The 232,500-nt window shown below is 34.7% G+C and overlaps 6 protein-coding genes across 10 annotated transcripts in view; all 6 read right to left on the bottom strand.

Moving 5' to 3' along the window:
* Nucleotides 1-35,586, bottom strand: part of ahdc1 (AT hook, DNA binding motif, containing 1) — a 74,145-nt gene extending 38,559 nt beyond the window's left edge. Inside the window, exons 1-2 of the mRNA XM_056480124.1 lie at nt 35,164-35,586; nt 16,617-16,702 (exon numbers count right to left, since the gene is read on the bottom strand). The gene's annotated coding sequence lies outside the window, so the exon portion shown is untranslated. The remainder of the gene's footprint in view (nt 1-16,616; nt 16,703-35,163) is intronic.
* Nucleotides 35,587-46,008: 10,422 nt separating this feature from the next.
* Nucleotides 46,009-116,855, bottom strand: yrk (Yes-related kinase). Of its 3 annotated transcripts, XM_056479310.1 has the most exons (14): nt 116,752-116,855; nt 83,503-83,539; nt 78,072-78,333; nt 75,117-75,219; nt 72,702-72,800; nt 72,515-72,618; nt 69,564-69,713; nt 62,917-63,081; nt 60,666-60,821; nt 56,935-57,114; nt 55,927-56,003; nt 54,180-54,333; nt 53,746-53,877; nt 46,009-48,235 (listed from the first exon to the last, which is right to left on the bottom strand). In XM_056479310.1, the coding sequence occupies exons 3-14, from the start codon at nt 78,283-78,285 to the stop codon at nt 48,027-48,029; spliced, it is 1,743 nt and encodes a 580-aa protein (XP_056335285.1). In that variant the 5' UTR covers nt 78,286-78,333; nt 83,503-83,539; nt 116,752-116,855; the 3' UTR covers nt 46,009-48,026. The 3 variants fall into 3 exon arrangements, with proteins under 3 accessions (XP_056335285.1, XP_056335283.1, XP_056335284.1); XM_056479308.1 differs by lacking the exon at nt 60,666-60,821; XM_056479309.1 differs by lacking the exon at nt 62,917-63,081.
* Nucleotides 116,856-118,647: 1,792 nt separating this feature from the next.
* sesn2 (sestrin 2) lies at nt 118,648-137,930 on the bottom strand. Its single transcript, XM_056480365.1, has 10 exons — nt 137,795-137,930; nt 136,464-136,529; nt 133,599-133,787; nt 131,572-131,754; nt 129,558-129,770; nt 127,577-127,718; nt 125,754-125,866; nt 124,120-124,310; nt 121,111-121,255; nt 118,648-119,154 (listed from the first exon to the last, which is right to left on the bottom strand). Exons 1-10 carry the CDS (start codon nt 137,798-137,800, stop codon nt 119,068-119,070), a joined length of 1,335 nt encoding a protein of 444 aa, XP_056336340.1. The 5' UTR covers nt 137,801-137,930; the 3' UTR covers nt 118,648-119,067.
* Nucleotides 137,931-142,378: 4,448 nt separating this feature from the next.
* matn1 (matrilin 1) lies at nt 142,379-164,097 on the bottom strand. Of its 2 annotated transcripts, XM_056480136.1 has the most exons (8): nt 163,923-164,095; nt 156,934-157,280; nt 154,915-155,137; nt 151,416-151,544; nt 148,438-148,842; nt 145,283-145,435; nt 145,122-145,202; nt 142,379-142,964 (listed from the first exon to the last, which is right to left on the bottom strand). In XM_056480136.1, exons 1-8 carry the CDS (start codon nt 164,002-164,004, stop codon nt 142,915-142,917), a joined length of 1,470 nt encoding a protein of 489 aa, XP_056336111.1. In that variant the 5' UTR covers nt 164,005-164,095; the 3' UTR covers nt 142,379-142,914. The 2 variants fall into 2 exon arrangements, with proteins under 2 accessions (XP_056336111.1, XP_056336112.1); XM_056480137.1 differs by lacking the exon at nt 151,416-151,544 and having other exon boundaries at nt 163,923-164,097.
* Nucleotides 164,098-170,543: 6,446 nt separating this feature from the next.
* LOC130246835 (lysosomal-associated transmembrane protein 4A) lies at nt 170,544-185,472 on the bottom strand. Of its 2 annotated transcripts, none has more exons than XM_056479986.1 (7): nt 185,304-185,472; nt 180,819-180,927; nt 177,331-177,407; nt 176,317-176,445; nt 175,394-175,489; nt 173,624-173,716; nt 170,544-170,751 (listed from the first exon to the last, which is right to left on the bottom strand). In XM_056479986.1, the coding sequence occupies exons 1-7, from the start codon at nt 185,370-185,372 to the stop codon at nt 170,677-170,679; spliced, it is 648 nt and encodes a 215-aa protein (XP_056335961.1). In that variant the 5' UTR covers nt 185,373-185,472; the 3' UTR covers nt 170,544-170,676. The 2 variants fall into 2 exon arrangements, with proteins under 2 accessions (XP_056335961.1, XP_056335962.1); XM_056479987.1 differs by having other exon boundaries at nt 180,852-180,927.
* Nucleotides 185,473-219,566: 34,094 nt separating this feature from the next.
* The window catches only part of sdc3 (syndecan 3), a 99,124-nt gene continuing 86,190 nt past the window's right edge, over nt 219,567-232,500 (bottom strand). The window contains exons 4-5 of the mRNA XM_056480332.1: nt 232,054-232,285; nt 219,567-227,812 (exon numbers count right to left, since the gene is read on the bottom strand). Coding sequence (XP_056336307.1) covers nt 227,646-227,812; nt 232,054-232,285 — 399 coding nt within the window. The 3' untranslated portion in view covers nt 219,567-227,645. The remainder of the gene's footprint in view (nt 227,813-232,053; nt 232,286-232,500) is intronic.

Below are 232,500 nucleotides of genomic sequence, written 5' to 3'. Positions count from 1 at the left end.
TGAGTGGGTGTGTGTTGTTTGCCTATATATATATATATATATATATATATATATATATATATATATATATATATATATATATATATATATATATATATATATATATTTGCATAGTGTGTGTGTATAAAGTGTCCTCATATGTTTGTATCTGCAGAGTCAGTGATTGTGAGTGAGTGTATGTGTGTGTGTAAAAGTGAATGAGTGTGTGTTGTTCGTCTATATATATATTTGCATAGTGTGTGAGTGTATAAAGTGTCCTCATATGTTTGTATCTGCAGAGTCGATGATTGTGAGTGAGTGTGTGTGCGTGTGTGTGTGCGCGTGTGTGTGCACGTGCGTGCGTGCGTGTGTTTGTGTGTGTGTGTGTGTGTGTGTATTGATGTGTCATTCACCTATGCAGTAGGCAGGGGCGGCTTGGTGGCTCAGTGGTTAGCACTGTTGCCTCAAAGCAAGAAGGTCACTGGTTCGAGTCCCGGCTGGGTCAGCTGGAGTTTCTGTGTGGAGTTTGCATGTTCTCTTTGCTCCGGGTGCTCCAGTTTCCCCCACAGTCCAAACACATGCTCTTTAGGTGAATTGGGTGAACTAAACTGGCCGTAGTGTGTATGGGTGTTTCCCAGAACTGGGTTGTTCTGAAATAGTTGATGGTTCATTCCACTGTGGTGACACCTGATAAATCAGGTACTAAGCCAAGGGAAAATGAATGAATGCACATGCAGATTTTCACAAAGCGTTCTCCACGTGTTCTCTCAGGCCACGTATACATTACTGCATTTGAAAATGATTGAGAAGACACAACTTGTGCTACAGCTACGTCTGGCATCCACACAACTGAGACTTTTGGAAACACTGCAGAGCCCGATTCAGATTAAAGTAAAGCTTGTGTTTTACTGTAACGCAGACTTTAGAGAACAAAGCCATGTTCACTCCCTCATTAGTTTCCATCCAAAGATGTGAATTCAACTTATGCGCAACACAGGAATATCACATAAAACATTTGCGAATAAAACACCGTTTCTATTCAGTGTCAAAAAGAATAAAATCATGACCTCCTGATCAGTGGTTAGCGCTGTAGGCAAGAAGGTCGCTGGTTCGAGTCCCAGCTGGACCAGTTTGCATTTCTGTGTGGAGTTTGCATGTTCTTCTCGTGTTGGCGTGGGTTTCCTCCGGGCGCTTCAGTTCCCCCACAGTCCAAACACAAGCGCTATAGACGAATTGCCAACCTAGGTCACACATGACGTCACACGGGTTCCCGATAGCAAATAGAGACTGGTTGCAATAGCAAGCATGTCATGTTGTGCGGTAGGATGCCCAATTCGACCCTTGGCTAAAAGGGAGCTGAATGAAGTGAGGACGTAATTAAAAATGCTGAGCTTTGCAGTTCTCATATCAGGTGAGTTCACGCTATGCTGAATCATACACATTACTCGTTTTTGATTGCAGCAATGATTTCAGCAAAAGCAGTTACATATGGTGAACTGCGGACACTGCATGCTTAGAATGAAACGTAAAAATGTAAGTTCACATACTCTGCCGTACAGGTGCAGTTCGCTGTCAGAATGCAGTTGTTTTGCTTGTTTATTATTACCCAGGCCTTGTATACCTCCGTTTTCTTTTCTTTTCTTTGGCTAGGCAGAACCTTGGTTTTTAGCACTACATAGTTTAAAATCTGGTAATCATGGAGCATTATTTCTTGCACATGACCACACAGAACAACATTGATAAATAAGGGACAAAGCCGAAGAAAAATGCATGAATGAAATTTGGCCTTAGTGCATGAGTGTGTGTGTATGAATGTGTGTGTTTTGGTATTTCGCAGTACGGGGTTGCGGCTGGAAGTGCATCCGCTGGATAAAACATATGCCGGAATAGTTGGCGATTCATTCTGCTGTGGCAACCCCTGATAAATCAGGGACTAAGCCAAAGGAAAATAAATAAATGAATGAATATTGTGACTGATAAATGTTTAAAATTGCATTGGGGGCCCCTAATACTAACTCTGGGGGCCCCAAAACGGCATGGGCCCTTAGAATCATCCAACCCCACTTCCTCTCTTTTAACGCGATGGTGTGTGTCCTCATATAACATGTCATATAATGAAAAAAAGGTAACATTGTAACTAAAGTTCTATTTAGTGTCAAAGTGTCTCTCTATCTCTCTCTCTCTCTCTCTTTCTTTCTCTTTCTCTCTCTCTCTCTCTCTCTCTCTCAGGGTCCTTATTCAAAAGCATCTGTTTCTTTTTAGCCCTCACAGCTCGTTCTCTCTCGCTCACTCACTGTCTCTCTGTTTCCATGGTCTAAATCTCTCCTTCTCCTTCAGGATGGGAGTGTGTGTATAGTGCACTCATCCATCTTTCTCCTGTACACTCCCTCTATCATCATATCCAGAAAATTCCACTCCCTCCTACTCTCTCTCTCTCTCTCTCTCTCTCTCTCTTTCTCTCTCTGTCTCTCTCTCTCTCCATGTTATCGGTCTTCTGTACCTCTGCTCTGCTCTTCCCCCACTCTCTCACTTTCTTGTTTCTTTATCTCTTTCTCCCTCGCTCTTTCTCCTTCCTCCCTTATCTCCCCATAGAACCCCTCCTCTTCCCCACCATCTCTCACTTTCTGCTACATCTCTCTCTCTCTCTCTCTCTCTCTCTCTCTCTCTCTCTCTCTCTCTCTCTCTCTCTCTGCACTGTGTAATCTCACTCGCTCGCTCTTCTGTCTCTGGCAGAGGAAGTGTGTGTTCCCCAGGGGGAGCTGGGCTCATTAACTTCCAGCAGACAGAGAGTGAGAGAGAGAGAGGGAGAGATAGAACAGGAAACAGAGAAACAGGAGGATGGTGAGAGAGAGAGAGAGAGAGAGAGAGAGAGAGAGAGAGAGAGAGTCTGCAACAGAGTCTGAAGGTGAGGAAAAGACAGGAGATGGAGAGATAGGAGAGAGAAAGATAATTAGACACAAGGAGAACGGTGAGATGGAGAGATAGACACCTGATCAATCACTCGGAAGAACATTCATATGCTGTTTTAAGGATTTTTTGATCACACTTCACACTTTTTTTTTACATTTGTATTAATTTTAAGTACACTTAAGAAAATTATTCATTGGATTTAGAAATTTTTCTTTTTTCTTTAAGGGTACCTCTTTTAACCCCCTTTACAAGATGTAAGATAAGCATTTGGTGTCTCCAGAATGTATCTGTAAAGTTTCAGCTCAAAATACCCATCAGATTATTAATTACAGCCTCCAGAATCTGCCCATGTTGGTGTCTGACTACAGTGTAGCTGTTTTTGTAGCCTGTGGCTTTAATTACAAATGAGCCACTCCTCCCCGCCCACCACTCCCACGTGCATGTCTGCTTCTCATCATGCATTACGTCAGATAAACAGCAGTCAGTGATAGACACGGATGAACCTGAAACACAGCTCATTTGTCAAAAATACCAAGCAAGTTTATTTTATGCATTTGTGGTGGAGTTTATTCAAGCCTTTCTGAAATGATGAGTTCCCAAGGGTTTGAATATTGCAGTCTATTCATTTCCAATTATTTACCATGTTATCTTACAGGGACATACATTTAAAAAAGTTACTGCCGAGTTAGGCAAGTTTATTTATATAGCACATTTCATACACAGTGGCAATTCAAAGTGCTTTACAAAGTGAGTTACTGATGTGCACTTATCTTATATTGCTAATGTTAAGTTATTATTATATTTATTTTATAGGTGGGGATAGATACATTTTTTAAATCTAGATTAATCTCGGAATTAATCTAGATTAAAATGGTTTAAATGAATTCTGCCGAAGGCATTCAGAAAATGTGTGCTACCCAAATATTAAGTCTTTGAGATTTCTCAATCTCAAAAGATTACCTTAATCCTTAATTTTCTAGAACTGCTCGATCTTGCAGATTCGCACTCTATAACATCAGAAAGGTCCGACCCTTCATATCTGAACATGCAGCTCAACTCATTGTTCAAGCTCTTGTTCTCTCCAAACTGGACTATTGCAACTCTCTACTAGCCGGGCTTCCAGCTAACTCTATCAAACCTCTTCAGCTGCTTCAGAACGCAGCAGCACGAGTGGTCTTTGATGAACCCAAAAGAGCACATGTCACTCCGCTACTCACCCGTTTGCACTGGCTGCCAGTTGCTGCTCGCATCAAATTCAAAGCTCTGATGTTTTCTTACAAAGCGACCTCTGGCTTTGCTCCTTCTTATCTGCTCCCACTTCTGCAGATTTATGTGCCCTCCAGAAACTTGCGTTCTGTGAATGAACGTCGCCTCGTGGTTCCATCCCGAAGAGGGAAGAAATCACTTTCCCGAACTCTCACATTCAATCTGCCCAGTTGGTGGAATGAACTCCCTAACTACATCAGAACAGCAGAGTCACTTGCTGTCTTCAAGAAACGACTAAAAACTCAACTGTTTAGTCTCCACTTTCCTTCCTAATCTGCAACTGCCTCTCTGGCTATACCACTAACTGTGCTCTCTCTCAAAAAAACATTACTAATGCTTTGCTTCTTAGACTTTACACACCTGAAACTTGCCTATAGCACTTATTCACTGCTGCTCTTATAGTTGTGTAAATTGCTTCCTTGTCCTCATTTGTAAGTCGCTTTGGATAAAAGCGTCTGCTAAATGACTAAATGTAAATGTAATCCGACTAAAGTCATAACTGAACTAAACAGAAATGGAATTAAGACGTAGAGTATGCAGATATTAGTGGCATTATTGGAGTAAACACCGCAATCAAACTATTACTGTCATGTAGGAATTTTCAACATATTTTCCAACAAGATCCACAAAAAATGCCGCCTGGGCTGTCAGTAAATGACCACACACACACACACGGCGAAATGCTGAAGTTTTTTTTTCTCTCCATTTGGCGTGCATTAGTAAATTCCATAACACTCTCACCAGTTCTTACTCCTTATTTGCGTCTAACACCCCAGGTTGTCACGGGGGCATGAATGAAATGTTCATGAGTTAAAGTGAAACTGCTGTACAGCCGTTAAAGTCAGGCATCCTGCTGATTTGATTCAGAAGGGCACTTTTTTGTCAGACGGCTCACCGGTCAGGTATACATCCACGCTAAAATATCAAGGTGAAAGTCACCATACCTTGCGTAGAATAGACCCAGCTCCCAACCCAACTTTGAGAATAGACTAACGGCGATATTTTTTTTATCACGTGATAAGAGTCTCGTGTTAACGCAGCACGTTAACGCCGATAACGGCCCACCACTAATTTATTTAATATTATATTTATATTAATTTTTATTTCTTTCTTTTTAAAAAAGCGAGAATCTCAACAGTACAAAACAGTATTGCTGCTTCAGAAAATTTCTGACATATGGACACTTATTGGATAAATGGAGCAAAGCCACACCACACGCAACAACTGGATCTTCCAATATTAAATTAATTTGATCGGCGCAATAGCCTAGTGGTTAGCGCGCTGATATATGGTGCAGTAGCACTTCAGGGCGTCTGAAGACATTTCCCGTCCCTACCCCCTCTCTCTCCCCCACTTTGCTTCCTGTCTCATTACTGTCCCATGCATTAATAAAGGCCAAAAATAAATCTTTAAATAAATTAATTTGATAAAAGGCGTGCAAAATTTTCACGCAAAGTGATTTGCTGATATGCTGCAACGGCTCCTTTCAATACAAGATCAATGTAGCGAATTTTGACACTCTCGTCGTTGAAGCTGTGATGGCAGACAGCGCTGTTGCCAGGGTGGCCAGAGCGAACTTTGACACTCTCGCCGCCTTCGGTGTGAACACACAGTTAGCGTTTACTGACACCATGCGGCCGTGGTGATTATATCGGTTAAGAATAACAGCGATTTTACTGTCTTTATTCCCAACATGCTCTGTTTTTAAACACGTTTTAAGCTTATAAAATCACAGACAGTTGGAAGAGATATTTTAATTGATCAGTTTATTTGCAAAACAAAAGTTCTGTGGACGTGTGTATACATGTTATTATAGAAACATGGCGCCTGTCAATTAATTGGTGGGTGGGGAAAACTATACTCTTACATCACGTTGCAGTGGGCCTCAAAATCACTGGAATTTGGGTCCTATTGTCTCTATCACTCCAATATGACTGTGGACACACTGTATACACACAGTGCTGTCCAAACAGCTTACAAATGTTGATTTTTATCATTGGTTGCAAACAATTTATACGGGCTCAATTTAAGCAAACAAATTAAGTTGAACATTAAAAATTGAATTTTTTTGTTTAAATTCAGCCCATATAAATTATTGCAACCACTTACCTTTAAAAATTATTAGTAAATGTGACGAATTATATATTTTTTCAGTGTCTCTTGTGTTCAAATTGGTTCATCTATCTTAACTATCTGCTTATTTATCATTATCTGTGAGGGCTGTGTGATTTTTATCATCTTTGACAATATCATAATTGCTGCTTTTAACAATGTATAAACAGATGCTGTCGAGAATGTCACTCACTTTGAATGAACCTATAATTCAACTTTTGAAAGCAAAGACATATCACTGTATAGGATCTTGTTAGGGCTGGGCAAACATATTTTATGATTAAAATTCACTCTGACTAAAATTATTCATATATTCAAGCTACTCATTGTATTAAATCTGCTGTATATGATCACTGAACAGTATCAGGAATTGAACTGAATCAAAAAGTGAGCTTCTCAATTGAAATTAAGTTTTTTATGAGGTAAAAATATATAGCTCAGTAATATCATCACACATATGTTGTTTTGGTGGATATGAGAGTGTGCATGAGTACTGAGTGAGTTATGTTTTGGACACAGTTTTTTTTTTGTGAATGAAAAAAGTTCCAAACAAATCTCGAGCAGTACATTTCTGCATCTCACAGCAACAGCAAGCGATTCAATGATCCATTCATAAAGAGAGCCATTTGCGTTTCAAAATGAGTCAGCCATTCTGACTCTTTGAATCAACGATTCACTTAATCTCTCATAAAACAGCCTCTATCTGTCTGTCTGTCTGTCTGTCTGTCTGTCTGTCTGTCTGTCTGTCTGTCTGTCTATCTATCTTTCTATCTATCTGTCTATTGATCGTTTAGTCCAACCATCGATGCAATAATTTATTTTCTCAGTCCGTCCATCCATCTATCCGTCTATCCATCTATTTATCCATCCATCATCCATCCAATAATTTATTTTCTCTGGCCATCCATCCATCTATGCAATAATTTATTTTCTCTGTCCATCCATTCATCTAGTCATCCATCTAGTCATTCATCCATCCATCCATCCAATAATTTATTTTCTCTGTCCATCCATCTATCTAGTCATCCATCTAGTCATCCATCCATCTATCCACCCATCCAATTATTTATTTTCTCTGTCCATTCATCCATCCAATAATTTATTTTTTCTGTCCATCCATCCATCCATCCATCCATCCATCCATCCAATAATTTATTTTTTCTGTCCATCCATCCATCCATCCATCTATCCAATAATTTATTTTCTCTGTCCATCCATCCATCCATCCATCCAATAATTTATTTTCTCTGTCCATCCATCCATCCATCCATCCATCCATCCAATAATTTATTTTTTCTGTCCATCCATCCATCCATCCATCCATCCATCCAATAATTTATTTTCTCTGTCCATCCATCCATCTAGTCATCCATCTAATCATCCATCCATCTATCCACCCATCCAATTATTTATTTTCTCTGTCTATCCATCCATCCATCCATCCAATAATTTATTTTCTCTGTCCATCCATCCATCCAATAATTTATTTTCTCTGTCCATCCATCCATCCAATAATTTATTTTCTCCATCCATCCATCCATCCATCCATCCAATAATTTATTTTTTCTGTCCATCCATCCATCCATCCATCCATCCAATAATTTATTTTCTCTGTCCATCCATCCATCCATCCATCCATCCAATAATTTATTTTCTCTGTCCATCCATCCATCCATCCATCCAATAATTTATTTTTTCTGTCCATCCATCCATCCATCCATCCATCCATCCATCCATCCATCCATCCATCCATCCATCCATCCATCCAATAATTTATTTTCTCTGTCCATCCATCCATCTAGTCATCCATCTAGTCATCCATCCATCTATCCACCCATCCAATTATTTATTTTCTCTGTCTATCCATCCATCCATCCATCCAATAATTTATTTTCTCTGTCCATCCATCCATCCAATAATTTATTTTCTCTGTCCATCCATCCATCCAATAATTTATTTTCTCCATCCATCCATCCATCCATCCATCCAATAATTTATTTTCTCTGTCAATCCATCCATCCATCCATCCAATAATTTATTTTCTCCATCCATCCATCCATCCATCCATCCAATAATTTATTTTCTCCATCCATCCATCCATCCATCCATCCATCCATCCATCCATCCAATAATTTATTTTCTCTGTCCATCCATCCATACAATAATTTATTTTCTCCATCCATCCATCCATCCATCCAATAATTTATTTTCTCTGTCAATCCATCCATCCATCCATCCATCCATCCATCCATCCAATAATTTATTTTCTCTGTCCATCCATCCAATATTTTATTTTCTGTCCATCCATCCATCCATCCATCCATCCAATAATTTATTTTCTCTGTCCATCCATCCATCCATCCAATAATTTATTTTCTCTGTCCATCCATCCATCCATCCATCCATTTATATTCTCCATCCATCAATCCATCCGTCCATCCATCCAATCATTTAATTTCTGTCCATCCATCCATTTATATTCTCCATCCATCAATCCATCCATCCATCCAATAATTTATTTTCTCTGTCCATCCATCCATCTAGTCATCCATCTAGTCATCCATCCATCTATCCACCCATCCAATTATTTATTTTCTCTGTCTATCCATCCATCCATCCATCCAATAATTTATTTTCTCTGTCCATCCATCCATCCAATAATTTATTTTCTCTGTCCATCCATCCATCCAATAATTTATTTTCTCCATCCATCCATCCATCCATCCATCCAATAATTTATTTTCTCTGTCAATCCATCCATCCATCCATCCAATAATTTATTTTCTCCATCCATCCATCCATCCATCCATCCAATAATTTATTTTCTCCATCCATCCATCCATCCATCCATCCATCCATCCATCCATCCATCCAATAATTTATTTTCTCTGTCCATCCATCCATACAATAATTTATTTTCTCCATCCATCCATCCATCCATCCAATAATTTATTTTCTCTGTCAATCCATCCATCCATCCATCCATCCATCCATCCATCCAATAATTTATTTTCTCTGTCCATCCATCCAATATTTTATTTTCTGTCCATCCATCCATCCATCCATCCATCCAATAATTTATTTTCTCTGTCCATCCATCCATCCATCCAATAATTTATTTTCTCTGTCCATCCATCCATCCATCCATCCATTTATATTCTCCATCCATCAATCCATCCGTCCATCCATCCAATCATTTAATTTCTGTCCATCCATCCATTTATATTCTCCATCCATCAATCCATCCATGCATCCAATCATTTATTTTCTCTGTGCATAATTAAATTAGGGTCAACAAATATAGTCTCTGGAGGTACAACAGTCTCCTGGGGAAGAAACAGGTGTTCTGAGCTCGCAGTTTGACACAACAACACCCAGAGTCCTGTCGTGTGTGTGTGTGTGTGTGTGTGTGTGTGTGTGTGTGTGTGTGTGTGTGTGTGTGTGTGTTTTACAGAGACAGAGGTCACGGATGTAAATTCAGCTCTGGGAACAATTTGATTATGATTACATTAATAGAGCAACATGTTGCCTTAATTGAGAAAGATGGAGAACTGATTGATGACCTGAGGAGCTTAGAGCAGGTGAAGGACAGTTTTCTGCCATCTTTGGACTCGTCTGATTTCCTAGAATGTTCTGTCCTGTACACTGTAAGGTTTTCTGTAAGGTTTTCTACACTGTAGATTGTATAACTTTAGAGGTGATTTTTATAATCAAAGTATCGACCGTAATTAAATTATGCTTGAAATCTGACACTTGAAACGTGTCCGTGTTGCTGTAAATACACGGATGATACATTTTAAAGGAACACTGCACTTTTTTGGGGTAATAAATTCATTTTATGACTCCTTTTAGAGTTAAAAAGTTTTGTTTTACCTTTTTTGAATCTCTGGGTCTGACAGGAGCACTTTTAGCTTAGCTTAGCATAGATCATTGAATCAGATTAGACCATTAGCATCTCACTCAAATTCGAAAAAAGTTTTCCTATTTAAAGCTTGACTCTTCTTTAATTACATGAAGAAAATGGAAAGTTATGGAACTATACTGTCATTGTGGCATAAGAATAATCAAGGAATTCTACTGTCATACCATGGCTGAAGGTACAATAATATTACACAGCACTGTTACCTAGATACCTAGCTGGGGACTATTTTTTGGTGCTGCATAATATATATTTTTCTGTGAACAGACAAATTACTTGTTACTGGAATCTTGTTGCATTTCATGTTGTTAGGGCAGGGTGTAAGACTGAAGGCCTTTATTCTCAAAAACAATCGGCTTGATGTACATTGTGCCACTTATTGCCACAAACTAAACAATTACACATAAAACATCGATCTGAGGGACGACACGGTGGCTCGGGTTTCCTCCAGTGTCCAAACACATGCGCTGCAGGAGAATTGGATTAACTAAATTTTCCGTAGTGTATGAGTGTGTGTGCAAATGAGTGTGTATGGGTGTTTCCCAGTATTGAGTTGTGGCTGGAAGACCATCCGCTGCATAAAACATATGCTGGGATAGTTGGCGGTTCATTCCGCTGTGGTGACCCCTAATACAGTTTTTCTCAATTGCTTTGGCACATTTTTGAAACAGACTTCACTGTGAGTGCAAATCTCATAACTGTTTGCTGGAACTTCAGAACTTTACAGCATGTCTGCAAAATGTAGTTACTCCCTCAAAACATTTCATTCATGCTTCATAACCTAGTTATCATGTCGGTAATTTGGCCAAGGCTACCAAAACATGAAGTGTATTTGTCATAGTGTGAGCCACACTGCTCAAAATGATGAGTGGTTTTTTCACCATGACAGTCGACCATGGAAATTAACATTTTAAAAAATGTGATATTTGTTGAGAGAAGAACATTTGTATTTATACAATACATTTATTTTTGTGAGAATGTATCACATGTGAAGTGCATGTGTCATGTCTTGCTTATCCAATTATTGTATTGTACATTTCATATTTCTTATGTTACCAGAAATGCACAAAAATACTACAAAATAAACAAAGAAAATATTCTTGGTGAACATTCTGTCACTATTGTTGGTCAGGCGAGAGATTACAAGTCTTCCAATTGCTCTTCCACAAGCATGATCCTGCAGTTTAGGATTGTGGACGTTCTCCATTCTCAAAAAAAATAGTAAAGGTAGTGATAGTGATTGTATCTTCATACAGTTGAAGTCAGAATTATTAGCCCCCCTGAATTATTAACCCCCTGTTTATTTTTTTTACCCAATTTCTGTTTAACGGAGAGAAGATTGTTTTCAACACATTTCTAAACTTAATAGTTTTAATAACACATTTCTAATAACGGATTTATTTTATCTTTGCCATGATGACAGTAAATATTATTTGACTAGATATTTTTCAAGACACTTCTATACAGCTTAAAGTGACATTTAAAGGCTTAACTAGGTTAATTAGGTTAACTAGACAGGTTAGGGTAAATAGGTTTGTTCTGTAGACTATTGGAAAAAAATATATAGCTTAAAGGGGCTAATAATTTTGACCTTAAAATGGCTTTTAAAAGATTAAAAACTGCTTTTATTCTTGCCGAAATAAAACAAAGAAGACTTTCTCCAGAAGAAAAAATATTATCAGACATACTGTCAAAATTTCCTTGCTCTGTTAAACATCATTTGAAAAATATTTGAAAAAAGAAAAAAAATTAAAAGGGGGGCTAATAATTATGACGTCAACTGTATACAGTAGTCAACATTTGAAGTGGATCAAAATTATCCTACTGTAAGACAAGACTGTAAGGGTGTTGCTGCATATTTTTTGGACAACGTTGATGAAACGTTTTGATACACTTCAAATGTTGACTACTATAATGTATATTCTCCCAGACTTGATTGGTTAAATAGCAGTGGTGTACAGTAACAAATTACAAACACTCAAATGACAGTAATTAAGTAGTTTTTCTCAGAAATTGTAATTTACTAAGTAGTTTTAAAAATATTTAGTCTCACTTGAGTACCTTTTTAGTGCAGTATCGATACTTTTATTCCACTACTTTCCTTCAACCTGCAGTCACTACTTCTTGTCTATGGGGATTAGAAAAATCAGTCCTGTGATTCCTGTCCAATCAAATCACACATAGAAGGTAAATCACATCATAATGAACTACCTCAAGACATGGGTGATTTATAATAGCAGCAAACTGTTTGAAAGTGGCCTTAAACACCCAGCAGGCACAAGATGTCAACATGATGTCGTATTGACGTTGTATCCCAACATTGGCTTGACCTCAGAACCCAAAGTCAGGCCGACGTCAATGTCCAATGTCCAACCTAAAATCAACAAATTATCAACGTCTAATAATGTTACAGCTTGACATTGTGTGGACGTTACCACTATGACGTTTATCAGATGTTGGATTTTGGTTGCCATACCTGATGAATAAATGTCAGTATTTGACATCAATATGACGTTGGTTTAAGATGTTGGCTTGACATTGCATTTTGGTCACTTTCTAACAACGTAAAATCAATCAAAATAACATTGTCCTTAGACGCTGGCTGGACTTGAATTTTGGTAACCTGACATCACAACCTAAATCTAACCTAATATTAACATCTTATGATGTTGTGTGCCTGCTGGGCAATGACTAAATGCACTACAGAATGTTATGTTTACACACATCCACAAATGACATGTATCACTACTCACTATTCCTGAGTGTTTTTGAAACTTTTTACTCATACTTTGAGTAATATTTACAACAGATACTTTTACTCTACTTGCACTACATCTTTAGGCAAGTAATGGCACTTTTACCTAAGTATGATTATTCAGTACTCTTTCCACCACTGTTAAATAGTTGCTTTAAATTGTATTGCAATCAGAGGTCATTTACCAATTTAGCAGACATTATAAACAATGTCAGTATCAGATTTTATGGTGTAAACGTGTGTATAGAAATGTTTGATAATTGAATAGACTCTTTTGATTGTGGTGGCTTACACAATGAAAAATGATTGAGAAGTTGTAAAGAGTTTGACAGTTTAAATGAGAATTATCTCATCAGTTTTGATCAGCAAGCCATATGCTATTAGTTTTTGTTCAGACTACAGAAATTTGTACTTATTGTTTGCACACATGTGCCAAAGCATTTACAATTTGCTTAAGTCAATAAGAAGTGCCACTCTGAAGTGAACAATGAGCTAATTGTTCAGAGATCTGAACATTAAAATTTCAATCGAGAATTGAGCCAAAGCGATTGAGTAAAACTGTAAAACAGAGACTAAGCCGAAGGAAAATGAATGAATGAAATTACTTGCTTGTTTTGTAAACTTTCATTCATTCATTTCATTTCATTCTTTTCTGCTTAGTCTCTTTATTAATCTGGGATCGCTACAGCGGAATGAACCGCCAGCTAATCCAGCATATGTTTTATGCTGCGGATGCCCTTTCAGCTGCAACCCATCACTGGGAAGCATCCATACACACTCATTCACACACATACACTAGGAACAATTTAGCTTACCCAATTCCCCTATAGCGCATGTGTTTGGACTGTGGGGGAAACCGGAGCACCCTGAGGAAACCCCCACCAACATGGGGAGAACATGCAAACTCCACACAGAAATGCCAACTGACCCAGCCGAGGCTCGAAATCAGCGACCTTCTTGCTGTGAGGTGATTGTGCTACCCACTGCGCCACCATGACGCCCCTGCTTTGTAAACTTAATATTAGAAAATATTAAAGAAAAAAAAAATCGATTTAAAAGTGCCATTTTAAAAAAAATAGCTACAATATATAGCAAAACAATTATATAGCAAAACAAATAAAATCTAAATACACTGATATATTCACCAGGGTTTCCGCAGAGTCTTAAAAAGTCTTAAATTTGCTGTTCTAGGTCTTAAATATTTTACCACAGGTCTTATTTTTCTGATGTCCATGTAACGCTACATTGAATGCTCATTTAATTTCTTTTTTTGTTGCTGTTGCTTGGTTTTCGTGGTTTTGTAGTTCTTTATTTCTCTAGTCCAAATGTAATTTGTAGCATTACAACTACAAATGAGACCAACATGTGCTAGCCAATCAGCTTTCTGTTACTGAACTCCTTGTGCACAGCGAATGTGACGTCATCACTGTGTTTGCGGAGGTTCCCTTTGGGTGCACGCGACATGATTTCAGCTGGCGGAGCTCATGAAATTTTTTGAGACTCGGTTGAACAGTTTGCGCTGCGCTACGTTTGATTTGAGTTAAATATGAAACACTTTGAATCGATTTTGTCTGAAACAGGTAACACTGTACAGACATCCTTATGATCTGTCCATGCGTGATCATAGAGATAACCAAATGAACAATTCTTGGCTATTAATTGCAACAGCCGTGGGAAAGGAGGAAAGTTCTTGTAAAAGTTTGGAAAAACCTGAGGGATAAGTTTGTTAAAACAAAAAAAGAGGCCATGCAAAAGTGGAGACCCAGGTGGTTTTAATATTTCAGAATATGTTTTTCCACCATTCACAGTTTTTACATTGATGTATTTATTATAATTTTGAATTTAAAACAATTTACAAGTTACAAACTAAAATTACGTAACACATTATGTCTTTGATAATTGAAAGGAATATATGAACCTATCAGTTTACAACATACTGATGGCCTGTTTTTAGGCTTTATTGGTGATAATGGTCAGGAATGTTGGATCATTATTGCCTTTTTAAGCTTAAGTATAGGACAGAAACTAGCCAGACAGTAATGTGTGAATTGTTGAGTGGGCAAAATAAAAAAAATAAATATATTTTTTGTAAGTTTTTGCTTTTATTTTTGCCATAATAAAAAATATAATTGTAGAGCAACACATGTTCTGTTGCCATTAATATTTATATTCAATAGGTAGAACTCTCTGAGATATGAACAAAAGCAAGTGATGCATCAAAGTTTGATTTAAAAAAATCTTGAATGGTTATAAAAACCTTTATAATCATTATAATAAATAATAAAAACAAGTTAGTTTAAAAATCTTCAATGATATTAATGATATGACCCAGTCCCAGAAACTTTCTACCTCTCTGTTTATCCGTCTGAATTTAGTGATGTTATATAAACAAATTTCGGGAGGAGCAGGCACAGAAGTTTCAGTATCAAATACGTCTTTGACAATTATTCTATTATCCACTCAGTTCTTGACCAAACCCCTATATATACCAAAGCTGTCTTACCTGCAGCATCTTACAACTTTAGCATCCCTCCACCACCCCGTCACCTCACCTCTTAAGCATTACAATCCCGGGGGGAGCGTTCTGGGGCCGGGCTAGATACTTCGCTCGAATCCCAATTCCTCTGTTTCCTGATAAGAGGAATAACTCGAGTTTGGGTGTCTTCCCCGAGCTCAGAGCCCTCTCCCCGGACAGCATGCCAAATACGCTTTATTCTGAAACTATTGCAAGTGTGAACTCGTGAACTGCCTGTTTCTTTAGACCGCCCCCTGTCATTTAAAAGAATATCTCAATGGCGAACACGTCAAGTATAAAAGCCTCGTCCGTTTCGAAGGTGTGCGAAGTATAAATCCAACAAGATGTTTGTTTGTTTGTTTTTTTCTGTAGTTCAATGGTGCATCTAACCTGTCTTTAGTACTGCTCAGTTTGAATACGTTTATTTTACCACTAAGTTTGCATTTTCTCTTCATGTGTATGTGTGTTTTCGATATTGTGATGTAGGTCTTAAATTTAATACTTAATGGTCTCAAAGAAGGTCTTTAAAAGTCTTAAATTTGACATTATGATATCTGCAGAAACCCTGATTCACAAACTGTAGTCTTTGTATTTGAACACTTCCGAATGCATTTACAAACCCCGTTCAGTCGTGCTCCTGAACTAGTGGGAACACTTCACGAATAATAATTCACAATTTGGACAAACGCATTTCATACTCCAGATGGAATACGCAGAATCTCCATTTGAATGACAACTGAAAGATTTTGCTCCCGTGATGCAAGACTTTTCACCATATTTCAGATAACACTGAAATAACCTCTTCTCCTCTCATTATACCATCACCATAATACATAATCAAATAATTTGCAATCAAACTAGAGCTAGAAACCCTAATATGAAACTAAATGCAATCATCAAAAATAGTTGAATTCCTACACAAAGAGAAAGAGCGCAAAGTTTGCATGACAACACGACAGATTCCGGTGTCAAACGTGCTTCATTTAAGTTTTGTGAATAAAAAAAGCAGATTAATAAAAGGCTGTGGTACATCATAACCTTCATTCTTGTTCTTGGAGACATAGGAGGCACTTCAGCTGCATATTTGAAAACAATGAGCGTGTTTGAACAGTCTGTCCTGTGTGACCTAAACGATGTATGCAATGAAAACCCACACTTACCTTAGACATTGATTCTCTCAATCATTTCTCATCTCACTCTCAAACTGCATGTTTCCATGGCAATCTTTAGCCAGGCAGTTTGTTACCTGAAAGAAAGAGAGAGCGAGAGACGGAGGGAGGAATAGAGATTGAGAGAGAGAGAGAGAGAGAGAGAGAGAAAGAGAGACATATGTCAGGGATGAATGCATACAAATCATCAGCATGTAATACAGTGTACTTGCAGTACAAATAAAGTACATGACATAAAGTAGCTTTCAGTAACTTCCCATAACAATCCATTCATATATCACAATGTGTATTATTTTAAATAAAACGCAAACAGAATCACTGAATCGAGTTATTAGCATGGAATTTGGCTATCTTAACATGAATAAATCAAAAGTAGGATTGTAAACTTGATCACATTGCGATATGGACTAATGTCTGTGCATATTAAATGCTAAAACACTATTTAAATATGCATGTTCTGGGTGTCTAGGTGTGAATGAATAAAACAGGTTATTTTCCATACATTCTCATGAAGTTTATCCAGAGATGCTTTTTAATAGTACTAATTAAAAATACAAAAAATTATTAAGTGAATAAATAAATAAGTAAATAATAATTTATTTACTAATAAAAATGTATGAATAATTTTTTACAAAGATTTTTAGGTTTTCACATTTCACATACATTCCTCCATCATAAAGCTATTTTACACTACAGGTAAAAATCATAATAATAATAAATTAGTCCCAACTGAAATATTTATAAAAATTTGGATTTATGTTTATCAGAACTAATTAAAAACTAATGAAAAAAAAATAATAAATCAATATTAATTTATAAAAATGTATTATGAATTTTAAAAAATATATATTTTTGGTTTTAACATTTCCCCCAATATTCCTCCTTCATAAATCTATTTTAGAATAGAGGTAAAAATTAATAATAAATTATTCCCAACTGAAATACATAAAAATGTTGCATTTATTTTTAATGAATAAGTAACTAACTAACTAACTAACTAACTAACTAACTAACTAACTAAATACATTTTAATAAAAAATTATTATTAAAATTGGTTAAAATATTTTTAGGTTTTAACATTTCATTCCTCATTCATAAAACTATTTTACATTTACAGGTAAATAAAATGAATTGGTTTCAGCTGAAATATGTAGTGCTAACTAAAAATAAATACAATAAAAAATATATATATATATTAAAAATAATAATTAATTAAAAATAAATGAATAATTAAATGAATATTTATTTATTTATTTATACAAATTTTTTTAATACATTTTTAAAAAAGATTTTGAGGTTTTAACATTACTAAATTCCTCCTTCATAAACCTATTTTACACTACAGGTAAAAAGAAAAATTAGTCCCAACTAAAATACATAAAAATTTTGGTTTATGTTTTAATAGTACTAATTAAAAATAAATGCAATTAAAAAAATTTATTGAAAAAAATAATAATAATTTTAAATAAATAAATTAATAAATTAAAAAAAATAAATAATTTATTTAATAATAAATATTTATGAATAAAAACTTTTAAAAAGATTTTTAGGTTTTAACATTTCACCCGACATTCCTCCTTCATAAACCTATTTTTACACTACAGGTAAAAAATAAATAAATAAATTAGTCCCAACTGAAATACATTTAAATTTTGGATTTATGTTTAATAGTTCTAACTAAAAATAAATTTCATTACATTTTTAAAAATAAATTACAAAATAAATAAGTGCATAAATGAATAAATATTTATCTAATAATAAACTTTTATTCATATTTTTTAAAAATTAAAATATTTCAAACATTTTAACAAATAAATTATAAATAAGTGAACGAATAAATAAATAAATAAAATATCAGAATAATTTAAATATATCATTTATGACATAAAAACGAATCGTTCTGTTAGTTTTGTTTTTTTTAGACAAGAACAACCGTTTGTAAACAAGTAACACATTACAGGGGTTAATGCATTTTAAGTGATTTTTTTTGGAAGATCAGTAAAACCTTTAATGCATGAAGGTTAAAAAAATAATCCAAGCAGTTTTGTTTCATTTATGTATTTCATGCGCACAAAATCAATGTGTGACTGCATTAGCTGTACAGTTGAATAAAGGTAATTCATTTTCTGTCAGCTCAGTCTCTTTATTAATCAGTGGTCGCCACAGTGGAATGAACCGTCAACTTATCCAGCATATGTTTTACACAGTAAATGCCCTTCCAGCTGCAACCCAGTACTGGGAAGCACCCATACACACTCATTCACACACACATACACTATGGACAATTTAGTTTATTCAATTCCCCTATAGCGCATATGTTTGGACTGTGGGGGAAACCGGAGCACCCGGAGGAAACACACCAACACGGGGAGAACATGCAGACTCCACACAGAAACGCCAACTGACCCAGCCGGGACTCAAACCAGAGATCTTCTTGATGTGAGGCGACTAACCCATTGCTAATTGATAATTCTGTAATCTAATTGAGTCTATCAGACAAACCTGCAGATTAAATTCACCCATGCAGCATAAGTTGTTTTAAAACGAGCAAACATGAAGCTTTTGCAGGCCTGTTTTCCAGCAGACTGTGTGTGTGTGTGTGTGTGTGTGTGTGTGTGTGTGTGTGTGATGGTCTCTGCATCTCCCAGCATGCATGAGCTGTTGTTTATGTGATGTATATGTGTTTCTCAGTCTACCGCTGCTTCTCTCTTGTTATTTTCTTCTTCTTCTTCTTCGTCTCCCCTCCCTTTCGTTCTCACTCTTTAATAATTGAGCTGGTTCTGTCTCTTGTTAGAGTCGGCTCGTTACTGAGAGACACAGAAAGCAGCCAGGTATAGCCAACCCCTGGATACACACTCTCACACCAGCTCCATCATCATCAGCTGCATCATCCCTGCTCACAAGTTCACTCTGTCTTCTTTCAGACACACACACACACACACTGAGAAATACACACTCACACACAAAAAAACTGACACACACACACACACACAACCTGATACACACACACACACACACACACACACTTGTACAGCTACCTTTATGGGGACTTCCTATAGACATAATGATGTTTCTGCTGTACAAACTGTATAATATATCCCCCAACCCCAACACGGCCCCTGAACCCAACACTCATGGAAAACAATGGGAATTTTTACTTTATTATACTTTATTATGAGGGATTTATGATATATTTTCCTCATGAGGACGAAAAAATGTCCCCACAAAGTCAAAATTTACCAGTATTGCTATAACTGTGAGGATATTTGGTCCCCACAATGTAAGAAATACAAGGTACACACAGGCACACTTGTACAGCCATCTTTATGAGGACTTCCCATAGACATAATGATGTTTCTGCTGTACAAACTGTAACCATTGTACTCCTAAACTCAACCCTCACAGGAAACAACCCGCATTTTACATTTTAAAAATACTTGAGTTTGAGTTTTATTATTTGTTTTCCTCATGGGGACCAAAAAATGTCCCCACAAAGTCAAAATGTACTGGTATTGCTATACTTGTGAGGACGTTTGGTCCCCACAATGTAAGGAATACAAGGTGCACACACAGACACTCTCTCACACACGCACACACACTTACATAGCTATCCTTGTGGGGACTTCTCATAGATATAATGATGTTTCTACTGTACAAACTGTATAATTTATACCCACCACCCCTAAAGTCAACGCTCACAGGAAACAATTATGCATTTTACAATAAAATAATACTTCATTTTGTATGGTTTATGAGTTTTATTATTTGTTTTCCTTATGGGGACCAAAAAATGTCCCTACAAAGTCTAAATTTACCAGTATTGCTATAACTGTGGGGATATTTGGTCCCCACAATGTATGAAATACAAGGTACATGCATTTATTGTCTGGAGAAGCGTCATATGAGCATACTGTAGGGTTGGCCATCATACACTTTACAGTGCTAGGCTCTGCTAGCGGAATTTAGTATTTAGAAAAGCAGAAAATGGGGCAGGTACAAAACTACTAATTGTGGATGGGTGGAAAACCAGTTTTTTCTTTCGGACCAGAACAGCCCAGTGTCCCATCACCTTTGGCCTACACTAGACTAAAGCAGTGATTGGTTAGAGATCAGTAGGCCCACACAGAATCTGCGTGCGCAGAATTCCGCAGATTTTTAGCCCATCATCGATTCTGTTTATTAACTTGAATTAATGTGTGTACATTTATATTTATTCAGTTTTTAAATTAACTTCAGTCATATTATTGTCTAATATGAAAATGTTCATACGATTCATTCACAATACAGTTTGTAAAGTAATATTTTCTGTCTTTCAGTAGAGATATTATATGAGAGATTTGCTTTGTTTACCAAATAAAGTGGATCTAATTGGATTTGCATTGTTAATATTAAATAAAAGCTAAAAAGGTATTACTTTTTACTTCATATATTCATTTTTCTGTTATGATACTCCCAAAATCATTCCACATAAATACGCAGATTTTTAACAAAATTCCAGCAGAAATGGCAAAAAAATGTCCGCAGATTCTGTTTGGCCCTAGTGATCAGTTAAGAGTTGAGTGTTTCCACATTTGAGGAGCGTGTGTGTGTGTGCGACGGGGTGAAAAAGGGTTGCATTTTGATTGGTTGTGTTTGGAAAAGGAAAGCAAGTGGCTTCCTGTTAGATTCATGTGTTTTAGGTAGAGAGTTGTGTGTAGAGTTAAAAAAAAAAAAAAGTGTTTTATGCAACTGAAAATTGAGTTCAAGGCTGAAGAACAGCTTCTAGTTTTGGAGATTTGAGGTGTAGTTTTGCATTTTAAGTGAGATGTTTCAGAAATCATGTGGCATGAAAAGATTTTGTGTGTGAGCAGTTGGAAAAAAACTGTAATATTGAAGAAGCTGGTCAATGCTTGGAGTATGGATGGGAATTATGCTTAAAGAAAGTAACAGACAAACGGCGAGGGTATATTCAGGAGTGAGTCAACAACCATTGAAAATTCAATTCACCATTATTTGTATAGCGCTTTTACAATGTGCACTGTAAAAAAAATATCGTAAAAAAAAAGGTCAAATGACTGGCAGCTACGCCTGCCAAACAAAAACCATAATATTACGGTAAAACTTCTTTGTTGAAATAAAGTGCAAAAAATAATAAATCTACAGATATTTTCATTAAAATTTTACAGAAAAACACTTATTTTAGAGACTTTTCCTAGATTGTACTTCAAAAAAACTGGAAAAAACACTGTGTAAATAATACAGCAATTGTATTGTATAAAACAGGAAAATTGCTGTAATTTGTCATTAATTATATAGTACATAAAATAACAGTCAAGCTGTTAATTTACAAATATTGTTTGTAATTTTGACGGACTTTTGAATATAATTTAAAATAACAGAAAAAATACTGTATAAATAATACTGTAATTTCCCTGTATAAAAAACAAAAATGTCAGTCATTTGTTTTTAATGATAAAGTACCTAAAATAATTATAATAATGTTCATTTAGAAAGATTGCTTGTCATTTTACTAAGTCTTGAATTTAATTTGAAATGACAAAAAATACTGTAAAAAATTTAGAGACATTTTTTGTAAAATTAGGGGTTTTTTTACAGTGTAGATTGTGTCAAAGCAGCTTCACATAAAAGATTATAGTAAATTGGAACAGTGTAGTTCAGCTTTCAGTTTTAAGTTCAGTTCAGTTCAGCTCAGTTCAGTGTGGGTTAATAATCACTACTGAGAGTCCAAACACTGAAGAGCAAATCCATCGATGCGCAGCTCCACAGATCCCGAACCATGCAAAACACTACTGCATAATGCTAAGACCAGAAATAAATAAATATATATATATATATATATATATATATATATATATATATATATATATATATATATATATATATATATATATATATATATATATATATATATATATATAATAGCTGTGTACAATTGTTGTGCACAATAAAGCGTCTTTGCTCAAGAAATGAGATGGAATAAAATCTCAGTGCTGAAGAACAGGATGAGAAGTCTTCAGCACATGATCAGACTCAGGGTTGCTGCTGGAAATGCAGAGCAACTTTAGTTTGTTTTTTAAGACAGTAAACTGAATCTCTTCCAGTTAAGAACAGACAGAAAAAATCTTGGGGGAATAAGTATACTGTACATCTAATGGATGGGTTGCTGATGTAGATGGCAAGAAAACAAGACAAACAACATTAAAATAAGTCCTATACTTCATTGACTGTTTTAAGTGAAGTTTCATAAACTAATTTCGAGAGGAGCACGTGATATGATTGAGCACGTCTGGCTACTCATCTGTAATCAGTAATAATCCAATCAGAGTGATCCTAGTCTACTATAAATGGATCATTTTCTCCCTACTGTTCTATCTTCGTTTGGAAGAATCCCCCCCTTCCACCCCATCTCCTCCTTTTCCTCCCTTTTCTAAAGGGGGAGCTCTCGAGACCTGCCTGATCTCGGATCTCCTGATATGCTTATCGACCGGGCGGGAGCCCTGGGCTCAAATATCTCCGAGCTCGGGGTTCTCTCCCGGGACAGCATGCCAAACCTGCTTTAAACGCCAAGCATATCTAAGTGGGAACTCTTGAAATGCCAGTAGCTGACCTGCAGGTGCACTGTATAGTTAATAAAGAGGAAAGATATCTGTCTAAAGATGTCAAAGTGGCACTATAGAGTATATGAGACACAAACATTTAACAATACTCTACACTGTAAAAAAATCTGTAATTTTACAGTTTATTTCTGGCAGCTGGGGTGCCGGGAAAAAAAGTAAAATAACGGGTGTTAAATTACAGAAATTTACTCTAAAATAACAGAGGTTGAATTACAGAAATTTACCAGATATTTAAATTCAAGATCATTTCTGTAATTTAATGTCCGATATTATACGGTAAACTTCTGTAATTTAACTTTCTGTAATTTAATTTATTTCCGTTATTTTACCGTAAACTTCTGTAATTTAACTTTCTGTAATTTAATTTCATTTCCGTTATTTTACCATAAACTTCAGTAATTTAACTTTCTGTAATTTAATTTCATTTCCGTTATTTTACCGTAAACTTCTGTAATTTAACTTTCTGTAATTGAATTTAATTTCCGTTATTTTACCGTAAACTTCTGTAATTTAACTTTCTGTAATTTAATTTAATTTCCGTTATTTTACCGTAAACTTCTGTAATTTAACTTTCTGTAATTTAATTTCATTTCCGTTATTTTACCGTAAACTTCAGTAATTTAACTTTCTGTAATTTAATTTCATTTCCGTTATTTTACCGTAAACTTCTGTAATTTAACTTTCTGTAATTGAATTTAATTTCCGTTATTTTACCGTAAACTTCTGTAATTTCCCTTTCTGTAATTTAATTTCCGTTATTTTACCGTAAACTTCTGTAATTTCACTTTCTGTAATTTAATTTCCGTTATTTTACCGTAAACTTCTGTAATTTAACTTTCTGTAATTTAATTTAATTTCCGTTATTTTACCGTAAACTTCTGTAATTTAACTTTCTGTAATTTAATTAAATTTCCGTTATTTTACCGTAAACTTCTGTAATTTAACTTTCTGTAATTTAATTTCATTTCCGTTATTTTACCGTAAACTTCAGTAATTTAACTTTCTGTAATTTAATTTCATTTCCGTTATTTTACCGTAAACTTCTGTAATTTAACTTTCTGTAATTGAATTTAATTTCCGTTATTTTACCGTAAACTTCTGTAATTTCACTTTCTGTAATTTAATTTCCGTTATTTTACCGTAAACTTCTGTAATTTAACTTTCTGTAATTTAATTTAATTTCCGTTATTTTACTGTAAACTTCTGTAATTTAACTTTCTGTAATTTAATTTAATTTCCATTATTTTACCGTAAACTTCTGTAATTTAACTTTCTGTAATTTAATTTAATTTCCGTTATTTTACTGTAAACTTCTGTAATTTAACTTTCTGTAATTGAATTTAATTTCCGTTATTATACCGTAAACTTCTGTAATTTAACTTTCTGTAATTTAATTTAATTTCCGTTATTTTACCGTAAACTTCTGTAATTTAACTTTCTGTAATTTAAATTCCGTTATTTTACCGTAAACTTCTGTAATTTAACTTTCTGTAATTGAATTTAATTTCCGTTATTATACCGTAAACTTCTGTAATTTAACTTTCTGTTATTTAATTTAATTTCCGTTATTTTACCGTAAACTTCTGTAATTTAACTTTCTGTAATTTAAATTCCGTTATTTTACCGTAAACTTCTGTAATTTAACTTTCTGTAATTTAATTTAATTTCCGTTATTATACCGTAAACTTCTGTAATTTAACTTTCTGTAATTTAATTTTATTTCCGTTATTTTACCGTAAACTTCTGTAATTTAACTTTCTGTAATTGAATTTAATTTCCGTTATTATACCGTGAACTTCTGTAATTTAACTTTCTGTTATTTAATTTAATTTCCGTTATTTTACCGTAAACTTCTATAATTTAACTTTCTGTAATTTAATTTAATGTCCGTTATTTTACCGTAAACTTCTGTAATTTAACTTTCTGTAATTTAATTTAATTTCCGTTATTTTACCGTAAACTTCAGTAATTTAACTTTCTGTTATTTAATTTAATTTCCGTTATTTTACCGTAAACTTCTGTAATTTAACTTTCTGTAATTTAATTTAATTTCTGTTATTTTACCGTAAAATTACAGATTTTTTTACGGTGTAGTCTATACTGACTGGTCAAACTCCAGACTTACATGGCAGCAGCAGGATATATATGAAGAATTTATTTGCAAAAACAGATATTTTTGTAATTTTGAGAAATCATATTTTTATGTTGTGCATTGAAAAGTGCAATAGCAAAAAACATGATTTATGGAAATGACAAACTTGAGTTTTTGGTAGTTTTCAGATCTCATGTTTTCACATTAAGTATTGAAGAGTTCCCTCCAAAAAAAAAACATTTTGATTTATGAAAAATTCTGTGTACCAGAAACAAACTGATCTTAGACCGCTCATAGGCCTCTCTAAGAAAATCTAAGATTGTTAATAGGTTGAATAATCTTTGAACAGAGATGATGGCTATTGTATTGGCCATAAAACACAATCAACAGATACAGTACTATGTTCTGACTCATTATCATTATCAATTGCTGCCAGGACCGCGAATTGAACCAGCAATCTTTGGGCTACCAGTCCAACTCACTAAATAGGCCTCAACTTCCCCCTGTAGGTGAACGAGGTGACAGGGAAACGCTGTTGTTTACTTCACTGAGTCAGTTTAATGGTGAAGGGACTAATGGAATAGGCCTATTGACGGAAGGTTTGCGAATAAATTTCATGCTTCCTTTTAAAAGTATTTTGTAGTATTTTTAAAATACAAAAATACAGCATTTTATTTTGATACATGTGTGGCTGCTTTATTTTGTAGTTTATTTCGATACACTGAAAACTGATGTATTTGGTATTTTATTTTAAAATTCATTTCTGCCCATCTCAACACACGCACACACACACTTGTACAGCTACCTTTATGGGGACTTCCCCGTAGACATAATGATGCTTCTACTGTACAAACTGTCTTATTTATCCCCCTGCCTTGACACAACCCCTAAACCCAACACTCACAAGTGACAATCTGCATTTTATATTAAAAAAATATTCCTCAGGGGGACCAAACAATGTCCCCACAAAGTCAAAATGTACTGGTATTGCTATACTTGTGAGAACATTTGGTCCCTACAACGTAAGAAATACAAGATGCACACACAGACGCTCTCTCTCTCTTACTCTCTCACACACACACATACACACACACTAACATAGCTATCCTTGTGGGGACTTCTCATAGATATAATGATATTTCTACTGTACAAACTGTATAATTTATACCCACCACCCCTAAACTCAACCCTCATAGGAAACAATCTGCATTTTACACTAAAATAATACTTTATTCTGTGTTTTATGAGTTTTATCATTTATTTTTCTCTTCATGGGGACCAACATGTCCCCACAAGTCTAAATTTACAGGTATTGCTATACGAGGACATTTGGTCCCCACAATGTAAGAAATACAAGGAACACACACACACACACACACACACTCTCTCTCTCTCTCTTTCTCACACACACACACACACACACGCACACTTGTAAAGCTATCTTTATGGGGACTTCCCATAGACTTAATGGTGTTTCTACTATACAAACTGTATATTTTATCCCCCCATCATGACACAGCCCCTAAACCATCACAAAAACTATCTGCATTTTACATTTAAAAATACTTTATTATGAGTTTTATCATTTATTTTCCTCATGAGGACCAAAAAATGTCCCTAACAAAGTCAAAATGTACTGATATTACTCTACTTTTGAGGACATTTGGCCCTCACAATGTAAAGAATACAAGCTACACACACAGACACACACACACACTCACTCACTCACACTTGCACACACACACTGATGCGGATAAACTTAGCAGCCTGCAACAGAAAGCAGCCTCCCCCCTTCCTCCCTACACTGAGGAACGGGAGGTCAGAGGTGAAAATCTCTCCAAAAACGCAGCTCCAGCCAGCCAGCGGGGACTGAGGGAGTGTGAGGAGTGAAGCGAGCGGAGATGTGCGTGTGTGTTTTTTTTCCTGCTAAGTGTGTGCAGTGTGTACGAGCTGTGGCCAAGGTCAGCTTCAGCCAATGCAGCGTCTCTCAGCTCTGCCAATCAGAGCTTTCCAGCTGTTGTGGCAAACCAAGCTTCCTTTACAGAATAAAGGTTGCCATGGAGACCGGTGCTATAAGACTAGCCAACACTCTCTGACAGGTGGACTCAGTAGCACATGCACAGACAATCCCTATTGAACCCGCTGTTCCCCTGTAGACACAATACTCACCAGCAGCACATATGACCTGCACCAGAGTCAAAGATGATGTTAAATTAAGTTTCTATCTGCATAATTGTAGATTTTTGTGATTGTTTATAGATTATAGTCACGGTGGAACCAAAAATAAGCATTTAAAAAACTCAACACTATATTGTGTGTAGTTGTATGTTAGGCTTATAGTACATCCATCTGTAAACATTACCCATTGTTGCTCTTATAACTTATACCTGTATATCCTGCACTGCTATTGCACTCCTGGTTAGACCCAACTGCATTTAGTTGCTTTGTACATGTGTAATGACAATAAAATAAGTCCAGATTAAGCAAGTTTTTAATGAAAACAAGCTAAATAATCTGCCATTATGACTAAATAATCTAAATTCAAACTGAAAACAAGCAATAGTAGGGCATTCACACTGAATAGTCTAAACAGAATTCACTTATTCAACTGATTAACAGAAGTGTGTGCTTAACCCAAGCCCTAACCTTAACCTGATTGAGAGATGAACACAGCTCTATACTAACTATAAATTTACTCAGGAGACAACAGGACAATGAAAACATCTAATCTAATCTAAGAAGGAATTTTATATGGAGTTCAAAATATGACAAAACAATCTAAGATTGAATTGTGTTCATTTTAATTATCGACAATTGTCATTTAAGAATAAAACAGAATATTATTTGCCCTTAAAAATAGTTTTACATTTGAATATTGAACATCTGAAATTTAAGAGATTTCAATTCAAAGCAATTTTAACAGCATATAATATTCAGTTTTATTATATTACAATTGTAACACGATTCAAATTCATATTATTTTGTAATATTATTAGCTCCATATTTTTAGAGCAGTAAAATATATTGTTTTCAGAGATATCTAAAACAAAATTAAGTAAATTTTTCCTTAAAACAAGCTAAATATTCTGAATTCAATCCGAAAACCAGCATAATGTGAGTAGTGCATTCACAATGAATAGTCTAAATAGAATAAGTGCACTTTAAATACCTGGATCATACACTTATTTAGCTGATTAACAGAAGTGTGTGGCTAACCCTAACCATAACCTGATTGAGAGATGAACACAGCTCAAATACTCAGAAGACAACAGGACACTGAAAGCACTGAATCTAATCTAATCTAAGAAGCAGTTTTATATGGATCTTAAAATATGGCAAAACAATCTGAATTTAAATGGTGTTCATTTTAATTATCGACAATTGTAATTGAATAAAACTGAATATTATATGTGGTTAAATAATGTTTTGAGCTTGAATATTAAACATCTAAAATTTAAGTTAATAATTTTCCATTCAAAACAATTTTTAACGCTATATAATAGTTTTATTATGTTACTATTGTCACACGATTCAAATTCAGATTGTTTTGTCATGTTTTTAGCTCCATAGTTTTAGAGCCTTAAAAATATATTGTTTTTAGAAATATTGTAAAAAATTAAGAGGATTTTTACTTAAAAGAAGCTAAATAATCTGAATTCAAACCGAAAACAAGTATAGTGTGAGTAGTGCATTCACAATGAACAGTCTAAATTGAATAAGTGCACTTTAGATACCTGGATGATACACTTATTTAGCTGATTAACAGAAGTGTGTGCCTAACCCTAACCTTAACCTGATTGAGAGACGAACACAGCTCTATACTAACCATAAAACCGCTCAGAAGACAACAGGATACTGGAAACACTGCATCTAATCTAATCTAAGAAGCAGTTTTATATGGAGCTTAAAATATGGCAAAACAATCTGAATTTAAATGGTGTTTATTTTAATTATCGACAATTGTAATTGAATAAAACTGAATATTATATGTGGTTAAATAATGTTTTGAGCTTGAATATTAAACATCTAAAATTTAAGTTAATAATTTCCCATTCAAAACCATTTTTAACGCTATATAATAGTTTTATTATATTACTATTGTTACACGATTCAAATTCAGATTGTTTTGTCATATTTTTAGCTCCATAGTTTTAGAGCCTTAAAAATATATTGTTTTCAGAAATATTAAGTCAAAATTTAGTGGATTTTTACTTAAAATAAGCTAAATAATCTGAATTCAAACCGAAAACGAGTATAGTGTGAGTAGTGCATTCACAGTGAATAGTCTAAATTGAACAAGTGCACTTTAGATACCTGGATGACATTATCTGTAGCTTATTTAGCTGATTAACAGAAGTGTGTGCCTAACCCTAACCATAACCCAATTGAGAGACGAACACAGCTCTATACTAACTATAAAAATGCTCAGAAGACAACAGGATACTGGAAACACTGCATCTAATCTAGTCTAATCTAATCTAATCTAAGAAGCAGTTTTATATTTTTGTTTAAAATTTGACAAAACAATCTGAATTTGATTAGTGTTAATTTTAATTATCGACAATTGTAATTGAATATAACGGAATATCATTTGCCGTTAAAAATAGTTTTACATTTCTTAACTTGAATATTGAATATCTGAAATTTAAGTTAAAACATTCTGTGGCAAATTTTAATGACATACATTATTCAGTTTTATTATATTACAATTGAAACACAATTCAAATTCAGATTGTTTTGTCATATTCTTGTCTCCATAGTTTTTGACCACTAAAAAATATTTTGTTTTAAGAAATAATAAATACAAATTAAGCAAGTTTTTCCTTAAAACAAGCTAAATAATCTGCTAACAAAGTAATCTGAATTCAAACAGAAAATAAGATTATTTTACTTACCCCATTGGCAGATCATTTTTGGCTTGTTTTAAGTAAGAAATCACTTAATTTTGACTTAATATTTCTGAAAACAGTATGTTTTTTTACTGGTAATAAAAAAAAGCATGAGTCACATGACTAGAAACAAGACAAAATTTGGTGTAGCAATATTTTAAGTAATTAATAATAAATAATTAAATTAAAATTAAAATAATAATTAATAATTAAAATAAATTCATTTTAAGATTTATGCAGATTTTTGAGCATTCAATCAGTTATTTCTTTGTTAATGTATGTAGATATATATTTATTCAGTTTTTATATTACTTTCAGGGATATTATTGACTAATATGCCAATGTTTAGATGATTTACATACAGTTTAAAAAGTCAGAAAAGTCTTTTAGTGGATGCATTATAGGAGAGAGTTGCTGTAGCGTTGTTTTAATTAGTAGTTCTATTTTGATTTACGTTGCCCTTCCAGCTGCAACCCATCACTGGGAAACACGCATACACTCTCATTCATTTGTTCATGGATTCATTGATAAACAAGGCACAAATTGATGCTGGATTTTCAGAAATGTAGTTTATAATGGATCTGACACTAATGCTGCACCACACAAGTGTAATTATTTGTAGTAGGAGTTGTTTATTTGTATTGTATATTTATGTTTTTTATCCTAAATCACAGCCCACATCTGTTTATCATCTGTCCTGTCAAACTTTGAAATCTAATCCTAGCATCAGCATATTTAAATATGCAAATATATCAGCCAATCATACACCGTAAATCCCGAAAAGTTAAGATAACGCAAACCGTTTGAGGAAACCGATTGCATCAAACCATTTAAGTTCAAGAACGAATCCTAATGAGTGCTGTGAACTTAATCTATTTGAGTAAAAGCAAATTAAGCACAGTAATACCCAATAAATGAAGAGAAGTCAAACCAACTGAGTACTGTAAAACCCAATAAGTTAAGTCAACTCAAACCACTTGAGGAAAACGATTGCAACAAACAATTTGAGTTAACCTAATCTATATAAGTACTGTGAACTTGCTCCATTTAAGTTGAAGTAAAGAGGTATTTAATTAACTCATTACCTTCAACACTGAGTTCAAAACTCTTTTTAAATGAGTAGAATTAACTTTCAGTCAATTAATTACACTCATTTCGTTTGATCAAGTTGACTGTTGGGTTTTACAGTGTATCAGTGGCATTAACTTCTGAGACTACAATCTGCCACGCCCATTCAAACCCTGCGTTCTGATGAGGAGGGTCAAAACAGGACAGAGAATAGTCTAATACTTCAAAATGACGTTCTTGATGTACAAATAACCATTAAAGAGAACAGTACAAAATAAAAAGGCAGATCATGATAATTTTGACAGTGCAGACAAAAAAACAACAACTAATTTTCATTTGAAATCTGTATACTTTGCTAGCATCTTCCAAAACCACTATGTTTTACCCATTTTCGATTTGTAATAGTTTAAAATATATTTAAAAATACAATAAAAATGTAAAAATTACATAATAAAATTTTATATGATTACACTTGCAATCAGAATTATTAGCCCCCCTTTAATTTTTTGTTCTTTTTAAAATATTTCCCAAATGATGTTTAACAGAGCAAGGAAATTTTCACAGTATGTCTGATAATATTTTTTCTTCTGGAGAAAGTCTTATTTGTTGTATTTCGGCAAGAATAAAATCAGTTTTCAATTTTTTAAAAACCATTTTAAGGTCAATATTATTAGCCCCTTTAAGCTATATTTGTTTTCGACTGTCTACAGAACAAACCATCATTAACAATAACTTGCCTATTTACCCTAACCTGCCTAGTTAACCTAATTAACCTAGTTAAGCTTTTAAACGTCACTTTAAGCTGAATAGTATCTTGAAAAATATCTAGTCAAATATTATTTTCTGTCATCATGGCAAAGAGAAAATAAATCAGTTATTAGAGATGAGTTATTAAAACTATTATATTTAGAAATGTGTTGAAAAAATCATCTCTCCGTTAAACAGAAATTGGGTAAAAAAATAAACAGGGACTAATAATTCAGGGGACTAATAATTCCTATTGCAACTGTATTTATTCCTTAATATATGTGACCCTGGACCACAAAACCAGTCTTATATTGTATTCAAAAATACATTGTATGGGTCAAGATTATTGGTTTTATTTTTAATGCCAAAAGTCATTAGAATATTAAGTAAAGATCATCGCCCATGAAGATATCTGGAAAATGTTTTCTATTAAACATATCAGAACTCAATTATCGATTAGTAATAAGCATTGCAAAGCACTTAGATTATACCAGGGGTGCCCAAACCTTTTCTCTTGAAGGACCAAAAACTAAACTTGATTGAGGGTGGTGGGCCGGAGGTAAATACTGTATACCAACCTGTAAAATTGTCAATGTAATTTTCTAATTTATTATTATAATTCATTATAATATATCATTTAATTAATATTTAATACTATAATTTATTACATTTAAAATACTTAAATTGTATTAATAATGGCAGCACGGTGGCGCAGTGGGTAGCACAATCGCCTCACAGCTAGAAGTTGCTGGTTCGAGCCCCGGCTGGGTCAGTTGGCATCTCGGAGTAATCGGAGTTTACATGTTCTCCCCATGTTGGCGTGGGTTTCCCCCGGGCGCTCCGGTTTTCCCATAAGTCCTTAAACATGTGGTATAGGTGAATTGGGTAGGCTAAATTGTCCGTTGTGTGTGTGAATGAGTTTGTATGGGTGTTTCCCAGTGACGGGTTGCAGCTGGAAGGGCATTCGCTGCGTAGAACATATGCTAAATAAGTTGGCGGTTCATTCCACTGTGGCGACCCCAGATTAATAAAGGGACTAAGCCGAAAAGAAAATGAATGAATGTATTAATAATTATACATTTTTGTACATAATAATGAATATCTTACGATACAAAACATGAACAATCCCATTTTTGACACAGAACAGAAATGCCAACTGACCAAGCTGGGACTCGAACCAGCGACCTTCTTGCTGTGAGGCGATTGTGGCACCCACTGCGCCACCATGCTGCCCAAATGTAATTTCATAATTTATTATTATAATTAATACTATAATTTATTACATTTAAAATAATAATTTTCAATAATATTAATAATTATACTTTTTTTTCAACATTTATTTAAACATTTTATTTCAGTTTGCTTTTTTTTGTTGCTGTTAAAACAAAAGTTAATTTAAAATTAAATTAAAAATTTAACATAAAAATTAAAATGTAAAGATGACAATCTCTGTTAAAAACATTCCCCCAATATTCCCCATCATTCTCCCTCTCTTCTCAGATGGGATGAAGGGCCAAATCATAGGTTATCATGGGCCAACTAGTTTGGGCATCACTAGTTTAGACCTCTTTAAACATGACTTTCTCAATATATAGATTAATTTGAATTCCAGATATCGAAATAATTGTATCTCATCCAAATATTGTTATATCCTAACAAATTATACATCAATGGTCAGCTCAATAATGCAGCTTTAAAATTACACTCATTACTTTCTTTGTGGTCTTGGTTCACATTTTAATAAGCACATGTCCTGGATCAGTCACTTTTGAATACATCTGTTACACTAAAAATACTATTTATTGGATTTGCTTTAAAAAAAGGTCATTTTTTAAAGAAATTCTATTTTTAAAACCCATTTTAACACATTTGAATCTGTTTTAACTCTTAATAATTTTGACTTTCTTGTTTCTTTTGTTCTTGTTTATGTAAAGCACTTTGGATTGCCATTGTGTATGAAATGTGCTATATAAATAAACCTGCCTTGTCTTAATTAAGTTGTTGCAAACGACCTGGATATAAACAAACAAATTAAATTTAATAATGTTCAGCTTATTTTATTTGTTTAAATTCAGCTGATATTGTTACTTTACCTTAAAAAATGTAAATCTAATGAATCATTTTTTTCAGTGTACGCTGAATTAACATTATTTCACCCACATCTTAAGTTATTTAAGCTTTCTTCTTACACAAAACCCCCAACATGCGACATTATGTGTTATTCCAATCCAATTTTAGCCTCCTCACTAGTCAGTTTACCTCTCTTTTACCTGTCAGTCTCCATGACAACCCAGTACAGCTATTGAAACTACGCGCTAATCAATCTCCCCTGCATGCTCTTAAAAGCGTCCGTGTTGCCGTAATGCCACCATGTGCGTGTTTCGGGCAGAGCAGCTCGCGTGTTTTTGTTAAAATCGCGCCTGTCACAACATAAACATCCGCGCGTCACCGTCGCCGAAGACTTGCGCCAACGCGCCACTGCATTGCTCATCAGTGCCCACTGTCAAACAGCAACTCTTAACGCATAAAACGCTGCATTACATCTGTATTTAAGCCAACAATATGACGACTCAAACGCGTATTTTGTCACTCAATCAGCAAATGCAATAAAAAAACCCCACTTAAACTGAATCTGATAAACATAATTAGACTAAATCAAGAAGTGCAGTCAGTGCACGATGCTGCTGTTGCTGCTGTCTGCCCATAATAATCACCCCGCGCATTATCAGACGCTCGTGCATGCCGTCAGTCAACATCCACTTATGATGATCACTCATCAGTATTCCACACTCAGAGCTTTAATGTTTGCCACACACACATGCATTACGCACAACTCAATTTACACTAATCAAAAATATTTTCAGCATGATGATTTCCTCCACTGCGTTATTCTAGCACGATTCAATAAGAATGACAGCTATAAATGTGTGTGATGTAGTAGGTGAGTGCGATATGGAGAGTGCGTGCGCGCGCTCGTGTGTGTGAATGCGAGTGACCTATCGCGAGCTCAATGAATGGCAGCGATGAGGTTAATAAAAATTCCTTCAATAGAAAACACAAACCCTCGTGAAATGCAGGGGGGAAGACTATGCAAATTTTTGGGCAGACGCGCGCCGCGCACTCACCGGGAGGCGCCGCCGGGGCTCCGCCGCTGCAGCTGCCGCGTTTCTCGCGCTCTCCTCAGGCTCCGAGCGGCTGCTGGATCACACACAGACCGCTGACATGCAACATCCTAAAAGCACAGAGGAGTGACAGTCTGTGTGAACAACAACAACTGCACACACAAAAAAAAACTATGAGTGAATGGTCATCTCAGTCCTCTTCTGTGTTGCGTCGGCTGTTCAGCATCTGGTTTTACGAAAAGAAAAAACAACTGGAACAAAAAAAATGCATGCAGGGAAAACTGTCGTGTTTCTGTCAGCGGTTTAAAGAAAGTGTGGTTGTAGTGAGAGAGTGCCGCAGTTTGCCACAGGAGCGCAGAAACTGTACTGAGCGCCGTTCTGCGCCGTTTCTCGCCCTCTGCAAACCAACTCGCAGGAATCCAGTCAGAGACGTGCCTTGTCGGCGGGGGCATCCGGGCCGCCGTAGATTCTTCTGTCTAGCTGTTTTTTCCCCTCACTCTTCTCTCGAGAACTCTGGGTACTGAAGTCCTGCTTGTCGTGACTTCATTCATTCATTTTCATTCTCTCTCTCTCCCTGCCCCCCCCCCCCACCCCCCCCCCTTCTCAATTACAAGTTCAAGTTGCTTTATTGGCATGTCATTTATACAGTATTGCCATAGCATTTTAAATATGTATAAGACATCTAATATATTAACATCATCAAATTAATAAAATATACAGTAAATAAGAAATAAATGACAGAACAGATAATACATTTGATTATTATAACAATTACAATAATAATAATAATAATAATAAAATAGTCTAGGTTATTTAAATAAGACACATGAATTTCCATTAAGTATTTCTTATGGTGTGTAGGGTGTATACATATTTTGCAGCTAGTTTAGACGTCAATTCATCCTCTCAGAGTACATGGTAAAGTAATTTAAATAAAAAAATGAATTAATTCATGTTTTAAATAGGAGGGAAAGTATTTCTCTAGTTGTGGTGTATTTGGGGCAGATCAGAAGGAAGTGTCTCATCCTCTATTTGATTTGTGTCACACTGTTTATATGTCCTCTGTTCTTTAGTAGTCCAGGATTTTTTAAGTCTGACCTTTTCTATTTCTAGGTCATGATCACTGAGGCTATCTATCTATCTATCTATCTATCTCTCTCTCTCTCTCTCTCTCTCTCTCTCTCTCTCTCTCTCTCTCTCTCTCTCTCTCTCTCTCTCTCTCTCTCTCTCCTCTCTCTCTCTCTCTATATATATATATATATATATATATATATATATATATATATATATATATATATATATATTACAACAACTTGCCTCCCTCTTGTTAAGGGACCAAAGGTAATTGGACAGAATCATATTCATAAATCAAACTTTCACTTTTTAATACTTGGTTGCAAATCCTTTGCAGTCAATTACAGCCTGAAGTCTGCACAGACATCACCAGACGCTGGGTTTCATTCCTGGTGGTGCTCTGCCAGGCCTTTACATGCTTACCTGCTTGTTCTTGGGGCATTTTCCCTTCAGTTTTTGTCACAGCAAGTGAAATGCAAGCTCAATCGGATTCAGTTCAGATGATTGACTTGGCCATTGCATAACATTCCACTTCTTTCCCTTTCAAAACATCTTTGGTTGCTTTTGCAGTGTGCTTTGGGTCATTCTCCATCTGCACTGTGAAGTGCTGTCCAATGAGTTCTGAAGCATTTGGCTAAACATGAGCAGACAATATTGCCTGAAACACTTCAGATTTCATCCTGTTGCTTTTGTCAGCAGGTCACATCATCAATAAATACAAGAAAACCAGTTCCATTGACAGCCATACATGCCCACATCATGCCACTACTACCACTATGCTTCACTGCTTAGGATCATGAGCAGTTCCTTTCCTTCTCCATACTCTTCTCTTCCCATCACACTGATACAAGTTGATCCTGATCTCACCTGTCCATAGGATGTTGTTCAAGCACTGTGAAGGCTTTTTAGAACTCTAATCTGGCCTTCCTGTTTTTGAGGCTCACCAATGGTTTACATCTTGTGTTGAACGCTCTGTGTTCACTCTGGTGAGGTCTTCTCTTGATTGTTGAGTTTGACACACACACACCTACCTTGTGGAGAGTGTTCTTGATCTGGTCAACAGTTGTGAAGAGTTTTTTCTTCACCAGGGAAAGACTTCTTCAGTCGTCCACCACAGTTGTTTCCATGGTCTTCCAGGTCTTTTGCTGTTGCTGAGCTCACTGGTGCGTTCTCTCATTTTAATAATGTTCCACACAGTTGTTTTGGCCACACCCGATGTTTTTGCTATCTCTCTGATGGGTTTGTTTTTGTTTTTTCAGCCTAATAATGGCTCGCTTGACTGATAGTGACAGCTCTATGGATCTCATCTTGGTCGTTTCATTTTAAATCGATTATGTTGGTGTACAGAGCCAAAAATGTTAGAATTGTGTCAATGTCCAAATATTTATGGACCTAACTGTATTTAGTAACTAGGGTGTAGATTTGCTCTTGACATTGATGGGGACCTATGAATCCCCCTAGCATTAACGTTACCAGTATTATGTTTCGGTATCATTCAGTTGAGAACTTGAGTTTATGTGACTTACACATTTATTAGATTTTTTTTCAATGTTCATATGTGTTTTGGGGCAGTAATACTCAAGTAGAGAATGTGCTTGAACCCTTTATGCATGTCTATGTCAGTGGTTCCCAAAGTGGGGTTCGTGGGACAATGATAGGGGGTCGCTTGGTGATTTTCAAAATCAAATAAATTTTATTAAACTATTAGAATTGCCATATTTATTTACCATATTTTCATAGGATTGGTGTGTTTATGTTAGATTAACAACACAGCAATAGCGTCAGCTGCAGCAGATTGATTTTCTAGCACCAGATTAAACTTTCTGACACCTTTATGGCAATCAAACACATTAAAGATAAATACAGGCCACAACTGAATATTGAGGATGATCTCTGATTAGTGGTCTCCAAATTTAAACCAAGAATAGACTTGTGCTGAAAACATTGTGTCCACCAGTCTCATCAGTTGAGGTTAATATGACTATAACAATGTTATGGTTGTTAGACTGTTGCACTTTCTTGTGTTGTCAATATGCTCCTGTTTATATAGGGCTGTTGTGTGCGCAACGTTTGTATATTTATAACCACCTCTGAGGCATTTGGGGGTCACGAGTCACTGGCATTGTTATTTTAGGGGTTGCAGGCTGAAAAGTTTAGGAACCCCTGGTTTAGGTTAATGTTGACAGTGTGATTTTTATTTAATTTTTTTACTCTTTACATTTTTTTTTTAAGAAGTTAATAAATTATTGGTGGGGACATTTCAATAGTCGGTGGACATTGGTGGGGACATGTCTCCTCCATCCAAGCTAATTCTACACCCCTGTATAGTAAACACAGTAAATAGTCGTAGTGAAAAATGTGAATTTAACAATAAACCTTTTAGGATAAATCAGTAATAATACATATTAGCAATCAGTATATTTACAATCATTCATTTATAACCATCTAGAAGTGTGTGTGTTTGCAAGCGCATCTCTCTCTCTCTCTCTCTCTCTCTCTCAGTTCAGTTTGCTTTATTGGCATGACTTTTTTTACGGTATTGCCAAAGCTTTTAAACTAACATTAACATTTAAATTAACATTGATGGTTCTTTATGATTGTACAGTATATAAATTATAGAGGTTACATTGCAATTAAAGTTCTATTTAAAGTCAAACACTCTCTCACTCTCAGTTCAGTTTAGTTTAGTATTGTCTTGTATTTTTACTATGTATAAAATATGGAATATACAGTATTTACATCATTAAATAATAAATTACACAACAAATTATGAATAAATGACAGAAAATCTAACAATATCTTTAATATAAATTCTAATAATTACAGTTTTAAATAGTGTATAATATTTATAATATAATTCCTTCATTTTTCTTCGACTTAGTCCCTCATTTGTCAGAGTTGACACAGTGGAATGAACCACCAACTACTTCAGCATATGTTTTACGCAGCGGATGCCCTTCCAGCTGCAACCCAGTATTGGGAAACACCCATTCACACACACGCACAGTCATGCATTACTGCCAACTTAGTTTATTCAATTACAGCGCATGTCTCCACACTCCACACAGAAATGCAACTGGCCCAGCTGGGACTCGAACCAGCGACTTTCTTGCTGTGACAGTGACGGTGACAGTGCTAACCACTAAGCTCTCATTATGAAGTAAATTCACTTTAGTAATAATAATAGTGATAACACACACACACACACTCACACACACACACATAATTAAACAATTAATTTGATCTCTCTCTCTCTCTCTCTCTCTCTCTCTCTCTCTCTCTCTATCTCTCTCTTATTGCGTTCAGTATAAAACAGTCAGACTTAAGAAATGAACTCAGATCTGCGTACATATTTCTTAGAGGTTCAGAGAAGCTCAGATTAGAGTTGTTTCTGATCAATCAGTTTCCATTACGCCAAGGTTTTCAACTGGGTTCCAGATGAGTGGGGGTCTGTGTGGAAATGTGGAGAAAGAGCATTTAAAAAGCACAAACAAAAGTTACATAAGTAATGTTCTGAATAATATGAATAATTAAACAACAATCTGAATAAATGAATAATAAAAGGAATAACACAAATTATTCCACTAAATTAATAATAAAAAATGTGAAAAAAATTAAAAACAAATACAAATAAATACAAATTAGATTATTAATAAAGAAATAAGTAAACAAATAAAATATTTAAATAATTAATTAATTAATAATGACTTAATAAAAAGGCAATAATGTAACAATAAAATAAAGTTGAAAAAATATTAACATTTTAATATTAAATACATTTTTTAAGAACTTTTCTTGTTTTATGTTTTTTTTTTCAGTACAACACCTTCTCCAACAATTTAACCCCTCACAGATAAGGGAATAAATAAAAAAATGATGATATAAAAACTGCCATTATTAATACACTGTAAAAAACTATATGATAAATTAGTCCTGACAGCATATGTTTTCGGTGATTGTAAGTTATTAATGTTCTATTCATGTTCAAAATTAATTGTATGTTTTAAGTCAGTTTAACATAATATAAGTTCAATGGACTCAGAAGGTTAATTTGATTCAACTTAAAAATTTAAGGCAACCAGGATTTTTTTTACAGTGTACTTTGTCAGGGAATACATTTGTAAATCAAGTTACATTGCGTTACCTCAGATTACATTGGTGATAAGTTAATTAACCTCTAAAGGTATATCTAGATATGTTGTACTATACTCTTCCACCTTTTCAGAAAAATATCCATCTTCATTTGTAGACATGCAGTCATTTTTTCCATTACATAGACCTGTTTACGCCCCTGAATCCACCGACTCATATAAAATATTCACATATAAAATGATGCATTTATATTTTACAATGAGGTCACTTTCCCTAAATTTGGTGGTCTTCTGCATCGATTGAAAGCCTCTGAAATATTAAATCTGCTTTTAATTAATAAAGAGACACAAAATATCATTATTTTGTCATTTATAAACCTGTAAGACTATCAATATCAGACTCCGACTCAACTTTGTTATCCCGTTTAGGGAAACTAAAATTGCAGCAAGGTGCCATAACACAGGTGAAGTTCCATGTACACATTACCAAATGATTACCACAAAACATACAATAGATCAATTTTTAGATGCATCTCCCTCCCAGCTGGATTTAATGACCTAATGGCCACCATAATGTCTAATTCTGTTTGTCCTGCATATAGGAACTCTAAAACAACGTCCTGATGGCAGCAGCCGAAACACAATATAAACAAATACATTCAGAAAAATGTTCATGTTCATATTATTTTTGGTTACCGTTGGCTTCTATTGTTCAAATGAGAAATTATGATGAATAAATGACGACAAAATGATATATATATATATATATATATATATATATATATATATATATATATATATATATATATATATATATATATATATATATATATATATATATATATATATATATATATACAAAATTATATTATATGTAAAACAAAATTGTTTTTTTTTTTAATTTCATTATGAATGGTCAGTACTCTTCCATATGATTCAAACAAGCTTTTCTGTAGAGTCTTAAAGGGCCAGTTCACCCAGAAAAAGGACATCAGCCTCAAACCTGTATGACTTTTTCCTCTTCCATGGGATATTAATTATTATTATTGTTATTACTATTATTATTATTATTGTTATTAATAATAAATAGATTATTAGATTTTTCGTTTTATTTTAAGTATAAAATTTGTAATATATTTACTTCATAAAATCATAAATTACACAATATATTGTAAATAAATGACAGAAAAAACAGACAATGTCTTTAAAATTAATTTTAATAATTAATAATTACAGTTATAAACAGTGTATATTATTTATGATATAATATTATTTAGAATATATATTTTCTCTCTCAATTAAAAAAAAAATTCCAAGTAAATTCACTTTAGTAATAATAATAATAGTGATATTAATGCCAACATGTAATAACAACAATACATCTTATATTTCTTTATCTTGGGGCATGGTGGCGCAGTAGGTAGTGCTGTCACCTCACAGCAAGAAGGTCGCTGGTTCGAGCCTCGGCTGGGTCAGCTGGCTTTCTGTGTGGAGTTTGCATGTTCTCCCCACGTTCGCCTGCATTTCCTCCGGGTGCTCCGGTTTCCCCTATAGTCCAAAGACGTGGTACAGGTGAATTGGGTAGGCTAAATTGTCCATAGTGTATGAGTGTGAATGAGTGTGTATGGATGTTTCCCAGAGATGGGTTGCAGCTGGAAGGGCATTCACTGCGTAAAACAAATGCTGGATAAGTTGGCGGTTCATTCCGCTGTGGCGACCCCAGATTAATAAAGGGAATAAGCCGAAAAGACAATGAATGAATGAATATATCTACCTATATATGAAGAATCCAGATGCAAAAAAAAAACCAAATTCCATCTGAAATTTTATTCTAAAATGAGCATTTTTCTGAGACTGCTATTGACTGTTGACTATTTTTCACATTCAAGGCAATGAAAATTAATTAATTAACATAAAAGGGAAATAACTCAACTTATACATAGTAGCCTGAAAAAAATGCTAATTTTAGGAGGAAAATTCAGAAGGCACTTAGAGGTTTTTGCATGTGAACTCTTCATATCTTTATCTATTTCTATACAAACAAGCTTTGATACAAATGATACAAACAAGCTTTTCTGTACAGTCTTAAAGGGCCATTAATCCGCCTCAAACCTGTATGACTTTTTCTATTCCATGGGGCATTAATGATTATTTTTATTATTAAATTAATACTTTGATTCTTTGTTTTATTTTAAGCAGCACTTCATGGTCCACCCTACACAAAATGACAAAGCAAAAAAAAGGAAGACTCATTGACTTTCACTGTAAACATTCATTAAATAGAGGAAACTGTTTCTTTTTAATGCACGTTTACAGTGACCGTCAATAAGACAGCATGCTGCATTATGCTCAGTGTGGTCTCAATTTGAAGAAAGTAACACAGGTGATTCTTTTTTGGGGGGTGTACTGTCTCTTTAAAAACTGTCTGATGTCCTGTAAAGACTGAACACAATTTATAATATCCCATGAGCCTCCAATAATATGATGGCTGTATCTGTTTGAGTTCCTGTGCTCTGACATACATTAATTACATTTATTTTCTAATTTTCCTCCACGGTTCAATCTTTATCGGCATTCCTTTACACAAAGAAAACCTGCATATCTTATTTATTTTTAGCTGCCTAACAGGCTACAAATTGCGTTCAGATCATACTGTGACTGATTGCAGTTTTATTTGATTGCATTGATGCATTCAGTTGTGCTTCTCCTTATTATTATGATTATCATATTTTATCAGTTCACAATTTCTACATATATTTCTACTACATATATACAATTTTAATATACCAAATGTCTCTCACATAAGCATAGATAGAAATTACTCACCAAATTGTTTAACATCTAGCTAAATAAAGAACAAAAACAGCCTGAAATCTAAAAACAAAGATTACAACCATCTAAATTCTTCTAGTTATATCAGATTTTTAGACAAAAGCTCATCATTCATCATCCACACACACACACCTCCAGGGCTGCAGAGGATCACGCTACACTGCTGCAGCAAATGTAGATGCAACAAGCTGTTTAATTTATAAATGTAGGAATCAAATCTGCAGCAAGAACAAAGTGCCAGCTCAGTGCAGGTACGGAATGTACCGTCATGACTACAAACCCCAGCAGGATAATTAATAAACCAATACAGCATACTAAAAACCCGCACAGCTCGCATACTGTGGCTCTTCTGCCATCTTGTGGACAGTAAAGTGGAGCGCTTACAAATTTAGCTGTGAACAGCTGGATTTTATGTCGAAATGTACAACTTTTATGAACAGAAAAGTGGTCTCATCCACCCATTTGTTTGTCAGAGTAGAAGAAGAACGCGAGTTGCAAGGTATCTACTAATCAGCGATTTCCGCCATTTTGTTTTTCTAATATTGCCGTTTTAATATATAAAAATGTTAGGAATAATAGGCTAAGAGAGAAATTATTTTCATCTGCGATGGGCATTTGTACGTTTGACATGACTTAAAAATCATATGTAAATAAAAAAGCGTTATGTTTCATTAAATACTAGGCTTTAAAGGGATTGTTAACACAAAATGATATCGTCATTCTGTCGACAAATTCTGTCGTCATTTAACGCTACGTTACCCACTCTTCACTGTTACCAAACCTGTTTCAGTTTCTTTCTGTTGAACACAAAATAAGATCATTTGAAAGGAAAAACAATTGTAAACCTGTAACGATGACTTTCATAGTATGTTTTCCTATGGAAGCGGTAACAGGTTTATTTCATTTTCTTTTCCTTCGGTTTAGTCTCATTTTAGAGGTTGCAACAGCAGAACAAACCGTCAATTAAGTTATTCCAGCATATGTTTTCACGCAGCGGATGCCCTGGGATGCAACCTGGATATTGGGAAACACACATACACTCTTACATTCACACACACTCACACACTGGGCAATTTAGTTTATTCAATTCACTAATAGCACATGTCTTTGGATAATGGGAGAAACCGGAGCACCTGGAGGAAATCCACACGAACATGGGGAGAACATGCAAACTCCACACAAAAGTGGCCTAGCCGGGACTCAAACTAGCGACCTTCTTGCTGTGAGGTTACAGTGCTAACCACTGAGCCACCATGCTGCTCAACAGTTTGAGCTTTCTTCTAAATATCTTCTTTTGTGTTCAACAGAAGAAACTCATAAAGGTTTGAAACCACTAGAAGGTGAGTAAAATAGTGAGTAAACGTTTATAGTTGTGACTGAGCTATCACTTTAATGGTTGGCTACTAGTGGTTATTCTTCAGGTAGGCCTATAGTGCTTATCATAGTTTTCAAATGATACAATTAGGCCTATTTATTTATTAGATACTAATTCAGATTATTAAAGACTCGGTTATTATATTACATAGGATATTAATTAATTTATTATTATATTTATTTATTAAATCTTATTTCAGTTGTAGTTTACCAACTATTTTATTGTTACTAATAGCAAATGTGTGTGTATATATATATATATATATATATATATATATATATATATATATATATATATATATATATATATATATATATATATATATATATATATATATATATATTTAAAATCTATTTAATGGAGAGATATTTTCAGCACATTTCTAAACATAATAGTTTTAATAACTCATTTCTAATAACTGATTTATTTTATCTTTGCCATGATGACAGTAAATAATATTTTACTAGATATTTTTCACAACACTTGTATACAGCTTAAAGTGACATTTGTTCTGTAGACTATCGAAAAAAAATTTGCATTAAGGGGCCAATAATTTTGACCTTAAAATGGCTTTAAAAAATTAAAAACGGTTTTAATGCTAGCTGAAATAAAATAAGACTTTCTCCAGAAGAAAAAATATTATCAGTCATACTGTGAAAATGTCCTTGCTCTGTTAAACATCATTTGGGAAATATTTAAAAAAGAAAAAAAAAAAATTCAAAGGGGGGATAATAATTTTGACTTCAACTATATATATATTCATAGGAATGGGTGGAGCTAAAGATATCTTTTTGCATACTTGCCAAGTCTGATTGGTTAATTTTCTACACAGCATCATGGGTAATGTAGTTTTTCTGCACCAAATCTGTTATCATATCCAACTTTTAAAAAATACTGAATATATGGAAACAGATAGTGCTTCACTGGTATAGTCAGAGCTAAAGATATCTTTTTGCATGCTTGCCAAGTCTGATTGGTTAATTTTCTGCACAGCAACATGGGTAATGTAGTTTTTTGCACACATTCTGTTATCAAATACAACTTTAGAAAAAATACTGAATGGAAACAGATGGTGCTTCATGGGAATGGGCGGAGCTGAATATACCTTTTGGCATACTTGCAAAGTCTGATTGGTTAATTTTCTGCACAGCATTATGGGCAATGTAGGTTTTCTGCACAAATTTCTTCAATACATTCTACTTAAAAAAAAAACCTAAATTAATGGCAAAAGCACAAACACAAGCAATCTTTACAGGTTTATCAGTTAAAATGGGCGAATGGAGTTTTGACTTCCAGAACATGATTGCTCAGGTCTGTCAATGTCTTCTGCAAATGTACGTATGCTCACCTTATTAAACTAGAAGCGATCCATTTTTACACAAGCGTATTTCCCATGATAACCCACATTGAGTTGTGAGCAGCTGATCTCTGTGACAGTGTAAAAGCTGAGTAAAAGACACATGTTAGACACACGGGTTCAGTTCAGTAAGCTCAGTGTAATAGATTGGCACAAACACATTGCATAACTGTATTACACATTCTCCAGTTCAGGGCTATAGTTTTCACTGTAAACCCCCAATTAAGGCACAGGTTTGATAGGTACTTAAATTATTGAGATATGACATAAAATGTAAAATAGAGTGTAGAAATGCTGGAGGAATTGCAGCAATGTTTCATTATAAAGGACAGCTCTGAAGAAAGTCTTTTTTGTTTGCTGACATCAGGTGCTCTGTTATATGACAGAGCTGCTTTCTAATAAGATAATATAAGACTGTTAGGTTCACAATTAAACAAAAAAGGTTATAAAGCTATAAGATGACTGGCATAAAAACAAAACAAAAGCATCTTCAAGTGTCTGGAGATGCTGATTTCTTCTGTAATTTTAAGATTGAATTTTTGGCTTCAGCTTTGGATTCAATATATATATATTTACCAGACAATAACAAACAAACACAAACAGAAATGCAAAATTGTTATTTGTAAAATGCACATTCTGAATAGCATGTGAAATAATAACCTTGAGTGCTCTCATTCTTGAGCTGTCTTCATGAATGGAGAACAGACCGGCACGTCACATTCAGCACTAAACAAACCACAGATAACAGACAGATCTATAAAAAAAATCTCAGACCCCGTGTACACAGTATTACGATGCGTTTTGTCAATTAATTCAATTGCTATATCTGATGACTCCAAACACAGGTGTAACTGGGTTTAAACTATTCGAGCTTCCAGAAATAGCTGACGATGCATTCGATCTGATTTCATTCAAATGACCACAAAAAAACACCAATTCACACATGTTGGTGTCTGAAATCTTAAGCAAAAAACATCATAACCTGAATCTAACACAAATCCAGAAAGTTGGGTTTAGTTTTGAGGCTTAATGGATAGTTTTCCATTGTCTTATTGAGTTTATTTAGCAATATTAGTTGGAAAAAAATCTGAAAAAATCCATCCATGCTCCTGGCCGAAAATCATGCTTTCGAAAGGAAATCATGAAAGTGGTCAAACATTGAAAACGAAACACCTAAATGCATCATTTCAGTTCACCCAAAACTGAAAATTCAGTCATTTCCTCACATTTCACTTGTTCAAAATCTGAGTTTCTTTGTGTTTAATGTTAAAAACCATGTTTAAAAATGTTTTTTTTTTACCTACTATTGAAGTCATTGGTTACCGGTTTTCAACATTCTTCAAAATACCTTCTTTTGTGTTCAACAGAAAAAAAGAAACTCGTAAAGTTTGAGGGTGAGCAAACTGTGTGTTAATTTTCATTTTTTGTTGAACTATCCCTTTAAGATCAGGTGTAAACAGGGCCTTAGTTGTCCAGGTAACCGTTAAACATCTAGCAGAGATTTCCTTTCAGTAGACTAAAATAACTCAACAAGAAACCACACATTAAAATGACTTGAGTCGTCAACATTCACACAGTTGGTGGATATAGAGAAACAAGCAGGTATTAATATGATTACATACAGTATGTGGTTAATTGCTTTAAGGGATAGTTCACTCAAAAATAAAAAATACTTAATATTTACTCCAAAAGAGGCTCCAAAACTACTAAACACAAAAGAAGATATTTTGAAGAATGTTGGAAACCGGTAACCATTGACTTCCATAGTAGGAAAAACACACACACAAAAAATACAATGGAAGTCAATGGCTACCAGCTTTCAGCATTCTCCTGAAGATAGAAACATGAAAATGTGAGTAAATGATCAGCCATTTTTTGAGCGAACTATCCCTTTAAACAGCAGACAGGCATATTAATGTGCTCAAGTTAAATAAAATGACATTTTAGACTATTTCTCAAAGTGACCCAAGCTTGCAAGTAAGTCTCAAGCCAAAGCACAAGATGAGCGATTGCACTGAAGCTTGTGATTGAGAGGCTGTGGATCGAAAATCAGTTTATGGAGGTACTGTGCTAGAAAGTAAAGGCGACGGCGTCTTTCCTGGAGGATATATTGAACTAATGAACGCGAGTGTGTCTATCACAGGTTCTCTCCGGGCTGGTACTGGGGCTCAGTGGCGGTAAAGTAATCCTCCAGGAAGCTCTGCAGATACTCGAACGTGTGCCTCTCGTCGGGGTCTTTCCTCCAGCACTGCAGCATGAGCTCGTGCAGAGACGCCGGCGAGCCCTGCGGACATGGCATACGGTACCCGCGCTCCACCTGCTCCAGCACCTCTCGGTTGTTCATTCCTGTGCACAAACATTACACACAGAGAAGAAGAAGTTTGAGGTCAGTGAGATGTTTCTGAAAAATGTTAATATTGCCATTGACTTCCATAGTATTTTTTTTATTAGTGTCAATGGCTACCTGCTTCTAGCATTCTTTAATCAAAAGCTCCATCCTAAATGGTGCACTATACACTATGCATTGATGCACTATGTATTTATGCACTTACACACTCAACAGCATAGTATATGTATGTAGAGTTGTCTCAAATGGAACACTAATGTTTTAAGAGGTCAGTGAGATGTTTTTGAAAAATTGTAATATTGCCATTGACTTCCATAGTACTTTTTTATTAATGTCAATGGCTACCTGTTTCCAGCATTCTTTAATAAGATATATTTTAAAATATATTTTAAGATATCAATATCTTTTCATTTTTGAGTGAACTGTCCCTTTAAGCAATTAAAAGCGTTCCCACCAAGCGGCAACCTCCTGCTCTCCCTCGGGAAGCCAATACGGAAGTAACTAAAACTGCAATTTCATCGCCTTTGGGGGCTGGCTCCAGGAAATCCAGGTGATTTCTGACTGCAATGGTAAATTGGCCAAATTTCAGTTGATAAAAGCATGTTTACAGCCTGGTACAAAAGATGGTTTGGGTGCATGAAGCCATGATTACCCTTCATGACAACTGTGAGGGGGGAGATTTTTTTTTTATAACTCATCCATTTTGTTTTTATTAAGTCTGCATAATTAAGGGCGTGGCCACTTGAGTGACAGCTAGGTCTCGCTGCTCGCTGTCTCGTCACCTCAGCTGATTCCGGCTGATTAGCCGCTGAACTCGGCATGCACATTGTATTTTTGTTTTGTTTAATGTTTACACAGTCAGTTGCCTTTTGGAATTATTTCCTGCATTTATCAGTTACTATAGCATGCTGTGTGCTCTTAATTGTGCTCACAAACCGTTCAAGTTGCCTCCATTTCCCAGGTGAGTGAAATGATATACTTATACACCATCTCTATAAATGTATTTGTTTTATTTCGGATCATTTATCATTAATATTTTTCTTTAGACCTGTAATGCACTTCAGAATCTGACAGATTGGTTAGCTGTAGGCTCTAGAACAGTCATCTGAAGCGTTATCATACAGAGTTATGCCTGGATTTCATCAATAGTCTTGCATTTACTAACACAGACTATATCTGAAGTGTTTGGAAGTAATTCGCGTTTTCCTGCTGTAGAAAAACATCTTAAGAACAATGCTAGTGGCTCAATGTATTACAGCAGTGTTTTTAAAAGACTAAACACTTTATTAATATAGAGTACAGCCAAGCACATGTGGTCAGAACAGAAACAAGTCACAGGTAATGAAGTATTAAGCGTTCTTCCAAAAAAAAGTCTGTCTCAGCAAAATGCCAGTATGTGTCTGTAGCTCTGCTCACGCTCCTCCTCTTTGCCCTTGTTTAGTATTCCGCGGTCAGTGCGATAACGTGCAACCAAAATGGCGACGGTTGGCCATGCCTACTGGTAGCTTCTTTTGCATTGTTCAGAAATCAATGGCTGACGTCACAGATACTATGTCCATATCTTTTACAGTCTATGGTTCCCACTCTTTCATAAAAGCAGATTCAAGCACTTTTTAAAGCGCCTTTTTAATTCACACTGCCAGCATATACAGCGCCATGAAAGTCCTTGCTGTACTTAACAATTCACTTACACTTAAAGGTGCTGTATGTAAGTTTGACACCCTGTGGTTAAACTAGCACTTCTGGATCAAAACACACACAGAAGCGCAGGTTGCCAGATTGACGAAATCAACAGTAGTGTGTCTGACTATTGAGCCTAAAGGCTGAAATAAGTCTGATTTAAGTCTTGTTCTAAGTAAAAGAAACAGCACCATTTAAATTGACCATATTAAAGGGAGTTTTTATCAATCAACACCTGAAATTAATATTTTAGAAACGGTTTCTAATTCTTGCAGCTGAACAACAGAAAACTTGATGACATGATCACCTCAGGTACACCTCATGTGCTTTATTCAGTGTTAAATGCTAACAATAGCTGCGTTTCCACTGTCGTGTCTAAAGCGAGTGTGCCAGGGCCAGTCACGTTTCTACAGTCACTTCCTGGGCCTGGTCGGACCAAAGCGGGGCTTACTCTGGGCCAGCGGCCGGACTTTATCGGCTTGCCGAATACCTTGGGCCAAAGCAGGCCAGCTGGGGCTTCCGGGCAGAGTGAAAGCAAATGTGGAGTTTGCCCAAGTCTTGTAAAGATGGTGTGCTGCCATTACACTAGTTTCCTAATAGCGCACAAGTACATGCGCCAATAAATAAATAAACTGGCAGTGGGTGGGTTAAAAGACCAAAACAAAGACAGCCGTTCGGACAACTCGCATTTTCAAAGCAGAATATCTGACTTCAGCATTGTTTTTCAGATAAACGAGAATGTTCACTTAGCATGTATCTTAAATATCTGCAAACATATTAAAGTATTTTTATGCTTTAGAGGAGTCAAAAACTTACATACAGCACCATTTACATTGAAATGAGCGATGATGATGATGTTTTGAATGTGTCATTTACCTAAAATGTTTAAAAAAGCTTAATAAAATTTGACGAATACAGTAATGGGGATATACCAATGCATGCGGTTTCTGAAATATTGATAAAATGTGCTTTATTTGTCAGTTCTTTTACAAGATATGAATTTAACTGTGTCTGAATGTTGACAACTCAAGACATTTTAATGTGTGGTTACTGGTAGAGTTATTTTCGTCTACAGAACAGAAAATCTCTGCTAGATGTTCAACGTTACCTGGACAACTATGGCCCTGTTTACACCTGATCTTAAAGGGATAGTTACAATTAACACAATTAATATTGTTTTGAAGTTTGAGGTCAGTGAGATGTTTCTTAAAGGTAATTAAAGGGATGGTTCGCTCAAAAATTAAAGTATGAAATTATTGACTTTCATAGTATTTTTTATTAATGTCAATGACTACCAGTATCCAGCAATCTTCAAAATATCTTCTTTTGTAATATCAGTTTCATTCTTGAGTGAACTATCCCTTTAGTTAATTACACACATACTGTATGTAATTATATTAATACCTAATCATATTAATGTCTGAATATAGACGCCTCAAGTCATTTTTAATGTGTGGTTTCTTTAGTTATTTTAGTCTACACAATATAAAATCTCTGCTAGATGTTCAGTGATTACCTGGACAAGTAAGGCCCTGTTTACACCTGATCTTAAAGGCATAGTTAAAATTAATACCAGTAATATTGTTTTGAAGTTTGAGTTCAGTGAGAGTTTCCAAAAGAACATTTAAGGGATGGTTCACCCAAAAATAAAAATATTGGCATCGAATTTTATAGTACTGTTAGTAGATTAAAACCATTTAGGCGTGAGTAAATTATTATTTTTGGGTGAACTATCCCTTTAATTCTGTTACTCAGCAAGGATGCATTAGATCAAGGGTGTCCAAACTGGTGTTCAGGAGAGTTTAGCTCCTACCCTATCAAACACAGCTGAACCAGCTAATCAAGCTCTTGCTAGATATACTACTAGATATACATCCTGGTAGACATGTTGAAGCAAGGTGGAGCTAAACTCTGCAGGACACCAGCCCTCCAGGACTGAGTCTGGGCACCTCTGCATTAGATTAATCAAACATACACTACAAAAATGCTTTTCTAACTAAGAGTTTTTACCTGGTTTCTAGTCTAAATTATCTAACGATTCTTAAATCAAGAAACATTTTCTACAAAAGCAAAAATTATTGTTTGGTTTTCAGTAATAGCAAGTCAAAATTAAGTGAGTTTTTCCTTGAAACAAGCTAAATTATCTGACAGTGTGGTAAGCTAAATAATCTTGTTTGAATTTGAATTCATATTATATTGTATCCTCTGGGTGCTCCGGTTTCCCCCACAGTCCAAAAACATGCACTATAAGTGAATTGGATGAACTAAATTGTCCGTAGTGTATGATATGTGTGTGTGAAAAAGTGTGGGTGTTTCCCAGTACTGGGTTGTGGCTGGAAGGGCATCTGCTACGTAAAACATATGCTGGAATAGTTGGCAGTTCATTCCACTGTGGCGACCCCTGATAAGCAAGGGACTAAGCTGAAGGAAAACGAATGAAGGTTTACCCAACTAGCAGATAATTGTGCTGTACAGGAATAACTTGTATTTTATAATAAGTTAAAAAAGCTAAAAATATGTATTTTAATTGTACTAACGTTTTAATATTGTAATAATATTGCTGTTTTATTTATTTAGTCATTTATTTTTTGCTTTACCCCAAACATTTCACAAGTAGTGTATTTCTTTGCCATTTTTACGTAGATTTTTTTATACAATATATTACTCAGGTTTTTAGTTTTGCTATTATTCATTCCTTCATTTTCTTTTCAGCTTAGCCCCTTTATTAATCAGGGGTCACCACAGCGGAATGAACCGCCAACTTATACAGCCTCTGTGTTTTACGCAGGGGAAGCCCTTCCAGCTGCAACCCATCTGGAAACACCCATACACTCTCATTCACACACACGCACACACACTACAGATGATGTAGCTTACCCAATTCACCTATACTAACGTCTTTGGACAGTGGGAGAAACCGGAGCACCCGGAGGAAACCCACACCAACACGGGGAGAACATGCAAACTCCACACAGAAATGTCAACTGACCCAGCCGGGGCTCGAACCAGTGACCTTCTTGCTGTAAGGCAACAGCGCTACCCATTGCGCCACCACGCCGCCCCCTAGTTTAACTATTATTACCTAAATAATAAATGAGCTGTTCTTTACACAGTATGTAGTTTTTGCGATCTGAACAGGCAAATTTGTGAATCAGAATACAATATTTGATGGCATGTGTTCATCTGTAAATGAAATGCAGTAAACCTAACACTCTTCAGTCAGTTTAAAGGTACAATTCACCCAAAAATGAACATCAACCATTTACACATACGTATGAGTTTCTTTTTTTCTGTTGAACACAAAAGAAGATCCATAGAGTTTGCATATTGCTGGCATGGGTTTCCTCCGGGTGCTCCAGTTTCCCCACGGTCTTAACACATGCACTATGGCCAATTTAGTTTGTCCAATTTATTCTATAGTGTTTGAATGTGAATGTGAGAGTGTATGGGTGTTTCCCAGTAATGGGTTGTGGCTGCAAGGGTATACGCTGCGTAAAACATATGCTGGAATAATTGGCGGTTCAATCCGCTGATAAACAAGAGACTGAGCTGAAGGAAAATGAATGAAAAAACCTCAATAGTAAAAAAAAAAAGGCCAACCATTTCCAACATTCTTCAAAATATCTGGTTTTGTGTTCAACAAAAGAAACTCAAACAAGTGAAGGGTGAGTAAACGATGACAGAACTCAATTTTTTAGGGTGAACTATCCCTTTTATTGCAGCAGCCATAATAGCCTCCTACAGGTAAATCTTTGGCCCCCTTATCTTGAATTCATGGTGCATTTTTACTCTGTTTCTTTCAACAAACCAACACATATTTGGGACGCACCTGGATACGGCACTCTGCCCTTGGTGATGAGCTCCGTCAACAGGATGCCGAAAGACCACACGTCTGATTTGATGGTGAATTTACCATAGAGAGCCGCCTCTGGTGCAGTCCACTTAATGGGAAACTTCGCTCCTACAACACCAGCATCGAGACAATCACTTCAGCACATTTCCTAATGATTTATGAAAATTGCAGATCAAATGAAAAGGCGCTGAACCGGAGGACTGAGATAAAGCATCCCAAAATAGAGCAATGAAAGATGGAAATTGAACCGCAGTTAAAGGAGAATTAGAAGAAAATGAGCTGGAATGAAATCGAATAGAGGCAGAGGAGGAGATAAATAACATCTGATAGTCTCAAATAAAGGAGGAGACTCAGGCAAATGGAAGAAATATGCTGAGTGGATTAAGATCAAGTTTGGAGCACAGATTGACCTTGTCTAGCTGTGTACTCGTTGTCCTCGATCAGTCTAGCCAGACCGAAATCTGCAATCTTACAGACCAGACCATCTCCGACCAGGATATTGGCAGCTCGCAGGTCTCTGTGGATGTAGTTCATCCGCTCGATGTAGGCCATGCCAGCAGCGATCTGAAACAATGAAGTCAGAATTATAAGCCCTCCTGAATTATTAGCCCCCCTGTATATATTTTTCCCCGATTTATGTTTAATGGAAAGTAACATAAAACCCAGCAGGCATTTTTTCTTTTTAAAGGATGTCTAAGAGATGTCTAATAGATGTCTAAACATAGTCGTCTTGGCTAAAACAAGGCTAAATTTAGGCTGTCAGTGAAAATCTAATGGACGTCTAAGAATAAGCCAAAACTAGACTAGTGATCAAATAAACAGGAATGAATGACTACACATATAAAGTCTGTCTAATCTTTCTACTTGACGAGTAGTCTAGTTTTGGGCTACTCTTAGATGTCCATTAGATTTTCACTGACAGCCCAAGTTTAGCCTTGTTTTAGCCAAGCTGTGGACGTTTAGAGTGCAAAGCGCAGGGCGCAAACGCATTAAGGGCGTGTCTGAATCCACTTTTGCTATTTTAAGGACGGAAAGATCCGCTTTGCGCTACAGCACATGGTCTAACAGTGTTGAGCTTATTCTCTTAATGAGTTATAGGTGTGTTTTGAGAATAAACCAATCAGAGTCTCATCTCCTATTCCCTTTAAGAGTCAGTTGCATCGCGCAATGGTGCATTTGCTATTTACATGGCGGACTTTGTAAGTGGAAAAACTGAACAATTCACTAGAGAAAAACAGTTAAACAGAGCATCTACAGCACAAGAATGAGAGATGAGCCTCCTCATTATTTACTTTCACGGGGGGACACGTGTTGTACGCACAGACATCTATTAGCCTATACATAATTATTTTCGTTTATTAAGCGCAAAGATTTGTTTCAAAACTATTTCTAAATTCAGTTCTAATTTCCAGCAAACGAATAAATGAACAATAATAACGACATGTGCTCAAAAAACTGAGTTATATGCTAATTTACATTTTGTGCCCCATATGGTCTAAAACCTGACAGGTGGGCAAATCTAAGCTTGTTTTTAATAAAACAAATATAAATATGCATATAATAAATAATACTACTACTAATGATGACATTATACAAAAGCAAATTGTCATGAATAAACTGAAAAGCCCCCCGAGATGAAGGCATGAAAGTATGGTTTTTATATTTACTTAGGCTAGAAAATAATATTTTTTGTAATATTTTAATCCTTTATATTTATATCCTATATCTATCCTTTTTATATTATATCCTATATATATATATATATATATCCTTAATATGTAAAAATTTTTTCATTTGTAAAGATATTTGCATATTGTTGTACACCCTGTGTATTAAGCAATGTGTAAGCGAGGCGCACAACTAACGTGCTCTGCGCTGGACTTTAGACTATTGAACCATCTATATAAGATCCGCAAAATAGCAACGTGCCAGCAATGCGCCTCAACACGCCTCCTTTTTTAGACCAGAACGCCTATGGGCGCACATATGAGCGCAAATGCATTTGTCTAAACAGCATGGCGCAAAATGTCAAAACGACCCTTGCGCCAAGCTGAAACTAGCAAACAACAATTGTGTCGCGCATTGCGCCGGCTGTATGATAGGGCCCAATATAATGAATAAACTGAATGGAAAAAGTATGATTTAAAGAAACATTACCTGGGCCGCCATGTCCACAAGTTGAGGCAATTTTAAATTTCTCCCATCACCATCTTTCAAAAAGTCCAATAAGCTTCCTAAAGCACACAAGCATATATCAAAAAATTATACCAAATTATAAGATAATATATATATATAAACGCACATACATCATCAAGCAAAAAAACGTTCTGACTAAAAAAATATTGAGCTTAAATCTAAAAACTGTTAAAGTGTTAAATGTAAAAACTGCTTTTATTCCAGTCAAACTAAAAGAAATAAGACTTTTAAATTAAAATGTGTCTATAAAAATATTACATGAAAACTGCCCTTGCTCTGTTAAACATTAATTGGGAAATATTTGAAAAATAAGTAAAATTTCACTGGAGAGCTAATCATTTTGCCCTCCACTGTATAACGCATTGGAATCATGTGCCATTGGATACAGTTTTGAGAACCAAGAAATATATACTGTACTGGGGTCTATGTCTTCCTGCAGTTTTTGCACTAGTGGGCGATGTGATCCACTGTGATCTGTTACACCCCTACCACATAACATTTGTATTACACACAAAATGCAGGCATTTGTACCCACAAGCACTTATTTCTCGGTTCTCAAAAATGTATCCCTGGGCACATTTTCCCAATAAACCTGTGTTGTTATCATAGTTTTGATCCATAACCCCCCTACCCCCCTTCATGTGTATAATCATATTCATTAAACATGAACACATAGACATTACCTATATACTGTACAACTGCAGGTTAATAATGTATATTATATATAATAACTTTAACTGTTAAAGCTTTTAGTAACTAGTTTATTAGTTATTAGATATTCATAGTTATTAGCATAGACTGTAAAATATTAGATATTAGTAACTAATAAAGTTATGGTAACTAATAACATTTACTTTTCAGAATCTAGCTATAATGAGCACTTTTGTAAAGCTTCTTTGAAACACTAATGTGAAAAGTGTTGTAGAAATAAACTTGAATGAATTGAATTGATATCACTTGACATCACACCTTGACTCATGAACTCAGTGATGATGTAGATGGGCTCCTCAGACACCACAGCATAAAGCTGAACCAGCTTATCATGACGGAGCCTCTTCATGATCTGCGCCTCATCCAGGAAGGCTTCAGGAGACATGGTGCCAGGCTTCAGCGTTTTCACAGCCACTTTAGTGGTGCCATTCCACATTCCTACACACAGAAACACCGTCACAAACAGCCTGAACACACCAGAGTTTAGAGGACGACAGAACAGCTAATGAAAAAGAAATAAAGCCACACACCAAAGCAACAGGAAGCTGGGATTTACTGCAGGCAACACCATATTCAGCATCTGGGAAAGAGCTGAACTTACTTTTTGGTCTGCGAATATGCTGTTGCATTTTTAATGTCACAATGAACATGGACTCAGCACTGAAATGCCATTGGGGTTTAGCTGACGTTGTGCGATTGGGAATAAGCTGACAGGTCAGAACCTCAGATTTGATGCTCGGCAAAGCAGGGTCAATCACAACATTCATGCATTATGCATTTCTGATGTGAACGACCCACAAAAGGACACTTTTTCATGTTCTCCTGACAAGCTGGAAATAATTGTGCATGGAAAGGTGCAAGGGAAGCCTGGTGCATCCAATAGGAACATTCCCAGAGAGCAGGCGTAGCATGAATTAGCATTGGATCAACAGTCGAAAGGTTGATTTTTAATCAGGTTTTTAATCAAATAATGTTTTTTGTCAATGATGGAAACAGATATAAAGTCCGTGTGAACTGGAAGTTGCAGAGACTTTTATTTTAGTGTTGATATACTTCTGACTGAATATTGAGTAGGGAGCGGGGCTTTTATTTTGCATAATCATCCCCTAAAGCACAAGCTAAAGTTAAGAGTGGGTTTCAATATGCAGTTTATATGGAAACCCTCAGTTAATGTCAATAGGGTATATGCCGAGCTAGTGTTTTTCCCATACTGATAAACTTCCGGTGACCTGTTATTGTGAGTTTTTTCCATTTTATACGGTTCTTTCTACAGCATCGATGTTGTAATGCAACTCGAACACAATCAGTTAAACAGATTTTGCCATTCATTTAGTTGCTCAAGCGTAAAATGAGACAAAAAGCCATTTACTCGCACGCGTCCGTCAGAATCGGCAGGCTAGCGCAGAACCTCCATTGAATATACTGGGGTAAAATAAATGCTAATCTAATAAAGACATGGGGGGGGGGTTGGGGGGGGGGGGGGGATCTGAGACCCACTTTATATCGGATATCATTCAGCCAGTGGAGATGGCTGATTTTTAAAGAAAACAGACCTTAAACGCGCCAATTTTGCATTGGCATACAATTCATCGGAAACGATTAACCCAGGTTACTGGCAAATTAAAAGTCCTATTAGCATGCTTCGGCATATACCCCATAGCAGGACCATTACAGGTTAGTTTAACTTGTATTGGATATGTGCAAGACATAATTTAAAACTGTAGAGTTTACAATAATTTGGATATAACCTACTCAAATAAATATATATTTTACCATTATTTTCCCACTCTTTTTACAAAGGTTGTGTTGACAGTGCTGCCATCTGACAGAAATTTAACATTATAATTTTATCATTTCAGTCAAAAACTTTATGTAAACATTATACAGTTCTGAGTGTACCTCACAGAGGTGAGTGGGCTTGACAAACCACCTGTAGAAACACTTTTCTCTCTTTAAAAACAACAACAAAAAAAATCCCTCCCCCTTCTTACACTAGCACACAATTCTCTGAGCACTAACAGTTCCTTTGTATAATTAGCACTTGTTGTATGTATTCCATGCAGGCACAGGACATCAACATGATGTCAGATTGACGTTGTACCCAAATGTCTTGTGGATGTTGCAGTTTGTTTGAAAATGAAAATTAGGCTGATGTCAGAACCCAACGTCAGGTCGACATCAATGTCCAACGTCCAACCTAATATCAACCAAATATCAATATCGAATGATGTTACAGCTTGATGTTGTGTGGCCTTTACTACTATGACGTCTATCAGATATTGGATTTTGGTTGCCATACTTGACGAATAAAAGTCAGTATTTGACGTCAATATGACGGTTTAAGATGTTGGCTCAACGTTGGATTTTGGTCACTTTCTAACACAACCTAAAATCAACCGAATATTAACGTCATTCGACGTCGTTTTTGGACTTCAAAATAACGTTGTTCTTAGACACAGAATTTTGGTCACCTGATGTCACGACCTAAATCTAACCTAACATTAATGTCTTATAACATTGTGTGCCTGCTGGGTTGCTTGTTGAATTGCCAAATCCCTCCCCAATTGTAAGTTGCTTTGGACAAAAGCGTCTGCTAAATGACTACATGTAAATCTAAATAAAACTAAAAATAAATAAATAAAACAAAACAAACATCTGAACCTGACATCTGTATTATTCCGTTGCTTATACATTTGTGCTTGTATATCTGATGGTCATATAGCCCACAACACATGCGCACTCATATCTATTATTATCTTTTATTTACATATGTGGTTTTAACAACTAGAAGCATTTAGAACTGTCCAGTTTCATTTGGAAGTCATCCCAGACCACCTTCTGAAGTGGTTTGAGTGACGAAAGAAACTTTTTATGTCCATCTCAAATGCATTTCGGGAGGCATTTACACCTGTCCATTTTACGATCAGACACGTCATGATTTTGTCAAGTATGATGCAATTCTGGATTAACATCTATGTCAGGGGTCGGGAACCTTTTTTGATTTTTATTTTTTTAATCAAATGCATTTTTTAAAGAGTCATTTGCGGTGTGTTTATATAACAAAACCTTTATTTATGTCCATGCACAACTTAAAAATCAACAAATACGACGCATCACAATGTATGAAGAAAAAACAATTTAGAAATTATTTTCTTTTTGCCATCGCCACTCATGAATGTTGTTTGAATTTATGTGTGTGAGGTTACCATAGAAATGTAAGTTGCTTGCCCTTTATTGGTATTGCGATTCAAGTTCAACCACATATGGGTATTGGTTAAAACGTCTTTTATTGTAAACTAAGTTCTTATTCATTTTGCTGTAGAAAATACAATATAAAGGGTATTGTAAATGTATTTTAAATAGGAAACTGATTTCTAGTGACACTTATAATTTTTTAAACTTTAAAATATAATTATAATTTATTATATTATCACAGCTGGAGAGCAAAATATTTTTGGTCAAAGAGCCACATGTGGCTCCCGAGCCATAGGTTCCCTACTCCTGATCTATGTCATTATTTATATCATTTTATATCAGTTTCAAAATGTGATCTATACTTATTCCCTACCCCTCCTTACCATAACTGTACATTATTCCCCAAATCAGAGGGGAATTATAGATGGATAACAATCATGGAGAAGTGCATAAACTTAGTAACCCTAAACTTAATATAAACGCTAAACCTTTCCCTTAATTCTGACTGACTGATTGAAATGTTGTTCCAGGAACAACATAGATGTTAATCCAGGACCATGTCCTACTTGATGAAATTATGTTAGTGGCCCCATTGTGTCTTTGAATCTGTTTCTATCATTAAAAAAATATATATTATTTGAGCTGGTAACATTATTCAAACCTGATGAAAAAATATGAATGTTGAAGTTGCAATCTGTTGATTCAATGTTAGTTCAATGTAGGTCTGCTATCTAGGTTAGCTTTAGCAAACGCTGGCACGATGACATCAACACTAGGGGTCGTATCCCTCTCACCCATCCAGACGTCTCCAAAACAGCCCTGACCCAACTTCCGGTTGAGCTTGAGCGTGTCACGAGCGATCTCCCAGGCGTCCCGGCCTAAGCCCATTGTTTGGGGTGTGGTATTGGGACAGGCTTTAGTCAAGTAGCAACATAAACCATCGTTACTTCCTGTTAAGAGTGTTGAAAGAGAGAAAAGAGGAGAAACAGGGTGGCATGCAATGTTAGAAGGGCCAGAAAGAGAGAACAAACACAACACAGCTTCGCGTTATTTCCCTGACCTCTGTTCATTCATCTGTTTCACACACACAGTGCCTTGGAAACTTTTTGGGACACATTTTACTCCAATGAATTGTGTGTGTGCATATTTTTTAAAGTCTACCAAAACATAATAATAAATAAAAAGACAAGTTCACCAAAAATCATTATTTTGTCACCCTCATGCCGTTCCAAACCCAAAATTAGAAACGAGACATTAAAATTATACCTTCAGGTGCAGTAGCACGTCAGAGCGTCACGAGTTCGAATCCCGGCTCGAGGACATTTCCCTACCCTACCCCCCTCTCTCTCTCCAACTTCGCTTCCTGTCCTAAATACTGTCCTATCTAATAAAGGCAAAATAGCCAAAAAATAAATCTTTTAAAAAATTATACCTTCATATTTTTGGGGAAGGCGTTGCTAACAGTAATAATTTGAAACAAGTGAGGGGTGTAATGAAAATGTAATGTAAGTATTTTTGGGTGATCTCTTTAAAAATGCATGCAGATGATAAACTTTTACTCCATTATGATTAAACTCTATATTAAACTATAATCCTAACACTGCAGATCATGCGATGTGACTATTGCGGAGGCACACATTGCGAAATCGATGCTGAAACGATCTATTGTGAAGCCCTAACTTGAATATACTGTAGGTTAGTTGTCTTAACTTCTTTTCTATCCTTGGCCAAAAACTTGCTTTCACATTGTTAGTGCTGTGTCAGCATTATCAAAATCAATTTTACATGGATATAAAAACAATTTAAACCAAATAGAGTGTTGCGTGTATTATGATGTGCTGTAATAAATTCGAACGTCATTGTTTTTCTTATTATTTACCATGTATATGTAGACATTACATGAAACATTACGTCATACTTGAAAGTTCTGGAAAAGTCTTGGAATTCTAGTAGTAAAGAACCCTGTGTATAGTCCCTCCAGAGATTTAAGAGTCCAAAAACTATTTTTTCCAGACCCTTTCAACTACAAGATATTATTTGTTACTTTTAAGGTAAAACTGACGTATCAGAGAACTACATTATTAACTTTTTTATTTTGTATGGAAAATATTTTATTCACAAACTAAAATTCTCCAATTCGCAGCTCTCTTTTCATATTTTTTAATTGAAATTGATGTTTTTATTAAATCTCTTAGACTGGTTAATAACAAGATAAGTGATAGATTTTTGGAATTATTATGATAATTATTTTGGAAATATCACAGATACATGTCATTCTTTCCTCGTGCTGTATTTGTGTTATGTATGTATCTCTGTTTAATTTTGTTTTTTTTTAACTTTTTCTCTCTTTTGTTTCTTTTTATGTGTGTTTGTGTTATTTGATCTGATTTGTTATTGTCATTGTTACTATCATGGTGTTTTTTGTGTAAAATTGGATTTTGTATGTTTGTTATTGAAATAAAAATAAATTAAAAAACAAAAAATAAAAATACAGTCTATGAATTTGACAGCAAAACAAGATTCGAAGCAAAAAAAATGTCACAAATTCAGGCAGATTAGGTCTCAAATATATAAAGTCCTTGCAAAATTTTGAAAGGATTGGATAATGTCAGTTTCCATACTCTTTTTTTTTTTTTTTATTACACTGTTTGTAAGTGATTTGTCTCCTTATGTGTTGTTGAATCATGAAATGCTATTACCCTAATCTAATTGCCCCTGGTGGGATTAATAAAGTTGTTAAACCTTAAACCGTTAAAATAAAAAAATATATATATTTATCACAGTAAATATTGAACACCCCAAATCCCCACCCCCACAAAAAAAAAAGCTAATTTCAGAGGCGCCTTTGTAGGTTTGTTGTATTTCATTTGTAGATAAGATTCATTCAGGTTTGGTTCAACATGAAGACAAAATGAATACATTTTTGTATGAACTCGATCTTAATATTCCTGCAAGGCGCTGTCCTGCAGGAGAGGGTGAGCGAGGCGTGTGAGGTTTTGTTTTCTTTCTCCTGCAACAGGTTTTCATGCTTTCTCAGCTTCTCACCCATCCACACTTCACCAAACTGGCCATTGCCCAGTTTCTTAATGAGCTGGAGGGACTCTCTTGGAATCTCCCACACATCTTTGGTCTTCACTGATAGGTCAGCCAGCTTAGGCATGCCCCGCCTACAGCTGCCAATCAGACGGCAGCACAGCCCTGCTGCCCGCTCTGAACAACACAGAACGCAAAACACAAAGACATACATAGAAACACATAGAAACTAGAGGACACACATACACACAGCAGGCTTTATGTATCTACAGTGCTCAACGAATGAGTACACCCCTCACAAATCTCTCATTTAAATTATTATTTTTCTATAGGATGCTTAACAATAATATATTGGTGCATTTACATTAGATTAGTCAGAACTGAGGCCAAATCTGGAGCTAATCTAACAAAAACAATGTATGATAATGGTCTTCAATGAGTACACCCAAATTTATATGTTAGGGAAAAATATTAAATAAAAAACTAATAAGCAAAAATTAAGAAAATCAAAAAATGTATAGCATTTTGTAGTTTGTCATCTCCCCCCCCTCCCCCCAATATTTCAGATGAATTAAGTTATCTTTCTATTTCTAAAGATGTTCCGTAACTAAAACATTATTTTAATAAATATATCCGGTTAATAAATCTGTTTTGTTAAAATGCACTAAAATACATTACCTAATATATTCCCCAAGAAATTGAGCACTGTATATAGATAATTTCTGCATCTAAGATCTATACAAACAGTTACAAATACACTAAACACTGCATGAATCAGAGGAAAGAAACACTCATGAGGAGACATACTGTATGTGCACTCAGCAGAGGGCGACAAAGCATGACAGATATTACTATTGTGTTGCTGGGTTACAGTTTGTAGATAGATGTTAAATGAGAAGCATTATATAAAACAAAATAAAATAAAATATAATATTATAATACAATAAAATAAAATAAAATAAACTAATATAATATAATATAATATAAAAAAATATAAAAATATATAATATAATATAATAAAATATAAAAAATATAATATATTATAATATAATATAATATAAAAAAAATATATTATAATATATAATAAAATATAATATAATATAATATAAAATAATATAATATAATATAATAATGTAATATAATATAATAAAATATAATAATATAATAAAATATAATATAATAATATAATGTAATATAATATAATATAATTTAATGTAATAAAATATAATAATATAATTTAAAATAATATAATATAATATAATATAATAATGTAATATAATATAATAAAATATAATAATATAATAAAATATAATAATATAATAAAATATAATAATATAATATAATATAATATAATATAATATAATAATATAATAATAATATATAATATAATATAATATAATATAATATAATATAATAATATAATGTAATGTAATATAATATAATAATATAATATAATATAATAATATAATAATAATATATAATATAATATAATATAATATAATAATATAATATAATGTAATATAATATAATATAATATAATATAATATAATGTAATATAATGTAATATAATATAATAAAATATAATAATATAATAAAATATAATATAATAATATAATAATATAATGTAATATAATATAATATAATATAATATTATATTATAATGTAATATAATGTAATATAATGTAATATAATATAATAATATAATATAATATAATATAATATAATATAATATAATATAATATATAATATAATATAATTTAATGTAATAAAATATAATAATATAATATAAAATAATATAATATAATATAATAATGTAATATAATATAATAAAATATAATAATATAATAATATAATATAATATAATAATATAATAATATAATGTAATATAATATAATATAATATAATATAATATAATATAATGTAATATAATGTAATATAATGTAATATAATATAATATAATGTAATATAATATAATAATATAATAAAATATAATATAATATAATAATATAATGTAATATAATATAATATAATATAATTTAATGTAATAAAATATAATAATATAATATAAAATAATATAATATAATATAATAATGTAATATAATATAATAAAATATAATAATATAATAAAATATAATAATATAATATAATAATATAATATAATATAATATAATATAATATAATATAATAATATAATAATAATATATAATATAATATAATATAATATAATATAATATAATATAATAATATAATATAATATAATGTAATATAATATAATATAATATAATGTAATATAATGTAATATAATATAATAAAATATAATAATATAATAAAATATAATATAATAATATAATGTAATATAATATAATATAATATAATAATATAATATAATATAATAATATAATATGATATAATATAATATAATATTATAATGTAATATAATGTAATATAATATAATATAATAATGTAATATAATATAATGTAATATAATATAATATAATATAATGTAATATAATATAATATAATGTAATATAATGTAATATAATGTAATATAATATAATATAATGTAATATAATGTAATATAATGTAATATAATATAATATAATATAATATAATGTAATATAATATAATATAATGTAATATAATGTAATATAATGTAATATAATATAATGTAATATAATGTAATATAATATAATGTAATATAATGTAATATAATGTAATATAATATAATATAATATAATATAATGTAATATAATATAATATAATATAATATAATGTAATATAATGTAATATAATGTAATATAATATAATGTAATATAATGTAATATAATGTAATATAATGTAATATAATATAATGTAATATAATGTAATATAATGTAATATAATATAATGTAATATAATGTAATATAATGTAATATAATATAATGTAATATAATGTAATATAATATAATGTAATATAATGTAATATAATATAATGTAATATAATGTAATATAATGTAATATAATATAATGTAATATAATGTAATATAATGTAATATAATATAATGTAATATAATGTAATGTAATATAATGTAATATAATATAATGTAATATAATGTAATATAATATAATATAATATAATATAATATAATATAATATAATATAATATAATATAATAAGGCGACGCAGTGGTGCAGTAGGTAGTGCTGTCGCCTCACAGCAAGAAGGTCGCTGGTTCGACCCTCGGCTGGGTCAGTTGGCGTTTCTGTGTGGAGTTTGTATGTTCTCCCTGTGTTCGCGTATGTTTCCTCCGGGTGCTCAGGTTTCCCCCACAGTCCAAAGACATTTGGTACAGATGAATTGGGAAGGCTAAATTGTCTGTAGTGTATGAGTGTGAGTGAGTGTGTATGGATGTTTCCCAGAGATGGGTTGCAGCTGGAAAGGCAACCACTGCGTAAAACATATGCTGGATAAGTTGGCGGTTCATTCCGCTGTGGCGACCCCTGATTAATAAAGGGACTAAGCTGAAAAGAAAATGAATAATGTAATGTAATGTAATGTAATATAATATAATATTATATAATATTATATAATATTATATAATATTATATAATATAATATAATATAATAAATCTAAAATATCTAAAACTTGCTGGGTTGTTTTAACCCAACTTTGGGTCAAATACAGCAAACTTAACACTCCATTTCTTTTAAAGCAGAACTTGGTCAAATTTGGATGTATAAAAAAATCTCAAGTTTTTGATCAGTTATTTATGCGATAAACTATAATTTTACACTACTAAAAATGTCAATAAAAGTTACATTACAGTTCAAGCTGCCATAATTCAATTCAAAAGCATAAATAAACAAAAAGACTACGGACAACTTGTGTTTAAACACACAGTCGCACAAGTGCTAATGAAAAGATATTTTTACAGTACACAAACTAACTCAGTTCAGCTCTCAGAACTGAAAGTAACTGTTCTGCGGTTTCCATTGGCTGTGTCTAGGGTGGATGATGATGGTGGTACAAATTTTAGGCGCTCCGCATGAGAATGTGTGTGCATGTAGGTGTAAATGACTGACAAATAACAGAGAAACAGGAAGACTGAACACACAAGCCGAGTAGGAAGATCACTAACAGAAACTGACACAAACCAAGCAGAGAAGTGTCATCTGGCCAAACAAAAGAGGAAGACAAACTCACCTGTTAAACCTCGAATGACAACACAAACCCACAGGACACAAGCAGACACTTCCTTCTGAACACAGTCTCTAATATAAAGCTCACTGAATGTTAAAGCTTCAAAATCTGTTTCTTTGAAATTAAAAACAGTCATTTCTGTGCCAATTAAGACATACGTTGTTGGACATTTACAGCTGTTTATCATTGGGGAGGATCATATATTCATTAACATCGGATAAGATCAAATATGGAAACTATTTTTTGCAAGATATAGAAATATATATATTAGTTTTGCTGAATTTGATTTCTAAAAGGGTTAATAATCTCTAGTTAATAATACAGACTAATATAGAGTCAATAATAAATAGTTTTTGAATAATATAACATTTGAAGTTTGTAATGTTGTCCTTCAATTAGAAGAAATGCATGATAAGTGCTGATATTTTAGTATATATACCATAGTCAACTCTGAAAAAAAACCCAGACTTGGTCAGCTGACCAATCAGAGTAGAGGTGGCATATGTAAGGGCGGGGCTTACAGAGCTGAAGGCCTCTTAAGTCAAACAAACCAAATCAAAATCATTGCAGTTACACAAATATTAAACACATTCTGAGAAAATGACAGTGTTTTCTATGAACTTAATAATTTTCAAATAAGACATATGTTGTTGGACATTTACAGCTGTTTATCATTGGAGAGGATCAAATATTCATTCAGATTGAATAAGATCAAATATGGAAACTATTTTTGCAAGATATAGAAACATTTTTAGATATTAGTTTTGCTGAATTTGATTTCTAAAAGGGTTAATAATCTCTAGTTAATAATACAGACTAATATAGAGTCAATAATAAATAGTTTTTAAATAATATGGCATTTGAAGTTTGTAATGTAGTCCTTCAATTAGAAGAAATGCATGATATAGATATTTTAGTATATATATATATAGTCAGCTCTGAAGAGAAACAGAGTAGGTCAGCTGACCAGTCAGAGTAGAGGTGGCTTATGGAAAGGCGGGGCTTACAAAGCTGAAAGTCTAAATTAATTCAAACAAACCGTCTCAAAATCATTGCAAAATTATACAGATATTAAAGACATTCTGACAAAATTACAATGTTTTTTTATGAACTTTATGAGATTTATTCTCAAATATAAGCTCCTTCTGAAGACAGTCTCTAATATAAAGCTTACTGGAAAGCTAAAGCTTCAAAATGTGTTTCTTTGAATTAAACACAGCTAATTAACAGCTAGTTATGTGCCAATTAGGCATATGTTGTTGGACATTTACAGCTGTTTATCATTGGGGAGGACCATATATTCATTCAGATTGAATAAGATCAAATATGGAAACTATTTTTGCAAATATATATAATTTTTTTAGATATTTGTTTTGATCAAGTTGATTTCTAAAAGAGATGGATGTTTTGTTTTTTAATAATATCACATTTGTAATATATATATATATATATATATATATATATATATATATATATATATATATATATAGTATAAAACTATATATATATAGTTTGTAATGTATAGTAGATGTCCTTTGATTAAGAAGGACATCTATCCCAGTATAGGGTTGCGGATGGAAGAGCATCCACTGCGTAAAACATATGCCGCAATAGTTGGTGGTTCATTCCGTTGTGGCGACCCCTGATAAATGAGGAACTAAGCCGAAGAAAAATGAATGAATGATCAATAAAGATATTGTCTTCTGAGTGTGCCTTACACAGGTAAGTGGGCTTGACAAACCACCTGAAGCAGTTGATTTCTAAAAGAGCTGATTATGTGGGTTTTTGAGTAATATCACATTTGTAGTTTGTAATGTAGATGTCCTTTAATTAAAAATAAAAAAAGATAACTATAGATGTTGTCTCTCAAAATAAAATTCAGTGTTCTGAACTTCTGAATTGTCATTATAGTTATATTTTCTAATCTTTTGCCTGCTACCAATCTACGTCACACCAACACTCGGAAATGTGCGCTTTATTTTTGACTAATCAAAACAGACATGGTCAGCTGACCAATCAGAGCAGAGATAGCTTATGGAAGGGAGGGGCTTACAGACCATTTTACTTTTTTAAATAAAACTTTTTATTTTTAATTAAAATATATTATTTTATTTTAGATTTTTAGGTTAGTTTAGTTAAATTTGTTTACTCAGCCTATTTTTTGCCACCATTTATTTTTTATCACCATAGTCCTTGAATATATGTAAATAAATATATTAAATCAAAAACATTTCTTTAATTTTGTGTCCAAAGCCAAAATTACACCCTTAATAACGGTTGTTTAAATTATTTTAGATCCACTTTAATCGACTACATGACTGTCTTTCTATTAAAGTTATCTGACATGATCAAGTTTCATTTGTTCTAACACAGTTTATCTGTGACATGTTTTATAATCCTTTTCTAAACCGTAAAGAGTAAATGAACTCTGACAATGTGAGAAATGTTGCGGTGTGTCTGAATAGATGTTCAGACTGACCTGTGTAATGCTCCACCAGCTGCTGAACGGTATCAAACTGAGTCCTGGTTGTGATGTAATATCCACCATTGTCCAGCTTCCTGATCTTATAATGCTTGACGTGATCGCCTTTCGCATCGTCCCAGTCTCTGATGGACAAAGAATAAGCTCCTATAAAGAGGACACACAAAACACACTATTAGACCTCAGTTCAGCTTATTTTGGAGTTAATAATAATAATAATAATAATAATAATAATAATAATAATAAAATGTAAAAATGAAGCAAAAAAAGTTCAGCCTGACTTAGCTTTGAGACTTTGTCTCGGTGATAAAACAACATTATTAATGACAAATCCAATTGATCATTAATAAAGCAATAACAAGTGTTTCATACAGTAAATACAAGGATTCAATGTTTATGCTTATGCAATGAACAAATGAACAAATTCTTTTTCAAGTATTTCCCAAGTACTGTTTCATAAAGGGGCAACGTAGTGACGCAGTAGGTAGTGCTGTCGCCTCACAGCAAGAAGGTCGCTGGTTCGAGCCTCGGCTGGGTCAGTTGGCGTTTCTGTGTGGAGTTTGCATGTTCTCCCTGCGTTCGTGTGGGTTTCCTCCGGGTGCTCCGGTTTCCCCCACAGTCCAAAGACATGCGTTATAGGTGAATTGGGAAGGCTAAATTGTCCGTAGTGTGTGTGAATAAGTGTTTATGTGTTTCCCAGTGATGGGTTGCAGCTGGAAGGGCATCCGCTGCATAAAACATATGCTGGATAAGTTGGCGGTTCATTCCGCTGTGGCGACCCCTGATTAATAAAGGGACTAAGCCGAAAAGAAAATGAATGAATGTTTCATAGAGGGATGATTTCCAACACATTTACTGTATAAACGATATTTAATAATATGATTAATATTGAATGATAACTAATTTCTAATAACTAATTTCATTTCTCTTTGCCATGATGACAGTACATAACATTTATATTGACCTTAAAATGTTTTTTTAAGTAAAAAAGTCTTTATTCTAGCTAAAATAAAAGAAATACTGTTTAAATAATGTTAGACTTTCTCCGGAAGAAAACATGTTAAAGGAAATACTGTTAAAAATTCCCTGCTCTGTCATTTTTCATCATAAGACCTCAGTGTGTCTGGTAAATATTTATTTAGTGTTTCCTCCTGATTAATTTGGATTCAGTGGTGAGAATGAAAAAATGATCAGGAAATGTTCATTCCCTTTAACCTTGAATATGGTATGTGTAATATATGTTTTAGCGCTGTCAAATGATTAATCTTAGTTAAACACGTCATAATATATGCCTGTGCTTATTATGTATATTCATAAATGAACACATGCTATTATAAATGCTTTGTATATTTTGTGTATGTTTGTTATTATTGTATTTGTAAAATAAAGGATAGATAAATTAACATATGCATAATAAATATACACAATACACACATGTATTATGATAAAACACAAACTTGAATTTTGAAAATTGTGAGTAATTGTTGCGTTGGCAGGTGTGTGTGTCTGTGTCTGTCTGTCTCTCTCTCTCTCTCTCTCCCTCTCTTTACATTTGCAGGCCCCGCCTTAGTTACGCAGATGACGTGGGATTGGATGAAGTAACCCAGGATGAATTAATTCGTCCTTTAAAAAGGGAAAACGGGCGTGGGGCGGGAGAGCGAGTTTTGTTGGTGTGTTGTTTTTGAGTTTGGTGTGATATAAAATTATTCTAGTTGCTAAGTGTGTTTCCCGTTGGTGGATAAGCTTTGACTCTGTGTTGTATATCCATCCGTGTTTCCCGTAAAAGGAAATATTTATGAATGAGCTTTATATTGCATATGTATTTACAACTCTTCATTAATAAATTACACTACATAATGTAGCATCATTAGCAACTATCATATAAATAGAACTAACTATTTATATAGACCTCCTCTCCCTCAGTCATCTTTCCATCAAGCTAATTACTCGTGTTGGCGACGTCACCGACCAGAGCGAGAGGTGCCAGTAACGCACCAAAAGGTTTGTTGTCGACCACGGAAAAACAGGAAGAAGAAATCATCATTCTCGCCATCATATGGTTTTACTTTCATTGGCTAGACCCCAACCTCACCAGCCTGATGTACCAAGAAAACGTAAATATTTTACGTTTTGTCAGTTTAGCGGCTAATTCGTACAAATTCGTACAAATTCAGTCGTACAAAATAGTACAATTTTAAAAAGGAGGCGTGGCACCTAACCCCACCCCTAAACCCAACCGTCATTGGGGGGTGAGCAAATCGTACTAAATTGTACAAATTAAATCGTACGAATTCGTACGAATTAGCAAATAAATCAAAAAGTTACGAATTGCCGTGAGATTGTGTTGGCCTCACAGCTCCGTTTGTGTCGGTGGCATCACTTATTGATCCGCGATCGGAAAATGTTGCTTGTGTGGACGCTACTGCGCTACTTCACTAATAAAATAGCTTCGCTACTGAAATGCTATTTGATTTAGAAAGTAGCGGCGCTACCCCTACGCTACTGAGAAATGTAGTTACAGCAGAATAGCACCGCTTTAATTCATGGCCTTAGCAAAAGGCATCGTGCATATCAAAACCAGGCAAAGAAATAGATTAATATTCATCAACATATCCCAGATTTTTAAAGAAAATTTTAGATGTAACCCCATTTGTAATCTTTAACATTTTCATAAGTAACTGTAATTTAATTACACATTTTTTCCTCAGTAACTATAATGAATTATGGGTACATTTATTTTGTAATTAAATTACGTAATGCCGTTACATGTAACTAGTAACTCCCCAACACTGATGATATGTTAATATACAGTATGTTTTAAATGCCAATAACCAGTATATCATCACCCCTATAATTAACTCATTACAATATTTAATTTCTGATTATAATCTAAACCGCTCTATAATAAACCACACCACCAGCATAACTCAATAACTGCACAAACGCACCTTTAGTTGTCTCGCTCTCTCGTATTAAAAATGTCCCTCTGGGGTTGTTTTGCGCCAGCAGCTGTCGTTCAGCATCTTTCCGGCCCATCTTCCCAAAATACCACCTGTGTGGATGAACAAAAAACACATGCCCATCAGAACACACACACCATACCAGAGTAAAGCATAGTGTAGATGTGTAACTCACTCCTCAGCCTGTATGGAGTCCACAGGAGCCACATAGTTACTGGGAATATATCCAGATTTGCCGGTGTCCAGAGATCGAGCTTCCCACCAGTCGCCCTCGCTGCACAAACACACAGAGATGGAAATAAGACTCAAAGAGGGAATACGAGTGTGCGTCTGTGTATTTAAACGAGATCTGATATTGACTTTCTTTAAGGCGGCACACTGAAGATAAAAGCATGCATTTTTTTCATGCACCTGTTATTTTAGCCTTTTTTTGTGTGTGTGTGAATTTTTTTTGTGCAAAATATGACACAACTCTTACATTCATTCATTCATTTTCCTTCGGCTTAGTCCCTTTATTCATTAGCATTCGCCACAGTGGAATGAACCGGCAACTTATCCAGCATATGTTTTACACAGCGGATGCCCTTCCAGCTGCAACCCATCACTGGGAAACACCCATACATTCTCATTCACACACATACTTACCCAATTCACCAATAGCGCATGTGTTTGGACTTGTGGGGAAAACCATGCCAAGACGGGGTGAACATGCAAACTCCACAAAGAAATGTCAAATGGCCCAGTTGAGGCTTGAACCAGCGATCTTCTTGCTGTGATGCGACAGCGATACCCACTGCGCAACCCTATATATATATATATATATATATATATATATCCTTATTTGACTTATATTAAAATTGCATTATTATTATTTTTGAATATGTAAATGTTTTGTGTACAATATAACTTGTAATATTTTAAAAGTAATGTTTTTTTGTGCGATGTATGAAAGAGATCTGCTGTAGTTCTCTCTAATATTTGTCTTTATTCATTTATCATCTGTAAACCGTAATATTCGTGCAGTGCAGTATTGCTTATACACATTAGAGCAGCAAAAAAAGCACAGAAGAATGTGAAGAAATGGCGGGAATTGTCTGAGGAGTCACTAAAAACTGATAAAAGACACTGACTGTGCTGTATTCACTTCACTTTTGTGGCTTGTTGCCAGTTAGCGGTCAAATACATATGTCGAAATGCTCATCTTGCTGTGTATTCATAAACAGTGAGTTACATATAAAAGTTAAAACAATTTAAAGACATTATCTGTTTGTTATAACTTGAAATGTGTTAAAAATATCTTAAAGAGATGGCAGCCTAATAATACAGTTTATGTTGTTAATATTAATCAAATAAAACAATTACACGAAAATTACATGAAAACGATTCATTGTTTTTTTTAATTTCTGTAGAATGTATTTATGATCAATTTAGAATCCATATATATGATATTTATATTGATGTTTATTTATAAATGTTAGTGCTAGGCAAAGATTAATCGCAATATAAAATAAAAGTTTGTTCTGACATAAATAATATATATGTGTGTGAGAAATATATATATATATGTGTGTATAAATAAATGTATATATTTTATGTATATATGATACACATAAACTATACAAAACAATTTTGTAACAGATATTTAAATAGATTTTAATAATTTGTATCATATACATATATTTTATATCTAAATATAAATAAACATTTTCACAATTACACGCATACATGTGTGTATATATATATATATATATTTATATATATATATATATATATATATATATATATATATATATATATATATATATATATATATATATATATATATATATATATATATATATATATAGCCATGGCTGGGTCAGTTGTTGTTTCTGTCCGAACACATGCGCTATAGGTGAATTAGGTAAGCGTAGTGTATGTGTGTATGTCCGGTTCCTCCAGGTTGGGGGTTGAGCGTTGGGCTAATGACCCACCTCGTAAAAATTTGATGTTACGAAACCCCAACATGGTGCAGCTAAATATCAACTTCAATATAAATGGCCCTGGGAGCAAATAAGTGTGTGTGTGTGTGTGTGTGTGTGTGTGTATATATATATATATATATATGTATATATATTCTGAAGTTTTTTTTACAGAGAAATAAGTTTATACATTATTTGCCTGATTATATACACCATACAAACAACTGATTACATAAATTAATTTAATTCATCATTCATGTTTTTGTCTGCAGTATGTTCTGAATTATGTAAGCAAAACATGAGCAAAAAAATCCCCTCTGTAAACAACCTTTGACTCTAATTAGTCCAAACAAGAGAGCGAAATAAACAATAATTTTGAACCTGACTTCATCCAATATTCAGGCTTTTGAGCAAAAGATGTATGCCAATTAGCACAAAACTGAATAAATATGTCTAGTTATAATTGTCTCATTTGCATATTTAAATCTAAGACTTTACAAAACATGTTTGCAATTCTTAATTTTATCAATCAACTATGGAAATATGATGAGAACAGTTTTTTTACCCCATTCACATGCAGTGTCTCTCCTTATTAAAAATAAAGTCACAGCCTTCATCTTTAAACTCACGTGTTGTTGATAATATGAAACTTTTCTCCTTTCTGGAAGCTCAGATCATCTTCGGTTCGAGCATCATATTCATAGAGGGCTATAAAGAGCGTCACGCCGCCTCCTGAACAAACACAAAGCACAAATTTGTTTTCTGTGATTAAACCATACACACTTTTAAAGGAACACACCACTTTAAAAAAAAAGGCTCTTTTTATACTTCCCTTAGAGTTAAATGTTGAGTTGTAGTATTTATGAATCCATTCAGACAACATACGGTGTCCTGACATTTTATTCTACCCATCAGATTATTTTATTTGAATGGTTCTGAGGTTGGGGTTAGGGATTAGGTAGGTTAGTGCGATATTACATCTTCATATCACACTACGCCAAATTAAAATTTACACTGGTATCAAAATTTGATGGGTAGCATATTGCGTCATCAAAATGTGCTACCTACTTTTTAAATTGGAGGTAGGACAATCTGACAAGGTAGGACAAATCGACAGAACACCGGATCTGGTGGGAGAACTTTTAGCTTAGCTTAGCATAGTTCATTGAATCAGATTAGACCATTAGCATCTCGCCCAAGAGTTTTGATAATTCTCTTATTTAAAGCTTGACTCTTCTGTATTTACATAGTGTACTAAGACTAACAGAAAATGAAAAGTTGCTATTTTCTAAGTCAATATGGCTATACTCTCATTCTGCTGTAATAATCAAGATGTTTTGGGACTGTACCAAGGATGTAGAGGGTGCAGTAATATTATCTTATAATATTATGATAGCACTATATTAGCCTATAAAATAGCTTCTTTTCTTTTTCCCTCAGTCTTAGTAAACGATGTAACTATGGAGGAGTCAAGCATTAAATAGGAAAATTATGTAAACTCTTTGGCCATTTTTGAGTGAGATGCTAATGGTCTAATCCGATTCATTGATCTATGCTAAGCTAAGCTAAAAGTTTTCCCGCCAGGCCTGGAGATCGGCTGAATGGATTCAAAAATGGTAAAACTCCTCTGTTTAACTCTAGTGGAGTTATAAAATGTTTGTTTTTTTAAGTGAGTGTTCCTTTAATATAAAACATTAAAGATACACTCCAAGTGAAGCATGTTATTTCTTTAAATTGGAAAAAAAATGGCCAGTGGATTAAAGAAATGACTAGCAATCTTGTTCTGGAGAAGCTGACATACACTGTTAAAGGAAAATTACAATTATTATAATAATATTTTATAAAATATGGACTCCTTTTAACAAGGTGGACCATGCAACATTTTTTGATGTTTGAGCTTTCAAACCCTGTCGGTGTCTCATTGTATTGTTCTGATGTCTCACATTTCAGCAACAATTAACAAATTTGTTGAACCAGCACACACTGGAAAGCTGTGAAATGCATGGTCCAAACATATGTGTTAAACATTGTTATTATTGATTTATTTTTGAATTATTTATTGTTATTATTTGAGTTTATGTAATTTATTTATATATTTATTTTCACCCTTTTAACCACTTGTTGGATTCCAGATGTTTCAACATTTCATAATATTTTTTGTTTACATATATGTTTTATATTTTGCTTATTTAATTTAACTCTTTATTTTATGTTGTGTTTTTTATGCATATTGCTATTGCTAACTAAAATCAATAAATATATTTTGGAAAAAAAAAACATTAAAGATATCCAACTTTTTTAGTTAGCACATCATCTCCGCTGTCACCACTAGCTTGCATGGTTCGGGATCTGTAGAGCTGCGCATCATTGGATTTGGTCTTCAATATTTGGACTCTTAGTAGTGATTATTGAACCACACTGAACTGAGCTAAACTGAACTGAACTGAAACACTACAAACTGAACTAGACTGTTCCTATTTACTATGACCTTTTATGTGAAGCTGCTTTGACACAATCTACATTGTATAAGCGCTATACAAATAAAAGTGAATTGAATTGAATTGAATCAGTTGCAAGCTGTTTTTGTATGGTCATAAACAATACAGTCTCATTATTGTATCTAAGGTTTCTAGGAAACCTTAAAGCCACTTATTTTTAAACCCTTTTACATAAATATTTAGTATTTTATTATTTATTATCTGTACTACAGTTAAAACAGACAAAAATGCACAGATTGCACACAAACCATCTATAGTAGATGTATTAATACACACTGTAATAAATATCTGATAATGAACAGTTTCCATATTTAGTGATTCACAAGTGTTTACTGTTTATTCACGGTTGTGAATCGCATTATGGGATGTTGATCTGTGCTCTGTCGACTTTAGATGTTGAAACTTCAACTCTACAGTTTAACAAAGTGATTTCTTTTGACATTGTAGTCGTTTGAAATAATATTATGCATAAGAAATAATAAATAAAGGAGTAACTAAAATGTACTGGCAGCTTATTACAAAGTATGTAGCGTAATATACAACACCAACCCAGACAATAAAGCACTTTAAACCATTAAAAATGTTCATAAGAGTCACTTTTTTTAACTTTTCAAGGTTAAAATTGTTGGAAGAAAGGTCAAGGTCCCATAATAAAATTCAAAAGCATAAATAAATGGGGAAAAATAGAAACAGAAATCCCAAAATACTGAAAACTGCTAACTTTCTTCTTTATTTCTATATGAATATTTCTGTCTCTTTGTGTTGATATGTATGTATATGCTCATATGAGCTCCTGTAAACCACAAACAATTGGTGAATAAACTCATTCTGATTTGGTTGTTGCTAGATCGGATGTGGTTGCGGCCGGAAGTTAACGAGAATTATTTATATTATTAATAAAATTTCCCATTTATTGTATTTGATTAACGTCTACCCCCACCCTAAACCCAACCGTCACAGTACTGTAAAAATATTAATTATTGTTATACAGTGTCATTAAAAAATGTTGCTATATTAATGTGCATATCGCACTTCTGGCCGGCTCTAGACTTTACCTTCTGATTTTGATCTGAATGAAACACACACCTGTGAGTCCCGGAGGACGTGTCGGGTTGATGATGGACGTTGGTGGAGTAAGTGGGTTTGAGAAATCATTGAAGTTTGGGATTCCTGAGTTAAATGTGGGATCGGGGATGTAGCGGGACGGTTCTGACGCCTGCGTCCCATTGAATGCGTCGCAGGAGTTTTGGTTCGACACAGCTTTACTGGCCTTCCTCTGCTTACAGCAAGCGCAGCCCATAATATCTGATGTTCTCAAAGCACAAAGCTCATCACCCTGGAAACAGAGCTTCAGCCCATAGAAACAAGATAAGGAGAAATTCATTAGATGCAGTGAGGTTTCTGATGGTGTTTATCTAATGCAGTGACTTTAGTTTTTAGGTGTGGCTTTATTTATAAACAAAGAAACAAGGCGTCATGGTGGCTCAGTGGTTAGCACTGTTTCCTCACAGCAAGAAGGTCGCTGGTTCGAGTCCTGGCTGGGCCAGTTGACATTTCTGTGTGGAGTTTGAATGTTTTCCCTGTGTTGGTGTGGGTTTCCTCCAGGTGCTCGGGTTTCCCCCACAGTCCAAACACATGCGCTATCGGAGAATTGATTAACTAAATTGGCCGTAGTGTATGAGTGTGTGTGTGAATGTGAGAGTCTATGGGTGCTCCCCAGTACTGGGTTGCGGCTGAAAGGGCATAAAACATATGCTGGATAAGTTGGCGGTTCATTCTGCTGGAAAATAAATGAATGAAACTAAGAAACGAAAAAACCTGCAAGATTATTATGCTTGTTTGCAGGACTGCTCAATGACTGACATTATTTCAGTATTGCATTATTAATAATTAATAACCTGATTATTATTTAATGAGGTATTTGAAAAAATATATATAAAGTTTGCTATTATTTTTGTATAAAAACTCTAATAGAGACAAAATTCTAATATTCATTATTTTTCCTTTGGCTTAGTCCCTTTATTAATCTGGGGTCGCCACAGCGGAATGAACCGCCAACTTAACCAGCATATGTTTTATGCAGCAGATGCCCTTCCAACTAAAACCCATCACTGGGAAACACCCATACACTCTCATTCACACACATACACTACGGACAACTCAGCTTACCCAATTTACCTACAGCACATGAGTTTGGACTGTGGGGGAAACCGGAGCACCCGGAGGAAACTACCAAAATCTATCTACATCATGCCTGGTTCTGCTCATAGATACCCCGTCGGGCACGGTGTAGATAGATTTTGGTAGCCCGACTGAAAAAACCATAGTTCCGGTATATCGGAAACCAGATTTTGTGAGTCCTTCAGCAACCTTCTTGCTGTGAGGCGACAGTCACCCACTGCTAAAATGTCACTATTTCACTGTTAAATATATATTTTTTTTAAATAATCATTTGGCAGTACAACCGTTCATTTAAAATATGAATATTTATGGCTTTCTTAATTTCTAAACTTTTAAAAATATCCCTCAGGTGCATATCTTTGTCTTTAACTTTTCTTTTATTATTTAACTTGCCCAAAATGTGTGTTTATTGCATTTCAATAGTCCACCATTGCCGTTCATTAATTTAATTTACACTAGATACAAAATATAGATACACTTCAGGTCTTTAAGTATAGAAATGTCTTTGAAATTGAATGAGTGAACTTATATATTAAAACACTATAATAATTCATCCCAGTGCTATTTGTGATTAAACTCGTCTAATAATTAATTTACCCAACATTTTTATTATTAAATATATTAATATTAATAATAATAATAATAATAATAATAATAATAATAATAATAATAATAATAATAATAATAATAATAATAGGAGTTTGCATGTTCTCCCCATGTTCAAACGCATGCGTTATAGGTGAAATGGGTAAGCTAAATTGTCCTTCAAGAGTTCACACTTAGCTGATAATCAATAAAGTGTATTTGGCATGCTGTCCCGGGAGAGAGCCCTGAGCTCATAATATCCTCGAGCCCAGGGCTCCCTCCCGTTAGAAGGGCGAGAGCGGAGTTCGAGCTCAAGTAGGTCTCGAGGACTCCCCTGCTTGTCGCCGCGTGAAAAGTGTAAACTAGGGTTGTATTTGGTGATAATTTGGTTTAGTCGATTGGCTATAGTTTATGTTTTTGGACGGTGGGAGGAAACCGGGGGACCCGGGGGAAACCCACGCGAACACGGGGAGAACATGTAAACTCCGCACAGAAACACCAACCAGTCCGATAGGAGGGGGGGGGGGGCTTCAAAACGAAGATAACTGGAGTGAAAAACTCTGGTTATTTATAATGCTTCCGTAATCATCTAATTGGTCAGATTACGGAGCTAATGAGGAGCCAGCCGTGTTGATCATAAGCATGTGATCCTCTCGAAATTAGTTTATAAATAAACCACACGTAGTGTATGTGTGTAAATGGGAGTGTATGGGTGTTTACCAGTCATGGGTTGTAGCTGAAAGGGCATTTGCTGCGTAAAACAAATACTGAATAACAAAGGGACTAAGTTGCAAAGAAAATGAATGAATGAATGAATTATACATTAAACACTATAATATTTAATCCCACTGCCAATCTAATATTTAATTTACCCAAGAATTTTATACACAAAAAAAATGTAAATATATTATTAGTAATAATATTAATAATAATGATAATAATAAGAGTTTGCATGTTCTCCCCGTGTTGGCGTGAGTTTCCTCCGGATGTTTCGGTTTCCCTCACAGTCCAAAGACATGCGCTATAGGTGAATTGAATAAACTAAATTGGCCATAGTGTATGCGTGTGAATGAGTGTGTATGGGCCAGTTTTGTATAAACAGTATAACAGTAAATGAATCTTCATAAGCAGTGGATTATTCAAAGGTCTAAATTCTAAAAATGAATGCACCAACGCTCGTGAAATAACTTTTTTGTGACAACGTTATTGTTTCTGGGAACCATAACCTTTTTAAAACCAGCGTATCTGGGTTAAACCATTGAGCTTTACAATGCACACCACAGATACTGTAGCTCATTTTGTTGACGGTGTCTGGTTTATAATAACCAGCTTCTCATTAAAAGAGGATGAAGATGGTTAGCACGTGTTGCCTTATAAGTCATAGTGAATGGTTTGTTAATAACGAGAATTATACCTAAAGTGTTATCCACTTCATTTGTAAAGCACGTAATGTAATTATGTTGACTTCAGTAACTGCGAGCAAATTACACAAATTAAAATGAGATGCATTACATGTGTTCCTAGAAAATGTAACGTAATTAGATTAGGGCTGCACAATATATTGTTTCAGCATTGATATATGTTGAGTCTGGATTATAGTTTATTAATTGCATTCGTTTTTGAGGTCTGAGGATTTTAAAAGCCTCCAGAATTAAGACATTGCACCATTTGTAATAACAATTGTTTTTATTGCATTATTTATTCAATGAAGACTATGCAGTATTATTTTTAAATGTGATTATTCAATTACTGTACCTGTACTTTACTGTCAACAACTGTACTGCACTGTTCCTGAATGCGGTTAGACTACTCAGAAAACCGTAAAGCACTGTTTATTTCATTTGTAACTTTGTTTTCTATTGTATTTATCAATGATCATAGATTTTTTACAAATATTTTATGCATGATTCACTCCCCTACATCTTGAGATATTGAAGTCATCTGGTGAACTTGTATTCATATCACAATATACACCACCGGTCAAAAGTTTGGGGTCAGTTTTTATTAATTTTGTTTATTAATTTAAATAAAATTATTTTGTTCATCAAGGCGGTAATTATTAAATGTAATTTTTTTTCTTTTAATTGTTAAATACTTATTTATTAAATTAATAATTTATTAAATTATTTATTACTAATTGTATGTGGTTTCAAATTAAATTATTACTCCAGTGATTATTGCTTTTATTACTAATACCACTAAAAATAATAATAATAATAATAATAATAATAATAATAATAATAATAATAATAATAATAATAATAATTATTATTATTATTATTATTATTATTATTATTATTATTATTAATATTAGAGTGATTTCTGAAGGATCATGTGACTGCAGACTGGAGTAATGAAGATGAAAATTCATCTATAAAATCATTGGAATAAATGATTAAATTAAATGTTAAACTACTTTTGAACAGTTATTTTATAGTGCAATAACTTTGCATAATTTTACAATGTGTACTGTATTTTTGATGCAATAAACGCAGCTTTGGTGAGCAGTAGAAGCTTATTTTAAAACATTTATAAATCCTACTGACCCCAAACTATTGACCGGTAGTGTATATGACAGTAAAACAAAATGTTTCGATTTTTCCAATATCGTGCAGCCCTAAATTAGAATACAGCCAACTCTGATTATTATTATTATTATTATTATTATTATTATTATTAGAGCTGCACGATACTGTAAAAATGCTGTTTTAATCAGCTATGTTTTAAAAACCCTTTATTAATTTATTGATATTAAAATAAACAGGTAAAAGATATTCTTCAGATCTAATTAATTCTAATTCAGAGTAAAAACCGCTGTCAAAATGCAAACGTTTAATTTTTAAAACACTATAGGCCCTATATACACCTGTCGCACAAGGTGCACTTGTTGCTATTTCCAGACCAGCGCAGCCCTAATTTTCACGTTTAGCACAGAGCTGGACTTTAGAAATATGTAGACTAATGGAACTAATTAGACTAATATGTAGACTAATTCCAACGTTTCCTTACTGCATGAAAGTAAAGGAGTAAAGTAAAGAGTAAAGGTAAAGTGAAAGTAAAGGCCAACTGGAGGAGGCTCATTCTTTATCCTCACGCTACAGATGCTCTGTTTAACTGTTTTCTCGCTAGTGAAGCGTTCAGGTTTTCTATTTACAAACTCCGCCATGTAAATAGCAAATGCGCCATGACGTGACGCAACTGACTCTTAAAGGGAATGAGAGATGAGCCTCTGTTTGGTTTAATGCACATTATGCTCAAAACACACCCATAACCCATTAGGAGAATAAGCACAACCCTGTTAGACCATGCGCCGTGGCGCAAACCGTATTTTTCTATTCTTAAAATAGCAAAAGTGGATTCAGACATGCCCTTAATGCTTTTGCACTCTGTGCTTTAGACTTTGTGCCTAGATCATTAAAATAGAGCCCTAAGAGTGAGTGAAAACCTCAGCAGATATTCTGACTCTGATTGGCTGTTGTCATTATAAGTATTTATTTTCAGCTTTGGGCTACAGCCAATAGTAGAACAGCAACTACTGAGGAGGCGGAGATAAAGACAGCAAGGCACCATCTGATTGGTCAAATTTACATAAACATCCAATGCATGTAATAATGATATTTTTGTGATATATTGTGCAGCCCTAATTATTATTACTATATTTAACTTATTGTGCACCAATTGCAAGAAATCCAACACAATAACAATACTTAAGTGTGAATGTAATGGATGCAGGAACAGATTCTCCTCTCACCAGATCCTCAGATCAGCTTTCCATACACAGCATCATTCTAAAGAGAAAGAAAAACACAAACAACACACATTTAAGAAGACGAGAAAGTGCAAATGACTTCTTATTTTGTGACTTAACACTTTTTTTTGCGCTGCTTCCTCTTTCTTTCCTGTCTAGAGAAAGGGAAGTTCTCTGTTCAAATTCCCCCTTGAAAATCTACGTGTGTGTGTGTGTTTGTGTGCAGCGTCCACTCGTTCAACCAAAAACCATGTCCTGTATTTCTATCACACTGACCATCAGTGGATCAACAGGATGCCAGTTTTTGCGAGCGTTTCCTGTCCGGCCCACTAAAACCTCCCCCTCATTTCCTGTTCAGAGGGTCCAGCTGCAAATGGGGCACAACATACACAACCTTGAGACAATCGTTTTTCTTTCTGCCACATGAAAATATTGCAAACTCGCTCCAAGATGCACATAAACACCCCAACAGAGACACATGAGCAAGACGTCACGCTTAACAAATCAGCAAGCCTTTCTGTTCAATAGGTGTGCTGGAGAAAACAATAGAGGAATGTCCACCACCCATGCCTATTGTTTCCATTTTTATCATGTCTCTTCAAGAATTTCCCATGATGCTTCATTCATATCTTCAGCCTGTTATGCATGAATTACGGATAAATACTGCAGTGTTTAAAATATATTAGTGGATGCCAGTATTTAGCATTAAAAATATGGTAATGACTGCAGAATTAATTTCTAATTTTACAGTAAACCACCGTATTTCATTCATTTATAATGTTAATACACCAATGCTTTGAAGTACTAACATCTACATGTTATATTATCTGTTACACAGACGTAAACACAAGCATATGAGAAAGTCTTATAATGAACCAATGCTTATATCAAAAATATTTTGTAATATTTAAATAATGTGTAATGCATCACAAATCTCATGGTTTGGATCACGTTATGGTCATATGGTCGTATTTAGTCATGGATTGGACCATTTTTCGGATCAGCCAAAAAAGGGAGGAGACCAATTTAGTTTGCTTTCCATTTATTACAGAAGCACTCCTGCAAGACACTTTTGGTTTTAACAAACAGAACTTAGAAGCTGTAATTTTAATAAAAATTAAATGAAGAAATAATCAGCTGAATAAAAATAAAATATTCAGTACTGTGTAAAATTCACTGTTACTCCTACTGTTGCTGATGACGCTAAATGTGGAAATCTAACATCACCATTTGTACAATTCATATTTTTAGTCTCATTTTCATTAAGTGATTCAGATATTCACTCATAAAACTTCATGTTTCATTGCTAGATGACCATTTTTGAAGAATTATTCAGTGGATTTTTTTGATGGCCACCTATTGGTTAAATAATCTAATTGCTGACTACAACTTTCATTTTTGAGCGTCAAGTTAAATGACGGTGATTTTAAGCTTTACCATAAACATCAGTGGTTTTATCTAAATTATAAACTGTTCTCCCAGCACTTCTGTGTTATCTGACTGTTTGTAACTTCTTAACTAACTCTAAAGATTTAAACCTGAATCTCTTTTCAAACACAGATTTGAATGCAGAGATTGGAGTGATTAATAAACATATGCAAATCACTATCATTTATAATTTATGTTGCGTGGGTGTTGAGATCCCGATCTTTTAATGATCGTGCAGCTTACACTGAATGCATTAATGCAGGCTAAACAAGCAGTGACCACACTTTAAATAACCTACCACAACTTCTTCCGTCATCATTATATTTTACAGGAAAGCCTAAATGCTTTCATACATGTGATTTGAATGACGCGAGAGGCGATCTCTCTGCAATTGTTACAAATTTAGGATTAATATACATAGAAAAAAAAAACAATTATTAATCTGTGGGTTGCGTGTGTTCCGAACCCGTGATCTACACCCCTAACACTGACAATTACAGTAATGGAATAAACATTATTTATCAACATTAGATGTAACATAAAATGCTAATGTACATTACTAATGGGAAAAAACCTAAAAAGCACCATAGCATGTCAACAAAAATTGATTCTTTTCCTTTATTAAGTTTAAAATAGAGTGTATTGTGTACTAGAGATTGTACGGTTGTAGTTTTTGTTAAGTCACATTATTATTTAACTTGTTATTTGTTGGTATGTTTTTTTTTTATTTCTTTATACAGTATGTGTATAAGTTGATACTATGTATTAGGGCTGGGCGATAAATCAGTATCAGTGTTTATTGACCGTACACCATTGTCAATAAGGATAAAAAAGTTCTTAATGAAGTTTCGGTATGAAGCGTTATAGTTTTAATAAAATGTGGCTGCTGAGCCCTGCCTTGGAAGGAATGTCAATAAGCTTAGGGCTTTTACAATTGAGGAGCGCGCTTTGTGCCCACAAATAGTGTGACAAGCAAAAATAAATGGTTAAAAACAGTTCATGGTTGCCAAGTTATGAGAGACATCTGAGGAGCGGGAGCGCAAAGCGCATTGAAAATGCTGAAGGAAACCTCTCACTCTGGCTTTTCATCTGCTTTTAGCAACCCAGGCTCATTCTGAAAACGTACCCCCATATACATTTCTGGAGACAGCAAAATACATTCCAGGAGGCATGAATTTTTGCAGTTTTTGTTTTCGCAAATCCACCAGAGGCCGCTGTGTACGCTTTTTCAGATCTCAAATTTCTACAGCAAGTGCGATTCACACCTGCTGTTCTCATGTAAATCCACCACAGGCTGCTGTCAACTGACTAATTGACCGACTGACTGACTGACCGACTACCCACCCTCCTCCTTCCCTAAACCCAACCAATAGTGTTTTCAAAAGCATCAATTGACCAACCCACCCACCCACTTCCTTAAACACAACCGACAGTTTTAAAAAGCAATCCAGAAAAAGGAAAACCCCTGATTTTTACCACATTTTCACCCTGTTATTTACTGGTTATTGAAATTTTTTGTCTTACCCTCTTCTGGAACCGTTCTTTGCTGGACTTGAACCCCGCTGACGTATGCGGCAAGCCACTGGGCAAATTGGTAACAGCATAAAAGCTGATCATACGGAGGTAAACGTTCAGCTAGTAAGTGCGAAAATATAATATACAATAATTGGCTGCAGTGTGAATGAGTGTGTATGGATGTTTTGCAGTGCTTGATTGCAGCTGGAAGGGCATCCGCTGTGTGAAACATATGCTAGATAAGTTGGCGGTTCATTCCACTGTGGTGATTCCTGATGAATAAAGGGACTAAGCTGAAGGAAAATGAACGAATGAATGTTGGTAAATTAAAATAAAGTGGTTAAACTAATTTATAATAATATTTCTAAATGGATTGTAAAACAATATTCAATAATTGTCGATACCAAATGATATTAAAGATAAAATCGTGATCATTTTTTTCTGTATCGCTCAGCACTACTATCTATACTTTTTATAATAGAATTGTTTGTCTTTTTTACTGTAATTTGCTATAAAATTCATAAATAAAAAGTGTCTCACAGGGAGTTCTGGGAAAAAGTACATTTACGTTTTTTACCATACATATTTAGAACCTTTCTGTTAACCAGGTTATAGACTGTTACTGTAGCTTTTTTACGATTGAAATCACTGCCGTTTTTTTTAAGTGAGGCTCTTATTTTCTGTTCAGATGATCATATGTCATCCGATATGGTCATGATCCACAAACAGAAAAATTAATTTTAATGTGAAAGGAATTAGCAAATACTCTTCTAATCTTCTCTCACTGCATGACACAATATTTGCTGACTTAATTGAATGAAAGCAAATGACTATAGCTGAATAATAAAGCTAGCTCCAGTGTCTGTTGAGAACTGGGCATACAGGGAGAGCAGGTTTGGGGAGAGAAACCAGAAACGCATTTTGACACTTCAACATGACCTGGAGAAAAGAAATCATAACATACTAAACACCTTAATTTTGCAATTAGAGTTTAAAAGCATGTGAATAAGCCAAATAAATGATAGCGAGATGCTCCTTTGGTGAACACTTTTGCTTTTTGTTGACATTAATTTGATTTTCTGTCTCTTTAATATGAATGAATTGAATAAAATTATGAAATTGAATTGATGTTAGCTGACTCTTTTAGACTGAGCTCAAAGTTATATGTTAGATAATGCATTTACTAACAGGAACAAACAACGAAAAATACATTTACTACTGTATTTATTCATGTTTGTTAACATTAGTTATGTTCAAACCGAGCATCAGAATGTAGAAGAAAGGTGATTTAAGTGACTTTAAATGTGGCATTGTTGTAGGTTCCAGACGGGCTGGTCTAAGCATTTCAGAAACTGCTGATCAACTGGGATTTTCATGCACAACCATCTCTAGGGTTTACAGAGAATGGTCTGAAAAAGAGAAAATATGCAGTGAGCGGCAGTTCTGTGGGCACAAATGCTATGTTGATGCCAGGGGAGAATGGCCAGACTGGTTCCAGCTGATAGAAAGACAACAGTAACTCTAATAAGCACTCGTTACAACCGAGGTCTGCAGAAGAGCATCTCTGAACACACCACATATCGAACCATGAGGCGGATGAGCTACAGCAGCAGAAGACCACACCGGGTGCCACTCCTGTCAACTGAGAACAGGAAACTGAGACTACAAGTCGCACAGGATCACCAAAATTGGACAATAGAAGATTGGAAAAAGGTTGCCTGATTTGATGAGTCTCGATTTCTGCTGCCACATTCAGATGGTAGGGTCAGAATTTGGCATCAACAACATGAAAGCATGAATCTATCCTGCCTTGTATCAATGGTTCAGGCTGGTGGTGGTGGTGTAATGGTGTGGGGGATATTTTATTGGCACACTTTGGGCCCATTAGTACCAGTTGAGCATTGTATCAATGCCACATCCCACCTGAGCATTGTTCCTGACCATGTCCATCCCTTTATGACCACAGTGTACACATCTTACATATAACACACCATGTCATAAAGCACAAATCATCTCAGACTGGTTTCTTGAACATGACAATGAGTTCACTGTACTCAAATGGCCTCCACAGTCCCCAGATCTCAATCCAATAGAGCACCTTTGGGATGTGGTGTAACGGGAGATTCACATCATGGATGTGCAGCCGACAAATCTGCAGCAACTGTGTGATGCTATCGTGTCAATATGGACCAAAATCTCTGAGGAATATTTCCAGTGCCTTGTTGAATTTATGCCATGAAGGATAAAGGCAGTTCTGAAGGCAAAAAGGAGTCCAACCCGGTACTAGTAAGGTGTACCTAATAAAGTGGCCGGTGATTGTACATTACCTAACATTAACTAATAACAACTTTTTGTGTGGCGTCTTTTGTGTTACACAGAATATGAGTTATTGCATTTAAATTTAGATATAGTTAAAATATAGAGATATAACGCTTCTAAAATTCTAATTTCACTCCATCTATCGGGAATAATTACTTGTTTGGCTAAATTGTGATAATTTAGAGCCATTAATGTTATTACAAATTCATTGGTTGGTAAAAATTGTACATTTAGAGGTACAACAGTGTCATTTTGCACCGTGTTTACTCCTAAAAATTTCACGCTATTAACTTAAAGAGATAGTTCACCAAATACCTTGCATTTAGTTTCCATTTACTAAAGTGATTTCAATGAAGATATTTTGAAGGATGTTGTAAACCGGTTGCTATTAACGTTTGTTGTAGTAAAAATATGCTACTGATCTCCAACATTCTTCCAAACAATTGTTAAAAATGTAACTTATAAATGTTTGGAACAGGTGGAGGATGAATAAATGATGACAAAAATAATTAAACGTATGTGTTACTACTCTAAGGTACTACTACAGTGTGTCTATTCTGTTGTTAGATAATGTGCAAAACTGTCACTTAAACACACTGCTGGCAAACTGTTGTCCGTCTGAAGGTGCTATTTTTATGGTAAACATTTACCACAGTAGCTAGGTAAAAGTCACACCATACAAGCATTTTTTTTTTCTTTTTACCACACGCTCTACGCAAACAGAATGAGTTGCAGGTGGATTATATGAGATGCAAGAATGTGAAGAGAGAAAAGAGGAAAACAAAAGCAGATATGAAACAACCACACATTCATTATGTACACTGCAGATCAGACGCTCTTTGCTAAATAGCTCTGAGATTTTGGTTCAATAATTCAATATATTATGATAATGAACATGCACAGTACTGATATTGTGGAGATTTCAAAATTCTGTGAATAATTCTTTATCATTTAAAAATAATTACATAAAATTAACAATTAAATTAAATAATTATTAGTGATTTAGGTGTCACGGTGGCACAGTGGGAAGCATGATGGCCGGGTGCCCCGATTTACCCCACAAGCCCAAAGACGTGGTATAGGTGAATTGGGTAAGATAAATTGGCCATAGTGTATAAGTGTGAATGAGTGTGTATGGATGTTTCCCAGTGATGGGTTGCAGCTGGAAGGGCATCCGCTGTGAAGAACATATGCTGGATAAGTTGGCGGAATGAATTAGTGATTTATTTTCATATTTACCTGTTAATCTGGCCTACGACATTGAATAATTTTGCAGTCTAATATTTAAGGGGCTTTTTTTTCTATACATTCTATACATTCTATACATATTTTTATATTTAATTCAACTTAATAACAATTACATTTTTAAGTTAAAGGGCACCTATGATGAAAATAATCTTTTGCAAGCTGCTTGGACAGGACTGTGTGTAGGTATAGTGTGTCCACAGTCATATTGGGGCGATAGAAACACAACAAGTCTCTTTTTTAAAATATCCTGACGTTAAAATAGGATCCAAATCCCTCCCATTTTGAGGCCCACCGCAACATGAGATAGGAGTGCGGTTTTCCCGCCCACTGAATTGTTTGACAGCCGCTTATAAGACGATGCTTCAATCCCTGTTTGTGGATGTTAAATCAGGTTTATTTTGTACATTAACATAACATATATCCATACAGCAGTTGATAGTAATGTGTATCCTGTCACATTTGCCGTGCAAAAACTTTGTAACAACATTGTGTGGGACTCATTCTCATCGACTCCACCACGAATACATCAAATGAACATTGTTGAAGCTCTTGCTGTAGTATTTCTCACAAACGTTGCGTGAGATCTGCTTCATGTCTGTCACTGTGCTGTTTATCTGACACAGCCGAAGCGGAGATTGGGGCACACTCTGACAGGCATGTGGGAACTAGCATTAAAGGCACAGGCCACAAAAACAGCTACATAGTGTTCAGAGCAGAAAATCCCAATGTTCTGAAAGGTCTAATAAATAATCTGATGGGTGCTTTGAGCTGAAACTTTATAGACACATTCTGGAGACACAAAAGACTCATATTAAATCTTGAAAAAGCAGTAAAATAGGTACCCTTTGTCAGCGCCAGTTGCTTAGTGGTACTGCATGCTGACATTTAGCACCAACGTGCTCAAGGCGACCTGAGTTCAATTCCCGGCTGAAGGTCCTTTGCCGATTCTTCCCCTCTATCTATTCCCAATGCATTCCTGTCTGAATTCTCTACTGTCCTGTCATAATAAAGGTCAAAACCCCTTAAAAATTAATTATATAAAAATAGGTGCCCTTTAATGCCAATAAAATCAAGTCGTAATAGTTTTATTAAACTGTGCATGACATTTGCCTATAGTGAACTCACTGCCATGCTAAAGAAACCAGTTTGAGATTATTTGAGCTTTGTGAGATGCTGCATTATCCTGCAAGATAACTGTTCACTGGACAATAGAAGATTGGAGAAACGTTGCCTGGTCTGATGAGTCTCGATTTCTGCTGCACCATTCGGATGGTAGGGTCAGAATTTGGCGTCAACACCATGAAAGCATGGATCCATCCTGCCTTGTGTCAATGGTTCAGGTTGGTGGTGGTGGTGTAATGGTGTGGGGGATATTTTCTTGGCAGACTTTTGGGCCCATTAGTACCAATTGAGCATCATGTCAATGTCACAGCCAAGCTGAGTACTGTTGCTGACCATGTCCATCCCTTTACGACCACAGTGTACCCATCTTCTGATGGCTACTTCCAGCGGGATAATGCGCCATGTCAAAGCGTGAATCATCTCAGACTGGTTTCTTGAACATGATGAGTTCACTGTACTCAAATGGCCTCCACAGTCACCAGATCTCAATCCAATAGAGCACTTTTGGGATGTGGTGGAACGGGAGATTGTCATCATGGATGTGCAGCCGACATATCTGCAGAAACTGCGTGATGCTATCATGTCAATATGAAGCAAAATCTCTGAGGAATATTTCCAGTATCTTGTTGAATCTATTCCACGAAGGATTAAGACAGTTCTGAAGGCAAAAGGGGGTCCAACCCGGTACTAATAAAGTGTATGTCCTAGTAAGAAATACAGTCCAGTCGGCGCAATAAAAAGTTCGCCAGTAACTTACTGTATATCATTCACTCATTCATTTTCCTTCGGCTTAGTCCCTTATTTATCAGGTGTCGCCAACTATTCAAGCATATGTTTTATGCAACAGATGCCCTTCCAGCCACAACCCATAACTGGGAAACACCCATTCACTCATTCACACACACTCATACATTACGGCCAATTTAGTATTACACTTGCAATAAAATGTCCCGAAAGATGGTTCTGGTCAATTAAGGCACTGGTTATCGTGCTGATATAGGTGCAGATCTTCATTTCTGTAAATAGTTTGTGTTTAGCAGTAATTTAATGCTGGGCGTGTCACGATTGACAGTTTTGACTGACAGTTTTCCAAAGCAGACGTCGGAGATTTAGGAGGAGACTAAAGTGTTTTTATTAGATTTCTGTGTTATTTTACCATGATAAAATGAGTTGTTCATCAGTAAACTATACTTTCTGACATGCAGGATCTGCTGTTTATTCGGTAAGGTCAGGGCTTTATCGGGCTTTATTAGTTTGCTGATACACGCCTAACCATGATGGGGACAATACAGGCGATTCTTTTTATGGGTCTGAAATAATAATTAGGAATACAAAACTCATGTTAGCCGACACCTACATTGATCTCCTGTGAGGTTATTTGAACTTGATTTAAAGGACGTCTCTGACATTTTGCGTTTCGGCATGTTATTGAGTTAATCTATTTGCTGTTATAAACTATTAATGTTCTAGAAACCGAATCTTAAATAACAAATAGAGCTGTAAATGTTATATTTTATTTATATACATCATTTACTATTGGCTTTTTATTTGAAAACTTCTAAAAAACATTCAAATGAATGTAAATTTCTCTTTGCCAGATATAATGAAGGCATCGAATAAACCAAATGAAAGGCAAAAAATGATAAACAATATACGAGCGAAGTTGCAGCAGCTAATACACATCAGTTTAACGTATGTATTAATACTGCGAAGTTTATTGTACAAATTGACGAGGATTATTTTATATAGTGCAGGGATGGGATGTGTAAATATCCTGTTGATTTTTTAAAATCTTGCTGTATTTATCTTTTAAACACACGATTTTCCCCGCATGGTAAATCGTTATCTATGGTTTGTATATTTTGGGTCCTGTTGATTGCTAATTAAAAATAAAACCCTTTACAAATGTATGTGTTGTTTATACGTTATTGTTCATATTTTACAAGTGTTATTTCTACCCCTGTGAAGATAATAAATACCAACAACCCTGTTATAAGTAACTAACTCAGGCTAGAGTGTATGAAAGATCGTTTATTTCTGCAGTCCAACATGTATTGCTTTTATTAAATTATAACAGCTTACTACACACAGTTTTTAAATCATATATTATTGCATGTTTTTAAATGAAAGTGCTTATATTTATTTAGGGAGCCTTTGTTATAGTGCAGATACCGGCGGTCAAGTGAAAAGTTCGGGGGGCGTGGTTGATTTGACGTACAAGCCTTTGCTTAATTCCGCAGCTCCTCCTCTGGCTCGATCAGGCAGTCTTTCTGTGCATGCCCAGGCTCCAATTTCAGCAGTCTTTTGCGACAGTGCAAACTCCACACAGAAATGCCAACTGGTCCAGCCGGGACTCAAACCAGTGACCTTCTTGCTGTGAGGCGACAGTGCTAACCACTGAGCCACAGTGCCACCAACTGCAAATCAATTACAGCAAAAATACTGTATATTACAGCAACATTTATCTTCCTGTATATGTATTCACAGTATTGAATATCTTCACTGTAAAAATACTGTAATTTTCACAATGCAACTTAACATACCGCATAACTGTCCTACAGTAAAATACAGTTAATACTGTGTAATTAACAAACATCGTTAACAGTGTGTGTACTTATTAAAGTGGCCAAAGAATTTACTTCTTTGGGTGTGACAGGGAACCAGGAAAACATGCAAATGAAGTGTCAGCTTTAACAGACTTAGTTCACTTCAGCACATTAAATACCTTTCTTTCATTCATTCTCATGAACCAAATCTATTGATCACATGATGTAAACATTTAAAAAATTCCAATGGAATGCAACCGGAGACAAATTTGGAATGTTTCAAAGAGTGGAGCATTCTAAAAACATCCGGAATGAACAAACTGGAGGTCTAGAGTAAAACTGCTCATCATTACTGCAGACAGATCTCTTCAGGTTGCATATATGAAAAGCAGAATACTCAGTTTGCTCTCTGATTGGTCTCAGTGATTAAGACGAACAACTGAGATAATAAAGAGGAAGCTAAGCACACGCATGTCTTTTTCTTTGCTCTCTGATGACTCGATGGAAGCCATTTTAACATATTAGAAGAGATAAGACGAGTCAGGTTTCAGTGTTTAAATATAATCCAAAGCAGAAAACGCAGTCCACACTTCTTACTAATGAAGGTATGACAATTACACATGTTAAGCAAGTTTGCACCAACAGTCACAAATAAATTATTATATTGTAATGTAAGGGCAGTGTTTTGCTATCTATCGCACTAAAGCATATTAGGGTTGTGTATGTGATTATATGTATAACATTTGGACAAAATAAAAAGTGAATTTTTTCAGTTTGCTCTATCGTTTATATCGTGGTGCCACAAAGTACATGATTTACAGTGATTGCTGAATTTAATGTATTTATTTATAATTACATAATTTATTTAAATGTTTATATTTAGCATTTTATTTAATGTTATTTTTTATCTAATATCTATTTTTATCTATGTAATATCTATGCTATTTGCTTCATTTAACTGACTGTTATACATTTTGGTCATGTATATATATATATATATATATATATATACTTTTTTCACTTATGTATGTACTCTGACCGTCCACCACGCATGCGCACACACACGCACACACGCACGCACGCACGCACGCACGCACGCACGCACGCACACACAGTTTTTTCATGTTTTTGTATTGTTTTCTTTGTATGTGATCCCATTTTGTGTACTACTTGCATATTCTAATAAAAAATAAATAAATAAATAAATTTTTTTAGGTTTTAAGTTTCATGCTGGACAAGTAATCGTTTACTGTTTACTTAATGTTTTTATTTTATCATTTTTTTCTATATTTTTCTATTTTTTTCTAAATTTTTTTCTTATATTTTAATCAAACATTTGCCCTGAAATTCCTTATAAAAAGAGAAATATCATCACTTTAATTTATGGTACTTTAAGATTCATTCATTCATTCGGCTTAGTCCCTTATTTATCAGGGGTCGCCACAGTGGAATGAACTACCAACTATTCCCGCATATGTTTTACATAGAGGATGCCCTTTCAGCTACAACCCTGTACTCGGAAACACCCATACACTCACACACTCATGCACTACGGCCAGTTTAGTTAATCCAATTTACCTATAGCGCATGTGTTTGGACTGTGGGGGAAACCGGAGCACCCGGATGAAACCCACGCCAACACAGGGAGAACATGCAAACTCCATACAGAAATGCCAATTGTTCCAGTCGAACCAGCGACCTTCTTGCTGTGAGGAGACAGTGCTAACCACTGAGCCATCATGCCACCATACTTTAAGATGTAAAAAAGAAATAATCCTTCACGTGCACTGTAAAAAAATGCTGGGTTCTTCACAATTGATTAGTGTTGGGACAACATGAAGGAATTACGTTAACTTACTGGTGTTTACAAATTTAAGTGGATTGAACATAAACCAAATAGGTTGACTCAAAAACAAAACTCAAGGATTACTTAAGTAATTTAAACATTTTTTGAGTGTGATTAATTTCTAAACTAGTTATTATTGAATTTACAGAAATTGTTATTGTGATATGCACTGTTAGTGATTTTTGTAAACTACACAGTATTTATCTGCAATATGAACTGCATTTTACTGAACAGTGACGCGGTATGTTACTGTATTTTAAAGTTGCATTATGAAAATTACTGTATATTTTGCAATACAGATATGCAATACTGTAAATATACATACACAGCAAGGTAAATGGTGCTGTAAATGTAATGTAAACACAGTATTTTTGCTGCAATTGTTTTACATTAAGTTACCGGTGAACAGCTGCCAGTAAGTTACTGTAGATTCTACAGGAAACTGTTAACTGCGTATATCGTTATCAGGATATAAGATGAATTCTATCATGATATTCACATAAAAAAAAAAATCAGTTTCCACAAAATTCATTCATATTGTCCCAACACAAATCAATTAAGTTAACTACAGATTTAACAAATTTAAGTGGATTGAACATAATACAATTAGGTTGACTCAAAAAACTCAGGAATTGTGTTAAGCTTATTTTATGTAAGTAGTTTGAACATTTTAAATGTACACTGTAAACATAATGTAAATACAGTATTTTTGCTGTAATTGATTTACATTATGTTACTCGCGAACTAGTAAATTACTGTAGATTATACAGAAAATATCATTAACAGGATTTGAGATTCATTCATTCATTTTCTTTTCAGCTTAGTTCCTTTATTAATCTGGGGTCGCCACAGCAGAATGAACCACCCAGGATATAAGATTAATTAAAATATTCACAGTAAAAAATGCTGGACTCCACAAAAATCATTCATTTTGCCCCAACACAAATCCATTGAGTTAACTTTACAGATTTAACACATTTAAGCGGATTAAACATAAGACAATTAATAAAAACTCCAGAATTGTGTTTAAATTAAATTAAAATAAGTAGTTTGAACATTTTTGAGTGTGTGAACAATATATAAACTAGTTATTGATCGAATTTACAGAAATTGTTCTGTATCGTGATATACAGTTAACGATTTTTGCAAAAGACACAGTATTTAACTGTAATCTGATCTGTACTTTACTGTAGGACAAATATGCGGTATGTTACTGTATTTTTAAGTTGCATTATGAAAATGACTGAATATTTAACAGTAAATATAAACTGTATAAACTGTAAATATATACACAGCAAGTTGCTTTAAAGGGTGCTGTAAATGTAATGTAAATACAGTATTTGTGCTGTAATTCATTTACAGTACATTACTGTAGATTCTACAGTAAACTGTTAACAGTCATTATCAGGATATAAGATGAATTATATCATGATATTCACTGTAAAAAATGCTGGGTTTCACACAATACATTCATGTTGTGATTGTGCCAACACAAATTGAGTTAACTTTACAGCAGTGCTATTCAATTGGCGGCCCGCGGGCCGAACCCGGCCATGAAGCAATTTTTTCCAGCCCTCCAAATAGTGTGACCAAGACATAAAAAATAATTTTAGTTCAGTCGAAAAACGGCCGCTATAGTTATGAAGTGACGTGCGTCTGTTCAATACAATACGAGCTGCATGGGCTGCGCAGAGCGTGAGTCACCATAAGCGAGTGGCACGGGCAGCCGAAAACATTCAAGTGGTACATTTGGATGTTCACTATTAACTGCGCTTTAATTCGTCACAGTTAATTAATCATAAAGGCTTTTCCAAGCCGCATTTCTGTTGCACGGAACAAAACGAAACTGCTGCGATTAAACAAAGTTATGCCAAGTTGCCCACTGTCCGCTAGTTTAAAGTTCCAAGGCCAAGTACACCGAGGCTAATTCGCACGCACACCGGATTAGCTGTTGCAGCTGCCGTTCCCATATCACGTCTTTTCCGCTTGCAAGTTTGTTATTTCTAATGTAAGAATATGCCGATATGCGCGCACAAGCGGAGTAACGTGCTTGCGTCTTTCCGGGCGCACGCAGTAAAAACATCTCATGGTGAGAGTTGTGCGTGCCTTTCAGTGCAATGTAAACAAAAGATATGTTTTATAATATAATTATAATAATATGAATTATTATTAAAATGATTTTGTATGCATGAATGCAGATGGCAACAACAATTAATCTAAATAGCAATGTACTTACCCAATATAAAGCTTGAATTTACATTAGACGTGATATACGTGAAACCATGACTATTCTTTAGACTATATAATCGTACAACCAAAATCTATAATCGTTCATCCATAATTGTTATGCAGTTCAAAACATAATATATGACTGTGTCTGAATGTAGAAGAAGCCTACTTATGTTGTGCTTTAAAATACAACATTTGAATGTTTGAATCTATTGTACAATGCAGTGATGTTATGTAATTTTAAAATACAATACATTAACATTTTAATGTAGAAAAAGCCAACGTGGGTGTCTTAAGGAAAAATACAGCATATGGGCTCTTATATGGTGTTGTGTCATCACTCATATAGCAAGTCATATCTCTCCGGCCCTTCGTTTGGGATGCTTTTCATGAACCGGCCCTGATGAATTAACTGAATGATGAACTAATTGAATAACCCTGCTTTACAGATTTAACAAATTTAATTGAATTGACTATAAAACAATTAGGTTGGCTTCAAAAACCAACCTAGGTTGGCTGTTAAGCTTATTTTATATAAGTAATTTAAACATTTTTGAGTGTGTGAACAATATATAAACTAATTATTGATGGAATTTACAGAAATATTACAGTATTGTTATGTCCGGTTAACAATTTTTGTAAATGACACAGTATTTAACTGTAATCTGATCTGTACTTTGCTGTAGGACAAACATGCGGTATGTTACTGTATTTTAAAGTTGCATTGTGAAAATTACTTCATATTTAACAGTAAACATATACTGTATATATTGTAAATACATAGAGCGCAAGGTTAATTTTGCTGTAAATGTAATGTAAATACAGTATTTTTGCTGTAATTGATTTACAGTACATTACTGTAGATTTTACAGTCATTATCAGGGTATAAGATGAATTATATCATGATATTCACAGTAAAAAACGCAGGATCCACATAATTCATTCTTTCAAACCGATTAAGTTAACAGATTTAACAAATTTAAGTGGATTAAAGCATGAAAAATAAAGTTTTTCCAATGAAATGTCACTAATTGTGTCGTTTCAACTCATGTTGAATAAGTAGTTTGAATAAGCAACAAAAAAAAACTCATTTTAAGGGTAGATTTTTGTAAAAACGCTAAACCCCAAGCTGAACATGCCTTTAAACATAGTAAAAGTCTTTAAACTTGCTACCAAAAGTTTTTAATTCGAATTATATCAAATGAAATACTGACTAATAATACTGCTCGTCTTGAAAGGTTTTGAAAACTTCACGCTGCAAAACTGACAAGCTCAAAGCGTGTCAAAATGTCAGAGCCCTAACACGTTCTCACCAACAGTAGCTTTACAGCTGTGTCAATAAGAGGAAGTAGCATTTGAGGCTTTGAGGGCATTACCAACAGCCAATGAAGAAGACCATCTTGTCTGCTGAGAGCAAAAAAAACCATAATCAGATCAGATCACAGCTCAAACAAGCCCCACGAGCCTGCATTCAGGTCATGTAATGAGTGTTATAAAATACTCTGTGTAGCACCTTTCTGGATTCTAGATGGAGAGAGATCATTAGGCTAAAGATTATTACGATTATCTCTGCTTGGCGAATGTGGAAGGAAGACGGTCGGTGAGAAACTGAGACCAGACTAAGATGTTCGGAAACTGGCCACTGAAAATGATGAAATTCATTAGTTTCCACACCTTGCAGAACACATGAAGAAACGCCTTTCCTGTGATGTTTTCAGGGGATTAGATAACTTGAACTAGATATTAATCTGAGATAGTGACTCACAATGCATCTGTGTTATATTAGTTGAAAATATTTATACATACGCGGTAAAAATATCAGTTATTTTGTGTTTTCTGTTTATTTACAGTAGTGAATTGCATTATGGGATGTTGATCTCGACCTTTGATGGTAAAATTTCAACTCTACAGTTTAACAAAGTGACTTTTATTGACATTTTAGTTGTTTGAAATAATATAAGAAATAATATATATAGTCGAAATCAGAATTATTAGTCCCCCTTTCAATTTCTTTACCTTTTTCAAATATTTCTCGAATGATCTTTAACAGAGCAAGGAAAATTTCGCATTACAGTATGTCTGATAATATTTTTTCTTCTGGAGAAAGTCGTATTTGTTTTATTTCAGCTAGAATAAAAGCAGTTTTCAATGTTTTAGAAGTCATTTTAAGGTCAATATTATTAGCCCCTTTAGGCTATATTTGTTTTCGCTAGTCTACAGAACAAACCATCGTTATACAATAACTTGCCTAATTACCCTAACTTGCCTAGTTAACCTAATTAACCCAGTTAAGCCTTTAAATCTCACTTATAGCTGTATAGAAGTGTCTTGAAAAATATCTAGTCAAATATTATTTACTGTAATCATGGCAAAGATAAAATAAATCAGTTATTAGAGATGAGTTATTAAATCTATTATGTTTAGAAATGTGTGGAAAAAAATCTTCTCTCCGTTAAACAGAAATTGGGGAAAAATAAACAGAGGGGCTAATAATTCTGACTTCGAGTGTAGATAAATAAGCCTGTAAAATAGCAGAAAATGCACTGGCAGCTTATTACAAAATTCTTGTTCACCAAAGCAGACAATATAGCACTTTAAACTAATAAAAATGTTCATAAAAGTAAATTTTTCAAATGATTTAGTGTTAAAAGTTGTCAGAAAGAATAATCAAGATCTCATAATGTAATTCAAAGGCATAAATAAACATAAAAATACGAAAAACTGCTAATTTACAGATATTTTTTACAGTGTATGAGTGGATATTTGATATTAAACTTAACAATATCTTAATTGATCATACAGTATGCATGCATTTAAAGGGGTAGTCCACCCCAAAAAACTAATTCTGTTAATATTTACTCACTTGTTCCAAACCTGAATGAACTGACTACGTTTACATGCACATCAGTAATCGAATTATTCGCCTTAATCTGAATAAGACAATAATATGATTAAGATTTTTTTACCCAGGGCTTCATAGAAAAACATAATTTTTCAGGATTAACTATTGGTGCTCTGGAAGAGTTTGACGGGCTGAACAAAATTTCCTAAATTTCCCATACTCAGTTTTTCCCCATACTGCGTGCGGTATAAAGCTCCATTAAAACAACACTCGAGAAGCAGTTCATACTTGCATCCAATATCTCGTTTATCACAGGGGGTATGAACCAAATGTTCCTGAATGAAAGTAAAAAAGTGCTGAGCTGCAGTTAAAGTCAACAATTTAAAAATGAAACAAACCGAAATTACAAGAAACTCTGGAGGAAATATGGATTAGCACAGACGCAATGACGTTAATCGAATTATGTGCTACAACATGTAAAACGGGATCATGAAAGGAACGTTCAAAAAGCAACTCATGTAAACACCGTGATCATATTAGGAGTGTTTACAAGTGTGGAGTCCCATGAAGGAGCTCTTCTTTTTTGTGTTTACCTTATGATTAAAGTTGTTTCATGTCCGCTGGGTCCCGCCTCAAAATGAGCGAGTTCGAGCCACTTGTACTTTAAGGTAGCATTCAGAAAAACTCAAAGACCAGTGAAGAAACTCGACACAGAGGAACATAAAAACCTACGGCCAGCTAGCGTTTCGGAAGTGTTATTGCAGAGCAAGACTAAAAGCACGCAGAAGTATATGCATGGCAAAAGGCAAGGCAGGTGCCATGGGTCACGCTGATCACTTCATGAAGAAGTATAAACCAGGCTTTACAGTGGGCCTCAAAATGGGAAGGATTTAAGTCCTATTTAACGTGAAGAAATAAGAAAAAAGAGACTTTTTGTCTTTATTTCACCCCAAAATGACAGTGGACACACTATAACTATACACAGTTCTGTCTAAACAGCTTACAAAAGATATTGCTGTGATTGTGTCTTCAATTTCAGGAGGTTTCCTCTGTTGAACACAAAATAAGATATTTTGAAGAATGCTGAAAACCTGTAACTATTGACTTTATAGTAGAAAAAAACTAATTCTATGAAAGTCAATGGTTACAGCTTTCCAGCTTTCTTAAAAAAAATCTTCCTTTTTGTCCAACAGAATACAAAAATCAATCAGATTTGAAACAAGTTAAGGGCGAACTACCCCTTTAGCTTACTGACGTTGAACAGAATTCAGTGCATTTCTTCATTTGACATATTTTTAATGTCATAAACTCAAACTGCTAATGCTAAGTGTGATGAAATGAAATTGACTACATTAGTGCATCTTCACTTTTTTGACTCTTGTTTCCTTCTTTTTTTTCTCAGTATCGCCTTTCAAGCAAAACTAGCTCAACAAACACAATTTCTTCTTTTGCAATGCATGCAACAAATGCACGTCATACAAAAAAAGACACACAAATGTTCACACTTAGCTGATGATTGATTATAAAGCTTGTTTGGCATGCTGTCCCGTGAGAAAGCCCTGAGCTCATAAGATCCTCGAGCCCGGGGCTCCCTCCCGTTTGCAAGGTGAGAGGGGAGTTTGAGCTCAGGTAGATCTTGAGAACTCCCCTGCTGTAGTAGCTAATGAACAGTGATTGCTCTCAAGAGATAACTACAGTACTTACTAGGTGCATGTCTATGGTGGCAATTTGGATTAGTCAATTAACTTAAGTTGCATGTTTTTGGACGGTGGGAGGAACCCGGGGGAAACCCACGGGGAGAACGTGTAAACTCTGCACAGGAACGTCACTGGTTCTAGTCCTTATCAAGCCAGCTGACGTTTCTGTGCAGAGTTTACACGACTGCTGACTGCTGTCAGGCAACAGTGCTAACCACTGGGCCACTGTACCACCCATCTAGGAAAGGAGGACGAGTAGGGGTGGAAGGGGGGATTCTTCAAAACAAAGATGGCTGTGACATAGAACTTAAGGTAGTTATAGTGGCTTATGGTGAATCATAAGTTGAATAATGCAGGACCAGCCGCAAGCAATCATAAGCATGTGATCCCCTGGAAATAATCTTATAAATAAACGTCACTTATTCCACTAATAATTGACCATATAAACCCAAAATATGATACTGTATTAAGTATTAGTTGGTTTATACCTTTATGCAACATAAAAAGCACGCTCATATGAATGTGTGCATTATGAATGAAATCCTCTCCTGTGGCCTCATGGGATAGATTAACAGTCTGTTAAATGTGCTATTCAGTAACTCACTGGAAGTAGTAGATAATCTGGGTACTTTTTGCTCACCATTTTATTAGTATAGTGAATTCAGACACTTTACTGCATTGCTTGTTACCTACCATGTAGTTTGAACATAGGCATATTGGAATGCAGTGAATATTTTTTACTCCCATTCATTCATTTCCTTCAGCTTAGTCCCTTATTTGGCAGGGGTCACCACAGCAGAATGAACCACCAACTATTCCAACATATATTTTACACAGCGGATGCTCTTCTGGCTGCAACCCAGTACAGGGAAACAGCCATACACACTCATTCACACTCATACACTACGGCCAATTTATTTTATTCAATTCACGCATGTGTGGGGGAAACCGGAGCACCCGGAGGAAACCCACGCCAACACGGGGAGAACATGCAAACTCCACACAGAAATGCCAACTGACCCAGTCGTGACTCAAACCAGTGGCCTTCTTGCTGTGAGGCGACAGTGCTAACCTCTGAGCCACCGTGTCACCCTTTTTTTTAAAATCCCAGTGCATCAAAATTCATCAAATCTGCAGGTCGCTCTCCACCACATGCTTTAGTTTCACCCTATGGTCTTTCATTCTTTTCCTGCAGCTCCTTTCCCTTTTCCCCACTCTCATGCACAGGAAGTTTCCTCCCCCTGAAACAGGAAGTCTTGTGTGAGTGGAACTGGAATGATAGGACAGCGGGAAACAAGTTGTCACACTCAGAGTCCTCACACGCACACACACACTTAAATATTTGAGCTTTTTATGAAGACTCTCCATACACTGTCAGATATCAAGGTACAAAATTTGTCACAGGCATCACGGTGGCACAGTAGGTAGCATGATCCAACCAAGAAGGTTGCTGTTTCGAGCCACGGCTGGGTCAGTTGGCATTTCTGTGTGGAGTTTGCATGTTCTCCCTGTGTTGGCGTGGGTTTTCTCCGGGTGCTCCGGTTTACCCCACAGTCCAAAGACATGTGGTATTGGGAATTGGGTAAGCTAAATTGGCCGTAGTGTATGAGTGTGAATGCAAGAGTGTAGCTGGAAGGGCATTCGCTGTATAAAACATATGCTGGAATAGTTGGTGCTTCATTCCACTGTGGCAACCCCTGATTAATAAAGGCACTAAGCCAAAAAGAAAATGAATGAATGAATGAATGATTGAATGAATGAATGAATGACTGAATGAATGAATAAATAAATAAATAAATAAATAAATAAATAAATAAATAAATGAATGAATGAATGAATGAATGAATGAATGAATGAATGAATGAATGAATGAATGAAAATCTGCCATTGGGGCATAACCTTTTCAAAAGCTACTGTTACTGTTTTATGTTTACACCATAGTACCATAAAGATACAAAGAGAACCTTTAAAGTACAAAAGTGAACCCTAAAAGTACTAATGTCCACCTGGGGTGTGTTTCCGAAAACCATCGTTAGCCAACTAAGGTCGCAAGTTGTGTCAATACAAACATAGTTCGTAAACTGCGTCGCAAACTTCTATGCTTGCAACTACACCTCTGGAGCTGTGGTTAGAAACACAGTTCCTGGCTGTGTTCTATTCCCACTTATCCCCCCTATGCCCTATTCGTTTAGAACATTCTAACATTTAAACTTGGAATTATGAAATAAAAAAAGCTTTAAAGTCATCTCTCTTAGCTGTAATTTGCTTTCAAAGCATTTTTACAGTTCAGTTTTAGCGATCTACATGTTTACAAGTGCGCTCCCTTCGCAGTGCACTTTGAAAACATTGATGTCATTTTGAACACAGCTGTGGCTCATGATGAAAGCCATAGGTGACCTATTATTTAAAAGCGGAATTTACGTTACGTCTCCAAAGCTTGTGAAAACTAAAAAACACAGCATACATTAATGCTTTTAATTTATAGTAGGTTATTTAATAAGTATCTGTACTGTATATGACATGGGCCTGTTGGTTAGAACATTTCTGCTGTGGTTTGCATGTGTCAAATTGTAAAACTATACTCAAAAAAATTAAATAAACAATACCCTACTTAATAAAAAGAATAATAATAATAATTATCATCATTATCATTATTAATATTATTATTAAAGTAGGATTTTTTTCATTTCCTAATAAATAATACATTTTAAATTTGATTTCTTAACAAATAGCCTTATTATTTATTTATTTATTTATACGATTTATTTATGATATTAGAATATTTGTTAGCTTTTGGAAGTTTTATATTAATTATTAATTATATTAATTTTGGAATTTTATATTAATTTAGAATAGACTATGGAATATTCTCAATAATATTTGTAAAGGAAACAAACTGTGCCATTTACATATATTTAAATTTTTATGGAAAGCGAGTGCATGTTTGTACCAAAACTAATATTGGATTGTTGTAGTTTTTTTTAAATGTGTGCATGTGAAACAATATAGTTTGCACAAAGAAATTATGAGGTTCTACTCTAAAGAAGTTGTTACTACCCCGTTTAGAGCATCATTATGGCCGTTTTACATCATAACTAATGTGGTTCAAACGATGATGCATGCATCGTACTATGATAGTTCAGCCACGAACTACGTCGTTGTTTAGGAAACGCAGCCCTGTATGGTATAAAAGTGTAGGGGGAAAGCAGGAATGGAATAAAAATTTTTTGGGATAAAACCCCAATTTTAAAAGATAATATTTTTAGCAGGAATATATTTTTGCTGTGGTTAATAACTCATAAGTGTGGTCTATCAAAATCAGCTGTTATTCTGTATAATTGTAGAACAACTCCAATATAACTTCACTTTAAACAAAAGTTGCACACTGTTATTTTTGACCCTGTCAGCAGATACGACACAACAAACACAACAGTATGTGCTAGATTTACTGGCTTAATCTTGTTCATTTTACAAATATCTGACTATAAACTTGTCAATGTTACCTGTAAACATAATTTGTTTTTATTTTGCCAAAAAATATTGCAAAATAACAGCATTTTCATCTTAAATTTCAGCTCCATCAAATGTTTTAAAAGCAACCCAACAATGCAAAAGTTAACATTTTCTACAATTATTGAATATTTGTTATTATTATTGGCAATATGCATACATTTTTTAATACATCTGAACGCAAACAGTGCAAAGTCTAATGTTGAACCGAACAATAAGGTTTGACTATTAGCTACAACAGTGTTACTGTCATCCCCCCAGGAACTCCAGCCATTAAAACCTGATTTACTTTTAAACTGAAAAACTCAGAGATTGCAAACTTAAGGATGTGATTTTGCACTAAATAACCTGTAGATCAGGGGTCTCCAACTCAAATTAATGGGGGGGAGGGGGGTTGGCATATAAGTAACTGACAATTCATAGGAGGGCCGGTTTAACATTCAAGCACAAGAAAAAAGAGGAATCCTGATGTAATTGAAGCACTCAGACATTCTTCACCAGAGTATCAAAGCTCTTTCTTTTTGTTTCTTGTTGTACATATTGAAGGGGGAGTTTAAATTACTATGAAAATACTACAATTTAATAATAGGCATAATAATAATACTTATGTCCCAATCAATTGTTGCTTAACCAAAAGTTTAACAGATAGCATAAGACAGCAGAAGTTTGGGTAACTAGTGACTTTACTGCCAATTGTTCTTCTCAATAACTTTCTTTTTTGTAAAATTACAACAAAGAGGGCAAAAGTATGTATGTATGTATGTATGTATGTATGTATGTATGTATGTATGTATGTATGTATGTATGTATGTATGTATATACAGCTGAAGTCAGAATTATTAGCCCTCCTGAATTATTAGCCCCCCTGTTTATTTTTTTGTCAATTCTGTTTAAGGGAGAGAAGATTTTGTCCACACGAATTTACGATGACCGTTTTCAAAGTGAACCGCGGTTTGGAAAAGTCAAGGTTTTAAAACCACCAACATTTTCTGTAATACCGTTCCTAAGGTATGTTTAAGATTTTTTATTTACTATTTTTCTTTGTTTTTTTAGTACAACAGTATCTCCAGCCAACTTTATCCTAAGATGGCGTTTTAAATTGTAAAGAAATCTGTGTTTTTGAAACTAAGTCATAAGTCAGTGAGTCATTTGATTTATTCAGCCTGACATGTTCACTGTCCCAAAATATCATAAATCTTAAATCAAAAAAAATATTGCTTTGAAAAGGGAAAAGGGTTTTTTACACAGACTTTTAAAAAGAATACATGTTAGAGCAATAATCACAATACCATGATACTGTGAAACCGTGATATTTTTATCCAAGGTTATCATACCATCAGAATCTTATACCGGCCCATGCGGACCGACTACTTCTGGTGAGATTCTGAAGTGTGCATCCGATGGATGATACGATATCCCATGATGCAATGACACAACTGATGTGGGTAGTTCTCGTGATAATGACTAATGGCGAATGTAGTATGTCCGAATTCTATTCATACTAGCGTACTTTTCTAACGGTAAATTTTCTTACTAGTAAATAGTGGGTAAATTTTTAGGGTGAACTATTCCTTTAATAACAATAATTAAGCAGCAAATTAGGAGTTTATCAAGGATAAAGTAATAGTGGTTTATGAATACTGAGAATTGTACCTTAAAATACTGTAAAGTTTGACTTTATAGTAGTCACACTTTACAGTAAAGACAAGAGCAAGCTTTTTTGCAGGTTATATCATTATTGTTATTATATCATATACAGTGCTCAGCATATATAAGTACACCCCAAACAAATCTATCTTTTAAATTCATATTTTTAATAGGAAGCTGTACAATATTATATTTGTGTATATACATTAAATTAGTCAGCACTGAAGCCAAATCTGGAGCTTATCTAACAAAATAACTTATGATAACGGTCCAAAAACTAGTACACCCAAATGTATATGTTATAGAAAATATTAAATACAAATTTAAAAAAAGAGGAAAAATCAAAAGAAGCAAAACAATTTAAATATTTTGTTGAAATTTTTTAGTTTGTCATTTATTTCTGCAATATTTTGCTTGAATTTAATTGTATTATTTTTAAATTTCTAAATATGTTTGGTGACTAAAATATTATTTTAATAAATATATCTGTTTAATAAATCTGTTTAAATGCACTAAAATACATTGCCTATATATATTCACTGAGAAATGGATACAAATATTAATTTTCAAAATTGGGTGTACTCAATTATGCTGAGCATTGTAAATACCACGATGAAAGATTCAGAAATTATCACAACAAGAAAATGTGACACCATGCTGAATACACCCACACAGTCATTAAAAAAACCGTCCTAAAAGTCGCTCATGCAAATACAACAACATAAACAACTAGGTGAAACAATGCAGTGAGAGAGAAACTGAGAGATAATATTGCAGAGAGGGAAGACAATAGCAGAGTGTGTCCTGGGAACAGAAAGTCAGGTGTCACAAACACAGCCACTTCCTTTTTCCACATGATGTCAATTTCCTCCACAGCAAGATTCCACGAACAGGCCGCTAATGAACGCGGTATTTCAGCATGGATGCTTTCGCAAAATAAACTAAATATACAGTTGAAGTCAGAATTATTAGCCCCCCGGAATTATTAGCTCCCCTGTTTAATTTTTTCCCTAATTTCTATTTAGCGGAGAGATTTTTTCAACACATCTCTAAACATCAAAGTTTTATTAACTCATCTCTAATAACTGATTTATTTTATCTTTGACATGATGACAGTAAATAATATTTGACTAGATATTTTACAAGACACTTCTATACAGCTTAAAGTGACATTTAAAGGCTTAACTAGGTTAACTAGGCAGGTTAGGGTAATTAGGCAAGTTATTGTATAACGATGGTTTGTTCTGTAGACTATCGAAAACAAATATAGCTTAAAGGGGCTAATAATAGTGACCTTAAAATGGTGTTTAAAAAATGTGACAGTGCTTTTATTCTAGCCGAAATAAAGCAAATAAGACTTTCTCCAGAAGAAAAAATATTATCAGACATACTGTGAAAATTTCCTTGCTCTGTTAAACATTATTTGGGAAATATTTAGAATTCAAAGGGGGGCTAATAATTCTGACTTCAACTCTATGTGATTTTTAATTTCTCTGAATATGCATGCACTAATTAGATTAAAAATGAGCCAAAAATTAGATTCATCATCTGAATCAATGCCAGTTTTCACGCTAATCAAACAAACAAGCCTTTGAATACAATATGTGTTATTTAGCAAACGTGAAAACATCAGGTCAGTAGTGAACTGAACATCGGAGAGCTGAAAATCAACATTGGAGGCTCTGGCTTGGTCAGTTTGACCATGTTGCATTTTGGACTATTTAACCGGACAGCCGCACCCACTTCCTCCCATAGCGCCAGGGGAGAGTAGGCAGGAAGTGACCTTGTACAGAACGGGAAGTGATGAAGCCTACGGCCTAATCTAGTCCTAGAGACATTCCATTCTGTTTTCCATTCAATTAATCAAATCTCATCATGCTTTACAACATGCAATAATGCAAAATATTGTGACACTGAAAATGCATGATGTTGTTATCATAGGCTCTTTAAGGTACTGAGAATACATTCATTCATTCATTTTCTTTTCGGCTTACTCCCTTTATTAATCATGGGTCGCCAAAGTGGAATGTACCGCCAACTTATCCAGCACATGTTTTACACAGCGGATGCCTTTCCAGCTGCAACCCATCACTGGAAAACCCCCATACACTCTTGCATTCACACACATACACTACGGCCAATTTAGCTTATTCAATTCACCTCTAGCGCATGTGTTTGGACTAGGGCTGTGCGATTAATCAAAATCGAATCGCAATCCTGATTTGAAATGTTGCGATTATCTAATCACAAGAGGCTGCGATATGAAATATATATCATTTAACTTCCTCCGCTCAGAGAACATGTGTGACTGCCGTCTGTGTGTGACAGTCCTACTAGCCAATTGAGTGAGGACACTTTTGTTCTGGCCAATCAGAATTGAACTACTGAACTATGCGGAACGCCCATAATAACAAACAAACAAACAAACAGGAAAGCGCAGATGAGTGGGATGATGGCATCTGCCGCATTAAGAGGCATTAGTAGACTATTTCATATCAAAGAAAAACAGCATGTCAGTAATATGGGAATATCTTAATTTCAAAGTCACAGACACCAAACAAAAACAGGTCATTTGTAAGAGCTGTCGCAGAAGGGTTGCCACAGCACGATGAAATACAACAACCAGCACCTAAAAAAGCACCACAAGCGGTTATATGAGCAGCGTCTTGCTAAGAAGTCAACTAAAAGTACTGCCAGTGACACTTAATCTAGTAGCGAGTAACAGCAAATTACAATTTCAGAGTTGTTTGCTTATATATGTTAATATCTTTTCAGCTCCACTCGCTGCAGTTTAGCAGTAAGAAGCTATGATACAGATTATTGAGCTGAAGCTTCACTACAAAATTAAATCGCAAATCAAATTGAAATTGCAGTATTTGACAAAAAATAAATTAATTTTAAAAAATGTAAAAAAAAAATAAATAAATAAATAAAAAAATAAAAAATAAAAAATAAAAAAATAAAATAAATAAATAAATTAAAAAAAAAATCGCAATTAGATATTGTTCCCAAATTGCACACCCCTAGTTTGGACAGTGGGGGAAACCAGAGCAGCCAGAGGAAAGTACGGAGAATAATTATTTATTATTTAAACATACATTTTTTTAAAGTTTAAAGGGCAGCTATAATGAAAATCATCTTTTGTAAGCTGTTCGGACAGAGCTGTGTGTAGGTAGAGTGTGTCCACAGTTGGAGTGATAGAAACACAAGTCTCTTTTTTTTAATTTTCCTGACGTTAAAATAGGACCCAAATCCCAGTGATTTTGAGGCCCACCGCAACATGAGGTAGGAGTGCGGTTTTCCCAGCCCCTCGAATTAATTGACAGCCGCCATGTTTCTATAATAACATGTATACACACGTCCACAGAACTTTTTTGCAAATAAACTGGGATTACAATATTTGTTCCAACTGTCTGTGATTTTTATAAGTTTAAAACGTTTTTAAAACAGAGCATGTTTATAATAAAGACAGTAAAATCACTGTAATTCTTAACCACTATAATCGTGGTGTCAGTAAACGCTAATATGTGTGTGTGTGTGTGTGTGTGTGTGTGTGTTTGTACTGCAAACGGCATTTGTGTGAGACTCATCATTTCAGAAAGGCTTGAATAAACTCCACCACAAATACATCAAATAAACTTACTTGGCATTTTTTTACTAATGAGCTGTATTTCAGCTTCATCAGAGTCTGTCTCTGTCACTGACTGCTGTTTATCTGATGTGGGAGAGGTGGGCGGGGAGAAGCAGCTAATTTGCATTTAAAGCCACAAGCTACAAAAACAGCATCACTGTAGTCAGACACCAAAATGGGCAGATTCTGGAGGCTCTAATAAATAATCTGATGGGTATTTTGACACATTCTGGAGACACTACAGCCTTATCTTACATTTTGTAAAAGGAGTAAAATAGGTGCCCTTTAAATACTCATTTATTGAATACTAATTAATACAAAGTTTTTAATTAATTAAATACTAACTTGTTGCCACCAAATGCTTGAAGTCTTCAACTAATTATTATTTTGACAATCGATTAGTTGGGGTCTGATAAATATTACACATTTTTTTAAATTTGTTGTTTTGCTTTTGGGCCGCATGGTGGCTTAGTGGTTAGCAATGTCACCTCACAGCAAGAAGGTCACTGGTTCGAGTCCCGACTGGACCAGTTGGCATTTATGTGTGGAGTTTGCATGTTCTCCCCGTGTTGGCGTAGGTTTCCTATGGGTGCTCCAGTTTCACCCACAGTACGAACACATGTTCTATAGGTGAATTGAATAAACTAAATTGGCCATAGTGTATGAGTGGGGATGCAAGAATGTATGGGTGTTTCCCAGTGTTGGGTTGCGGCTGGACACCTCGTTTTGACGTTTTAAACCGTAATAATATAATCAAAACTTTTTTGAAAAGTAAAATTTTGCAAAATATCCATAATAAACAAACCAAAAAATGTAACACAAGCATGTTTTCTGTGCTTCAGTGTAGCTTTATTATTAAGCTTCCATTAATTTTGAAACTAATCGATGAGGGCATTCATTGACTAATTTTAATTATCGATATTTATCAATTTCATCTATTAATTGTTGTCCTAAGCTGCGTCAGAAATCGCAGACTTCCCTACTTAATAGTACGTCAAAAACATCATGCAAGTGAGTAGTATGTCCGAATTTATAGTAATCGAAAAACAGTAGGCGAGAAGTACCCCAAAGGCCGACTACTTCAGGTGATATTCTGAAGTGTGCATCCGATGGACGCTATGCTATCCCATGATGCAATGATGCAACTGATGTTGGTAGTTCACGTGGATGTAGTATGTTCAAATCCTATTCATACTAGCGTACATTTCTAACGCTGGTGTAACTGGCAGAAACCTAATAAGGATACCTAAACCTAATAATTCAATAAAGTTGCTCGATTTATTCCACTAAAAGCAGCAATGGAGCACATGAATGATCATGAAAATGACACACTGTGAGGCCAGAAAAAGGCAGCAGATCAGCCAGTATAAATAGATAAATAGCACACAGGACTAGATATAACTGCTCGGACTGAAGCTCTGAAACCGCAGAGAGCATTTCTCTCTCTCGCTCAAATGTGGCCATTTCTGACTGTTGATGTTAGTTCATGCATTAATAGCGTTTGCTAATGATATCTTATTGGCCTTTTGCAGTAAATATTGTAAATTTATGAACATGTATGTATAATAAATAATGCTGTCAAGCAATCAATCTCGATTAATTGCATCCAAAAGTTACAATTTACAAAATATATTTGTCATTTATTAGAAAATATATTTGCGTGTATATAAATCTATGCATGACTATATTGTATATTTGTATGTTTATAAACAATTTGTATTATATATAAATATTTATGTATAATTTGTATTATATATATATATATATATATATATATATATATATATATATATATATATATATATATATATATATATATATTTATATACAACACAATATCTATAAACATAAATATGTAAATTTTCATATTTATTATTTTATTTTGATTTATTTTGTATTTTATGAGGAGTATGTGTGTGTAGAAATGTATATATTATGTAAACACAAACTTTTATCTCGGATGCGATTAATCGTGCAATAGACAAAAATAAACAGTATTTGTATTGTAAAAATAAACGTTTTTGTTACCTGTTAAACAACCTGTTTTACTGGTTTCATCAAAATCACGATAAAAGCCTCAGCAATTATTGCAAGAAAAAAGCAAAACATTTTGACGCACCATTTTTCTTTTGCGCAATATATGTGTGTATTTATGCATACATACATAAATATACACAGTACATGTGTAGATATTATATAAATACAAACTTTTATTTTGGATGCAATTAATAACGCAATAGACAAAAAATAAATAGTATCTGTATAGTAAAAATAAAAGTGTTTGTTACCTGTTAAAGTAACCCTGTTTTACTGCTTTTATCGAAATCGCAATTATTGCAAAAAAAAGCAACAATTTTTTATGCACCATTTTTATTTATTTTGTATTTTATGTGCAATATATGTGTGTGTGTATATATATATATATATATATATATATATATATATATATATATATATATATATATATATATATATATGTGTGTGTGTAAATGTACACAGTACACACGTACATATTATGTAAATACAAACTTTTATCTTGGATGCGATTAATCACGCAAAAGACAAAAATAAACGTAGTGTTTGTATTGTAAAAATAAATGTTTTTCTTACCTGTTAAACTAAACCTGTTTTACTGCTTTTATCGAAATTGTGCTAAAATCTTCTGCAATTATTGACGCAACTTTTTAAAAATATATTTTGTATTTTATTATGTTTTTTTTTGCGCAATATATGTGTGTGTTTATACATATATACATAAACATACACAGTACACCCGTATATATTATGTAAATACAAACTTTTATCTTGAATGCAATTAATCGCACAATAGACAAAAATAAATAGTATTTGTATAGATATTTATATTTGTATATATAGATATTAGTATTTGTACGTCTAAAAATAAATGTTTTTGTTACCTGTTAAAGTAAACATGTTTTACTCCTTTCATCGAAATTGCGATAAAAGCCTCGGCAATTGTTGCAAAAAGAAAATGCAACAGTTGTTGGTGCACCATTTTTATTTATTTTATATTTTATGCACAGTATATGTTTATATATACATATATAAACATAAAAATACACAGTACACACGTGTATATTATGTAATTACAAACTTTTATCTTAGACGTTCTAATCGTGCAATAGACAAAAATAAATAGTATTTGTATAGTAAAAATAAATGTTTTTGTTATCTGTTAAACTAAACCTGTTTTACTGCTTTCATCAAAATCGCGATAAAAGCCTCAGCAATTATTGACGCAGAATTGTTATTTTATTTTGTATTTTATGCACAGTATGTGTGTGTATTTATACATATATACGTAAATATACAAAGTACACCCATATATATTATGCAAATACAAACTTTTATCTTGGATGCGATTAATCACGCAAAAGACAAAAAATATACAGTATTTGTATTGTAAAAAAATAAACGTTTCTGTTACCTGTTAAACTAAACCTGTTTTACTGCTTTCATCAAAATCACGACAAAAGCCTCGACAATTATTAACGCAGCATTTTTATTTATTTGTATTTATTTTGTGTTTTATGCACAGTATATGTGTATTTATACAAATATATAGGTAAATATACACAGTACACCCTATATATTATGTAAATACAAACTTTTATCTTGGATGCTATCAAACACACAATAGACAAAAATTAATAGTATTTATATTGTTAAAATAATTGTTTTTGTTCCCTGTTTACCTGTTTTGTAAACCTGTTTAAAAAAAATGTCTCTTTACTTTTTTTTCATTCTTATGCTCTCGTTATCTTGCTCAACATCTTATATCGTTCATTCACACATTTCCAGCAGACACAAGCTACAGAAACTTCAATGCAGAGATCGTCTGCAGGTTTCAGATCATCTCAGGGCTCACTTTCGTCGCTCATAAACGTGTATAAAGGGTCATTTGTGTACACAGAGCTGTCAGCAGACTCCCAGGAGGAACTGGCAGCTTCCACCGTCATTAACCACTGCACTTTTGAACTTTATTTACAGGTAATTTCCACTGCACTATGAGACAGAGAGTATTTGTAATGTATAGGTGTATTAATTAAATTATTATACAAATTAACTCTGTATTTTTTGATAATGTACCAATAAATATTCTTTAAAATGTCAAATAATAAGTTTTGTATGTGAATGTATTTTTTTAATTTGATTTATTTCTTGCTTTTAGCATCAATATCATGTACATATATAATTAGTATGTATTAGTAATATGCGTATTGATTGTTAATAATGGTTATTAATATCGATTGTTAGTAATATACCTTAATAAATTAAAGTTATTAATGTTGAAAGCATGTCTAAGCTTCATTTTATTCTTATAGGTTACCTTTTATTATTATTATTATTCGATTAATAGACACTACAACAATTTATTTGACATAAAATCTTCTGTAACAATATAAAGCAGCTTAATTTTATATTTAAATTTAATGTGCACTTGATGAATTAGCATATTAAAGGGATAGTTCACCCAAAAATTCATATTTACTCTCCCTCAAGCGGTTCCAAATGCTTTCGAGTTTATTTTTATATTAAAATAAGAATATATTTTTAAGAAAGCTGTGAAGATTGACTTTCATAGCAGGAAAAACAAATACTATGGAAATCAATAGTTACCGGTTTCCAGTTTTATAAAGAAACAAGTAAAAGGTGAGTAAATGATAACATAACTTTCAGTTTTTGGGGAACTATCCCTTTAATAATATTAAAAAAAAAATAATAATAATAATAATAATAATAATAATAATAATAATAGTAAATAAAATTTAATTTGAATGGTAATATTCCATGATCTTTATTGAATGTACCATATAATATACCATAAATATACCACAAAAATTAAATAGAACAACTAGTTTTAGCACTCATAATAATAATAATAATAATAAGCATATTACGTAATATTAACGATCGCATGACACTAAATACTGTAGTAATGATGGCAGAAATTAAGGACGCATAAATAGTTATTTAAAATGTAAATAATAATTCACAATATAGCAATACATGTTATTAAATACATAAGTATAAATTATATCCCTTAACACAGCAGCATCTGACAGCAGAACATGTCACCAGACTAGTTATTTCTCACAGATGATCTTTTCTGATTCGACCTCTTCTACTTTCTTTCTTTTAATTTCACAAAAAAAGTAAGCAAATACACTTAATTCGTCAAGGATGTACACAATACAATTTTTTTAAACAATACTTGTTTCCATTGTGGTCCTTCATGTGAGGTACAGATTATAGTACTCCTGCTAACAGCTACACTGTGACACTATTATAATATAATCACAAATAACCATCCTATAACATACTATAAAATCCATCAACATACTACTCTGCTTAAGAGACAGCTTTTAAACTAGATTTTAAACTAAAACTAACCACATTGTATGCCTTTTTAATATCAGTTTGCAGTTTATTCCATAGCAATGCCTCAGAATATTTAACAGACCGTTGACCATAAGCACCTTTAAAACGCCATAACGTAAAATCCATAATAATATTTGGCTAGTTTTCTAACAAAGTTGCTCGTTTACCCTTTATAATAGCCCATTTAAGCACTTCAAAACTCTTTTAATTTCGCTTCAGTTAAACACAATCTCTCAGTAACTAAAAAAAGACAGTCAGAAACAACTTACCTTAGTTAATGTCGCTGGAAGAGGCAGAGTAGGGAAGCTTGAGTGTCCGAGCGGCGATCAACCGGCCGCGATGCGCTGCTTCGGGCGCGCGCTCTCCGGAAACGCCGAACTCCGCCTCCTCTCTGCTTAAAACAAATGCAGCCCAATCAATGTATTTCCGGGAAGTTGCATTATTTGCTAAATATTCAACGCGGTTTTACCACGTAAATGTGACGAAGTTTCATGACTTACGTTCTGTGTTGATTTTGGAGAGGAATATCATTCGTAGCCGACTGCAGGTACATTAATAGTGCTGATCAGTATTCAGGCATCATGTAAATAGCTGTATACAGTACTGTCAGGTACATGTGATGGTGTTAGATGATGTTAACTGGTGCTGGAAAATGTTTGTTGCACTTTTCTGGCCCCTAGTGGCTGTGGAAGAGCAGTTCTGCAGGAGGCACCATCGAAATGTAGTGGAAAAAATAGTATCATGCAAAAAACAAACGTGTTTTATAAATATTTTAATCAATTAAATAACAAAAAAGGTATAATAAATACTACCATTTTAAGATAGATACAAAGTATAAAAGGAACAAGTAAACAAATTGCATTAATTTATTAATTAATTTTCTTTTCGGCTTAGTCCCTTTATTAATCTGGGGTCGCCCCAGCGGAATGAACCGCCGACTTATCCAACATTTGTTTTATGCAGCGGATGCCCTTCCAGCTGCAACCCATCACTGGGAAACACACATACACACACACATACACTATGGACAATTTAGCCTACCCAATTCACCTGTACTGCATGTCTTTGGATTGTGGGGCAAACCAGAGGAAACCCACGCGAACGCAGGGAGAACATGCAAACTCCACACAGAAACGCCAACTGACCCAGCCGAGGCTCGAATCAGCGACCTTCTTGGTGTGAGGCAATAGCACTACCTACTACGCCACTGCGTTGCCTGCATTAATTCATCTAATTAATAAATAGATTACATTAATATAATAATTTACATTTACATCAATATATAATCCCATATGTATTTACTTAAAGCCAATTATTATTATTATTATTATTATTATTATTATTATTATTATTATTATATAACTGATTAGAATCATAAAATTGCACAGAGTTTAAGATTAAAATCTTTAGTAATGCATCATTTAAAACGATTGAAATTAAAATGATAAAATAACATAAAAGAATAATTAAGATCAAACTCCATATCCAAAATGTAATAAAATTATGTAAAATGTAATCTAACTTAACATTAAATTAAAATGAAATATAATTACATTTCACTCAATACATACAATAATAAATTTGAATATTTTTTCATGAATTACTGAATATTTTTTATTCATTTAAATAATAAAACAAATTAAGTTAAAATGATTTCGAATTTAAATTAATACAATTTATTATATTATAAATATATTTTTTAATTATTATCATAAATATAAGAAATATTGAATAAACAAAATTGGCCGTAGTGTATGTGTGTGAATGAGTGTGTATGGGTGTTTCCCAGTACCGGGTTGCGGCTGGAAGGTCATTCGCTGTATAAAACATATGCTGGAATAGTTGGCAGTTCATTCCCCTGCGGCGACCCCTGATGAATAAGGGACTAAGCCACCGGAAAATGAATAACACAAATAATGAACAGAAGCAAAACGCGTGTCTTATTTTAAACATTGGGATTCCTCAGACAAGGATAATTATAACCGGGGGACTTCGGCATCTGAAAGGTCAAAGCCCTGTTTTAGCATCAAATGCTAAATTAGGGAATAAAACAGGACCTGAAACTCCTTTTTCCCTTTTTTTCAAAATGTGCTCAGTGAAAAATAAAGCACGCACACGCACGCACACACGCACATGCACGCACACGCACAAAATCATATTAAATGTCATATTAAAATATTTTATTATATGTAAAAATCCACAAATAACAACAACAAAATGTGCTTTTCTCCATCCAGTTCTGCCCATTTTACATCTGCTCTCCATCTGAGAGAAGAAAAGGCGATGGAGATCTTAAACATTCACAGAAACACACCGAAGAGAATACTGCAGCAGGGCAAACACACATTCACAGTACAACAAGAGAAAGTCACAGGTTTACTTAGAAGATGTGCAAATTCACTGCTTCCCAAATCCAGCAGAAGCCAAAGAAAAGAAAAGAAAAAACTGAACAGCTCTTTGTGCTTTAGAGGAATAATGTGCAATCTGTGTGTAATCCAGAGCATGATAGTGTTTACAGGTCATCCCGCATTTCAATGCTTTAAATAGAGCTTGTGTGTGTGTGTGTGTGTGTGTGTGTGTGTGTATTAGGTCATGTAGCGTGTAATTGCTCTGAGAGCATAAAGTAAAGCTGCCTGCATTCGTGCCTCCATCAGTAACAGGTTCACATGGACCTGCAGAAAAACAACACCACAATTATACATTAGTGGAAAATGCAGATATTTCTATAGAAACATTCTAATGTGACCATAAATAAAGACCACGATGATATATTAATGCAAGATGCCTATTATTATTTTATTATTTAAAATATGAAATAAATATAACATAGTAATTATTTTTAATAAAGAATTTTTAAAAAATAATTTTGTATTTTAAAAAAAGAAAAAAAAAAAAATCAAAGTGGGGCTAATAATTCTGACCCACTGAATAATTCTAACTTCAACTAATATATATATATATATATATTCAATATTTCAAATAAATAATGTTATTAAAAATAAATATTGAAAAATAAAAATAATATATGAATTAATAATTATATAAAATTATTTTAAAATGTTATTAAATATATCTATATATCTTTTTATCCATTTAAAAATTTATTATTTTCTAGTTTGGCACAACAATCACAAAGGTTAAAAGCTTCCATAAATATGTTTGTTGGTTGTATCCAAAAAAAATGTTTTTGTGAATACAAAAAATTGACAATCTTGTTTCAAAGATTAAATTGCACAATATTTGGAGTATTGTACCCAAAAGACAGAACCAAATCTGAAATGAACCTTAAACAATAGATAAAGGTATATACAATCACCGGCCACTTTATTAGGTACACCTTACTAGTACCGGGTTAGACCGCTTTTTGCCTTCAGAACTGCTTTAATCCTTCATGGCATAGATCCAACAAGGCACTGGAAATATTCCTCAGAGATTTTGGTCCATATTGACATGATAGCATCACGCAGTTACTGCAGATTTGTTTGTTTTTTGTAGTCTTCTGTTCCACCACATCACAAGTGAGCTCATTGTCTGGTTCAAAAAACCAATCTGAGATGATTTACGCTTCATGACATCCTGCTCACTGTGGTCGGACATGGGATGAACATGGTCAGCAACAATACTCAGGTAGGCTATGGTGTTGATCCGAATGTCGCAGCAGAAATTGAGACTCATCAGATCAGGCAACGTTTTTCCAATCCTCTATTGTCCGGTTTTGGTGAGCCTGTGTGAATTGTAGCCTCAGTTTCCTGTTCTTAGCTGACAGGAGTGACACCCGGTGTGGTCTTCTGCTGCTGTAGCCCATCCGCCTCAAGGTTCGATATGTTGTGTTCAAAGATGCTCTTCTGCAGACCTCGGTTGTAACGAGTGGTTATTTGAGTTACTGTTGCCTTCCTATCAGCTGGAACCAGTCTGGCTATTCTCCTCTGACCTCTGCCATCAACAAAGCATTTGCTCCCACAGAACTGCCACTCACTGGATATTTTCTCTTTTTTCGACCATTCTCTGTAAACCCTAGAGATGGTTGTTTGTGAAAATCCCAGTAGATCAGCAGTTTCTGAAATATTCAGACCAGTCCGTCAGGCAACAACAACCATGCCACGTTCAGTCACTTAAATCCCCTTTCTTCCCCATTATGATGCTCGGTTAGAACTGCAGCAGATCGTCTCGACCATTTCTACATGCATTGAGTTGCTGCCATGTGATTGGCTGATTAGAAATTTGCATTAATGAGCAGTTGGACAGGTGTACCTAAAAAAGTGGCCGGTGAGTGTACATTGCAGGAGTCCTCAAATGAGAGTGCTTTAATTTTAAAAATGACCACTAGAGGCCACTACAACATCACTGCAATGCTCATTAAACGGCTTCAAAATTAATATGTGCTCATCATTCATTCTCTCCCTCAAGAGACTCCAAACCTATATTTATGCATTTATTAGTTTTCAACATTCTTAAATATACGTGTTCATCTGTAGAAAGAAACTCAATCAGGTGTGGAAGAGGTGTATAGTGGGTAAACCATGAGAGAATTTTCCTTTTTATCTAAACTGTCCCTTTAAATCGGCCACAAATGAGGCAAACTGAAACTGTACACTATTCTTTGCGAGACATTTCATGCATTTTTGTACCTTTTCAGAGTGTCGAAACTGCCTCCAAAAAGAGAAGTACATTCTTGCTGTGGTTTTCTCCGGGTGACAAGCCACAGTCTTTACATAGACTTTTAAACTGCGCTCCAGCAGCTGGTTCACTTCCCCATAATCGTAATCATCATATCTGTGTGCGCAGACATTAACATGCACAAATTCACATTAGAACAGTTTAATTAATCACATTTTTTAACAAATAAAAGTAATGCATTTTAGGGCTACCATTACCTTTTCATACTCATTCCAGAATTGCGGAAACATTTCAAGCATTTTTTATTAATTTCCTTAAACTAGAATGACAACAAATGTATAAGTTACAGTATACTGAATATATTATAGGGCAGGCTCAGTGGTTAACACTGTCACCTCATAGCAAGAAGGTCGCTGGTTCGAGTCCCGGCGGTGTCAGTTGGCATTTCTGTGTGGAGTTTGCATGTTCTCCCCGTGTTGGCGTGGGTTTCCTCCCGGTGCTCCGGTTTCTAAACACATGCGCTATAGGTGAATTGAATAAATTGGCCGTAGTGTGTGAGTGAATGTGAGAGTGTATGGGTGTTTCCGAGTACTGGGTTGCAGCTGGAAGGGCATCTGCTGTGTAAAACATATGCTGGAATAGTTGCCGGTTTATTCCGCTGTGATAAAATCAGAGACTAAGCCGAAGGAAAATGAATGAATGAATCTATTATTAATGTCAAATTATGCTAAATGTTTTATTGTGACTGATAGAGAACGTTTGATTTGGTTATTAATTGCTGTTTGTTATTGTTTAAAAAAAGTGTAGCATTAATTCAGAGTTGACACAGGGTTAGCTCGAGATGCAAACCCAAAGCAAAGAGCTTAGAATGACCAAGAGGGGACACTCAATAGAACATTCCACTGCAACAGCAGCACCCAGCAACAGCCCAGTGGTTCCGCCATTTTGGAGTGAAAGGGATAGGCTGTCCATTGGATCGCATTGCTGTCACGATGGCAAGCAGCTGCTTTGTTTAGTTATTTATTAATTTATTTAAAACGCGCATTAAAGCTGAGATACAACCTGAAAGACGACAATACAACACCTACAATTACAATCATCAGCACTTTTAATAGTTTATTTTACAGACTTATAAAATGCTGTTGCTCTATAAAAATTTTCATTCCAAAATGGCCACCGCGTGACACTAGCGGCATCTAGTGGCTGTTTCCCAAACCACAACAGAGTATCGCCTCTTGGTGATTCTATGCCAGGGCTATTTGCGCATACTGAAGCCGGCCCCAGAGACAATTTGTTCAGGCTCTCCAAATAGCGTGACCAAGACATCAAAAATACATTTAGTTTAGTCGAAAAATGGCCGCTATAGTTATGAAGTGTTGTGTGTCTGTTCAATACACCAAGAGCTGCAGTTAAAGGCTGCACAGAGAGTGAGTTAAGTGACATTAAGCGAGTGGCGCAGGCAGGTAAAAACATTTGGATATGTTTGTAGAAAAGGCCTTTTGTACAATGCACTGATATCGTTAATAGGGATGCAATGATTAGCCGATTTTACTATTAACCGCGCTTTAATTCATTATCGTTAATTAATCGTAAAGGTTTCGCAACGCCGTGTTTCTGTTGCACATAACAAAACTGCTGCAACTAAACAAAGTTATGTGAACTGTGAGATAGTTTAAAGTTCTAAGCTTATACCGTGGCTAATAGGGACGCACACTGGATTAACTATAGCAGCAGGCTGGTCACATATTGCGTCTTTTACGCACGCAAGTTCATTATTTCCAACGAAGACGTGCGCATACTAGGAGCGGTGCGCGTAAGGCTCGCAAGCGGACCTCAAGGGCACACAGTAGAAATGATCTTAAGCTGTAGTGATGAGAGTTGTGCTTGGCTTTCAGTGCAATGTAAACAAAAGATATGTTAGACGAATTATTACAAATGATTCAAATAATTATGTATGTATGAACGCAGACGATAACAACAGTTCATTTAACTTCTTAGCTAATATAAAGCTTAAATTCACATTAGAAAAATACTATTTTTTATTTATTCTTATGTATTTATTCATTGTTCTGTCATTTATTTTCATTGTAAAATTATCACTCATGTTTAAAACAAAACCTTTTTCATTTATTTTTAAGTCCAAAGAGAAAAACAGACTATTGTTTGTGTTTTATTAATATGTTGTGCTGTATTATTTGGTTACTGAGCAGCAATAAACAACACTTTATAATATAAGTAGTTTTCATGTGATTAGATCATTCTAAACTTGTAGTGTTTTGAATATAATAAATGCATAATAATCGTGATAACCATGAAACCATGATTATTCTTCAGACTATAATCGTACAACCAAAGTCTATTATCGTTGCATCTATCATTGTTACACAGTTTAAAACATAACATATGACTGTGTCTGAATGTAGAAGAAGGCTACTTAAGCAATACACTGATTTTGTTGCGCTTCGTAATACAAGATTTGAATAGGTTTGTAAAAAAGCCACATTGTACAATACAGTGATGTTATGTAGTTTCAAAATACAACATATTAATGTTTTAATGTAGAAAAAGCCAACGTGGGTCTCTTAAGGAGCAAACATACAGCATATGGGCTCTTATATTGCTGTTATGTCATCACTTATATTGCCGGCCCCTCATTTGGGTTGCTTTTCATGAACTGGTCCCCATGACAAACTAATTAAATAACCCTGTTCTATGTTTTTTGCCCAAAGGCTGTAGACTGTAGAATACACAAGACGTGTCACTTGTATACTTTTGAATGGGGAAAAGTGTAACGGTAACATGGCGAATGAAGCACCACCTTCTAATACATTGTTCAAAATGGTTTCATTAAAATGAAAAAAAAATGTAAAAGTAATAGAAGGTTTAGCTTGTAGATGCTAAATTTATCTGCAATTCTATAATCACTGACATGATTATGGCAAGGACGTTTTCTCCTCCTTATATAAACCCTTTTGGCCCCGTTTGGCTGGATGTTCTGCAGTGATTTGTGCATGACTGACCTGATGCCGTAGATGCACTGAATGTAGTTCCAGATGGCTTTGCGCAGTGTGGATGTGTCCACGTGTGAGTGCATGGCCATGGTGTGATAAGTGAGCGCACAGGCCACCTGAAACTTCTCATCCAGAAGCTGCGCCATCTCCCCATACAGCCGGTTCATCAGAGAGAAGCCATGATCCTCCCACGAATAGTCCTGAAAGCACACAATCAAAGCTGCATGATATTGGAAAGAAAAAATCTGACATAGCAATATTTATTTAATGGAATATGAATATAATTTCACCAGATGATTTGAATAGCTCTATTTGGAAAGATTTTATTAATTTAGATCGACTGGGGGGACTTTTTCTATGCAGTGCATATGCGTAAAACAGAATAAGTTACAAGCATTTATAAATATGGCAGAGCACAAAATAGAAGTGAAATAAACAGTGCTTTATGGTTTACTGGGAAGTCTAATAGTAGTCGCATTCAAAAACTGAACAAACAAACGTTAAATAACATGTCATCTTTGTATACAGGGTTTCTACAGGTTTCACCAAGTCAAATTTAAGACTCAAGACCTTTTTATGACCATTGAGAATGAAATTTTAGACATTTACAGGACAAAATGCTAAGGATTTTTTGTAATAGCCAGTGGATTTTTTTTTTACTTGTCCCATTAAACTTGAAATTCAGCTATTTCTTAGCCACATATTTTAAATAATGTGTCAAAAGATTGTTATATATATATATATATATATATATATATATATATATATATATATATATATTTAATATATACATTTTTGTTTCAAAAACTGTTTTTAAAAAAACATTTGAAATGCTAAATAGAACATATTTTAGTGTTTTGTTCTCAGGATTTCAATGACTATTCTTGCTAGAAATCTCACAAAATATGAAATATGTAAATGTTACTACTTGTTTCAGAATGCTTAGACAAAAAAAAAAAAAAAAAAAAAAAAATTTCTTTTAAAAACAACCATCCGATAAAATAACATTTTCAGAATTTATTGGGAACATTCGATCTTCAATGTTTGATTATATATATATATATATATATATATATATATATATATATATATATATATATATATATATATATATATTTTTTTTTTTTTTTTTTTTTTTTTTTTTTTTTTTTTTTTTATTACTTTAAAAACTAAGCTATAATAAAATAAATGTATTCAAACCAAACATTTACACATACATCCTTACAGTAACATTTGTTTAAAAGTGTATTGAAGGAAGATAATTAAACCACATTGGCAAATAGGGTTTTACCAGCATGAATACAACACTAGAACACACATTTAATTAATTACAGCTTTATAAAACACCAGGTTGAATACCTAATCAATAGAATTCTAGAAGAAAAAAAATGTATGGACTTGTAATAAATTATAAATGTTTTTCTGGGTCCATAAATATTCACCTAAACGTTTATCCTGATAAAAATCATTGTTTCATAACATAAAAAATAGGGCAAGTTAAAAATTGCTAAACAGACAAGTTGGTGCTACAGTATCCCGAACTTTAAATAGTAATGTATACTTCTATCAAATCAAAAATATTTGCATTTCAAAAACTGTGTTATGTGGATCTTTGATAATGTGTGTGTTTATTTCAAAAGTACCTGAGCTCTCATGGTTGGAGGGGCCTGTGCTCCTCTAGGACTAAAATCCTGATAAGTAAAATCTGCATCCACGACAAACCGAGACACACAGTCGGGAAGGACGGAGCGCTGAACTGGATCAAAAAAAAGTAACGACAGAGGATCAGAGTAAAGAAACAGAAAGCTGAAAACAGTGCAACAGTGAACTATACTTCATGTGATTTATTCAATGTACTGTGGTTGTTAAAATTGTCATCAATCTACATTAATTAATCAATTTGATGAGTGTGTTTTTGTTCTGGTGCTTTGGCCTATGATGAACAAAAAAAATTAATGTGACACTTAAAATCACCAGTAGGTGGCAACAAGTCACTGATTTATTGACGATTCAGTGAATCATTCACTCAAAAAATTCATCCAAAACAGCTGATTCACTTACAAACTAGGCAATGACTGCTTTCATGGCTGCGTTTCACTACACTTATAAAGACACACTTGCAAACTTGTCTTGTTCCTTCAGAGGAATGCCCGCCGCCATTTTAAAGTGTGTTTCACTTCGTTAAGTGAACAAGGGAAGTTTACATTCACATTGCCTCGATCCCTCGATTTTGATAGAGGGAGCGAGTCGGATTCATTTGTCTGCCCCATCACCCATATGTCCCAGAATGCAATGCGATTTGGGACATCACAACAGTATAGTTATTAAGTGCTCATTCCATTTAAACCCATTCAGATGTTCCTCCAGTAGTGGACACTTGTGTAACATAATCAGTAATGCACATCCGAGTGAATGAAACGTAGGTAAGTTAGCAGGTGAAGGGTATAAATAATTGGACTGGAATGCAGCCCAAGAACAGATCTACAAACGATGGACTGATTTATTTAAACTTGTTTTGATCAAAAACAGATTAACTCAAGAACAAAACATCACAGATTTACTTAGAGACACACATATTTGCAAAAGAAAAGTTATTTTTGTTGTCAAAACAGAAAAAAAGTAAATAAAATGTCATACTTAATATAAATTTTTCTTGAACTGTTATAAAAACAAATGTTATATTTCATGAGCTGATATTTGAGAATAATAAAAACAAACATTCATAACTTGAATTACAGGTTAATTGCATTATAGTAGGCTTGAAGTAGTCGCTGCTTTTAGACACTCAGTGTGTTTGTTAGATTTTTGCAAAATTACTGACATACAGTTGAAGTTAGAATTATTAGCCCTTCTGTAAATTGTAATTATTTTATATATAAATAATATTATCCCAAAGTTCTGTTTATTCATTTCTAATCATAATAGTTTTAATAACTCATTTCTAATAACTGATTTCTTTTATATTTGCCATGGTGACAGTACATAATATTTGACTAGATATTTTTTAAGATACTAGTATTCAGCCTAAAGTGACATTTAAAGGCTTAACTAGGTTAATTAGGCAAGCTAGGGTAATTAGGCAAGTCATTGTATAATGATGGTTTGTTCTGTAGACAATCGGAAAAAAAATAGCCCTTAAGGGGGCTATTAATATTGACCTTAAAATGGTTTTAAAAAATTAAAAACTGCTATTATTCTAGCCGAAACAAAACAAATAAGACTTTCTCCAGAAAAAAAGCATCAGAGATACTGTTAAAAGTTCCTTGCTCCATTAAAACTCACTTGAGAAATATTGGAAAAAGAATTAATATTTCATGGGAGGGCTAATAATTGTCCTCAACTGCTTGTTAACAACTATTACATTATTCCAGATAAGAAATATTCTCCCATCTAAAACCAAAACTATTCAGACCCAGTGGAAACCCTGTCATTGCACAAACTGTATTATGCATCTGCATGTTCCTACCATCAGCAGGTTCCAGCAAACTTTCCGTCCTCTCTCTTTCAAAGCGAGTGACCATCTCCTCCTGAGTAAACTCTTCACCTTGCTGTTGAACCATCATCATCCTCTCCATCAAAAGCTTAACCTCGTTTACAGCCTCAGACCACTGCACAAACACACATGTACACATACAGTTTGAGTCAGAATTATTAACCCCCCTGTATATTTTCCCCCAATTTCTATTCAACACATTTCTAAACATAATAATTTTAATTCTAAACATAATCATTTTAATAATAAATTTTTAATAACTCATTAATTTATTCTTTTCCATGATGACAGCACATAATATTTGACAAGATAATTTTCAAGAAACTAGTATTTAGCTTAAAGTGACATTTAGGTCTTGTTTATACTAATACGTTTTTGTTTTAAAACAGCATTTTAGAACGAAAATGATCCATGTTCACACTAGCATTTCTGAAAAGCTCTCCATCCACACTACACTGCTGGTGTGCACCGTAATCTGCTTCAGCGTACTCTTGCGTCTGAGCTCCAGGCAGTCAGTGGTAGCTCTGAGCACACCTGTCTGGCTGAGAGCAGCTGAACGTCAGGCAGTCCATCCCGATACACCACACAGTGAGCCTAAGGTTTCATATTTTTCAATGAAAATAAAAGGAGGCAGTCATTAGGCTCCATTTTGTAATAAGTTTGCATTCAGTGAAGACGGTCTTATAAATTTGCACATGATGCCTTAACATTTTTGATTTGTTAAGTTTAGGTTCTTAATATAAAAAATAAAAGAGACATTGCTTTTTGTCATGTTTTTATTTTATTGTTAAGATAGTGAAACGTAGCCAGAGTGAATGACATTATAAAAGTGCACTGTCTTTACATTTGAAGATTTACCCGACGTGCCCTCAATAAACTTGCCAAGTCTGAATTTACAAGGAAAGGATGCAAGACTGAACTTTGTGTACTTGATATTGAGGAAAAGCCCCAATCAGGTAGCGTGAATGTCTGCAGCCATGCCTCCTTTTTCAGATGTATCTGTTTTCCTCCATCCACAGAGACACGCAGCAGCAGTGTTTTAAAACTAAAACGGCCTCTTCAGCGTTTCCAAAACGCTCCATTTTTGGGGCTGGAAAAGGTGTAAAAGTTATGTGTTTTAAAACTGAACGTATTAGTGTAAACTGAGCTTTAAAGGCTTAACTAGGTGAATTAGGCAAGTCATTGTGGAACAATGGTTTGTTCTGTAGACAATCTGAAAAAATATATATTGCTTAAGGGGGCTAATAATTCATTCATATTCTGCCGCTTTTCCAAGGCCGGGTTGTGGGGGCAGCAGTCTTAGGAGAGAACCCCAGACTTCCCTCTCCCCAGACGCTTCCTGCAGGTCCTCCGGGGGGATCCCGATGCGTTCCCAGGCCAGCCGAGAGACATAGTCCCTCCAGCGTGTCCTGGGTCTTCCCAGAGGTCTCCTACAGGTGGGACATGCCTGGAACACCTCCCTAGGTAGGCGTCCAGGAGGCATCCAAAACCTCAGCTGACTTCTCTCGATGTGGAAGAGCAGCGGCTCTACTCCGAGCTCCTCCCGATTGAGATCTTGTCCTTTCGGTCATGACCCAAAGCTCATGACCAAAGGTGAGAGTAGGAACTTATATTGACCGGTAAATCGAGAGCTTTGCCTTTCGGCTCAGCTCCTTCTTTACCACAACGGACCGATACATCGACTAATGGGGCTAATAATACTGACCTTAAAATGGCTTAAAAAATAAACCCTGCTTTTACTCTAGCAGAAATAAAACAAATAAGACTTTCTACAGATGAAAAAATATAGGAAATACTGTGAAAAATTCCTTGGTCTGTTAAACATCATTTAGGAAATGTTTGAAAAAGGAAAGAAAAAAAATTCACAGGAGGGCTAATCATTCTGACTTCAACTGTAAATATTAAAGAGATTTACCCAAACAAAGCAAACAAAACAGTATCAATAATTCAGTACCTCCTGCTGATTTCTAGCCTTGCCTCGCACTGAACAACAGGAGTCTGTGGGTGAACACGGCTGAAGCGTCTGATCTACTGTCTGCTCGGGCTCTGGATGAATCCCACAACCCCACACAAACGAGGCCAGAGAGTGAGCATGAGTCATCAGAACCACCGCCTGAATCAGCTCCGCCAGAGACCACCGAGCCTCCGCACCAGGACAAACTAACTCCTGTCAACAGAAAACAATAAATTCAACTTCATGAAATAAATGGCAGTGTGTTCTGGAGATCCAAATATACTTCGTTTTTGCACATTAGCATATGGACACAGTCTATTACAGAGTCTTTCAAAGTATACTCAATGGTTCGTATATATTTTCCAAAGTCAAATTTAAGCACTTTACATTTTCACATTTTTCTTGCAAGTGTGGTTAAGTACATATTTATTAGGTACACCTTACTAGTACAGGGTTGGCCCCCTTTTGCCTTCAGAACTGCCTTAATCCTTCATGGTATAGATTCAACAAGTTACTGAAAATATTCCTCACAGATTTTGGTCTATATTGACCTGATAGCATCATGCAGTTGCTGCAGATTTGTCGGCTGCACATCCATGATGTGAATCTCCCGTTCCACCACATCTCAAACGTGCTCTATTGGATTGAGATCTGGTGACTGTGGAGGCCATTTGAGTACAGTGAACTCATTGTCATGTTCAAGAAACCAGTCTGAGATGATTTGCACTTTATAACATGGCACGTTATCCTGCGGGAATCCTAAATCCTGCTGGAATCCTGCTAATTAGCAGTTTCTGAAATACTCAGACCAGCCCGTCTGGCACCTACAACCATGCCACGTTCAAAGTCACTTAAATCCCCTTTCTTCCCCATTCTGATGCTCGGTTTGAACTGCAGCACATCGGCTTGACCATGTCTACATGTCTAAATGTATTGAGTTGCTGCCATGTGATTGGCTGATTAGAGATTTGCATAAACGAGAAGTTGGACAGGTGTACCTAATAAAGTGGCCAGTGAGTGTACATACTTCATCATATTATATAACATGCTATTTTGATTATCTTTTAGACATGGCAGGTATAAAATTCTGATGGTATGATAACCCTGAATAAAAAGATCACGGTTTTACAGTATTGTAAATACTACCCTAAAATATGTTATTTTTAAATGTCTGAGTAAAAAACAACAGCTTTTTTTACCCAGATATTTAAAAAGAACCTATTTTAGAGCAGTGATCACAATACTGTGATAGTGTGAAACGATGATATTTATATCCAAGGTTATCATAGCGTCAGAATCTTATACCAGCCCATGCCTAACTAGAGTAGTCGCTTGTCTCTTAGAAATTGCATTTAAAAAGCATCTTCCCCTCTCAAAATACTATTAGTTGCTAGTAAAAAAGCAATAACCAAGAAATGGTTGGAAGAGATTCCACCAACAAAGGATGAGTGGATAACAATTGTAGATAATATGTTTGAAATGGAGAAACTCACCTTTTTTTTAAGACTAAACATGGATAAATGTTTTAAAAATTGGTCAAAATGGTTTATATATAAGAATACAGGAAATATATAACTTGCTAGGAAATGCTTTGCAATGAGTGCGAACCCCCCCCCCTCCTTATTTATATTTATTTATATTTTTTATTTTTATTATTACTTATAATTTTTTTTATATATGTACATATATATGTATATTGTATATGTAAAATATTTAGTTTGGACCGCACATTACAGACTGTAAAAGACTGAATCATATGGACTTGAAGGAAACTATGTTGGTGTTTATGCTTATAATACAGTACCTTTTACGGGCGGGTTGGGGTGGGGGGCTAATGGGAGAGTAACCTGTACTATAAAAACAACTGTATAAGAAGAATGTAATAGTTGTATGTGATGCCTCTGGTGATCTGTTTGTTCCGTTATGTTAAAACAAATAAAAAACAAAAGTTTAAAAAAAAAAAAAAAAAAAAAAAAAAGCATCTTCCCCAACACTGCAGATCTGCCCTTGTTACCTGTATGTGCTCCTGGGTAATGATCCAAGGTCTGTGTGCCAGTAGTTTGTTGAGTGTCTGCAGATGCTGTATTTTAGGTGGTGCACAGTGAACTCCCCGCAGCCAGGACTCGTCTCCACCGGCAAGCAGAAAAGCAGAGCTATGATGATGCACGAGATACGAGCACTGATGACGAGCAGCCGCCTGGACAGAACACACAGAGAAAATTACTGTTGTGTGTATATATATAACATACAGAATTATTAGCCCTTCTGAATTATTAGCCTACCTCTGTATTTTTCCCCCATTTGTTTAATAGAAAGACACATTTCTAATCATAATAGTTTTAATAACTCATTTCTAATAACTGATTTATTTTATCTTTGCCATGATGACAGTACATAATATTTGACTAGATATTCTTCAAGATACTAGTATTCAGCTTAAAGTGACATTTTAATGGCTTAACTAGGTTAATTAGGCAAGTTAGAGTAATTAGGGAAGTTATTGTATAAAAAAGGTTTGTGCTGTAGACAATTGAAAAAATATATATAGCTTAATAATAATAATAATAATGACTTTAATATGGTTTATAAAAAAATTTAAACTTGTTTTTATGCTAGCCTAAATGAAACAAAAAAAGACTTTCTCCAGAAGAAAAAATATTATCAGACATACTGTGAAAAAATCCTTAATAGTTAAACATCATTTTGTAAAATATTTGGAAAAGAAAAAAAAATCCATGCTCATCTGTGGGCCTGGACCACAAAACCAGACATAAGTGTAAATTGAGATTCATGCATTATCTGAAAGCCAAACAAATAAGCTTTTCATTGGGGTATACTCTGTTAGGTTAGGACAAAATTTTGTTGAAATACAACATTAGAAATTCTGGAGAAAACTGAGGGTCTGAAAATATCAGAATACTGAGAAAACTGTGTTTAAAGTTGTCCAAATTAAGTTCCTTGCAATGCATCTTACTCTTAGTAAAAACATACATTCATTCATTCATTCATTTTCCTTTGGCATAGTCTCCATTTCAGAGGTCGCCACAGCAGAATGAACAACAAGCTATTCCAGCATGTTTTACACAGCGGATGCTCTTTCACTCCAACCCAGTACTAGGAAACACCTATACACTCTCACATTCACACACTCAAACACTACGGCCAATTTAGTTTATTCAATTCACCTATAGTGCATGTGTTTGGACTGTGGGGGAAATTGGAGCACCAGGAGGAAACCCACACCAACACGGGAAAAACATTCAAACTTCACACAGAAATGCCAACTGGCCCAGCCGGGACTCGAACTAGCGACCTTCTTGCTGTGAGGCGACAGTGATAACCACTGAGCCACCGTGCCATCCCGTAAAAACATACATGTACTGTATATACATCATAGAACATGATCTTTACTTCATATTTTAAAGATTTTGGTATGAAATCAACTGATATTTTTTGACATACTATTGCTTTAGTTATTACAAAAATAATAAGGATAAAAAAGTTAAAGAAAAGATAAGATGAATAAAACAAATAAAAACAAAGCAAAAAAGTACAGCCAACATAAAACAAAATAACCCCTTACCTCCCACCCATGGGAATGAATGATTTCACACTGATAGTACTGTCAACACCGCATGATTAATCAGGTTGCAGTATTAAGATATAGGAGAAGCTGTATCTTATCAAAGCCGCCCAATTTATTTACCAGCAGGAATCTAATTTTCCCCAGATGCATTACCCAAATCATTTCTTCCAACCCAAGTGTAACTGATGGCATTTTTGTCAATTTCCAAAACCTTAAGATACGTTTTCTTTGCCACTATAAATCCATAGGACAGCAGTTGTTGAGATTTTTTAGTGACATAGTCAAAATTGATAATTTTGACCCATACAATTGTACTATTACCATACCATACATTAATACCATACTGTTATCAAAAATATATGCATGCAACAGAAGACTAGATTTGTAGTCACATTTGTCACATAAAACTTGCTATTTAACTTCTGTAAAGCACCAAATTAAACTATAAATCTCACCAAAATAACTATATAATGTCTCCATGATAAGGCCAGTGGGCCGTCCAGCTGGAGCAAAGCATCTTGGGTGCGCTGAAAACAGGTCAGGTAGGTGGGATGAAGCCCCATCACCATGTTGATATGATCAGCACGTCCCTCTGACAACAGAACGTCTGACATCACTTCATGTGTGGATCCTTCCTCCAGAATCTGACTCAAAAGAACAATCAGAGAACTCAGTTTTGTTCTGTAAACTATGACAATGATACCATTTACACTACAGAGCTGTTGAATGCTTGATTCTGATTGGTTATTTTCAGATGAAGTAGTTCCAAGCAGGTTTGGATTACAGTTCCATATGGGGCTGTACAATATATCGTTTCAGCACCGATATCGCAATGTGAACCCATTGTTTTATAAAAAAATATTGCACACCCAAGGTGAAATGGCCACTATACTTCATGATATGGGAATGTCACCACTTTGGATATGCATTATTTTATAACAATCCAATGGCTCCTCTTCAGTTATTCCTTCCTTATCAATTCACAACACCTCGGAATTAATCATTTTAATCATCTCCTAGGCCTTTTGACAGTTCCATATGGGGCTGTACAATATATCGTTTCAGCACCGATATCGCAATGTGAACATGCGCAATAGTCACAACGCAGGATATGCAATGGTGATTCTAGATTATAATTCGTAATTTGCATGGATTTTTGAGGACTGTGACAGTATGAGGATTTTTACAGCATTCAGGCCTAAGAAATTGTACCAATTGTAACCTAAATACCAATTAATTTTATTGAATTATTTTTACAACACAGACTATGCAGTATTATTTTACATTTGATTATTCAGTTACTGTACCTGAATACTGTTCGACTCGGAAAACCATAAATAACGGTTTATTTCATTTATATTTATGCTTGTAGAGATTGTTTATTAGGTTTTATGCAGATGCACCAACAGAATTATCCCAATCACACAACTAAAATGATAAATTCTTTCCAGACAGAATTATTTAACAGGGTGTCCACAGGGTCTTAAAGTCTTAAAATGTATTAAACTTCAAAAACTACATTTTAGGCCTTAAAAAGCCTTAAAAAAAAAAAAAAAAAAAAAAAAAAATCACTGAAATATTATGTTGTAGCTCTAAAATCCTTTTAAACGGGTCTTAATCTTCCTTTCTTTATGCGAAGCTACCCAATCGATCCAACACACATCCAATCACCAACAAATACATCTGAATAAAACTTTTAGAACAGTCTGTTGTGCATAGATTTAGTTTTTAAAAGAGTTTATGTTGTTAATTATGTTTAATAGTAGGGATGTGCAAATTCGACTCGATTGGAATTGGACGTTACCTCCCGATCAGGACTCGAATATATACTGCAAGTATACTCATTATTTTTTAACACATCTATAGTTATGCATTGGCACAGTTAGGCCTCTTTCTTGACTTCACACAGAAACATTTGCGACATGACATCACTTTGTTGCAGAGAAGCTATTGGTTAAATGCCGGTAAAGTAGAACACGGAAGCAGCTTGAAGCGGAAAGCGTGAGCATGTCTGCCGTCTGGAGGTATTTAGAGTTGATGACAACAACATTGCCATAGCAAACCGTGAGATGTGTAAAATTGGGATTGCCTGCCGGGAATTTTGAGTTGAGGTAATGTTTTTATATTATACATTTTTTATATTTACTGTTGCACAAAAGTCTAAAAGTGAAGAATTTCTGTTATTTATTACTTGATTGTTCAAGCTACCTCAAAGAAGTGCTTGTTGAATGTTAAAATAAGGTGAATTAAATAAAACCTAAGGGACATCCTGGATCTGTTTCTTCGCTCTTCTTTATTCTTTTTTATGTATTATAGAAGTATCGGATCGGGTTTCCGTAGATACTCAAAATCAAATGACTCGGACTCAAACTCGAGGGCTAAAAAGCCTGATCGGGACATCCCTGTTTATTAGTTATGTTGCAAAAATATATGTATATAACTAGGGTCCGCTTGTTTTGACGCATTATTTAAAATATGATGCTAGGAAATAACTAATTATAATTATAGGCAACTCATATTAGATAGGGCAAGTACATTTTTTTCCTTATAGGCTATAAAAAAATCTTTAACCCTGTACAAGTCTGAAATTTCATTCATCATGGTCTAAATGAGGTCTTAAATTTGACTGTGAAACCAGCAGAAAGCCTGATTTAAGTAATCTGGTGAAATTGCATTCATATCGCAATATATAATCGCAGATTAAGAAAATATCACAATGTTAGATTTTTCCAATATTGTGCAGCCCTAGTTCCATATCACTGCACTGAAATTATTTTAAAATTACACCACCTAGGGAAAAAAAAATACGAAAAATCAACATAGCAAAACAAAATGCTTTGGTTGAGATGTGTAAGAAACTAGTCCCACACACAGGAGTGGTTTGAGGACAAAAAACTAACAAAAACAACAACTGAACAGTGTCTTTAGGTGTGGTAACAAAGGCATAATAAAATTAAATGACTCCAGCCCATTGTATTATAAAAAATAATGCACAGCCAAGGTGGAATGGCCACTATACTTCATGATGTGGGAATATCCCCACTTTGGATGTGTATTATTTTATAATAATCCAATGGCCCCTCTTCAGTTATTCCTTCCTTATCAATTCACAACACCATTGTGAACACCATTCACAATTAATAATTTTTCAATCATCTCCCAGCCCTTTTGACAATCAAGCTTCAAATCAAATCCAATTTAAGTTTGTTTTGACATGACCTTTTTAAAAATGAAATCACACAAGTTTGTTAATAGTTTTAACTAGAACCCTTTATCACTCCCTGATGAAATGTTGTGGTCTAGTCATGCACAACACACACCTCTTCAGTTGGGATAAAGGCACTGGGCCCGGAAGGCAACACCTCAGGGAGGTCATCTGCTTCGTCCTGAGGAATAAATAAAGAAGCTTTAAAAATCCTGATAAAAAGTTCTGGAAAATATGAGCACTATCAGAGAGATATTATTATCCCTTATCATACTGCTAGAGCAAAGCTATTGTTTCACTCTGATAACTGCTTAGTAAAAAATACATGAGAGCGAGTGATTTGCATGAATCAGTTTATTTTAAAAATGATTAAAAAGTTCTTTTGGGTTCATTACGGGCTTTAAAAATAAACTTATTTGTCATTCATTCATTCTCCTACGGCTTAGTCCATTCATTCATCATGGGTCGCCACAGCAGAATGCAAACACCTATTTATCCAGCATATGTTTTACACAGCGGATGCCCTTCCAGCTGCAAACCAGTACTGGGAAACATTCATACACATTCATTCACACACTACGGCCAATTTATTCAATTTACCTTTACCGCATGTATGTGGACAGTGGGGGAAACCGGAGACCTGAAGGAAACCCACGCCAACACGGGGAGAACATGCAAACTCCACACAGAAACGCCAAGGGACTCAATCCAGCGACCTTCTTGCTGTGAGGTGACAGTGCTAACCACTGATCCAACATGTTGCCAAACTTATTTTTAAAATAAACTTATCTTATGTTGGTAAAAGTCTCCCACAATCAAGTCTTAATAATATCTAATATTTCATAGAAAGATTTCTCATTTCAAGCTTTTCATCTCATTAATCAAACTAATACACTAGTTATCATGTTAATTAAGTTTATATCTTTTAGCAAGCAAATATTTTAGTTTCGTACATGTTTACTTATTAACAAACTTACAATTGTGAGAAATAAAGTCAGAATTCTGCCTTTTAACTTGATTTATTAGCCTATTGATATTCCAAGTTTACATATCTGTTTATATCTGAATTATTTCAATGAATTGTGAGAGGAAAGGGTTTTATAATGTAAATTTTGAACGAAATATAACATACTCGTGAGAATAAAAACGTATTTGTTTATCCTTTAACTTAGTGGCGGAAACGGACTCGAAACTGTTCGGACTGGTTCAATCCGATTCGTAAACAACAACAGGTGAAATAATAGATTCACTCAATACAGGAATTAAAGCCTCACATAGACATTTACCGACTAGTAATGACAAAACTATAACGAATAGGGCTAACGACAATTGAGGTGTAAAAGCATCGACGATAAACTTCACCTGTGAGCCGTTTACAAAGATGCCGGACTAACGTTAAACGCCTGAATCCACTAGCTCAGTCATCAGACCGAATAATAAACTCACCTTCATCAGACGTGTTTATGTGTTCGGTAGACTCAGGGTAAACAGAATAAAGATGAAGAAAAGTCCCGGAGGGTTTGTGTTTTATGACTTCATTGCGCCTGTTGGAGTGTAGTTTGAGGAAAGCAGGAAACGCACCGACAGGAGGCGTGGCTACTGAACACACAGACCCAAACTGTTGCATCACCTCTCCGGCGCAGCATGACGCAACCTGCCGGTAACGGAGACTAGAGCTATCGCCTCCAGTTTTAACCGTTTACCTGGTAAACTACAATGACCTCCTCATAAATGAGCTGCTGGTTTATTAATGCTGCTGTAAATGTAAAAAAAAAAAAAACTCGTTTCGCTATAACTAGACGAGGGTGTTATCGGGAGAGTGTTAAGGAGCTTTTGTTAGATAATTTTGTAAATCTATTTAATTCTCAAATATTTTTAACATATTTCTTTTTGTCAAATAAGTTTTTTATTTGGTCATTGAATAAGCTTACAATAATCACAGATTCCAGGATTAGTTTTTTCTGATATGCACACATTTACAAAAACAAACGAAAACAAAACAAAAACAAACACCCCAAGCCCAGGCTGTAAATATACAATACAGTGATAAGCAAAACAACTTTTTAGTTACAACACATTGCTTTGGGGAGAAGAATTCCCCATCAAGTGACAAAAGAAAGGGCCCCAAATCTTCTGAAATTGTCCAACGTTGCCTTTTAAAATATATCTGGTTCGTTCCAAGTGCAGAGTAGATATCAATTCTTCAAGCCATAGTTTAGCAGTTGGAGGATTAAATATTTCTAATATATCTTTTTTTATTGAATATATTTGAGGTTTAAGGTATAATTCACCTAATAAATGAAAGTTCTGTCATCATTTACTCATTCTTCACCAAACCTGTTTAAGTTTTATTCTTCTGCTGAACACAAAATAAGATATTCTGTAAAATGCTAGAAATTAAACAGCCATTGACTTTCTTAATAATTTCTTCCTTACTATAAATGTCAATGACTGCTTGTTTTCTGTTTCTGTCTGTTTTGAGCTCAACAGAAAAAAAATCCTTTAATAAAACACAAGTTTAGAATCACATGAAGGTGAGTAAATGAGTATTTTTGAGCAATTATCGCTTTAAGGAGGGTTTATTCTGATTAACAAGTTTAAGATTTAAAATTATAATAAGCTTATTCATGCTGTAAGATAAAAAATATATATTTGCTCACTCAATACTTTTGTTTTGTGGTACAACACTTTTTGCATTTCCTTCAGTTGAGACAGTTTTTTGTGGAAATGCAAAATTTTAATAAAATAAACCCACATCTATTGGACACCCACCCACATTGCTATAATATGTGTACATATGAGAATATATGCAGAATTTAAACTTGAACAGACAAAGTCAAACATTGCAACTGGCCCCGAGCAGGGGGATGATTGCAACAACCCACATAGTTGCAACATTCATTAAAATGTAATAATAATAAAAAATCAGGTTGGATTTTATTTTCAGGCCTTAAAAACTGTACAAAAATATTATTTTACTGATAATCCAGACTGAACCTTTCCTAAAGTACTGCTTTGAACTTTGAAATTAATTAATTAATTCAAAAAATATATATTTTTTAAAAATTAAATTCCATTGAAACTGTTTTTTGTAATTGGAGACAGTTGCATCAGCCTCAAACCTGTCAACCCTGATTAAACTGTCTATGCTAGGGACATACAATAGCTTTAATGCTTGGTAGCTATACAGTTCATCAGGTAAGTATTCATAGCGCTTTACTTTTTCCACCTTTTTTATGTTAAAGCCTTGTTCCAAAAAGGATTAAATCCATTTATTTTCTCAAAATTCTACACACAATACCACATAATGACAATGTGAAAAAAGAGTTTTTGAAATTGTTGCAAATTTATTAAAAATAAAAAACCTGAAAAATCACATATACATAAGTATTCACAGGTACAAGACTGGGGAAGGTTATAGAAAATTTTCTGCTGCTCTGAACGTTCCAATGAGCACAGTGGCCTCCATCATCCGTAAGTGGGAGATGTTTGGAACCGCCAGGACTCTTCCACTGAAAAAAATGTTGCATGCAAAACTGTTGCAAACTATTGATTTGTGTTAAATAAATATTTATAAATAATTTATTTGTGTTAATTTGTTTGTTTAAATTCAGCCCAAAGAAATTGTTTACAACCACTTAACGTAAAAAAAATTTAGTAAATCCAAGGAATCATCTTTGAATAATTTTTTTCAGTGTAGAGCTGGCCGGCCATCTAAGCTGAGTGGTCGGGGGAGAAGGGCCTTAGTCAGGGAGGTGATCAATAACCCGATGGTCACACTGTCTGAGCTCCAGCGGAGAACCTTACAGAAGGACAACCATCTGTGCAGCAATCCACCAATCAAGCCCGTATGGTAGAGTGGCCAGTCGGAAGCCAATCCCCACCTGGAATTTGCCATAAGTCATCTGAAGCACTCTCAGACCATAAGAAACTAAATTCTCTGGTCTGATGAGACTAAAATTGAACTCTTTGGAGTGAATGCCAAGTGTAACTTTTGGAGAAAACCAGGCACCGCTCATCACCAGGCTAATACCATCCCTACAGTGAAGCATGGTGGTGGCAGCATCATGCTGTGGGAATGTTTTTCAGCAGCAGGAACTGGAAGACTAATCAGGATAGAGGGAAAGATGAATGCAGCAATGTGACATCCAGAGACATCCTGAATGAAAACCTGCTTCAGAGAGCTCTTGACCTCAGACTGGGGCCATGGTTCATCTTCCAGCAGGACAATGACCCAAAACACACCGCCAAAATATCAATAGAGTGGCTTCACAACAACTCTGTGAATGTCCTTAAGTGGCCCAGCCAGAGCCCAGCACTAAATCCTATTGAACGTCTCTGGAGAGATCTGAAAATGGCTGTATACTGTTGCTTCCCATCCAACCTGATAGAGCTTGAGAGGTACTGCAAAGAGGAATGGGCAAATATTCCCAAAGACAGGTGTGCCAAGCTTGTGGCATCATATTCAAAAGGCTTGAGGCTGTAATTGCTGCCAAAGGTGCATCAACAAAGTATTGAGCAAAGGCCGTGAATACTGATGTACATGTGATTTTTCAGGTTTTTTATTTTTAATAAATTTGCAACAGTTTCAGAGACTCTTTTTCCACATTGTCATTATGGGGTATTGTGTGTAGAATTTTGAGGAAATAGATGAATTTAATCCATTTTGGAATAAGGCTGTAACATAAAAAAAGGTGGAAAAAGTGAAGCGCTATGAATACTTTCCAGATGCACTGTAGATATTTAAAGCGAAGTGATTTAAATGATTTTTAAAAAACTCATTTAAATTATATGAATCAATAATCTTTCACAAAAACAGATTTGACAGTATGAGAAATTTTCTAAACACTAAAAAATAACTTTTTTAAAAATAAAATGAGTTTTATATTGAAGGAATGGTCACATATGGCTGATTCCTCCGATTGAAGAAGGGTCTACCTGAGAATATGTAGTATAAATATCATCACTATTCCTGAACGGAGAAATAAGTCTTGTTGAAACTTTCCCATGTTGCCACCATCCTCACTCTCCCCTGTATGTAAATGTACACAATGTCAAATGTATTTTTCTTACCACATTAGCAAATTTGTCAAGCATAACCACCCCTGACTTTGACAGATTTCTCAGAAAACAAGACCATTATTTATCAGAATGACACATTTTTTTCTGGGGAAGCAGCAGTGAAATGTTCCCTGTTTTGATCATCAATTTGCCCTAGATTTACATCACAATAATATTAAATAAAATGTATGCTAATTCGGTTTCGTTGCAACTTTAGCATAGTTTCAAACACGATTGTTAGTCAGACAATTAATTAGATCAGCTAGGAAGCATGATACTGTATATCAGTTAGCTCATCTTTAAAATAAATAAGGTAAAATAAACATAAAAACAGTGCAAACTGCATTAAAAATAGTAGAGAATATTATTCATTTGGTACATGCATTCATTTTCCTTCAGCTTAGTCCCTTATTTATCTAGGGTTGCCACAGCGGAATGAATTGCCAACTATTCCAGCATGTTTTATGCAGTGGATGCCCTTCCAGCTGCAACCCAGTACTGGGAAACAAATACACACACAAATACACTCACATTCACACACTACAGCCGATTTTGCTTACCTAATCCACCTATAGCGCATGTGTTTGGACTGTGGGGGAAACCGGAGCACCCGGAGGACACCCACGCATACAAACTGGGACTCGAACTAGCAACCTTCTTGCTGTGAGGCGACACCACAACCATTAAGCCACCGTGCTGCACATCTGGAACATTTTCGAAGTAAAAAACAGATAATAACAACTCGACAAGGAAAAACATCATGCATTTCAGCCATACCTTTCATTAATGCTGATGTTATATAACTACACCCGCAATACACACAAACACACTCCTCAAACTATACATCCTTCTGAACCTGGGGCTCCTAATAACTCCGCTGAACAGTTTCTCTTATGTAAGCCTGTATTGAAGTGAGCCTAATGCACAGCTGTTCAGCACACACAAAAACAAGGACACCACAAACAAAGACACAGACACAACATGAGACTTTATTGAATCATCACAAGCCGTATGTTTAGCATTTGTCTAGTCGGTGAATGTTTACCCATGTGTGTGTGTTTGTGACATGTCTGCGTATGTGTATGTGTGGATAATCAAGCATTCACACATTTATTTCAAGTCCAATCTTTATATTAAATTACCATTATATATATACTTCATATAAAAGAATATTTCAGGGGCAAATCGTGGTCTCTTCAGTTAATTTACACACCACGTCCCCATAAAGAAGACCTTATTGTCCAGCTTGTGTGTGAAGACAGTGACAATATGGGTAGATTTTATGTACTCAAGGCAAACTGGGTTTTGTTATAAGCGATGGCTGTTTGAGAATCGACACCTTCAGCTTTTTTCAGTGCTCCATCCCCCTTGGACAACAGTGATGAAGGCAGAGAAGCAGAAAGAGATGCAATGGAGAAGACAGGCTTAAGAGGTCACAGGAGGCGTTTGTGTTTTTACAAGTATTGAAAAGAACGGCAGTGTAAGGATTAGATGTTGCCGCCTTCTCAAACGATCTTGTTCTCCAGGGCAGCGATCCTCTTCATCACAGCTTCCAGTGATGCTGCGGTCAAGGAAATAATGCAATGCAATGGTTTCATCCTCACTAGTTCTGCATATTTATGACACTTTATACTATATTTATATATATTTCTATCTATAGTAGTCAACATTTGAAGTCAAAGCAGTCCTAAAACTATTCAACAACAGCCATTCTTGACTTAGGACACTTTGGGTAAGCTTCTGTGTTCCACTTTAAATGTTGACTACTGCATATTAGTAGTACTGCATACACTGTACTGTACTGCACTGTACTACATACACTTCAATTTTAGTGTTCACATATACATATATACACATATACACATATATACACATATATACATATATACATACACACACACACACACACACACACACACTCACTGGCCACTTTATTTAGTATACAGTACCTGTCCAACTGCTCGTAAACACAAATTTCTAATCAGCCAACAACATGGCTCAGTGCATTTAGGCATGCAGACATGGTCAAGACGGTCTGTTGCAGTTCAAACCGAGCATCAGAATGGGGAAGAAAGGGGATTTAAGTGACTTTGAATGTGGCATGTACTGAGTATTTCAGAAACTGCTGATCTACTGGGATTTTCACAAACCACCATCTCTAGGGTTTAGAGAGAATGGTCTGAAACAGAGAAAATATCCAGTGAGTGGCAGTTCTGTGGGGCAAATGCCATGTTGATGCCAGAGGTCAGAGGAGAATGGCCAGACTGGTTCCAGCTGATAGAAAGGCAACAGTAACTCAAATAACCACTCGTTACAACCGAGGTCTGCAGAAGAGCATCTCTGAACGCACAACACATCCAACCTTGAGGCGGATGGGCTACAGCAGCAGTAGACCACACCGAGTGCCACTCCTGTCAGCTAAGAACAGGAAACTGAGGCTACAATTCACACAGGATCACCAAAACTGGACAATAGAAGATTGGAAAAACGTTGCCTGGTCTGATGAGTCTCGATTTCTGCTGCAACAGTCGGATGGTTGGGTCAGAATTTGGCATTAACAACATGAAAGCATGAACCTATCCTGCCTTGTATCAATAGTTCAGGCTGGTGGTGGTGGTGTAATGGTGTGGGGGATATTTTCTTGACACACTTTGGGCCCGTTAGTACCAATTGAGCATCGCGTCAATGTCACAGCCAAACTGAGTATTGTTGCTGACCATGTCCAACTCTTTATGACCACAGTGTACCCATCTTCTAATGGCTAATTCCAGCACCATCTCATAAAGCGCGAATCATCTCACAGACTGGTTTCTTGAACATGACGATGAGTTCATCATTTCAATACAATAGAGCACCTTTGGGATTTGGTGGACAAATCTGCAGCAACTGTGTGATGCTATATGGAGCAAAATCTCTGAGGAATATTTCCAGTAACATGTTGAATCTATGCCATGAAGGATTAAGGCAGTTCTGAAGGCAAAAGGGGGTCCAACCCGGTACTAGTTGGTGAACCTAATAAAGTGGCCGGTGAGTGTATATACACTGTCTTATAAATTTAATAAAAGGATTATTCTAATACACAGATTGCACTGTTATTCCTATACCAAATTTTGTCATTCTTATTCCTGTAGTATGATAAGCTGTCTTATTTTTGTATGATATATTATTGCTTGGTTTTTTTTGAGACATTGGGTGTGTATATATTTATAAATATTCATTCGTCAATATTAAATCAGTTTTTGGATTTACAAATAAATAATTGAAACACAAAGTCATCTCTTTAAATGGCAAAACTTACCTCAAAAAAGTTGAGAGATGATAAATTAAGTATATTATATACTTATACACAATATACTCACAATGAAGTTCTTGTTCATTCTTCACTAAGAGGTAAAAAAGAAGTTCGAAATAATTTGTTCAGTTAAAGGGACCAAAACGGGAAAGACTTTTTAGTCAAAGAGGGTGGGCCCCATAAAGCCACACCCACCAATTACATCATCAATACAAACCAATGGCATTTCGGAGGTGGTTACAAACCAGGCTTAAGTTGTATCGTCTAAACTTCACAACTTCATTCTGGCCTGATTTCTTGCATAATGAATTCCCACCAGTTCCACAGTTTTGCTTGTAGCATAAAAGTAAGTAGTTCAGTGCATATTTTCAACATGGCAGCTGTGGAAATGAGCGTGAATGCTCTATTTAAAAAGGATATATTTCTTAGTTAACGCCTGTAGTGCCTCCTCCACCTTTTTCTGGAACTTGGTAATGGAATTACATTCACAGGGATCTTCCTCTGCAAATAACAACACAACACAAATTCAGGAATTGAGGAAATACTAGCTTTAATGGTCATCTTTGTGTGGTTGTATTTACCTTGACAAACGTTGATTTGCAGCTTCTTGGCAATTTGGTTCATGGTTTTGAAGTCAGCCGTGTAGAAGTAATGGTCAGCGATCGGATCAGAGGCGATCTCTCTCAACTCGTCTTCAACTGCATTGCCGACTCCCACAGCATACATTTTAAAGCCTAAAACATACAGATAAAAATATGTGTTTGAATAACATTTAAACACAGTGCAGTGCATATGTGAATTTCTTTTAAACACTATCTTGATTATTTTTAGGACCTTTTAACATGCACTTAAGAAAAAAAACACAAAGATACAAAATGATCAAATAAAATAGTAATAAAAATTGCCATTACAAGTATATAAAATTAAATAAATGCATGTACTGTATATACACATACAATATAAATGTATCTAAACTGTCCTTTTCTGAAAATACTAATACTATATGTAAGAAAGGGCAGCAAAGATTGTACTGCTTGCAGAAATTAATATCATTCAATATAGATAAATCACTCATGTGCATGTTTCACAGTTTTTAGCTTCAGTCACTGTTATCTTTTTCCTTGCTTTGGTGGTTCAATTCTCTAAGTGTGAAAAATAAGAGTTGTTTGGAGAAAATCGTGAACCTATAGGAGGAAAAATAACAGGGAGAAAACAGATGACTATGGCTCAGTTATATAGGCAAGTTTTGAGTAAAGCTCAGAGTATCCTGTCAGATGATTCCCATCCTATGCACCCCTAGTTTTATCTTCTCCCTTCTGGTATTCGATGCATAACTATTAGTAAAATAAATCGGTTTAAACCTTCAATTATTCCCTCAGATGCAACGTTTATCAAATTTAGGGTGGATTTGTACTGTACAATGTGTTTTTGTGTATTATTTGTGACATGCTTGAATGCTTCAACCAAATTGCCGGGAAATGAATAAAGACTGACTGACTGACTGAAGATTCATATCAGCTTCCTTCTGAAATCCTACATAGGGAATCCATATTTTAAAGGGATGGTCCAGAGTGTATTTTTAAGGCTTGTTTGTGTTTATAAGATGCAAAGCAGTGTGTGTTCATGCTTCAATTGTAAAAAAACAGGTTATTTTTTAACATATCCTACTTTGATTATATACAGCTACTCAGCTAACATTAAAACCACTGTCATATTTCCTAGTTCCTCTGAAGGCCCACCCTCAAGAGGCTCTGATTTGTCAGCTAACATAATGTGCTGTGATTCGCAGATCAGCTCCACATCACCAGGTATCGTCTCTGTTATAACATTACAGCGCCTCTGGCCACGCCCCTTCACTGCGCTGGGTGTATGTGCGTAACCTGAAAGGGTTTATGACATCCTTAACCGGGATCTATTTTTTTCTGGTCCCCAAATTTCGTTCGCTGTAGGCTTTGCAAAGCTAACTCTGTAAAAGCCAATGCCTCCTTTTGCATTGAACTTTGAGCGTCTTACATTCAGAGATGTTGTTTATGTTCACACAGCTACATTACACACCGACTACATTTTAACATATGATATCGTAGTGGACCCCCCCCCCTTTAAAAAACTTTTAAGGTTTTCTCTCAACTACTGTATACACTCTGAGAAAGAAAGGTACAAAATCTGTGCCTGGGCAAGTTCCTTTTCAAAAAGTACACTTTTGTACCATACATGTTGACATTAGTACCTTTAGGGTACACTTTTGTACTTTTAAGATTCACTTTTGTACTTTTAAGGTTCACTTAAGTTACTGTGAGGTACACATTTGTACTTTTTAGGTGTTAAAGGGCACCTATTTTACCCCTTTTTTAGATTTAAGATGAGTCTTTTGTGTCTCCAGAATGTGTCTGTAAAGTTTCAGCTCAAAACACCCATCAGATTATTTACTAGACCTTTCAGAACATTGAGATTTTCTGCTCTCAAAAGAATGTAGCTGTTTTTGTGGCCTGTGCCTTTAATGCTAGTTCCCACATGCCTGTCAGAATGTGCCTCAATCTCTGCCTTGACAGCGTCAGATAAACAGCACAGTGACAGACATGAAGGAAGCAGATCTCACGTAACGTATGTGTGAAATACTACAGTAAGAACTTTCCCAATGATTATTTGATGTATATGTTGTGGAGTTAATTCAAGACTTTCGATGAGTCACACAATGTCGTTACAAAGTTCACACACACACACAAACAGCGCATGTTTAACTTTGCACTGTTTTTGCATGACAAATGTGACAGGATCCATGTTAACGTCCACTGCTGTATAGATATCTGTTATGTTAATGTAGGAAATAAACCTGATTTAGCGTCCAAAAACTGGGCACTGAAGCGTCTTCTTTTCTAATTGTACTGACACGCGGCTGTAGTGATAAAGTAAAGACGGTAAAATCGTTGTAATTCATTACAAACATGCACTGTTTTAGAGACGTTTTAAACTTGTAGAACTTATTCTTGATCACATTTGATGAAGATTGATGATCACAGAGAGCTGAACAGATCTTTTACAATTGTTTCTAAGAGTGTATACATTCATTTTTCTAATGCCAAATAATGAGACAATTCTTGCAACCATTGTTTAAAATAAGGGCTCTCTGAAAATGTCAAAAAGAGAGAGGCACATTTATTCATTGTATTTGAGACTGTTCACTAGTTATTTATAGTTATAGCCCTAAATATTTTGAATGAGTGGCTTGGAACATTAATACCACAGTCACCAAGGTTATGCTTACTGGGAGGTAGGGAACAGATGCCAAATATTACAAAAGAAGAGTTTACAGTCAACATGGTGGGGATCTCAGTGACAGCTAGAGTCATCTTAAAACACTGGAAAACTCCCAAAATTCCAGAGTTAATAGAATGGGCCAATATAATGACTAAAACAGCTTAGTATGACCGTTTACTTTGCAAATTACATAATAAGGACAACGCAGGGGTCCCTGTATGTATCCTCGTGTGGGAATACTTTTGGTCTAATGTGACTATGTCTTGTAACACAATTTAAAACTACTCACTAGGTTCTTTTAATAATATTGTACTTTTGTCCATAGTAACCACTGTATACATTCTGGCTTTACATTTAGTTGATCATTTGTAATATGTGTTTGTATTATTTTGTCATGAACCAGAAGAAAACAATAAAAAAAAACTTGAATAAAAAAAAAATTGAGTGCTCTGTAGTTTTCTAATAGTTTTAGTTTCCTAACCTAGTGCCTTGGCTTTCTTGGCGGCGTCTCCGATGTAATCCTGCGACCTGCCGTCAGTGAAGACGATACAGACTTTCGGCACTCCGGGTCTGGCACCCTGGCTAGGACCAAAGCTGTTGTCCACCAGGAAACTGAGGGCATGTCCAGTCATGGTTCCCCTCTCCATGTAGTCCATCCTTTTCACAGCCTCTTTCAGGGCTCTTTTGCTGTTGTGGCGTCCCAGTGGGAACTCCTGCTTCACAGTGCTGGAGTACTGCACCAGTCCCACGTGGGTGTTGGTTTCTGACACGTCCAGTTTGTCGATGATCAGGTTGATCCACTTCTTCACCAGCTCGAAGTTCTCGGGTCTCACACTCTTGGAGCCGTCGATCAGGAAGACCACATCTGTGGCTGCATTACTGCAAGCTGAGAGATGAGAAACAGAGAGTACTAATGGTGACTTCATACTGGGGCCCCGGGACCCCCAGGAGTCCACCAAAAATATAGGACAGAATTTAAAAAAAAAAGTGCTTTGACATATTTGACGTAATCTCAACTGAAACATGAAGAGAGGGTGGGACATAGAGTTGCTCCTCAGCCAATAACGTGTCTCATCACAGTTCTGCCAGTGAGAGTGGTTGAGCTCAAGCACAAATGTGAAGCATCTTAAAGGGGGCGGGGTATATCAGACACTAGAGAGCATGTGATTGGTCACAATTTGATGAGAAACTAAAGTATGAGGTGACATAGAAAACCAATGATCCATTTAGACCAGGGGTGTCCAAACTCAATCCTGGAGGGCCAGTGTCCTGCATAGTTTAGCTTTAACTTCCTTCAACACACTTGCGCGGAAGTTTCGAGTATACTAAGAGAGAGCTTGATTAGCTGGTACAGGTGTGTTTAATTGGGGTTGGAACCAAAATATGCAAGACACTGGCTCTCCAGGACCAAGTTAGGACACCCCTGATTTAGACAGAAGTGACAAACTACCAGCTTTGTATGTCTATTGACCGTTTGTGCGATTGTTTTAGAACTTCCGATTCAGCTGCCAGAAAAGACAAGGAATAATAAACAGCAGAAAACGGTCAAACTACTTACTCTAGAAACAAGTGTTTGCATGACAATACAGACAAAGTGGAATAATATAATAAGAAAATATCAGTTTGCTACACCAAGCAGCAATACTAACATCTAAAAAACTTTATTTTAATTTTATGGGACCTTTAAAAAGATCACTAAAAAACGAAAATTCTGTCAAATTACTCATACAAAATTCTGCCTCTCAATTACTTTTACAAACCTGTTTGACTTTCTTTCTTCCATTGTTTTTCCTACTATGGAAGTCAATGGTTACCAAATTATCTTTTCAAGTCAGATTATCTTCTGTTCAACAGAAAACGAAACTCACAAAAGTTTGCAACCACTTGAAGTTGAGTAAATATGAAGTCAATTTAATTTGAGTGAACTATTCCTTTAACTGTGGTGTTTGGTGATTATTAAAATTAAAAATTCAAGAATATTAACTTATAGACTAAAAAAGTAAAAAAAAAAAACATCCAGGCAATGCAGAAGTAATACCATGGCTGCTTTTGGAGGTTTTATGAAGTGAAACGATTGGTTTGTGCAATATGAGGCTTTGGTAATAATGGTAATAATGTTGTAAATAATGTCCAGTTTCTTGCACAGACGATTTGTTTCACTTTATAAGAGCTTAGTGTATCATCCAGAGCCATGTGTATTCATTTTGTCTTACCTGTGTGTGTATTTTTTTTTACCCTCAAAATGTTTGAGGTTTTTTTTAGCCTCAAAATGCTTGAAGACGCTGACTTTATATGATAATGTCATTAAACCAATCACCAAGGACCACTCTTTCAGCGAAACATCTTCAATGTTCTACTGGGAAAAAAAGTCACTAACATCTTGGACAACCTCAAGGTGACTAAAAGTGAGTGTTTGTTTACTAGTGTTGGTTATACAAGACAAAATGACCAATAGAAGTGTGATTCATCAAGGGATTTGTGCAAATAGCTATTGACCTTAATCTGCGATGTGGAAGTTAGCTCTTTTCTGCACTGATTTAGGACTTACGATTCAGTTGCCTATGGGAGAAATGACTTTGAATAACAAACGGCATGCGCTATAGCTGAATTAAATTAACTAAAGTGGCTGTAGTGTGTGTGTGTGAGAGAATGAGTGTGTATGGATGTTTCCCAGTACTGGGTTGCAGCTGGAAGGGCATCCGCTGTGTAAATCATATGATGGATAAGTTGGCGGTTCATTCCGCTGTGGCGACCCCTGATGAATAAAGGGACTAAGCTGAAGGAAAATGAATGAAGTTCGCAATATCAGGTGGCAGGATGGCTCAGTGGTTAGTACTGTCACCTCACAGCAAGAAGGTCGCTGGTTCGAGTCCCATCTGGGTCAGTTGGCATTTCTGTGTGGAGTTTGCATGTTCTCCCAGTGTTGGCGTGGGTTTCCTTTGGATCTTCCGGTTTCCCCCACAGTTCAAAGACATGCACTAAGTCAATAAACTAAATTGGCTATAGTGTATGAGTGTGTGTGTGTGTGTGTGTGTGTGTGTGTGTGTGTGTGTGTGTGTGTGTGTGTGTGTGTGTAAATGAGTGTGTATGGGTGTTTCTCAGTACTGGGTTGCAGCAGGAAGGGCATCCGCTGTGTAAAACATATGCTGGAATAGTTGGCAGTTCATTCCACTGTGGCAACCTCAGATAAATCTAAGACTAAGCCGAAGGAATGAATGACGTTTGCAATATCAACCAGCATAACAAGGTGTTTTTATTTATGGATAAAAATTAAAGTCTCGAGCCAATAAGGTTCCAAGGTCAATAAAACCAGGTGGGAAGTATTTGGTGTAAAATATAACACAATTAATAAGTTAAACTAAAAAACACTGATTTCAAGGTCAAATATTGGCCCATAAATGTTATTTTTTGACTCTATCAAATCTTTTTCTCACTTACCCAACATTCTCTTGTACTCACCTGAGCATGATCGGCTGTCATTCATGAGTGTAAACCCCTCTCTGCAGGCGCACTTGAAAGATCCGGGTGTGCTGATGCAAATGTGCTCACAGTCATGATCACCAGTCGCGCATAGGTCCGACACAACCGCTACCATGAATGTAACACACACACCGGGTGGGGGGGGGGGGGGGGGGGGGAAGGAAGGGTTAGCGAGGACAGAATTACTATGTGAAGTGGGAACTCAAGAAAATCAACGTGTTTTAGCAATCTGCTGCACTCAAATGAACAGCAAATCTTTAAAACGCACTGAAACATGTCAGAGATCCAGACGCCTGAGGCTTGTAGTAAACGTCAGTAGTCTCAGGCGGCTGTTGCTCCGATGCAGACTTTCTACCGCATTGGTTCTCAACCTTTTAAGCTTCAAAATGATCTAGTAAACATTAAAATGTCATATATGTTAAAGCTGAGAACCACTGCACTGCATTAGCTATGTTTCCATCCACCTATTTGTATGCGCTCTTTGGAATATCACATAAAAAATGTGCAATGGAAATGATGAGATGTGCATGAATTGTGAAAATGTGCAAACATCTTTTTTGGAGTAGGATAAACTTTTTATTCAATAAGAAAAAATGTGGGCAAACTACGTTAGAAACACAATTACAGAATAAATTCCCACATGTGCATCAAAAAAAGTCATGTGATGGTTTTCACAGATCATGTGATAACGAAATGAGCTGGATTGAACACACTGTAAAACATCTGAAATGTTGTTTTGGTCTAGGGCTGGGCGATATGGCAAAACTGCAATCTCGATAATTATTTTCCATATTGATAATGATATATATTTTAAGTTGTTAATGCTTCCAGATTTAAAAGAGTATCCAAACAATGACTGAAGCCACAAAAATTGGAGGGTCCATTTAATTGCATAACATTTCAGCCGATTAATTTGTCGGTGGCCAATAATTCGGTATATCTCTAATATCAATACGCTTCCAGATTTCCATTGGTGCACATTTCTGCTGTGTGATTGGCTCTTAGCTCAATATAGAGTAAAAAAGTCCAGAGCTTATCATTGTTACTGACATAAATTTCATTGTGATTCGATATACTGTAATATCGTTTATCTGCCCAGCCCTATTTTGGTCTAAAATCCCAGAATTTTCCTGTTTTCTGCCCCATTGTTTAAATAGCAAATCCATTTGCGCCACTTTGTGGGCTCATTGGTGTTCTGGTCTAGAAAAGAGGTGTGTTAAGGCGCATTGTTGGCATTTTGCTATTCTGAGGAACTAAAATAGACTGTGCAATAGACCAGCTGAAAGCAGGTCTAAAGTCCAGTGCAGAGTGCGTTAGTTTTGCACCTCGCTTACACATTGCTTAATACAAACAGGATGTACAGCAACACACAAATATCTTCACAAAGGAACAAGATTAAAGGACTAAAATATTACAAAAATTATTATTTTCTACATGAATATAAAAACCACTGTTTCTATGCCGTCATCATCTCGGGAAGCTTTTTTTTTGTTTAATCATGATTATTTCCTTTTGTATAATGTTATTATTATCATTATTATATTTGTTTTATTAAAAACAAGCTTAGATTTGTCCACCTGTCAGGTTTTGGACCATATTTGGGCACAGCATGTGTGTTTGGATATAACTCAGTTTTTTGACCACATGTCGTTATTATTGTTCATTTAATCGTTTCCTGCAAATTAGAACTGAATTTAGAAATAGTTTTGAAACAAATCTTTGCGCTTAACAAACAAAATTGATTATGTGGGCTAATGGATGTCTTCAGCGGAGTGCGTACAACATCCTTTCTTTTTCCTCAAAAGAAAGAGAAAGTGAAAGTAAACGGCGAATGGAGGAGGCTCGTTCTTTATCCTCGCGCTGCAGATGCTCTGTTTAACTGTTTTCTCACTAGTGAAGCGTTCAGTTTTTCCATTAACAAAGTCCACCATGTAAATAGCAAATGCACCATGACGTGATACAACTGTGATCCCATTAAAGGGAATGGGAGATGAGACTCTGAATCTCACAAAACACATCCATAACTCATTAAGAGAATAAGTACAACTCTGTTAGACCACGCGCTGCAGTGCAGAGTGTATTTTTCCGTCCTTAAAATAGCAAAAGTGGATTCGGACACACCCTTAATGCTTTTGCGCCCTGCGCTTTAGACTTTGCACCTAAAATAGACCCCTAAAGTGCATGGCGTAAAAGCATTAAGGGTTTGTCTGAATCCACTTTTGTTATTTTAAGGATGAAAAAATACGCTCTGCGTCCCTGCGTATGGTCTAACAGGGTTGAGCTTATTCTCTTAATGACTTATGGGTGTGTTTTGAGCATAACGTGCATTAAACCAGAGTCTCGTCTCACATTTCCCTTAAGAGTCAGTTGCGTCACGCCGTGGCACACTTGCTATTTACTTGGCGGACTTTACTTTCTCTTTCCTTTCACTCTTTACTTTTCTCTTTTCTTTGGTGGATAAGGAAACGGTGCTGTACGCACTCCATTAAAGACATACCTTAGCCTACATATTTAATTTAGTTTGTTAAGCACAAAGATTTGTTTCAAAACTATTTCTGAATTCAGTTCTAATTTCTAGCCGACAAATAAATGAACAATAATAACGACATGTGTTTAGATTGGTCACTGCTGAAAATGAACCAATCAGGGGAGTTTAGAGTAGTCACTGCTGAAAAAGCACCAATCAGGGGGGTTTAGAGTAGTCACTGTTGAAAATGAACCAATCAGGGGAGTTTAGAGTAGTCACTGCTGAAAAAGCACCAATCAGGGGAGTTTAGAGTAGTCACTGCTGAAAACGCACCAATCAGGGGGATTTAGAGTAGTCACTGCTGAAAAAGCACCAATCAGGGGAGTTTAGAGTAGTCACTGTGTCGCTGTGGAACAAATGGATTTGCTACTTAAACATTGTGTCGCAAAACGTGAAAATTAGGGCTGAGCTGGTCTGAAAATAGCAACAAATCGCGCCAAACACATCTTGCGCCTTATTGCGCCAGGTGTATGATAGGGCCCATTGTGTTTTGTCATCTGAGGCGCAAGCAATCTATTACACAACAAAAAAAACACAGTGGTTTCTCCTACAGGAGAAAACTCCACTTTTCTATTTTATATATGGCGGCAATTGATCAAGAAGTGACAATTTTGTTCAGTTTGACTGAATAAATGCAAACGTTGCTTTATTTGCAAAATGATCTATGCAATATTCCAGTTTTGTGCATATGTTGACATCTTTGGATGGAAACATAGCTATAGATTACACTACAGTCACATCAGTGTTTATACATGCTTTTACTTCCTCCCCCGGAAACCTGAGTGCAGTGCAGCATCAAGCACTGGGTGGAGATCCACGTCTGGAGGTGAGATTAATCAAAACATGCCCTATCTACAGTATCCTCATGCCCATTATCGTACTGTAAATACACTATTAATACCGGCGGCCATGTTGAGGATTAGTCATTGGTGTTCTATTGATCACACTTACCACAGAAGGCTTCCTGGAACTTCTTGGTGAGCTTCTCGATGAGGCTGTAGCTCTCTACGTAGTCCACATGATCCTCCAGGGGCTCACTGGCCATCTGCCTGAGGGTGGTCATATCCACGCGGCCCACTCCGATGGCAAATATCTCAATGCCGGCCTCCCGCGCTCTCGCTGCAATGTCACGGATGTTGTCCTGCGGTCTGCCATCGGTCACAATGATGGCCACCTGCACATATTTGCTGATGTCATTGTCTTACATGATCTAAAAGCTGCAGATTTGCTCACATAAAAGTACATTGTGGAAAATGAACATGTTATAAAACCTCAATTCACTGAGCACAAACAAGTTATTTGTATAGTTAGCACTTTATTCTGATGCACCAATCAGGAGGTGTTTAGAGTAGTCACTGCTGAAAATGAACCAATCAGATGCATTCAGATTAGTAACTGCTGAAAACGCACCAATCAGAGGAGTTTAGAGTAGTCACTGTTGAAAGTGAACCAATCAGGGGAGTTTAGAGTTGTCACTATTAAAAAACGCACCAATCGAAGGGGAGGGGAGGGGGGGGGGGGTTAGAGTAGTCACTGCTGAAAATGAACCAATCAGATGCATTCAGATTAGTAACTACTGAAAACGCACCAATCAGGTGGGTTTAGAGTAGTCACTGCTGAAAACGCACTAATCAGGGGAGTTTAGAGTAGTCACTGCTGAAAATGAAACAATCAGGGGGTTTAGAGTAGTCACTATTGAAAATGCACCAATTAGGGGAGTTTAGAGAAGTCACTGCTGAAAACGCACCAATCAGGGGAGTTTGGAGTAGTCACTGTTGAAAGTGAACCTATTAGGTGAGTTCAGAGTAGTCACTGCTGAAAATGAACCGATCCGAATCATTTAGATTAGTCACTGCTGAAAACGCACCAATCAGGGGGAGTTTAGAGTAATCACTGCTGAAAATGAACCAATCAGATGCATTCAGATTAGTAACTGCTGAAAACGCACCAATCAGGGGAGTTTGGAGTAGTCACTGCTGAAAACGCACCAATCAGGGGAGTTTAGAGTAGTCACTGCTGAAAACGCACCAATCAGGGGAGTTTGGAGTAGTCACTGTTGAAAGTGAACCTATTAGGTGAGTTCAGAGTAGTCCCTGCAGAAAATGAACCAATCCGAATCATTTAGATTAGTCACTGCTGAAAACGCACCAATCAGGGGGAGTTTAGAGTAGTCACTGCTGAAAATGAACCAATCAGATGCATTTAGATTAATCACTGCTGAAAACGCACCAATCAAGGGGGGTTAGAGTAGTCACTGCTGAAAACGCACCAATCAGATGCATTTAGATTAGTCACAGCTAAAAATGCACCAATGAGAACATTTTAGATGCTGCTGAATACACACCAATCAAGCACGTTTAGAATAGTCGCTGCTAAAAATGAACCAATCAGTGGTGTTAAGATTAGATGCAGTTGAAAACGCACCAATCAGAGGCGTTTATATTAGTAACTGCTGAAAATGCACCAATCAGGAGAGTTTAGAGAAGTCACTGCTGAAAACACACCAATCAGAGACGTTTAGAATAGTCACTGCTAAAAATGAACCAATCAGTGGTGTTTAGATTAGTCACTGCTGAAATCGAAAGAACCTTAGATGCCACTGAAAACACACCAATCAGAGACGTTAAAATTAGTCGTTACTAAAAGTGAACCAATCAGATGCATTTAGAATAGATGCCGCTGAAAACTTACCCAGAGGCATTTAAGGTAGTGGCATTTAGATTAATTTCCAATTAAAACACACCATCAAAGCAAATATTCTATCTATAATAAAACACAATCAGATCCTGGTTAGATCTAAATTTACCCAGTATACATAAATATACAGTAAAACATTTTTCCCCTGTAGTTTTGTTACAGTCTCATTTACAGTTATGATTTCTCCAATGTGAATAATGTAACGCAGCAATGAGGCTTAGCGCTGTTAATGATGCTAATATGTGGGTTTTATGGGATTGTCATGACTCTGACCTTGCTGATGTCAGGGGATTTGCGTCCTCCCTCGGCTTCGCTGAAGGCCACGTTCATTGCAAACTGGATGGCGAGTCCAGTCATGGTGCCGCTGGACAGCGGCTCGATCTTGGACACAGCCTTGACCAGCGCAGCCTTGGTTTTGTGGGATTTCAGAGAGACTTCGTTCTTCACTCGACTGGCGTAGTTCACCACACCCACACGAGTGGCGTCCGGTCCAACGCTCAAACCATCGATTACTTTGGCCAGGAAGACTTTGACCTGCTCAAACTCAGAGGGCCGGACGCTTCGAGAGCTGTCGACGATGAACACCACATCAGTGGGCTTGGTGTTACACAGGCCTGCAGCTGAAACACGGAAACAAGGGCATTCCTGTCAACGCATGTACTGAACTAATGACATGTTACCTGCCAGGCACACTTACTGTAGGAAAAACAATATAAATTGTACATTTTACGATTTTATTCAAGATATAAAATGATGTTTGCAAACCTTTTTTGACTTCTTCACAAAATAAGATATTTTGAAGAATGGTGGAAACTGTTAGCTATTAACTTTCTGAGTTTATTTATTTATTTATTTATCTGTTTGTTTGTTTATTCATTTATGTTTGTTTGTATGTTTATGGTTGTCATTCAGGTTTCCAACATTATTAACAATACAATATGTGACCCTGAATCCCAAAACCAGTCATAAGTTGCTAGAAAGTTCTCATTTCTGGAAATTAATAATAAATAAGCTTTCATTAATGTGTGGGTTTGTTAGGACAGGATGTCTAAATTAAGTTCTTATCAAAAAAAAAAAATTGAATATATAATTAATAATTTACATTTATATAATGTACAATTTATTTAATTTATAAACTTTCTTCATAGACTTTAATTAACATTCATAACCCATACAATAATTTTTTGGGCTATTGTCAAACATACAACATATATACATGTACACTCACCGGCCACTTTATTAGATACACCTGTCCAACAGCTCGTTATTGCAAATCTCTAATCAGCCAATCACTTGGCAGCAACTCAATGCATTTAGACATGTAGACATGGTCAAGACGATCTGCTGCAGTTCAAATTCATCATCAGAATGGAGAATAAAGGTGATTTAAGTGACTTTGAATGTGGCATGGTTGTTTGTGCCAGACGGGCTGGTCGGAGCATTTCAGAAATTGCTGATCTGCTGGGATTTTCACGCACAACCATCTCTAGGGTTTACAGAGAATGGTCCGGTCTCAACGGTTCAGGCTGGTGGTGGTGGTGTAATGGTGTGGGGGATATTTTCTTGGCACACTTTGAGCCTATTAGATACCAATTGAGCATGGTGTCAATGCTACAGTACAGCCAATCTGAGTACTGTTGCTGACCATGTCCATCCCTTTATGACCACAGTGTACCCATCTTCTAATGGCTACTTCCAGTAAGATAATGCACATTAAGCGTGAATCATCTTAAACTGGTTTCTTAAACATGACAATGAGTTCACTGTACTCAAATGGCCTCCACAGTCACCAGAGCTCAGTCCAATAGAGAACCTTTGGGATGTGATGGAAAGGGAGATTGGCATCATGGATGTGCAGCTGATAAATCTGCAGCAACTGCGTGATGCTATCATGTCAATATGGAGCAAAATCTCTGAGGAATATTTCCAGTATCTTGTTGAATCTACACCACGTATGATTAGGCCCACACGTGCAGACCCACTCGTGCAGAATTATGCAGTTTTTCGCAGATTTTTTGCCCATCATTAATTCTGTTTATTTACTTGAGTAAATGTGTGTAAATCAATATTTATTCAGTTTTTTTATTAACTACAGTCATATTATTGACTAATATGAAAATGTTCATCTGATTTATTTACAATCCAGTTGGTAAAGTAATATTTTCTGTCTGTTAATAGAAATATTATATGAGAGACTTGCTTTGTTTATCAAATAAATTAAATCTAATTGGATTTGCATTTTAAACATTAAATAAAAGTTAAAAAGATATTATTTTAATTTCACATATTAAGGTTTTAGTTATGATACTCCCTAAATAATTCTGCAGAAATCCGCAGATTTTTACCAAAATTCTCTGCAGAAATAGCAAAAAACGTCCGCAGATTCCGTCTGGCCCTACGTATGATAAAGGCGGTTCTGAAGGCAAAAGGGGGTCCAACCCGGTACAAGTAAGGTGTACCTAATAAAGTGGCCAGTGAGTGGGGGAGAAGGGGATTAGAGTAGTCACTGCTGAAAATGAACCTATTTAATCATGAATCTATATAAATAAATAAACAATATAAATATGGTTTTGTGCTTCAGGGTCAAGTATCGGTGTTCAATGAAAAACAAAAATGAGTACAGGACATGATAAATAAATTTGCATTTTTGTGTGAACAATACTCTTTAATATTGACAAAAAAGTCTTATTTAAAATTATGAAAGTTCCCCGTTTACACACTTATAATTATTTTATGCTGCATGTTGCATTTATTTGATTAAAAATACAGTAAAAAACACGAGTACAGTAAAATATTTGTATATTTAAATATTTGTTCTACTGTAATATACAGAATTTTTAATATGTGTTTTTCCCCCAGTGATGAATAGCTGAATTATTAGCGTCATTACTACAATATCCTCAGTGTCCCAAGAAAGTGAGTGTCCCATCAGCTCAAGAAATATACATTCATTCATTTTCTTTCAGCTTAATCTGTATTTCAGAGGTCACCACAGCGGAATGAACCGCCAACTATTGCAGCATATGTTTTACACAGAAGGTGCCCTTACAGCTGCAACCCAGTACTGGGAAACATCCATACACACTTCTTCACACACCCACACACACACACACACACACACACACACACACACACACACACACACGCACACACACACACACACACACACACACTTATGGCCAATTTAGCTTATTCCATTCACCTATAGCGCATGTGTTTGGACTGTGGGGGAAACCGGAGCACCCGGAGGAAACCCACACCAACACGGGGAGAACATGCAATCTCCACACAGATTTGCCAACTGACTCAGCCGGGACTCGAACCAGCGACCTTCTTGCTGTGAAGCGACAGTGCTAACCACTAAGCCACTGAATATATATTTATTATTGTACAAATTGGAAGTGAAGGAAAGAATGTGAGAGTGAAAAGCCAGACAGTCTGCAGGTTCAATAAATGTACAGTGCTGGCCTTTCTCATAATAACTCCCATTGATTATACATTCACCCTCAGGTATGCATACACACTCACTTGCGCACACACGCAGTAAAGGGCCTCTTTGTGTACATATGTAGTGAAATCTGAAACCTTAAAAACACATTTTCCTAGAGGACATACAAGTCGCGTACAACCACTGGAAACATGAGCCTAATTGCCTACTTTAAACATCTCTCAGTTTTAAACACCTACATCCAAAATCACATACTTAAACACTACAGAAACTATGTGTGAAAAACATTATGTGAGATGGTCTGAATTCAGTAAATACCAGGATGGAGATGGTAATATATTCAGATTACATTCATACGATATTTATATTTACTTCTCTACTCAATAGTGGAGAATTAAAGGGATAATTCACCCCCCCAAAAAATAACGTATTCACTCTCAGATTTCCTTTTTACTGTTAAACATAAAAGAAGATATTTTGAAGAATGTTGGAAACTAGTAGCCATTGAATTCAATTGTAGGAAAAAACACAATGGAAGTCAACTGGTTTCTAACATTCTTCAAAATATCTTCTTTTAAGTTCAACAGACAAAAAAAATAATAATTTTGGTCAAATATGGGGGAAGTAAATAATGACATCATTTTCACTTTCTTTTTAATTACTTATTCAAAATAAGTTCCTACTCAGAGTATTACATTTTGAATAATTCATTCATTCATTTTCCTCCGGCTTAGTGTCTTATTTATTAGGGGTCGTCACAGCGAAATGAACCGCCAACTATTCCAGCATATGTTTTACGCAGCGGATGCCCTTCCAGCTGCAACCCAGTACTGGGAAACACCCATACAAACTCATTCACACTCATACACTATTTATTTTCTTCTCGGTTAGTCCCTTTATTAATCTGGGGTCGCCACAGCGGAATGAACCGCCAACTTATCCAGCACATGTTTTATGCAGCAGATGCCCTTCTAGCTGCAACCCAGTACTGGGAAACACCCAGTCATTCACACTCATTCACACACATACACTACGGGCAATTTAGTTTACCCAATTCACCTATAGCGCATGTATTTGGACTGTATGGGAAACTGGAGCACCCAGAGGAAGCCCACACCAACACGGGGAGAACATGCAAACTCCACACAGAAATGCCAACTGACCAAACCGGGGCTTGAACTAGTAACCTTTCTGCTGTGAGGCGCCAGTGCTAACCACTGAGCCACCGTGTCACCCTCAACACAAACATATTTAACCAATTGGACTGATGGACTTCTTAAAGGGGCAGATCACCCCAAAAAATCTAAATTTGGTTGTAATCGGTTTCTTTTTCCCATTAAACACAAAAGAAGATACTTTGAAGAATGCTAAAAGATTTTTTTTCATACAATGAAATTTATTGTCTACCACACTGCAAAAAAATGCTTTTCTTACTCAAAGATTTTGTCTTGTTTCTAGTCCAAATATCAAAAAATTCAGAAATCAAGAAGCATTTTCTAGACAAGTAAAAAACTGAATTCAGAAATAATCAGTCAAAATTAAAGGAGTTTTTCCTTTTAAAAAAAAGAGGCTGAATAATCTACCAATGACTTAAGCAAAATCATTTTATTTCAAACCAAAAACATGATTGTTTTATTTACCCGACTGTCAGATTGTTTACCTTGTTCTAAGGAAGAAAACTCTAAGTAAGAAAAGCTATTTTTGCAGTGCAAGCTTCAACATTCTTCAAAGTACCTTATACATTATTCAGACTTCAATGGAGGAAAAAAGAAACTCCGATGTAAAACACCTCAAAGAAATGCTACGTTATTGGGTAGAATATGGACTAACCCAAAAACATTGGTCTGAATAATATAACTGAAGGATGTTTCCCAGTATTGGGTTGCAGCTGGAAGGGCATCCGCTGTGTAAAACATATGCTGGATAAGTTGGTGCTTCACTGTGGCAACCCCAGATTAATAAAGGCACTAAGCCGAAAAGAGCATGAATGAACGAATGAATTTAACTCAAAAAAGAACCTAACAGTTGGGTTAGTCCCTATTACACCCAGAATTGAGTTGAATTAATCTGACATTTTTCTAGAGTGTGTGCATTTTCATTTTTGCTTGAACTACTGTATATCCCTGTAATGTCATTTTCATTGTCATTGCATCTATACACTGTAAAACCCAACAGTCAACTTTATCAAATGAAATGAGTGTAGTTAACTCAATTTACTGAAAGTTAATTCTACTCATTTGAAAAGAGTTTTGAACTCAGTGTTGAAGGTGATGAGTTAATTAAATACCTCATTACTTCAACTTAAATGGAGCAAGTTCACAGCACTCATATAGATTAGTTTTTTAATTCAAATGGTTTGTAGCAATCGGTTTCCTCAAACAGTTTGAGTTGACTTAACTTATTGGGTTTTACAGTACTCAGTTGGTTTGAGTTCTCTTCATTTATAGAGTTTTACAGTGCTGAAATTGCTTCATTTACTCAAATGGATTAAGTTCACAGCACTCATTAGGATTCGTTTTTGAACGTAAATGGTTTGTAGCAATCAGTTTCTTCAAACAGTTTGAGTTGACTTAACTTATTGAGTTTCACAGTGTTAAAGGGTTTGCAGTTTACTGTACTCAGTTGGTTTAAGTTCTCTTCATTTATTGGGTTTTACAGTGCTCAAATGGCTTCATTTACTCAAATGGATTAAGTTCACAGTACTCATTTGGATTAGTTTTTGAACTTAAATGGTTTGTTGCAATCGGTTTCCTCAAACAGTTTGAGTTGACTTAACTTATAGGGTTTTACAGTGTTAAAGGGTTTGCAGTTTACAGCACTCATTTTGTTTGAGTTCTCTTTATTTATAGAGTTTTACAGTGCTCAAATGGCTTCATTTACTCAAATGGATTAAGTTCACAGCACTCATTAGGATTAATTTTTGAACTCAAATGGTTTGTTGCAATCGGTTTCCTCAAACGGTTTGAGTTGACTTAACTTATTGGGTTTTACAGTGTTAAAGGGTTTTGCAGTTTACTGTACTCAGTTGGTTTAAGTTCTCTTCATTTATTGGGTTTTACTGAGCTCAAATTGCTTCATTTATTTAAATGGATTAAGTTCACAGTACTCATTAGGATTCATTTTTAAACTTAAATGGTTTGTTGCAATCGGTTTCCTCAAACGGTTTGAGTTGACTTAACTTATTGGGTTTTACAGTGTTAAAGGGTTTTGCAGTTTACTGTACTCAGTTGGTTTAAGTTCTCTTCATTTATTGGGTTTTACTGAGCTCAAATTGCTTCATTTACTCAAATGGATTAAGTTCACAGTACTCATTAGGATTCATTTTTAAACTTAAATGGTTTGTTGCAATCGGTTTCCTCAAACGGTTTGAGTTGACTTAACTTATAGGGTTTTACAGTGTACTGTAAAAATATCTGGTAATGAACAGTTACCATATTGTGTGATTCACAAGCATTTATTTACAGTTGTGAATTGCATTATGGGATGTTGATCTAATAATGTATAGTGAAATAAGTCTGTAAAATAACAGAAAATGTACTGGAAGTTTATTACAATGTTTGTGTACTATAATTCACAACACAACCCAGACAATTGATCACTTTACACTATAAAAAATGTTCATGAAGGAACTTTTTCAAAAGGTTAAAAGTTGTTGGAAGAAAGATCAAAATCCCAAAATGCAAGTTAAATGCATAAATAAACAGAGAGAAATAAAAACATGAATCACGAAATACAAAAAGAATTGCTAATTTACAGATATTATTTACACTCCACCGCTAAACGCCCTTCTCTAACGGACATGTGAATGTCTTACCCATAGCAGCAGCCTGTCTCAGATCCACAGTGGCTTGAGCTCCCAAGATGCATAGCAGCATCACAAACCCCGGCAATGTCATACTGTAGCGCGGCGTGAGTCCCAATGACCTGCTCCAAAACCAGAGACAGACTGATTCACAGAGAGAGAGACGTGCAGGTTATCAACACACACACACTTCACATCTACAGATACACACTTACAGACGCCGCCCTCCAATCCATCAGCTTTTTTTTGGGGGTGGGGGGGTGAGGGGGGGGGGGGTGGCTGGGGGTGGAGGAAAATGTCGATACCTGCTCCGAAAGAGTTTTTGGTTAGGAAAACCAAACACACCTTGATCTGTGTGTTATGTGTTTGTATAAGGGAAGCCGGGTTCATTTGGAGCCCTAGGAGGGGTCTCTATAACTTGGGGTCGAAGTCAAATAAACATCGAGATGAATCTGTCTTTTCTGGGCACTTTTCCTCTCGAATTAATCTCACACACACAGGAATTTATGCACAGGAATTATGTGGGAAGCCTGCGACACAGACGGCCCCTGTTCGGACTGTGTGGACGTGTGTTTTTCTACTATATGCACCGTGGAGTGTGTGTGATGAGTGTATGAACATGTAGGCCTGTGTCTGAGATAGGAGTGGATCAAATTGAGTGTGAGATGATGGCTCTGGAAAGGTTTGTATAAGAGGACACGAGCTCTGTTTTCAGCTGGAAGTTAAAGGATTTGTGCATTGTTGATTGTTACTGTTAGAGACGCACCAGTGGAGCGACGACTGAAAAATAAAATTAAAGGTGCTGTGTGTGAGTTTTCAACTCTTCTAAAGCATAAAAATACCTTAATATGTTTGCAGATATTTAGGAAACATGCCAAGTGATCATTCCTGTTTCTCTGAGCAATGCTGAAGTCAGATATTCTGCTTTGAATATGTGCATTACGTGCTGGAACGTCTGTCTTTGTTTTGGTTCTTTTAACAAACCAGTTTAGCCAATCATATTTCAGCTCCCCAGGTTGACTTGTTGGATAACAGCGTATTTCATTCATTCATTCATTCATTTATTCATTCATTCAGAAAGGCTCTCAAAGCATGCGTCCGTGACTGAAATGCGACCTCTGGTGGACAATAGCAAGACTCTGAAATGAGGTGCAGGTTCAGAGTTCCACGTGAGGTTATTAATTAGCAAACAATATAAATATTTCTAACGTAAACGTTAGGTGAGCAGGTTACATTGTATCCCTGTGTCCTGACAACACGCTTTGACAAGATTTGCAGTGATGAGCAATTTGGCTGGTTGCACCAGACGAAACACGACAGAAGTTTAAATACAGCCATTCAGAAGCACAGAATATGCAGTGGTGGATTTAAGCATGGGCAATGTGGGCAATCGACCAGGGATGGCATGGAGACACATAACCGACCCCTCCCCCTCCTCCCCCGCTCTTCACATCTGTTTCCGACAACACACACCTCCCTAGTGTTCGCTGTTGTCCGCGCCACCCCATGGTAGGGGCGGCATGCATACAGTACACCTTATCCCCCCCAGTACACAAGTCCACACCCCCACCCCTCTGTCTTCAATTTCGACACAAACACTGAGGGCGGCACAACAGTCGTTTGCCTGGAGTGCCAGTTAAGCTTGCGCCGCTACTCACTGACGAAATGGTAAGGTTTATGATCTACTTAATACATCAAACCTGTTTACCATTATTAAATGTAGATGCTGGATCACTGATATGTGTTGGTTTGCATTATTTTACAGTTCTAAAGTTCAATTTCAAGCGGTTTATTTTATTTTCAAGATCTGAGGTGAACTATCTGCTGCTGCTTTCAATAGTATGGCAATAAATGTCTTGTGAAATGGCACTCAAACTCACATTATTAGCATTTAACACTGAATAAAGCACATGAGCTGTACCCAGGGACGTCGCTAGACCCAATTTACTGGGGCACGTGCCCCAGTAAAAATCTCCAGTGCCCCAGTAAATGCATTGAGATATGATTTACTTCATATGTAAATGTATTTATTAAGAGTGGTAATTCCGAAATAAAGACGTTATTCTCTATGTGCAACCGAACCAACGCAGGTGAAAGCAATGTAATCAAAAAGCAAACTGACGCACCTCCGCGTGTGCGCAGAGAAACCCCGCGCCTCTCGCACGCCCTGCTCTTCTGCCGGTGCGAGTCCCGGTAGTTAACATGCACGCCAAAAAGCAGGCTACTTGCTTGTCACGCGCCGCTCATGCGTTGTAAAACCAGTGTAACAGCCTTTTTTGTTTTGCAAGTCGACAAAACGAAAGTTTAAACAATACGACAGTGATCTTACTAAGCATGCCTCCTGATAGTCCGACAGATCGCACTATTATGTTTTTCTCTTCTTTTTTCATTCTTTTATAACACATTTTATCTGTTTTTATGCTTATTTATTTGATCTTTTTAACCATTTTTATTATTTGTTTTTATTTCTCTTATACTTGTTTCTTTTATTCCTGTTTATGTAAAGCACTTTGAATTGCCACTGTGTATGAAATGTGCTATAGAAATAAACTTGCCTTGCCTTGCCTTGATAGATTTTTTGTATGAAGCAAAAAGGAGGGATGACCAGTCAGGGAGGTAAGACTTAATAAACCTAATTATCTGCCATGTGTCAAGTCTAAGACAACAGATAATTCTATAAAACATCTCTTAAATTATTTCTTAAATGATCTTAGCATAACTCCAGTTGTGTCTAAACATTGTTTTCCAGTTACATTTAAGATTATTTAAAATAATAGTTGTGCAATAACAAGAATACTTTTATTTATAATAAATATTTATTAAAAAATAAATAAATAAATATATATTTTTTTTTTTTGAGGAGGGGGGGGGGGGGGTTTGCCCCAGTAGAGCTTTATGTCTAGCAACGCCCCTGGGTGTACCTGAGGTGATCATTGTCAGTTTTCTGTTGTTCACCTGTGAGAAATAGAAGCCGTTTATAATATATCGATTTAAGGTGTTGGTTAAGACAAAAACACCTTTTAATATGGAAATATTCATTCTGTCATGTGTCGCTGCTGTTTTTTAGAACGTGATTTAAATCAGTCTTTAGACTCGATCGCCAGACTCGCTGTAACGATGAGTCTAAGACAGTATTTGAATTCACATGCGGAAGTTTATTAAAGGCTTTAGGGAGAGACTTCGATGATTAAACAGGCTGAAAGTAGACAACATGTAAGCAGTCCAATCCAATAACAAACACAGGGTTAATTCCAGGAGATGTAGTAGTAACTCGGGCAGGGGATCAGTGCAACAATTATCAGTCCAAAACAGATCAAGATACACAGGGGCAAATCAAGAAGATGTGGTAAGAAGGCACGTAAAAGTTCAAGGCAACAATAAGCAGTGCAAAACAGAGCAAGAGGGCAAATACAAGATAACTTACTTGATCAAGGCAGGCAGGGTCATACACAGGCAGGCAGTGATGAAAGTCTCTTGGAAAAACGCTTGGTGAGGCAGGTAGACTGGCAATACTTCGCAAAGAAGCATGGCCTGAGCTCTTGCTGAAATACAGCACAAACAGGAAGTGACTACAGAGGGAGCGGAGCTGAGTCAGTAGTCAGGCGAGGGCTCCCTCTGCTGGCGTGGCGTTACACTCCCTCCTGTTGGTCCTCAATCTGGTAACCTGCACTTGCGTTTGTTTTGATCCAGGAATGCAATACCTAGTTTAACCACTGGGTGTCAAACTTACATACTACACCTTTAGGAATATTATAACACTTAAAAAACTAATTTTAGTTCCATCTGTATAATATTATACTAAGGTCTAGACAATGTTTTTAAGAGTCTCTTTTAAATAATTTAGATAATAATAATAATAATAACAATAAAGCTAGAATGAACACATAATGAAGTGGATATTATATATGCATCCACTGTAAAACATGTAATAACAAAACTTCATGAGTATTATGGTGCTTTAACTTTCAGTCATTCATTTTCTTTTTGGCTTAGTCCCTTCGTTAATCAGGGGTCACCACAGTGGAATGAAGCGCCAACTTATCCAGCACATTACGCCATGGATGCCCTTCCAGTCGCAACCTAACACTGGGAAACACCCATACACTCTTGCATTCCCTCACACTATGGACAATTGAGCTTATTAAATTCCCTTATAGCACATGTGTTTGAACTGTGGGGGAAACCGGAGCCCCCGGAGGAAACCCATGCCAACACGGGGAGAACATGCAAACTCTGCTCAGAAATGCCAACTGACCCAGCAGGACTCGTACCAACAACCTTCTTGCTGCGAGGTGACAGTGCTACCCACTGCGCCACCTTATTTTAATAAGTTAATCAGTTTTCATCTAAATATTTAGTTATACAATGTTTAACCTAATATTTCAGTCAGTTGAATGATGTTGAGATGACTACAAAAGTCAATTTGATTCAACTAAAAAATTTAAGGCAGCAAGATTTTTTTCAGTACTTATAGAAAGGTTTGCTACATTTTTTTTATTGGCCAATTCACTGTATTTTTGAGTTGACTCAACTTTCAACCCAATTACTGCACTTGATTCAAACTAAAAGATGTCCTAAAGTTAGATGCCTTAAAATTTTAAGTTGAGTCAACTTTTTTTGTTTACAGAGAAGGCATGAAAAAAATCCAGATATAAGAACTGTATAACTAGTTAACTGTATAAAGACACTGGATGTCAGTGTTATCTGAGTAAAAAATGTATTAATATTATTAAAATTCTTATTCTTAATAGACTTAATCATTAATTTTAATTGTTAAAGTGAAAATTATTTGATAATGCAGCAAAAAACTAGCTAGTATATGTTATTTTGTTTTATTTTTTGTGACTTGTTGAAATTATGAAGTTAATATGAGTGAGCAAGTGATAAATATCATTATAGTGCATCGACACCTAGCACTAAGGTGCTCATGGCGACCCGAGTTCAATTCCTGGCTCGAGGTCCTTTGCCGATCCTTCCCTTCTCTCTGCTCCCCACAGTTTCCTGTCTGTAATTTCCACTGTCCTGTCCATTAAAGGTGAAAACCCCAAAATAAAAATAATAATAATAAAAAAGGTAATGCCAAAAAAACATTTATTGATCTCCCAAAAACCGTTCAGTAATTTCATTGTTTTTAAAAGGTATATTTAATGCTATATTAGGCACTCTTTATTTACACTGCTGGACTTGAGTTTCCAAAAACAATCTGGACATAACACTCCATAATTGGAGTATTTATGTTTAACTGTGACTGATTTTCTGAAGAGGGCGGCACAGTGGCTCAGTGGTTAGCACTGTCACCTCACAGCAAGAAGGTCACTGGTTTAAGACCCAGCTGGGTCAGTTGGTATTTCTCTGTGTGGAGTTTGCATGTTCTCCCCATGTTGGCGTGGGTTTGGCCGTAGTGTATGACTGTGTTTGTGAATAGGTGTATGGGTGTTTCCCAGTACTACGTTGCAGCTGGAAGGGCATCCGCTACATAAAACATATGCTAGAATAATTGGCAGTTCATTCCGCTGTGGTGACCTCTGATGAATAAAGGGACTAAGCCGAAGGAAAATTAATACATGAATGATTTTCTGAAAATCTTACTTCCAGATGGTAATGAGTTTAAAAAAAAAAACTAGCCCAGCCTGGCCCTAGATTACATATTCAAGAGGGGAAATACTTTTAAGGCATATCTAAAAAATCTAAAGAACTCTTTGTACAGTTTAAAAAGCACAAGTTCAGCAGATCACTAAAATGTATGTTATTCGAGTCAGAAGCCTGGACCTGTGATGCATTTTTCTGAAACTGTGGTCACAGCCACTGCAGCTCAAGCATTTCAAAGCTTAAGTCAAATGAGTAGAGAAAAACATACGGTTGAGTAACTCTTTAAAGCTGCTCGTGAAGTACCCAAGAACCCAGAAAAGAATTCCTAGTAGTCCTCTGTTTGAATATGTAAATGAGGTGTGTGTGTTTGTTTATATATTGCATAACACAGCAATTAAGGTTTCTGAACACACACTGTTCCTCTAGGCCTCCTGTTTCCATCTATCCTCAACCTGCCGGGAAAAAAAGCCCTTCATACCTAAACAGTGCCAAGGAACAACATTAAAGCACCACAGTGGAGCATACACTGAAGCCTCCCAGTAAATAGTTTAAGCTTTTTTTGTAATGAGCATCTTTAAAATTATTTTACTGACCAAATCAAGTGCAAACTATGGTGCAAAATATTTAAAATATCAATGAATACTTAATAAATATTAATATGCGTTAAATATTAGGGCATTATACCAAGGAATTAATATATAGGATTAATTATCCGCTCCTCTTTCTTACAGTTACTAGTGACAGCTGAACAAACTATGAAAAATACATTTATTACAATATTTCTTCATCTTTGCTAGCGCTAATTAATGTTATTTAAGTTGTTAATACACTAATAAATGTAAAACCATGATTAATAAATGCTGTAGAAGATGTTTCTTAGTTCATGTTAGTAAATACATTAACTAATGGACTATTATTTTAAAGAGTTATCCAAATACTGTATGCAATTAATTCATTATGCAAATTTGGCTTATGCATAATAGAAGCATTACAAAGTGTCCACTATTATTAAAGTCAATCAAAATAATCAGAAACAAATAAATCTTTAATTTATTAATTTTATTTGTATAAAAGCAGGAATGCACGCACAGGCATGCAGGTTTAAATGTTGCAATACAGGTGAATTTATTTCTGCTAATTGTGGTTTAAACTCGAAAGGTTGCTTGAAATGCACATTTTAGGGTTCTTGATAAGTAGGAGGAGTGTCTTCTGCTTTCATCCTGAGAGCCTCGGCGTAAGAAGGCAGCTTCACCTGTTAGAGAAAAACAACAACCACAAAACATGTCCATAACAGCAGACAAATGAATAAACAAACAAACAAACGTGTGAGTGATTGAATGAATGAATTAATAAATGAATGATTAAACAAATGAGTAAATAAATAAATGACTGAGTAAATGAATGAATAAACCACTAAATAAATAAGTGAGTGAATGAATGAATGAATTAATAAATGATTAAATTAGTGAATGAATTTATTAATGAATGAGTGATTGAATGAATGAATTAATAACTGAATAAATTAGTGAATGAATGAATGAGTGATTGAATGAATGAATTATTAACTTAATAAATTAGAGAATGAATGAATTAATGAATAAGTGATTGAATGAATGAATTAATAACTGAATAAATTAGTGAATGAATTAATTAATGAATGAGTGATTGAATGAATTAATTAATAACTGAATAAATTAGTGAATTAATTAATGAATGAATGAGTGATTGAATGAATGAATTAATAACTGAATAAATTAGTGAATGAAATAATTAATGAATGAGTGATTAAATGAATTAATTAATAACTGAATAAATTAGTGAATGAATTAATTAATGAATGAGTGATTGAATGAATCCATTAATAACAATAAATTAGTGGATGAATTAATTAATGAAGGAGTGATTGAATGAATTAATAAATGAATTAATTAATAAATAAACAATTGAGTAAGTGAATGAATGAATAAAGAAATAATAAACAAATGAGTAAATGAATAAAAAAGTGACTTAGTGAATGAATGGATAAACAAATAAGTGAGTGATTGAACAAATGAATGAATAAACAAATAAAAGAGTGAATTAATTAATAAATGAGCAAATTAGTTAATGAAAGAGTGATTGAATTAATTAATAATGAAGTAATGAATAAATTAACAAATGAGTGAGGGAATAAATCAATGAAGAAATAACAAACAAATGAGTAAATAAATAAGTGACTGAGTGAATGAATGAATAAACAAATAAATGAATAAGTGAGTGAATTAATAAATTAATTAATTAATACATTTGTGAGTTAATTCATTAATGAGTGAGTGATTGTATTAATTTAACTAATTAACTAACAAGTGAGTGAAAGAATCAGTAAATAAATAAATGAGTGAGTGAGTGAGTGAATAAATAAATAAAAGAATAAGTGATTGAAAGAATGAGTTAATAGATAAATAGTGTGTGAGAGAATGAAAAAACAAATAAATGAGTGAAAGATTGAATAAATGAACCGGTGAGTGATTGAATGATTAAATAAATGAACTGGTGAGTGAGTGTGTGATTGGTTGAATAAATTAATAAATAAATTAGTGAATGAATGAATAAACAAATAACAAAAACATTGAGTGAGTGAATTAATTAAATTAATAAAATGTGAGTGAATAAATAATAAATAAATGAATGGGTGAATGAATGAATAAATAAGTCAATGAGTGAATTAATTCATAAATAAATTAATAAATAAATGGGTGAGTGAATAAATTAATACATGAATAAATAAATAAATATATAAATGGGTGAACGAGTGAATTAATTCATAAATAAATGGGTGAGTGAATGAATAAATACATAAATAAATAAATGAATGGGTGAATGACTGACTTAATGCATAAATAAACAAATGGGCAAGTGAATGAATGAATACTTGAATGAATAAATAAATGGGTGAATAAATGAATTCATAAATAAATGAATAAATAAATGGGTAAGTGAATGAATGAATACATGAATGAATAAATAAATAAATAAATAAATAAATAGGTGAATGAGTGCATTAATTCATAAATAAATAAATAAATAAATACATACATGAATGAATAAATGGGTGAATAAGTGAATTATTTCATAAATAAATGGGTGACTGAATGAATTAATTAATACATGAATGAATAAATAAATGGGTGAATGAGTGACTTAATTCATAAATGAATGAATAAATAAATAAATGGGTGAATGAATGAATGAATGAATACAGGAATTAATAAATAAATGGATGATTAAGTGAATTCATATTTAAATAAATAAATAAATGGGTGAGTGAATGAATGAATACATGAATGAATAAACAAATAGGAGAATGAGTAAATTAATTCACAAATAAATGAGTAAATAAATAAATGGGTGAGTAAATGAATGAATACATGAATGAATAAATAAATAGGTGAATGAGTAAATTAATTCACAAATAAATGAATAAATAAATAAATGGGTGAGTAAATGAATGAATACATGAATGAATAAATAAATAGGTGAATGAGTAAATTAATTCACAAATAAATGAATAAATAAATAAATGGGTGAGTAAATGAATGAATACATGAATGAATAAATAAATAGGTGAATGAGTAAATTAATTCACAAATAAATGAATAAATAAATAAATGGGTGAGTAAATGAATGAATACATGAATGAATAAATAAATAGGTGAATGAGTAAATTAATTCACAAATGAGTAAATAAATGGGTGAGTGAATGAATGAATACATGAATGAATAAATAAATAGATAAATGAGTGAAGAACTAATTAATAAATTAAAAATAAATGTGTATGAGTGAATGAATAAACGAATAAATGAATGAATGAGTGAGTGAATGAATTAATTACATATATTACCGATACATCTTATTTAAATGTATATTTTACATAAATGCAAATGATATAAAACTTTGATAAAATCATTCCTTTTAAACTGATGCGGACACCAAACATCAGCGTACCATAGTAAATTTGGCTTTGATTGGGGACTTGGAGATGTATAATTTATCAAGGAAACAAAATGACACATTATACAAGAATATGAAAAGGCAGGCCTGTATCATGTGACAGTAAAGCAAACTCCAGTATAAATGCACTCACTGTCACAGTATTTCCAGTGTCAACATTGACGGCAGTGGTCCGTTCTGCCTTCAGCATGTAGAAATACCTCATTGACACTTGAAGGGCATACACCTACACAAGAAACAATAAGACCCCGTATGCATCAGATGATTATAAACATAAATGTACACACAGCTGAGCAGAAAGCTTCCAGCGGGCAGTTTCATTTCCCTCTAGTCTTTTCATTGGAGGACAGGACACGCGTTATGACTGCCTCTATACATATATATTGCTTTCATACCACAAATCCTCCTTATACACCCTCTCCTACAGCTAAAAAAAGTGACAGACTGTACAATTCAGACCAGCAGACAAAATAACACTCTCTGTGGGAATGAATGTGTGTGTGTGTGGTTTTTTGCATACTTTCTACAAGGTAAATACATTATATTATATAATTTATCAAAGATTAATATTTCGGTTTAGCAATGGTGCTAAAATTGATCAAAACTGACATTAGGAGATTTATAATATTACAAAAAAACCACCACTTTCTTTTCCAGTGGATGATGAGACTTTTTGTGAAGATTCTTTAATGTTTTTGAAAAGAGAGAGAACGAAAATATATAAAATCATATTATCTGTTTAAAATATTTCTAAATCAATATATGAACGATTTACCTTTTGCCAATTATCCAAATAAATTACATTTATTTACTTATTTACTTTATTAGGTACACCTTATTAGTACCGGGTTAGACCCCTTTTTGCCTTAAGAACTGCTTTAATCCTTTGTGGCATAGATTCAACAAGGCACTGGAAATATTCCTCAGAGATTTTGGTCCATATTGACATGATAGCATCACGCAGCTGCTGCAGATTTGTCGGCTGCACATCCATGATGTGAAAATATCCCCCACACCATTACACCACCACCAGCAGCCTGAACCGCTGATACAAGGCAGGATGGATCCATGGTTTCAGGGTGTTGATGGCAAATTCTGACCCTACCATCTGAATGGCACAGCAGGAATCGAGACTCATCAGACCAGGCAACCTTTTTCAATCTTCTATTGTCCAGTTTTTGTGAGCCTGTGCGAATTGTATCCTCAATTTCCTGTTCTTAGCTGACAGGAGTGGCACCCGGTGTGGTCTTCTGCTGCTGTAGCCCATCCGCCTCAAGGTTGGACGTGTTGTGTGTTCAGAGATGCTCTTCTGCAGACCTCGGTTGTAACAAGTGGTTATTTGAGTTACTGTTGCCTTTCTATCAGCTGGAACCAGTCTGGCCATTCTCCTCTGACCTCTGGCATCAACAAGGTATTTGCGCCCACAGAACTGCCGCTCACTGGATATTTTCTCTTTTTCAGACCATTCTCTGTAAACCCTAGAGATGGTTGTGCGTGAAAATCTCAGTAGATCAGCAGTTTCTGAAATACTCAGACCAGCCGGTCTGGCACCAACAACCATGCCACGTTCAAAGTGACTTAAATCCCCTTTGTTCTCCATTCTGATGCTCAGTTTGAACTGCTGCAGATCATCTTGACCATTTCTACATGTCTAAATGCATTGAGTTGCTGCCATGAGATTGGCTGATTAGAAATTTGTTGGACACGTGTACCTAATAAAGTGGCCGGTGAGTGTGTATTCAGATATTTTGAGACTTCTAATACAAAAATAGACTTAAAAAAACTTTTAAATACATATACGAAGCAAAAATAAAATTGGATGCTGCGCACTTGATTTTTTGACAGCAACAAATAAATTTTAAAATAATTTCCTGGCCTAAAGATGATATTTTAAGATTTATACCTTCAGCAGTACGTCCGTCATAAAGAGAATGCTGTACCACATGGTAAGCTGACCAATGAACTCCTCATCCAGCCTTGGCACTCCAATCTGAGACTTCTGTTAAACACAGACACAAAATACACATTAACTGAGTTCAATTAAGTTTACATTACACAAAATTCGACAACATGCTGAACTGCAGGGTGTTTCTGAACTGAGGAATTTCTAAAAGTGGACCAATCAAAATGGTTTAAATTAGTGGTCGTTCAAAATGCACCAAATGCACATTTGAATTAGTCACCACAGAAAATCGACCAATCAGAGGCATTTAAGTTACTCACCAATGAATGAACCAATCAGTGGCGTTTATATTAGTCAGCACTAAAAACGTACCATTTAGAGCTATTTCAGATAAGTTGCCAATGAATATTAACCAATCAGAGGCGTTTAGTTTGGTCACCACTGAATATGAACCAATCAGAGGCATTTAGATTAATCACCACTGAAAATGAACCAATCAGAGGCATTCAGATTAATCACCACTGAAAATGAACCAATCAGAGGCGCTCAGATTAGTCAGCTCTGAAAATGAACCAATCAGAGGCACTCAGATTAGTCACCACTAAAAATGAACCAGTCAGAGGCACTCAGATGAGTTACCACTTAAAATGAACCAATCAGAGGCACTCAGATTAGTTACCACTGAAAATGAACCAATCAGAGGCGCTCAGATTAGTCAGCACTGAAAATGAACCAATCAGAGGCGCTCAGATTTGTCAGCACTGAAAATAAACCAGTCAGAGGCACTCAGATTAGTTACCACTGAAAATGAACCAATCAGAGGCTCTCAGATTAGAACGACCACTAAAATGAACCAATCAGAGGCACTCAGATTAGTCCGCACTGAAGAAGAAAGCCTTTAAAATAAAGTGTGTATGTCTCACCGCAGCCTGCAGCAAGTCTCTGTAGTTGGGAGTCCCTGGCAGACTCCAGACCCCGTCAAAGAGAGATAGAAAACTCATGCCCAGCTCTACAAACATCATCAGCAGGAATGGCAGCACAAACATCGGGCCCTGAAACACACACACACATGAGAATCAATCACACATTGAATAATTGAATCATTTGTTGAATAATAATAGAAAAAAGGTAAGAAAATGAAAGATAAAAATGATTTATTGATTATTATAGAGTGATCAGCTCTGAAATGTGTCATTTGGAGAGACTTCTCGCTTCCCGTGTTCCTCCACCTTCATAAATATTGAGACAAGCTCTCCTTCTGGAAGCTGGGTAAATATTGGTGTCGGCTTCAGAAGTGCACACTTGTACACACTGAAGCACTGCTTATGCACACACACTCACACACACATACACACAAAATAAAACTAAAACAGAATCGGCTTATTCAGCACACAGAGAGTACAAATTTAGTATGTATATTTGACTTCAGTCGCACAGGTTTATTATTGTTCTTATAAACAGCTCAATGAGGAGGAGTTATTTGCTGTACTGAAAATGGTGTGTGTTCAAACAACACAGCAATCTTGGTACAAAAAGACATTATTATCAATGTTCCAGGGTAAAGGAAATATGTTTGCTGTAATGTACACACTCATTCATTGAATTTCCTTCAGCTTAGTCTCTATTTCAGAGGTTGCCACAGCAGAATGAACCACCAACTATTCCGGCATATGTTTTACTCAGTGGATGCCCTTCCAGATGCAACCCATTACTGGGAAACACATTCACACACACACATACACTACGGCCAATTTAGTTTATTCAATTCACCTATAGTGCATGTGTTTGGACTGTGGGGGAAACCGGAGCACCCGGAGGAAACCCACACCAACAGTGATTTTTACATAAAAGTCCCCCTTTAATGTGTTTATTAATGTATGACTGTGTTCATAAACCACGTTTGCATGTATTTATGTTTGACTTGAAGTAAACGGTACCTTGCGCTTAGAGAAAAAGGCCAGCAAAGCAGCAATGGACATGGAAATCAGCATCAGAATATTAGTGCTGATGTCAACTGGAAAAAAAACAGATAAAAAGACATCGACAATTTATAATAACTTCTATATTGATTCATTAATAAGTTGTTATTATTATACATGTCAAAGAAATATATAACAACAACAAATGTGTTATATAAAAACAAATGTGTGGCACAATGAAATCAACTTTACGTGTCAAAAGTACAACCCCAAATCAGAAAAGGTTGGGGCAGTATGGAAAACGCAAATAAAAATAGAAAGTGATTTCTAAATTTACTTGCATTTCATTGCAGACAATACAACAAACATTATTTAATGTGTTCCTTTGATTTTTATTTTTTAAATTAACACAATTTTGTTTCCTGCAACACATTTAAAAAAAGTTGGGACAGTAAAGCGTTTACCACTTTGTAATGTTGCCATTCCTTTTCACAACACTTAAAAGACGCCTAGGGACTAAAGACACCAAGTGATGAAGTGTTTCAGGTGTATTTTTCCTGTAAACAAGGCTTAAGATGGACAACAGTACGGAGTCTTAATTGTCGCATTCAAAATACGCCACACATTCTCTTCTGGTGACAGGTCAGGACTGCAGACAGGCCAGTCAAGTACCTGTATGCTCTTCCTCTGCAGCAGGACTTTGTAATGTGTGCAGAATGTGGTTTTGCATTGGCTTGTTGAAATATGCATGGGTGTCCCTGGAAAAGAAGGCAGCATAATGTGCTCCAAAATCTCTATCTAATTTTGAGTATTAACGGTGCCATAACAGAAGCGCAAGTTACCTTTGCCAAGGGCACTGACACAACCCCATACCACGACAGACCCTGGCTTTTAGACTTGTTGCTGGTAACAGTCTGCATTATCCTTTTCTTATTTGGTCAGTACACGTTTCGTGGACTGACTAAACACGTTTAGTGCGTCAAGATTGATTCCTGGCTCGAGGTTCTTTGCTGGCCTTTCCCCTCTCTCTGCTCCCAATACTTTCCTATCTGTAACCTCCACTGTCCTATCCTAATAAAAAGGTAAAAAACCCCTAAAAACATAATAAAAAAACTGGCATTTTTGGATGCAGCTACGTATTGTGGTACTTGCCGCAGTAGTCCTGAGCCCATGTGGTGATATCCCTAATAGATGAATGATGATTCTTGATGCAGTGCCGCCTGAGGGATTAGAGATCACGGTTGTTCAGCTTAGGCTTGCACCATTGTCCTTCACGCACTGTAATTTCTCCAGATTCCTTGAAACTTTTAATGATGTTATGCACTGTTGAAGGTGAAATATCCAAATGTCTTCCTATCTTTCTTTAGGGAACATTGTTTTTAAACATTTCAATAACTTTCTCACATAATAGTTAGCAAACTGGCGATCCTCAGATCATCTTTGTTCCTAAAGGACTAGACCTCTCTTTGCTGCTTTTGTACCAAATCATAATTACAATCACCTGTTGGCATCACCTGTTTCAAATCACATCATTATTTAACCAATTTACCTGATTACTGATTACTTATTCCTCCTATCCCAACTTGTTTTGGAATGTGTTGCAGGTCTAAATGACAGGAAAGGATGTTTATCTACAAATGAAATGGAGTTGACCAGACAAAATATGAAATATGAAAAAAATATGAAATATGTTGTGTTCATATTGTCTGCAATGAAATACAAGTCAAAGTATATTTAAAATCAATACTTTCTTTTTTTTATTTGTTTTCTATACTGTGCCAACTTTTTCTGATTTAGGGTTGTACGTTTCTACAGTTATATTTCTAGGTACTTCTAAAATCAAAAGTTTGTGTCAGAAAAACATGAAATATTACCATTTAGTTTTTTTCTCAAATTACATGTTCTTTCCACACATACAGTTGAAGTCAGAATTATTAGGTCCCCTTTGAATTTTTTTTTTTTTAAATATTTCCCAAATTATCTTTAACAGAGCAAAGAACTTTTCACAGCATGTCTGATAATATTTTTCTATATTTGTTTTATTTCAGCTAGAATAAAAGCAGTTTTTATTTTTTAAAACACCATTTTAAGGTCAAAATTATTAGCCCCTTTAAGCAATATATTTTCAATAGTCTACAGAACAAACCATCATTATACAATAACTTGCCTATTTACCCTAACCTTCCTAGTTAACCTAATTAACCTAGTTAAGCCTTTAAATGTCACTTTAAGCTGTATAGAAGTGTCTTGAAAAATATCTAATCAAATATTATTTACTGTCATCATGACAAAGATAAAATTAATCATCAGTTATTAGAAATGAGTTATTAAAACCATTATGATTAGAAATGTGTTGAAAAAATCTCCTCTCTGTTAAACAAAAATTGGGGAAAAATAAACAGGGGGGCTAAAAATTCAGGAGGGCTAATAATTCTGACATCAACTGTATATATATATATATATATATATATATATATATATATATATATATATATATATATATATATATATATATATATATATACACATACATACAACAGTTCTGTCTGGTTCTCAAATCTGATTGGCTGATAGCTGTGAGTAATTAAAGTATTATCAGTACTTATACAGCCTCTTCCCCCTTGTGTATTACTCTGCCCACACAAGTGGCAAGTTTACAGTTTACAGTATACAGTTTGACAAATATTGCAGCTGTTAATGTACTTTTGAGGCTTTAGTTGTAGGATAGTTGTTTAGGATATAGTTGTTTAGATGCAACTATGCAGTTTATTTATATGTATAGTGCCTATTTTAAAATATTAAAAACTTCTGAGCAAAGACAGTTGATGATCTGCCACAAGATGGTGATAGAGACTGCATAATAAGCCCTTATAGAGGAGAAAAAACACATTTTTCAGCGTACATACAGAACTGGTAAGTGACATTTTAAGTTGATCTCTCTCTTTAGTTTTTCTCTTTAGTTGTTTTGTCATCACTTTAGACATTTTGCTAGAAAATCATTAGCTCTAAAGTGCCTGTTTTGACATCAGCTGCAGATGTGAATATATGGAGGAAGAAAGTAGTTCCTCATGCAAAAGGCTTTTAGACTCTCTGTGTGTGATTTTCTTTATTTATATACACAATCATGCTATTGAATTGTTGTATAAACGCAATATCACACTCGTAGCAGTGCGATGTGGCTGTATATAATCACTGGTGGGACGCTAAAGCACTCGGCCTGTGGCCTTGAGCCAACACACACCTTCCACCAGTGTAGATGTACAGCCATATCGCACTGCTACTCGTGTGATATTGCTCATTTAATATATTTATTTATTTATTTATTATTTTTGCATTTTTGGGAGTGAATTTTATGTAATAAAATGTTCCTGAATTAGTTTTTTTAACACATTTACATTACATTCACATACTGCATTTTTACACCCATTAATGCAAGTTAGTGGTTTCGAAATTGGAAAAGTGTCATGTTTTTAAGTGTTGGAAAGAAGAGTGTGAACTGAACTCACAGATACGCTGACTTCTTGGAGCCATGTACTCACTGTAGGGCACAGGAAAAGCCTCTTTCCCCCTGCAGACTGACAGGACGATGCCCACCAGCTTCAGCGTGTTCACAATCTAGAGAGAGACACATAGATTTACACAAACAGAGAGACATGGGCAAACAGACACGCACAAGCACACAGACAGACAAACACACAAAGATACACATGCACACAGACAAACACACACACATACATACTCACAAACAGATATACACACAAACGGAGCGACACATGCACACAAGCAGAGTGAGTCACACACATCCACGAAGACAGAGAGACAGACACAGACACAAACAGACAAACACACACACATACAAACAGAGACAGACACAACAGATGCACACAGACAAACAAACACACATACGCACACATACACACAAACAGAGAGACACATTTTGACACACACAAGCAGACACAGACGGAAAACACACACAGACATAGAGACACAAACACAAACAGATAGACGCACACAGACAGTCAGACACACACACACACAGAGACACACATAAAGAGACACGCATGCACAGACAGACACACAGAAATACATATACACAAACACACACACACACACACACACACACACACACACACACACACACACACACACACACACACACAAATATGCATAGACACAGAGGTGCACACACACAGAGAAGTGAATGTAACAGCATTGATGAAGGTAAAGCGTGTCTCAGTGTGTGTGTGTGTGTGTGTGTGTGTGTGTGTGTGTGTGTGTGTGTACTCTGGCAGTGAGTGTGTTTGCCCTCTCTCTCCTCAGCCAACACCAACAGAAAGAGTTACACAAGAAGAGCGATTCATTCAGAAAAAGCTGTAAAAGTGTAAACGACACAACAGACACACAACCTCAGCTACAAATCCTGTGGAGGTTTGCTTGACGGAGGGTTTCCTGTAAACGCAGATATTCCTGAGCTGATGATTACACTTCTATATGCACTTCATAAACTGGAAACTAGAATACACACTCAAATGTTTTCTGTTCAGATCATAATGTAAAATAGTTTCTTAGTAGTCTTGCTACATTTGGTACTTCTTTCTAGCCAATCAGTTGCCTGCTAATTAAATGTTATTGTGTGATAAGGAGAGCTGATGCTGTGCAACAAACACGGTTAATCTACTAACACTCATAATGCAATCTGGACCTCCGATAGATAGATAGATAGATAGATAGATAGATAGATAGATAGATAGATAGATAGATAGATAGATAGATAGATAGATAGATAGATAGATAGATAGATAGATAGATAGATAGATAGATAGATAGATAAAGAGACAGAGAGACAGACACTGTAGATAGATAGATAGATAGATAGATAGATAGATAGATAGATAGATAGATAGATAGATAGATAGATAGATAGATAGATAGATAGATAGATAGATAGATAGATAGATAGATAGATAGATAGATAGATAGATAGATAGATAGATAGATAGATAGATAGATAGATAGATAAATAGATAGATAGATAGATAGATAGATAGATAGATAGATAGATAGATAGACAGACAGAGAGACAGACACTGTAGATAGATAGATAGATAGATAGATAGATAGATAGATAGATAGATAGATAGATAGATAGATAGATAGATAGATAGATAGATAGATAGATAGATAGATAGATAGATAGATAGATAGATAGATAGATAGATAGATAGATAGATAAAGAGACAGAGAGACAGACACTGTAGATAGATAGATAGATAGATAGATAGATAGATAGATAGATAGATAGATAGATAGATAGATAGATAGATAGATAGATAGATAGATAGATAGATAGATAGATAGATAGATAGATAGATAGATAGATAGATAGATAGATAGATAGATAGATAGATAGATAGACAGACAGAGAGACAGACACTGTAGATAGATAGATAGATAGATAGATAGATAGATAGATAGATAGATAGATAGATAGATAGATAGATAGATAGATAGATAGATAGATAGATAGATAGATAGATAGATAGATAGATAGATAGATAGATAGATAGATAGATAGATAGATAGATAGATAGATAGATAGATAGATAGATAGATAGATAGAGAGACAGACATTCAGACAGATACTGTAGACAGATAGACAGATAGATAGACAGACAGACAGACAGACAGACAGACAGACAGACAGACAGACAGACAGACAGACAGACAGATAGTATTTTTAAAAAGATAAAATAGATAAAATATATTTAAAAAGTATAAAAAAATAAATACATAAATGAATGCATTAATTAAAAATTTAATAAATATAATGAATTAATAAATAGATTAATTAAAATAAAAAAACAGGTTTTTAGTAAAGGGACATGAGAGTTTTTATTCATTTATTTCAGAATTTTGATTATTGACTAGAATTTTGTTCTTTTTTAGGAGGATATTGAGTTATAATTATATCTCTTTGTTTTTTGGAGTGGGTGGAACACCTTTACCTGATAAAAAAAAGTGTCAAAACTACAAAATAAAACTTTTCAAAAACTGTTTTCAAAGTTCTTTAGTTCTGTTTATAGCAATATTGGGTTACAAGGGAATGACATTAATACTGTAAAAATTCTCAAGTTATACATTCTCATAAATTTCATACAGTGATATATGTGAAATATCCCATTAATACTCCAATATCCATTTGCAGAAATAAAATATATTTTAACCCCACAGTGTTTTGGATGTGGTTAAAGTATAATCAGAAATTTGAAAGAATTAGCACATTTTTAATTCGTAAACAAGGATAAATAACATAGTGGTAAAACATTGCCATTTTTTGTATATCATTCATATATATGTGTGTGTGTATATATATATACCATTCATTAAATTTATTTTCGGCTAAGTCTCTTTAATAATCCGCGGTCGCCACAGCGGAACGAACCGCCAACTTATCCAGCATGTTTTTACGTAGCGGATGCCCTTCCAGCCGCAACCCATCTCTAGGAAACATCCACACACACACTCATTCACTATGGACAATTTAGCCTACCCAATTCACCTGGAGTACGCATGTCTTTGGATTGTGGGGAAAACCGTAGCACCCGGAGGAAACCCACACGAACACAGGGAGAACATGCAAACTCCACACAGAAACACAGAAAAGTTGTCATTTTTAATGATGTTTTAATTTAGTTTTGTTTGAGGAAAAAATGCTAGATTTTCCTGTTTTAAACAATATTGGGTTACAAGGAACTATTAAACTCTATTGGTTCCAGTGGGCTTAATACTGCTATTTCTCAAATTATATATTCTAATAAATTTCATACAATGATATAAGTGAAATTTCCCATCAAAACACATATTTCACTGCACAGTTTGGGTGTTGTTAAAGTTCAGGGTTTCTGCAGGTTTCACCAGGTAAACTTTAAGACTTTTTAAGACCATTATGAGTGATATTTTAGACTTATACCGGGTTAAATGCTATAAGGACTTTTTTTTCTCCAAAAATCACAGTTGGAAAAGATTTTCACTTGCCCTATCAAATAAATGATTCTAATTTATTAATAATAATAATAATTTAATAATAAAAACATAGGTCAGGTCAGACTCCTCAGCAGTAAATAAATGGAGAACTTTTAATCAAATGTTACTGCAAGTAATTAAATGCTATTTTTAATTTAAAAAGTTTTATTGAGATTGATTGTATGGGTGTTAATAGCCAGATTGGGTAGCTGTACATGAACAAAAAGAAAATTAAGACTGGTTAAAAAAAGATTTAAGACCTACAATACAATATTTCAGTAGATGTAAGACTTTTAAGGCCTAAAATGTAGCTTTTGAGATTTAAGAGATTTTAAGACTTTTTTAAGACCCGGCTGACACACTGAAGTATAACTAGACATTTGAAATTATTTATACATTTTAATTCATAAAGAACAGAATATTAAAACATTACCACTGTCATTTATTTTAACATTTAACTAAATTAAACCTAATTTAATTTAACCTAATGAAAAGTTGCTGATCAGAATCAACATAATTTTACCATCCCCATATGTTTGTTAACCCATTATGTTATTACAGTATGTATTATTATTATACAGTATATACATATTCAAACTACATTTCCTCTAGAGCAAAACGTAAAAACATTACACACATTTTAAACACCTCATGAATTAGAATCTTTACTAAAAACAAAATGTTTGTTCAGTAAATGATCATAACTTCAAAATGGCAGCAGCTTCCTCTATCTGTACTTCTCCTTTAACTCTGTTCATTGAATAAACAAGGAACAAAACCACCGTATACTGTCAAATTAAATCTACCTCATCGTTCATTACAATCTAAAGCTCCTGCAAACAGCCACAATTAGACACACAGCATGAAAAATCAGTAGATTCATGTAACGTAACTATTTAGGAGCACATTATTCAGTGTGTGTGTGTGCGTGTGTGTGTGTGTGTGTGTGTTGTGTATGAAGTTTTTACCAGATAATAAAAGGCGAATACGAGGGTCGCTGTGCTGACATGACAGCAGAGTGTACGTCCTCCAGACATCTTTTCTCTTCGACTTTTTTTTTCCACGATGAGACAAACAAGCTGCAAGAGTCACATATAGGCTCAGAAAAAAAAATGCAGGCTGTTAACCATGCAAGTTCCTGTCTTGTGGACGCAGCTTCCTGTACGTTTCTGAGAAGCTGATGATTATGTGATTATATCTCACAGGACAATTTTAGAGATTTTCATCAGCGCTTCCTATTAGACGTTAAATTCTGAGAAGAGATCCCATCATATCTTGATGCGTAATTAGTAACGTAATTTAAAAACAACACGATTAAACACTGATGACTGATATACAGCTGTGGAAAAATATATGTAATTGAAAAGTTATGGGTAGCATTGTGGCTCAATGGTTAGCACTGTCACCTCACAGCAAGAAGGTTGCTGGTTCGAGTCCCAGCTGGGTCAGTTGGCATTTCTGTGTGGAGTTTGCATGTTCTCCCCGCGTTGTCGTGGGTTTCCTCCGGGTGCTCCGGTTTCCCCCAAAGAAGGAAGAAAAATGAATGAAAAGTCATGACTAAAATTACTTTTTGTTGAATTAATTGATTTGAATAAGTTAATCAGGTTTCAAATGAATACATTTCCTTTAATTAAGTTCATTTGCAACCATTTTACAGCATATGAAAAAATTAAAGACCAAATGTCCCCACAAGTATAGCAATACCAGTAAGTTTTGACCTTGTGGTGACAATTATGTTGGTCTCCATGAGGAAAACGACTCATGAATTATATTAAGTATTATAAAAATAGAAAGAAATAATATATAGGGGAGAGCGGGGACAAAAGTAAAAAAAAAACTTATAAAAAAAACAATTTTTTAATAGATAATAACTTATTTATTTTAATCTTTTAAACTATTTTTTAAAAGATGATGGTTTTAGCATGCAGGAATATATTTTTGCTGTGATTAACAACTCATAAGTGTGGTCGATCAAAATTAGGTGTTATTTATCATCAATGTAGAACAACTCCAATATAACTTTAAACAAAAGTTGCACAGTTACTGTTGACCCCATCAGCAGGAATGAAAGTAACACCCAGCTGGGTCAGAAGTAACACAACAATATGTGCTAGATTTACTGGCTTAATCTTGTTTATTTTAAATATATCTGCCTATGACTTTGTCAATGTTCACTGCAAACATATTTTGTCTTTATTTTTGCCAAAAATATTCAACAGCATTTTCATTTTTAATTTCAGCTCAGTCAAATGTTTTAAAAGCAACCCAACAATACAACATGTTCATATTTTCTGCAATTATTGAATTTTTTTATTATTATTATTATTGGAAGTATGCATTCATTTTAAGAAACATCTCAATCCAAACTCTAACGTGGAAGTGAAAATTAAGGTTTGTCTATTAGCAGTGGGACATAAATAGCAGTGTTACTGTCATCCCCACAGGAACTCCAGCCATTTAAACCTGATTTACTTTTAAACTGGAAAAACTCAGAGATTACACTTAAGGATGTGTTATTACACTAAATAACCTGTAGATTGATCATTAGTGTGATGCATGAAAAGTGAAACACGACTTGTAACAAGGAAAAAAAGAACCGCTACAGTAATTTACTTCATGCACTTAAAAACTGACATTCAGACTACAGGACGCAGTCCCGAAATCAGCTGATATTTAGCAGCTCCATCAAGGGTTGCATGCTGAATGTGCTGTTATAGCCTGGAAATCAAATGTTGTCAGGATTCGAGAAAATCACTTTGTTACTTTTATCCCATGTTACTTTCGTTCCCGCTCTGCCTTAGTCTGTACAGTAGAAACATCATCAGGTCTTGATAAATAAATTTTTTAAGTTATAAAGATTTTAACACAGTTTTAAGTTGGCTGGATTTGTCATTTTTGCAAGTTCATTTGCAGCCATTTTTACAGTATATGAAAAAAATTTTATACTTTCCTTTTAAGCTTTTGATTCAATTTGTGATTCATAGTTTAATTCTGTAAACTACTGATGACTTTTCTTCCAAGTCTAAAATAAAACAGTTTTTTTTGGCATAAAATAACAAAAAGTTAGCCATTTTTGAGACAATTCCAATGTTTTCATTAACTCAGCTTAATGTTTAAAAAGTTTAAAAAGGTGAATCTTTGGTGTAATAATCATGATTTTTGATCCCAATAAATCTGTGGTTCCCAAAGTGGGGGTCGCTTGGTGATTCCCAAAACCCAAATAAATTTTATTAGACTATATTAATTACTAAATTTATCCATAAGCCACAGAAGATAGTTAGTAGTTAGATTAAAGAAACAACACCAACATACAAATACAAATTAGTCAGCCCTTAAGTTTTTTATTGCGACCCCTGAGGTGTAACCACACAGATGAACCACACTGCAATAGAGTCAGCTGCAGCAGACTGATTTTACAGGGCCAGGTAAAACTTTCTGACAACCTTTATGGTGATCAAATAAATTAAAAGTGAGATGTTTGAGGTTAATATTAAATTTGATTAATAAATTACAAAAAAAATGATATGGTTGTTAGACTGTTGCATTTTTGTGTTGTCAATATGCTCATGTTTATATAGGCCTATAGTAGTGTGTGATGTTTTTATATTTAGATCCACTGAGGGAGTCAACTTATAAACAAGTAAAGGGAGTCACGAGACACTGACATTGTTATTTTGGGGGTCGCAGGCTGAAAAGTTTGGGAACAACAGAAATAAATGAACATATTTGTTAATTTGATTTTCCTTCGGCTTAGTCCCTTATTTATCAGGGGTCACCACAGCGGAATGAACCATCAACTTATCCAGCATATGTTTCACACAGTGGATGTCCTTCCAGCTGCAACCCAGTACTGATAAACACGCATACACTCTCGCATTCACACACTACGGCCAATTTAGTACATCCAACTCACCTATAGCGCATGTGTTTGGACTGTGTTGGAAACCGAAGCACCTGGAGGAAACCCACGCCAACACGGGGAGAACATGCAAACTCCACACAGAAATAACTGAATATGCCTAAAAAAAATCCATAGATATAGAGAAACTGATATCACTTTTTAATAAACAGTACATGTATTCTGACCCCACACATAATAAAGAAAGTACAATAATTACCTGATGCAGAAACTGATCCAGGCGGTCTTTTGGCTTCTAAAAGGATCAATTTGAGCAAAATCGATAATAATAACAGAAAATAAAACCAATATTGAGTATATGCTGCACAAAACTACATTAAGAATAAAAGAGTTGTGTTTTAAAGTTACATAACTGAGCGAATGACAATTAATAACAGGTGTCATAAGCATGCATAAAATCTCATTCACATTTATGACGTGTCGTGTCATGATTAGGCCTGTCACGATATCTATATTTTGTTTTACGATATATTCCATCAAAATATATTGCGATAAACGATATTATCGTCATTTTATCATTATTATCATTATATAATGTCAGAATGAGAATATAATATCAATATAATATCAATGCAAGTACACTCTTCCAAAGAACACATCATATTTCATTGATTATTAATATTTAATTTAATTACAGTCATTTTAACAGTTTAATAATTGGAATCAGAATGTGAAAATGTAACATCTTAAACAAATAAATAATAATAAATGTTAACAAAAATGTACAAGGTAAAAAGAACTAGAAAAAAAGTCCCAGATTTATTTTCAGTCATCAGACACCCACATGAAAATATACTATAGTAATTTACAGTAAATACTATAGTGTTTTTTAACCATACGGACACTGACACCTCAAACAGAGATAGAGATGTTGCACGATCAGCACAATGTTGCTGATGTTTTTTTTTTGTTGGTGTATTGGTGATAAATATTGCATCACCAAAATGTTTGAGGTCATGTCCATGTGCTGTGGGATAAGTCCATATATTATTGTGACAGGCCTAGTCATGACTGTAAAGGTTTCTTATATGAACACCTCCTTCAAATAAAGTGTTAGTCAGTAATATGAATATGATGAAAAGGTTATATTCCATTATTAAAGCAGGACACTATAACTCTACAACCCATTCAGAATCTGTATACTATTTTTTTCAAGTGATCTTTTAGTAAAAGTTGTCTTATAAGTTGAAGCAATATTGCATTAATCATGTAATGTGTGTACTCATATAGTGCATTTATTGTGTATGGCCAGACACCCAAATCGCTTTACAATAATGATGGGGGTCTCTCAACACCTCCACCAGTGTGAAGCCTCCACTTGGATGATGCGACGGCAGCTACAGGACAACAGCGCCAGTGTGTTCACCACACACCAGCTATAGGTGGAGTAGAGAGACAGTGATAGAGCCAATTCCGTGGATGGGATGATCGGCCATGATTGTAAGGGCCAATGGAGGGAATTTGGCCAGTACATAAGCGAATGTAAAACAACAACAAAGTTTTGACATTTATATGGATTAAAAAGAATAGTTTACCCCCCCCCCCCCAAAATGTAATTTACTCACTTTTAACTCTCCTTCAAGTGGTTTTAAACCTTCCAAATAAGTTTCTTTCTACTGTAAACACTAAAGAAGGCATTTTGAAGAAAGCCAAAAAACCTGCACTGTAAAACCCAATAATCAACTTTATCAAATGAAATGAGTGTAGTTAACTCAAAATTTACTGAAAGTTAATTCTACTCATTTGAAAAGAGTTTTGAACTCAGTGTTGAAGGTAATGAGTTAATGAAATACCTCATTACTTCAACTTAAATGGAGTAAGTTCACAGCACTCATATAGATTCATTTTTAACTTAAATGGTTTGTTGCAATCGGTTTCCTCAAACGGTTTGAGTTGCCTTAACTTATTGGTTTTTACAGTGTTAAAGGGTTTGCAGTTTACAGTACTCAGTTGGTTTGAGTTCATTTATTGGGTTTTACTGTGCTCAGATTGCTTCATTTACTCAAATGGATTAAGTTCACAGTACTCATTAGAATTAGTTTTTGAACTTAAATGGTTTGTTGCAATCAGTTCCCTCAAATGGTTTGAGTTGCCTTAACTTTTTGGGTTTTACAGTATGTAATCATTGACTTCCATGGTAGGAAAAACAACTATACATCAATGGTTACAGGTTTCCAACATTCTTCAAAATACCTCCTTTCCTGTTCAAAAGAAGAAAGTCAAACAGCTTTGAAACGAGTAAAGGGAATTTTCATTTCTGGGTAAACTATCCCTTTAATACAAAAATATTAATTTATAATATATTTAATGGGGGCGACAAGGTGGCGCAGTAGGTAGTGCTGTTGCCTCACCAATAAGGTCATGAATAATTAATATGAATATATTTAATGAACTTTATAAACTAAAAGTCTGAATTCTGCATTGTGAGGGTTAATAATAGTAATAGTAATATGTATAATAGTAAAATAAAATGTGATTTTTCAATAGAGAAGTGAACCTCAGAATAATGTAAGAGAAAAGTCGGGTGAAGGATCAATTCTGGTGTTTTGTTTTCTACTTTTTTTGTGTTTGTAATTCTATGGAGAAATATGTAAGCTTGCTTGCATTTACAATCATTTCATTTGTATCAAATATTAAGAGGTCAAACTAACCAGCAAACAAGCCGCAGATGTTAACTTTCATCTAGCAACATTTCACACTATGTATACATGCAAGCAAATCTAGAGGCCGGAAGTGGGAGGAAGTGGAAGGAGACCAGAGCTTGCAACTGCGCATGTCTGAGGGTTATATTAACACTGTAGAGTTGTGAACATGCAGCAATTCTGACATTTTTGTACAAAATAAAAGAAAAACTGGGCAACTTTTTTGTTAAGTCTTTTTTTCACTTGTCCTAATGGTCAAAAATGACCCACCTTCAGTAAACCTCTAAAATAAATCATCTAAGCTCAATCCATACATCTGTTTTGCATAATAAAACAACCTCATTATTCATTACACTCGAAATGTCTCAGTTTTCTGTCATGAGTGTACAGCATTTCACTCATTTCCTTCACCTTAGTCCTTTATTTATCAGGGGTCACCACAGCGGAATGAATCGCCAACTATTCCAGCATGTTTTACGCAGCTGATGCCCTTCCAGACACAACCCAGCACTGAGAAACACCCATACACTCACATATGGGGGGAACATGCAAACTCCACATAGAAATGCCAACTGACCCAGCAACCTTCCTGTTCTGAAGCGACAGTGCTAACCACTTAGCCACCACTCATTTTTTACTCAAGGTTTATATTTTCTAATGCTTAAGGCACTAAATTCATAAAGGTTAAAACAGCAGATTTTTATTGTGTGTGTGTGTGTGTGTGTGTACATTATTTCAATTTTCAGACCAAATGTCCCCACAAGTATAGCAATACAAGTACATTTTGACCTTGTTGGGACAATTTTTGTTAGTCTTCATGAGGAAAAAGACTCATGAATTATATATCGTATTATGAAAATGTAAAAATTGTAGGCGGAAGAAAGAATATACAGTCTGTCCAGTAGAAACATCATTACTTCTATAGGCATGAAGCCATGAAGATACAAGTGTGGGTACCTTTGTGTGATTTTATGGTATGGTTTTATAGCTGGTGGGTCAAAATTGTCCATGAAGACAATCTTTGTGCTCTAGTTGTGCAAAGCCTTCATAAAAAAATGAATATAATGTTGGGTCATATTATAAAAGGTAATCAAACTTTAAAGATACTTTAAGAACTCGTTGGTCAACATGAGCGTTTATAAAGCTATAGAGAAAAAAATAGCAATGAGAGGCGGATAAGCAAGCTATTTCAGAGGAGACATGAAAGCTTCAAACTATATAAGAAAAAGACTTCAGGAGTTTGTTGAGTCTTGAGTTCAGTGCTCTTGTAAAACAGCGCCCTCTCGTGGCAAATGCTTGCTTTTAATTTCTGATAGAGCTAAAAGAGTGCAGGATTTTTGATTCTGGGCCCTGCAAATCCTGTTTGTCTCCTCAACACTCACAGGTTAAGTGTCAATATGCCCAAATTTTGCTCCCTAAATGTCCGTTCATACCAAAAATCCATAGTAAAACAAAACTGTAGCGCAACATTTAGATAAAACACAACTAAATCTTCCGCAACTATCAACATTCACTCTATTGCGTTCGTGACAAAAGCATAAAATGTTGTGAATGTGAACACTGTGGGGTCCAATCATTTTTTAAAACACACTTTTCACTTACTTTGTGTTACTATGACAGAATAGTGGACGGATGCAGCGAAACGTGAGAGGGAAAAAGTAGTTTGCATCACTAGATAATACTCTCGGTCGTTTAACATTCATTCATTCGTTCATTCATTCATTTTCTTTTCCGCTTAGTCCCTTTATTAATCCGGGGTCGCCTCAGCGGAATGAACTGCCAACTTAAATAGCATATGTTTTACACAGTGGATGCCCTTCCAGCTGCAACCCATCACTGGGAAACATCCATACACTCCCATGCACACTCATACACCACAGACAATTTAGCTTACCCTTTTCACCAATAGTGCATGTGTTTGGACTGTGGGGAAAACCGGAGCACCCGGAGGAAACCCACGCCAACATGTGGAGAACATGCAAACTCCACACAGAAATACCAAGGTTCGAACCAGTGACCTTCTTCCTGTGAGGCGATCATGCTACTCACTGTGCCACCGTGAGGCCCATCGTTTAACATTTCTATCATAAAACACTTGTCGTATATATATTATTTCCTCACCTTATTTTAATGAATTATTTCCAAATTTACCCTGCTCTCTTTCAACAGTAAACTCTCTGACGCTTCCCGCTTCAGCCGTAAACTCTGCCCACTCTAATTTGATTGGTCATCTCAGTCATTTTGAAATCCATTCATTTTCCTTCAGCGTAATCCCTTATTTTTCAGGGGTCGCCACAGCTGAATGAACCGCCAACAATTCCAGCATATGTTTTACACAACGGATGCCCTTCCAATCACAACCCAGTACTGGGAAACACCCATACACACTCATTCCGACACACACTCATACACTCCAGACAATTTAGGGCCAATTTTGTTTCCCCAACTCAATTTGACATTCATGAGCACAATCAAAAAGTATCAAATAAAACCCTGGTGTCATCCTAAAGACAAACTCAGCACTTTATAACTGATTGTTGTAGTGGGAAAAAAAAAATCAAATATTGACTGGGATTATTTTACCATTTCTAATTACTGGAAGGGATGCGTGTGTGAAGGTGAGAGTGTATGGGTGTTTCCCAGTACTGGGTTGCAGCTGAAAGGGCATTCGCTGCGTTAAACATACGCTGGAATAGTTGGTGCTTCATTCGGCTATGGCGACCCCTAATAAACAAAGGACTAAGCTGAAGGAATATGAATGAATGAATGAATGAATGTTTACTGAAAGTCATTGTTTGCTCAACCTCTACTTATTTCTAACTGGTTTAGGTTTCTTTCATCTCTTGAACTTCTCATGAAGATATACTGAAGAATGTTGGAGAAAACAGTCAATGACTTCTTTACTATTTTTTGTTCCTAGTATAAATGTCCACAGCTGTTTTTTGCAACACTCTTCAGTATATCTTGATTTGTGTTCAACAGAAAAAATGTAAAAAAAGTTTAGAACCACTTGAGTGTGAGTAAATAGTGAAGATATTTACATACTTGGGTGAACTCTCCCTTTAAACAATGCGCAATAACCAAAACACAGCAGAATATCAGAGAAAGAGCAGTTTAATAGCTCCTGCGCTACAACAAAAACAGAAGACAAACATATTAATAAATGAAAATACTGCCAGCGGATCTTCAGTCCCTCTGCACCCTAAAACACAACAGAGAGGTTTATCAGTAATGTCAGGCATTAGCACAAAACCGTCCTAAATGAGACTGATATGATGGTGTTAGATTATTTGTAATAGTGAACATGTTATGTCTATATTGCTAATGTTACTAGTATTTAAGGCTAATAAGACTAATATTTATAGCTATACTACTGTAAACATATTTAATAAAGACTAATATTTATGGCTATACTACTGTAAACATATTTATTAAAGACTAATGTTTATAGCTATACTACTGTAAACATATTTAATAAAGACTAATATTTATAGCTATACTACTGTAAACATATTTATTAAAGGCTAATATTTATGGCTATACTACTGTAAACATATTTATTAAAGACTAATATTTATAGCGATTTGGATATTGACGTTTTGACATGATCCAGGATCGTTTAGTTCTTCAAAACTCATCTGAGACTTGTTGTCATAGCAACAGTTCTGGTAGCTCAAACCTGCTCGGCAGGAGGCTCATTTCATATGAACAAGATTAGATCGGGTCAGTTCAAGCAAAGATAATACTGAAAGTACATACCGAATTCTGATATTTTCTTACAGTAGTTATATACACTTGGGAAAATAGTATGTATATATATGTATATATATATGTATATATATATATATATATATATATATATATATATATATATGTATATATATATATATTATATATATATATATATATATATATATATATATATATATATATATATATATATATATATATATATATATATATATATATATATATATATTTTTTTTTTTTTTTTTTTAATGATTTATTTATTATTATTTTTTTTAAACTATATAAAGTTTAAAAATATATATTAATAAAACTTATGCAATCTGCTCTCGTAAGTAATAGTACAAAGACTGCCACCTGGTGGTTCAAAGAGAAAATGTATTGATATGAACTTTTTAGATATAAACACGTACATGCACAATATTTAACTTTTTTTATAAAAAAGGATAATAGTTTATGCAGTCATGCACGTGTTTCGACTGCTAATGCTGGTGATTGACATTTACCGATATCAAAATGCTTTTTTGATGCGAAATTAATTTATACAGTTATTCCTTACGCCAATAAAAAAAAAAACTTGAGTAGACCTAGGCTACTATAATAAAGAAAAATCTTTTCTAAATGTAGAACTAAATACATTGATATGCATTGAAATACATGATGAATACTCTTGACACATGAAAGTGTAAAGCCTGTAGCTCATAACAAATGTGGAAAGTTATTGCGTGTCACAACAAACTGTTTATAGCTAATTTGATGTAATTTTGCTCACATGGATAACTGAGTATTAATCAGATGATGTCATTACACTGCTGTGCTGCCAGCCAATCATTGCATTGCTGATCATGATTTCATGGATCGATAGATCTGTCCTTCACAACACACGCAGCGATCTCAGATCAGTTCATCCAGACATTTTAATCTGATTCGCGAACTTGTTTGAAGAACCAAATTAGCCAGAGATCAGATATCAAGATTAAAAGATTCAGGATCTCCCAAATCATCTTAGATCATTTAAGCGACGTACGAAGAACAGACCCCTGATGGCTGTGTTTAACCAATTGGTGTTGTGTGTTCGTGTGAAAGCCTTTGCTTTGAAGTTGCAAGGAAATTCCATCATGATAAATTTCTGTGTCAAAATGCATCCAAGTGTGTTTAGTGCTTAGTTCACAGTGTTCAAATCACTGTGCGTAATGTTTGCAAAAAGTGTGAAGCTGACAATGTGCTTACAGTCGTGCAGATCTAGCCTTGTGTTTTGCTCCTTGAGTGTAAGGTTTTGCTAGTTGTGGGAAAAGATTAATTTTAGTGCGTAAGCAATCGTAAAAAACTGTAAGGCTGTAAAACCCCTCACTACACACTTTATACACTTTTCTCAGTCAGGCATTAACATTTTCACACGTCTCTCTCTTGTTTAAACACTCTCAAAGTTGTATTAAACAAGAGAGAAAAGTGTGAAAATGTTATTGCCTGAGAAACCCTCTTAAAGTTGTAGAAACCCTCCTTTGTAGAAAAAGAAGTTCAATATTATAGAAGATCTTTCATTATAGAAGGATCAAAACCATTTATTTATGCCATAATGGCGCCCTGCAGCCGCGTAACTTCTACCTTCCTTTAATATGTCCAGAAGTTCAACTTTTTGTGCAATGATTAGCATCTTCGTCTGCATTTTTGATGCTACAGTGGGTGCCTTTGAAGTTTCGGTGACATTGTGGGGAGAAAACGTGTAAACATACAGTCCAGCACTTCAGAGACACACTGCTAACGATTGAAGATTTATGTAAATGTGGCAAGCTGAACGCATTCTGTACTGTACAGGAGACACGGCATGGAGGAGATTAATTGACAATGGTCTACAGCCAATCAGGAAGCAGAACACAATGCTCTGTAGAAAAAGGCATGAAGCACTAAAAAATCTGCATGGTGAACTGCGTTATAGCAAAAAAATCTGCAAAAAGTGAACCGCGTTATAGCGAGGGACCACTGTATACATATAAATAATGAAAAATCCAACACAACATCACTGACATACTACCATCAGTTTTGGCTTCCCTCAACATTTTGAATATTTTTATATAATTGCACCTTTAATTACATTTTATTTCAAGTTTTAGTATAATCGTTGAGCTTGTTGGATTTTCATTATTTTGATTTATTGAGTTCAAGTAAATGAAAACACTAAATGCTCCTTAAGCAACTACCTCAAATAAAAGATGTAAACTTTGTATATTTTATTCAAATATATTTTTATTTCATTTCAAGTGTGGTTTTAATTTTTCATTCATTCATTCATTCATTCATTTATTTAATTCATTTATTTATTCATTCATTTTCTTTTCGGCTTAGTCCCTTTATTAATCTGGGTTTGCCACAGCGGAATGAACCGCCAACTTATCCAGCATATGTTTTACGCAGCGGATGCCCTTCCAGCTGCAACCCATCACTGGGAAACATCCAAACACTCTCATTCACACACATACACTACGGACAATTTAGCTTACCCAATTCACCTCTACCACATTTTTGGACTTGTGGGGGAAATCCACACGAACACAGGGAGAACATATAAACTCCACACAGAAACGGCAACTGACCCAGCTGAGGCTTGAACCAGTGACCATCTTGCTGTGAGGCGATCGTGCTAACCACTGCGCAACCCTGTGCAGCCAGTTTTAATTTTAGTTACCAAAAAATAATGATATTTTAGGATATTAACAATAATCCTAATATTTCCAGCACCAAACAAATACATGAATGTTTTTTAATATAATTTATATTAACAATTGTATAACCTTTTTAGCATTTTTATCTACTAAAATTTCCCGAGCATCCCTTGTAACCCCCCTGAACCTTATCTGAAAACCTCTAAAACTCTTCATCTTTAAAAACTGAATGTAGTATTAACAAATATCTACTCACACTGTTATAAAACACATGTGCATATACAGTTGAAGTCAAAATTATTAGCACTCCTGTTAATTTATTTTTCTTTTTCAGATATTTCCCAAATGATCAACAAAAGGAATTCTGGAATTTTCATCCACAGAAGGAATTTTTCACAGTATTTTCTAAAACATATATATATATTTATTTGTTTTATTTTTAGCTAGAATAAACAGTTTTTAATTTTAAATTTAAAAAACATTTTAAGTTCAATATTATTAGCCCCCATAAGCAATATATTTTTTCGATTGTCCACAGAACAAACCACTGTTATACATTGACTTGACCTTATCCCCCTAATGCTGAGTTCAGACTGCGTGATTTTCAAAGTAGTCGTGTCACAGATGTTTTCACACTGCATGACTATCTGGGTTAGCGTTCTGTCGGTGCTTTGTTCACACTGTAGGATGGATCAGCGACAGGAGAGTTCACATTGCATGAACAATTTAATTTAAAATAAGAAGAATCACTGACAACTTTGTTCAAACTACGTCTCACAACCAAACAAACGTGAGAAGTGAGATGGAAACAACGCAAGGTCATGTAATATCTTTCGTTATTAACTACATAATAGAAAAAGAAGGCTTTAGCTTTAGAAACTTGTATTGCTCACCTGGATTTTAAGGAGAATTAACAATCTCTCCTCAACTTTTTGTTAACTTTTCGACCTGGTTGTGGTATTGCTCAGATGACACGTGAAACAGACACGGGTGCTTCTGCCAAATTTCCACAAGTGTTTCCTCCATGTCTTGGGTCCAAATAAACTGAAAATGAGCGCTTTTAACTTCTCCCGGAACCTCCCGCAGGCCTGTAGGTACCCGTACTGGAGAAGGCAGCTCTCTCATTGGCTGTAGGTGATCGCTGATGTTATTTTCAATCAGAACACATTTCACACAGCATGATTTGAATTGCCGACAGCTCCAGATATTCAGCATGCCAAATATCTCATGGGTGTCTGCGACTCGTCTGTGATTCTCTCATATCGCGTCCTTGATAGTTCATACTGTGTGATTGTCATTCACGTGAATGAGCACCGATTATCCTGTGATTTCAGGCATTTGTCTGCGATTTCTCAAAACCTGTCGGCGAGTCAAAATCGGGGCTAAAATCATGCAGTCTGAACTCGGCATAACTTGTCTACTTAATTAACCTAATTAAGCCTTTAAATGTCTCTTTAAGCTGAATAGTATCTTGAATAATATCTAGTCAAATATTATTTACTGTCATCATGGCAAAGATAAAATAAATCAGTTATTAGAAATGAGTTATTAAAACTTATGTTTAGAAATGTGTTTAAAAAAATCCTTCCATTAAACAGAACTTGAGGAAAAAAAATATACAGGGGGTCTAATAATTCAGGTGGGCTAATAACTCTGACTTCAACTGTAGACTGTTCATTCGCACAATAAACAAACACATGCATCACCTGCTGTGCCTAAAAGTGTATTGGAGAGAAATCGCAGTGGAAGGCAGGCTCCGCCTCACCGCCTCTGATTGGCTGGTTGTGGCTGATGTCACCAGACTCCACCTTGATGTTGGGCAGCAGGGGGTCCGGGGTGGGTTTGGGCAGGCTGGGCTGTGATGGAGCTGCCTGAAGCTGGACGTAGTGCTGCTGTGGCAGAAGCTGAGAATACTGGCCATCATGACTCTGTGACTGCACCTGTGGCCGAAACACCGCCTGCGTGTACTGACCCGACTGATTATACAGCTCCGTGCTCCAAGGATAGGCCTGAAATGCTGCGTAGAAACACAGATGTTGTAATTTCTGTGACGCAGGAAAGCATGGATGGACATAAAAATAGAATTTACACAGAATGTAATGGAATTAAGCGAATTTTGGATTAATAAATTGGAAGTGGAATATTAAATGGGTGAATATTGAATCAAATACGCTAACATTTTCTGTGTGATTATTAATGGCATTATTTAGTCTTCTACAAATATGTGTGCTCATTTGATGTTTGTGGTGTTTTTTTAATGGCTTTTTCCCACTTTGAGGATACTCAATGTCATGGATTTATACGTTCAAGAATTCGCATGTATTCTGTTTAATATCTTTATATATAATAAAGGTAATTTGAGACTATTCTGTTTTAATCCTTGATTTATGTAGTCGCTCCTTTTTAAATGAATTAATCATTAATTAGTCATTTATTTTTCTTCAGCTTAATCCCTTTATTCATCAGGAGTCGCAACAGCAGAATGAACCGCCAACTTCTGTTTTGTTGGGCCATCATTGAATCAGTCATCTGCACATCAATAACTGTCTGGTTTAGCTCAGCTACTAAATACGACCTCCAAAGACTACGTCGAATAGTTCGGACTGCTGAGCGAATCACTGGTACAACCCTTCCTACTCCCCAAGAACTGTACTTATCCAGAGCGAGCAGGACGGCTGCCAAAATCACTCTGGACCCCTCACACCCAGCACACTGCCTCTTTGAACTTTTACCTTCTGGTCGACGCTACAAAGCACTGCGCACCAGAACAGCCCGACACAGAAACAGTTTCTTCCCTCAGGCAATCCATCTCATGAACACTTGATGATAATAATTGTGGAACCAACATCACTACTTGCCATACACTTTTATACACATATACACTTATTTAACCACACACTTACATGCCAATTTGCACATAACAGCTGCACATATAACGTTGTATATAGTAATAAACACGTACATACACTTGTCAATCTGTATATTTGCACTCACTACTTACTTCTATTTTTTTTAAATATATTTATTATCTGTTTTTTGTCCTGTCTCTGTAATCCTGTTGCACTGTAGAAGCTCTGTCACCAAAACAAATGCCTCGTATGTATGAACATACCTGGCAATAAAGCTCTTTCTGATTCTGATTCTTATCCAGCATATATTTTACGCAGCGGATGCCCTTCCATCTGCAACCCAGTACTGGGAAACACCTGTACACACTCATTCACACTCATACACTACGACCAATTTTGTTTATCCAATTCACCTATAGTGCATGTGTTTGGACTGTGGGGGAAACCCACATAAGCACAGGGAGAACATGCAAACTCCACACAGAAATGCCAACTGATCTATCTGGGACTCAAACCAGCGACCTTCTTGCTGTGACGCTACAGTGCTAACCACTGAAGCACCGTGTCGCCCCATTATTAATTATATTTATTAAGCTTTTTATTTCAAAATTTCAGCGTGTTGTAAAGTAAAAACACCTTTGACAATAGTACATGTCTGCACATAGTAAAGATAATATATGTTTGCACACTGAAGACTATATGTAGTTTGAAGATATGTTGTACTCAAATGTTGTTTACAATAAACAAATTAAATATTAATACTTCTGTACAGCAGAATTTACTTATAAATGTGATCAATTAAAAACTAATCTCATATTTTCTTTCATGTTTTAATTTTAACAATAATTAAATTCAATGGATTTAAACAAAAACTAAGCATTTCTCAGAGTTTCTTAAAATATATATGACAAAAAAGTTGAGTTGTAGAAATTAATTTGTATTTGTGAAATATTAAATATGGAGAACCAAACCAGCAAAAATAAGTAAGTTTATAGATGCCAATTTATAAGTTTATACATAAATAGATACATGACATATAGGTGTATGACTTAATAAAAGGATATTGTAAATTGTATTTTTAATTAATCCTAAATTAACTCCTCTATTATTTTTTTTCCTTTATTTATTGTTTTCTGCATGTATTTTTTTCCCATTTTATCTCATTTTTTTAATCAATTAAGAAATAAATAAACATTAATACAATTATTTAATAAAATAAAAATGGTACAAAAATTTAAAAACATAATTCAATAATCCTGAATACACAGCATTCAGAAAATATCAGATTTGAATCATTTCTCAATTCTCAATGCATTGAATCATCAACACAGCTAGAGCTGCACAATATATCGTTTCAGCATTGATATCCCAATGTGATCATTTACAATTACTACATTGCAGAATTTGCAATGTTAAGTCTATAAGTCTGATGTGTTTTTGAGGCTGGTGACAGTATAATAATTTTAAAAACATTCAGGCATAAGAAACTGCACCATTTGTAACTTTAATAATGACTCATTTTATTAAATTATTTTATCTTCATTATTCAACTACTGTACCTGAATATTGTTAGACTCGGAAACATGATGAAACACTATTTATTTCAATTGTATACTTCTCTTTGTTGTATTTATCTATGCTTGGAGATTGTTTACTAAATTATACAGATGCACTCCCCTACAAAGTCAATCAATCTAACATTATTTCCAAACAGAGATATTCAAGTCATATGGTGAAATTGTATTCATGTTAGATTTTCCAATATTGTGCAGCCCTAATCACAGCCCAATTTAAAAGTGTATAGCAGTGGACTCACCATGAACTCCGGACTGCAGCAGCATCTGGTTGCTGGTCTGAGACTGCAGGTATGTGTGTGCGCTGCTGCTGTAAGTGGGAAGAGTGTTACTGGTGCTGCTGGTCAGGGGCAGAAACTGAGTGCTGCTGCTGCTGCTGCTTTCAGTAGGGTTTGGTGTCAGGTAAGGAGAAGGCGTCAGGTATGACAGATGTGAATATTTGTGCAGAAGTGTGCTGGACTGCTGCGGCATCATACAGGTTTGTTGAGGTAACAGACTGTTTGTTTGTTGAGACAAGAGACTGTTATTCTGCTGGGTTAATAAGGTGTTGGACTGCTGAGGAAATGTGTTGAGCTGGAAATTTAAAGTACTGTTTTGTGAAGCCGAAGTCATGTAGTCCAGCTTTACCGAGGAGCCCAGACTGTCATAATCAAACCTGTGAAAAGCAAAACATACATTGTTAGATCTGAGTGTATTTGCTATCATTAAGATCTGATGACTTGAAGATGTGAGCAAAGTTTGAGAAACGGTTAATGATGTAAATTAGCAGTCAGTGTCAACCAATTGAAATGAAGAGGGTAGAGCATGTGATCATGTGTTCTTCTTTGATATACTACAGTGAAGGATTAAAAATGCTAATAATTTAAATGAATAATAATAAAATCCTCAACATAAACAGATTATATTGGTATAATTTATTTATACAGTTGATAAATGTTTAACGATGCAAATTAGCAGTCAGTGTCGACCAATAGGAACGAAGAGGGAAGAGCATGTGATCATGTGTTCTTCTTTGATATACTACAGTGAAGGATTATAAATGATAATAATTTATATGAATAATAATAAAATCCTCAACATAAACAGATTATATTGGTATAATTTATTTATACAGTTCAGAAATGTTTAACGATGCAAATTAGCAATCAATGTCAACCAATAGAAACGAAGAGGGTAGAGCATGTGTTCAGTCTTCTGTGAGATAATATAGTGAAGGGGAGAATAAAAAATGATAATAATTTAAATGAATAATAATAAAATCATCAACATAAACAGATTATATTGGTATAATTTATTTATACAGTTGAGAAATGTTTAACGATGCAAATTAGCAGTCAATGTCAACCAATAGGAATGAAGAGGGTAGAGGATGTGATCACGTGTTCTTTTTTTGATATACTACAGTGAAGGGTAGGATTAAAATGATAATAATTTAAATGAATAATAATAAAATCATCAACATAAACAGATTATATTGGTATAATTTATTTATATAGTTGATAAATGTTTAACGATGCAAATTAGCAGTCAATGTCAACCAATAGGAATGAAGAGGGTAGAGCATGTGATCAGTCTTCTGTGAGATAATATAGTGAAGGGGAGAATAAAAAATGATAATAATTTAAATGAATAATAATAAAATCATCAACATAAACAGATTATATTGGTATAATTTATTTTACCAATACAGTTAGAAATGTTTAGCAAAATAGGCATGTGATCAGTCTTCTGCGAGATACTATAGTAAGGGTAGTATTAAAAATAATAGCGATAATTTAAATGTAACATAAAATCATCAACATAAACTGACATTATTGAAATAATTAATTTCTACAAGAATATTTTATTCTAAGTATTATAACCGTTAGATATAATTGTGTCTTATAATACACAAAGTCATGTAAGTTCTTTTGATATTTGTTGAAATATGATATAGTTTAGAGAAAAACATTTGCCCTACAATAATAAAATGCCAATTTTCTACCAATAATACACTATGATACACTATACACTATTTATACCAACAATACAAAATACACCATTCCTAAGATTTTGTATTGTTTTCACATTATTACAATTAATAGCTGTTCTCCATATTAAAATGAAAAAAAAATTATTTCACCCTGTGATAAAGCTGAATATTCAGCATGATTACTCCAGATTTAAATCAATATAATAAAGATTTATTATAAAAGTTAAAAACAGTATTGCTAAATATTTTGCAACTGAGAAAATTATTTGTTCAGGACTCTTATGATGAATAAAAACAGAAAATAATTTAGTATGTTTTTTGAAGCATTATAAATAAATTCAGTGCCACTTTTGACCAATTTAACACATAAAAAAATAAAATCTTTTTATCTGTGACTTCTACTAATAATATAGTTTGTAGTGTTTTTGAAAGAAATATTTTACAGTTCATAATGTTCATGAAAATAGTCATACTGTGAAATATTATAATATTACAATTAATAACGGTTTTCTAAAAGTTGGCTGTAATACAAAGCTGAATATTCAGCAACTTTACTCCAGATTCACATGATCATTCAGAAATCAGTATAATATGATTATATTACAAATGTTTAAAAACAGTATAGCTAAATATTGCTTAAAATTTTACAACTGAGAAAATGGTTTGTTCAGGACTCTTATGATGAATAAAATTAACAGTAGTTATTAGGACTTATTTGTAACATTATAATTACATTCAGTGTCACTTTTTAATAATTTAACACAAAAAATAAAATAAAAATCTACTTTTTATTTGTGCCTCCTACCAATATAGTTTGTATTGTTTTGGAAAGGCATCTTTTACAGTTCACCAAGACTGCGAACAGACTGCAAACAGTAATATTGTGAAATATTATTACAATTAATAACTGTTTTTCTATCTTACAATTTTGTACAATAGATTATTATTATTATTATTTCTAAATGGTATTTATTGGGACTTTTTTGTAACATTAGAGATAAAATTCTGTGTCACTTTTAATCAATTTAATACATATAAATTGCACGTTATATTGTAGTGCACATTCTATTGGTGCCTCCTTCCAATAATATAGTTTTTATTGTTTTTGAAAGGCATCTTTTACAGTTCATAAAAAGCTGCAAACAGAAACATTGTGAAATATTACATTACAATTAATAACTGTTTTATATTTTACTATTTTGTAAAAAAAAAAAAAGTTCTTTTATTGCAAAACTGAATTTTCAGTTTTATTACACCTGATTCACATGATGCTTCAGAATATAATGTTATCAATCTAATGAATGGTGAATGTTAGAGTTTGTTCAGGACTCTTATGATGAATAAAATAACAGAATTAATTAGGAATTTTTTGTAACATAAATAAAAAAAAAATCTTACTGATCACCAACCTCTGAAGTCTAGAGCACATTGTATTTGTGCCTCCTACTGATAATAAAGCATACATTTCTCAAAATCACTCTAGAAAATGCTCTTTTCTGACGTCTAGTGGTTAACAGAAGAACTGCAACCTATTTTCCCACTAACCCAGTGTCGGTGGTGTCTGCAGAGCTGGGTTCGCTGTGTTCAGGTGTGTCCAGCAGCAGGGAAACAGTGTGAGTTGGAGGATTGTACGCCGTGATGAGCGGCAAAGAGGCTCTCCGTATAGGAGGTGGACTGTACATCGGAGGCGGCATGTACTCCAAAAATCCTCCTCGAGACAAACACAGAGCTACATTAACACAAGTTGGACCTGATGTGCACAGAAGATTGCATTAAAAAAAAACATCCATGCATTTTCAACTTAAATCGTTTAATTGCAGACAGTTAAGTCCTATTGTGCAGTTTGACTAAAACGGTTTAAGCCCTGAATGCATATTTGAATTAAAGAGCTTAATTAAATGGTTTAGAGGTACCTGGTGGACTGGTGCAGCTGGTCCGGATGGTGCTGTAGGGGGGAAGTGTGTTTCCAGGCTTGGGGTTTTGAGATGCGAGAGGAGGAGCTGTGAAAATTGATGGTCTGCACATGCACAAACTAATTAAACAAGTGATTGAATGCATTAAATTACACCATATGTTTGCTGCATTGCATCAGCAGCTATGTTATGCCACTTTTTTGTTGCAATTTTTATTACATTGCATTAAAAAACTCAAGGTGTGCATGATTTTTCTAGACAATCCCCCCAAAAATATATTTTTAGTCAATGCAATTATGCATCAAATTAAATAGAACCATAATTGCAGATTAAATCCAGATGCACAAAAAAAGTTAAATGATTTGTGTGCAACAGTGGAAAAAACTGGATAACTGACCTAAACAGAGGATTCGTTTCATTTCACATTATTCTAATCTTGGTTTAATCATTCTGAAATGCCTAATCCAAAGCCTGCCATCAAATGTATTTGGTTTAATTAATCAAATTTTGACTTATTAGGCATCTGAGTGCAAGATAACATGACCGTGTCTATTGCATTTCTTCTGTGTAGTTTTAAGTAATTTGTGAAATATATATAAAAGCCACAGTTTCTCTGCAACTTCCATTTCCACTACAGAGGTATTGTGATCATTTCTGTGACTAAAGTCAAGTGATTTTTTTGTTTTCTTAAGCACAAGGGATGGAATAGTGCTTTATTCAGAAATTTTATACACTACCTGACAAAAGTCTTGTCATGGATCCCAGTTGTAAGAGCAATGAATAATAACTTGACTAACGTGGCAGAAGGTCGAATTTTCAGATGAATCATCTGTTGAACTGCATCCCAATCATCACAAATACTGCAGAAGAACAACTGGAACCCGCATGGACCCAAGACTCTCAAAGAAATCAGTCAAGTTTGGTGAAGGAGAAATCATGGTTTAGGGTTACATTCAGTATGGGGGTGTGTGAGAGATCTGCAGAGTGGATGGCAACATCAACAGCCTGAGGTATTAAGACTTTTGTGCTGCCCATTACATTACAAACCACAGGAGAGGGCACATTCTTCAGCAGGATAGCGCTCCTTCTCATACTTCAGCCTCCACATCAAAGTTCTTGAAAGCAAAGAAGGTCAAGGTGCTCCAGGATTGGCCAGCCCAGTCACCAGAAATGAACATTATTGAGCATGTCAGGGGTAAGATGAAGGAGGAGGTGTTGAAGATGAATCTAAAGAATCTTGATGAACTCTGGGAGTCCTGTAAGAACGCTTTCTTTGCCATTCCAGATGACTTTATTAATCAGTGATTTGAGTCATTGCAGAGATGTATGGATGCAGTCCTCCAAGCTCATGGGAGTCAGACACAATATTCATTCTGTTTCCACTGCAGCATGACTTTATATTCTATACTGGACATTATTTCTGTTTAGTGACCAGACTTTTGTCTAAGCAAAGTCAGACCTTACTGTCCTAATTAAATAATTAAAAATCAAGCCATGATCATATTTTATTTTGGTAAAATAAGTGTAATCTAGAGGTCTTTGCCTTTCATATAAGCCACTTCTAATAGCAAATGATCAACTAGAAGTCAAGATATTATTTGTTGTTCCTAAAACTTTGATAGGCCACAAGACTTTTGTCAGGTAGTGCATGCAATAAGAAATACAGCTACCATCACTGACCTGTTGACCTGGACACATGGCTGACCACGATTAGCAGGAGGCTTTTTTAACGTGGCTTTTGTTGTTTTTCTCCATTTGGCTCGACGGTTCTGAAACCACACCTAATGCAAGACCACAATTATTGACATTTGAATGTATATATTTATTTTAATGACAGATTAATGTGACAAAGAGCTTGATATCCTAAGGAATGTATGCATGTTGGCAATGACCATGATCCTCTGGGGAGTAACACCGATGGCGGCTGCGATCTCCTTTCTTTTGTCTCCATCAGGGTAGTGATCATCCTGAAACACACGCTCCAGCTCCTCCAACTGATCTACACACACGGATACACACTGTATACAGTTGAAGTCAAAATTATTCACCCTCCTGTTTTTTTGCTCTCTCTCTTTACATACATTGCTGTGTCTTTTTGTAGGCCATTTACAGTAAGCCTTGTATCTTGCCATTTTCCCTTGTTTCATGCTTTATTTTGCATTTTGCACAGATTATTGTTTCATTATGGGTTTATCTGTCTGTTCTCAATTTTTCTGTCTGCAAAAACTATAATAAAAAATATTATATTATATTATATTATATTATTTTTTATATTATATATTATATTATATTATATTATTTTTTATATTATATATTATATTATATTATATTAATTATATTATATTATTATATCTTATTATATTATATATTATATTATTTTTTTATATTATATTATATTATATTATATTATATTATGTTATATTATATTATATTATATTATATTATATTATATATTATATTATTTTCTTTTATATTATATTATATTATATTATTTTATATTATATTATTTTATATTATATTATATTATATTATATTATATTATATTATATTATATTATATTATATTATATTATATTATATTATATTATTTTATATTATATTATTTTATATTATATTATATTATATTATATTATATTATATTATATTATATTATAATATATTATATTATTTTATTTTATTTTATTTTATATTATATTATATATTATTTTATATTATATTATATTATATTATATTATATTATATTATATTATATTATATTATATTATATTATATTATATTATATTATATTATATTATATTATATTATATTATATTATATTATTATTAACCCTCCTGTTAATTTTTTTTCTCTGTCAAATATTTCCCAAATGATGTTTCCAGAGTTCACACTTGGCTGATGATTGATTATAAAGCTTGTTTGGCATGCTGTCCCGGGAGAGAGCCCTGAGCTCATAAGATCCTCGAGCCCGGGGCTCCCTCCCGTTTGCAAGGCAAGAGGGGAGTTTGAGCTTCGGCAGATCTCGAGAACTCCCCTGCTCGAGAACTCATTGCTCTTAAGAGATAACTACAGTACTTACTAGGAGCATGTCTATGGTGCCAATTTGGATTAGTTAATTAGCTTAAGCTGCATGCTTTTTGACATTAGGAGGAAACCGGGGAACCCGGGGGAAACCCACGTGAGCACGGGGAGAACGTGTAAGCTCCGCACAGAAACATCGGCTGGCTTGGTAAAGACTAGAACCAGTGACATTCTTGCTTTGAGGCAACAGTGCTAACCACTGGGCCACTGTGCCAGCCATCTAGGGAAGAGAAGGAGTAGGGGTGGAAGGGATTCTTCAAAACGAAGATGGCTGTTATATGGAACTTAGGGTAGTTATAGTGGCTTAGGAATCGTTTGGTGATTCATAAATTGGATAATGCTAGACGGGCTGCAAGCAATCATAAGCAAGTTATCCTTTCGAAATTAGTTTATAAATAAACTTCAGTTTACAGAGCAAGGAAATTTTCTGAGTATTTCCTATAAAAAAAAATCTTCTGGAGAAAGTTTAATTTGTTTTATTTCAGCTAGAATAAAAGCAATTTTTATTTTTTTAAACCATTTTAAGGTCAATATTATTAGCCCCCATAAGCAATATATTTTTTCAACTGTCTTAAGGACAAACCACTGTTAAACAATGATTTGCCCAATTACCCTAACTTGCCTGATTAACCTACATGTAGTTAAGCCTTTAAATTGGGCTTTAAGCTGTATAGAAGTATCTTGAAAAATATCTAGTCAAATATTATTTACTGTCATCATGGCAAAGATAAAAGAAATCAGTTATTAGAAATGAGTTATTAAACTTCATGCATGTAAGTAAATTATGACTAAATTCAGATTTTTAGATGAACTAATAAGGTCTTCCTCTCACCTGTGCTGTAGAAGGTGCGTGTTTTCTTCTTGGGAGGCATCAGAGGAGCATCAGTGCAGATGGAGGATAAAGCCTGAGAGCTGGTTTCTCCGCTGATGGTGCTCAGAGGCATTAGTGGAGCTGCTCGGCTGGAGAATCGTGTGTATCGGCGAGTGGTGTAAACCTGCTGCAGTGTCACCTCCAGCGGCCTCGTGGACACCAGGGCTTGAGGATCCACTGCAGGGCTGCTTTCAGAGCAAGGTACATTAGGAATAAAACTATTGGTCAAAACAGCAGGTTATAGTGTGTGTGCATAAATACAAGTACTATGTTAACTATGTTCTGAGAGCTCAGGTGCTTAGTTTGATTTTCTCAGACATGTCAAGGTAAGTGCACAAAGGTCTCTCTCTCTCACACACACACATACTATACTCTATTGACCTTATTCTTCAATGCGGAAGTGTGCGCGTTTTTGCGATTGTTTTAGAACTTCTGATTCAGTCGCCTATGGAAGAAATGACTAGGAATAATAAACGGCAGAAAACGGTCAAACTACTTGCTCTACAAACAAGTCTTTGCATGACAATACAGACAAAGTAGAATAATATAATAAGAAAATATCAGTTTGCTACACCAAGCAAACCGGAAGTCTTGAGCCAAAATGATTCAAATTGAAACTTTGTGCTTTTTTTGTGCTGCAACTGATAATCAACAGTAAAAATCCCAAATTTTACCTCTTCCGAACAGGGAAGCAACAATAAGAATGTATGATTATATGTTGTCATGGCTTTGCAATCAAAAAATGTCATTATTATGAAAGTCAATGGGGCAAAAACAGCCATCAACATAATGAAAGGGTAGTCAATTTGCCCAAAGTGTATTGCTGACTTTTTGAAAATTTTTAAAGCATTTTCCCATAATACGTGTCAAAATGAGATCTGTCACCAAAAATCATTCCATTTGAGAACACAGAGAAAGGTGTGGCCGAAATAAGAATCAAAGCCAGCCCAGAGTGGATGAAAACATCCTCAACCGCACACAAGGGTTAACTGTTATCAAATTAAATATTCACAATAAATGAAAATCTAAAACATGAAACTAAAAACAGTGACTGAAAAGGAACTGAAATAACATTATAATTAAACAATAATTGATTCTAGTATTAATAAGCACTCATTTTGTGGTGTAAAATCTGACCTGTGGCTGTTTAAAGAAACACACTGCAAAAAAAAAAGTTGACTCAACTCAAAATTATAAGGCAACTTGCTGCAGAGCTTTTTTGAGTTGACTTACTTTTAACCCAAGTACTGCACTTGGTCGATGCCTTACCTTACAATATTGAGTAATTTTACAGTGCACCTGTGGATGTGTTTGTACAGACAAACACACCAGTCAAGCGCAAGGTTATACATAAAAGCATCTTTTGTATATAAGCAGAACAAGTGTTATAATTGCAGAACAATCTGCAATAAAATGTAAACTAGAGAAGTCTAACTACATACAGTGCTCAGTATAAATGAGCACACGTCCTTATTTTTGAAAAATGTTGGAAACTGGGAGGAATTGACTTCCATGGCATTTGTTTTTCCTACTATGGATGTCAATGGCTGCTAGTTAGTTTCAAACATGTCTCAGAATATCTTCTTGTGTGTTCATCAGAAAAAAGAAACTGTTGAACATAAAAAAAAAGGTTAGATCCACCTCAGTGAGTAAATTTTCTTTTCAGTGAGTGAACTATCCCTTTCAGTCAGGGGTGTCAAACTCAATTCATGGAGTACCGCAGCTCTGCAGTTTAGTTTCAGCCTTGCTTCATCACACCTATCTGTAGGTATCAAACAAACTTAAAGAGCTCAAATAGTTTGATCAGGTGTTTAATTACGGTTGGAAGTAAACTGCGCAGAGCTGCAGCCCTCCAGGAACTGAGGTTTATAACTAATAAAGTTAATGTTTTGTTATTGCTATTTGAAAAGTTTAGCTAGTCGTTTCATTCCTATTGTGGCAGTGTGCAGATATTCTTTTGATTTTTTGCTACTGTGTTTATTTTTGATCGAGCACCTGCCTTCAAGATTTTTTTGATGTGCGCACATTTCTGTTTTTTAAAATGTAAACCAGCCATGTCTAACTACATACAGGGCTCAGTATAAATGAGCACACACCCTTTTAAAAATTCATATTTGATCCTATTGTCATTGAATAAAGACAATATATTATAATGCATTTAAACAAAACTATTTTGCTAAACAGTTTTATCCATTAATATAATAATAAATGTTTGGTCTCCTAACACCTTAGGAGTAGAAAGATAATGCATTTAAATTTAAATGAGTTATTGCAAAAAATACAATCTACAAAGTAACTTTTTATTGATTTTTTCTGATTATTAAAATTTTATTTTATTATTTTCCCCAAAATATGAATTTGGGTTTTCCCAGTGATGGGTTGCAGCTGGAAGAGCATCCGCTGCGTAAAACATATGCTGGATATGTTGGCGGTTCATTCTGCTGTGGCGACCCCAGATTAATAACGGAACTAAGCCGAAAAGAAAATGAATGAATGAATTTGGGTGTACTAATTTTTGGACTGCGATCTTAAGTTGTTTTGTTAAATTTGTTTTAGTTTTGTCTTTGGTACTGACTAATATAATGTATATACACAAATAAACTATTGTAAAGGATCCTATAGAAAATACTCATTTAAAAGAGAGATCTTTGCACAAATGTAAGCTGTACAAACACTAAACCTTGCTTCAGGACACTGGACATGTTCTGTTAACTTTGATAAACTAGAATTGCTAAAACTAAACATATAAAAACTGAATAGAAAAGTGTTCACAAAATAAAAAACTAAACTAAATGAGACGAAAACATTAACCAATACAAACTAAAACCAAACTCAAATTAACAGCAAATGTAAAATTAGTATCAAAATTACATTTTTAAAAGGTAAAATTATAATAACCTTGTTCCATAGGGCCGTTTGCCTAAGCACGGGGCCTCCAGCGGGGCCTGTGGTGGGACCTGCGGCTGAAGCAGAGCTTGAGGCTGAAAGGGGAGCATTGTGGGATTTTGAGGCGGTAATGTGATTGACAGTGGTCTGGGTGGGGATTTTATCAGGGGCTGCTGGGGGAGATCTGAAGATTTGGGATGGCATAACAAAAGGTCGTCATTCATGCATCTCTCTACCGACTGGTCATACACCATCACCAGGTCTATGGTACAGTCGGGGCCCATCTGCAAAATGCAGTCATCTTCTAGAGGAGGAACCAGCAAGTCATTATATTTATCATCATCATCATCATCATCATCGTTTACTGTGTTTTTCTGATCATCTTTTAAATCTACAAGACATTCCTGTTTATCTTTGGTACTTTTTTCACTTGTTTCAACAGTATCTGCTATCTTGTTTTGATCTTCAGTGCTCTTCTCATTTGGTTCAAGTTTGTTTTCATCTTCTTTATTCTCTTCTTCTGGGTTTTGAGCTTCTGTACAGTTCTCCATCTGAGCGTCTCTCTTGAGCTCATCTTTTTCTACTTGACTGTGTTTTTCTGTGTATTTTTCTTGCTCGCTGTGTCTGTATCTGCAGTATCCTCTCTGCTCATCCTCCTCACACATGGGACACGGGCCATCTGGAAATATGACAAGAATTGTATCTTCATTAAACAATGGGTATATTTAGGAATCTCTTCATTTTGTACAATTATAAAAGATGGCAGAATGGAACGTTTCCAAACTTTAAAAGATAAGTTTGGTCATCTAAACCAGGATCTATTTAGATATTTACAGTTGCGGGACTATTATATGAAAGAAATACAGGATGAGGATTGGAACAATCAGCTTGTTCAGATTTTCATTCAGACATACAATATAGAGCAATAAGTAATTCTAGAGAACTCTTTACAGACTATATACAATTAAAATTGGAAAAGAAAGTAGGGATTATTCGGAATCAAGACCAATGGGTTAAAATATGTGCTGTCCCACACACCTCAACAAGCTCAAGAATGTGGCGTGAGTTTTGTTGGAAAAACTTAATTAGATTTTTAATTACACCAAAAATTAAATCATTACAATAGGGGACCACTCATCCTTGTTGGAGGAACTGTGAGGTAAAAGAGGCACACCATGCGCATGTATTCTGGCAGTGCTCAAGAATAAACAGCTTTTGGGAAGCTGTGCACATCCGCCATCAATGATATTATTGATCTTCATATTCATAGACCATTTAAAGTACTTTATCTAGGAGATATTTCTATTAAACTTGAAAAAGAGGTTAGATATCTATTTAAGATATTTTTGGCAACAAGTAAAAAAGCTATAACCCGGAAATTGTATAAAGAAGACCAACTAAAGATGAATGTTTGAGGAAGTGGTTGAGGAAATGGAAAAAAAATAACACATGCACTTTGATTACAATTAGAGATCTTTGAAAAGAAATGGAGTAAATGGCTGGCTTTCTCCACAATGACAATATAATTATCCATAATTGAACATTTACATAATTCTAGAGGTTATGCATCATTGTGAGAATATGTTTGGCAACCTTTTATTGTATTTTACACTCATTCATTCATTCATTCATTCATTTTCTTTTCGGCTTAGTCCCTTTATTAATCAGCGGTCGCCACAGCAGAATAAACCGCCAACTTATCCAGCACATGTTTTACGCAGCGGATGCCCTTCCAGCCGCAACCTATCTCTAGAAAACATCCATACACACTCACTCACACTCATACACTATGGACCTGAACCACATGTCCCAATTCACCTGAACCGCATGTGTTTGGACTGTGGGGGAAACCGGAGCACCCGGAGAAAACCAACACGAATGCAGGGAGAACATGCAAACTCCACACAGAAACGCCAACTGACCCAGCCGAGGCTCGAACCAGCGACCTTTCTTGCTGTGAGGCGACAGCACTACCTACTGCACCACTGCGTCGCCCTATATTTTACACTTATTTTATTTATTTATTTTGATGAGGTTAATTTATATATTTTTACACATGTATGTATATAGATATACATGTGTGGAATGGATGCATTTGCGTATATATGTACATATGTTTACATGTATATATGTATTATTATTTTTTTGTTTGTTTGTTTGTTCCCACTGGTTATATGTTCCTAAAAAACCTATAAAAACTAAGTAAAAAAAAGAAAGAAAAAGAATTCAGTGAAAAGAGAATAGTGAGAATAGTTCACCCATAATCATCACTGATATCCTCTCCACCCGTTCCAAACCTGTTTGTCTTTCTTCTGATGAACACAAATGAAGATATTTTGGAACAGAGAGGAATAGACTTCCATGGTATTTCTCAGAATATCTTCTTGTGCGTTCATTAAAAAAAAGAAACTGTCTAACATTTAAAGAAAAACATGTCTAGATTCAATACCATTCAAGAAATAAGCTAAATAAACCAATATAGAAAAATTATATCATCTCCTTTGTCTTTCTTCTACTGAACACAATAGAAGATATTTTGAAAAATGTAGAAAACTAGGAGGAATTGACTTCAATTGTATTTGTTTGTCCTACTATGGACGTCTAGTAGGCTGATGGACGCCTACTATGGCTGCTGGTTAGTTTCAAACATGTCTCAGAATATCTTCTTGTGTGTTCATCAGAAAAAAGAAACTGTTTAACATTAAAAAAAAAAAGTTTAAATCCACCTCAGTGAGTAAATTTTCATTTTGGGGTGAACTATCCCTTTCAGTCAGGGGTGTCAAACTCAATTCCTTGAGGGCCGCAACTCTGCAGAGTTTAGTTTCAGCCTTGCTTCGACACACCTATCTGTAGGTATTAAACAAGTCTAAAGCACTCAAATAGTTTGATCAGGTGTGTTTAATTAGGGTCAGTGGTGTAGACTACTGAAAAATCATACTTAGGTAAAAGTACTATTACTTGCCCAAAAATGTAGTGCAAGTAAAGTAAAAGTATCTGTTGTAAATATTACTCAAAGTATGAGTAAAAAAAAGAACATCTTAAACCAACGCCAGATTGACGTCAAATACTTACATTTATTCGTCAGGTATGGCAACCAAAATCCAGCATTTGATAGACATCATAGTGGTCCACACAACGTCAAACTGTAACATCATTACTTGACGTTGATATTTGGTTGATTTTAGGTTGGATGTTGGACATTGATGTCGGCCTGACGTTGAGTTCTGATGTCAACCTGATTTTCATTTCCAAACAAAAAGCAACATCCCCATGATGTTGTGGTACAATGTCAATCTGTCATCATGTTGGCATCTTGTGTCTGCTGGGTGTTTAAGGCCATTTCGGTCATCATACAGTAAACATCCGTCATCTTCTCATCAGTGACATGCATCTAAACAGTCTCTGGGTCAATGCGTGTAAAGATTTTGCACATCTACTTGGACTTTTAATGCTTCCAAACAGTTTGCTGCAATTATAAATCGCCCCATTTCTTGAGGTAGTTCATTATGATGCTTTCTGTGTGTGATCTGATTGGACAGGAATCACAGGACTGATTTTTCTAATCCCGATAGACACGAAAAAATAAATTAGTGACTGCAGGTTGAAGTAGTGGAGTAAAAGTACAGATACTGCACTAAAAATGTACTCAAGCGAGAGTAAAAGTACACATTTTTAAAACTACTTAGCAAGTTAGAATTTCTGAGAAAAACTACTCAAGTAATCTAAGTATTTGTAATTTGTTACTGTACACCACTGATTAGGGTTGGAAATAAACTGTGCAGAGCTGCAGCCCTCCAGGAACTGAGGTTGATACCTGTGCTTTTAGTTAATGTTTTGTCATTGCTATTTAAAATGTTTAGCTAGTCGTTTTATTCCTATCCTGAATATTATACCCAGTTTTCCCCAAAAACAGTCCAGAGAAAATCAGTCTGAACGCTTTTACAGAAAACCTAGGAAGATGGGGAAGGCCTCATTTCTCATGTTTCATGTAAGCTGAATACAATACGCTTGCAATAAAAACAAAAGTGTTCAACACGTACATTTCTAAATAAAGCCTCCTTAAAGTGTTACACAAAACTGATTGACATTTATCCACTCATATGCAGCGGTGTGAAGTAATCAATTACAAATACTCAAATTACTGTAATTGAGCAGTTTTTCTCAGGAATTGTAATTTACTTAGTAGTTTTAACTTTTACTTTCCCTTGAGTACATTTTCAGTGCTGTATCGGTACTTTTACTCCACTACTTTCCTTCAACCTGCGTGCACTCAGGGGCGTAGCAACCGGGGGGGACGGGGGGAATGCATCTCCCTCACTTTTTGAGACAGACCATTTAGAAACAGGTGATTTAAAATGTCCACTTCACCCCTGTATGCACTACTTTATTATATTTCTTGTCCATGTTGATTGGCAAGCAGAGAAGAAGTAGGAGTACTAGTTCTGTGATTGCAATCCAATCAAATCGCACATAGAATATCTCATTATACAGAACAACCTCAAGACACAAAATTGTTACATGCAATGATCGGGAGACTGTACTGATGACAAGATGGTCTACTGTATGATGACTGAAATCACCAAATGACCCTAAATAATCACTAAATGCACTATAAAATGTTATGTTTTCACACACATGCACAAATTGACCAATCAACCTTTTACAGCGTAATACTCACTACTCTTGAGTACTTTTAAAAGGGCTAATTTTTACTTATACTTTGAGTAATATTTACAACAGATACTTTTACTCTACTTACACTACATTTTTGGGTATGTAATGGTACTTTTACTTGAGTATGATTTTTCAGTACTCTTTCCACCACTGCTCATGTTGTTCCAAACCGGTTTAAATGGAGTCCTTCATTCAAAGAATGGGCATAAATGCAGAAACAACACCTAAACATTCTCAAATGTCTTTTTTGCTCCACAAAGCAAGGCCATGGATGTTTAAAACTACACAAGGCAAATATATGACTACAAAATGTGCATTTTTCGATGTGATACCCCTGTAACTTCTCAACAAATGCCTCAAAATCACATTTCCACCTTTCTAGTTTTGAATATTACTTCAGAAATCTCTCTTAGCACTACAGAAACACGCGTGTATGTGTTTGGCAAACGATTCAAATGTTGCTGTCAGATATTTATCATCAACAAACATTACATAAAGGTGATGTATTTAACGTGACACTTTCTCCACGTGTGTACTTATCCCTAATTAGAGAATCCGCCCTGAGTATCAAACCATCCGTTTGGAAACGAGTCCAATTAGACAATTATCGTTGCCAAAAACAATGAATCAATCAGCTAATTTACATCAAATGACCCACCGTAATCACCGGCACACAAGCCATCTTCGGCCATGATGCTGCCCAGGGTAAATGTCTCTTTCTGTAAACTAGATAAATTACTTGAAAACTGTCTGAGCTTGAGTGAAGCGCAAACTCTGGCTGGAGTATTGATTGATAACCTGCAGATGCGGATCAGGTTACACCACGTGACGCCACGCCACATGCATGCGCGGTTCCGTCAAGTTCAAAGCTGCTGCTGTTGTTGCATTCCAGTAACATTTAAAGAAAAGGCCTGCATCTTGATCTGTGGTAGAATTGTTATATTTTCACGTTTTTTTTTTATTAAAATAAATAAAAAAACATACAGAGAAATTACGTTCCTTATATTGGCTGCATCGTATGTTAGGCTATTTAAAAATATATATTTTATCTTCTTTAAATATACAGTTAAAGTCAGAATTATTAGCCCCCCTTTTAATTTTTTTTTCTTTTTTTAATATTTCCTAAATGATGTTTAACAGAGCAAGGAAATTTTCACAGTATGTCTGATAATATTTTTTCTTCTAGAGAAAGTCTTATTTGTTTTATTTCGGCTAGAATAAAAGCAGTTTTTAATTTTTTAAAACCCATTTTAAGGTCAATATTAATAGCCCCTTTAAGTTATATTTTTGTCTACAGAACAAACCATCATTATACAATAATTTGCCTAATTACCCTAACCTGCCTAGTTAACCCAATTAACCTAGTTATTGTCATGGCAAAGATAAAATAAAGCAATTATTAGAATGTTTATGTGAACAAATCTTCTCTCCGTTAAACAGAAATTGGGGGAAAAAATAAACAGGGGGGCTAATAATTCAGACTTCAAATATATATAAGAAAACTAACAACAGCAACAACTAAATCCTACTAAATTCAAATGTGGTATTAATGCATGTGTTTTCTGTCATTTTACAGAAAGGACTTTAATTCTGGAGCACATATAGTTTGCTTTCTGAGAGTTTTTTATTACAAGGGATTTGTTTAAAAGATAAAACTGTAGAACTATGGGTGTCTAGAAATCTAAAATCTTTTATTTTAGTGTCTCGAGTTTTTAACAATTTAAAATTTAATTTAAATGTGTTTCTGGAAGATTTTTTTGTTTTAGTTCAACTAAAGGAAACTTGTAATAAAATAAATTTCAGTTTTTTAACATTGTAGTTCAGCATTATTACTATTATTATATCAGTTGTAGTTCAAGATTAGTTAAATGAACAAAAATGGCTTACTGCCCTTTAAAGTAGATTCTGGAAATTACTTTTTAAAAGGTTCTAGGTTTTAAAATTATCAATCATTGTTTTTGTTTTGTTTTTTGTTGTTGTTTTATTTTATTTATTTACATTTCTAATGCACTAAAATTGTACTAATGCAATCTAATTTCATTAAGAGCTACAAATCTTTTTTTCAAATCTTTTAATTTAAAAGTGTTACAACAAAAGCCCCATAGTGTAAAAAAAAATCCATAACCTGGTTAACAGACAGTTTCCTTGTTATATATACGGTGAATAACCATAAATTTAATATTCCCTTCATGACACTTTGCTTTTTATGCTTTTTATTGATATTATGTTGACACAATGCTTCTTTTAGGTTTTTCCCTATTATTTCTATACAGTTTTGTTACATCTGTTAATAAGTAACATTTATTTCATTACTTTAATTTTTACTTGACTAATTTTTACCAGCATATGTTTTTTTACTGGCAACCACAGCTGCCCTTATTTTACTATAAAGTGTATAGCAAGAACACCAGCCAAGTTAACCAATGAAATGACAGCGGCTACAGAGATAACCAATCAGGTTTTATTTAGAATAGAGTGGCATATTAGTGACAGAACTTTTTGCCTCTTTATACACAAATCAACCAATGAGGAAAAACAAACCAAAAGAAAAAAGTTCTTTAAAAAAATGTGCATGTATAAAACCACGCCGGGCGACCATCAGACCAGGACCGCGCAGGTCTGTGATTGGCACACAGACACAGGAAGCCCCGCCTCTTATTTGGCTATGAATAAAAAGAGTGACCGGTTACAGGTAGGATGAGTAGAAAAGACAGCGACGCAAACTCAAAAGTTCCACTGACGTCCATAACATTAACACACACTGTGACCTCCAGACGTCCCGAATGGACGGGTGCATGTTTTGCTTTGTTTCTTGGGAGGTGTGGATTTACAAGGACATGTGAAAGTGTTGCTCATAAGATTAGATTGCAGGGTGAAAGCGGTGAACATCATCTTGATCAGAACATTAGACCTCCAGCACCAAACGGATTATTCTTATTTTCTTACAAAAAAAGTGTTAAACAATCATCACGTCTTAATACCTGAATTTCACATACTAATTGTAGGCTTGCAACTATATGTTTAGCACGTATGTGTTTCAGTAATGTTATTCAAGATCCAATTGCATACTAATGACTGCTGAGGTGAATATCTGTCATTAGAGCCAGTCTCTTAGAACAGGGGTTCCCAAATTCCTTTTCAACCCGCGACCCCCAAAATAACAATGCAAGTGACTCGTGACTCCAATATCTTGTGATAAATATAGAAACCTTGAGTGCTGTAAATGTGCCAGAAAGTTTAACCTGGTGCCATAAAATCAATCTGCAGCATCTGACGCGACTGCTGTGTCCCTAATGTAATGTAATCACCCCAAGGGTCACAATACAGTCAAGAAAAAATAAATCAAAAGGCTGTAACTATAAACTACTCTCAGAAATAAAGGAACAGGAGCTGTCACTGAGGCAGTACCTTTTCGAAAGATACATATTTGTACCCAAAGTGTCCACAGTGGTACCTCAAAGGTGAATTTTAGTGCCCAAATAAACCTAAAAAGTACCTTTGAGGTACCATTATGGACCCTTCAGGTACAAATATGTATCTTTTGAAAAGGTACGGCCCCAGTGACAGCTCCTGTTCCTTTATTTCTGAGAGTGTACTGTTTTTATTATGAGTAGGTTATGGATACAATATGGCAATACTAATGGTTTAAATATGTATCCGATTTTTGTAAATCACTTGACGTGGTGGTAGCGAACGGGTGGTGGTCGAAGGTTGGAACGTGAGATTAACAGGCAGATTGGTGCAACGGCAGCAGTAATGCAGTCAATGTATCAATCCGTTGTACTAAAGAAGGATCTGAGCCGAAAGGCAAAGCTCTCAATTTACCGGTCAATTTACGTTCTTACTCTCACCTATGGTCATGAGCTTTGGGTCATGACCGAAAGGACAAGATCTTGGATACAAGAGGCCGAAATGAGTTTCCTACGCAAGGTGGCACCCTTATAGGTAGGGTGAGGAGCTCTGACACCCGGGAGGAGCTCAGAGTAGAGCTGCTACTCCTTCACATCGAGAGAAGTCAGCTGAGGTGGCTCGGGCATCTGTTTCGAATGCCTCCTGGACGCCTACCTAGGGAGGTGTTCCAGGCATGTCCCACCGGGAGGAGACCTCGGGCAAGACCCAGGACATGCTGGAAGGATTAGGTCTCTCGGCTGGCCTGGGAACACCTCAGGATTCCCCCGGAGAAGATGGAGGAAATATCTGGGGAGAGGGAAGTCTGGGGTTCTCGTGCTGCCACACGACTCAGCCCCGGAAAAGCAGATGAAAATGAATGAATGAATGACTAAACCCGACCCGACCCCTTGGACGTATAGCATTATGCTATAATTGTTTGACAACATTATCATAAAAACATATGCATTATAATTTGAAATAAAGTGACCTGCCTTTTTTCTCGCATTATTATTAGCTTTATGTAGTTGCTTGTTTTGTGATCAATTGAAAATGAAACTTATTTTTGATTTTCTCAGTCAGAATAATTAAGCAAAACATGCGATATATTTAGATGTTATAATTTCCTTAGTGCAACTGTTTTGATATCGGTTTTAATTTTAACAAATAAATTATGACCAAAAAAAATATCAATTTATCTTAAATTTTCTTTTATGTAATTATCTTTTATTCAACTTTAATCTTTATTTTATTCTTTTATTTTTAAATGACAATTATTGCCTTTTTTAGTCAAAAAAAATTATAATTATAATTTTTTTTATTTAATTTTAAATTATTTTAAATATCTGCAATTTTATAACTTTGTTGTTTTAAGATTTAAGATAAACTACAATTTATAAACGCATCAAACTGCATTTTGTCTATTATTGTTTGTTATGGTTAGTTATTTAAAGACCACTAGCATTAAAAAAAGGCTAAAAATGCTTTATTTCTCACTGTTTAATGTAAAAAATGTATTAGTTATGCATACATTTACAAGTTTACCATGTGAACATCCTATAAAGTGATGACAATCATTCTCTCTCTCTTTTTAAGACATCTAATTTGTGTAATTTTCCACCAAACAATAGATAACCAAATAAATATCGGTTAAAAAACATATCAGGCAAACCGATTATCGGTTTGAAAATTTACCCCCATGTCCAGGAGACTGGCTCTTACTATAGTAATTTAATCAAAGGTGTGCTGTGACGGGTCAGAAATCCCTCAAGGTCCCATTTATAAGGCCGAGGCTGTGATATACAAAGTAACATGTTTGGTGTGTTTGTGCAATTGTCAGTGTCAAATATAGCAATTTTAAGTGCAGGGAGAGACAAGTATGTATGTATGTATGTACATACAAAGCCCCTCCCCAACAAAAAAATGGAAGAACAATTGGGGAGTGAGACACACTTGCAAATGATTTAAAACAAGCCCAAATTCACACATACGCAGGAGATCTCGCACACTGTCAGGATATAGTACAATATTCAATATATCTACAGGTGTGACGTTACAATCTTAGACTGAAGTACAAACACACTGTAAAATAAATATCTGTAAATTGATCATTTGCTGTATTTTGTGGTTCACTTAGTTATTTATGCTTATGAATTGCATTATGGGACCTTGATCTTTCCGCCAAAAGCTTTTATTGATATTTTTAACAGTTTGAAGTGATATATCGTCTGGGTTGGTGTTGTATATTATGGTACAAATACCTGGTAATAAGCTGCCAGTACATTTTCTGTTATTCTACAGACGTATTTCACTATATATTGTTTCTTATGTATTATCTCAAACCACTAAAGTGTCAACAAAAGCCGTTTTGAGTTGAATTTCAACATTAAAAGTCGACCGAGCAGAGATCAAAGTCCCATAATGCAATTCACAACCATAAATAAACAGTAAACACTTGTGAATCACCAAATACAGAAGCTATTAATTAACAGATATTATTTAACAGTGCACCCTGTACGATTGCAGTGTGTCTTGAATGTGCTCACACTACCTCCGATATGCTTGAGTGTCGATTTTTCCACACACACACACACAAAAAATGAATCATCATGCATTCTGGACGCAGGATCTGTGATATAACAGGAAGCGTTATTGGATGTCAGGTTTTCAGTGTTATGGCAGCTTTACCCTCAGCGACTGTGTTTATAAATGCATTTGGGTTTAATTCTTCATTACTGTGGATATAAAAAAGGAATTTTTGGGAGAGGGGGTGGCTGATACTGAGCACTACCATCCCGGATATTCACTATAGCACAGATATTTATTAAAATGATATGTGTTCAAGACGAGTAATGTCATTTTACAGCTGCGAATAACACTGACGTCACACCACACGACATGTCACATACATTCGGAGCATGTCAACCACAGAGTCTGTTGTTGATCGCTTGTTATTGCTAATTCATGCATTTCTAGACGTTTGTTTTTTCTGACTCTAATGTATCCTGGCGTAAGAATGATAACAGAGGAAATAAAATGATAATTCCTTATCGCTCTTGTTTAAAGGCTTTCAGCTTGGATATCTTTATGTTAGATGTGTTATTTTCCCTCCCGGAGCAGTGATCGTTGAACCCAAAATGACATTTTTAAGTCATCATTTATTCATTGTGGCTTTGTTTTAATGCCTTTCTTTCTTTTTGGGACCTGAAGAGGAGATTTTTTTATGCTCATTCATATAATAGCATCTTAAATGGACAGTTCACCCAAAAATTAATATACTGTTGTCTTTTTCTTAACATTTACATATTCCAAACATGTTTGAGTTTCTTTCTTCTGTTGAACACAATAGAGGATGTTTTGAAGAAAGCTGGAAACCGATAATCATTGACTTCCATAGTATTTGTGTTTCTATTGTGGAAGTCAATGAAGGTTTTCGGCTTTCTTCAAAATATCCGTTCAATTTAAATTGTGAATAAATTTTCATTTTTTGTTGAACTATGTCTTTAGGGTTTGCTTAAACCAGTGTTTCCCAACCCTGTTCCTGAAGGCACACCAGCAGTCCACATTTTCAACCTCTCCCTAATCAAACACACCTGAATCATCTTATCATAACATCAGAAGAGACTCCAAAACCTGAAGTTAATAGGTCAGATAACGGAGACATCCAAAATATGTACTGTTGGTGTGCCTCCAGGAACAGGGTTGGGAAACACTGGCTTAAACCAATGAAAAAGTCTCCTAGAAATGGTCTAACGGGACATGTTGTATGTTATAAGTGTTTTGGAGGTCTTTAATTTGAGAAACAAAACATCAATCTTGCCTTCTCATTATTCTCTGAGCAACTCTAGCACAACAGTTTAATCTGACAAACTCAGAAAATGAGTGTCTTAAAGGCACAGTTCACCTAGAAATGAAAATACGGTCATCATTTACTCAATAGGGAGTACATTTTTATTTTTGGGTGAACTATCCCTTTATGGTTTGCTTAAACCAATGAAAAAGTATCCTAGGAATGGCCAATGGGATGTGTTGTATATTATAAGTGTTTTGGAGGTCTTTAATTTGTTTTGGTGGGAAATAAAAACAATCTTGACTTTCTCATTATTCTCTGTGCATTCAAAAAACTCTAGTAGCACCACATTTGAATCTGACAAACTCAGAAAATGATAGTCTTAAAGGGACAGTTCACCCAGAAATAAAATTACGGTCATCATTTACTCACCCGTTACTTGTTACAAACCTGTTTGACTTTCTTTTTTCTGTTAAACCCAATGTGAGGAGATATTTTAAAGAAAACTGGAAACCTGCAACCAATGACTTCAATTTGTTTTTCTACTGTGGAAGTCAATGATGGTTTTTAGCTTTCTTCAACTCAAATAGTGAGTAAATTTTCATTTTTGGCTGAACTATCCCTTTAAGGTTTGCTTAAACCAGGGGTGTCCAAACTCTGTCCTGGAGGGCCAGTGTCCTGCAGATTTTAGCTCCAACTTGCCTCAACACACCTGCACGGATGTTTCTGGAAAGACTAGTAAGTGCTTGATTAGCTAGCCCAGGTGTGTCCAATTGGGGTTGGAACTAAACTTTGCAGGACACCGGCCCTCCAGGACCGAGCCTGGACATGCCTGGCTTAAACCAATAAATCATAGACATAGTTCAATGGGATGTGTTGTATATTATAAGTGTTTTGGAGGTCTTTAATTTGATTTGGTGGAAAATAAAAACAATCTTGACTTTCTCATTATTCTCTGTGCATTCAGAAAACTCCAGTAGCTCCCCAGAAAACGCACAAATTCCTCAATAAGGAACTGTATGGAGGCCAGCATTTTTTACAGTGTTGGGTCAAATATGAACAAACCCAACTGCACTGTAAAAAATGCTGGGTTAAACACAATTCCTTCATATTGTCTCAACACAAATCGATTAAGTTAACTTTAATTTTTACAAATGTAAGTGGATTGAACATAAAACAATTAAGTTGTTTTTAAAAAAGCTTAAGAACTGTGTTGTTTCAACTTATTTTAAATTAAAAAGCAACAAGAGCTGTTGTTTTTTGTGTGTGTTGGGTTAAATAGTGTCATTTAAATTTAATTATAAAATTAACCTAATGTTTGATTTGTTGATATTTGACCCAACATTGGATTAAGACCACCCAGCATGAATACATGAATAAATGCAAGCAGAACGTAATTAACAACATTAAAAAAAAATGACGTTTGCTGCTTGTTCAAACTACTTAAAATTAGTTAAAACAACACAATTCTTAAGGATTTTTGGCTTAATTTACTTTATCTTATGTTCAATCCACTTAAATTTGTAAAACCAATTAAGTTAACTTAATCGATTTGTGTTGGGACAACATGAAGGAATTGTGTGGAACCCAGCATTTTTAAAGTGCAGTTGATTCATATTTGACCCAACACTGTAAAAGATATTGGGTTCCACACAGTTTTTTCATGTTGTCCCAACACGGATTAGGTTAACTTAATTGTTTTGAATCAATTGAACAAAGCATTTCAGTTATCTCCAAAATAACCTTAAGAATTGTGTTTTTTCAACTTATTTTAGATAAATAGTTTGAAAAAGCAGCAAGTTTTTTTTTTTTTTGAGTGTGTTGGGTTAAAAAAATTGTTATTTAAATTTAATTATAATATTAACCCAATGTTGAATTCGTTGATATTTGACCCAACATTGGATTAAGACAAACCAGCGTTTTTTAGAGCGTAATAATTAACACAACTACACATGAATGCGAGCAAAACATAATTAACAATTTCTTTTTCTGGAGACCCCAAAAAGAAAGACATTAAAGCACCACCAAGATGAGTAAATGCTGACTGAATTATCATTTATATGTCACCCACAGCACTAATAACCCAACCCCCCCCCCCCCCATAAAACACACAAGATCCTCATCAACACTTTCCTACACCATCCACCTCGAGCATGACCGTCCATCAGGGCAGTTTGTGTGGCATGTATGCGAAACTTCCAAACTAAATGTCCAACGTTTGTGCTTCAAAACAAAACCAAGAACTACTAAACCACCGAGCAAAGGTGTCAGTATTCCTCCCGGGGTTAAAATATAAAATCATCCATGTGAATTTTTTCAATAGCATGTGTTTTAATTTGAACTACGATATCATGATTAAAAGCATGACCAAAACAAAAGTTGTGTTGATATTTACACCGATAAAACCTTACTGCACAGCTAAATAGATAATAATATCCTTCACTACGAATATTATGATCGCCGCTTTCCTTTCTTTCAGAGCTGCTGATATATTATTGATTATTACTAATGATTACTAAAGTCTTTATACAGAGCAGAGGAGAGGCTAGTCCTCTGATTCTATGCATGCGCTCCCTCACAGCGGACGCTCAGTGTTTTTAATGTGCTGTGTGTGTACGTGTTTCGGGCTCCCTGTTCGGACAGTAATGTCATGCTTTCGTCAGCAGAGGGAGTCAGGTTGTGTATGTGTGTATGTGTGTGTCTAGGCTGGGGTCGTACGATTGCAAACACACACACACACACACATACTCGCTCTGCGTTTCTAGCACCAGGGAAATGGAAGGCACCACACAACGTGACCTTGGTGACAGAAGAGCATTTCGAGTATAGACTTCAGATTTCTCCTCTACTTCTGCCATGCAACTCTTCTTTCTGACTTGCACAATCCCTCCATGACCCCAAATGTCTTTTTTTCATGCTTCCATCTATCTCCCATGTTAAATTTGAGAGTAATATTGTGCACATCTGTCTTTACAAAACCCCCAAAGAAAGAAACAAACAAAAAAAAATCCAGGTCAACGATTCTAAACATATCAATAATAACATGTCTTAAAAAAGTTTCTTCTCTGTGTATGTGTACACTCAAGCCCCGCCCTCATGTTTGCCACGTCCCCCTTTGGCCCCACCCCCAACCTCAAGCCCCACCCACAAACAATTCTATGTTTCTACATTAATCTTTTTCTCCTTTTTTTGTTTTTTGGAAAAGAAAGTTCAGAGTCTGTGGAATGAGAGGCACTCTCATGAGGGAAACGAGGGAAGGATCAAAGGAAAAGGTGTGAGATTAAAAAAAACGGGTCAGATAGAGACGGGACGAGGTCGGAGAGATGCAGGACGATGAATATGTGGAGTTTTAGGCGTAGAACTCCTCTTGCTTGTCTGGTTTCTGGTAGGTGACGGTGGCTTGTTTGGGCTCCTCCAACGTGTAGCTGCCTTCGTCTTTCTTTTTCATCCGGTAGACGAGTAACATTACCAGGAACGCGGCGAAGAGCGCGCCGACTACACCTCCGACGATCACCGCTGGAGAAACAACAACAGACATTGATTATTTATGAGCACTTCAGAAATTATGTGCTCTTCTGGCATCCATAAATCTGCAAGCGTTATCGCTGGATCAATGACACAGGAGTTTAAGAGATACTAAATTATATTTTAATCAAGCTCACAGAAATTTCTTTTGGGGTTAATTTATGGTATTTATTTATTTTTTTACAAAACTGCTTCTCTATTTTTTAAGAATAATATTAATATATTGTATTAACAGATGAGTTCCAACCAATAAAACTAAACTTACCTTTTAATAATAATGATAATGATAATGCTAATAATAATAATAATAATAATATCCATTATTTTTATTTATTATTTTATTGTGATTAATCAATTGAATGATAAAATACATTAAAATACATAAAATTGACATCAATCCCACTTTATTATTTATGATCTATGGTTTATAAATGTATATATATTATTATTATTATTATTATATATAATATGATTAGAATATTTTAACAAAACTGATTCATTACTTATTTCAAATAATAATAATAATAATAATAATATATTTACTGTTTATATATTAACAGACAATACATCAAATTTTATGTAATAAAAGTAAAATATAAATAATAATAATGATAATAATAATATTATATCCATTAATTTTATTTTTTATTTTATTGTAATGAAAACATTTAAAGATTAAATACATTAAAAATAAATAAAATTGACACTGATCTCTGCACTTTATTATTTATGATCTATGATTGTTTTTTTGCATTATTATTATTATTATAAATGATATAATTAGGATATTGTAACAAATCTGATTAATTACTTATTTTTATTAATAATAATAATAATATTAATAATAATAATAATAATAATAAATTATATTTACTGTTTATATATTATATTAAAAGACAATTCCAAACCTACAAAATAAAAAAGATCATGAAATTAATTAATAATAATAATATTAATAATAATATTTCTATTAATTTTATTTATTATTTTATTGTAATGTATACATTTAAAGACTAAATACATTAAAAATGTATAAAATTGACACTGATCCCTGCACGTTATTATTTATGATCTATGGTTTATGATAATTTTTATATTATTATATATAATATAATTAGTATTTTTAACAAAACCGATTAATTACTTATTTTTATTAATAATAATAATAATAATATTAATAATAATGATGATGATATCTATTACTTTTATTTTTTATTTCACTGTAACGAATACATTTAATTAAATTAATTTAATTAAATACGTCAATAAAATTGACACTGATCTGAGCATTATTATTTACGATCTATGATAATTTTTTTCATTATTTTTATATATAATATAATTAGGATATTTTAACTAAACTGATTAATTACTTATTTTTTTATTATTATTAATAATAATAATAATAATAAATTATATTTACTGTTTATTTATTATATTGACAGATGATTCCAAACCTACAAAAAAATTAAACATGAAATTTTAATAATTATAATATTAATATATTCATTAGTTTTATTTATTATTTTATTGTAACGAAAACATTTAAAGATTAAATACATTAAAAATAAATGAAATTGGCACTGATCCCTGCACTTTATTATTTATGATCTACGGTTTATTATTTTTTTTATATTATTATATGAATAGAAAACTACTTTATTAAACTATTATTATTATTATTATTATTATTATTATTATTATTATTATTATTATTATTATTGTTATTGTTATTATTATTATTATTAATAGTAAAAGCATTTACTGTTTATATATTAACAGATACACAACCTACAACATAAAATAAAACATGAAATTTTAATAATAATAATAATAATAATTATTATTATTATTATTATTATTATTATTATTATTATTATTATTATTATTATTATTATTATTATTATATTCCTTTTTATTTATTGGAATATTAAATTTTATATTTTAACACATTAAAAATAAATAAAATTGACAGTGAACCCACTTTATTATGTAAATTTTATATCATCAATCAGTGATGCCAAGTAATGCATTACCAGTAAAAAGACAACAACAATTTCATGTTTCAAGCTGCATGATAAAAAGCAAACCAACAACAAAAAAGACAAAGACAAAACACATTTAAATGAAGGCGGGGAGAGTTTAGGCCTCTCTAAACTAAAGATCAACTGTAAAATGTGAAAAGTAGGGGCTAAAAATCAGACTAATTTGACGCTCTAGCCTGCGACTCCTACGTATTTTACCTATGACCAGGAAGTCTGCAAATACAAAGGCAAACAGTCCTCCAATCAGAATGGCTGAGGGAGAAAGAGACAGCATATCAGATGACGGAGAGAAAGAAGAGGACAGACGGAGAGGAAGATAAACAAACACAGAAGAGAAGGTGAAGGAGTGTTCTCCACTGAGAGCTAAAATAAACTCCACTGGAGGCTCTGGCTGCACATCAGACAGGCCAGGCTGTTCTTAAAGACACAGTACACACAATAATCTAAATCTGCAATAATCTAAAACTATTATTTCAAACAAAACACTTTGGATAATAACATTGCTAACAGCTTTATAACTTAAGATATTTGTGGTATGTACTATTTGTGTAATAATAATAATAATAACAATAATGAAGAAGAAGAAGAAGAAGAAGACATTATATTAACAGACATTATGAAACCTACAAAAATATGGAATTTTAATAATATCCATTATTTTTATTTATTGTAAAATTCACATTTATACACATTTAAACTCATCAGGCTGTTCTTAAAGACACAGTAAACCCAATAATCTAAATTTGCATAAATCAATTTGGAACTGTTTCATTTTAAACAAAACACTGCGGTTAATAAGATTGCTAACTGCTAATAACTAAAGATGTTTGTGAAATATCCTTTTATAATATACTGTTTTGAGCAATATTTACACCATTGTTCAAATGTTTTTTTTAAGAATTTGGTATTTTAAGAATTTTAATTCAGCAAGGAAGTCAAAATTATTAGCCCCCTTTTAATGTTTTTTCTTTTCTAAATATTTCCCAAGTGATGTTTAACAGAGTAAGGACATTTTCACAGTATGTCTGATAATATTTTTTCTTCTGGAGAAAGTCTTTTTTGTTTTATTTTAGCTAAAATTGGCCATCTTAAGGTCAATATTATTAGCCCCTTTAAGCTATATATTTTCGATAGTCTACAGAAGAAACCATCATTATACAATAACTTGCCTAATTACCCTAACCTGCCTAATTAACCTAATTAACCTAGTTAAGCCTTTAAATGTCACTGTATAGAAGTGTCTTGACAAATATCTAGTCAAATATTATTTACTGTCATCATGGCAAAGATAAAATAAATCAGTTATTAGAAATGAGTTATTAAAACTATTATGTTTAGAAATGTGTTGAAGAAATCTTCTCTCCGTTAAACAGAAATTGGGGAAAAAAAATAAACAGGAGGGCTAATAATTCAGGGGGGCTAATAATTCTGACTTCAACTGTAAAGTGACAGTAAAGCCAAATGATGATACCAATCCTACAAAAAATGGAATTTTATTAATATTATTAATAATAATAATAATAATAATAAACAACAACAACAAAAATAATAATAACAACAACAATAATGTTATAAATTTTTTTATTTATTGGAATATTTACATTTAATGTTTAAACACTATTTAGTGTTAACACTACGTTATCCTGTGTTAATAACGATGTTATTATTTTGTGATGCTGTAAAATAAATAAACAAATAAATAAAATAATAATAATAATAACAATAAATGTATCCATATCCATTTTTATTTATTGGAATATTTACATTTAATGTCTTAACAATATATTATTAGTGTTAACACTATGTTAACCTGTGCTAATCACTATGTTGACACTGGTTATTTTATGTCATGCGATAAAAAAATAATAAAATAATGATAATATTAATAATAATAATAATAATAATAATAATAAATGCATGTTTTGGTAATTTTTTTATATAAAATTTTTTAAAACTACCAAAATAAATGAACATACAAGTACTTTCTACTTGAATATAAACTTGAGTAAATCCTTAGCGGGTTATACTTTTACACAAATCAAATTATTGAGTAAAACTCAGACAGACAGACAGACAGACAGACAGACAGACAGACAGACAGACAGACAGACAGACAGACAGGTTCATGGACAGAAATTAAAAAATGAAGACGGTGTGTATTTTCTGAATGTGTCAGGCATGGCTCACCTATCAAAACCTCCTTCCTCTCCAGAATGTTCTTCTGTGGAAGCTGTGCGGCTGAACTTCCAGCAGCATCTACTGTGTTTCCGGTCAGATCTGGCTCTCCTGGCACACCGGGCACCGCTCGGCCTCGCCCCAGATCATTGCCCTGGCGGACCTCATTCTCGCGGATTTCGAAATCTCCACTTGGACCCGGTCCTGCGACTTCATTATTTACAGTTTCATCTGGCACTTGCGTCTAAATGAGGAAGGGGAGAAAAAAAATGATAACCCTTCACAATTGCACAATAGATCATGTGTAGCTGAAGAAAGCATTTCCAGGGAAGAGGAGCAAAAACTGCTGACAAACTTTCTCTAGAAGTTCTGGCTTTTAAAAGGGTCTTATTATGCTTTTTTATGAGATGTATTATAGGTCTCAAGTGTCCCCAGAATGCGTCTCATGTTACAGGATCA

This window comes from Danio aesculapii, chromosome 19, assembly GCF_903798145.1.
Source record: "Danio aesculapii chromosome 19, fDanAes4.1, whole genome shotgun sequence".
Lineage (NCBI taxonomy): Eukaryota > Metazoa > Chordata > Actinopteri > Cypriniformes > Danionidae > Danio > Danio aesculapii.
The sequence above is the reverse complement of the archived record's forward strand: the minus strand, read 5'-3'. Positions and strand labels throughout refer to the sequence as shown.

Excerpts from the sequence above, each read along its gene's own strand:
- yrk (XM_056479310.1), bottom strand. The coding sequence starts at position 78,285 with ATGGGCTGCGCTTGCTGTAAGCAGAGGAAGGCCAGTAAAGCTGTGTCG. Across the intron at positions 57,115-60,665 it reads TTTTGGAGACGTCTGGATGG|GAATGTGGAATGGCACCACT; the intron begins GTGAGAGGGATA and ends TTCTGTGTGTAG. Across the intron at positions 48,236-53,745 it reads GGGCAGAGTGCCGTATCCAG|GAATGAACAACCGAGAGGTG; the intron begins GTGCGTCCCAAA and ends GTTTGTGCACAG.
- sesn2 (XM_056480365.1), bottom strand. Across the intron at positions 131,755-133,598 it reads GACATTATATAGTTATTTTG|GCGGCTGCTCGTCATCAGTG; the intron begins GTGAGATTTATA and ends TGTTCTGTCCAG. Across the intron at positions 129,771-131,571 it reads TTACCCAGGAGCACATACAG|GAGTTAGTTTGTCCTGGTGC; the intron begins GTAACAAGGGCA and ends TTCTGTTGACAG.
- matn1 (XM_056480136.1), bottom strand. The coding sequence starts at position 164,004 with ATGACATTGCCGGGGTTTGTGATGCTGCTATGCATCTTGGGAGCTCAA. Across the intron at positions 155,138-156,933 it reads AATCCCCTGACATCAGCAAG|GTGGCCATCATTGTGACCGA; the intron begins GTCAGAGTCATG and ends AAATATGTGCAG. Across the intron at positions 151,545-154,914 it reads GTTCCAGGAAGCCTTCTGTG|CGGTTGTGTCGGACCTATGC; the intron begins GTAAGTGTGATC and ends CATTCATGGTAG.
- LOC130246835 (XM_056479986.1), bottom strand. The coding sequence starts at position 185,372 with ATGTCTGGAGGACGTACACTCTGCTGTCATGTCAGCACAGCGACCCTC. Across the intron at positions 175,490-176,316 it reads GAGACTTGCTGCAGGCTGCG|AAGTCTCAGATTGGAGTGCC; the intron begins GTGAGACATACA and ends TGTGTTTAACAG. Across the intron at positions 170,752-173,623 it reads ACACTGGAAATACTGTGACA|GTGAAGCTGCCTTCTTACGC; the intron begins GTGAGTGCATTT and ends TTTCTCTAACAG.